The sequence below is a fragment of the Kogia breviceps genome, chromosome 3 (genome assembly GCF_026419965.1).
Source record: "Kogia breviceps isolate mKogBre1 chromosome 3, mKogBre1 haplotype 1, whole genome shotgun sequence".
Taxonomy (NCBI): domain Eukaryota; kingdom Metazoa; phylum Chordata; class Mammalia; order Artiodactyla; family Physeteridae; genus Kogia; species Kogia breviceps.
In genome coordinates, this window is record NC_081312.1 from 185,965,437 (window position 1) to 186,195,641 (window position 230,205).

A 230,205-nucleotide genomic window follows, 5' to 3' on the forward strand; every position below is an offset into this window, starting at 1 on the left:
TATCTATGTATGTATCTATGTATCTATCAATCATCTATTATCTATCTCTCTATTTCTATCTATCTATCTATCATCTACCTACCTATCTATCATCTCTCCATCTATCATCTATCTATGTGTCTATCAATCATCTATCTATCAGTCTATGTACCTATCTATCAATCATCTATCTTTTGTATCTATGTATCTATCGTCTATCGATCATCTATGTATCTATTATCTATCAACTGTCTATCTCTCTCTATCTATCTGACTATCTATGTATCTATGTATCTATCTATCTACTTTCCTTGCTCCTATTCCCTCCCTTGGGTTGTATACAAACTGCAAAACAATGGAGGAGGAGCCTCTCAGTGCCCGTGGGTCTCTGTAGTACATTCACAGGTAAAAAGCCTCATGCCTCTGGATCAAGTTTGACCCCAGGACTGTCTGTCCAGAATCCTAACATCTAGCTTCCCTGAGCACACTTACTCCTTGGGGCCCCGTGTGCAGGTGAGCCACTGACGGAACCTACAGCTGGTGTGGATCCCCTCCCCCGCCCCTGCCCTCCCACCCCACCAACCGTCAGTCCCTCTTTCACCTTTGCAAGTGTTCTCCGAGTATCCTTGGACCAGCAGCAGCGCATGCATATTGCTTTATATTTTAAAGTTTACACAGCTCTCACTGTGTAGTCAGGATGGAGAACCACTATTCTAGATCAATGATGATAATAGAAAGGTTGAGAACGTACATAACACGAATGCATTTTATCTTATTTATTTTTTTAACATCTTTATTGGAGTGTAATTGCTTTACACGTTGTGTTAGTTTCTGCTGTATAACAAAGTGAATCAGCTATACGTATATATATATCACCATATCTCCTCTCTCTTGCGTCTCCCTCCCACCCTCCCTATCCCACCCCTCTAGGTGGTCACAGAGCACCGAGCTGATCTCCCTGTGCTATGCGGCTGCTTCCCACTAGCTCTCTATTTTACATTCAGTAGTGTATATATGTCCATGCCACTCTCTCACTTCGTCCCAGCTTCCCCTTCCCCGTCCCTGTGTCCTCAAGTCCATTCTCTTTATTCCTGTCCTGCCCCTAGGTTCATCAGAACCATTTTTTTTTTAGATTCCATATATATGTGTTAGCATACGGTATTTGTCTTTCTCTTTCTGACTTACTTCACTATGCGTGACAGACTCTAGGTCCATCCACCTCACTACAAATAATTCAATTTCATTTCTTTATATGGCTGAGTAATATTCCATTGTATATATGTGCCACATCTTCTTTATCCCTTCATCTGTCGATGGACACTTAGGTTGCTTCCATGTCCTGGCTATTGTAAGTAGTGCTGCAATGAATATTGTGGTACATGACTCTTTTTGAATTATGGTTTTCTCAGGGTGTATGCCCAGTAGTGGGATTGCTGGGTCATATGGTGGTAGTTCTATTTTTAGTTTTTTAAGGAACCTCCATACTGTTCTCCATAGTGGCTGTATCACTTTACATTCCCACCAACAGTGGAAGAGGGCTTCCTTTTCTCCACACCCTCTCCAGCATTTATTGTTTGTAGATTTTTTGATGATGGCCATCATGAATGCATTTTAAAGTATTTGAATGAAGTTTTTTACAAGGAAGTTTTTTTTTTTTTTTTTTTTTTTTTTTTTTTTGTGGTATGCGGGCCTCTCACTGTTGTGGCCTCTCCCGTTGCGGAGCACAGGCTCCGGACGCGCAGGCCTAGCGGCCATGGCTCACGGGCTTAGTTGCTCCGCGGCATGTGGGATCTTCCCGGACCAGGGCATGAACCCGTGACCCCTGCATCGGCAGGCGGATTCTCAACCACTGCGCCACCAGGGAAGCCCTACAAGGAAGTTTTAAGTGAACTGAGAAGTTACTAATCTAGTCTCTTAATTAGCTGAGAAAAGCTTCTTGAGAAAAGTGGGGTTTAAGGAGTACAAGCTACAGAATATTCTGGATCTTCTCCTTCCTGCAAACTGGGGGGTTCTTGGAGTTCAGCTGCTATCTTGGATGGAGAGGTGACTTTGAGAATGTAGATCAAGCATTGACTAAGCAACAAGATGGAAAGAGACTGAATCCCTGGCACCACTGTGGGCGAACTTGTCCTGGACCACGTATATCCAGACATTTTTACACATTGAGAAATAAACTTCAAATTTGTTTAAGCCTGTTATCTCGGGGGTTTTCTGTCACTTGCATCCAAACCTTATCTTGACTAACGTCAACAGCAGTACCTAAAGTATGACTAGACAAGAGAATCTCCTCCAGATAACAGACTTATTAAATACCCACATTCTATACAGCCTCAGAGCTCACTTTAAAGTATAATTTAAAGGTGACTGAGTCTACCATTTGTGGTATAGAACAAAACGGGAACGTGATCATTAACAAGATAATTAACTTTCCTTCTCTCACGTTGTTACCTGAGAACAGAGGCCAAGGGAAGGAGAGAAACTTCGGTGACTCTCTGCTGGGTAAGCCTGCGTGCTCTGTGAATGCAATCCGTACAACACGCACATAGGCCTGGCCATACTGTGTGCATCCAACCTTCTATTTTGCACTTCAATTTTTCTTAAGTATTTTTCTTTTTTGTTTAAATACCAAAAAGCAATATCTTATTGGAAAAATCTCTAATGCACAAAAAGTTTATTCTCTAGAAGACAGACATAAAAACAGTGAAAAATCTATCTATAGGGCAAGATGTAACTATTGAAAATCATTAATTCACTTAGAGTATTAGTGGATTTCTGAGCAAAGCTGTTTATTTTGCAGGTTTTATGATCTTTCTTAAGCTAGACTCTTAAATGATCCAGCCCTTCACTTTCAAGATCCATCATAAACTCAAGTGCCGCGTGGGTAGGTTAAATAGCCCCCAGTTGGGGTTATGGGAAAACAGGGAACATCTGTGTCTCTGAACTGGGCAGCTTCACCCCAACGATGAATGCCCTGGGTGAAGAGGGGGGCTAACATCATCAGAGCCTCTGATTTTTTGGAAGAAGCCAAAATACTTGCTTTTTAAATGTTATCTTCTGATATTCAATTCAAGAATTTAAAAACACAACATGGACCAAATCAAACACCTCAGTGAGCTGAGCGCCATCTCTAGCTTCAAGTCCAGGTGCAACTGGATCTGACCTTGCAAAATCAGATTTTAAAATTTAACTTTAATTTGGCCTCATTATATTGCTTTAATTGATTACAAACTTCCTGAACCCAACATAAAGGGTAAACAATAAATGACACTTTGTCAAGTAGAGAAGAGACATGCCGAATTAATTACCGAGGGGAACCATCACATACCTTTAGAGCCAAATAGAACTTAACTGGGATAAAATTCAGAGAAGTTGTGACTTTGTTTTCCCAGAACAACAGGGCTTTGAGGATAATCAAGAGTTTGGGTGATGACAGTGATGACGTTTGTCTCCTAGGTTGCACGCACCTGTCACCTGTCAGGGAGATGACGTACCCCCCTCAACTGAATTCAAGAAATTTGCCCCAAACGCCTTTTACATTCCGGGAACTGTGTTAAGTGCTAAGGACACAAAGTTGAGTGAATCAGTCTCTGTCTTCAAAGAGTTCATAGCTTGGTGGGGAGAAAGACGTATAAACATTTATAAAGCAGTATACTGTGTGCTATTAAATCAAAGATGCTATCAATGATAAGATACATCATTTTTTTGTAAAACTAAGAAAAAAAATAATTAAATTATGTTATCCTTTCCATTTTAAGATGCATTCTGATTTGAGAGACATTTAAATGTCATGTGCTATGGAAGTTTCATTAAGGAGCAAAGGGAAGAGATGGTTTGACCACCTGGGCAAAGCAATGAGCTCCAGGGAAGTATTTCAGGCTGAAATTGGGAGTCAGATAACTTTAAGTTACGTGACCTAGGGCAAGTCACTTAACATCACTTTTTCTCTCATCTGTAAAAGACGTAGAAATAGTAGCTACTCTGAAGAGTTGTTGTGAAGATTAAATAAAGATTTCACATAGAATGCTGATCTATGATTTAGATCTAAGTGCTCAAAAAAGTTGGCTATTTTTAGCAGAGACAGTTAATGATAGGACTTGAAGAAAGACTAGGTCTTTTCCAAGAGAAAAGGGAGAAAATAGATCCCACAGAGGAAGAACAGAATACACAAAGACTTCAAGACTGTTTCTGGAACATTCTGCTTGACTGCAGTGCTGTGGTAGGTGAGGTTTCTTCCTTGAGGAATTCTGGATCTTTCTGACACCTTCTTCTTTCTCCTGCGCCTTCTTCCCCTGCCCTCGAATCCCAACACACCCGCGAGGCAGCTTGGTTCTTTCCGCTTTTCACTCAAAAGCAAAGCACCTGGCCCTTTACTGAGTCGTGGACCTGGCCTCTCGGAGCCACACGCCACTAGTGACTTGCTCTCCTTTTCCCTCCTCACCCCCCACCCCACTCTTGCCGTCAGGAGAAGCCTTTGTCCAATATCCTTTGTCTGAAAGGATTCACTGCTGTTCCCTAGGGCCTGTCAATTTCTTTCCAGGGACTTCATGCAAATGAGGGTGCAGGCGGCCTGCCCTGATTTCCCAGAGTTCCCTGAGGGCTAACACCCTATTAGGACATTCACTCTGAACAACATTCAGTGATCCTAATCCCCTCTGAAGCTTGGAGGAGTTACTGGATTCTTCCAAATAACTGGGCACAGAAGTACCCAGACAAGCTGACCCTGTTCAGGGTTTTGCGATATTATGCTGCACCATCCTTCAAACAGTTTTTCCTCCTAAAGGATTTTTCTTCTTGGTATTATTTCTATTAACACAGTGCCCCCTGTTTAGAAAGCAACTAGTATCCTGAGTAAGAAACCAGCCAGTGTGTGGATTTGAGGTCATGTATCCATTCATTCATTCCACCACACATCTTCAGTGAGTACCTGCTCAGGGTAGGGTCCTCAGGTGCCAGTAAATCTTTGAGGTTGAACAAGACCAATATTACCCCTACTCTCACAGAGCATACAGTCCAGCAGGGGAGGAGGTGAAAATCATTTCCAAGGCCCAGAGCCAAGGCAGTTTAGGGAAAGCTTCTTGGAGGAAGCTTCTGCAAAGGAGAGACCACAAGGATGGGGAGAATTAGCTAAGTAAAGGGATGGGAGAAGAGAGGTGATAAAATGAGATACGAAATAGAACGTTGCAAGCTGTGCCACAGCAGCTGTAAGATTGTGGGCTTATGACCGTACATCCTTCTGCAGCCCCCCAATCTCTGTCCCCAGTCTTCCTTCCACCAAGCTACCCATGTCTGCTCCTTTCTCACGACAACCTCTCTGTTTTTGGGTGTAACTCTTGTTTTGTGGATGTTTATCAAGTTGTCATTATTACAGTCTTGGGTTTTGTCCTGGAGACAAGAGCCCTTCTGGATGGTTATTGTGTTGATTTTACCTCGACGACATCCTGGAGCTGGGAGGGATGCAAGGGGGTTGGAATGGGATTTGGTTTGTCTTGATCTTGATTCTGAATGATGAAATATGCATAGAAGTCAGGCAAGTGGTGGTTATAATAGCGTTTTTGAAACTTTTTGAATTGAGATCCACGGTAAGAAATACACTAACATAGCAACTCAGAGAACACACACATTACTGAAACAGTAGTTTACTGAAGCTTGTGTTTTGGGAAAAATTACCCTTATTGCATGGGATACAAGTTGATATTTGATATTTTGGATTCTGATTAGTGTTTTTCAGGGTTGTAATCCATTAATGGGTCACAAAATCAATTTAGTAGGGCATGATGAGCGCTCACAAATTGAAATAGAAGGTATATCCATGCGGGGACAGGCGAGGAAATAGTGAAGAAGATACCCCTACACTGGTCAATCTTCAGGAGCTAGAATTTACACATCTTGCACTTTCCAAGTCCCTGTTTCTTGCCTTGTTACTTGAAACTCAGTACAGATCAGTGGTTATGGCTGCAGATTCTAGAGTATCTTGACTCTGTTACTCAGAGGCTGTGAGACGTGTGACACTTGGTCTCCTGCACTCTGCTTGCCCCGTGTGTAAATGGGAGATAATAACAGCACTTTCCTCATCCAGTTGCAAGGATTAAATGAATTAATGCAGTGTCTGGTGCATATAAACACTCGACAAATACTAGCCATTATAGTTCAACCTTTTATTTTCCCCTAGTGTTAAGGTTCAGCTTTTCGCAGTTTGCCAATAGGACAAAAGGAAGAGTTATGAAGTAGAGGGTCCTGGAACCCAGCTTGCTAGGGGCAGCAGATACCAAAGTGAAACAACCACCAGGGGAAACTGAAACCCCAAGGGCCAGAGTGAAGGAAGGTCCTTAGTCCTTCCAGTGCTAACCCTTGAATGCCCAGGGTTTTGTTTTGTTTTTCCTTAAAGAAAGCAGTTCTAACAGTTCCTCTAATATCAACATGCGTTTGACCCTAGCTCCTGGCTACTTATCTAGATCAGATTCCAGTCTGTTACAGAAACCTGACTGTATCTGATCATGTATTTCCCCCAAATTTCTACTTGATATTCCCTGAGGTCCCTCTCCTTGTTTGGGTACGCTTTCTGCCTGTCAATCTTTCGCTGGCTGCATGACTTCTTTCCTGCATCTAGCAAGACAGTAGGTTTTTGTTTTTGTTTTGTTTTGTTTGAAAATCTTGGGGTAGGTATCAAGAGAAAAAAATTGCTAAATAATAAGATGAGAAGAAAGGAATGTCTTCTGTCATACCACCTTACAGAGGCAAAAGTATTTTGTACTGAAGAACTTTTAATGCATTTGGTGTATACTTCTTAACCATTTCCATTCCATAAAAGGACAGATGACATATACGATATGTGGGACGCTCCCATAAGAGTATCTAGAATCTCCTTAAAAAAGAATTCCAATTTTGGGGATTTTATAAGCATGTAAATAATGAAATTAACAATGTAAAGGTTTCTTAAAATTGTTGTTTTGCAAGGAAAATATACTGTCATTTGTTCAATATGCAGAACTTTTAAAAAGTGCTAATTTTTCTTAACTCTGCTCCACAGAACAAAAACCTTATTTTTGTTAAAATTATTATCTACAAACTTTAAAAATTTCTTACATCATTGGATAATGATCGTTAAAACGTTGTATGATATATTAAGATAAAATGTACGAATAATATCCAAATCAGAAACTTCTCTAAGCTTTAATTACTTACGTGGATTTTTCCTGAATAATACGTTTATTTTTAACCAGCCCAGATATCAGGCGTTAAAGGCTAACATTCCCCCGCATCACTCTTTCCTATAAAAATACTACAGTATTTTCAATGAGAGTGTAAACAAACACTTGTTTCAGGTTTTATTTACACTGGAGCTGCCCGGCAAAATTCCCTGCTTCATCTAGCTATTTGTCGTGATTCCAAGTTAAGTTTTTAAAAGTGATCCTTTCTCTCTTCAGTAATTCCTCCTTAGCGTCTATTTCCAAGGCCTGTTTTTCCCATTCTTTATTTTTCCCCAAGACGTATTTGTCTGAGCCACTTTTAATCATAACTTTTTTTTTCTGCCTGTAAGAGTAATAATATAAGAATCCTACAAGTCAGAAATAAATGTTTAGTATATTGCTGTCGGCTCTTCGAGCCTTCCTTTTTCCTTCCACTGATCCATCTTTGAACCAGCACTCGTCATTTGTAAGAACACAGGAAAGAGCGCCTAAAAAGGGGAAGAGACCCGTGGCATGGGCGCAGGAAGGTGTCGTCACGCGAGGAGGAGGAGGTGGTGGAAAGTTTACAAGAGCGAAGAGGCGAACATCCTTGTTTGTACAGATGATCGCCTGCTAAGCTTAATAGAGGAGAACGGTGGTCTGCAAGTCGTCTCACTGAGCCAAAGCGGGAAACCCAGTTGGATGGGTAGAGGCTAAAAACTCAAGTAAAAGGCTAGAGGAGCCGCCGGGACTGGGTGGGGTCACCGGGCGCCCGCCTAGCCTCGGGCGGGAGCCGGAAGGGCGGGCCCCAGGGGGCGGGGGCCGAGCCGATGTGGGCGGGGCCGAGCCGGAGCGGGCCCGGTTGGGGCGGAGCCTGGGGCGGAGCATAATCGGAGTGGGCGGGGCCGAGTCAGGGCCTATTCCCGTTGGGGTGGAGTCTTGAGGGGGCTGCGGCAGGAGCAAGGGCCGGTGGGAGAGCTGACCCCTCCAGGGCGGGGGCCCAGAGCAATGGCTGTTTCCTCACGTGGAGGACTTTTAAGGAACACGTGAGGGAGGGAAGGCAATGTCTGTGGAAAATCTACCTCACAACCCTGGCGTCCTGCTCCAGCCCCCGGGCGACAGCCCGCTTGCTGTGTTCCCGGGGTCTTTGCAGCCACGCGGGCCGTCTGCGCCTGCGCCCGCGCCCGCGCCCAGGGCTCCCCGGCGGGGCGGGGCCGCTGAGGCAGGGCGTGTCTCCCGCCGGCGCGCGGGGGGCGGGGCCGTGGGGGGGCGGGCGGCGGCGACCCTCGGCCTGACCTGCCCGGGCGCCGGGTCTCGTGACGTCACCTCGCCGTGACGCGCACGCGGTAGGAAAACTGTAAGTGTCTGAGGATTCCTGCCATTCCCCGGGCCTGCGGGGCTCGCCCGGCTGCTCGCATCCCCGGAGTCGGTGGTGGCCGTGGGTTCTGCTCCTGGGGCGGTCCGGGGAGACGCTGAACGCGGTGACGGGACAGGTCCCCGCCCGGGCCGGGAGCGCGCCCTCCGCGGCGGGAGGGACGGGCGTGTGAGCAGTCGAGGCCGCGCCCCGGCAGCACCGCAGCGTCTCCCCTGGGGCCGTGACCGAGGCCGGGGAAGGGGGAGTCCGGGGGGAGAGGCCCCTTTCTTTCTTCCCCGATGGGGCACTGGGTTCCCCTCTGCACATACTGAGTCAGGGGTGCGGGGTTCTTGCGGAGACCCCCACCCCACCCCGCCGGGGCTTCCTCTGGGGTCCCGCGAGCGACCAGGTGGCTGAGGCAGAGCCACTTGCAGAGATGACCACTTGCTGCCTCAGTGTCCTTTTCGCGTACACTGGAGGCTAAGCGGCCTCCGGCCTCCCTCCGAGGCAGCCCCAGGGCCGGGCGCGTCGTGAGAGCACGCGAGGTGACACTAGCATGTGACCGCGCCAGGAGAAAGCGAACAAAGGCAGTGGGCTACTCTGCGGACGTGGCGACCCGCAGCCCTCTGACAGAGGTCTCGTGGGCCGGGGTCCTTGCCGCGGGTCTGCCTCCCGCCTTTCTCCGCCCTCTCTGATCCTGGACCGCCCTCGAGCCGGACGGCTGATCCGAACGTGGTGGACGGGGGCCAAGAAGGCGCTGGAAGCGTCACCGCAGCGCTCTCGGCGATGATGAGGCCCCGCCGTGCGGGTTTGCAGGCAGAACTCGGAGCGCCCCGGAAGAGGCGCGGGGTGCTGCCATGTCCCTTTGGAACGCCCCGCCGTCGTAGCTGCCTGCCCGCCGACGCGTTAGTGCTGTGCCAAAATCGTTCTCAGATGCAGGGCAAGTGCTTGTCAGGAACTTCGAAGGGCAGAGGACCGGGCACCCCCGGTGTATTTATTCAGGAGACTGAGAGATCATGTTTCTGTAGAGTCAGCTCCAGGGCCTAATACTCTTCCGTCCTAGTTTGAAGGGCCTTAGACTGGCGACGCAGGGGTTCGAACCTGTGTTCTGCTCGTTACTAGCCTTTGCGTCCAAAGATGCGTCACCCAAACTTGGAACTTGAGCTTTCTCCCTGAAATGGGAGATGACGGTATGCGTGGTGTCGCTCTCCTGAGGGTCGGCTGTGGTCGTGAAGGTGAACACGAGAGGCTGGCTCGGTTCGGTGTCGTTATTAAGAAACTCACGCCGGTTCCCTAACCTGGGGAAGAGGTGTGTTGTGCTTTCAGAGTCAGGTCCTGAGTCAGAAGCGGAACTAGAGCAGCAGATGAGAAGGCGTCTCCAGCCTGCCGGAGCTCACGTTTCCGCGGGGCATCGGGGCATCGGGCGGCAAGGAGCGAGTACGTGCTGTTATTTCAGACGGCGGTAAGTGTGGCGAAGCAGAGGAAGACAAGGCCAAGAGGGGGAGAGCAGGGCAGGTCGTTTCAGAGGGGCTGTGTCTGGGGACACCTCTCAGAGGGGGTGGTAGTTGAATGGATTGACGTGAGAGGAAGAGCCTGAGGTAAGAGCGTGTCAGGCAGGAAGAGTCATAGCAGTAAACCTTGCCTGGAGCTTACTGTGTGCGAGGCCCTCGTCCAAACGCTTAATGCAGTTTTTACAGCCTCCTGAGGTCTGTATTACTATCTCCATTGTTGTCAGTGGGGACCCTGACACACAGAGGGGTTAAGAATTTGCTCCGGGTGGCACAGCTGAAACATGACGGGGGCCGCATCGGAGTTTGGGCAGCGCGACTTCAGAGTCTGGACTTGGAAGGACGGGACGGCTACTGCCTTGCGTTGGGAGCGACCCCGGCGCAGGGCGCTGAGGGGCGGCGAGGCTGGGGTGGCCAAGGCATGGCAGGGAGAGAGTGTCCAGAACGGAGCGAGGAGGGGGGAAGGTGGTGGCCGGTGGCGTTGGAGGGCCAGGCAGCTCGGGCTCTTGTAGGCGTGGGGCAGTGAAGATGTTGCTCCAAGTGTGACGGAAAACCACAGGGAGGTTTTTGCATCGCGGGAATAGCGTCCGACTTCCGTGCTCTCGGCTGGAGAGTTAGCCGGAGGGTCGTGGAGGGAGTGGGGAGGTGGGAGGGTCTTGCTGCCCCCTGGGCAGAGACGGTGCGCTGCACCTGCACTAGGGAGGTATTGGCGAGGTGATGGTAGGTGGTCAAAGTCGTGGGAAGCTTCTGAAGCCAGGAGTGCTGGTGTGGACTTGCTAGTTGGAGGGTGGGGAAAAGGAAGAAGTGATGACTTCTCAGGTTTTAGGCTGGAACAGCTGGATGGATAGTGGTGCTGTTTCCCGAGACAAGAGAAAGGGGTTTGGGAAGAAAACCGTGCATTCAGTTTCGGCCGAGTTTTAGATGCCCGACAGACAGTGACAGCTGTACCGGCGCTAGGAATAACCGTAAGCAGCGTGTGAGCGTGAACTGCGTGCTCGATGGGGCTTTAAGCGTGTTTACACATGGTAGCTCGTGCACCCTTATATCATAGCTGTGTGTGCCAGGGGCCGTGAGGGTCCCCGCGCGCTTTACGCGGGAGAAGACAGGCACAGAGAGGTTCGAAGTGACCCGCCTGCTGGCACCCAGCTGGGCAGTGGTGGAGCTGGGATTCAAGCCCCGAGCCCTCTGACTTCCAAGCCGTGCAGTTTATCCCTGTAACGCCCTGCAAGTCGACACGGTGCGTAGGCCCTTGGATGTCTGGGTGTGGAACTCAGGGGATGGTCAGGGCTGAAGACACGCGTTTGTATTTCTTAAGAGAAAGCCCTCCTTGGTTCCTCATTAAGCCTTGATTGGCAAGAGGAGAAAGGAACCCAGGCAGTTGGCGCCGTGCTCACTGGCCTTTCATTACTTGATTCCGTGCAGGCGGCCAGCATCCAGTATTCCCCTCCGTGAGGTGCAGAGGGTGAGGTCCCCGTCTCTCCCACTTCTCTGTCTAGCCCCGAATCTGGTGCTTGCCGTGGAGTAGATGTCAGGAATGACTTTATATGCAGGATATTGGCTGAGGTTTGGGGCGTTCAGAGATGAATAAAACATAGCTCTCTTTCTGGAGGAGCAGAGTGTGAGGAAGGGCCCGTGGGGATAAAACCAGAGCAGACGGAACCCGCGCTGATGAGCTCATCCTGGCCTCTCGCCGCCCCGCCCCGCCTCCGCCCCGTATGCTTGAGGGCTGGGGCGGTGAGGGGTCAGAGGGGCAAAAGAAGGCCTGAGCGGTCGCGGATGGATTTGAGCTTCCCCAAGAGTCCTTTTCAAGAAAAGAATGACTCAGAGCCTTGCCTCGTTTACTATATTTGCATTAGTTTTATTTGGCAACCGTATAATTTTTCCCAAGTGAAATACAGTTTGATATTTGAATATCATGGTGGAGTGATGAGTTTTTCCAGTTCTGTTACATCCGTGTTGACAGGGCCCGCTGGTGAAATAAGGGAGTTGCCTTAAAATGCTGCAGCTTGCATAACAGAGGGCGATGGAGGGGTTCTGTGAAGTGTTCAGGGAGGTTTCCGCCCGGTTACGTGAATGAGGCCAAAGTTCCACACAGCGGAATGAGTCTGAGTTTCTCTGCTGCTCATCCTTTAACACTGAGCTGTATTTCTTGTCAGAGTAAGAGGATCTGGTGATATTTGTCATGAGTGGAATTATGTGGAAACACAGGAACTTGAACCATACATACAAAAATAGGTATGTTATTTCTGTGGATTTCTTTCGGGGCATACGATAACCTCCATACACTTATCACAATTTTATTACTTCCTAATGTGAGTATTTCACATCTGAACCATTACAGATTATATATTGATAAATTTATACCATTGTAGATTTCATGATTAATTTCAGAGCTTTTCCCCTACAACAGATACAATTATATTTTGTTTAGCTTTTTTAGCTTTCAGTGGGAGAGTTGATCTGAATAACCAAGTCCACCAGAACTCTACAACAGGAACCCTCCACAAGTATAAAAGTAGAGATGTGCTGTCTCATTTTGCAGTTCACAAAATCTTAAATCTGCTATTGTAGAGTCCCTAAATTTAATGGAGTTGAAGTCATTATCACTATTTTTTTAACCACAATTGCAGTTAGCTTCCTTAAGAACATTAGATATGGTATAAAGTAGAATTGCATCTTAAGTGGCCTGTTGATGGCTCAGGCTTTGTCACTTTTTAAGTTCAGGCTCTGGGAGAGCAGGTTGACAATTATTTAATTGTGTCAGGTAGCTCCCGGCAGAGGGGCAGCGATGGTCAGCTGTCCTGTTTGAAGACAACGGAAGCCACTCTTTCTAACACTGACCAGCTGAAATATAGCATCCTAGATAACTTATCCAAATTGCGTTTAAAATTTATATTTACCTAGGCAGATTTAAAAACGACCATGTTAAGAGTACCAATGTAAGTACTGATATTATGGAAATCGTTTCTTGTAGAAAACCATGTGTCTAGCCCAGTGATGGAATGTAGTAGGCATTAAATGTAATTCTTAAAATTCTACTTCGTATGGTTTCTTTTATTTATTTATTTTTTTTTTAAATTTTTATTTTTTTTTTAACATCTTTATTTGAGTATAACTGTTTTACAATAGTGTGTTAGTTTCTCCTTTACAACAAAGTGAATCAGTTATACATATACATATGTTCCCATATCTCTTCCCTCTTGCATCACCCTCCCTCTTTTTGAATTATGGTTTTCTCAAGGTATATGCCCAGTAGTGGGATTGCTGGGTCATAAGGTAGTTCTTTTCTTAGTTTTTTTTTTTTTTTTTTTTAAATTTTTTTAACATCTTTATTGGAGTATAATTGTTTTACAACATGGTTTCTTTTATTTTTGCACATTACCTTCAACATATATATTTACAGTAATAGCTGAATACTAATTTGTGTACTTTTACTTAATATTTTAAAATGTTTGAATATGTTTAATTTTAATAATTTAAATAGATATGTAACACTTAATTCTGATTAGTTTCATATTTGGTTGCTTAGAAATTAAAACGTCGAGGCTTGTTTTTTTTTTTTTTTTTTTCTTTTTCACGTAGACACTAACGAATAAGAATTAGTAAGTCTGGGTGGAGACTAAGCTTTAGTGACAGGTTAACCAAATTGTCACCCCAAAAGAACTCCCAAGAAGAGAATTCTTAGAGAGGATGAAGCAAAAACAGCATGTTGATGGTGGAGATAATTGAACCGTAACTCCCTACCGTACCTGTAATTCTTCTTATGACGTTACTGTCCTACAGACAGCATTCTTTTCTTGAGTTCTTATATTGCAAAACTGTTAGTTTTTCAGACTGCATTGTAAGCCACCAGTGTGTAGGGAGAGAGAGAGAGATATGAGATAAATACGACTGGAAGGTAGTACTGTGGCTGTAGCTCAGTGGCTCTCAACTGGGGATGGCCTTGTCCCCTCCCCAGCTCACCCTGGGGACATCTGGCAATGCCTGGAGACATCTTTGGGTGTCACAGCTGTGTGACACTTTCCCGGGTACAGGGAAGGTGTGTGGGGGGTGCTGCTCCATGCATCCAGTTGGTGGCGGCCAAGGATGCGCCTAAATGCCCACGGTGCACAGAACCACCCGACATTGAAACATGATCTGGTTCAAGTGTCAACACTGCTGCTGTTGAGAAACCCTGCGATGTATAGCTTTCTTCCTTTCCTTTTTATCCCCGACGCTTTAGAAATTGAAGGGGTGGTTTTAAGTGGCAGACACCCGACTCGAACAAAAGATTGTGTTGAACTGCTCTTAGTCCATTTGGAGAGCTGAGCCAATTTGGTACGTTTATTGCATGGAAAAGAATTCTTGGAGCTAATGGCCTAGTGGTTGCCAGCGTGTCTAGTGTGTTGGGTATGTTCTTAGGCGTGAACTTTTTTTCTTAGTAAAGTTAATTTAATTGGGGCGTTATATAATCCTGGGTTGTAACAAGTTTGTTAGTATGAATCCTCTTCATTTTTGTAGGTGTGGAATTAATTATCTCCCAGTTACATGGGTTTCTCTATATTTGAAAAATCCTTTTCACATTAATTTTCATATGTGATTGTCGTGAATTCCCCGTGAAATGTGTAGGGTTTTCATTACCCCACTGTTTGACAGATGAGGAAACAGACTTAGGTCAAATGACTGGTCACGTGTATTATAGCAAGTTGGTGACAAAAGTAAATCTAAGACTCAGAGGTCCGGACGCTTAGGACACTTTTAAAGTTACTAGTTATCGTTATCTCTTTTAATCTTTCTGACAGTCCTGTGAAATAATTCCTATTTTATAGACGAGGAAACAGGTTCAGAGATATTAAGTAACTTATTCAAGGTCACCAAACTCATAATGTAGTTTTGACTGTTTCCTCTGAGCTATACTGCCTCTCCGTGGATTCTTCTCTAGAAACAAATTGGACAGTTCCTGAATGAATTCACCAAATCTATGCCTAACCTAACTAAGTAGGCCTCTTGGCACTGTAGGTGAGGGAAAATTCTCATCTGCCCTCTTTGGGTCTCTAGCTGGGCCTGAGAATTAAAGTGACATAAAACAGATTAACAGGAGAAAAACATACACATTTTATTAAACTTTTACATATGCATGGGAGCCTTCACAAGAGAGTGAAGACCTGAAGAAGTGACCAGAGCAGGAAGCTTTTGCACATTTTAGACAAACGATAACTGTGAAGAGTTGACAAGACAGAGGGCTGTGGGCCAGGGATAGTGAGTGGTGAGGAGGTAACAGCAAGATAAGGGTTACTGTAATAAGGTTTGTTTGTACAGATTTCTCAGCCCTCAGTTCCCCGCCTCTGCTGATAAGAATGTCTTCCTCCTGGTACAGGGAAAGCACCTTTCACATGGGAGTTTTATCTCTTGCTTTCAGGAGGGACAAAGGAGACTCAGAGTGTCTTTCTTGCACCCTCTATTTCTTAAGTGCCTTTAGTTCAAAATAACTAATATGCCAGAATGGCAGCTCTTGCGGTGACATTCTGGTTTCCTTTAACACCTAGTCAAATGTTCGTGTTAACTTGAATCAATTGGTACTTCAGTGTTTGTAATCCTACTCTGACTGGACTTGAGTGGAAACCTCACGGAGCTTTGATAAACCGTAAGGTAGCACTACTTGCCATTTAGAATTTATTTTTTGAGGACACTAAGTCCAAAAGCCGTCCAAAGCATGGCCCTCCGCCGTATCTGAGTGTACTTGGGTCAGGCAACCCTCTCGCTCGATTCACTTTGCCAGTCTGATAGAGGGATTTATATTTGGGATAGGACTCCCATTCATTCTAATTTTCTAATTAGAACCTATATTACTCTCTTCAGCCATCTTTTATGTCAAATTGAGACAGTTTTTCTTACTTTTTCTCCATGCTGACCTAAACCTCAAACTGACTTGACTTTAGCAACAAACAAAATAACATAATGGTTGGGTTTTATTTGCCGTTCTGCAACATTTAGAGTTCATCTTACTCTAAATGAGTACATACATCATTTTTGTGTGGTGGTAGGAGCTGGTGATGGTCACTTTATTTTCTAGACTGAAAAATTTAAGAAGAGATGATCAGTTTACCCAAGTGAACCAATCTGAAAGATAGGGTTTAGAATTTAGGTTTTCAGATCTTAAAAAACCAAGCCACACTGTCATTTCTATTAGATCAGAAAGAGTATCTACTTAAATATTTGCTCAGTTACCATTTTCTTTGAAGACTATTTGATGATAATTCTTGATACAAGTTTCAGTAATTGGAAATTTTAGTGTTTCATATGATACATCCATCGGCTGGGTTTGGACCATTGATGGTGTGAGGTGTGGGTCTGGGATGGAGAGGAGAAGGAAAGGGACCCCTTTGTTAGTACAGTTGTGTATTGGGCTAGAAGGACTAGACTTAGACTTAAAAGGCAACGACTCTCAACTTTCCATAAAATTGAATTATTATAACAGAAATATTTTCCTTACCTTCATGAAGAAAAATGCTAATAACCAAGTAACCATAATATTTATCATATTATTGAAGGAAGAGACCACCACTCAAGTGTAGCTAAATCAAAGCTGAATTTCATACTTGCTGAGCAAGGGAGAATTATGCTTGCAGAATATAGTCCTCAAAACAGGCAGAGATGTGCTTAGGTAGGATTTTGAGGAAGCATGGAGTTTTAGGATTTTAGGATTTTTTTTTTTTCAAAAGTGAGACAATTTAAGGATTGGTTGACTTTAAACTTGGAGTTTAGGGACTGGCCAGCTTTGAGGAGCGAGGGTACTGAAGGGGGGGCAGTTCCTGACTCGCTTACTTTCTCAGCTGTGTACTTAAGTGGAAATATTGGGTAGAGTTTAAGGATTGATTGATTGGGGCTTATTTAAAACCGGTTCTGTGTTTACTTGTTCCCAGCTTGGGACAAGAGCCAAGGAATAATCTTTTCCTTTCTTGAAGTTGAAGAATAGGTACTTTAAATTTTCCACGTTTATGTCAAACCTTTGTTAGCAGTGGTGCTAATATAACACTTCTGATTTTGCTTTTCTCCTGAAACTTAAAAGAAAAAAAAAGTGCAGTGAATATCATTTGTTTCCTACCTAGTAGCCTCAGGATTCTATGATATTTGGGACCCAGGCTGTTTCAAGGATTATTTTTACATGTAGTGAAAAAGGTAATATGTGATTTATGGAAATACTTGAATGCCTTAGACATTACGGTGAAAGCTGTGTGACTTTTCTGTTTACCTTCCTCTCTTGTGGGGATGTGTTGTGTCAGATGCCTGCCACAGTTCGTCCTGATGGAGGCTGAATTATAGATCTAAAAGCTTGCTGTGTTTGCTGTTATCGAGGTACCTCCAGAAGTGATCACCTTTTGAAAGCAAACTGGCAATTATCCCTACCAACATTTTAGAAGGGTTCACGATTATATTGCATGTCTTTTATGTAAGGGAGGCTGAGTCACGTTAGTATCTGTAAATCATTTTACCACAACTATTATATCAGAGTACCATTCGTATAAAGTATTTTGGTTTAATATTTATTTTGAAATATTTTTATGCTTCAGAATGAAATAAAGAGCTATTTATGACTATTTCTCGGAACTGTGCCAAAATGTTGGTCTTTTTCTAAATTGATCTCTCACAGTAAGAGTTTAGTTTTAAAAATGTTTTCCTCTGGAGATGTTAAAATCAACTCAGAGGGCATTATTTATCCTAGAAGTTCAAGAAGGCAAAATGAGTTGTTGGTGTACTTTGTGTTTTGTACCGAAATTTTATTTAAAATAGCATACGTGCTGTATTTACACGAAATAAGCTCATAATATTTAAAAAAGAATGGGTGCTGTATACGTTGTGTTTACAGGCTTCTCCTATTCCCTTCCTTTTTTTAAAAAAATTAATTAATTTATTTATTGTTTGGCTGCGTTGGGTCTTCCTTGCTGTGCGCGGGCTTTCTGTGGTTGCGGCGAGCGGGGTGGGGGCTGCTCTTTGTGGAGGTGTGCGGCTCTGGGCACGCAGCCTTGGTAGTTGTGGCTCGTGGGCTCTAGGCATGCGGGCTCTGTGGTTGTGGCGCGCGGGCTTCGTTGCTCCACGGCATGTGGGATCTTCCTGGGCCAGCGCTTAAACCCGTGTCCCCTGCATTGGCAGGCGGATTCTTAACCACTGCGCCACCAGGGAAGTCGCCCTATTCCCTTCCTTAACCTACAGCTTTTGTGTCTTACCTCTGCCTTCCAGATGGATATCATCCAGTGCTAAAGCTATAGTTGTGATTTAGATAAAGCATTTTTACGTGAAAGCTCTTTGAAACCCTGAAGCCTGATTCTTGTTTTTATTTATAGTCCAAATTTCTGACCTGCTATGAGAGTTAACCTTAAGACGTTAATCTTCATCTAGTAGCAAAATTAATGTTATGATGTTCCTTATGAAAGAGCTGTTGATTACGAAATGATACTCAAGCATATTCAATCCTCAACATTTCACTTTTACAAATTTATTCTAAATAGGTACTTAAGTTTTCTAGGAAAACGTCTATGATGCCTGACCATGGTTACTGGGATTATTCCTAGACTACCTACTGTATAAAATCATGATTCGAAGTGTGGTTTTTCTCTGTGCACATGCAGTGAATAGTCGGGCTTTTCTTGCCTAGTGGTATGATGAAAAAAGAGTCTTAGGCTAGGTGATCTTTTGTAATAAAATGGAAAAATACAGGGTTATATGCACTTCAATAAAAGCCTTGTTTTCGGGACTTTGCTAATATAATGGATATAAAATGGTATCACATAGGTTTAATTTGCATTTATTTGATTACTAGAAAAGTAATTAAAAGTAATTACTCAGCTTCTCTTCATTCACTTGTTAGCCACATGCATTTCACCTACACTTGCCAGATTTAGAAAGTAAAAATACAAGACACTATAAAATTTGAATTTCAAATAAACAACAAATAATTTTGTAGTATAAGTGTATACTATGTAGTAGTCGGGCCATGCTTACACTGAATTTTTTTCATTATTTATCTTTAATTCAGACTTAATGGGGCATCCTGTATTTTATCTGACCACTTTGATTTTATTTTCGGTGAATTGTCTCCTTGTCTCTTATCCAGTTTTCAATTGCACTTCCTGTCTTTTTATTGTTATTTTTCAAGAGTTCTTGGGATACACTGGATGTTAAATCCCTTGGTTTTTTTTAGATGTTGCGAATACATACTCCCAGTCTTTTGCCTGTCTGTTAACTTTGTCTAGAACGTCCTTTGTTGAATAACAAGTCCTTAATTTTGAGGGACTTGTTGTTATTCCTTGTTAAATTCCATCAAAATTTCCCCATGGCCAGGTAAAGCTGCACTTAAAAATACAAAGTCTCAGCTCCCTACAACAACAAAGGTTTATTTCTTACTCATGACATGTCGGTGGCTCTGTTCCACGTCGTCTGTTCCACTAAGCCAAAGGAATAGGCTTTTTGGAGACGTTGCTGTTCTATGGCAGAAGGACAAGGATGTGGCTGAATCAGGTGCTTGGACGTGGCATGTGTTACTTTTGTTCATATTTTATTGGCCAAAGCAAATTAAATGGTTGAGCCTGAAATCAGTCAGGCGGGAAGAACCGTCTCAGGTCACGTCTCAAGTCACGTGGCCTGCCCTGACATCACTGGGGTGTGGTGGTTTAATCCTTCTGTCATGCGTCAGGTGACCTCAAGGTAGCTCACCTTGAATTGAGGGAAAGACGGATATGCCACGGAAGCCAGCAAGTGAGGGAGGAGAAAAGACAAGCTTAGGATCTATGACGGGACTGTCTTTAGTTGTGGTTGCTTTCATGCGGTACTGACTGAAGGCAAACAGACCTGTTGAAGTTTTGAGAGGATTACATTGGCAAAGATGCCACAAGTTTGGCCTGTAAAAGCCTGTGGTGGGCTTGACATTGACACCTAAAGCAACCCTTGACCCCCAAATTGGCACCGGCTCTTTGCCACGTCTCTGGAGCGCATAGTTTTCCGTATCCACTTCACATATGGCTAGAAAGGATGGTGGGAATTAAAAAAAAAAAAAAGAATTTTCCAGAGGCAAAGCCAGGCTCCAGCAGACAAACTGACGAAGGAGATCCCTCCTCTTCCTCCCAGAGGACAGGCCTGAGTTTAACCGAGGGTCTGGCTTCCCCAGTGGAGGGGGCATTCTTCGCCTTTCTTGTCCGGCCGTATCTCATCGTCGGTAAGAATGTGTATTTGCCATTCTTTTCTTTTCAGAATGGGTGACTTAACTGAATTCATCTTATGTTCGTTCCGTTGTATTTTGGGTGCTATGGTGGTGGTGGAGAGCAAAAGGTTCCTGGTCTGTTAGTTTGTAGGTCACTGGGCTGGGATGGAGCCATGTCGATATATGTTGCAGAGATGGTGCATTGCCCAGAGATCGTAGACTCTGGGTGGAATCCGGTAATTGGATGGGTATCCCTTTAGGAAGGAGAAGACTCTTCCAGATTCGGGAGAAGGATACCCTCTCACCTCTGATATTTAGCTCGGCCTACAGAGAAATTGTATTTCGTAGGCTCCTTGTGGGCAGATGAGGCCACATGTCTTAAGTTTTGGCTAGTGGGTGGGAGTGGAAACGATGTGTGCAACTTCTAAACCACATTTGTATTCAAATCTGCTGTTCGTCCTGTTCTTTTCCCCCACCCACAAGAGCGAGGCGTTGCGAGCCAGCTTCTGTCCTCCAGACCAGGGCAGTCAGTGTCCACCGGGGCTGGTGGGACAAGACAGAAGGAACCTCAGTCCCTGGACCTTCCTGAGACCACCTGTCTGCCCCTGAACTGTTACACGGGAGAGAAGCAAACTCCTCTTTCATTTGAGCCACTGTATTCTTGGTTTTGTCACGGCAGATTGGCCTATATCCTAGTTAGTACAGATGGCAATGAGGTTAGCAGGAAACAAACAGGGAAAGTTAGATTTGGAATTGTTCTTAGTGATTTTTTTTTGTTCAGTTGAAGTTTTTCATTTATATAGTCTTTCTATGAAAATTTATTTTTCAAACTGCTTAGCCAAGAGTTTAGAAATAAGCTCTTTTACTGGAACCTCACTCTGACGATGATTATGATATATTCCTTTTTATTTCATATGTGTATGTTTTACATGTTGATATACAATTTTGTAGCCTGATATTTTCACGTGATACCCATTTTCTCTGCTGCTTCAGAGTTCCTGTACTTGCACAGTTATTGTTACATAGCATTCACCTTTACCATGCTTTAATTCAAGTGCAATTATTGTTGGCTGCTGTGGACTGAACTGTGTCCCCCCCAGATTCACGTCGAAGCCTTAACCCACCATGTCACTGTGTTGGAGATCGGGCTTTTAAGGAAGCGATTAAGGTTAAATGTGATTGTGAGGGTGGACCCTGATGCTACAGAACTGGTGTCCTCACAAGAAGGGGAAGAGACACCAGCGAGCTTTCTCTGCCACATGAGAATGCGGTGAGAAGCAGGCTTTCTGGATCCCAGGAAGAGCGCTCTCAGCAGGACCCAGCCATGCTGGGTGCCAGCCTCCAGAACTGTGAGGAAATGAAGTTATGCTCTTAAAGCCACCTAGTCATGGTACTTCGTTACAGCAGCCCAAGCTGACTAAGCCCAAGCCCGGGCTTGTAACTGCTACACCACATAGAGAGGCTTTTCTCAGATCACACAGTAGATAGCAAAGCAGACTGCCAAGAAGGGTCCAAAAAAGTCAAGCACCAAGAAAGAATAATGTCACTGAAGCCAGGAGACAAGCACTAATGTCACTGAAGCCAGGAGATAAGACAAGATGTCGATGTTAAATGGACAGGTTTAATAAATTCTTAGTGGATTTTCAGCTAAGAAGTCACATGTATTTTGGAGAGAGCAGTTTTGTGTTTGCAGGCAAAATCCAGATCTCAGGGGGTCGAGCAGTGAATTGGGAGTGGGGAAGAGGAGCCGTAAAAATAGTGAGTTCAAGCTGTCTTACAAGACACTTGGCTGCGAAGAGAAAAGGGAAAAGAGGACAAAGGCAAGAGAGAGCCGTAATGTCTGGGGCAGTGTATCAGTTTTGTTTGTTCATTTGTTTTGTGATGGGAGAATCTGAGCCTTTGCGTGCAGTGGGGCAGAAGCCCGCTGAGAAGGGGAGGGTGAAGATGGGGAGGGGGCGCGTGGACCAGGGACGGGGTAGATCCCCGAGGAGGCGGGGGCCGCCTCACGTGCCTTCCAGAGCTCCGGCTGGGGTTAGCTTCGGGCAGGAAGAGGGACATCCGCCCTCCGCGCTGCCAGGAAGGAGGTGAGAGCGGGCCTGTGGTGGGTGATGGGAGGCACGGAGGAAACTGAGGGAGTCTGACCTAATGACCTCCCTTGTTCCTGTGGAGGTGATGTCGCTCACTGAGAGGAGGGGAGGGCAGGAAGCGTGAAGAAAGTGATGGAAGCCTGGAATTGTTTCTGTGGCTGTGAGAGAGGGACTGGATTGCGAGCCCTAAAAAAGGATGGATGGGCTTCTGGTGGGGGACCGTGTGTTTGCAGAGTCCCCCGTCGGCACGGCTGGGGCTTCTTATAGAGTGACCTCTGGGTGGCTGCGGCGTGCGCGTGAAGACGTACGTAGATCCTTAGGCTGGTTGAGGGGAAGGACAGGCCGGCAAGCAAGTTGAGAGTTTAGGCAAAGGAGTGACTGCAAACCTGGGTGATGAGATCCTAGGTCGCAGTGGACAAGAAGTAAAGCTGGGCTCATGGTTGATGGATCAGGTACGAAAAGAGGGGGGGGTTGGGGAAAAGCTGGAGGCCTACATGCATTTCAGATCACGCAGGACTCACTCACTCACTCATTCCATAAATGGTGAACATCTGTCTTCCAGGCACTGTTCTCAGTGGTCTGGCTCCCAAGACCAGAACAGTGATCAAAACAAAGTCCCCGCCCTGGTAGAGCTTCCTCCTGGGGGGAGGCAGACGGCAAACGGGGATAATTTCGGACAGTAAGAAAATGTTCAAGAGAAAAATGAAGAAAGGTCAAGGGTCTGAGAGTGATAGCATGAACAGGAAGAGGCGCCCCCGGAGCAGACTCGAGCGTCGTCAGGACACAGCAGTGCACGTGGGCCCGGACCCAGCCCCGGGCAGAGCCCCGGCCACGGCTCGGAGCCAGCCGGGTGAGAGGAGAGAGGCGTGGGGTGTCCGGGCTGCCCCGAGGAATTAGGGTTTGGTTCAGGTGTCGAGGGACCCACACCCACCAATCAGAGGAGTGACGGTCTGCTTTCTGATGGTTCACGCTGGCCGCTGTGCGGGGAGCTGGTTGGCAACGGAGGCCAGGGTTCTGGGGAGCAAGAAGAAGGAGAAACTGGGGCCGGCAGTCGGCCGTTTGGAGTTGAAGGTTTGAGCAGTCGAGTGCTGCTGGGTGAAGGAGCCCAGGCTGTCCCTTTAAGCAGACGCACCCACTCCACAATAGGCATTCTTTTCAGTGGATACAGGCCTGACCCTGACCCCTGGCTTATTCCACACCCTTTCCTGTTTTTGACTCTGCTCCCCACCGGCTTCATTCTCCATTCTCCCCTTTCTTCCTCCCCTCGTCTTTCAGATCTGATGCACATTGCTGTCTGCCGGCCAGCACTTCCTCCAGACCTGAGGTCTTCAGAGCTTTTCGTGGCAGTCTGATTTCCGTCTTCAGAAAATGTCCGTGGAGGCCCAGTATGTAAGACAGGTGAAGTGCAGTGCTCTGCCCACTTACAGCTCTTCTCTGATCCCCCCGGAGCAACCCCGAGGTGCCTCCAGAAAATGCCTAGCCTCCCAGGTCACAGTGTGGAAAAGGCCTGCCCTGAACCGGGATGCTGCTGCCTGCAGCCGGCCGTCCCTGGGGTCACCTCGGGTCATGCTCTCCCAGCTGAGCTGTGCCTCGTTAATCCTTAGGCCCCTCTCGCCGAAGGGAGTGTGGGCACCTGCAGTTACAAAGTGGCGTGCTGAGGGCGCTCAGAACTAGGAGGCAGACATGTCTTCCCTGGCCTTAGCTTTACTTGCTGGCTGTGAGTTTAATTTACTAAATTTGCACGGTAAACATGGATGAGCAATGAGTTGCTGATAAGCCATGAGTTCTGTCTTTTCTTCTCAATAGATTCGTATATTGACCCTCAGTAAGAATGGTAAATTTCTTTTTATCACAAAAGAACATAGATGTATTACAGTTCAGAGTATAACATTGGTGGGGACTCTTTAAGAGAAAACACACCAGTCTAAGAAATTTCAAGTTTGCTTTTGGGCCCGTTAGGGCTGGGCCTTCCGTCCTCTGAGGATTAGTTGGCCCCTCTGCTCTGCACTGGGGGTGCTTTGACAGACAAGGTTAGAGCCGCCTCTGTAAGTTAGTGGATTTTTGTTCTGTGTTTTTGTTTTTATGTTTAATGGAGCTAGTATAACTTTTTTTTTGCTCAGCATGGAGTAGGAACTGGCCAGGATAGAGACTCGGGACCTTCAGGTTTTTCTGATTAAAAGTAAAACCGAGTATTTTCTTCTTCTAGTCAAGTTTCATTTTGACAAATGTCATTAAACTAAGCACTGCTGCATTATAAAAAGGATTTATAAGAAGCAAGGGATGGCCTATTAGGGCCAATACTCAAAAACAAGGTCATCCTAGGCCACAAAATAAGTTTGGCACTTTGGATTTTTTTGAAAAACAGGATATTGCTTACATTAAAATCTGTAGTGTTTCTTCTGAGTTGAGGGTGGCTCTTTAAGCATTAAGATGAAAAATTTCTTTCTTTGGATTGTTTGCTATTAAGAAATTTTTTTAGGGCTAGGGACTTTGCATAATACTGCCAAGTTATCAGACTAATGAGGGTAAGGATTTGGTTATGTTCAGGAATGCATCCTGAGCCAGGAGTCAAACAGTGCCTGCTATGGAACACTTCATAACTCTTTTTTCTTTTTTCTTCCTTTTTTTCTCTTTTATGCTTTAATTTTTATTTATTTGAGTAGCAGTGAGACAAACTACTGGGTTGGCCTAAAGTGCCTTTGGTTTTTAAGTAAAAATAAAAGACACATTCTTCATTTTCACCAGGAACTTCATTGAACAGCATATTCACCCATTTGTTCCACTACCTTCGGCCATTTTTCAGGCAACTTCATGATTCCATCTTCCCAAAACTTTTTATCTTTTTGAGCAAAGAACTGTTCCAGGTGCCTTTTACAGTCTTCCAGGGAATTGAAATTTTTTCCATTAAGAGGATTTTGTAAAGACCTAAATAAATGGAAATCCAAACATGCGATATCTGGTGAATATGGCCGATGAATCAGAACTTCCCAGCCAAGCTGTAACAGCTTTTGCCTGGTCATCAAAGAAACATGAGGTCTTGAGTTATCCTGATGGAAGATTATATGTTTTCTGTCGACTAATTCTGGACGCTTTTCATCAAGTGCTGCTTTCAGTTGGTCTAACTGGGAGCAGTACTAGTTGGAATTAATCGTTTGGTTTTCCAGGAGCTCATAATAGAGGATTCTGTTCCAGTCCCACCATATACACATCACCTTCTTTGGATGAAGACCAGCCTTTGGTGTGGTTGGTGGTGGCTCATGTCGCTTGCCCCATGATCTCTTTCATTCCACATTTTTGTACAGTATCCACTTTTCGTCGCCCATCACAATTTGTTTTTAAAAAGGGAACGTTTTAAAGGAAAAACTAACACACTATTGTAAAACAGTTATACTCCAATAAAGGTGTTAATAAAAAAAAGGGGGGGGGAACGTTTTCATTATGTTTAAGTAGAGGATCGCATGCGGAAATACGGTCAAGAAGGTTTTTTTTGCTTAACTTATGTGGAACCCAAACATCAAAGTGGTGAACACACCGAGCTGGTGCAAATGATTTTCAGCGCTTGATTGGGATATTCTGAGTATGTCGGCTCTCTCCCGCGTCGTATAATGTTGACTGTTCTCAATTAATGTCTCTATTTGATCCTGATCAACTTCAACTGGTCTACCTGACCGTGGAGCATCGTCCAGTGAGAAATCTCCAGCACGAAACTTTGCAAACCACTTTTTACATGTTTGATCAGTCACAGCACCTTCTTCATATGCTGCACAAATCTTTTTTTGCATTTTTGTTGGGTTTTTACCTTTCTTGAGATAATAAAGCGTAACGTGCCGAGAACGTTGCTTTTTTCCTTCCATTTTCAATATTAAAATGGCTACACAAAAATTCACCAATTTTGATATCTTTTTAAAAAATGCACACTGATATGACAGCTGTCACATACAATCTAACAAAATTGTTTTGAATGAAGTTAAAGACAACTAAGTGCTACTAGAGCCACCTTATGGAAAAAAACGAATGAACCTTTTGGCCAACCCAATAATTTCTCACTTTTTGAAAAAAATATCTTTATTGGAGTATAACTGTTTTACAATGGTGTGTTAGTTTCTGCTTTACAACAAAGTGAATCAGTTATACATATATATACGTCCCCATATCTCTTCCCTCTTGCGTCTCCCTCCCTCCCACCCTCCCTATCCCACCCCTTTAGGTGGTCACAAACCACCAAGCTGATCTCCCTGTGCTATGCGGCTGCTTCCCACTAGCTATCCACCCTACGTTTGTCAGTGTGTATATGTCTATGCCACTCTCTCATTTCGTCACATCTTACCTTTCCCCGTCCCCATACCCTCAAGTCCATGCTCTAGTGGGTCTGTGTTTTATTCCCGTCCTATCCCTAGTCTCTTCATGACATTTTTTTTTCTTAGATTCCATATGTATGTGTTAGCATACGGTATTTGTTTTTCTCCTTCTGACTTACTTCACTCTGTATGACAGACCTCCAGGTCTCTCCACCTCATTACAAATAACTCAGTTTCATTTCTTTTAATGGCTGAGTAATGTTCCATTGTATATATGTGCCACATCTTCTTTATCCATTCATCTGTTGATGGACACTTAGGTTGCTTCCATGTCCTGGCTATTGTAAATAGAGCTGCAATGAACATTTTGGTACATGACTCTTTTTGAATTATGGTTTTCTCAGGGTATATGCCCAGTAGTGGGATTGCTGGGTCGTATGGTAGTTCTATTTGTAGTTTTTTAAGGAACCTCCATACTGTTCTCCATAGTGGCTGTATCAATTTACATTCCCACCAACAGTGCAAGAGTGTTCCCTTTTCTCCACACCCTCTCCAGCATTTATTGTTTGTAGATTTTTCGATGATGGCCATTCTCACCGGTGTGAGATGATATCTCATTGTAGTTTTGATTTGCATTTCTCTAATGATTAATGATGTTGAGCATTCTTTCATGTGTTTCTTGGCAATCTGTATATCTTCTTTGGAGAAATGTCTATTTAGGTCTTCTGCCCATTTTTGGATTGGGTTGTTTGTTTTTTTGTTATTGAGCTGCAGGAGCTGCTGGTGTATTTTGGAGATTAATCCTTTGTCAGTTGCTTCATTTGCAACTATTTTCTCCCATTCTGAGGGTTGTCTTTTGGTCTTGTTTATGGTAGGCTTTGCTGTGGAAAAGCTTTTAAGTTTCATTAGGTCCCATTCGTTTATTTTTGTTTTTATTTCCATTTCTCTAGGAGGTGGGTCAAAAAGGATCTTGCTGTGATTTATGTCATAGAGTGTTCTGCCTATGTTTTCCTCTAAGAGTTTGATAGTGTCTGGCCTTACATTTAGGTCTTTAACCCATTTTGAGTTTATTTTTGTGTATGGTGTTAGGGAGTGTTCTAATTTCATACTTTTACATGTACGTGTCCAGTTTTCCCAGCACCACTTATTGAAGAGGCTGTCTTTTCTCCACTGTATATTCTTGCCTCCTTTATCAAAGATAAGGTGACCATATGTGTGTGGGTTTACCTCTGGGCTCTCTATCCTGTTCCATTGATCTATATTTCTGTTTTTGTGCCAGTACCATATTGTCTTGATTACTGTAGCTTTGTAGTATAGTCTGAAGTCAGGGAGCCTGATTCCTCCAGCTCCATTTTTCATTCTCAAGATTGCTTTGGCTCTTCGGGGTCTTTTGTGTTTCCATACAAATTGTGAAATTTTTTTGTTCTAGTTCTGTAAAAAATGCCCATGGTAGTTTGATAGGGATTGCATTGAATCTGTAGATTGCTTTGGGTAGTAGAGTCATTTTCACAATGTTGATTCTTCCAGTCCAAGAACATGGTATATCTCTCCATCTATTTGTATCATCTTTAATTTCTTTCATCAGTGTCATAATTTTCTGCATACAGGCTTTTTGTCTCCTTAGGTAGATTTATTCCTAGATATTTTATTCTTTTTGTTGCAGTGGTAAATGGGAGTGTTTTCTTAATTTCACTCTCAGATTTTTAATCATTAGTGTATAAGAATTCCAGAGATTTCTGTGCATTAATTTTGTATCCTGATGCTTTACCAAATTCATTGATTAGCTCTAGTAGTTTTCTGGTAACATCCTTAGGATTCTCTATGTATAGTATCATGTCATCTGCAAACAGTGACAGCTTTACTTCTTCTTTTCCTATTTGGATTCCTTTTATTTCTTTTTCTTCTCTAATTGCTGTGGCTAGAACTTCCAAAACTGTTGAATAAGAGTGGTGAGAGTGGGCAACCTTGTCTTGTTCCTGATCTTAGTGGAAATGGTTTCAGTTTTTCACCATTGAGAACGATGCTGGCTGTGGGTTTGTCATATATGGCCTTTATTATGTTGAGGAGAATTCCCTCTATGCCTACTTTCTGCAGGGTTTTTGTCATAAATGGGTGTTGAATTTTGTCAAAAGCTTTCTCTGCATATATTGAGATGATCATATGGTTTTTCTCCTTCAGTTTGTTGATATGGTGTATCACGTAGATTGATTTGCTTATATTGAAGAATCCTTGCATTCCTGGAATTAACCCCACTTGATCATGGTGTATGATCCTTTTAATGTGCTGTTGGATTCTGTTTGCTAGTATTTTGTTGAGGATTTTTGCACCTGTGTTCATTCATCAGTGATATTGGCCTGTAGTTTTCTTTCTTTGTGACGTCTTTGTCTGGTTTTGGTATCATGGTGATGGTGGCCTCGTAGAAAGAGTTTGGAAGTGTTCCTCCCTCTGCTATCTTTTGGAAGAGTTTGAGAAGGATAGGTGTTAGCTCTTCTCTAAATGTTTGATAGAATTCACCTGTGAAGGCATCTGGTCCTGGGCTTTTGTTTGTTGGAAGATTTTTAATCACAGTTTCAATGTCAGTGCTTGTGATTGGTCTGCTCATATTTTCTATTTCTTCCTGGTTCTCATAACTAGTTTTTCCAGTGAATGAAGGAACCATCTTTTATATAACTTGGAAATAACATTGTCTGGTTACGTACAAGATAGCATCAGGATTGAACTGGGGGAGACTTCGTGGAAGTTCTTCATAACAGTGAAGTTTGTTATGTATATTCATAACAATGAATGAATATCAGTATTCATTCATCTTTAAATGAATAGAGCCAGGAGCACAGCTGTAAGCTTACTTTTGAGTCAGCCAGCTGTCAAGTCTGTTTAGTGACATGCCAGTTTAAAGTGGGGATAGCAACATGGCATCTGTTTATTTAGTTCAAGTAGCTGCACTAAGATGAGATGAGATACACAGAGTGGAAGAAAACACATAAAGATTATATATCTGATAATGTACTTGTATCCAGAATTTATACAGAACTCTTACAACTCAGTGGTAAAAAGGACAAATGACTCAATTAAAAAATGGGCAAATGATCTGAATAGACACCCCCCCAGAGAAGACTTACGGATGCCTCGAAAGCACTGAAACGGTGCTCAGCAGCACCCGTCACAGGGCTGTGCAAATCAAAACCACAGGAGATGGCACCCGCAGCCACTCCTTGGCTGTCATCAAAGATTGGTAACGACAAGTGTTAGCCAGCATTTGGAGGAGTTGGAACCTTTATACATTGCCACTGGGAATGTATAAGGGGGCAGCCACTTTGGAAAACAGCTTGTCAGTTCTTTAAAAGGTTAAAAACATCAAGTTACCATGGGTTACTCAGCCATTCCATTCTTAGGTATATACCCCAAAGAAATTAAAACATACATTCACACAAACACTTGTACGTGAATGTTTATCACAGCATTATTCCTAATAGTTAAAAAGTAGAGGCAGCCCAGATGTCCATCACGTGATGACTAGATAAACAAAATGTAGTATATCCACACAACGGAATATTATTCAGCAAGAAAAAAGGAGTGAAGTGCTGACATATGCTGCAACATGGATGAATCTCAAAATGTTGTAATACATTGTATGATTCCATTTGTGTGAAATGTCCAGAATGGGCCATTGCTTAGGGACAGAAGCAGGTGAGTAGGCTGGGGGCATTGGAGGCAGGGGGATGGGGAGTGACTCCTGATGGGCAGGGAGCTGCTTTTCAGGGTGACGCAAACAGTCTAAAATGGCTTGTGCCGATGGTTGCACAGCTCTGTGAAGATACGAAAATCAATGAATAGTGTACTTTAAAAGGGTGAGTTGTATAGTAGGTGAGTTATAGCTCAGTAAAGCTGTTAAAAAAAGAATATATGAGGATATGTAGGGATAGACCTTAAGCTATTTGAGAAGATCCTAGTAATATTATAGTTTGACTGTAAGGCTTTTATTTTATTTTATTTTATTTTTTTAATCTTTATTGGAGTATAATTGTTTTACAATAGTGTGTTAGTTTTTCCTTTACAACAAACTGAATCAGTTATACATATACATATGTTCCCATATCTCTTCCCTCTTGCATCACCCTCTCTCCCACCCTCCCTATCCCACCCCTCTAGGTGGTCACAAAGCACAGAGGTGATCTCCCTGTGCTATGCAGCAGCTTCCCACTAGCTATCTAATTTACATTTGATAGTGTGTTATGTCCCTGCCACTCTCTCACTTCGTCTCAGCCCACCCTTCCCCCTCCCCATATCCTCAAGTCCATGCTCGAGTAAGTCTGTGTTTTATTCCCATCCTACCACTAATCTCTTCATGATATTTTTTCCCCTTAGAGTCCATATATATGTGTTAGCATACGGTATTTGTTTTTCTCCTTCTGACTTACTTCACTCTGTATGACAGACTCCAGGTCCATCCACCTCATTATAAATAACTCAGTTTCATTTCTTTTTATGGCTGAGTAATATTCCATTGTATATATGTGCCACATCTTCTTTATCCCTTCATCTGTTGATGGACACTTAGGTTGCTTCCATGTCCTGGCTATTGTAAATACAGCTGCAATGAACATTTTGGTACATGAGTCTTTCTGAATTATGGTTTTCTCAGGGTATATGCCCAGTAGTGGGATTGCTGGGTCGTATGGTAGTTCTATTTGTAGTTTTTTAAGGAACCTCCATACTGTTCTCCATAGCGGCTGTATCAATTTACATTCCCACCAGCAGTGCAAGAGGGTTCCCTTTTCTCCACACCCTCTCCAGCATTTATTGTTTCTAGAGTTTTTGATGATGGCCAATCTGACCGGTGTGAGATGATATCTCATTGTAGTTTTGATTTGCATTTCTCTAATGATTAATGAGGTTGAGCATTCTTTCATGTGTTTGTTAGCAATCTGTATATCTTCTTTGGAGAAATGTCTATTTAGTTCTTCTGCCCATTTTTGGATTGGGTTGTTTATTTTTTTGTTATTGAGCTGCATGAGTTGCTTATAAATTTTGGAAATTAATCCTTTGTCAGTTGCTTCATTTGCAACTATTTTCTCCCATTCTGAGGGTTGTCTTTTGGTCTTGTTTATGGTATCCTTTGCTGTGCAAAAGCTTTTAAGTTTTATTAGGTCCCATTTGTTTATTTGTGTTTTTATTTCCATTTCTCTAGGAGATGGGTCAAAAAGGATCTTGCTGTGATTTATGTCGTATAGTGTTCTGCCTATGTTTTCCTCTAAGAGTTTGATAGTGTCTGGCCTTACATTTAGGTCTTTAACCCATTTTGAGTTTATTTTTGTGTGTGGTGTTAGGGAGTGATCTAATTTCATACTTTTACATGTAGCTGTCCAGTTTTCCCAGCACTACTTATTGAAGAGGCTGTCTTTTCTCCACTGTATATCCTTCCCTCCTTTATCAAAGATAAGGTGACCATATGTGTGTGGGTTTACCTCTGGGCTCTCTATCCTGTTCCATTGATCTATATTTCTGTTTTTGTGCCAGTACCATATTGTCTTGATTACTGTAGCCTTGTAGTAGAGTCTGAAGTCAGGGAGCCTAATTCCTCCAGCTCCATTTCTCGTTCTCAAGATTGCTTTGGCTATTCGGGGTCTTTTGTGTTTCCATACAAATTGTGAAATTTTTTGTTCTAGTTCTGTAAAAAATGCCAGTGGTAATTTGATAGGGATTGCATTGAATCGGTAGATGGCTTTGGGTAGTAGAGTCATTTTCACAATGTTGATTCTTCCAATCCAAGAACATGGTATATTTCTCCACCTATTTGTATCATCTTTAATTTCTTTCATCAGTGTCTTATAGTTTTCTGCATACAAGTCTTTTGTCTCCTTAGGTAGGTTTATTCCTAGATATTTTATTCTTTTTGTTGCAGTGGTAAATGGGAGTGTTTTCTTAATTTCACTCTCAGATTTTTCATCATTAGTGCATAAGAATGCCAGAGATTTCTGTGCATTAATTTTGTATCCTGCAACTTTACCAAATTCATTGATTAGCTCTAGTAGTTTTCTGGTAGCATCCTTAGGATTCTCTATGTATAGTATCATGTCATCTGCAAACAGTGACAGCTTTACTTCTTCTTTTCCTATTTGGATTCCTTTTATTTCTTTTTCTTCTCTGATTGCTGTGGCTAGAACTTCCAAAACTATGTTGAATAAGAGTGGTGAGAGTGGGCAACCTTGTCTTGTTCCTGATCTTAGTGGAAATGGTTTCAGTTTTTCACCATTGAGAACGATGCTAGCTGTGGGTTTGTCGTATATGGCCTTTATTATGTTGAGGAAAGTTCCCTGTATGCCTACTTTCTGCAAGGTTTTTATCATAAATGAGTGTTGAATTTTGTCAAAAGCTTTCTCTGCATCTATTGAGATGATCATATGGTTTTTCTCCTTCAGTTTGTTGATATGGTGTATCACGTTGATTGATTTGCGTATATTGAAGAATCCTTGCATTGCTGGAATAAACCCCACTTGATCATGGTGTATGATCCTTTTAATGTGCTGTTGGATTCTGTTTGCTAATATTTTGTTGAGGATTTTTGCATCTATGTTCATCAGTGATATTGGCCTGTAGTTTTCTTTCTTTGTGACGTCTTTGTCTGGTTTTGGTATCAGGGTGATGTTGGCCTCATAGAATGAGTTTGGGAGTGTTCCTCCCTCTGCTATCTGTTGGAAGAGTTTGAGAAGGATAGGTGTTAGCTCTTCTCTAAATGTTTGATAGAATTCGCCTGTGAAGCCATCTGGTCCTGGGCTTTTGTTTGGTGGAAGATTTTTAATCACAGTTTCAATTTCAGTGCTTGTGATTGGTCTGTTCAAATTTTCTATTTCTTCCTGGTTCAGTCTCGGCAGGTTGTGCATTTCTAAGAATTTGTCCATTTCTTCCAGGTTGTCCATTTTATTGGCATACAGTTGCTTGTAGTAATCTCTAATAATCTTTTGTATTTCTGCAGTGTCAGTTGTTACATCTCCTTTTTCATTTCTAATTCTATTGATTTGAGTCTTCTCCCTTTTATTCTTGATGAGTCTGGCTAATGGTTTATCAATTTTATTTATCTTCTCAAAGAACCAGCTTTTAGTTTTATTGATCTTTGCTATTGTTTCCTTCACTTCTTTTTCATTTATTTCTGATCTGATCTTTATGATTTCTTTCCTTCTGCTAAATTTGGGGTTTTTTGTTCTTCTTTCTCTAATTGCTTTAAGTGCAAAGTTAGGTTGTTTATTCGAGATGTTTCCTGTTTCTTAAGGTATGATTGTATTGCTATAAACTTGCCTCTTAGAACTGCTTTTGCTGTATCCCATAGGTTTTGGGTCGTTGTGTCTCCATTGTCATTTGTTTCTAAGTATTTTTTGATTTCCTCTTTGATTTCTTCAGTGATCACTTCGTTATTAAGTAGTGTATTGTTTAGCCTCCATGTGTTTGTATTTTTTACAGATCTTTTCCTATAATTGATATCTAGTCTCATAGCATTGTGGTCGGAAAAGATACTTGATACGATTTCAATTTTCTTAAATTTGCCAAGGCTAGATTTGTGACCCAATATATGATCGATCCTGGAGAATGTTCCATGAGCACTTGAGAAAACTGTGTATTCTGTTGTTTTTGGATGGAATGTCCTATAAATATCAATTAAGTCCATCTTGTGTAATGTATCATTTAAAGCTTGTGTTTCCTTATTTATTTTCATTTTGGATGATCTGTCCATTGGTGAAAGTGGGGTGTTAAAGTCCCCCATTATAATTGTGTTACTGTCGATTTCCCCTTTTAAGGCTGTTAGTATTTGCCTTATGTATTGAGGTGCTCCTATGTTGGGTGCATAAATATTTACAATTGTTATATCTTTTTCATGGATCGATCCCTTGATCATTATGTAGTGTCCTTCTTTGTCTCTTGTAATAGTCTTTATTTTAAAGTCTATTTTGTCTGATATGAGAATTGCTACTCCAGCTTTCTTCTGATTTCCATTTGCATGGAATATCTTTTTCCATCCCCTTACTTTCAGTCTGTATGTGTCCCTAGGTCTGAAGTGGGTCTCTTGTAGACAGCATATATATGGGTCTTGTTTTTGTATCCATTCAGCCAGTCTGTGTCTTTTGGTGGGAGCATTTAATCCATTTACATTTAAGGTAATTATCGATATGTATGTTCCTATTACCATTTACTTAATTGTTTCGGGTTGTTCTTGTAGGTCTTTTCCTTCTCTTGTGTTTCTTGCCTAGAGAAGTTCCTTTAGGATTTGTTGTAGAGCTGGTTTGGTGGTGCTGAACTCTCTCAGCTTTTGCTTGTCTGTAAAGGTTTTAATTTCTCCATCAAATCTGAATGAGATCCTTGCTGGGTAGAGTAATCTTGGTTGTAGGTTTTTTTCCTTCATCACTTTAAATATGTCCTGCCACTCCCTTCTGGCTTGTAGAGTTTCTGCTGAAAGATCAGATGTTAATCTTATGGGGATTCCCTTGTGTGTTATTTGTTGTTTTTCCCTTGCTGCTTTTAATATGTTTTCTTTGTATTTATTTTTTGACAGTTTGATTATTATGTGTCTTGGCGTGTTTCTCTTTGGGTTTATCCTGTATGGAACTCTCTGTGCTTCCTGGACTTGATTGACTATTTCCTTTCCTATATTAGGGAAGTTTTCAACTATAATCTCTTCAAATATTTTCTCAGTCCCTTTCTTTTTCTCTTCTTCTTCTGGGACCCCTATAATTCGAATGTTGGTGCGTTTAATGTTGTCCCAGAGGTCTCTGAGACTGTCTTCAGTTCTTTTCATTCTTTTTTCTTTCTTCTGCTCTGCAGTAGTTATTTCCACTATTTTATCTTCCAGGTCACTTATCCGTCCTTCTGCCTCAGTTATTCTGCTATTGATCCCATCTAGAGTATTTTTAATTTCATTTATTGTGTTGCTCATCGTTTCTTGCTTCCTCTTTATTTCTTCTAGGTCCCTGTTAACTGTTTCTTGCAAATTGTCTATTCTATTTACAAGATTTCGCATCATCTTCACCATCATTATTCTAAATTCTCTTTCAGGTAGATTGGCTATTACCTCTTCATCTGTTAGGTCTGGTGTGTTTTTATCTTGCTCCTTCATCTGTTGTGTGTTTTTCTGTCTTCTCATTTTGCTTATCTTACTGTGTTTGGGGTCTCCTTTTTGCACGCTGCAGGTTCCTAGTTCCTGTTGTTTTTGGTGGCTGTCCCCAGTGGCTAAGGTTGGTTCAGTGGGTTGAGTAGATTCCCTGGTTGGGGGGGCTAGTGCCTCTGTTCTGGTGGATGAGGCTGGATCTTGTCTTTCTGATGGGCAGGTCCTCGTCTGGTGGTGTGTTTGGGGATGTTGGTTACCTTATTATGATTTTAGGCAGCCTCTCTGCTAATGGATGGGGCTGTAGACCTGTCTTGCTCTTTGTTGGGGATAGGGTGTCCAGCACTGTTCTTTGCTGGTCCTTGATTGAAGCTGGGTCTTGGTGTTGAGATGGAGATCTCTGGGAGATTTTCGCCGTCTGATATTACGTGGAGCTCGGAGGTCTCTTGTGGACTAGTGTCTTGAGGTTGGTTCTCCCACCTCAGGGACACCGCCCTGGTGCCTGGCTGGGGCGCCAAGAACCTTTAATCCACACGGCTCAAAATAAAAGGCAGAATAAATAGAAAGGAAAGAAAAGGAAGGAAGGAGGGAGGGAGGGAAGGAAGGAAGAAAGGAAGGAAGAAATGAAGGAAGGAAGCAAGAAAGGAAGGAAGGAAGGTGCAGAGGAAGAAAGGGAGGAAGGAAGAGAGGAAGGGAGGAAAGAAGGGGGGAAGGAAGGGAGAAAGGAGGGAAGGAGGGAAGAAAGGAAGGAAGAAAGGAAGAAAGAAAGGGAGAAGACAGAGTAGTGTAAAGTATAGTTATTAAAATAAAAAATAATTATTAAGAAGAAAAATTTCCTTTTAAAAAAAAAAAAAACAAAACAGAAAAATGGGTCGGTCTAACCCTAGGACAAATGGTGAAAGCAAAGCTATACAGACAAAATCTCACACAGCAGCACACACATACACACTCACAAAAAGAAAAAAAAAGGGAAAATAATAGTATATCTTGCTCCCAAAGTCCACCTCCTCAACTTGGGATGATTCGTTGTTTATTCAGGTTTTCAACAGCTGCAGGGCACTTAAAGTTGATTGTGGAGCTTTAATCCGCCGCTTCTGAGGCTGCTGGGAGAGACCTCCCCCTCTCCTCTCTGTTCGCACAGCTCCTGGGGTTCAGCTTTGGACTTGGTCCCGCCTCTGCGTGTAGGTTGTCCGAGTGCGACTGCCCTTCGCTCAGACAGGACGATGTTAAAGGAGCAGTTGATTCGGGGGCTCCAGCTCACTCAGGCTGGGGGGAGGGAGTGGCACGGGGGCGGGGCGAGTCCGCGACGTCAGAGGCCGACGTGACGCTGCACAGGCCCAAGGCGCGCCGTGCGTTCTCCCGGGGAAGCTGTCCCTGGGTCCCGGGACCCCGGCAGAGGCGGGCCGCACGGGCTCCCGGGAGGGCGGGTGTGGAGAGTGGCCTGTGCTCACACACAGGCCTCTTGGTGGCGGCAGCAGCAACCTTAGCGTCCGACACCCGTCTCTACTGTCCGTGCCGACAGACGCGGCTCGCGCCCGTTTCTGGAGCTCCTCTACGCGGTGCTCTTAATCCCCTCACCTCACACCCGAGGAAGCAAAGAGGCAAGAAAAAGTCTCTTGTCTCTTCGGCAGCTCCGCGCCCGGTTCTAGGGCTCCTTCAAGCGGCGCACTTAATCCCCTCTCCTCGCGCCCAGGCAGCAAAGAGGGAGGAAAAGGTCTCTTGCCTCTTCGGCAGCTCCAGACTTCTCCCGGACTCCCTCCCGGCCAGCCGTGGCGCACTAGCCCCCTTCAAGCTGTCTTCACACTGCCAACTCCAGCCCTTTCCCCGGGATCCGACTGAAGCCCGAGCCTCAGCTCCCGGCCCCGCCCGCCCCGGCGGGCGAGCAGACGAGCCTCTCGGGCTGGTGAGTGCCGATCGGCACCGATCCTCTGCGGGAATCTCTCCGCTTTGCCCTCCGCACCCCTGTGGCCGAGCTGTCCTCCGCGGCTCCGGAGCTTCCCCCTCCGGCGCCCGCAGTCTCCGCCCGCGAAGGGGCCTCTAGTGTGTGGGAGTCTTTCCTCCTTCACGGCTCCCTCCCACTGGCGTAGGTCCCGTCCCTATTCTTTTGTCCCTGTTTATTCTTTTTTCTTTTGCCCTACCCAGATATGTGGGGAGTTTCTTGCCTTTTTGGAGGTCTGAGGTCTTCTGCCAGCGTGCGGTGGGTGTTCTGTAGGAGAAGTTCCACGTGTAGATGTATTTCTGATGTCTCTGTGAGGAGGAAGGAGATCTCCGCGTCTTACTCTTCCGCCATCTTTAAGCCGTCTCCAAGGCTTTTAAATAGTAGCAGATTGACTTAGATATTTTTCCTTGCTTGCAGGCCTGTGATTTTATGCCATGACTCACCTTTATAAGGCTATAACTCAGCAGTATAAAATATTGAAAATGTTGAAACATAAAATGAAAACTGCTTGGCTTACTATTTTTATTTAATAGGATTTTCTGAATCAGTTAATTAGCGATAAGTAGAATGTGTCATTAAGACGTTAGATTTTAGAATCATAAAATTTTAGAGCTGGAAGAAACTTTAGAAGTCATCTATTTGAGGCTCCTTCGTATTGTTTTGTAAGTGAGAAAACGGAGTCCTGCAGAGGTTAAATATGACATCTTAGGTCACAGAGTTGACTAAACTCTAGAACGGAGTCAGTGTTCTTCAGGTTGATTACTATTGGTTTTAGTGCTATTAATAGTATTAGCGCTGACAGTATCAATAGCAGCTGTTTAAATGCTTCCTATATACCTGGCATCCTGTCAGGTACTTTATGTGTGCTATCCTGGCTAATCTGCACAGCAGTGTATGGATGATTTGTTTTACCTGTGTATGAGTTTCCTGTTGCTGCTGTTACAAATGAACAAAACCGTCATGCCTTGAAATAGCACAAATTTATTATCTTACAGTTCTGGAGGTCAGAAGCCCAAAATGGGTCTTACTGAGAGCTGGTAGGGCTGCATTCCTTTCTGGAAGCTTCAGTAGAGATGGTTTTCTTGTCTGTTCCATCTTCTATAGGCCGCCCACACTTCCTTTGCTCCTGGCCTCCTTCCAGTGTCAGCAGTGGCAGATTGAGTCTTTTGGACGCTCTTTCTCCGGTTCTGCCTCTTCTTCGTCCCTCTTCTCCCGTTCAGGACCCACCTCAGTCATCCAGGACGCTCTCGTCTTAAGGTCGGCTGACTGGCACTTGCGGTCTTGATTCCCCCTTGTCACGTAACCTCTACCATATTCACAGATTTCAGGGACTAGGACGTGGACATCCTTGGGGGAGGGGTAATTATTTTGCCTCCTACAGTCTATTAATTAGAGAGATCGAGGTCCAGAGAGGTTAGCTAAGTTGTCCAGGGTCGCAACGTTAGTAAATGAAAGAGCTCATAGTTTAATAACGCAGGTCTGTTATTTAGCATATCTTTCGCAACGATGAGATCTTTTCCACAAAAGCCATTTGATTCTTGTCTGGAAGAGTAAGTAGGATGGTTGGCGGTATTCAGATGGTAAGTAGCTGTTTCTTCTTCAAGTAAAATCACATTTACTTTAATGATATCAAGAAATAGGCTATATTACTATGAAGCAATTAAAAGCATGGCAGAGAATTATATTTATTGATGTGGGAAAGTGTTTGACTCCTTGACACTTTCAGTTCAGTAAACCCCCCGCCGCCCCATTTCTCTCTATTCATGAGTTCCCTGAGGTCATCAGTTCCTTCCTTATCCAGGCTTCTGCCCCAGTTCCAGTTACTGTCCTGCAGATTCCCCCCCCGTCCCTTTGCACCCCTTTGATCTCCTGCCTGGCAAACGCTCAGGACTGGCTGAGCCCAACTACCTGCGTGTTGGTTTCACGTTGTTAATGGGACGCACACTCTGCAGCCTCAGAATTGCCAGTAGCCTCCCCGGGTGCCTTTAATCTCACTCCCCACAGCACCCCACCTCCCGGCTTTCAGCCCTCTCACCCCTCCCGTGTTACCTGGCATCTCAGCAGTTCTCCGCGCGACTGACCACAGTTGCCCATTGCTTGCTTTCGGGAACCCTCTGCACTTGGCCTTTGTCACACCCCCCTTTCCTGGCTCTCCTTTTTGCCGTCTGGCTGGTCCTTTTCAGTCTTCTGTGTTGGCTCCTCCGCTTCTGCCTGGCTGCTCAGTGAGGAGCTCCTCAAGGTGTGGTCCTCTTTTTCTCCCCTCACCCTTCTGATTTTAAATATGATCTGTTTGAGTAAGTCTCCCGTGCTTACGTCTCTCGGCCACGCTCTCTCAGCCTCGGCACTGGTGACACTTGGGGCTGGATGACAGTTTGTTGCAGGGCTGTCTTGTGCATTTTTGCAGGATGTTCAGCAGCGTCTCTGGCCTCTACCCACTAGATGCTAGTAAGTGTGACAACCGGAAGTGTCACCACTCATTGCTGAGTATCTCCTGGGGGGCAAAATCACCCCCAGTGGAGACCCACTTATCAAGCCTGAAGCTCCCTTCTGAGGGTCTAAGGATCTAAGGTCTGAGGGTCTAAGGATCTAAGGTCTGAGGGTCTAAGGATCTAAGGTCTGAGGTCTAAGGATCTAAGGTCTAAGGTCTAAGGATCTAAGGTCTGAGGTCTAAGGATCTAAGGTCTAAGGTCTAAGGATCTAAGGTCTGAGGTCTAAGGATCTAAGGTCTGAGGGTCTAAGGATAACACCTTTTGGCAGCTCCGTCTGTCTCCTAACAAATTTAACAGACCCAAAGTGGACTCTTCTTCTTTCTCCCGATTTACTGCCCTCCAGCTTTCCTCATTTCAGATCATGCGTGACCTTGCAGGGCACTGGAGGTACTTCGGCTTTTATTCTGAGTGAACTAGGGAGCTGTCAGAGAGTTTGGGGCTAAGAAATGATAGGCTCTCATTTAGGTCAGGTCTTTGTTGAGAACAGACTGTAAGTCGGACGGTTGAAGCAGGAAGACTAGTTAAAAATACACGGCGGTGATCCAGGTGAGAAGGTGGGAGGAGCTTGTACCAGGGCAGTGGTAGAGGAGGCGGTAAGGAACGGTATCTTTGGTTTACGCCTTAAATATAGGCATCCCTGAGAAGAGGAATGCGTGGTGTCATCATGGGGTTAACATCTTTGTGTGATTCGTTTATCGAGTATTTTCCAAGATCTTGAAGGCAGCAGGATTTGGTGGACCAGAGTGAGAAGAGAGGAGCCAAAGCCAGGACCTTGTGGGGACGTTCCTTGAACGAATGCAGGCCAGGTTGGGTGGTGAAATGAGAGACCGCATGGGGAGAGGGTAAGCAGGGCGTCCAGTACCGCCAGGCCCACCTCACAGCCTTCTCCTGGGCTGGCCCTCCCACTCTGAAACAAGTGCCTGTGCCAGGGCACGTAGAACCAGCGGAGGGCAGGGGGCGTGTCCTCACCAGACCTTGGGAGCAGGTCGTTCGGGCTGTAAGGCTCTCAGCCGAAGTGGGGTGGCGGTCGGCATTTGGGGTGGGGAGGCTGTTGTCACCCAGGGCGGCCGTGCACGTTGTGGAGCATTGAGGATCTCTGGCCCCTCACTGAGAGCGGCGTGTGTGCTCCCTCACCGTGACGCCTAAACCGCGCCCCTGCCCTCTAAGCTCCACATTCCCGCGGGGGTCAGGCACGCTCGGCTGCAAACCACCACAGACTAAGCCCCTTGTATTTGTTTAATTTGGTAACTTATTTTCATGAATGCTTCCCTTTTTTAAAGAATGGGAGTATAGTTGATTTACAGTGTTGTGTTAGTTTCACATGTATAGCACAGTGATTCAGTTATATATATATTATATATACATATGTATAACGTATATATATCCTTTTTTAAGATTTTTTTTTTGATATGGACCCTTTTTAAAGTCTTTATTGAGTTTGTTACAGTATTGCTTCTGTTTTGGTTTTTCGGCCGTGGGGCGTGTGAGATCTTAGCTCTCTGACCAGGGATCGAACCTGCACCCCCTGCATTGGAAGGCGAGGTCTTAACCACTGGACCGCCAGGGAAGTCCCTATATATCTATTCTTTTTCAGATTCTTTTCCCTTATAGGTTATTACAAAATATTGAGTAGAGTTCCCTGTGCTATACAGTAGGACCTTATTGGTTGGTTATCTGTTTTATACAGAGTAGTGTATGTATGTTAACCCCAGACTCCTGATTTACCCCTTCTCCCCGCCCCCCCCGTAACCGTACATTTGTTTTCTATGTCTGAGGGTCCATTTCTGTTTTGTAAATAAGTTCGTTTGCATCTTTTTTTTTTAGATTCCACATATAAGCAATATATGATATTTGTCTTTGTCTGACTTACTTCACTCAGTATGACAATCTCTAGGTCCATCCATGTTGCTGCAAATGGCATGATTTCTTCTATTTTATGGCGGAGTATTGTTCCATTGTATATACGTACTACATCTTCTTTATCCATTCATCTGTCGATGGACATTTAGGTTGCTTCCGTGTCCTGGCTATCGTCAATAGTTCTACAGTGAACAGTGGGGTGCATGCATCTTTTCAAATTATAGTTTTCTCCAGATATGTGCCCAGGAGTGGGCTTGCAGGATCGTTTGGTCGCTCTAGTTTTAGTTTTTTAAGGAACCTCCATACTGTTCTCCGTCATGGCTGCACCAGTTTACATTCCCACCAGCAGTGTAGCAGGCTCCTTAAGCCCATTTTTCAATTTGAAAATTGTCTTCCATAACATGAAGTCAGACGGCTATGGCATGGCAGACCCTTAAAGAAAACCTAGATGTTTGATTTCTAGTTTTAGGGGCTTAGAAAGTATAGCAGTGAATATTGCCACCAGTACTTTAAAATTAGCATCCCTTAAATGTTTTCTGTCCCCAATATGTACCTTAAAATATTCATTCTTAACTCTTCTGTAGAGGGTGTGGGTGTCTCAGGGCCGTCTCTAAAGATAGTGCACAGGACACCTGTCCCAGCTGCTGCCTTCCCAGCCTTGTAGTGCGAGGGAATTTGATTAGCAAAGGGGTGGGAGTAGGATCGGAAGAGGAAGGCTGGTGGCTATGTGTGAATGTTTATGCACATCATGTCTTCATCAGGTCTAGCTGGTATCCAGAGCGAGGTATTTTTACAATCGCATTTTAGACAAAGTAGTAGAAAATAGAATGTACTGCTCATCAGATTTGTGAAAGTTTGATAACTCAGAATTTGGAGCAATGAAAAACTCACCAAAGAAAAGATCATCAGTTTGAATATATAAAATTGAAGACTTGTTCACAATGGAAAAATAACATAACAGACTGGGGGAAATGCTCATATCAAGTGTGACTGAGGGTGAATGTCTGTAATACCGGAGGAGTTCTCTCAAACTTAATGAGGAAACAACTGCCAGGATATAGGACACAGGTGGATAGAGAATTTTAGCAGGTAAGGAATACAATTAGCGATAAAGGTGGGTAATCAAAGAAGTGCATTTTAAATCAGCCTTGGGTTCCCCCTTCTGTTCTCTCAGAAGTACCGGAAATTAAGATAGTTCCCAGTTCCAGCGAGGTTCTAAGGGATTGGGGCCATTTTCTGTTTTCTGTTTCTTGTGCTGTAGCTACCCCCAGCCACTGCCTTTGTCTCAGCATGACATATGACTCTTCTGCCTCGTCCATATTGCGTCTTTCACCTCTTCCTCGTGGGCTCTGGCTTCTCTCGAGAGCAGCAACCGTATAGGAGCAGGGCATCCCACCCGGCCCGGCGCGGCTGCCGAGCCACTCTCTGAGTTGACTCGGCACCATACTGTGGTCTTGGGTGTATGAGTCAACCCCTGCCACCTGTCCGGGGGGTTCCTGGAGTTAGGGGTGGGCGCCTGTGCCTCAGAGCCTGGCGCACAGAAGCTGTTCAACAACATGGTCTCTCTGAGACTTCATAGCTGTACGGCTGAACGTCTCTTCGGAAATTCTGCCTGGAGCCAGCGGTTAGAGGAATGAGATGGAGTAAGAGGCCACTGCAGTGTTCCAAACACGAGGCGGGGCTTACATCAAGGCGGTGATGGGAAGGGGCATATCGGGGACAGTTCCCTGTGTAGACTCAGTGACAGAGTTGATGTGTAGGGGTGGGGAGACGAGGAGTTGGAGATCGATGCGTCTTAAATTTTAGTGTGCATATGGATCGCCTGGTCCTGATTCAGCAGGCCTGGGGTAGGGCACTGTTGGTCCATGGACCAGTCTTTAAGTAGCATGGCTGAGATAACTTGAGTGTCAGGCTCCAGTGCCTAGATGATGATGTCTGTATCAGAAATGGGAGACACAGGAGAGAAGTAAGGCTGGGGAGGACCTGGGAGACGGGGTGAAGTCCTTGTGGGACATTCACGTTGAAAATTAGAGACAGCTGGACACTTGGATCTTCAACTCAAGAGAAAATCAGGCCTAGAGATACAAATTTGGGAATCAGCCCTTCACCAGTTAAAGTAAGTAAAAGCCACAGAATGAATGACATTACCTGCAAGAAAGAGATAAAGGTATTATTAGAAAATATGCTTATTCCTGCTTGTGAGAATTTTAATGTTCCATTCAAGTGACTTTATAAACCAGCAGTGTGGAGGGAATTGGAAAGGTGAGCCTCCTGCTTATGAACAAGCTGCAGGTATAAATTCAGAAGTGAAGTCTTCTTTGGAAAACCCCTTGAGTCCTTGGTAATGACCATAGATCAGGTTAAGTATGCCATAGATCAAGTTTAAAAAGCATTGGAGTACCTTCTCTCATGAAAGTTCACGCGTACAAAGAAATACGTATTAAACATCTTCAAAAGCCAGCTACTCTTCTGATCTCTGGGCTTAAGATAACGAACAGAATGTATCCCCAAGACGGCAGAGATTATGGGGGAGGCTGGCAAAGTGGGTTCCGGGCCGTGTGATGCGTACTGTGGTGCGGACGTGTGGCAGGGCCCACGGCTCAGTGTGGGGACAGGGACAGCTTTCCTGTGGAAGCAGCACTTAAACCGAGGCCGGAAGTCCGAGCGGAGGTGACCGCGAGGAGGACGGCAAGGGCGTGGCGGCGACGACTGGAGGGGAGAAGGCCCTGCAGGTTGGAGGAGGGCGGGATGGCTGGACCACAGAGTGTGGGGAGGCAGGGTTGTGAGGGATGAGGCCGCAGAAGGGACCAGAGTCCACGATGAGGCCCTTTCCCCTGGGACCCGGTGGAGGTGGAGGGAGAAAGCGATGTACTTTCCAAAGGAAAAAAGTATTATTCTGCCTGGGGGTTGTTCAAACAATAATCCTATGCACATGGTTTCATAAGGCCTTTATGGACCGGGCTCGTAATGGAATAACTCACAGTCACATTGTTTCTGTAGGAAAATGTTTGGGGGCTTCGAAAACGTACAGTTTAACTTCCAAAAGAATTTTTTTGCACCATTTGGGGACTGCTTGGACAGGCATACAGCTCTAGTGCGTTTCGTTATTTGTGCTCCAATCATGCTTTCTCTGGTGTTTGTCTGTGTGGCTACAGTGTTGATTTTCCACCCTCTGATAGGAATCAAAGGAATCACCCCCCAGAGGGAGGGACGGATTTAGAAAATATGTGGAAATAAAAACAGAAATCTTTTTACAAGTTGTTTTGTTTTCAGAGTGTTTGTTCTTTAAAGTTAAGGATGATGCCATAAACTGTATTGTGATGTAGTGCTGTGTACTATGAAAGTATGGAAAATGAAGCTGACATGAAAATTGTAAACAAAGTAAGCGAGATTGGTATGGTTTCACTACTGAAGTCAGATGGAATGCTGAAGGTGAACAGTACTCGGATAAAATACCTACCTTTCAAAAGCACTTGAATAACCATGAGCTTAGCTTGCTTAGCACCACCATCACCATCATCACCATCATCACCATCATCTTCATTACTGGCTGTTGTTATCATTAGAAATACTAGATTTTTTTTTTTAAGCAGAAAAGAACTGTTAAGGCCAGTGCCTTTATAAAATAGAACTGCATGAGCTTCATGTTGTTTAATAAGTGGAACTTCAGGCTGAAACTCCTTCAAATTCCCAGGTCTCCAGTAGGCCAAGTTAATTTCATCCACACCCATGTCCTGAAAATCTTTCTTTCTGTGTGTGTTAGAATGATTTCAGCTGACAAACAACTGAAGACTCAACTGTGAACAACTTAAATAGTAAATTTAATGATCTCATATAACTAGAAATCTGGAAGAAAGATGGTTTTATAGTTGGTTCGTGTAGCAGCTAACTGCTGTCATTAGGCTCTTGGGATCTTTCTGTCTTTCTGTTCTGCTATCATGATGAGTTAGCTTTTGTCCTCAAGCTTGTCCCTTCCTGGTCTCAAGATGGCAGGCAGCTTTAGCTCCAAGATTGACATCCTCATATCAAAGCACCTGAGACTGTAAGAAGAGGTGTCTCTTGTCTTGGTTCGGGCTGCTATAACAAAATGCCATATATACTGAGTGGCTTCAGCAACAGACATTTTATTTCTCACACTTCTGGAGTCTGGGGAGTCCAAGATCAAGGTGCCTGAAGATTTGATTCTTCATGAGCTTGCAGACAGCTATCTTTTTCCTGTTTTCCTCGCATGGCGGAGAGAGAGAGCTCTAGTCTCCTATATTATAAGGACACCAATCCCATTTGGGGGCTCCATGCTCCTAACCTGATCTAACCCTAATGGCCTCCTTCAAAGACCTCGCCTCCAGATGCCATCACATCGGGGAGTAGGGCTTTAACATAGAGTTTTTGGGGGGCACAAATATTCAAGCCGTAGCATCATTTTTCAGAGAGAAAAAGAAGAAGCCTCCCAGAAGACTCGACTTCACTAGCCAAATTTACATGATGTATCCCATTTCTAAACCAGTCAGTGGCAAGGGATAGAGAAGTCCGGTGACTGGCTTTGGCTACTCAAGATTCATGGCCCTCCAGCCCTCCTCCCAGAGAAGAACAAAGTTAGGATTCTGGTATCGAGCCTCTGCCTGGGCTCTGAATCCTTTTTTGTGCTTGGAGGACTTTATTCTGTTCATTGTTTTTTCTCATCTTTATTTTTAGTCTGTCTCCTCTTTCTCTTCAAGCTTATTGAAAGGAGGGTCTACGCGTGCTGTCTCCATTTCTCTTCCTCCAGTTTATTCCGTGAATCTCCTGGAACCTGGATCCTGCCGCTCCTAATAGTAAACCTCCCCTCTGTCGTCACCCGGGCCCACCCAATTGCCTGGGCCTTCGCCCGTATTACCGCTCGTGTCCTGCAAGACCAGTGCTTCTCCAGGTTGAGCGCGTGCACCAGAATCATTTGGAGGGTGATTAAAATACAGACCCCTGGGTTCCATCCCCAGAGCTTCTAAGTCAGTAAGTCTGAGCCAGGGCTTGTAGAGCTGAGCTTACTTAACCTCTCTGGGGACATTTGATAGTATTGACTTGACTACCACTTTTCTGAGTTTCAGAACTCAAAATTACTCTCAAACCTGCACTTGTTCCTCTTGTAGTTTTTTGTTTTTTTTAATTGATAAGTGGCAGTGTCCTTTTTCTCACGCAAGAAACCTGGAACTCCGCGTGATTCTTTATTCTTCCTTACCCCCATATACAGTCGATTTATGTTCCATACTCCAGTTATCCCTCCAGTGCCTCAGTTCATCTCCATCCTTATTGTCTCTGCTTTAGTTTCAGCCATATCTTTTCACCCATATTGCTTTAATGCTCTTTAAAAGTGCTTGTCCTGTCTCCAAGCTCAGACTTTCTCCTATTTATACTTCATACTGTTGCAGAGTGATTATTTTTTTTAAAATGCAGGTCTAATCACATTATTCCTGAGCTCAAAATTCTTTGGCCTCCTACACCTTCCAGATAAAATCCAGACTCCCTCCCATGCAAGCAGAGGGCTTCAGACTTGGCTCTCTGCCTGCCTGGCTAGTGTTTGCTTCTCTCACTTCTCTACTTTTCCTGGGCGTTAGTACCTGAACTTGCCATGATTCTGAGTTATCTTGAGCTTTTGAGCTTTTCCATGTTTTCTCTCTGCCTGAAACACTTCTCTTTCTCCCTTCACTGCTTATCTTCCAGGACTTAGCTCAGGGATGCCTCTACTATCATCCTGCTTCCCTGGTCCCTTTTCTGTCCCGGGGAGTTAGATGCTGCTTTTCTGTACAGCCATGGAGGTATGTAAATTGTACTCATTTAGCTCTTAAACACACTGTTCAATTCTGGAGGTTTATTTGGTGCTTATCCTCCTCTAGACTATAATTTCTTTCAGGACAAAGACTGTACTTTTCATCTGTTTCTTAATATAGTTCCTAACATAATTCGTCGTTGTTTGTTGAGTGATTGAATGTTAAGGACCATTTTTAGTGATAGAAACTAGTCATAAAACCCAGTCTGGAGAACTGAGGACCCAATCTGGGGAACAAATTGGAGGGTGACAAAAACACTGTAGGCTTTACGTCTAGTTGGATTTGTTCAAGATTCTGGAGGAACTGGTATTTCTTGGAGTCTGTGACAGGGCAGGGATGGGAGTTGGTGATGTATTGTAGAAATCACTTCAGTGATATTCAGACTAGGAGGCCATTTTCATTTCCTTGATAATTTGGATGAAATTTGGAGATATGAACATCCGATTCCAACGTTATACCATATATAACGTATACCATATATCCCTATGTCTATATCTATATTTATATCTATATATAGATATAGACATACTTGTTTATTTGGTTGTTCTTTGGGAAGTTTATACAAACTTAAAAACAAATTACGGTTGTCGCAAAGCTGCCATCTTTGCGATATGTAAATTTTATTTAAAAATTTTAAAGGTTAGCTTACTCATCCATTGTTCTTGAAAAATACATATCTGCCAAAAATTTTACAGTATTTTTATGTTCCAAGCCTGCATTGTCCATGTGACAACCACCAGCCACGTGTGGTTATTTAAATTTGAATTTAAATTCGTTAGAATTAAAATCAATTAAAAATTCAGTTCCTCAGTCGTGCTGGCCACATTTCAAGTGCTCAGTAACTGTATGGGACAGTGCAAATATAGGATATTTCATTATTATATTGACAGTTTAGTCAGATGATTAGCATATAATCTCAAATACCTGTTTTTAAAAAAATCCAAAAATGTCCCTTAAAAAGTGTTTTTATTATAAAATAAAACAGAGGTATGAAAATCACCCAAATCAGATATATGATTTAATGAATTATTACAATGCCAGTAACACCCAGGTCAAGAATTAGAACTTCATGAGTCACTCTTGAAATTCTTCCTTGTGTCCCGTGTCAATCACAACCCTCTCTTCTCTCATAAGTAAGCATCATCCCAAATCTTCATAGTAATCACTTGCATTTTTTTTTTTATAATTTATGGATCCAGTTTGTTTCCTTCAACACTATAGTTTGGTTTTAACCAGAATAAAAACATTTTTATTCAGATACAATTTCCGTGCTGTAAAATTAATCCATTTAAAGTATACAATCCAGTGGTTTTAGTGTCTTCTCAGAGTCGTACAACCATCACCACAGTCTAGGTTTCGGAACATGTTTGTCACACCAGAAAAAAACATGTACCCCTTAGCAATCATTCCTCATCCCCGTCCTCCCAGTCACCCCAGCCCTGGCAACCATTAGTCTATTTTCTGTCTCTATAGCATGCTTATTCTGATTTTCCCTGTAAATCAAGTCACACAACATGTGGTCTGTGGTGTCTGACTTCTTTCACTTAGTGTAACACTTTTGAGGTTCACCCACGGCATAGTATATATTAGTATTTTATTCCTTTTTGTTGCTGAAGGCTATCCAGTTGTACGGATATGCCACATTTTGTTTATCCATCGATCAGCTGACGGACACTTGGGTTGTTCGCACTTATTGGCTGTTACGAATAATGCTGCTGTGAGCATTTACGTACAAGTTTTTGTGTGGATGTATGCTTTCATTTCCCTTGAACATATACTTAGTAGTGGGAATTGCCGGGTCAAGTGGTACTCTATGGTTTAACCTTTTGAGGAACTGCCGAACTGTAAAAAACAGAGGCTACATCATTTTGCATAACCAACAGCAATGCAGAGGGTTCCAGTTTCTCTATATCTTCATCAATATTTTTTATTATCTCTTTTTCATTGTATCCATCTTAAAGGGTACAGAGTAGTATCTCATTGAGTATCTAATTGACTGTAAATGTATTATGGTTTTCCTTTTTTTAATTTTTAATTTTTTTAAAAAATTATTTATTTATTTATTTATTTATGGCAGCGTTGGGTCTTCGTTGCTGCACGCGGGCTTTCTCTAGTAGCCGCGAGCGGGGGCTACTCCTCATTGTGGTGCGCGGGCTTCTCATTGTGGTGGCTTCTCTTGTTGTGGAGCACGGGCTCTAGGCACTAGGGCTCAGTGGTTGTAGCACGCAGGCTCTTGAGTGCAGGCTCAGTTGTTGTGGCGCATGGCCTTAGTTGCTGCACTGCATGTGGGATCTTCCCAGACCAGGGCTTGAACCTGTGTCCTCTGCATTGGCAGGTGGATTCTTAACCACTGCGCCACCAGGGAAGTCCCTGTATTATGGTTTTCATCTGCATTTCACCAGTGGCAAGTGACGTTGAGCATCTTCTTAATTTGTTTATTAGCCATTTGTAAATGTTCTTTGGAGAAATGTCTATTCAAATCCTTTGCTCATTAAAAAATTTTAAATTATAGTTATAAAATAATTATAGTTTTGATTATATAATTGTTTACCTTTTTATTAAAGACTTATACAAAAGTTCTTTATAACTGATACCAGTCCCTTTTCAGATACATGATTTACAATTATTTACTCCCATTCTGTGTTTTTTTCTCCACTTTCTTTATAGTATCATTTGCAGTACAAAATATTTTAATTTAGATGGATCCCAATTTATCTGTTTTATCTTTTTTGTCACTTGTACTTTTGGTATCATATTTAACAAACCATTGCCTAATCCAAGACCATAAAGATTTACTGCTGTTTTCTTCTAAGAGTTTTATAGTTTTAGCACTTACATTGAAGTCTCTGATCCATTTTTAGTTAATTTTTATGTAAGAAAACGTCCAACTTTATTTTTTTCTGCATTTGGACTTTCAGTTGTCCCTGTACCATTTGTTGAAAAGACTGTACTTTGTCAGTTAAATTGTTTTGGGTGGCACTCTGTCAAAATTGATTATACATGTAAGAGTTTGTTTCTGAACTCTTAATTCACTTCCATTGTTTTACATGTTTGTCTTTATGTCAGTACCATAATGTGTTGATCACTGCAAATCTATAGTAAGTTTTGAAATTGGGATATGTGAATCTTCCAGTTCTGTTCTCCTTTTTAAAGATTGTTTGGCTATTCGGGGTTCCTTGCATATCCAAATGAGTTTTAGGATGTTTTTAAATTTCTGCAGAAAAGGCAGCTTGGATCATAATAGTAATTGTGCTAAATATGTAGACCAATAAGGGGAGTATTGATATCCTAACGATATTAAGTCTTAACAACCCATGAATGTAGCATGTTTTGTCTTTAATTTTTTCCAGCATTTTGTAGTTTCCAGTGAGTGAGTCCTGTACTGTTTTTGTTTAATATTGAATATATTGCTGAGTATTTTATTCTTTTTGATGTGATTGTAAATACAGCTCTTTTCTTAATTTCATTCTTTTATGTTTGGGTTGGTCATTGCTGTTGTATAGAAATAGATTGAATTTGTATGTTAATCTTATACCCTGCAACCTTGTTGAACCTGGTTATTTGTGTTTAATAGTTTTTTTTTTTTAGTTGGTTCCTTAGGATTTGCTACAAATTCATATCATCTATGAATAGAGATAGTTATACTTATTCCTTTCTGGATGCTGATTTTGTTTGCTTGGTTTTTTTTCTTACCTAATTACAATGGTTAGTTACACCTGCAGTGAAATGTTGAGTAGAAATGGTAAGAAATAGAACATTGTTTTCTTGTACCTAATTTTAAGAGTGATCCATTCAGTCTTTCACTATTAAGTATAATATTAGCTGTGATTTTTTTTGTGTGTGGATACCCTTTGTCTGGTTTAGGAAGTTCCTTTCTATTCTTGGTTTGTTGAATGAGTTTTATGACGAGACTGTTGGATTTAGGAAAATGCCTTTTCTCAATTGCTATGATCATGTGGCTTTTATTTTTTATTTTATTAATTTGGTTTGCTAATATTTTGTGGAAGATTTTTGCATCAATAGCTATAAAGAATATTGGTCTGTAGATATCTCATGATGTCTTTGTCTAGCTTTGGTATCAGAGTATTACTGGCCCCTGGCACCATAGAAGTATTATCTCCTTTTTTTTTTTTCTTTCTTTTTTGGGGAAGAGTTTGTCAAAGATTGGTATTAATTCTCATTTAAATGTTTGCTCGAATTTACCAGTGAAGTCCTTTGAGTCTGCACTTATATCTGTTGGAAGTGTTTTTAGTCACCAATTCAATCTCTTGCTATAAGCCTTTTTAGAGATTCTGTTTTTTCTTCAGTTTTAGTAGTTTGTGTTTTTCTAGGAATTTGTTCTTTTCCTCCAAGTTATCCACTTTGTTGTTGTACAGTTGTTCATAGTATTCCTTTATAATACTTTTTATTTCTGTATAATCAATAGTAATGTCCTTTTATTCATTTGTAATTTTTGTGTTCCCTCATTTTTTCCTTGGTCACTATAACTAAAGGGTTGTCAATTTCGGGGATCTTTTCAAAGAAACAATTTTTGTTTTCATTGATAGTCTTTCGTGTTTCTCTATTCTTTATTTCATTTGTTTGCATTTTAATCTTTATTTCTTTCTTGCTGCTTGCTTAGGTTTAGATTGCTCTTTTTCCTTGGTTCTTAAGATAGAAGTTTAGGTTATTGATTTGAGATCTTTCTTCTTTTATAATATAGGCACTTACAACTATAAATTTTCCTCTAAGCACTGCTTCCTTTAGCTACATCCCATAGGTTTTGGTATGTTATATTTTAGTTTTCATTCATCTCAAGGTATTTTCTAATTTCCTTTATGAGTTCTTCTTTGTTTCATTGGCTACTTACCATTGTATTGTTTTATTTCCATGTATTTGTGAATTTCCAAAATTTCCTTCTGTTACTAATTTCTGATTGCGTTCCATTGTGGAATGGATTTTAGTCACATGATTTTAATCACTTTAAATTCTTGAGGGTTGTTTGTGGCTTAGAATATGGTCTCTTTCAGAGAATGTTTCATGTGCACTTGAGAAGACGGCCTTGTGTTGTTGGGTGGAGTGTTGTATAGATGTCTGGCAGGTCTAGTTGGCTTACACTTTTATTCCAATCTTCTATTTCTCTGTTGTTTTTTTTCCTGGTTGTTCCATCTAGTATTGAAAGGGGATAAGAAGTCTATTATCATTTTTGAATTCTTTATTTATTCTTTCAATTCTTCTTCCTTTGTTGTTCTTGTAGCTTTACCGCCTATTTTGGCTGATTTTCTTATAGTTGCTGTTTCATAGTGTGTCACTTTCTCTCCTTTTACTTTCAACCTATTTGTATCATTGAACCTACTGTCTCCTGTAGACAGTATATAGTTGGGTTTTTTAAAATACAATCTGATAATCTCCACCTTTTGATTGGATTGTTTAGTCTATTCACATTTAATATTATTGACATGGTTGGATTTACACCTGCCATTTTGCTTTTTGTTTCCCATAGGTCTTATGCCTTCTTTTGTTCTTTTTTTTTTTACTGTCCTCTTTTGAAGTAAGTGAATCTCTTCCAGTGTAGTATCTTAACTCCTTTAATAATTTTTAAATTATACATTTTGAATTAGTTTCTTAGTGTTTGCTCTAGGGCTTACAGTATAGCTCTTAGCTTAAGAGAATCTACTTCTGATTTTTACCTACTTTCAGCAAAATTAAGAAACTGCTCTCCTGTATAGCTCTATTTCTCTCTCCTTTTTTTTTTTTTGCTACTACTGTTATCCATATTACATCTATATATTGTAGAAACCCAACAATATATTATTATAGTTTTTCCTTTATGTAAGTCTTTTAAAGAAGCTGAGAGAAGAAAGGAGAGCAGGTGCATATTTATGGAGTTAGTTACAGTAACTTTTCTACTTTTCATCCACCTCACGTATTCTGTGGGTCTGAGTTACCATCTGGTGTTATTTCCCTACTCCAGCATAAGGCAGGTTTGCTCTCATCTGCTTCCTCTGTGTTACTGTCATCAAATATATAAAATTTTACATGTTATTAGCCCAGTGATACACTTGTATGCATACTGTTTCATTGAGTTGCTCTTTAAATCAGTTAAGAGAAGGGGGAGAAATATGCAATTGTAGTCTCTTTTGTAATTATGCACATAATTATTGGCAGTCTGTTTTTTTGAGTGCATTCAAACTACTGTTTGGTGTCATTTGCTTTCAACCTGAAGAACTCTTTTCCATATTTCTTATAAAGCAGATCTTCTAGCAACAAATTCTCTCAGTTTTTGTTTTTCTGGGAATGTCTTGGTTCCACCTTCGTGGTTGAAAGATAGTTTTGCTGGATGTAAGATTCTTAATTCACAGTTTTTTATCTTCAGCATTTTGAATATTCAGTCCTACTACCTCCTAGTTTCCTCTGCTTCTGATGAGAAGTCAGCTGTCAGTCTCATTGGGGTTCCTTGTATGTGATGAGTCATTTTTCTCTTGCTGATTTCAAGATTTTTTTCTTTGTTTCTCAACATTTTGATTATATTTTGTCTGGGTGTGGATCTCTTTATATTTATCTGGTTTGGAGTTTGTTGAACTTCTTAGATGTGTAGATTACTAATGTTTTTCATCAATTTGGGAAGATTTCAGCCATTATTTAAATCTTTGTTCTGTGCCTTTCTCTTTTTCTGTGGTGCTCTGTTCATGTTTCTTCATTTTTTTTTCTCCCCATTCTTCAAATTGTATATAATCTCTATCAATTTATCTTCAAGCACTCTGATTCTTTCTTCTTCCAGTTCATGTCTACTGTTGGGCTCCTATAGTGAATTTTCCATTTCAGTTATTGTACTTTTTCAGTTATTGTACAATTCCAAAATTTCTGTTTGATGCTTTTTTTCTGTAATTTCCTTATCTTTATTGATATTCTCTATTTGCTGAAACATTGTCATCATACTTTTCTCTAACTCTTTATACATGGTTTCCTTTAGTTCTGTGAACTTATTTGTAATAGCTGATTTGAAGTCTGTATCTGTTAAGTCTAACATCTGGGCTCCTTTAGAATCAGTTTGTATTGCCTGCCTTTTTTTCCTGAGAATGGGTTTGCTGCTTCTTTGCACATTTTGCAATATTTGTTGAAAACCAGGCATTTTATTTTATTTATTTATTTGTGTGTGTGTGTGTGTGTGTGTGTGTGTGTGTGTGTGTGTGTGTGTGGTACGCAGGCCTCTCACTGTTGTGGCCTCTCCCGTTGCGGAGCACAGGCTCCGGATGCGCAGGCTCAGCGGCCATGGCTCACAGGCCCAGACGCTCCGTGGCATGTGGGATCTTCCTGGACCGGGGCACGAACCCGTGTCCCCTGCATCGGCAGGCGGACTCTCAACCACTGTGCCACCAGGGAAGCCCTAAAACCGGGCATTTTAAATAACATGTAGCAACTCTGTGTAGAGTTGCTTGGGAATGTAGAGTCCCTTGGGAATAGGGGTTAATACTGTTTGCTTGGTTATTTATATATATTTTTAATGACTTGGATGAACTGACTGTGTGAAAGCTATTTCCCTGAGTGGACAACATTGGATGTCTCTACTCAAAATTTATTTTCTTGTTTTTTTCTTTTATCTTTACTACCCAAGGGTTACCCCTTGGTCAGATAAGCCACTCATTGGTTAAAGGCTGTGCTTATACCCTCCTAGCCAGTTAGAATTTTACTCTTTACCATTAGACATGCATGTGGCTTGAAGAGTGCTATCATAGTTGAAATAGTTTAGGTATTACCCAGTCATACAGTTCATAAAGGAAAGGCAGGATAAATTCTTGAACTTTTTCTTTTATTTAATGGTTTTTAAGATGATTAATTGGTTCTCTGTCATCTCTTGAAGGTGACCAATTATTTAAAAAATTATGAACTCTCAGAATTAAACATTTGATGGGTTTTAATCCATTTCAGTTATTATCATTAATGAAGCTCAAATTATTCCATCTTTGGCCAGTGGGAGCCTTTTGAGATTGGCTCCTGAGTCCCAGAATTAGCCATTTCTCTAAGAAGCTCTGGTCTCTAAGGGATGCTCAATGATGCTGGATTGGCCTTTGTTTGTAGGCCTTTTCTGTCATCAGAGTTAAGAAATATATGCACATATTTAAGATAAAATAAAATACCTCACAAGGTCATATTGATGCTTCCAATTAAAACTCTAGACTACAGTGTATTTGAATCTTCCTTCTACATCTCCTTTTCTCTGTGCCAAGAATCCTGGTTTTTCAAAGATACAAGTGATTATAGAATTAGAAAATCCCATAATTATTCATTTATTTTTATCCCATATTACACAGGCAGTAGTCTCAGAATGGCAACAGTAATACTACTGAAAACATTAAAAAGCATACTTTTGCTTACACTCTCACCGTCTTTACAGCGTTTAGGACTGGCAGTGTCTTCTGAGACATTGTTTGTTTAGCAAAATGAAATGTTGGCTTAGCAACATTTTAGAGCACCTTCTCTTTCTCAGACTTCCTGCTAGAAAGGAGGAAGAGACACAGCCTTGTTCTCTAAAAGCTGGGTTGTTGGGTTACGTGGTGTCATTCTGGTATAGGAAGGCATGGCCCCAAAATCTGGGTTTTTATTCTTCTTTAAAGGCACTGTTAATGATGTAATTGCATGCTTCCTAAAATAAAACTGTTTCATTTTCTGCTCTTATCAGGGAGCAGCTTCCATTGGGTGGAGATGCTTGATACTTCCTAATCTCTCTTACCTAGTGTATTAGGTTGTGCAGAGAAATACAACTAGCAGGAGATATATCTACGTATGCTATCACAGCTTTTGTGGATGCACTATAGATAGATGGATGGATAGATAGACAGATAGAAGAACAGGATATACTAGCTAGATAGATGGATAGGGAGAGAGAGTTAGTTTTTATGTTAAGGAACTGGTTCACATGATTGTGGGAGCTGGCAAGTGTGAAATTTGTAGAGTAGGCCAGCAGGCAGAAATTTTAGGTAAACGTTGATGATGTAGTCTTGAGTCCAAAATTTGCAGGGCAGCCCAGCAGACTGGAAACTCAGGCAGGTTTCTGTGTTGCAGTCTTGAGGCAGAATTGCTTCTTTCTTGGGAAAGTTCAGTCTTTGCTCTTAAGGCCTTCAACTGATTGGTTGAGGCCCACCACATTATGGAGAGTCATCTGCTTTAAAGTCAACTGATTGTAAATGTTAATCAGATCCACAGGACCGTCACAGAGACACATAGACTAGTGTTAGACCAAACAGCTGGGCACCATAGTCTAGCCAAGTTGACACATAAAATTAACCACCAAGGTTAGGTTAACCATTTAATTTATTGCCCAAACTGAGATTCTTTTGAGAATAAGAATTGCTGAAAAATAATAAAATTGTATAATTTTATTTGTTGACTAACAGATTTATTTTTATTGCATTTTAAAATAAGTTTATTTCTGAAAAATGTTAACATATTTCTGTGTTAATATTAAAAAAAAAAAAACCCAAAACATCACGACAAACATCACAACAAAATTATTTCATACTGATTTTTTTCAACTTTAAAAAGACCATAAATAGAATTCTCAGTAGAAGCCCATATACATTATTTAGTTTCTTAGTCATAATTTGTCTGTAGTACTGGGTCTCTGTATGTTTCTGAAAGGAATGTAGTTTTGAAACACAGTTGTATTGTTTTTAATTGTTTTGTAAAATTATAGTCTTCAAAGTTTCATTTTATGATTACTAAACTTGAAACCTGATTCTTTTCAATAGTTACTAATCGCTGTAAATCATAATCTTTAAATTTGAGAATATAATATCTGTGTAGATACTAATGTACCTGGTAAGTTCAAAGCAAATTCTACTAAATTGAGGTCATTTTAACTTTTGATTTTTTTTTTTAGTAGTTTAACAGGAAAATATTCCAGCCCATATATTTTCATAGGTACTGTCTTTTTACTCTAATTAGAATACCTTTATTCAATGACATTTTTACAAGAGAAAGCTTGTCAGATAAGTTGTATTTATTTAGAAGTCTTCTGAACATTCTACCAAATTTTTTAAAAAATTTTTTAAAACTTTTATTCATTTATTTTTGGCTGCACTGCACGGCATGCGGGATCTTAGTTGCCTGACCAGGGATCGAACCTGCGCCCCCTGCAGTGGAAGCACAGAGTCTTAACCACTGGACCGCCAGGGAAGTCCCCCATTTTACCAAATTTAGATCCTGCTAGATTATAAGCATTTGGAAGTCCATTTCATCCTGGTACAAAGTATAAACTTATCTAAGTAAAGAAAACCGTTTCTCTGTATAAATTAAATCTGAATTAAAGATTTCCAACTGACTGAACAAAATGAAGCCAAGATTTAGAGTGTTCAGCTGAAAAAATTTCAATGCTATTGATGATTTTACTAAGTGAGTCTTAAAAGCCTCAAAGATTTCTAAGATATGTAGCAACAGGAGAAAACAGATACTGCCATGTTGGAGTATTTGTTTTATTCAACATTATCTTTGTCACACAAGTGACAGTGTGTGTGTGTGTGTGTGTGTGTTTAAATATTTGTCAGTTGTGATTGCTAGACTGTCACATCTTTGGTGGATGTAATTGTGGGATGTGTTTGCTTCTACTTTGGTCATATTTTGCCATTCACATGGTACAGTTGTGAATTATATGTGAATCACAACCATGTCCAAGTTTATTTCTGTTCCGTACTTTTAAAAATTAGTAAGACCATTGTTTTTTACTGTGATTCTGTGCTTGACCAAAGTTTGTATTTGTGTTATCTCTGTACAATCAAATATAGTCTATCCTCATTATTTATAGATTCCATTTTGCGAATTCTTCCTACTCACAAAATTTATTTGTAACCCCCAAATCAGTATTGTTGGTCCTTTTGTAGTCATTTAGGGCCATTTGCAGGGGAACAGAAAATTTGGACTGCTCAACACACTTGTTCCCAGCTGCGGTAAAGCAAGGCTTTCTTCTTCCAGCTTTCAAACTCTAAGCAAGTATCCTTGTTGTGGTGCCACTTTTCTTTGTATTTTTGTGCTTCTTGTTGGTGATTTCACTGTTTACAGTGACTCCCAGGCATAGTATATTGTATATTGTTCCTGAGTGCAGGAAGGTCGTGACGCGTTGTATTTTACAGAGGAAGTACATGTCTTAAGTAAGCTTTATTCAGGCATGAGTTGGTGCGATGGACTGTGGGTTCAATCTTAATGAATCCGTCGTATATATTAAATATAGTGTCTTTATACAGAAAGACACATAATGCAAGGTTATGTTTGACCAGTTGAAGGAGAAGTTGTAGCCAGAGGCTCCCAGGAACCTAACTCTGTTTCTCCTTTAAGAGCAGTGCTTTGGTATTTGCTAATTCAGTGTTCATGGTGACATTACAGGACTTCATTGCTGCGGTTAATGAAAACTGACCATAATTGCATCTTTGTTGTTGAACTTCCTAACTGAGTTTAAATGGCAGCTACAGCAATGTCAGGCATATCACATAGTACAGAATGAACTTCCAAAAGCTTTACTTTGATTGCATGAATTGGATGAAAACTATCAACTCATTATTGGAATTAACTGATTTCTATTTAATGTATCTCTTGACACTGACAGAAAGCTGGCATCACTTAAGTGTAAATTTCTTCTGCTAATAGAGCCAACAAAATAACAGCTGTCACTTAATTTTGACTATGTAAACAAGATACTTTGTAATCAGAACTGAGCAAGAGTAAAGACTAGTCATTTGATCTAAATGAAAAGTCATGCTTTATAGAATAATATATAAAACATCTTCTTCGTCTGCTTTTCTTAAATTGGTATCTTCGAGTTAATCATAGTTGGGGCAGCAGCACTGACTATTTTTTCCACCTCCACCCAAGACTACTGGATTTAGCTGTCCCTCGGCCTCTCCTGTCCAAGTGCACTTCCTTTTTCTGCCCATGGTTTGGGTGCTGACTTTGAGAAAGAGGTGTCAGTTACAGACCATCCAGAGAGGAGTCTTTCTCATTTAACCACAGGTTAAATTGACAGTTGGATTCACTGCGCATGTATCTCACAGCACTCAACAAGATCCGGGCAGAGCCTGGAAGTAAATGTTCCGGCTTATTATAACACTCTCGTTAAAAAAAATCGCTATAAAGTGGAGAATCCAGCACAAATAATAAATTGGGGGGGGGGGGACACTGTGACAATGGACCGAAGTTGAGACTGTCTCAGTCTCAACTGAGACAGTTGAGAGTCTGGTCGCTTTACCAGACACGTGTCTTTTCAAAAATCTCCTAACCCCAAATTCCTGATTACTGCTTTCCCCTCATGAAGGCTGTGCCCTCAATGTGATTCACTTGTTTGTGACTACTTAGTAATTTCCACAGCATTATGCACATGGAAAAGAATGTGAAACATTCTTATTAGTCAGTTTTATTCATTGTGGCACTTCCTTCTTTCTAGAACATTTTCTGTTTATCTTAAAGCTTGTATTAAATTTTGCATGCCTTCATTTTTAAACATTTTTTAAGACAATAAATTTATGGTATTGTTCTTCCTTAAATTAGTTCTTTTGTTATCTTAATAAAAATATCATACAATAATTTTAAAAATTTGGGAATGAAAGGAATACAGTTGTTAACATATATTTGATAAAAATGGTTATCTGAATATGATTATGATAATACTTTATATTCTGTTACAGGATTAAATTAAAAGGATTTACCATACATCTTATGACTCTTTACTGGAGCCTTGGGAGATAGGTAAGTGACAAGCATTTTTTGAAGAGATATTTCTGAAACATTAAATGATTTGATCTCATAGGTTCCTGACAAAGTAGGCAATGGAATATATCTTACTTCAGTGATTTACTTCTTTTTCTCCTCAGTAAAAATGGTAGAAGTACCGTGTTTACACGAATGTAATGTAACACTCTCTGGTATCCAATAAATCATATTTTCCAGGGAGTCTTAGGTTTATTTTGTATGATAATTATACAGAGAACATTGTCAATAAGAGAAACAAGTTAGGCATATTTCAAAACTTAAAGCCCTAAAAAAAATCGTTAAATGCAAAGTGGTGTCCTGGATTGTATCTTAGAACTGAAAAAAGACATCAGTGAAAAAACAGGTGAAATCCAAATAAAGTCTATAGCTTAGTTAATAGTAAATGTACCAATGTCAGTTTCTCAGTATTGACAAATGTACCATGGCAGTGTAAAATGTTAACTTTAGGTGGAATTTGGTGAAAGGAATACAGGAACTCTGTAATATCTTTGCAACTCTTCTGTAAATCTAAAATGATTCTAAAATAAAAATTTTTCTTGAAAGCCAAAAAAAATCGAGATTTATTTGAAAATTGTAGTTTAGAAGTAGCTTTTCTGTATAATAGTTTGAAAAATCAAAATAATTAATTACCTTTAGAAAAACCCAGATTCCGTGCATTAGAGATGCAGGGAAATATGTGACGATAGGTTTCATTTTTCAGTTCATGGGAGGCGTGGGATTTCATTTTCTTGACATTGGCCTTGTGTCCACGAACATCTCCTTGAGCTCGGTTACAGACTTGCTCTTTGATTCCTTTAAGGTACTTGTGTGTTCTTTGGTGGTTTAGTACAGCTCTTTCTGTTAACATAAGCAGGCCCTTTCCATGGTTCCCAGCGTACTGCTTTTTTCTTTTTCTTTTCTTTTCTTTGACGTACTGTTAGAGGCAAAAAGGCCAGTGATGTGACTCAGTGGTTTGGAGTTGAGACCCTTTTAGGGTGGTTTTGTTCAGTTACACCTACTTGAGCTTCTAGGTCAGGTGCTGGACTCAGCTGACCTATCGTTAAAGAGCCATTTCTGTAGTTGAGCTGAAATAATTGATTGCTGTCAGATAATTGAAATTCTCAGTTTCCAAAATGAACTCTGGCAGTATAACTCTTAAATTTCTATAAATATTAATTAAAAGACTATAAGAAGGGAGCTCTGTAGTTTGCTGAACTATTACATAACTTGTCATTAATAAAAGTAAAATAGCCCTACTGGCCTTATAAATGGTCTCCTGCTGCTGCTGCCAACTTTAGTGATTTTAGTTAAACTTAAATTTCATAAAGGGAAATAGAAGTCTATTCTACTTAAAGGATTTAGACATTTAAAACAGCAGACCCAGGCCTGAATGACTTTTGCAGGATAGCTGTCAGGCTTGGAGAGTTTTGTTTCGCTCGATGACATTTGTTCAGAATTGGTGTTGTAAATTCTGTTGGCATGAGATTGGTATCTTTACTTCTTAGTGATGTAGCATAGTTGTGTCAACCTTGGTAGGAAAGTTTAGAAAAAGGGAGGAGCATTTTTTTCAGGACAAGTTGAAATTCCATTGATCAAATTATAGTCCACACAAAATCAAGCAAAAAAGCTTTTTATTCTTCTTCTGTGCTCGAAGAGCCTTGCAAGTGTTGTTTCTGGAGACATGCTTTACCACTCAGCTGGGTGGCTGTCACTTTACGGTCACCTAAAGTATAAATGGGGGTAGCTAATAGGCACGGAGCGCTTTCTATGTACCAGGCACTTTATTTACAGCGATCTCATTTAATCTTCACAAACACCTATGAGCTAGTGTGGAACTCCCGTCGTAGATGAGGCCGGAGGGGGACAGATGTCTCCAGGGCCACCCTGAAGGCACGGGGCAGAAAGAGCCGACCGCCACGCTGTGCAACACCTACCCTCTAGTTCCTGACGTTACCAGCTTCCAGGGACTCCTGAGTCTGCAGACACACGGTAAACTTCAGATTACAGCAGCTCTTCTGGGTAAAAGGATGTCTGCTCACACGGGGTGACCTAGAGCAGATCCCCCCGGGGTGCTGGGCCTGGAGGGGAGGCTCCTGCTGCCCGTTCCAGCCTCGCACGGGCTCATCCTCTGGTTCCCAAGCGTGTCAGTTGTTCTCTGTCACCTGATGAATCGCCGAACAGTCACTCTTTGTGTACTTCGTTGCTCAGACGCCAAGAGCTCTTGGCAGCTCCGGGGAGCATGATCTCAGTGTGCCTCCTGGTCAGCGCTGGGCACTGAAAGTTGTTAGTGGGGGTGAGAACTTGGATGCAGAGGCCAGGACCCACGCCAGAGGCCAGGGCTGGGGTCATTAAGCAGCTGGCATGTGAAATGGAGCTCTCCAGACTCAGTCAGCTGGCCAGGAGGCAGTTGCACGGGACTTTGAAAGGTGGTCTTTGAGGAAGATTTTGATGGCTGGCTGTGGATCTTGTAGTTTTTGTAGATATAAAATACTCCCAGTTGCTTTTTGAGGAAGAATGAGAATGTTGCCAACTTACACGTCATAGTGCTTGTCACAGCGGGCAGAAACCGCTCTCTCTGAAGCTTTTCCCCGTCAGTTCTAGCCATGTCTTTCTGTGGCTCTAAGTCTCCAGTCCTTCTTATACGTGAAAGCATAAAACGCACACAAGATTACAAGCTCTCCTTCTCGGTCTCCTCTTCTTCGTGGTCTCGGACGGTTGGTGTTCGTCAGGGCTCAGTCCTTGGCTGCCTTGGCTGCTTATTCTCTATGCGATCTCATGCATCCCACACTTTAAATACCATGTGTCCCCCCACTTTATTTCTTTGCCTTGATCTCTCCCATGAGCTCCAGGCTCCTGTCCGTCTGCCTATCCAGCGTCTCTATTCAGAAGCGCAGTGTGCAGCGGGACGCCCGGACCCTCTTCCCCAGACAAGCCCCCTGTACCCTCCTCCAGCGTACCCAGTGGTCCACTCAGCTGCTCGGGCTAAAACCTAGAAGTCGTCTTTGACTTGTCTCTCTGCTTCTTAACCCACATCCAGTCTATCGGGGGTCTTTGATGTCTTCCTTTCAAAATACATCCGTTTGCTGCTATTGCCCTCACTGCTACTCTAGTATAATTACAGAATGTAACGTGTAATCACCATTGTAAGTTACCTAGGTGACGGTAATAGTCTCCTCACCGGCCTTCCTTATCTCTAGTCCGTGCTCCGTACCGCAGCGAAAGTGGGTTTTGTTTTGTTTCCTTTGTTTGAGTTTTAATGTTAAGCAGTTCCCGTCCTTCCCCTCTTCAGAACCCTGCAGTGTCTACCCATTACGCTCAGGATCAGCTTCTCACCCCGTTCTACCGGGCCCTGCACGTTCTCCCTGCGGCCTTTTCTCCTGCCGTTTTCTGTGTATAGAGCTCATGTGGCTCTATAGCCGCAGTTGCTTTCTTGCTGTCCCTTAAATTCTCCAAGTCCATTCGGAACTGGCTAAATCCCTCCTACCCCCTACCCTGTACCCTCATCCTGACCATTTCGGCTCTTAGCCTGGTGCCAGTGGAGGTAGATTTAGAGAGAAAAGTACATTTCGAAGGCTCGGTAGCACATGTAGTGGGAGAGGTCAGAGGTCACACTAGAAGTTCTGCAGTTTCGTTGTTCCAAGTTTCTGTAACTTGAATTTTGCTCTCAAGCGGAAGAGGGACTGGAGAAGACCTCGCTGGAATTGACGGGGAGAAGTTACAGAGAGAGAGGTTTCTGAGGAGAGAGAACATTCAATAAGCATTAGAAGGAATAAGTTGGTAACAATGACATCTGCATATAAATAGACCGGGCTGCTGCAGAGGACAGTGGGTCTTTGTCACTGGCTGTGTCAGCTTGAGGCTGACCAACCCCCCGGGCTGTTGCAGAGGAAGATGTGCTAGAGTGGGGGAGGGGAGGGTGGTTTTCTCCTCAGGGTTGGTCTCCCCAACTCTGAGATTATACCAGTTTTCAGAGTCTTCTTTCTTCAGACGACCCCTCCTGTCTTTGTATTGGGAAGCTTTCCTCCATAAATTGTAAAGGTGAACTTCTAGGTGAAGTTCCCAGTATTTGAGGTGAAAGAACTCCTATCAAGGTACTGAGGTGGGCCAAGGCTTCATCTAAGGCATTGCCTTGGAGGCATTTTTCTTTCTTTCATTTTTTAATTTAAAATTTATTTAGATTGATATTAGGTCTGAAATAAATAATACACACATACACAAATTCTGTAATAGATTTTAGTTCTTCAACAAAAGTGTACTGAGTCTCAGAAGTAAAGAGGCGTGATAGTTGGAAATGGCCTTTGCTTAGAGTTTGCTAGAAAAGGAAAGTTCATCCTACTCTTATGCCAGACACTCTTTGAGAAGGAGTGACCATGCTTTACTGTGTCATTGAGGCTGATCCAGCCAGTCCCTTCTCTTCTCTTGGAGAGACAAAAATAGGACTTAAATAATAGAGAACTTTAAGTTATAAGCGCTTTTAGTTAGACCCCAGAAAGTCTATTAATGCAAATTCCAGTTTCTTATAACCACTGAACTGTGGAACTTGGAATTAGTGATATAGGAAGGAATGCTTTTCAGGCACTCTGTGGTACGGAAGCACTTTATATTTGACTGCTCTGGTAACTAGCGTCTAAAGAATACGACGACACATTTAAGGATCACTCGCAGCCTGACACAGCTGCCTGTAGCGCCAGGCTCTGGTCTGGCCGCCCCGGTGCATGCTGGCGCACCGTGTGAAATCCGCGCTCTAATGAAGACACCGTTCCGCCTCTAAGGAAGGCCTGAACTCTGTAACGTGTTTCCACCTAGAATCTCTCTGGTTTCTCTGTCTTCTCCAGGCTTCTGACTTTGCTCCCCTCTTTCCCATTAGAGCTACCTCTGTCTTTTAGATCTGACTCCTCTTCTTCTCTCTCATTTTTTTTTTATGGATATATATATATTTTAACATTTTTATTGGAGTATAATTGCACTACAATGGTGTGTTAGTTTCTGCTGTATCAAAAAGTGAATCAGCTATACGTATACATATATCCCCATATCCCCTCCCTCTTGTGTCTCCCTCTCACCCTCCCTATCCCACCCCTCTAGGTGGTCACAAAGCCCCTCCCCGTGTCCTCAAGTCCATTCTCTACGTCTGCATCTTTATTCCTGTCCTGCCCCTAGGTTCTTCAGAACCATTTTTTTTTTTAGATTCCATATATATGTGTTAGCATACGGTATTTGTTTTTCTCTTTCTGACTTACTCCACTCTCTATGACAGACTCTAGATCCATCCACCTCACTACAAATAACTCAATTTCATTTCTTTTTATGGCTGAGTAATATTCCATTGTATATATGTGCCACATGTTCTTTATCCATTCATCCAATGATGGACACTTAGGTTGCTTCCATGTCCTGGCTATTGTAAATAGAGCTGCAATGAATATTGTGGTATATGACTCTTTCTGAATTATGGTTTTCTCAGGGTATATGCCCAGTATTGGGATTGCTGGATCATATGGTAATTCTATTTTTAGTTTTTTAAGGAACCTCCATAGTGTTCTCCATAGTGGCTGTATCAATTTACATTCCCACCAACAGTGCAAGAGGGTTCCCTTTTCTCAACACTCTCTCCAGCATTTATTGTTTGTAGATCCTTTGTATTTCTGCAGTGTCAGTTGTAACTTCTCCTTTTTCATTTCTAATTCTATTGATTTGAGTCTTCTCCCTTTTTTTCTTGATGAGTCTGGCTAATGGTTTATCAATTTTGTTTATCTTCTCAAAGAACCAGCTTTTAGTTTTATTGATCTTTGCTATTGTTTCCTTCATTTCTTTTTCATTCATTTCTGATCTGATCTTTATGATTTCTTCTGCTAACTTTGACTTTTTTTGTTCTTCTTTTTCTAATTGCTTTAGGTGTAAGTTTAGGTTGTTTATTTGAGATGTTTCTTGTTTCTTGAGGTAGGATTGTATTGCTATAAACTTCCCTCTTAGAACTGCTTTTGCTGCATCCCATAGGTTTTGGGTTATCATGTTTTCATTGTCATTTCTTTCTAGGTATTTTTTGACTTCCTCTTTGATTTCTTCAGTGATCTCTTTGTTATTAAGTAGTGTATTGTTCTGCCTCCATGTGTTTGTATTTTTTACATTTTTTTACAGATATTTTCCTGTAATTAATATCTAGTCTCATAGTGTTGTGGTCAGAAAAGGTACTTGATATGATTTCAATTTTCTTAAATTTACCAGTGCTTGATTTGTGACCCAGGATATGATCTATCCTGGAGAATGTTTCATGGACACTTGAGAAGAAAGTGTATTCTGTTGTTTGGGGATGGAATGTCCTATAAATATCAATTAAGTCCATCTTGTTTAATGTATCATTTAAAGCTTGTGTTTCCTTATTTATTTTCATTTTGGATGATCTGTCCATTGGTGAAAGTGGGGTGTTAAAGTCCCCTACTATGATTGTTACTGTCCATTTCCCCTTTTATGGCTGTTAGCATTTGCCTTATGTATTGAGGTGCTCCTATGTTGGGTGCATAAATATTTACAATTGTTATATCTTCTTCATGGATCGATCCCTTGATCAGTATGTAGTGTCCTTCTTTGTCTCTTGTAATAGTCTTTATTTTAAAGTCTATTTGGTCTGATATGAGAATTGCTACTCCACCTTGCTTTTGATTTCCATTTGCATGGAATATCTTTTTCCATCCCCTCACTTTCAGTCTGTATGTGTTCCTAGGTCTGAAGTGGGTCTCTTGTAGACAGTATATATATGGGTCTTGTTTTGTATCCACTCAGCCAGTCTGTGTCTTTTGGTTGGAGCATTTAATCCATTTACATTTAAGGTAGTTATCGATATGTGTGTTCCTGTTACCGTTTTCTTAATTGTTTGGGGTTTGTTATTGTAGGTCTTTTCCTTCTCTGTGTTTCCTGCCTAGAGAAGTTCCTTTAGGATTTGTTGTAAAGCTGATTTGGTGGTGCTGACTTCTCTTAGCTTTTGCTTGTCTGTAAAGGTTTTAATTTCTCCATCAAATCTGAATGAGATCCTTGCTGGGTAGAGTAATCTTGGTTGTAGGTTTTTCTCTTTCATCACTTTAAATATGTCCTGCCACTGCCTTCTGGCTTGCAGAGTTTCTGCTGAGAAATCAGCTGTTACCCTTATGGGGATTCCCTTGTGTGTTATTTGTTGCTTTTCCTTTGCTGCTTTCAATATTTTTTCTTTGTATTTAATTTTTGGTAGTTTGATTAATATGTGTCTTGGTGTGTTTCTCCTTGGATTTATCCTGTATGGGACTCTCTGCACTTCCTGGACTTGATTGACTATTTCCTTTCCCATTTTAGGGATGTTTTCAACTATAATCTCTTCAAATATTTGACTCCTTCTTCTTGATTACCACTTTGACCTCACACAAAACTGCTGCGCTGACCTAAAACATACCATTTGGATTATGTCCTGTGTTGTTATTCCTGTTTTGAATTGAGCCAGGGATCCTCCTAGGAGGAGAGATGGCTAGTGGTACCTTCTCGATGGTGAAGGTGACATGATCATGGCACACGTGTCATGGTTCTCAGTCTCTGGCACTGAGGCAGTTAGACTAATTTTTGCACCTGGCCTTGGCAGAAGACTAATACATCTACACTCCTTTAAAGCCAGTAATTAAATAATCAATAAAAGGAAAAGCAGTTCTCAAATGTAGTACACTTCTCTCTGTCAAATGAAAGAGGTATTTGAGCTACATACAGATGATGTTGGAAAGTTCAGATCTTAAAATGGTCTCAGGTCCACTCAGAGCCTCTTTATTTACTTGTTTTTCTTCTTAATAACGATAGTAAACACGTACATAACTTACAGTGTTCTAAGTGCTTTATATATTTTAGCTAATTTAGTCCTCACAGCAATCCTGTGAGGTATATATTGGGGTGGGCCAAAAAGTGCCTTCAGTTTTTTAAGTAAAAATAAAAGATACATTTTTCATTTTCACCAAGAACTTTATTGAACAACATATTCACCCTTTTGTTCCGCTACCTTCTGCCATTTTTCAGGCAACTTCATAATTCCATCTTCCCAAAACTTTCTATCTTTTTGAGCAAAGAACTGTTCCAGGTACCTTTTACAGTCTTCCAGAGAATTGAAATTTTTTCCATTAAGAGAATTTTGTAAAGACCAAAATAAATGGAAATCTGAAGGTTCAATGTCTGGTGATACGGCAGATGAATCAGAACTTCCCAGCCAAGCTGTAACAGTTTTTGCCTGGTCATCAAAAAAACATGTGGTCTTGTGTTATCCTGATGGAAGATTATGTGTTTTCTGTTGACTAATTCTGGACGCTTTTCGTTGAGTGCCACTTTCAGTTGGTCTAATTGGGAGCGGTACGTGTTGGAATTAATCGTTTGGTTTTCTAGAAGGAGCTCATAATAGAGGACTCCCTTCCAATCCCACCATACAGAAAACGTCACCTTCTTTGGATGAAGACCGGCCTTTGGTGTGGTTGGTGGTGGTTCATTTTGCTTGTCCCACGATCTCTTCTGTTCCACATTATTGTACAGTATCCACTTGTCATTGCCCATCACAATTTGTTTTAAAAATGGAACGTTTTCACTATGTTTCAAAACGTAGAGAATTGCATGCAGAAATACAGTCAAGAAGGTTTTTTTGCTTATGTGAGACCCAAACATCAAAGTGATTCACATAACCAAGTTGGTGAAAATGATTTTCAAAGCTTGATTTGGATATTTAGAGGATGTCAGCTGTCTCCCGTGGGGTATAACGTTGATTGTTCTCAGTTAATGTCTCTATTTGATCGCTATCAACTTCAACTGGTCTACTTGGCCATGGAGCATCATCTAATGAGAAATCTCCAGCACGAAACTTTGCAAACCACTTTTGACATGTTTGATTAGTCACAGGACCTTTTCCATACACTGCAGAAATCTTTTTGTGCGTTTCAGTTGCATTTTTACCTTTCTTGAAATAATAAAGCATAATATGCCAAAAGTGTTGCTTTTTTTCCTTCCATCTTCGATATCAAAATGGCTACACAAAAATTCACCAATTTTGGGCTTCCCTGGTGGTGCAGTGGTTGAGAGTCCGCCTGCCGATGCAGGGGACAGGGGTTCATGCCCTGGTCCAGGAGGATCCCACATGCCGCGGAGTGGCTAGTCCTGTGAGCCATGGCCACTGGGCCTACGCGTCTGGAGCCTGTGGTCTGCAGCGGGAGAGGCTGCAACAGTGAGAGGCCTGCGTACCACACACACACACACACACACAAATTCACCAATTTTGGTGAGTCTTTTTAAAAACGCACTCTGGTATGACAGCTGTCACATACAGTCTAACGAAATTGTTTCCAATGAAGTTAAAGACAACTGAGTACTACCAGAGCCATCTTACAGGAAAAAATGAATGAACCTTTTGGCCTACCCAATGTGTATATATGTATGTATGTATATGCTTAGCAAAACTCTGTGAGGACACATGCCAAATATTAACAGTTGTTATCTTCTAATTGATTTATAGATGGCATATATTTCCATCTTTATATATTTGGCCTTTTCCAGTCTTCAGTAGTGAGCCTGCATAATTTTCTAGATATAGTTTGTGATTATTAATGTTATTACAACTGTCAGATAACTATATACTCCAACTTAGTTCATGACAGCCTAGCCTTGGAGGAAACATTTGCTTCCTACCACCAACTTACTTCTCTTCAACCTCCCCTAAAACATCTCTTTTTTTTTTTCTCCATAAATGTATAAGCTATTTAATGGTTTAGAGAGGCTTCATTTAAAGCCTTTACTTAGGTATCTGCTAACACAAATAATAATGCACAAGTATTTTTAAGAATAAGCGTAATGAAATAAATATTCAATTTTTGTAAATTTTTTTGTATTCAATTCCTAAAAAAAAAAAAAAAAAAAAAAAAAAATCTAAATAAATACCCTTTATCTTGCCTCCCTCTCTCCTAGGGAGGTATGCTCAGTAGATTTCTTAGAGGGAGATCAGTTCTCCTTTCAGCGTTTAAAGTTCAGTAACCGAATTTAAAAGTGAAGTAACAGACTCTTACTATGGAGCAGGGAGGGAAGTAGCAAGGAGACAGGATAGAAAAGCCTGATTCATTTGAAATCTCACCTTCCTAGAGAGGTGGGTGTTGGACAGAGAAAGAATTTCGGAAATCTACGTAGGGGGGCTCCTGAGGATCTGCTGAACACCAAACCATGCATGCACAGGATGAAACCCCCCAAAGCTGGAAGTACATCTCATGAGAAATGAAAAATTACCAGGTCACTGTAAGATTGAGCCCTAGCGTAAAGGTTCCTCTATACAAGCCGTAAAAGAGCTTAAAACTAAGCCTCAAAAGAATCATATTAATCCACAATAACAACTGTCTGCTAGAAATTCAACACTCTTTAAACAAATACAAGAAATCCAGCATTCAGCCACTTAAAATTCACAGTGAATTGCATCCAGTCAAACATCACTAGATAAAGAAAGGAGCAGGAGAAAAACCCCATAACCAGGAGCCAATAGAAATAGACCCTGAAATGACAGAGATGTTAGAACTAGCAGGTAGGTACTTTAAAACAGCTGTTGTAAATATGGCTCATGTACATACACATAATGAGGAATGAAATAGAAGATAGAAAAAAGAAAATATTGGAACAGCCAGAGATAAAAAAATATAGTAACTGAAATGAAAATTTTACTAGATGGGATTAAGTGCAGATTAGATCTTTCAGGAGAAAAGGTCAGTGAACTTGAAAACATAGAATTTAACCAAAAGCATAGAGAGAAAAAAGGTTGAAAAAGATGAAAAGCAACTTCGTTTCCTATAGTATGATAACCATGGGCATAAGTGTAATTGTAGTCTCAGATTTTAGAGGGAGGGTGAAAGAGAAAAAGTTAACGGCTGAAATTTCCCCAAATTTGACGAAAATATAAACCCATTGATACAAGAATTCAACAGAACCCAGGCAAGATAAACAACACACACACACACACACACACACACACACACGGTACATCAAGAAAATTGCTGAAAATTAGTGATAAAGAGAAAAATGTTAAAAGCAGGCAGAGGGAATAAAAAGATATTACATACAAAGGAATAAAGTCAAGAATGGCAGCAGACTTGTCATCAGAAACTGCGCAAACCAGAATGCAATTTAATAGCAATTTTCAAGGGCTAGAAAAATTGTCAACCTAGGATTTTACAGCCAGTAAAAATACAAAATAAAGGAGGAAAAAAAATAAGGGCCAAATAAGAACTTTTTTAGACAAAAACTGAGACAACTCATGACCAGCAGACATACACTACAAGAAATATTGAAGGAAGTTTATTAGGCAAAAGGAAAATGATACCAGGTGGAAATTGGACTATACAAAGGGATAAAGAATGCTAGAAGTGGTTCATATATTAATAAACAAAAAATTTTTTTCTCCCTGTTTCAGTTTCTTTAAAACATAAATGTCTCTTTAAATAAAAAATAATGACAGTGTTTATCTAGTGAGATTTATAACATATGTAAAAGCAAAATGTATGACATCAGTGTCTCAAAGAATGGGATGGGGAAAGGAAGCATATCATAAGGGTCTTATACATGAAGTGATATATTTTTTGAAGGTAGGTTGTCTTAAGCTAAAGCGAGTATTCACTAAAATAGCTAAAAAAGAGTTTTAATTAATAAGAAACCAATGGTGGATATGAAGTGAAATCCTAAAAAGTAATCCAAAGTAAGATAGGAAAAAAGGGGAGAAGGACCAAAACTAGATGGGACAAATAGAAAACTTGTAACAATATGGTAGAACCAACATTCAGCCATATCAGTAATCACATTAAACATAAATGACCTACTCTAATCAGAAGGCAAAGATTGTCAAATTGGATAAAAACCCAAGATAACCTTCAAAATAGGTTAGAAACAAAAGGGTGTAAAATGTATACAATGTAAGCATGAAGTATGAGAAAACTGGAGTGGCTATAGTAATATCAAAGTGGGCTTCATAACAAGTGATATTAAGGTTAAAGAAGCACACTTCATAATAATGATAAATGGGTCAATTTGTCAAGAAGAAATAATAACCTTAAATTTAAATGAAAGCAATACTACATTGTAAAAATACACAAGGCAGAAACTGATAGCACTGAAAAAAAAGAAAGTGGCAAATCTTCAATTGTAGTTTGAGATTTTAATACCCATATCAGTAATTGATGGAAAAAGTTGAAACATGATCAGGGAGGATATAGATGTGCTTAACAACACTGTAAACCAGCTTGACTTCACTGACATTTATAGAACATTCCACTCACCAGTAGCAGAATATGCATTCTTTTCAAGTGCACATGGAATATCCACCAAGATAGCCCCCCCATCTTCTAATATATAAAACAAGTCTCATTAAGTTTAAAATGATGGAAATTATGCAAAGTGTATCCTATGACCACAATATAATTAAGCTAGAAATCAATATCAGAAAGATATCTGGAAAGTCCTCAACATTTGTAATTACACCACATACTTCTAACTAGCACATTGGTCAAAAAAAAAGGAGGGGTAATTAAAAGATGTTTTGAAGTGAATCACAATAAAAACACATCAAAATTTCTGGGATATATGTGAAGCAGTGCTTAGGCAAATCTTTAAATGATCTAAGTGTCCACCTTAAGAAGGTAGAAAAAGAAGATCAAATTAAAATGGAAGTAAGTAGAAGGAAGGAAATAGGAAACAAAAGAACAGAAATTGATGAAATAGAAAACAGATAAACAACAGAGATAAACAAGGAAACCAAAAGCAGGCTCGTTGAAAAAATGATTAAACCTCTAGCTATCCTAATCAAGAAAAATAAAGAGGAAACACATGTTACTAAGTATAATGTCAAAATTGAAAGAGAGGACATCACTACAGATTCTACAGAAATTAAAAGCATATAGAAAGAATATTACAAACATCTTTTGGACATAAGTTTGACGACTTTGATGAAATGGATACATTCCTTGGAAGGCACAAATTATGTAATGAAATTGACTTCGGAAGAAGGATAAAATTAGAGTAGCACCATATCTATTAAAGAAGTTATATTCCTGGTTAAAAACCTTCCCACACAAACAAACCAAACCAAAACCAAAAGAACTCCAGGCCCATACATGTTTTAACTGATGAATTCTATCAAACATTTGAAGGAGAAATAATTCAGAAAATAGAGGAAAAGGAAACTCTTCCCAACTCATTTTAGGACACAAGCATTATGCTAACATCAAAACTAGGTGAAGACATTACAAGAAAAGAAAACTATAAACAAATATCCTTCATGAACATAGGTGAAACATTTTGTTAATGAACCATTCGTAAGTCAAATCCAGCAGGATATTAAAAATGAGTTTAGGGCTTCCCTGGTGGCGCAGTGGTTGAGAATCCGCCTACCGATGCAGGGGACACGGGTTCGTGTCCCGGTCCAGGAAGATCCCACATGCCGTGGAGCGGCTGGGCCCGTGAGCCATGGCCACTGAGCCTGTGCGGCTCCGCGACGGGAGAGGCCACAACAGTGAGAGTCCTGTGTACCACAAAAAAAAAAAAAAAAAAAAAAAAAAAAGAGTTTATTCTAGGGATGCAAGGTTGGTTTAACATTGGAAAATTCACTAGCATAAGTTCATCACTTTAACAGAAAAAAAGCTGTATGATCCTGTCAGTAGTTACAGGAGAAAGCATTGGAGTACATTCAACAGTCATTTGTGATAAAATCTGTCAGGAAACTAGAAACAGAAGAGGATTTTCTTAACCTGACAGAAGACATCTACATGTAACTTCTAGCTGAAGTCTTATTTAATGTCAAAAGATGGAGTGCTTTCCTCCTAAGATAGGACACAAGGCAAGTATGCCCATCTCCTCCATATGTGTATCTAATACTGTAATGGAGGCCCCAGCCAGTGTAACAGGCAATAAAAAGAAACAAATGACGTACACATTGGCAAGGTGGAAATAAAAGGTCTTTATTTGCAGACAACGTGATCATGTATAGAGAAAATGCTAAGAAATCTCTAAAAAGCCACTAGAATTTGTCATTGAATTTAGCAAGCTTGCAGGATGCAAAGTAGATACACACAATCAGTATGTATATATACCAGCAATGAAAAATTAGAAATTGAAATTGAAAATTCATATCAAATACAAAGGACCTGTAAAAACTAAAAAATGTATTTACAAGAACAATATTGGAAGGTTTTTAGTACCCAATTTCAAGACTTCCTCTACTTTTTAAAGCTTCTTCTTTAAAGCTGTGGTGATCAAGGTAGTGTTGGCCTAAGGTAAACATATATATCAATGGAATAGGATAGACAATCCAGAAATAGACCCACACGTATACGGTCAGTTGATTTCTGACAGTCGTGCCAAGTTAATTCAATGGGGAAAGGATAGTCTTTTTAACAAATGGTACTGGAACACGTGGATATTAAATGTAAAAACATTAACCTCAACTCTTACTTCTTCTAGATATAAAAATAACTTGAAAAGAATCATGGATCTAAATATAAAAGACAAACTATAAAACTTCAAGAAAAAAATTGCAGGAGAAAATATTCATGAACTTGGGATAGGCAAAGATTTCTTGGGGCCCAAAAAGCATGAACCATAAAAGAAAAATTGACAGATGGGACTCCATCAAAATTTAAAACTTCTGTTCTTCAAAAGACATCGTTAAGAAAATGAAAAGGTGATCTTTAAACAGAGAGAACATATTCACAATGCATATACCTGACAAATGACTTGTAGCCAGAATATATAAAGAACTCTTAGAGCTCATTAAAAAGACAACCCAGTTAAAAATCTAGGCACAAGGAAATAATGAATGCAGCACAGGAAAAGGTGTTCAACATCATTAGACATCAGAAAAATGCAAACCAAAACAATGAGATACCATTGTTGTGGTATATTCATCAGAATTGCTAAAATTAAAAATTAAAAGAACAAGTGTTAGAATAGAACGTTCATATATTGCTGGTAGGAAAGTAAAATGATAAAACCATTTAAACTGTTCGGCAGTGTGTTATAAAGTTAAACATTTACCATAACATACAACAATTTTACTACTAAATATTTACCTAAGAGAAATGATAACATATATTTACACACATGCTTGTACATGAATGTCCACAGCAGCTTTATTCATAATAGCCTCAAGCTGGAAGCAACTGAAATGTCCATCAGCTAGTGAATGGATGAGCACATTGTGGCATATCCATAATAATATACTACTCAGCACTTAAAGGGCACAAAGTACTGATACATATAACAACATGAATGAATCTCAGAAACATTATGCTGGGTTCAATAAGCCAGACACAGAAGAATACAAACTCTGTGATTCCATGTACTGCCCACAATTATACCAGAAATGCTGCTAAAAAAACCCCAAACGAACATTTAATCTATAGCAACAATAAACAGACATGTTGTCTGCAGCTGAGAATGGAGTGTGATTGACCTGGATGGGGGCTCAAGGGAACCTTTTGATTTGATCAATGTGTTCTATATCTCTACAGTTTGATTTACCAGGATGGGGCTCAGGGGAAACTTTTGGTTTGATCAATGTGTTCTATATCTCGACTATGGTGGTGATTATATGGATATATGTATATGTTTGTAAAATTCATTGAAAGGTACACATTTTACCTCAGTAATGTTGTTTTGAAAAAAATTCCCAAAATTTGAAAGTTATCTTACTAACAAAACATTAACTTCTGTCTAATGTTAGAAGACCTCTCTGTGTAAGGCTGAAACTGAGTTGACCTGAAAATTCCATCTGGATAAATCAGTATACACAATATAAATAAAAATACATGAATTAAATATCCTTAAACAAGGAAAGAAAGTAGATGAATTCTCAGTGTAGTTAGCCTATGATTTGATGTATTGGAATGGGACCCTAGCATCCTTAAAACTCATTGATGTGCATTTCTAATTTCTTTAATTGATATTTGGTAGTGTCCTTGGCACTAAGAAGAATCCAGCTAAAATGAAGTAATTATGTATAATCCCCTCTTGATTTTGTTTTATTGTTCTTTTCATTTTTTTTAACCAGAAAGAATATGTAGAAGATACTCCAGTGTCTCTTACAATCTATTTTTCCTGTTAGGAATAGAACTCCTAGATTTTACCTGAGCACATACATGGCTGCCCATCTAGAAACTACATTTCTCTGCTTCTCTTGCAGCAGGGTGTGGCTTTGGACTAATGAGAGGTGACTGGTGATGTGTATAAGGTTACCTCATTAAGGACAAGCTACTTGCCCTAGACTTTCTCTTTTCTCTTTCTGCTGGCGGGGATGTTACATCAGATATAGCAGCCACCTTAGGTCCAGAGATGGAAGCCATGTGGAAGCTGATAGAGTCAGCTTGGGTCCCTGAATGATCTTGTGACACATACCTCCCCCTGCACCCTGCATTGTGACATGAAAAAGAAAATTCTCTAACTGTGGCTACTATATTTTTGAGTCCTTTTGTTATGGTAGAAAGTTTATACCCTAATACAAAATGGAAAGCATTGAAGACTTTTAAGTTTTTCTCTGTGTACTGTTTGGCCATAGCCAGTATATTTTGGTGTGTATTCTCATCTATTTATTTATTTAGGCTGCGTTGGGTCTTCGTTGCCACACACGGGCTTTCTCTGGTTGCGGCGAGCGGGGGCTACTCTTCGTTGCAGTGCGCGGGCTTCTCACTGTGGTGGCTTCTCTTGTTGCAGAGCACAGGCTCTAGGTGCACAGGCTTCAGTAGTTGCAGCATGTGGGCTCAATAGTTGTGGCATGTGGGCCCTAGATCTCACAGGCTTCAGTATTTGTGGCGCATAGGCTCAGTAGTTGTGGCTCATGGGCTCTAGAGCGCAGGCTCAGTAGTTGTGGCACACAGGCTTAGTTGCTCTGCGGCATGGGGAACCTTCGCAGTCCAGGGATTGAACCCATGTCCCCTGCATCGGCAGGTGGATTCTTAACCACTGTGCCACCAGGGAAGTCCCTGATATGTATTCTCAATTAAAATAATTTCTAAAATAGCATATGATTTCATGCCAAGAGTTCTCTTTGACCCAGTAGTTATTTAGGAGAATGTTTCTCCAATTTACAAGTTACTTTTAAAACTTAGGTACTAATTAGTAATAAATTGATACACAGCATTCTGCTTTTCTAATTTTTAAATGTCTTCATGGACTAATTTATGATCAGTTTTGGTAAAGTTCCACAGACCTTTTTAAAGAATTTGCCTTCTTTGTAAGATACTAAAATATTTATTTATTATGTTGTTTAAGTTTTCTATAATTATTTTTTATCTGATCTCAAAGGCTTAAAGATGTAAATCAGTGATTTCTTCCATTAAGTTTTCTTTATATTTCTCTCTTCTTTTGTTTTGCTTTGTGTGTTCATGTATTATTAACTGTCAGTATCTCAATTGAGGATTATACCTTTTATCAGAATAATATCACTTTTTTCCTAATTATGCCTTGTGCTTTGTGTTTTAGCTGACATTAATATTGCTACTTTAGTTTATATTTCCCTGTGTATCTCCCTGTGTATCTGGGTACTTCTTATTATATTTATCCTTTCTTTATCATTTCTTTTAGATATGTTTTCTATAAATGGAGCATAGTTGGATTTCATAGTTGGATTTTTTAACCTAATGGGAGGAACCTTTGTCTTTTAACAGGTATTTTAACTTGTTTATATTTATTGTCAAAATTGATCATTAATTGGTTTTATTTCATTGATCTTGTTTCTTTTATACAAGTCTTTTATTTTCCATTGTGTTTTGGGCTTTTTGCTATTTGATTTAAAGTTTATCTTTGTTTAATTTGGTTTTGAATTTTGCCTGCTTTGAAATCTGCTGCTGATTATTTTTAAGTTTTTTTGAAACCTTACATCTATGTAATATCTATAATTAAGTCAAGAATGAGATGGTATCTTTTGTTTTCCCGCAGTAGGAAATGAGAAATTTAATAAAGGTTTACTTATCTGCTTCTCAGTTTTCATTGATATCTTAGATTGTTATCTCAGACTATTATTAAATTGTAATTTAAAATAATTTGTAAAATATTTTCATTAATTTTTATAGCTATAGAAATTATGGAAACCCTAAGATTGTCACAACTTTAAATAAATTGCCATGTTTTCCAAGTATATATCAAAGTGAACCTTAAGAAAGTCATTAAAAATATGCTATTGTGCCATATGACATCACTTCTCATTATTTTCTTGACCTATTTCTATATTATATCTTAAAAAGACACTTTTTATTGTTGCTCACATTTCAGGCCCTTTCCCTTCTCATTAGACTGGGAAAAAAGAAGAAATAGTCAAAGTGAAGTTAATGTATCAAATTTTGTATTTGGTGTTTGCAATGGCAAAGTATAAGATTCAGAGTATGTTTGGGATTATTGAATTAATGGACTTTATGGTGATGGGTAGGGAAGCATTGCCAGTTATTTACGCGTGAGCTTGTTTTCTGAGACGTCCCTGTCAATTATGGTAGCAGGTGGCACAGGGCATGGCATTTACGTTCTCCTTAATGTCTGCTCAGCGTCAGAGGCTGCCCTTCTGCTTTGAGTCCCTGCTAGAGTGTTACCCCGACCTTGGATGCTCCTAGTCGTGTGCCCTTCTCAAGCGGGCGTCATCTCCACTCCCTCACTATAATAAGGGTGCTTGTGTGCAGGGCTCTCCCATTTTTTTCGGAATATACTTGAGGACTGTTTATGGGAGCGGCCCTTAGAGGACACGTAGCCTTGTCTTGGAAACAGTGTGGAGGAGAGAAGCCTGTAGCAGTTGCAAGGGGTAATATCTTTAAGAAAATACTAATGTGGCTACGTAACTTTGAACTGGAAGGCTTGTCTTTATTCCTCATATTTTTTTAGCAGATAATTATGTAGCGGGCCTACCACAATGCAGGCAGCGAGGGGAAGCTGAGAACAGCCTCTTCAGGCTCGCCGGTCCGGGTGAAGTCCTTGGCCAGGGACTCCTTTCCGTGTGGCGTGTGGAAAGCAGACGGGCTGAGGAGAATGCGGGAGGACCGCTAGGCTTGCTTTGGTCCTCTGTTCTCCTCTGTGACCATGGCAAACATCTCAGCTCTTCTGGGCCTCAGGCAGGGTCTGTGCAGCGAGGAGGATGACAGTCCGAGATGCTTTCCCGCTTTAAAACTCCACTCCTGACCCGGGCACCAGGGGTAGCAAGGGAGTTTCCATCTGACAGCGCTTTTAGTTCGTTTAAGCAAAGAAGTTAGCTTCATTTCATCTTGGAAAGTCAAGAGAAATAAATCACTTCTCTTACCGCCTTGAGTAAGGAGAATTGGAAGGGTCATGTGTGACTCATGTATTTATGCTCCGACCTGACATTAGCAAGTGACACATGTTGTGGTGGACTGTCCCACCGTAACACCTGGAAGTAATCTAGTAATAGAATGACTCAGAGGAATGTGAAATCACCATTTTTGTTCCCTGAGAAAACTAAGATATTTATCTAGACTCCCAGAAGGTTCTTGCCTTTTTCCCTGGGATGTGTGCATGTTTTGAGATTGAGGGTCCTGGGGGGTAGGCCCGCTGTGCGACCTTCAGCCAGGCATCAGACCGGAGGTCATGACGAAGATCTTTCATTGACAAGGTCCCGAGCCATCCAAAGGCTGCTTGCAGCCCGGTTGTGTTTCATGAGGTCAGCAGTAGGAGGCCCCGCTCCAACGGGCTTTTTGTCCTAAGCTGAGCTGGGCGTGGTCACGAGCAGGGCGGGCAGAGAGAGTTTTCGGCTGAAGAGCATGTCACGGTTGTGGAAGAGTGAGGACACAGCGCTGACCGAACGGAGTCTGTGCAGCAGTCAGAGGACGACTCTCTTTGAAGAAGGGCTTTGTTCTGGCTGGGTTCTGGAGGGTGATTGCCGACAAAGGCTCCGTCCAGCGCAGCACGGAAAAAGGATCACTGCTTGCTTTTCTCCGCAGTCATCACTTTGAGGACTAAAAAGTCGTTGACAGGTTTTATTTCCTGCTCTATCAAGAGCTTCTAGGGGAAAAGAAAAAAGAGAACTGTTTCATTTTAGAAATGCATTTTGTTTCAGTCAATAAAAAGTTGCTGTGAATAAGTCAAAATAACATGCAAAATAAATTCAAAACATGGATTTTAAAAAGTAGGTGGTAGGCTTTTATTAACTGCCAGTGTGAGGTAGGCCCTTCTAGGGATGGAGAAACCAACATTCAGTAACCTCTGTTCTCAGGAACTGAGCTTGAGTGAGGCAGACAGATAGATGGCTACGACTTAACCATGTTTCAGTTGCGTTTTTGTAGAGCAGCTGCTCTATGCAAGACACTGCACTAGGTGTTGAGTCTACAAGGCGAGGTAGATAGAGTCCCTGTTCTCAAGAGATTGAGAGTCCAGAGCGAGATGCGTCACCAGGCATGCGGAGCCCCGGGTACGCGGAGGCACACGGGAAGACGTCAGTAATTAGAATGAACGCACAGGAGAGAATGCACAGGCGACTTGGGGCGCCAACAGCTAAGCAGTGTCAAGGCACCTGTTCCTGCAGCGGCTGCCGTAAGCTGTGCTTATTAACATTCTGGCCCCAGGGCTACACGTTTCCGATGTTAAGGATAATAAATAAAAATAGCCAAGAATCGTGCGGTGCTTGACTCTGCGTCGGGCACAGTCTAGTACGTGATCTAGTACAGTCTAGTACAGTCTAGCCGTGATCCTCTCAACGGCCCTACCAGGTAGTGTTAATAGGAGGCCAGGAGCTGAGGCCCAGAGCAGGTGGGTAACAGCCAGCCACCTGCGGTGGGTCACCACGGCGCTAGGTTGAGGCTTCTAGAATCAAGGAAGCCAGCTGCAGGAGGAGCCATCGTTCTAAGGTTTGCAGATATAGCAGCTTAACATTAAGGAGCCCATAGCTGAGCATCTGGGAGAAAAAAATTGTTGATACATGTGCTTTTCGTTTGCTAGAAATAAAGCTGTATATTGTTGTTGTTGTTGAAATTGCCCTATACTAGCTACACATTATATCTAGAATTTTTATTTGAAATTATAGGAAAATGACTTTTGATCAAATAGTATTACCCATTTATTTACAGAGAAGGGCTTTCTTGAATTATAAATATATCTAAAAGAGATCATACTGCTTCCCGCAAACACTGACTCCACAGCTCCTTGAGGTGGAGATTTCTATTCAGCCTAATGTCCTCCTGGTCAAGTAAGAGGCTGCTTTCTCTACCTCTCATCTGTTGAAATGTCTGTCCCTTTTTACAGTACTGGAGGTCTTTAATTTATAAGCTGAATTTGTAAATTGCAGGGGCCCAGGCCCGTTGGGCCTGTGGCTTCCCTTGGTACGTGAACCACAGGAGGCCTGCTATTTGCTGCTTTGAGGGAGTTCATAAGAACTTTTGTGACCTGGTTTGCCCATAGTTTATAGGCTCACATCTAGGTGATCTGAAGGGAGAAGAATGGGGTGAAAAAGTCAAAGTTATGGTTGTGAACGGGAAGGAAAGTTAGAATTTTAAAACCAGCATCAAAATGGTACAGACAAGAATTAGAAGTTAGGAAGAGCCTAGGAGGAGAGGTTTTTAATTAGAGCAACCCTCAAGACATTGGAAATTGTTGTGATGATTTTAAATAGGCAACCCCTTTGGCTTTAAAAAGAATCAGCAACTTGACTTTCTGTATGTGGTTTATGAAATGTAAACACACACAGAATTCAAGGGGAAAAGGTGATCTTTCAATGTAAAACTGTTTCGATTTATGGCTTCCTGGACATTGAAAGCCTCCTTGCACCTTGATTAAATACATTGAGTGGTTTTAAAACTTAATAACATTGTAAGGAAGGTTTTCTTTCTTTTCTTTTTGCACAAGCAGGTATTTTCAGCGTAACGATCAGGAAGATTAGGAAGATTATTGAAGGCAGTCTGTGACATAAAGCTTGAATGGTATTACTAAATAAAGAAAAGGAGCTTTAGACCTCTTTTTGACTCTATCTACAAATAAAATAAACTTTTTCATGTAATACTGAAATCAACTATGCAATCAAAGAAACTTATTAAGATAATACTTTGTGTAAATCTATTTTCTACTTTGCTTTACTAAAAGTTTTATGTATAGAAGGCATACATAAATACCTTTCTTTTGTTTTTTTAAAAAAAGCCTTACAAGTCAAAGGGATTTAAAGGGATTAAAGTCCCCTTTGACCATCACGGCCCCTGGGTCCTCATTTTACCCTTTACTCTTCCAAATCTTGTTCTGAATACTTACATGCATAGATTTGTATGCCTAGAACAGATATTTATGTTTTGTGTAGGTGTTAAAAAATAACCCACAGAGGGACTTCCCCGGCGGTCCAGCGGTTCAGACTCCACATTTCCAGTGCAGGGGGCGTGGGTTCGATCCCTGGTTGCGGACTAAGATCCCACGTGCCACAGCGTGGCCAAGAAACAAAAACAAAAAGACCCCATAGAATGTATTGTTTTGCTGTTTCACTTAAATATGACCTTGCATTATATCCTTTGTTTTTAGTAGTTCATTAATGTTACTGACTGGAGCTGATATTTACTGAGTAGTTATTATGTGCTAGGCAAGATGTTTAGCATCTTTCATATAATTTTGTTTCATAATCTACATAATAAGCTTCAGAGGTGAATAAAGATCATTGATTTCACATGAGTAAAATTCCACCTTCAGGGCTTCCCTGGTGGCGCAGTGGTTGAGAGCCCGCCTGCCGATGCAGGAGACACGGGTTCGTGCCCCGGTCCGGGAGGATCCCACGTGCCGCGGAGCGGCTGGGCCCGTGAGCCGTGGCCACTGCGCCTGCGCGTCCGGAGCCTGTGCTCCGCAACGGGAGAGGCCGCAACGGTGAGAGGCCCGCGTACCGCCAAAAAAAAAAAAAATTCCACCTTCATTATTTCTCACATTTACATTGAATTACTAGTGCCTGTAGTTCCATCATTCTTTAATAAGGCTTCAAAAATAAAACATTTGGATTGATTTTTTTAATTGCTAAGAATGTAACTCTCAGTTCTGTTAGATTCGTTGCTCCCGTGCCATTGGCCTCTCCACCCAGCCCTGGGATTGAGTGTCTCTGCTAAGCCAGAAGGCGGGAAACGTGCTCACCTTTTAGGCGTGAACAGGTGGTATGTGTCATGTATGACTCATTCTAAATGAAGAACAGGCAACCGCAGACATTTCCTCAGTAGTTAATGGTTTTCACAGCCCTGCCTGTGATGATGTCCTTATTTCGGGGACAGTGACACGATACAAGTGCTAAGTGCAAGCGGGTTTGTTTGGAAAGACGCTTTTCACTGCGCTCTTGGCCGTTCCGGTCTGAGGAAGTAAAGGCTGCTGTCGTAGGAACTCTGCTCGTTTTCATGGGAATTGGTAGAAAAGGAGTGATGTCGGGTGGGTTGAGAGAAAAAAAGATTCTGCTTATTACGTGTACTCTGATTTTAGAGTTTGGATGAAGATATTTTCAAAATTTCCTGACAAAGTAGAACGCTTTAATGTCTGGGACAGGTGTCAGAAGAGTTTAGATCTCAGCTCTGATGCTCAACTATAGCTGGGGAACCTTGTAAAAGCCACTTTATGCTGTTTCAATCAAATGATAATGATACCCACTTAATAAAGTTGTGGGGTGGAATTAACATAAGGCGCCTTGTACAGTGTGGAGCACGGTATGAATGTGCAAATATTGGGGGATAGATACTCTTACTGTTTCCATCGTCGGAACTGTTGTCAAGGTTGTCTGCAGTTTGCCTCTTTTACCATTGCCTCTGTCCTGAGAAATCAACCTGCTTTCTTCTGTCCTTTATTATATGTAAGGGAGTACTGTAACAGAGCTCTGTGATCTTCAGAATAGCAAAAGGGGCCCTACTGCTGAATCACTGAATAAATATTGAAGTACAGCCAGCATTTCTTCAGGCCTAATGTAAGAACTGAAAAGATCATCTAGAGTAACTCAAGAAGTGGAGATATGCCAGAGGTGCCAATAAATATCATTTCATTGTCACCAGTACATAGTGTTTGTAGATGTATTTGGCCTTTCTGTCTTCAAGAGAAAAGTAAACAAGTATTAATTAATACCTGTCTATTTAGAAAAGTGTTTGTTACTGTATTCTGCTGCAGTGGGACCTGGTTTGAAAAAAAAACATCAGAAATTATCTTGTGTTCTGGCTTCTTTTTGGTTGTAATACTTAAATTATTCTGAAATCTCAAGTAACATTCAAAGAAGGTATGAAGTTTTTATGCTGATCAGAAGGAGACATGGATTAAAGTGATTTAAGAGGCCTTCCGAGTAAGCTCTCATTTCCAGATGAGCGGGTAGTGCCATTGCGTTTCCGTGGGGCCCGCGCGGCCATGGGGGACCGATCATTGCCTGGAGGCCCAGTCAGACGTCTCCGTCGCTGGTTGGGTCACATGTGCCACTCACTGTACAAAATCACCCCTGGCACAGGTTGCTTCCTGGGGAAGCTGTGTGTGCTTGGGAGGAGAGGTACATGCTGAAAACAGAGCAAAACAAAACAAAACAAATCTTTGGTTTTGTTGTTCCTTCCTCTGGATAGTTGTAAAAAACTAACCCCTCTTCTGGATAGTTCTAAAAAGCTAACACCTCTTCTGGATACTAATAAAAAGCGAGCTCTTTTCACTTTCCTGGGTTGTTTGCTTTGTCATCTCTGTATGCACTTTCATTTATTTCTTGACCTACTGTCTATGGCAAAACATCTCTATCCTGGTTATACCAAGGGAAAAAGCGAAATCTTGATTCAGAGTGACCTATAAAATTCTATTCCATATTTTAGACTTAGCCCACTGGAGATATCACTTTCTTCTTCATTTTATTTCACTACCCCACCATGCCCTTACTGTCCGAGCACCATGGGGTTGTTTGTTTGTTTGTTGTTTTTTTAATGACTGTCACACTCACCTATTTATAGAAACGGAGCGTTTCCCACTTTCCCAGAGGCAGCTGTGACAAGAGTAGCTTGTTTTTTTGAGATGGGAACCAGCGGGCCTCTAAAGGAGTCCAGGATCTGCACAGTCACACTTGATTCTCCTTAACTAGCAACTAGAAATAGTTTAACTTGCCTTGACTATCCCTAAGCAACTCTTAAAAAAAAAAAAAAAAGTGTACAGTCAGTTGAATTCTCTAAGCTTCTGGCTTACAGTACTGAAAAAACTTTTACATAGAGTAGACAAGGGATGGAGTAAGAATCTCTGATTCGTTTGCATATTATTTATTGTGGAAAGAATGTTTTCCCTACAGACTGACAAGGAACAAGATGTTTAAACATAAGCCAGGGTGGAGACCTGTTTGTTTGGTCAGCTTTAGAGAAACCACGTTTCCCTACTTCTGAAGGGTCTGCCAACTCGTCTATCCTCGCCACCCCCGCCTGATTCTTCAAGTTTCCTTGGGGTTTTTACTTAGGCCTCTTGCCGGATAAGGCAACGTGGCAATCAGAAAGGCTGAAGGCTTTTTTCTGGAGCAGCGTGACTCTGTCATGTCATTGTGAGTCGACGCTGTGTGTGTGTGTGTGTGTGTGTGTGTGTGTGTGAACAATGGCTTTTTCCCTTTCTGCTGTTGGCTTGTGTATTCACATTGCTGGGTGGCAGCAGGACCCCATCTATCACAGGCGGTAGGAGCGGCTACGCAGATATGAAAGGGTTACTGTTCACATTTCCTGTGTAATTCCCTCTGATCTTCCTGAGCTGTAATTCCTTTCTTGATGTTAAACATTCCCAGGCTCCTATAACCTTCTCGCCGGGTTGCACTAGCCAAGTTTGTCCCAGGTGATCATGTAGGCGGACCTCCTGTTTTTAAAGATTAGAAATCACTCCTTCGTCCGTGAGATAGGCTACATGCTCATTACTTTTCAATCCCAGAAGAAATCCCTTTGATTTGAAACAAGAACAGAGCACTAACGTATTAGTTTTAAAATTCACATTTAGCAGCCAACAGTCAAATTTGGTGTCAAATTAATTGTGTAGATTTAACAATCTGCCGATTGCTGGTTTCGTGAATTTCGAGGTAAATGAAAGCCCGTTGATCTAGTGAAGACTTACGTTCTTCCTTCTAAAAACACACTTGAAAAGTGGGTTCTGATTAGAAAAGGGCACATTTTGATCTTACTTTCAGCTTATGTGATTGGTAGTGTGTTTTAAGTTGCCTCAGATGTAAAGCTGCTTAGCTGAAACGGCAACATTTCTGCTTCATTTCAGTTTGGGAGGTTGTAGCTGAGCGTAGGGAGATACTTATTTTCTACTTTTTCTCTGGTTTTTAAAGTATATAGCAGCTCATTTTTATTCCACAACTTTTCAAATATACATTTTTGTGGTTGGCCAAAGGTTTTCTATTTTTGCCTTTTCCCCTTAAGTTTTGGGAGGAAATGTTACGCTCCTGTGAAGCATCCGTATGTGTCAAGGGCTGCTGATGAATTGGTAGGGACACGGAGTACCTATTCCAGCACTGGCCTCATCCAGGTAATGAGCTGCCCTTTAGACACAGCCCTGGGTAAGTTTGCTCGCGTGGGTTAGAGCCCATTGCCATGTACCCACCCATCAACTTGGGAACCTAAGGGTTTGGGGATGGATAGAATCGCAACAATGTCTCTTTGAAGGAGTTTCTAGAATAATTTGTTTGCTGGCCAAAGCTATTTACATGGCTTAAAGCAGTGAGATAGAATATTTTTTATGTACCTTCCCATGTGTAATATGGTTTTCCATGAAGGTGGGTGGAGGAATTTTTAGATTGATTCTGTTTGAATCTGCCTTGGGGGGGTCAGCGTGCCTGTTGATATATTTCTCATTCCCTTTTAGTTCCCCAGTGCCTGAGACAGCCTGTCACACAGGTGGCTTTCGGTAGAGGGCTGTTTGAATGAATGAAGTAGATGACGTTTGTAGATTCTGAAGTGTTCCGTCTGTGCGTGATTAAGCGCGTGTCTAACAATGTAACCCTCTCTCCTCTTACTACTTGGTCGTAGAGAAAAAGGGCATTTAGTCATAAATTACTTAAATTATAGATAGCCTGTTAACATTTCCTAAGACCGGTAAGCCCATTTCTTATTCTCATGATCGGAAAATGCTTATATTTTCTCTCATATCATTATTCCTAGGGCCGTCATAAAGCACTCAATGGTAGTGTTAATTAGTGGGCAAATACTTACAGATACTTAGAGAATGCCGGCGTACACAGCATCGTGCCCGGCACTGTGCATTCTCCAAAGATGTGTGCGACTTTGGTCCTACCACCCGGAGTCCAGACTTCTCAACAAACAGGATCTGTACACTGGTCAGTCAAACAGCAACTTAAGGTCCCTAGAAATGAGTATGGGCTATGTGAGAGGCCCGAGCGAGAATCTGGTGGCTTAGTGGGGAAGTCGTTTCACTTGAGTTAGAGAGCAGTGAGAGATTTCATCAAGGAAGCCTGAGTCGGGCGTTAAACTCCCAGTTGGGGTCCAGGTGGGAAGGAGTGAGGCTCTTTGACGCTTACAAACATGCGATAATTATAATGCGATCATATAATTATAATCATATAATATAATCATATAATTATATAATCATATAATTATATAATATATATTATATTATTATAATATATATTATATTATTATATATAATATATATTATATATATAATTATATATATATAATATATAATTATATAATCATATAATTATAATGCGATCATTATCACACCTTGTGCTCCCAACAGTGGTGAAGAAACAGCAACAAGAAACCTAAGTACATGGTGGAGACCCTTCTCCATTGGTGACTTGTTTATTCCTTATTTTCTACTAAAGTGGGATTTCAAAACGGCTTCCACCAAGGACATACAGCAGCTCTTTAAGTTACCATAAGGATCGACTTCAGTAGGGAGTCCTCCCGAATTTCTCACCCATTTAAAATTGCAGCAGGAAGGCAGGAATAAGATACATTGAAAAATTATCATTCATGACTACACGTTGGTAATAGAGGCCCCATCCAATCTCAGTGGCAAGTGTAACAGCTCTCACTGTCGAGTTACATCTTGATTTGAAGTCTAACATATGAGGAGATGGATCCAAATTGACAATTCTTTTTTGCACAGATATTGGTGGTGGTAGTCACTATAGATAAATGTAACTTTACAGCAGTTTTTTATTAACCCCTTAAAAGTTCTTCTGCAGTAAAGCAATTGTTACATTAATATCCCAAACTCCTTTAATCCAATTTGTTTTGGTTTTGTAAAGCAAATTTAAAAATGGATAGAATTTTTATTGGGATCCTTGGACTGTATTTCCTTATTATTACTTATTATTAAAAACAAACACTTTAGTGCATTTAATTTTAGAGCCAAACTTCTGTCTCTAGTTTCATTCTTTTATTGTATAAAACAGCCAAGGAAGAACTATACAGCAAAGAAATGAAACCAGTTTTTCTAACGCAGTAAGGATAGAATCTTAAGACGGTCTGCTGACTTTTTTCTTAGTCTTTCGGCCAGTAGCAAATTTATGTGGCCCTCTGCATATTTCTGAATATCCCCATTTGTTCAGCTATATGAATTGAAGTGTGACAATGAAGGGGAAACTATAGCCAGTGCTTGTTTCCCATATTTTTGTGACGATCTCGGCTTTCAAGATACCACTGAGTGATCCAGGATTAAAGAGTTCGGTGGTCAGCTAATTTTATGTAAGGTGAGAGCATTTCAGTGAATACTGATATTTTATTTAACCTAGTATTTTCCAAATATATTTGACGGAAATGCCCACTGCCTGCCTGCCTGCCTGCCTTCCTCCGGCTTCCTTCTTTTCTTCCTTTCTTTTTAAAGAACACCTATTAAAATCTCTTGTAGAACAAGTTTCAGGAGTTGTCACTATAAGCTTTACACACACACACACACACACACACACACACACACACATATATTATTCAGGTCTACTGCTTAGGTCCATTTTCTTCTTAATCTTCACCTTTTCTAGGGCATAGGATGGGATATAGAAGGAAAAATAATAATTGTTAAGTCTTGCTAGCTATTCTGATGTCATGGTTAGTGGGAAAGAGGCTGAGCCTTCTGTCTAAAGCAAGGTATGAGATTTCTCTGATGATTTATTTCAAGAGTTCCTACTCTCTGCATCTTCTATAGCTTTGAACGATCAGTTGACCAAGCATAACAGAAGTTACCTTTGGTGGGAAGAGTAGGGTGGATTGGAGGTAAAACGAGACTTTCACTTTCTACTATAAATAGTTCTGTTTTGTTTGAATTTTTCCATTAGTGTAAATTCCTTTTGTAACCTTAAAAACAAAGGACAGATTAGAAACTCTCACTAGTTGAGAGAACCTCTATTTTATGCAAGGATTGCTTACTCCAAGCTTTTGTGTACACTAGCCTCTGTAGTGTTTTTAAACTCACTTTGAAAAAAGTCAAAAAATTTAAACCATGTTTTCAGAAACAAACTTATTATATGATGGCAAATCTGATTAAAGTCAATATCCCTTGCCCTTGCCTCCACTGTATCCTGTACATATTTCTATTGTTGCTATTAATATACTGCACCATCATTCTCTATTTACGTGCGAAATGGGAAACTGTGTCTTACTTATCTCTGTATCTTCAGCACCTAACTTTGAACCATCTCATAAGCATTCAATAAATGTTTGTTGTTGTGGGTGTAGGGAATGAAGAGGCTTAATTTCATTTTTATTCCTAGGGGAATACATTAGTGATTGTCACTTTCAAATCTTAAGAGGAATATGTTCTTTTAAAAATACCTTTAAAATATCATTTATTTTATTTTTGTGTAATGTAAATAAATACATCTGTCTTTTCTCAGAATTTAAGATGGTATTCATTAGTGCATATATTATAAAATAAAATTTAAAATAAATGAATAAAATAACAAAGTTGGAGGACTTTGTTACTTCCCAATTTTAAAACTCACTATGAAGTGACAGCAACCCAGACACTACGACCTTGGTTGGCATGCGGATGGGCATACGAGTCAGTAGAGTGGAATCAAGAGTCCAGAAATAAATCTTACACTTTTGGTCCATTGACTTTTGACAAAGCTGCTAAGACTATTGAATAGGGAAAAGGTTCTCTTTTAAACAAATGGTTCTGTGGAAACTGGGTATCCTTATGCAAAAAAATGAACTTCCTCATAAAAATCAAGCATACACAAAAATTAACTCAAAGTTAATTATGGACCTAAATGTAAGAGCTGAAACTGTAAAACGTGTAAAAGAAAGCACAGAAGAAATTTCATGGCCCTGGATTAGGCAAAGAGTTGTTGGACGTAACACCAAAAGCATGGGACATAAAAGAAGAAATTGATAAATTTGACATTATTAAATTACAAGCTTTTGTGCTTCAGAAGACACTGTTAAGGAACTGAAAAGACAAGCCACTGAGAAAATATTTTCAAATCATGTCTGTTAAAGGACTGTGTCTAGAACATATAAAGAACTTTAACAGTTCAATAATAAGACAAACAACTCAATTTTAAAATGAGAAAAAGAACTGAATAGAGATTTCATCAAACAAGACATAAATGACTAATAAGCACATGGGAATGTGCTTAGCATCATTAGTTAGTGGGAAAATGCACATTTAAAACACAGTGAGATATAACTACTTTGTTCCCAGCAGGAATGCCCACAAGTCAAGGAGACCGACAATATCTAATGTCTAGGGTATGGAGACGCAGGAGCTCTCATGAGTCGCTGGTGGGAATGTAAAATGGTACACCCACCCTGGTACACAGTTTGGCCATTTCTTTAAAAAGTAAACCAACTTACCATATGCAGTAGTCAGGTTCTCCAGAGAAACAGAACACATAGGATGTGTTTGTATGTGGGACGAGAGTTATCTTAAGGAATTGGCTCACAGGATTGTGGAGGCTTGGTGAGTCCAAAAGCTGATAGGGGAGGTTTACAGGCCGGGAACTCAGGAAAGGGTTGCAGTTTGAGTCCAAAGCCAATCTGCTGGAAAACCAGGGAGAGTCGACGTTGCTGATGAAGTCTGAAGGCCATCTTCTGGGGAGTTCCCTCTTGTGCAGAGAAGTTGGCCTTTTGTCCTTTTCAGGTCTTCGGCTAATTGGATGAGGCCCACCCACATTATGGAGCACAGTCTGCTTTACTCAGAGGCCATCAATTTCAATGTACATCTCATCCAAAAACACTCTCCCAGAGTAAAGTTTAACCAACTATCTGGGCACTGTTCCCAGCCAAGTTGACACAGAGAATTAACCATTACAGCATAATAACCCAGCAGTTCCACTTCTCAGAATCTACCCAAGAGCAATGAGAACATTTATCCACACAGACTTGTATGCCATCGTTCATAGTAGCTTTATTCATAATAGACACAAATGCGAAACAATCCAAATGTCCCTCAGCTTTTTTTTTTTTTTTTTTTTTTTTTTTTGCGGTACGCGGGCCTCTCACTGCCGTGGCCTCTCCCGCTGCGGAGCACAGGCTCCGGACGCGCAGGCTCAGCAGCCATGGCTCACGGGCCCAGCCGCTCCGCGGCACGTGGGATCTTCCCGGACCGGGGCACGAACCCGTGTCTCCTGCATCTGCAGGCGGATTCTCAACCACTGCGCCACCAGGGAAGCCCTCCCTCAGCTTTTAAATGGATAAACGAATGTGGTATGTCCAAACATTGGACTACCATTTGGCAGTTGTAAAAAGGGAAAATACTGATATGTGCTGACACATGGATGGACCTCAAAAATGCTATACTAAGGGAAAGAAGCCAAATTCAAAAGACTAAAAATTGCGTGATTCCATTTGTAGGAAATGTCTACATAGAGCAAATCAGAGGGGGTTTGGCAGTGGGCATGGGAATTGACTGTGTGTGGACTCAGGGAGTTTGGGAGGGGATTGGAAGTGTGTGCTAAACGTGGGTTTTAGTGATTACTGCACACGTCTGTAAACTGACTAAAGCGTCAGTGAACTGTACGCTTACAGCAGATGAATTTCATGGCATGTAAATTTTATCTCAGTACTGTTAAAAAAAAAAGAAGGGTGACAACAACGGGACAGATAGGCTAAGGGTAGGACACACAATGCATCTCATAAAAGCTCCTTTATTTGCTTGAGGTGAGTCACAGATTTTGCTCCGAGCTCTTTAAACAGCCCTTTCCTAAGGTGAGCTATGTTTTCCAGTGTTTACAAAGTCAAATTTTATCAGCATTTTAGGAGAAACCTAGTAACGGTACTTCAAAGAGAAGCATACCCTTTGAGTCATAGTGCAGCGCACTCAACTCTGTCCTCAGCAGCGTCCTTGGGGTCAGTAACTGGCAGTGCCCTCCTGCACACCTGCCTCCGAAACCTCCCTTCAGCGCAGTCTAGTGGCAGTGCACGTCAAGGGCAGCGCACAAAACACGCCAGTTCTGCTGCGTGAATGGGGAGGTGAGCGTAAGCGGACAAAGCCAAGAATGCTGCTGCTCTTGGGTGGTCCCTCTGAATCCAGACACGCCGTTCGCGAGTAAAGACTGGCTGGGCTGAATAGACAGATGGCAGTCCTGCAGGAGCTTTCGGTGAAAACTGAGTAACAGGAAGTGTAGCGTCTCACTCCCTGGCAAGTACCTAGAATGCAGTTATTCTCAGTTACAGGTTAGATACGGGGCCATTTGCTTTACTAGCCAGCGAGGTGGGGAGTAGGATTGGCATATCCTCTTAGGAAAACTGGGGAACCTGAGGAGGAAAAGTATTTAAATAGACTGTCTACCACCTATAGGAGCAGGTGTGGCCTGAAGAAATACGTGCTGATGGGTTATGGTTCTCCCTGAGAAATAATTTTGGCTGTTCTCCAGCGCTTACACTGCTTAGACCAAGGGCTCATTCTGTCTCTAAAGACAGTGGAATGTGGCCATAGACATTAGCTTGGAATGGTGTGCTTTTCAGTGTGAATTTTCACAAGTGATGCATGCTTGTTGTAAAACATTTTTAACTATTTAATTCATATGTCAAGTATAGAACATGTAGAATAAAAAAGCGGGCTCCCCTGGTGGCGCAGTGGTTGAGGGTCCGCCTGCCGATGCAGGGGATGTGGGTTCGTGCCCCGGTCCGGGAGGATCCCACGTGCCGCGGAGCGGCTGGGCCCGTGAGCCGTGGCCGCTGCGCCTGCGCGTCCGGAGCCTGTGCTCCGCAACGGGAGAGGCCACGGCGGTGAGAGGCCCGCGTACCGCAAAAAAAAAAAAAAAAAAAGTAAGGTCTCCTTTCATTTCTCTATTCCCTTCTTAGCTATTTTCCTATATTTAAATATATATTTAAATTGTTTTCAGTTTTTAGCTGTTATGATGCTGCAGTAAACATACTGGCACTGGGCTCTCCTCCATTCATAAAAAGATATGAGTGTACACATGCACACACACATACACGTGTGTGTATATATATACGTATATGTTATCACCTTAGTAACAGCTATTACCTGGTCTGTACTTAATAATTTATCTTAATACACCAGTATTTTATGTTCTTTTTTAAAATCACTGCTTGAGACTACTATAAATGGTCTTAATTTTGTGTTTGTAATTCTAGTCTTGTTGGAATCCCGAGAAAGTGTCTAAATAAGCATTTGTGAAATGAACCACAGGACAACCTGTGCATCTTTTGGCTTGATTATATGTGAACAGTAGCTTACTTAGTAAGAAGAAAAGTGTTGGTTTTAATTGTAGTAACTTAGTTGAAGTTTATTATGTTTGGAGGATTGTTTTATAGTATCTCTGAGAATGCTGGCCTTTTTATCTCTAAGAAATCATTTTACCATATAACGAACTCTGCAAATTACTTCTGAGTAAGACCTAGGCTTAGGCTTCTGCTTCCAGTTCAGCTGTAGAGGTTAGAGGCAGGACATTGTGGCCCCTGAAACGACCTAAGTGAATTACAAAAATCACTGTTTCAGTGATCCATTATTACATAATAACGTGCGCCAACACTGCGTGGTTTAAAACAGCAGGTGTGCTGCGTAGCTCACGGTTCTGTGGGCTGGGAGCTCAGGCAGCCTCAGCTGGTTGGTTTCTCTGCTCCGTGTCGCACTGACTGATATCGCTGGATGGTGTTCATTTGTAGGTGGGTGGATCCAGGACATCTTACTCACATCTGTGGTACCTGGAAAACGGTAGAAGACTGTGCTCACATGATCTTTCTAGCATAGCCTCGGGTAGTCAGACTTCTACTGTTGTGGCTTGGGACTCCTAGAGAGAATTTTCCAAGCGATAGGAAGGGGAAGGTGCTTTAGGGGAAGGCCTAAAACTGGAAACTGGCCCCACATCACTTCTGCCATATTGTGTTGGTCAAAGCAGTGCCAGAGCCCTCCCAGTTTCAGTGAGATGGGACATAGGCATGGCCTCTCAATGGAAGAGGTAACAGAGAATTTGTGATCATCTTTAATCTACCACAGTTCACCCTCTGGCCACAAATGATTTTGCATTCCTCCTATATTCAGAACATACTCAACCCCTTCTAAGAGTTCCAGAATTCTCACCCCACTGCGGCTTTACCCTCAAGCTTCAGATCCAGGACCTTGTCATTTAAGTCAGGTCCAGATGTGCAGGAAGCTCCTCTGGTGTAGTTCCTCTCAAGAGACAAGTTATTTATTCAACATATAATGGAGAAGCAGGCATAGAATAACTGAAGTAAACATTTCCACTCAAAATCCAGGAAACAAGAGGTACATAGCTTTCACTGGTTCATAGTAATTTTGAAATTCTGATGTTGTCATTTCTTTATGAGGTCACTTCTACTCCCTGGAAATGATTGTCCATGGCTCCTGGCTTCACTCAAGCAATTCTGAGTCACCCAGCTTTTTCTATAAGAAATGGTTCACATTTACAACTAGGTAGTCTTTCCAGCCTTGCTTCCTGCTTGTAGAAATTTGAGAGTCCAGAAGCATCTTTTCAGTTTATTCTCTCTCTGCTCCTTTCAGTCCAGTCTGACATAATTCTTTTGAAAACTTTGTGAGATTCCTGGGTATCAAATTATAATCCACTCCATTAGACAGAAGTCACACCCACATTTGTTTTGAGATATGCTTTTTTCTACTTCAGATTGTATGTCAAGGCACGAGAAGATGATACCCATAAGATTCTTAGAAGCTTTTCTGTTTGAAAGAGTCCAAAAGGCACACCCTCAAGATTCCTAGAGGCCTTTTATCTAGAAAAGAGAGTCTAAGAGGCACACTCTTAAGATTCTTAGAACTGAACTAGATACAAATTTAAATCATTTTTCAGTCTCAATACAGTATTTTACATTCACACTCTAGAAATTTTTATCCTGAAACCATGCTTTACTGGCAGAGCCCTAGACTTGATTTTTACTTTGAAGCTATTTCTTACTTTTCTGTCTGGGGAGAATGGGGATGAGAAAATGTTTTATGTTTGAAAAGAGCAAGTCCTGGCTCCTCTAAATTCTGCTTGAAAATGAAACAGTTCTTTTGTTAGCTCTAAATTCTGCTTGAAAATGGAAGAGTTCTTTTGTAACTCATCTTTCTCTTTGCATGCCGTATCATACTTGGCTAAAAGAGACATCACTTTCAACCTTCTGCCTGGCAATCTCCTTAGCCAAGTCTACCACTTTATTGGGCACATTTTTTTTCTCTTTTCTATTTTATGCAAGGAGTAGTGTTGTAATTTTCCCACCACTGTGTAAGAGGGCTTGTCATTTCTCCATCTGTTAACATTTTCACTAATGTCCTTTAAGCTTTCATTAACAGTATTCTTGAGGCCTGTTCTGTTTCTGCTCACCACCTGGTCCCAAATGCAGTGTCACTATTTTAAGATTTTTATTACAGAGTTCCACTTCCATGTACCAGTATCTGTTATGGTTATCTAATTCTGTAACAAATTACCTAAAAACTTGTAATCTTAGAACAACCGCCATTTTGTTGTACTTCACAAATTGTAGGTCAGTGAAACGGGCAGGCTCAGATGGTGGTTATTCATCTCCATGTAGCATGAGCTGAGGTTAGTTGGTGGCATTCAGTTGAAGGATGGGCTGGTTTGAAGAGTCCAAGACAGTTTTACTCACATTTCTTATACTTTGACAAGGATCATTCATAAGCTATTCTTGGCTGGGGCTGTCAACCAGAGTGCCTACACCTAGCTTTTTCAGCATGACAGTCTCACTGTAATTAGACTGTGGTGACAATAGCACAAAAGACAGGAAGGAGGAAATAGGTATCTTCTCTTGTAAAATTCTTACTTATATGTGAAGTGGTGTAATATTATTAGAAGTTAGATTGTGGTCAGTTAAAGCACTATAATTTAAGCACCAGAGCAACCACTAAAACTACAAAAGAAACAGGTATGTCTAATAAGCCAACAGTGGAGATAAAATGAAATACTAAAAAATATTCAGTTCCAGATAAGGCAAGAAAAAAATGGGAAAAGGAAACAAAGGATAAATTTGGGCAAATAGAAAGTAGCAAGATGGTTACTTTGAATTCAATCATATAAATAGTTATATTGAGTATAAATGGTCTAAATGCTCTGAAGGTGGAGATCATCAGGCTAGATAAAAAAGCAAGACCTACTAACTGCATACTGTCCACAAGAAATCCTCTTCATATATGAACACACAGGTTATAAGTAAAAGGATTGAAAAAGATATGGCATACAAACACTAATCATTAAGAAAACTGGACTGGCTGTATTAATATACAACAAAATAAGCTTCTGAACAGGGAATATTACTAGCGCTATTGAGATATTTCATAATGACAAGAGAGTCAATTTATCAAAAAGACATGACAATCCTAAATGTCTATGAGCCCAATAACAGAGCTTCAAAATACTTAAAGCAAAAATTGACAGAACAGAAAGGATAAATAGGCAAAACTACAGTTGTAGTTAGTCTCAAACACTTCTCTGTCAGCATTTGATTTATAAGTAGGTAGACTATTAATAAAAACTAGAATCTGGAACAACACTGTTAACCAGTGGACTTAATTGACATTTATAGAATATTGCACTCAATAATAGAGAAACACACATTCTTTTCAAGTACACATGGAATTTTCATCAAGGTAGATCATATAACAAGTCTCAATAGATTTTAAAAGATTAAAACTATATAGGATATGTTCTTTTACTATTTCTAAATTGAACTAAAAATAAATAACAATAGAATATCTAGAATTCCTCCCCAAAATATTTAGAAATTAAATAATACACTTTAAAATAAACCATGGTTCCAAGAAATCACAAGAAAAATTAGAAAATATTTTTAACTGAATGAAAAATGAAACACATTATATCAATATTTATGCAGCTAAAGCAGTGCTCAGAGTAAAATGTATAGCTTTAAAATACAAACATTAGAAAAGAAGAAAAGTCTAAAACCAATTATCTAAGCTTTCACCTTAAGGAACTGGAAAAATCAAAGCAAAATGAACCCAAAGTAAGCGGAAGGTAGAAAACAAGAAGTAGAAATCAATAAAATAAAATATTATAAAACAGACAAATAATAGAGAAAATTGATGAAAGCAAAAGCTGTTTTATTATTGTTTTTTAACCAGATTAGGTTAGTTGGCCCTCATTAGTGTCAGTACAGTGCCTTCCATATATATATTCCTAGATATAAGAGGTTAAAGTTTTCAGTGTCTTAGGCTCTAGGCCCAGAAAATGGTGTCTTGTCATATCCATCATATTTTATTGGTCAAATAAGTCAAAGAGGTTACCCAAATTCAAGGTTGGGAAGAGACATATATACCCACTTCTCAGTGGGAGAAGTTTCAAAATATTTGTGTCACTCTTAAGCACAGTCATATTTTTGAAGACCTCAGAGAGCTATGAAAACAAAGAGTGCTGAATGAACTGAAATACCAGAAATAGAGGAGCATGTAGGAGATGAGATTGCTAGCAGTCATCCTTCCCGAGTGTGTTTGCTGAGAATGGACACTGGCTAAGGATCAGGCTTGCTATGGAAGTGAAACTCTATGAGGGGAAAGAGGAATTGTGGGAATTTTGGTGGTCACATAGTCTGGCGTGGTGAACTGGAACCTAGGGAGACCTCAGACACACAGCTAGTTTTCCCCATAGGTTGTTTGCTGAGCCTTGGGGTGGGATGGGAGGTTGGGAAGTTGAGCTGGAAATATGCAGTGAAGTCTTCTGCAGTCCTGCAGTGCTTAGGAGACAGTCTCCATGTGATGGAGTAGGGTGTAGCTGCAATAAACACACAACTGATTTCACCTTTGAGACGTTTTACACCAGAAGTAAGCTGATTAGATTGAAGTGAGCAGCTTCTCATCCTACCTATCTAATAGAGGAAAGGATGGGCCCTCCTGGGAGAAGATAACATCAACCACAGTTTTATGGCTGTTACATTGACAGTATCGATAATAAACTAAAAAGTTATGTGACATGTGAAAAGTAAAAAAAAAAAAAAATGTTCAAAGAAGAAGGTACAAGAGAAGCAGATCCACCAATGATATAGACTTAGGAGTTACTGAACAAAGATTTTATAGTTGTTGTAAATGTGTTAAAGGAAATAAAGGAAGAGGCTAGCAAAGTGGATGAAGAGATGAACAGTATCAACAAAGTTGGGCTCTATCAAAAAATAATCAAATGGATATTCTAGAGCTGAGAAATATGGTATCTGAAATTAAGATTTGAGTTTAAGAGCAAACTTGGTACAACAAAAATAACTAGAACTAGTGAACTAAAGGACAGTTCAGTGGAAAAAAGTACAAGCTCAGAAAGAAAAAGGAATGGAAAAAACAAAACAGCTTAAGAGACATAGGGGATTGAGTCACTTCATCTAACGTACCTGTGATTGGAGTCCCAGGAGGAGACAATGAGCAAAAGCAATATTTGAAAAGATAATGACCAAAGGTTTTCCAAACTGATGAAAGATAGCAATCCACAAGTTCAAGAAGCACAAGAAACTTAGTGAACCCCAAGCAAGATTAATATGAAGAAAACCACACCTAAGTACAACTTAGTGAGACTTGTGAAAACCAGCTATAAAGAGAAAAATCTTACAACAACTGAAGGAAATAAACCACACTACCTTCAATGGAGCAACAGTAAGATTGGTGGCTGACTGTCCTACAGACATTATTAAAATCAGATCATAAAGGAATGACATCCTTAAATTTTAAGTGCCGAAAGGAAAAATATGGCCAACCTGAAACTCTGTACCCAGCAAAAATATATTTTTTTTAATTGAAGGCAAAATAAACATGTTTTTAGACAAAAGGTGTGACACTTTCTCACAAGTAGACCCACAGTACAATAATACTAAAGAAGGTTATTCAATCTGAAAACAAGTAATCCCAAGTGAACCATAAAAGCTCAGGGTAAAATGAAGAGCATAGGGGAAGCATAAATATATGAGTAAATATAAAAAATTTCAGACCATTGAAAGCAACAATAATAATGTTTTGTGGGGCTTTAAACATACATAAAAATAAAATATTTGAAAACAGTGGAAGGGCTAGTAGGTGTAAATGGAGTTAAACTGATATTTTTGTCTTGCTCAGGAAGTGGTAAAAGTCAACTGTAAATCAAGGAAGTATTTATGATCTGTAAGATAATTGCTAAAAATATTACAAAAGTGTTTAAACAAAAACTTCACCAAAGGTAAAATGGAATAATAAAAAATTGATTAATTAAAAAAAGAGGAATAAGTGAAGAAAAAAGAGCAAATGGAATGAATAGAAAATTTATAACAGAAAGGTATCCTTAAATATAATTAAATTATGTTTAAATAGGCTTATTCCTCCAATTAAAAAACAAATTTTTGGACTAGATTTTTTAAAAAGAAAAAATATATAGTTTGCATAAGTTATATATCACATTAAAGGGTATGGAAAAAAAAGAAAAGGTACACTATACAAATACTGACCAAAAAATCTTATATATTAATATCAGACAAAGCAGACTTTATGCCAACAAGAATTATGAGAGATAAAGGGGGGCATTTTATAATGATAAAGGATCAATTCAGTAGGAAGACAGAACAGTTCTAAATGTATATGTTCCTAACAACCTTGCTTCAAAATATATAAAGTTAAAATTGACAGGACACAAAGGAGAAGTAGATAAATCATAGTCAGAGAATTTAACAACTTTCTTTCAACCACTAATATAACAAGCAGATTTCAAAAAAATTTTTTTCTTATTGTGGTAAAAGTCACATAATGTCAAGCGTATTATTTAAACCATATTTAACCGTCCAGTGCAGTGGCACTAAGTGCATATTCACATTGTTGTGCAGCTCTCACCACCATCCATCTCCCGAATTTTTCACCTTCCTAAACTGAAACTCTGTCCCCATTAAACACTAACTCCCTATTCCCTTCCCCCCACCCCCGGGCTCCTGGCATCTACCAACGTACTTTCTGGCTCTATGAATTTGGCTATTCTAGGTGCCTCGTATAAGCGGAATCAAACAGTATTTGTCTGCACCTAATGTATATTGGAATGCAGGTATTATTTTGTTATTTAAGGTTAACTTAATATATGTCCAACAAGCAGATTTTTAACAGTCAGTAAGGTGATAGAATATTTAAACAATGTGATTAATTTGACCTATTTATAGAACATTATTTGCTATTTATAGAACATTATTTCCAACAACTGCAGAATGCACATTTTTTTCAAGCATGCATGGAACTTTTACCAAAATAGAACATGTGCTAAGCCAAAAAAGCCAATCTCAACAGATTTCAAAGGATTGATATCATACAGTATATGTTCCATGGTGGAATTAAACTAGAAATATATAACAGAAAGATAAAAAATTTCTCAATTTGCATGGAAAATAAGCAGCACAATTTTATTTTTATTTTTTTTGTGGTACGCAGGCCTCTCACTGCCGTGGCCTCTCCCACTGCGGAGCACAGGCTCCGGACGCGCAGGCTCAGCGGCCATGGCTCATGGGCCCAGCTGCTCCATGGCATGTGGGATCTTCTCAGACCAGGGCACGAACCGGTGTTCCCTGCATCGGCAGGCGGACTCTCAACCACTGCACCACCAGGGAAGCCCAGCAGCACATTTTTAAATAATCTTAGGTCAAAGAAGTACTCACAACCACAATCAGAAAATATATTGAACAGAATCAGTATCAAAACATGTGAGACACAAAGTAGTGCCTGGGGAGAATTGTACAGCTTTAAATGCATTTGTTTAAAAGGTAACATTAAGGGGCTTCCCTGGTGGCGCAGTGGTTGAGAGTCCGCCTGCCAATGCAGGAGACGCGGGTTCGTGCCCCGGTCCGGGAAGATCCCACATGCCGTGGAGCGGCTGGGCCCGTGAGCCGTGGCCGCTGAGCCTGCGCGTCCGGAGCCTGTGCTCCGCAACGGGAGAGGCCGCAACAGTGAGAGGCCCGCCTAGCACACACACACACACACACACACACACAAAAGGCAACATTAAAAGCCAGCCATCTAATCTTCTATCTCAAAAAGCTAGAAAAAGAAGTGCAAACTAAATTCACATAAACTGGAAATAACCAACAGAAGAAAAAGACAAAGAAAATGAGCAAAGTCAAAGGTGTTTCTTTTAAAATATTAATAAAATTGATAAATTCCTACTTTAAAAAAAAAGCTCAAATTAACAATATAGTATAAAAAGGAAACATTACTAGAAATCCCAGAAATATTAAAGGATAAGAAAATACTATGAACAACTTTATGTCAGTACATTTGACAGCTTGTATGAAATGGACAAATTCCTTACCAAACTGACGCACGAAAAAGTAAAAATTGTGAAGAGTATTATACCTTTTAAAGGCATTGAATCTGGGACTTCCCTGGTGGCACAGTGGTTAAGAATCTGCCTGCCATTGCAGGGGACACAGGTTCAATCCCTGGTCTGGGAAGATCCCACATGCCGCGGAGCAACTAAGCCCGTGTGCCACAGATACGGAGCCTGCTCTCTAGAGCCCGCGAGCCACAACTACTGAGCCCGCGCGCCCTAGAGCCCATGTGCCACAACTACTGAGGCTGCATGCCACAACTACTGAAGCCCGCATGCCTAGAGCCCATGCTCCACAACAAGAGAAGCCACCGCAATGAGAAGCCCGCGCACCGCAATGAAGAGTAGCCCCAGCTCGCCACAACTAGAGAAAGCCCGCGCGCAGCAACAAAGACCCAGCGCAGCCCAAAACAAAAAAGTCATTGAACCCATACTTTGAAAGCTTCCCATCTCTAGTAATATTCTTCACCTGAACTAGGTCTCAGTTGTAGGTCTCTGATGTAAAACTTCACTGTGGCTGACAAGATTTAGACTCAACTCCCCTTCCATATAGTTTCCTTCAGATTGATTTCCGTTTACTTAGTTTTCATCCGTTTTCTTGGAGTTTGAGGGATCCAATTAATTATATCACATTTTCCTTCTGCCAGCTTCCAAACCTTTGAGAAGCAGACATAACTCAGGTTGGCATAAAAATGTCCACCTTATTTGTGGGGGAACTGGGTAAAAGAGCATCCTTAGATCTGACTCCAGTCATCCTACCCCTTCGAATTGGACTGACCTAACTTGCCCTCTTGAGTTTGCCATGTGGGTGAGAGGGGAATGTGTGCAGCTTTGGGCAGGCAAGTTCTAAGAGAGGGTGAGAGACTGGTGACACGTGTGCTCAGTCTTTCACCCTCTCTTACCAAACCGGTGAGGCAGAGAGAGAGAGAGAATGGTGTTTTTTCACCTATCAGCCTGGTTGGAGCCCTGCTCTCATTATTCTCTTTCTCTAAGAAGTCAGACGTACCCTGTTCAGATGGAACCCCCAGTTCCACTGCCGACCTACTTCTGGCTCCTCGTGTCATCTAGACCCCCTGCTCTATTCTGAATAAGTTTTTATAATTTTGATCTTCCCCCCAGAATTCTCCCCTCTCCTGTGCAGAAACTTAAACCTGGCTTTCGTAGGCAGTGCTATTTTTTAACTATATACTAAAACAAGTTATATGCTTTAACTTGATCAGTTCAGTCAACCAGAATCATTTCAAGATCTCAAATACTGAAAGTCCCTCTGTTTTCCTTTCTCCTCTTCTCTGGCTAGTTTTTTCCCTTCAAAGCCTCAAATTCAGATATTTCTTCAATTATATACTGTCTCTCCACCTCTCTTTCCCTCCCCCCTCTCTATCACAGTAGATGGCCTTGCCATTGATCTTAACTCCCTCAACTGGACGCCCTTGTACACAATAATTTTTATCTATATCCATCACCCATCCTTTCTTCCATCTCTAACCATAAAGAAAGAACAGTTTCTCCTCTTAACGTGGCGAACTCTAACCAGACTTCTTTTCCCACCTTCTCTTGACTTTGCTCCATTATTAACTTCTCTTCTTTTCACTGGCATTAAAAATGAAAACAACAACAAGCCTTGTTCAAGATTCAGCTTTCCTTTCAAACTATGCCAGGCCTCTTAGAGTAGTTAATTCCATTTCTCCATTTTCTTTAATTCCCCCAATTACTGGAAGTTTTCATTCTCTTTTATTGCCGTCCTGAAATTTCTTTCTGAGCTCACCAGTGACTGTTAAGTTATTCTTAGTCCTCCTGCTGCCCTGAAAAGACAGGACAGGCTGCTCCCTCCTCCGGCTCTTCTTCCTTGACTTCACTGATGGGCCTCAAACTTTGTGGAAAGCTCCCCTCCCAAATAAATAAGCCTTTTAGAAGATAAGCAAACTGTCTTATTGACTTGCTGTAACAAGAGAGACCACACAGATGATTCTGAAGGACTGCCTGCTTTCGGAAATGAACTTAGGATTTTTATAGGTTGATTATAGGTTGGGCTTTCAAGTTCTCGGGTAAGAGGTCAGAAGTGAGCTGAGTCTTTGGATCGCTTGATTTCTTAAAGTAATGATCAGTGCACACACGCAAGGTTGTGATTGAAAGGGACGGTCCGTGGAGGCTGCATTTGTGGCTGTCCGCCTGGATGCTGGTAACTGTCGCAGCCCTCACTCCGTCTTGCATAACTGACGGCGTCGGTACGCTCGTTCTCATTTTCAAGCACGTCTTTGGTGTATTTTTGACTTTTTAATTCCATTGCTGTTGCCCTGGTTTCCCCTTCTCTTGACTATTCCAGTAACAAAATAGGTCTCACTGACTTTCGAATTTTCTCCTAGTAACTCTAAAACGAGAGCCATCTTTCTAGAATACAAAGTCTAATGAGTTTTCTACTGAAAACCCTTGGTGGCTCTTTTTCTGTATAAAATAAAACTGCATATACTGAATGTAGTATTCAACCCCTTTTCCAGTCCTTGTCTGTCTGTCGGTCTGTGGCTCTCCTGGTCCCTCCCTCCCTCCTGCTTTTCCTCCCTCACTCCCTACCCCCCCCCTTTTCTCTTCCTCACCCCCATACTATGCTTTTATTATAGAAGTATAATGACTTTTCTTTTCACAATACAGAGCTCATACTCTGTATTGTGGCCTCTGTGCCTAAAACAAAACAATTTTTGTTTCTTCTTGGAACGTTATTTGTTTCTAAACCTTACCTTTATCCGATTGTTAAAAGTCCTGTCTCTTTTCAAACTGTATTTAAATGTCACCTTCACAGAGCGTGTTACTTTGCTGGGATTATGTAGCAAAATACTACAGACCGGGTGACTTCAACGACAGAAATTTGTTTGCTCAGTCTTGGAAGCTAGTCACCTGAGATCAAGGTGTCGCAGGCTTGAATTCCTCTGAGGATTCTCTCCTTAGCTTGCAGATGTCCACCTTCTTGCCTGTCCTCACATGGTCTTTCCCCTGGTGTGTCTCTCTGTGTCCTAACTTCCTCTTCCTATAGGGGCACCAGTCAGATTGGATTAGGGCCCACCCTAAAGGCCTTATTTTAATTTACTCATATCTTAAAGGGCCTTATCTCCAAATACAGTCACATCCTGATGTACTGGGGGATTAGGGCTTCAGCACATGATTTTGGGGGGGTGAGAAGACAAAGTTTAGTCCGTAACACAGAGCCTCTGCACGTTTTCCCTGTAGTAAGTAACCCTCCCCCAAATCCAAAGCATTTTGTACCACTTGTAGCATTTATTGTATTTGCCTTGATGTGGAGTTTTTCAAGTTTGTCTGTCTGTCTCTGGTGGTTTGTGGGTTTCCTGAGGACAGGAACTATCTCTTATTCAACCTCATCTCTCCCTGCTCTCTAGTACTGAGTAGGGCTTGATTGTTAGCTAAATTTTAAACGATTCAGTGTAAATCAGGCTTAAATATCTAATAATATATTTTCCGGAAGTTTTAGGAGATTGACATAAAAAATATAGGAAGGGAATAAAAATGTTTTACTTCCTATTTTAGAAGTCTGAGCATAGCTTGAGATTTTTATCTTAGGTTCTTAAATTATACATAATATAAGTAATGTCAGTTTTATAGAACTAAATATACCTCTTTTATGATGTTTAATCATCTAATTGGCTTCTGTAAGCTACCTATCAATTCTTTCCATTTTATTACTTCCATTACATTTGTTTTCAGATAAAGATGAATGTCATGTCTCAGCCAACACTGAAAATGTGAAGTTTAGAAGACATTTGCTAAGTCGAGTCACCTCATGTAAGTCTGCTTACATCTCTCAGCATCAGCTTAATTTTGATTTAAAATGTAAGGAATTAAGTTCACCACCTTTGAGGCTTTCTCAACCCTCGAATTGCTCAGAATATCTTAGAGTCCCCTTGTATATTGAATCACTGGTCTTGGAAAATAGTGGAAAGGTGATTACTTACTAAATTTCATGTGCTTATTAAAAATATAATGTTTAAAATCAAGGTGTTATTTTAAAACTGAGAGTAGCACTTCAAAATCGTCCTTTATTTTGTATCAAGTCTAGGCAACAAGTCCCAGCTGTGTGCCAAACTGAATGGTTCTAAAACGGTTTTCCATTGTAACAAATGTTTTGTTTTTCAGTTTCTTTAGTCTTTGTATGGCTTTTTAAGATATGTTCTTGATCATTAAAGGGGATATTTAGTAACTGAAACCTTAAATGGTTAACTATTTATTCAAAAAATGTAGCTTTGAAAAGTCATCTTAACCCATCCCAACTGTTATAATTATCTCCTAACAGTCTTCTGTCTTCATTCTGTCTTCTGTCCTGTTTTTGTTGCCAGACAGATCTGCACGTAGAACCACTCCAGTAATTTTAAAATCCTTTAATGGCTCCCCACTGACTGCTGGATAGAATCCATGCCTTCCCCTGGCATTCAAAGCCCTCTCCCAAGCTCCTAAAAATACCCCCGCCTTAGCCAGCGGAGCTCTCTCCTGTTCTCTGACTTCTCATTCTTGTGCCTGCCTCTGCGTCTCGACTTGCACTGTTTTCTTGGTGTTTCTCTGTGACGTCCTTTGCTCCTCCCTCTCTGGTTTCCCTGCCGGTTGAAATCTTGGCACAAGCTGGCCCCTCGAGGCTCAGCTCAGGTGTGGGGACCCGTCCACGAAGCTTTCCCTGATCACTTCAGCTAGAAGCACGGGCTCTTCCCCTCTCTGCTGGCTTCACCCAGGATTTTGTTTTTACCACTGTTGCAGCACATTTTACCCTGCAGCTTTAGTGTGTGTGTTGATGTCTGTCCTATCTCCCAGCCGAGGTTGTGAGGGCCAGAAAATCAAACCTCTTGTCTAACTGATTTTTGTCGTACACAGCATTAGGCAGTAACCTTTAATGGCGCTTGGTAAATATTTGTATAACAAATTGAGAATGTGCCTGGACTTTTCTCCCATCGTCCCCTCCATCTTTCATCCGTACAGACACATATGGTCTGTATTCATGGCAACTGTTCTCTCTCGTTGTGCCCTCCTGGCAGACCTCCACGCTGCCGTCTCACCCTCGGAGAACACTGACCGTGGTGTAATTAACAAGATACAGTCAGTTCCGAGCCTCAGAAATAAACCGGAGTCCCAAAGTTCATGTCTCATTCTGTTGTCTGGCATGCAGAAAGCATTTTTCCACAAAAACAATGTTATAAATAGTGGTTAGGTTCCGCAGCCAGCCCTCCCAAGGCTAGTTAACCCAGAGGTACCAGCGCAGCCTCCGTGGATCACACTGTTTTGTAGAGCACCTCTAACTCTGGGTGAGGAAACACACCTCTCATGGCCTAGAAGCAGAACCGTGACCTTCTGGGCAGCCTGGGCTGTAGGAGGGTCTAGGCTGGGGCTCTGGCCGGGCCCCGCCCCCCATGCTGGATACCCTCATACCAGTAGCTTTTCGGGTTTCCGTATTTGCATAAGGAGCATTTACCTGTAGGTCACTGATACTCTCCTGTCTTCTGAATGGAGGGCAAGGGGTCACCTGCTCTTGTCATCCTCCCCGCAGTGGATTAGGGAGGTAAACAGGGCTTCAGCTGTCCTGTCCCATGGGAGGGTCAAGTCAGGTATTGACAGATGAGGGGCTGTTTACTACTCCTCCCTTTCAGTTGTCCTGTGCACTTACGGGAATTAAATATATAAACGTGGAAAAGACTTCTCTCTATAGGAAAAACACGTTTCTAGGCATCAGCTCCGTATTTGACGTGACATCAGTTTTGTGGACAAGTGATTCTCATTCCTGCGTGGGCATAGTGAGGCCCTGCCACGAAAAGCACCCGTGTATGTAAACAGCCCTGCAGGCTGACCGTTTCTGTTGTCAGGCGGTCAGAAAAGCGCTCCATAAAATTCAGAGAATGTAACGTGTTCAGTCACCTTATGAGCTTGGAGCACAGGCGTGAGCGTCTGTTGTAGGTTTAGTGCCGTCCTAGATGCTGGGGACTGGGGAACGGGAACCAAAGGCGATGTGAAAAGTGTGCTTTCCCCTCCGGGAGCCTGAACCGCGGAGTAGAGTAAGAAAGAAACACTCACAGCGCAGACAGTATGGTGTTAATTGCCGTAAAGCACTTGAGGAGGGTCACAAATGCTCTTAGGATGATCAGAAGTCCTGACTCACCGTGGTTATGAAGATAGTGGGGGATGTCATTTAGCCTTGGGGCAACGGTGACGGTCTAAATGCAGAGCTAGGAGAGGAAGTGATAGTCCAGGTCGGATTAACAGCATGAACAGAGGACTAGAGTTGCAAACAAACAAACAAACAAACGAAACAGCATTACTGGCTGGAACAGGAGGTTCAGTTTATGTCAGTGAAATAATCGGTGGGAAAGTGGCACCAGTGGTTCCACCCTGGCAGTGAATAAGAGTTCATCCATAGACCTTTTTAAAAATACAAGTCCCTGGATCTTACCCCAGAACGAATAACTAGAATTGCTGGGGCAGGAGACATAAGCCTGTTTATCTTTTAAAGCTCCCCCAGTGGTTGAGAACCACTGAATTAGAAGGAGGGGCCGAACGCAGGAGTCAGGCCTCAGTCCCTCAAGCAGAGTGGGAAGCCCTCAGGGGCTTCTGAGACGGGTGGCCTAGGAGCAGTGGGCGTTTGCCAAGATAAAGGATTCGTCAACTGCATGTGAATATGGCAGAGAAATGAGAACCGGCTTGAGTTGGAGCAGCGGTGGCGGGAAAGCAGCGAAGGTGACATGTGTACGTGTGCACGGGTGTATGGCAGTCAGCGATGTCAGCCTTGACCTCGGCGTGGTTTGTTTTATCAACTGATTACACGACTTCACCCTCATTAGTTTGATCTGTTTTCTCTTACAAGCCGGCAACGTAAACAGTAATTTCTGCCAGTTTGCATTTAATGGAAGGAGACCATTGTCTACTCACGTCCACGTCTAACTCATAATCGCAAGTGAAGTTGTGTGTATGGGGAATGCGACCTGCAGCGACTCGTAAAGCGCGTCCTAACCACCCATGTGTGCGGTTAGACGACCTCGGTCCTCACCGGGCAGGAGCCGACAGCTGGAGTCACATGTACGATACTCACTGGCACATGGTTCTCTAGCATCCAGTTGAAATTTGAAGAAATAGTCTAAATTACGCCATGCGCTTTAATATTTTTAGCAACAGATTTGATAAGCGCTTCATTTTTCTGGTAGCAGACCCACGCCTGCTTCCTGACGACAGCAGCTCTCCTTCCGCTGAGTTTATGCTTCTCTCCTGCCCACCCACACCTGCAGCTCCTCCCCTGCCCTCCGGCCCCATCCCCTGCTGGTGTCAGTGCACCCCAGCCCAGCCTCACAGTGGCGGGGGTCGGGGGGGCAGCAGAGAGGAGACTGAAGCAGTCAGAATTTCACTTCTCCTTTGCCGCTGACACGCCGGCTGACCCTGGGGGCTCACACTCCGGGCCGATGCGGGACGTGAGGGCTGCCAGCGTATCCACACTCAGAAGTCTCAGACCACGCCTTCATCGGACACGTTTCCCATCTCCTTGACCTATTTTAAATAATTTATGTTTGGCAACAATGGGCCATGTTTATTAGATGGCAGAGAATAAAGTCAAGGTGTGATGTTTTGATGTGACCTGTCCCCTTTAAAAGAGGGTTCAACGTCATGGATTTTTAAAAAAGAACCACTCTCTTGGCTATTCTGTAACAGTACATATGTGACAGCAGTTTCTGCTCTGGTCTTCTTTGCCTGTGGCAAGTAATTTACTCTTGTGTTATCAATATCTCCAGATCTCTTGACTTAACTTTTTTATAACAATTTAGGCTTTCACTAACCATCCAAATGTTTAACCCGACAATGGATGGTCTGCTCAGATTTGAGGGAGCCTGTAGGAGAAAGGGAAGGGGGGAGAACTAAAATTTGTTGACTACCCACTCGGTGCCATGTCCTTTACATGTCTTTTATGATCTTAACTCCATGTTACGACGGAGGAACTTGGGATTTAGAGAGGTTTAAAAAATGTGTCTGATGTCAAAAGTCTAGTCAGCGGTAGAACTGGGTTTTGATGCCAGGTCTGGCGATCTAACTGTTTAAGCAGCCTGATCCTATAGGTCTGCGTGACTTTTATTTGTTGGGAAACATCAGTGAACTTGGAGTTGGTGGTGGCGGGGGTTGGGTGTAAGCTTTACCTCCCTCACTAATAACCCTGACCATTTTAATGAAATTTTTTATAACGTCTTTATTGGAGTATAATTGCTTTACAATGGTATATTAGTTTCTGCTTTGTAACAAAGTGGATCAGTTATACATATACATATGTTCCCATATCTCTTCCCTCTTGCGTCTCCCTCCCTATCCCACCCCTCTAGGTGGTCACAAAGCACAGAGCTGACCTCCCTGTGCTATGCGGCAGCTTCCCACTAGCTGTCTATTTTACGTTTGGTAGTGTATAGATGTCCATGCCACCCTCTCACTTTGTCCCAGCTTACCCTTCCCCCTCCCCATATCCTCAAGTCTATTCTCTAGTAGGTCTGCATCTTTATTCCCATCTTGCCCCTAGGCTCTTCATGACCTTTTTTTTTTTTTTCTTAGATTCCATATATATGTGTTAGCACATGCTATTTGTTTTTCTCTTTCTGACTTACTTCACTCTGTATGACAGACTCTAGGTCCATCCACCTCACTACAAATAACTCAATTTCGTTTCTTTTTATGACTGAGTAATATTCCATTGTATATATGTACCACATCTTCTTTATTAAGTCATCTGTCGATGGACACTTAGGTTGCTTCCATGTCCTGGCTATTGTAAGTAGAGCTGCAGTGAACGTTGTGGTACATGACTCTTTTTGAATTATGGTTTTCTTAGGGTATATGCCCAGTAGTGGGATTGCTGGGTCGTATGGTAGTTCTATTTTTAGTTTTTTAAGGAACCCCCATACTGTTCTCCATAGTGGCTGTATCAGTTTACATTCCCACCAACAGTGCAAGAGGGTTCCCTTTTCTCCACACCCTCTCCAGCATTTATTGTTTCTAGATTTTTTTTTTTTTTTTTGGCGGTACGCGGGCCTCTCACTGCTGTGGCCTCTCCCGTTGCAGAGCACAGGCTCCGGACGTGCAGGCTCAGCGGCCATGGCTCACGGGCCCAGCCGCTCCACGGCATGTGGGATCCTCCCGGACCGGGGCACGAACCCGCGTCCCCTGCATCGGCAGGCAGACTCTCAACCACTGCGCCACCAGGGAAGCCCTGTTTCTAGATTTTTTGATGATGGCCATTCTGACCGGTGTGAGGTGATAACCTCACTGTAGTTTTTTTTTTTTTTTTTTTTTTTTTTTTTTTTTTTTTTTTTTTTTTTTTTTTGTGGTATGCGGGCCTCTCACTGCTGTGGCCTCTCCCGTTGCGGAGCACAGGCTCCGGACGCGCAGGCCTAGCGGCCATGGCTCACGGGCTTAGTTGCTCCGCGGCATGTGGGATCTTCCCGGACCGGGGCACGAACCCGTGACCCCTGCATCGGCAGGCGGATTCTCAACCACTGCGCCACCAGGGAAGCCCTCACTGTAGTTTTGATTTGCATTTCTCTAATGATTAGTGATGTTGAACATCCTTTCATGTGTTTGCTGGCAATCTGTGTATCTTCTTTGGAGAATAATGACATTTTAATTTAAAATATTTAATGCTCTCAGCTTCAATTTCCTCATCTATCCTATGGGGATAAAACCTGCTTTACTGACCATTTGGGATGGTTGTGAGAATAATAAGCTAGTGAATTTCAGTATGATTTTACAGGTATAAAAACCCTTGAAAGATGGAGAGATTTTTAATTTAAGCAAAAACCCACAAAGCATTAAATGAGCTGATTTGGATAGATTTTGTGGTATTTCACCTCTTCACATTGCTCTCAAACTTTCCAAATAGTATTTGTCAGTTTTGTAAGTCCCTGCCACCATGATTTGCCAAACTGTGTCACTGAATTAAACATCTCAGTGCAGCAGAGAGAGTCCTGGCTACATACCAGGTACCTCATTTCACTTACCAGAAGCAATCATTAGTTTCTATACCATATCCAACAGGTCTGAACTCTGGTAGATACTGAAATGTTCGTAGCCACTGAGGACTCAGAAAATTCTAAGGCTGCTCAGTAGTCATAGACTTATCGGACTAAAGTTAATGTTAACATTCTCAGGATAATTCTTTATATTTTTGAAGTTTTTAATAAGCCTGAGTAATAAAGTCACATTTTGTAAAAGTACTTTCACAAAACTGCTATTCAAAAGTGTCTCCAGGTTTCTGGGCGACGTTCATAGGTTGCAGGGTGGTGAATACCCTGAAAGAGAGCTCTGAACTATGGTCATCCACTTAGACTTCTTTCACGTATACAGAGAAGAGATGAGAAATGTAGGGAACTCGGTAAATTACAAGGACAAGGTTATGAATGAAGTGGCCGCGAGCCTGAGAAGTACCAAGGTCATGTCCTCAGTTTACCCCAAACCTTTGCCCCATTAAAGCCCTAAGTCTCTCCGAAAAGGCAGATGCCTTAGGAAGACCAGCCGAGACCACGGAGGAGCAGTATTAGAATCGCGTTCAGATAGGGGTCCAGAAGACGGCACCTGGTCAGTCTTGGACCCAGAGTGCGTAGGGCTCTTCTGCGTCTGCCGTACATCCCAGGAGGGCTCCCTGGTCCTGAGGTGCTGACTCCCACCCGACTTCCAGTGCCAGCCCTGCGCCTGCCTCCTGCATCTGGCGGATGGATGCCTCCAGGAAGGGAAAGGAGACACGGCAAGCAAAGTACACATACGAAGCCGAGACTGTCCATAATCGTGGACCTTGTTTGGCTTGCGCAGTGCTCCTTTTAAACATGAATGCGTCCTTAACTAGCATTATTCTAGCTAGTTCCTAATTGAATTTGCTGTTAATTAATTTAATGTACGAATGCAGACTTCTGGGTCCTCTTGTAAAGTGTCAGGCGTGGCAGCTTTCGTCCGGCCTTTGCGGGTGGCCGTCGTCCGCTCGAGCTGACGAGAAGTCGCCCCGACGGGGTGGGAACCTGTGTTTTCCAGTCCCCGCAGCCCCACCCCCGGCTGTTGGTTTCCTTTCAATAGGATGAAGAGGAAAGTTCAATGTTGCCTACACTGCCATTTGCGTTGAAGTTGCAAATAGCAGGTTGATAGGATAGCATATTTCAGTATAAGTGAAAGACTGTGTTATTCTCCTAGCGCTGTTGTAACAATGTACCATAAGCTGGGGGGCGTCAAACAACCGAAGTTTGTTCTCTCATTGTTTGGAGGCTAGAAACCTGACATCAAGGTGTCGCAGGGTCCTGCTCCCTCAGAGGCCTCGGCGGGGGTGGGGGGGGGTGGGGGTGGGGGTGTGTGTGTGTCCGTGGTCCGTGTTTCCTCTTCTGGCTTCGGGCAGCCCCATGTGCTCCTTGGTTTGTGGCAGCACCGCTCCAGCCTCTGCTCCCATCTTCTCTTGGCTGTCTTCCCTGTGTCCACAGTTTCTTCCTACGAGGACAGCAGTCATATTGTATTAGGGCCTACCGTAATCCAGGACAACCTCGTTTTAACTGAGTTATGTCTACAGAGACCCTATTTCCAAATAAGGTTGCATTCACAGGTACCCGGACTTAGGACTTCAGTGTAACATTTTGCAGGGGCACAATTCGACCCATACCCGATGGCGTATTTCTTGGTGGAGTGCAGAGTCGTAGTTTAAGGGCAGAGGTCCCTGGAACAGGGTGCCTGGATTCGTACTTACAACCTGTTTGCTCTGTAATATTGGACCAGCCGCGTACCCCTCTCAGTGACTCCATGCCCTCATCTGTCAAATGCGGATGATGGTACCCGCCTCACAGGGCTGAAGTGAAGACAAAGTGAGTTAATAACTTGGAAAGTACTTGGAACAGTGTATGGCACGTGCTAAGTTTCAGTAAACTGAGCCAGTATTATCGTCACTGTTATTCACTCTTACTCATCTACACGAGTTCTGTGCAGGCAAGGAGTCCCCATGCCCAAAGCTGTTATATTTAACACATAGCATCTTACGAAACAAGCCATGGATGACGTAGAAATAATAGATAGAAAGGCTGCATGAAAAAAAAAACCCAAACAACTTAAACCAATAAAAAAGAGAGTGAGAGAGGCTGGAATGTTAATAAGATTTACTTTTTCCTGCAAATAAAATAATCGTAATACATTAAAAATGTTTACTCTCCTCACTGTATTGCATTACCTGCCCAGCCTCTAGATGCACCTGAAAGTGATAAAGACCCGGGCGGGAACTTCAGACCTAGAGGCTTAGGTGTTGGCTGCTGGGCTGGTGAGCACGGTGGCCCAGAGATAACACTGGGGAGGTTAGTCCAGGGAGAGCATCCAAGGAGCACATCACTTCTGAGTATCCCCGCCTGCCTCCTTGGAAGCGTGTTATTACTGTCTGCCTCCTTCCCATAAACCCTTGCATTGAAATTACCCTGGGTTCCCGTCTCTGGGTCAGAGATTGAGGCCGCATAATTCTTTACATTTAAACCCTACTTTTCTTCCAAAGCCACCGAATATTTTGAGGCATATTATTTCATTTTTCCACATAGCGTTTATGTAAGACAGCCGTACAACTTGAATTTTATTAAAAACTGAGAACTCCAGTAGAGAAGGCTTAAAGAAATGACAGGACTTTCTGAAGTCCCTGGAAGAAAATTGTTCTACAGGTTAGGGCTATTGGGTATGCAGTACTACAGAACGTATATGGGCCTCATCCTCCAAGGTAGTGCTGTCCTGAAAACATGAGAATATTCAGATAAAATCAAAGTATCTTACCTAAATGATGAAAGGGGCATATGGGTATGATATTTACTGTTAGTGATTTTATTTTAATAAAAGAAGTTAGACTGTTTAATTTTTGGCAAAGAAGTGGTGTTGCATCGTTCAATTATTAGGAATTTGGAACATTTCAATTAAATGATGAATTCATCAGGACTCCCTCAGCTGCAAATGCAAGAAAGCCAGTTCAAGCCAGCTTATGAAAATCAAAGGAACTTAATTGTTTATATAACTACGGTTTCCAGAGGTACATCTGGCACCAGGCATGGTCGCAGCCAGGAACTCGGATGATCTCATCCGGACTCTTTTTCAGCTCTGCTGGCTTCTTTATCCGTCATTCTGCAGACAGCATGTGACCGGTGACATGACCGGCGGCAGCTTGAGGCTGTCACCTTCCCCGCTGAGCAGTCCCCACAGAAAGAGAGCTCGTGGGGCTGAACACCTTGCCGCCTGCCTCCGAGAAGACGCGAGTCAACCCTCCTTGAGCCCCGTGTGTGATGAGCCATCACTGAGGCCCAGCGGAGGGCACGGTTCCCCAGTGCTGCAGTGAAGAGGTGGGGGCCAGGGACTGGGAGCCCCCCTGGGGTCTCGTGGAGCGAGAGAGGCTTTCTCCAAAGCAGTTCAAGGAAGGGCGGTGGCGGTGTGTGCTCAGCAGACCAAAACTGGAGTGGCCCCAAAGCGCCACACATGGTGGGTGGTAGAGACTGTAAGTTCTGATTTGAAGATGGCAAGTAGGGAACTTTCTGCCTTCTCCTATTGCGAAGTCCATCCAAGACAAAGGAAATAAGAAAAAAACAGTTCCAGCTCTGTCTCTGACAAAAAGTAGGTGACGTTAGAAAGTCTAGCCCACAGCCACGAGCACCGAAGTTACACGACCCGGTGACTTAGCCGAGGCCAGCGAGCATCCACAGCGCCCGCAGAGGAGAGTGACGCCCCCGGAGGCACGTTGGCCCTGTGCAGCCTTCGGAGCTCTCACGTTAGGCTGGAGGGGCAGCTCAGGCGTCCGGTTAGAGACGGGCCACCAGTTGAAAGTCTATGAAAGCACCAGTTGGACACTCGGATCCTTGTCTCACCCCAGCCGAATCACTACCTTCCCCGCAGCCCAGGCAATGGAGGTTTATTGTCTGGAGATGTTGAAACTTCAGAGAAATCGAGGCTCAGGGACACGGGAGCAGAGTAGAGGATGGGGTTAAGTAAACGTCGGCCCTGCTCTTAGAGCATCGGGAGCTCAACGTCCAAGTCCCCAGTCAGCTGCTGGAGGATTCTCCCGAGAACCTGACGGGTTCCAGAGAAACTTCCCATGGGGGTTCCCCGCAGGGAAAGCCAGCTCGCTCCCCGCTCGCTCTTCAGTGAAACTGACCTTCAACAAGCTCAGCCCACAGGCAGAGCTGCCATCTTGCTTTACTAATAATGTCCACTTAGATAGGGAGGGTCAGCCAAGGATCAACAGATACGTGGGAATGCCTCCCATAGGAAAGCAGAGATAAAGCAAACAGAAATAAAGAAGTCTGAGGAGACAAAACAGTAGGGAACTTAAGAAAGAAACTATAATCACTATCTCTGAAAATGTGAGAAGATTTTGCATAGCAGAATCCTTTTTAAGAAGGAGAATTAAAGGAGAGGAAAATTAAAGAACAAGAAGTAACTCACAAAAATTAGAAATGTGGTGGCTGAACCCAATTCCTTAGAGGGATTGAAAAATAAATTTGAGGAAGAAATAATTAGAGACACAGTCCAGAAGATTCTGTCACTAATACAAGAGAAAATTTGGAGAGAATTATGAAAGAAATAATACAAGACACTTTCCTAGAACAGAAAGAAAAGATAAACGGTAAAGTTTCCAGAGAAGAAAAATTGTCATATACAAAGTGTTTTGGATAAGAACCAACAAGGGACTTCTCAACATCAGTACTGATATAGAAACATAAATTGTGAAATATTCTCTTAAGGGATAATTTTTGTCATGAGAAAGCATTTCTTCTTTTACTTGAGAGTTATCTACTGTCGAATATCTCTAGTTCCCTTAGCACATTTAAAATATTCCACTTACAAATTTTCCATTATTTAAATTTATTTAAATTTTTTATATAATCTGAGGTACACCTGCAAATTTGTGTTTCAGAGATTTAGGGTATTTTATGGTGCTTTTTTGCACCATAAATACATAAATATTTTATGTATTTTTTGATTCACTAATTCACTCAACAGATAATTGAGTGCTCTTTTCTCAAGGTACTGTGGAGTTGATATTTCTTGGTTTTGTGTGATAGTCCAACATCTGATCCATAGTTTTATAGTCAGTGATAATACATATGACTGATTTAGAAACTCACTGATGATACTAGGGCAGGTGGTAGCAGGACCTGCAAAATACTTGTCTTTTTTTTTGTCCCAACATACTGTGATATCTTTTTTTTTTGGCTGTGCCACATGGCTTGTGGGATCTTAGTTCCCCGACCAGGGACCGAACCTGGGCTGGCAGTGAAAGCACTGAGTCCTAACCATTGGACCGCCAGGGAATTCCCGACAACATATTGTGATTTGAAGTGACAAAGTTTGGGTCCTGCTTTTCAAATATGTTTGGCTCTTATTTTTATACATGTATAAAACTATATTAATTGTGAGTAACAAAGTATCAGTGTAGAATAGTAGTTTTTGTCTTATCTTTTATCAGTGTAGAAGACAGAGTCCTGAGTGCTAATTTCTTCCAGAAATTAGAGGCATCAAAAGTTGAAATTTAGCAAACACTTTTTTCAGATTTTAATTATTTGAAAAAATAATATTTTTAGGATTTGATGAATATTATTTTTGACTATATAACTAATAAAATGTATTATTATGGTTTTTTTGGATTAAAAGTCTTCTCCAAATAGCATTTTGGTTTTTAAGACATTCAAAATTTTAGGTTGTGAACATTACAAAAGAATTGAAATTTTAAGTGCAGTGCAGCTCCCTCCTCTTTTTGGACTAGTTTCGAAAGCCTAATGAAATGGAAGGCAAGTGTCTTTTTCCACTTCAAAAAGGGTTATATTTTATTCCTTAATGTACTATAACGAGAGCAAAATAATATAGAAAAAATCAAGAAATGAAAAAGTGCCAGGATTCTTCTTTGCCAATATAACTTTTTAGAATTGTGCTGAGTTGCTTTTGCTGTAAAAACCAGACCCAGTCTCTTATGGATGCTCCAGGTAATGACATTTGTGGAGGATTTTTGTAGTTCTTTTGGCTCAGCGAGGTCAAGAATTTTGAATTAGAATTACAGAACTGGAAGGCATCCTCTTATTCATTTTACAAATGAAGGAACTGAAGTCGGGAGAAATCGTGATTTATCCAGGGTCATAAAGTTAACAGGGAAGGTTGGAGGAGAAGCATGGCCTTCTGGCAGGCAGTTCAGTGAGTGATCTTTGTAAAAGACTCTTTGGGTTTATTCTCACCCCCATCACGTTACGTGTAGTGTCCATAATTTATTGCATTAGGCCCAAGTTTCAACTTACAAGTTTGTGTTTAATTTTCTGAGGCTGAGGGAACATTTAGAATTAGGAATACTGACAGTGACCCCACAAAATGGAACGGCAAGAAGCGTTTGGAAGAACCGTTGTCTGGGCCAGAAGACGTCCCTTGCTTAGACTCTGGCCCTGCTCTCTAGAAGGAGCTCCATTGCTCATTATTCCCTAGGACCTGAGTGTCTTCTGGAAGGTTCTTCTTTGCCCATCGTCCTCCAAGGTCACACTTAAACGGACATTGGGGGAATATTCCCGCCTTGGAGGCTGTGTAACCTTTGTTTCCTGCTTTACGATCATGCAGTTTTGGTGGTTAGAGCATTGTTTTAGGAGTCAGCTGGAGACTTAGAGGCAAGACTTGGGGGGTGGGGGGCTGGCAGTGTGACTCCCTCAGAAACTTAGCTGGCTTCTGACCTACCTCCTTGTAGTTGACCCCATATGCCAGACGGAGGGATTACGCGTCCCATCTGTCAGGGACAGTCTCAGTTTATATCCCTCGTGCAGGTTCAAGTGATAATGCCCTCTTGCACCCTCAAAACTGTCCCGGGTTGGACAGTAAATCGCGTATGGTCACTCTAGCCAAAACAGCATGCCAGGAAGTCCCACGCCTAATTTATTCCTTTGCCTCCTTTCTCCTGGTCCTCCCTCTCTCCGTTTACGGGGGCCCTTGGACGGCCGTTTGAAACAGGCTTCCTGGGGACGTTCACCTACTCAGCCTGATCCGCAGCGAGGCTGACTTCCCTGTTCACCTGACAAAACCTAACAGGCCATTTTTGCTCAAAGCCTTTTTCAGTCTCCTCTCTTAGTAACTGTGTAAAATCCGGAAGCGGTCAGCTTTCCTAACCCTGGGAGCCTCCAGATTTTTGGATTCTCTACTCCCTTTCAGTTCTGCTCTCAAACCTGTCACTTCTTGCCTGTGCAGATTTCTTTCTTGTAAATTCTCAATAAATGCAGCAAGTAATAATGTTATTCTGATATTGTTTTCCATCTCTTTTTCCCTATAGGCTTAGTTAGACACTCAGTTAACACTTAGTTAGAGCTAGATAGCTCTGAAGCTATCTCAGGCTTTTTCAAGCATTGAGGTATAATTTACAGAGAGTGAACACACAGCTCTCGGTTCAGTGAGCTTGACAGTCTATACACCGTGTAGGCCGCCACGAAGACTAAGATACAGAGCATCTCTGTTGCCCCGGACGGAGGCCGCTCTCCACTTAGCTCCCTGGAGACAGTCACTTTTCCACTTCTGTCACCATGGATCCCTTTTCACAGGCAGTACTTGTATTAAAAGTTTTGTGACTGTGTGACATGACTGTCCTTCTGTCCTTTACTCGGTCTCTCCCTTTCCTGCTGCCGGGCTGCTAAGCAGTTGTCATATATCTTAGATTTTTTTTGTTTGGTCTGCGCCCCACTTAAAGATACCATTTTTTATGTTAGTTGGGGAAAGCTAAGTGCTATAGTAAGCGGACCACAAAAGATGTAACAGCTTTAACCTAATTAAAGAGTATTTATTGCTAATGAGTAGTACACTGAGGGCGTCCTCCATCAATCGGTAACTGTTGTTAACCTGGGCCTTTGAGTCCTCCGGTAGCTGGGGAAGGAGCAGGAAGCTGCCTCGCCCGCTTCTGGAAAGCCTCAACCTGAGATCTGACATTCAGCCCCATTCTTTTGGGGACGGCTATGCACAAGACCACATCTGGTGCAAGGGAGGAGGGTTTGGAAATGTGGACTCTGGCTTGACACTACTTCTCAGTGACGGCTCCACACCATGAGGGGGGAAGCAAAGTTTGGAACATGTCAGTTGTCTACAAGGTTAATGTCACAGCTTTTATTTTCTTTTAATAACATAACACCATATTGCTTTTCTTTTTTGTCTTCACGTTACTTCTTTTTCTCTGTGTTGTGTATTCTTTCATGCTTTTCAAATAAACATTTTAGCATTGGAAAATTTTTTAAAAGGGTATTGCTATCTCTATGATAGAAATGTTCAAGGCAAAAGCAATTTAGTTTCCTTAGATTATTCTGATGAAATTAAAATTATCTCTGGCTATTAGCAGATATAATTTAACTCTTAAAAGATAAGGATCCATGATATCACCATTTCTAATCAATATTGTACCAGAGATCCTAGCCAGCAGAGTAAAATAGGGGAGAAAAACCTAAAAAAAATAAAAAGAAAAAAGTGTGGGAATAGAAAGGAAGAAAAAAACTGTCACTATTGGCAAATGATATAAATGTCTATGTAGAAATTTTCCAGAACTCTGCAGCTAAATTCTTAGCATTAAGTTGAGCAAGGTTTTTGGATACAGAGTCTGTGTGGAAAAGCCAATTGCATGTCTATGGACCAGCAAAACCAGAAACAAAACAGAGGATGTAATTTTTAAAAAACATTTTATTTTGAAATAATTAACATCCTACGTAGCCGTGGTATATCTTCTCAAACTAAGAAATTAACATTGATACAATAATATTAACTGAACTGTGGCTTTTTTCAGATTTTCCCAGTTTTTCTACTGATGTCCTTTTTCTGTTTCAGGGTCAAACCCAGGTAGCTGTTATCTCTTTAGTCTACTCCAATTTGCAGCAATTTCTTAATCTCTTCTTTCTGGGACCTGACGCTTTGAAGAGTAATGGTCAGATCCTTTGTAGAGTGGACCTCAGTTTGGGTTTGTCTGATGTTTTCTCATGATTATGTCACATCCAATCAACATGACATCACTGGCGATGTTAACCTTCATCACTTGGTGTCGCCAGGCTTCTCCACAGTGGAGTTACTGTAGAAAATGCAATTTAAAAAATATACAATTTACAGTAGAGGCACAATGTAAGTAGCATTTGAATAAATCTAACAAATAATGTCTACAGCCTTTATTGAGAAAGTTATAAGCTTTTATCGAAAGACATTAGCTACAGTCCAATTAAATGGAGAGAAACACAGTATTAATCGATTGGAAAACTTAATGTTGCAAAGGTATTAATTCTCTCCATGCACGTAGAATCAAATTCCTCACAAATTTGGGGGGTTTTAACATTACTCCTACTAGTAGTAGTAGTATCCATCTTTAATGTTGTTATTTTGGTGATGCTTAACATTATAATTCTGAACTTAACATGGTAGAGGAGTGGTCCAAGAATTACAAAGACAAAGCGAACACAAAGTGTCTTTCCTACCTATATTGTGACTTAATGTAAAATTATAATAATTAAGCCAGTGTATGGTATAAAGATATACAAATTGGCCAATGGAAAGAATAGAGAATTCAGAAACAGATCCGTCTGTATATGGAACCTAGATTTATAACAAAACTGGTATTGTAAACCACTGGGGGAAAGGATGGGTAGGTTTTTCAATGCATCAAGTTGGGGCAAGAGACTGCTCATATGAAAGTGCATACTGTTGGATTCCTATGTTATATCACACACAAAATGGGAAATGGTGCCATTATCAGTTATAAATTAATAGTTATAATTAGGTTTAATTATAAAATAGAAGCAGAACCCGGGAAAGAACAGTCGAAGGAAAAAAACAAAAGTACCAAGGGAATGAAAACAAAATTGGAAGGCGTGGAAGGGAAAAGAGATGATACAGAAAAAGAGTGAGGTCATAGGGATTAGAGACGCGAGAAGGGAGCCAAGTCAGACAGACGTTTAAAAGATGATGTAACGCCTTTGGGTTTAAAATATCAGTGTTTACAGTAAAAGCCAGAGCTGCGTCAGTTATTAACTTTTCTCATCCTTCTGAGGTATGTGCCAGAGATCAAAAAGCGATCTATAAATTAGTTTAATGATCTATCTACCAACAACTCAATTACTCAATCATTTGTGGAAAGCAAAGAATTGGAAACCGTCTGACTTTGAAAGGGATATATTATCACTTTCTCGGTTTGGGAAAGTTTATTAAAAAGGCTTAACTAAGATTTATCAAAGAACTGTTATATTTATTACTCTTTTACTTGGAGGCACCTTGTTTAACCCAATATGCTTAGAAAGTGTTATTTAGAAACATTTTTAATTTTAATATATACTTACGCACATACAATGAGTTTATAGAGGAATATTTTGTCTTAACATATGTTTGAAGCGTATTTTTATCAAAACCTTGCAGCTATAATGTACATCACTCAATTTAGGGAAAATGGTTGCTGTTTAATCTAATTGACAGAGCTTAGCCATCAACTTTAAACTTATCTTCCAAGTCAGACTTCCTTCTGTCAGTAAAAATCCGACTTGATTTTTCAGCTCAAATAAATATGTTAATGTACGTTTCCATGACAACCATCACACAGCTGAATTCTAATTCTAACACAGACAAATAGATAAGGCACAGAGCCTTGCCACGTGTTGCCTGGATACAGTGATGCTGCTGCCTTCAAGATTTCTTTGCTTTGCACTCCCTAAAGTCTCCCAGAGTTGAGTTGTATCATTTACAGTAATAAGGGTTTTGGAAGGTAAGGTCCTTAAGTAAAAACACTCTCATTACTGCTTCATTCTACTATGTATCTGATTTAGTCATTTATGAACATGGGCCCACACACTCCATTTCTTAATGAAATATGTATGTTATATGTATGATGGGGAGGGAACAAATCCTTACTGTAGTGCTCTGAGTAAAGGAGGATTTACACGTTTGGCTTCCTGGAGGGTTTTTATATTCCAAGGCAGTGCACTTGTGAGTGGTGTGCATTTCTTTGGTAAAGTGGGCAAAGAGTGATGGTGAAGGAGGGGAAAGGCAGTGAGAAGAGGCCGGCACGGTCCCTTAGCTTCAGGTACGTTCCGGAAGACATCGGTAAGAGGAAGGATGGAGGTGGAGGATCTGGAACTTGACTGCCTTTAAACGATCGGTGCCAACGTATCTCTTAGTCTTCACATAGCTCTAAATGTACCTCAGTTTGTAGCCCGCTGCTAACAGAAGACAGGCAGAACAGGTCCATCGTATATATAATTGTAGATACAACAAGACACCCAGACTAATGGAGTAAATCCAATATTTAGAGACTAAGCTTTTCTGAAATAAAAGACAACTAGAATCTGCATATTAAAGGGGCGTCCTGTGTGTCTGCGCCTAGTAAAAGTGCTGGACCTCAGAGGTAAAGAACAATTCCTTTGGGGAACCAGGCCAATAGGTTGAGTTTTTTTTATAAGGGGGGAAATTATGGTGGCCTCAGATTTCAATCAATGCAAGAGAATGGAATATACTTAAAAGATTTTGAAGAAAAGAATAGGTAACTTAGAGCTTTTTATATCTGTTTAAACAATCCTTCAAGTATAAGTCAACCAGCAAATAGTTTTGAACTTAAAGAATTTTCAAAAATGATTCCTTTGGGCCTTTATGGAGGCAATAATAGAGAACAGATTTTTTTTAATCCTGGCTTTGCAGGGTAAAGATGTACTTGGAGCTGCCAGAACAGGATCTGGCAAGACTTTGATTTTCCTTATCCCAGTACTGGAAGCTTTTTATCATTCTTAATAGACTTGGACAGACAGACTCTGGGTCCTGATAATACTTTCTACGAGAGAACTTATCTATTTCTCAGGCCTTTTCTGAGAATTAGGAAAGAATCCTGGCTTTTCAGCAATCTCATCATTGATGGAAAGACCTGAGACAAGGTGTTTGAGAAGATCAACCACATAAATATATTATACTTGTTTGCATACAGGTCTGACTATTGAACACAAGGATGAAACAGTAAGTGTTCATGACACCAGTCTCCAAAGGTTAGTTCATGATGAAGTAGAATAGAATTTTGGGCATGGACCTTTGCTGACACTATGAATGCTGTTATTAAAAAAAAAAAAGAAGAAGAAAAGAAAAGAAAGAAAAGAAAAAATCTTTCTAAAAAACATTGACTTTGCTTTTTTCTAGGCAAAACAAGTCAGATCTGTAAAAGACCTTGTACCTTGTGTACTTGAGTTTGAAAATCTCTGAATATGTTTGAGTTGGTGAGAAAAGTAAACTATAACATCCCTGTCCCTTTGGAATAAAACTGCATAGGTTGTGAGCTGAAGTAAGAAATAAGTATCCTGCATTCCTTTTTGAGAAGTATTATATTTTTTTCCAGTTGTCGAGAGGTTCAGTCCCTAAACCAAGTTTCCTACTGCTTATACTCTGGTATTTCTATTCTTGACTTCTGTGGTTGACAACAGCAGATGAGAAAAATGCAAGTCTGTCATAAGTTTATCTGCAAGCGAGTGAACTGTGCTCTTTGCTACTGATACTATAGCCAGGGTGTTAGATATTCAGGCCACGAATTGAGTTCTTCAGTTTGATTGCCCAGAGGATATACCAACTCATATTCACAGAGCATATAGACCTGCTTTATTCATTTTGCTTCCCTCAGAAGAAGAAAAGGATAGTACAGCAACTTCTTGAGTAGAAAGTGCTTATGAAAGAAATAAAAATCAATCCAGAAAAATGCGTGGACAGCTAGAAAACAAAAACTGGAGTCATCTTTAGCCCAAGATCAACAATGAAAAGAAAGAGGTCAAAGGTATTTTGTTTCTTACATAGGTAAGTATATCTGATGAAGGATGAAAGAGTATTTGATTTGAACAAGTTACATTTACCCAAATAGGCTATATTTCTTGGTCTTACTGTAAGCAACTCCTTGGCTAAGATTCCTTCAGAAAGTGTAGAAACAGCCGACCAAAGAATTGTTAATGAGCTTAAGGCCCTGTCCCTCACCAGTGACCAAGTAGAAGAATTCGGGGCTTCTTTCAGCGAGGAAATGTGTCCACCGCTATGTGAGGTAGCACGAGGCCGGAAGCAGGGGAGGAAGAGTACGAGCGGTGGCCAGTGGTATTAATGAAGAGGAGGAGGAGGAGGAGGAAGGGCGGCAGAGGAGGGGAGACATGGGGGCGCAGGTGGTCAAACCAAAAGGGCCTCAGACCCAGTCTCTGCTCCTAGTCCCGATGAGGCACCAAAGATCAAGGAAATTGCCGAGGCAAACGAAGTAATGAGACACTTCGAGTGAAGAGGGAGGGGAGTTGGCTCACCCAGCGGCCGCCGATGTCGAGGCCCATCGTGAAGGGCGCTACGGACGAGGAGCGTGGCAGTGTCAACCTTGATAAAGCAAAAGACAGGCTTCAGGACGAGGGCACATTTGATCAAGAAGAGTGTGGGAAGGAAGTTAAGGCAAAGCATACGGAGAAAAGACTTACACAAAGTGAAACCAAAAGAGAAGCCAGCAAGAGACCAGCAGAGGCCACAGACGAAGGGAGGGTTGGTGCCTTGTAGGGCTGGAGGTGGTGTGTGATGGAAGGATTTGACCCCCGCATTCACCCCCAGGTCCTGATCAGTACAGACGCCTGAAAGATCAGACAGTGAAGGTGGAAAGTGAAATCAGTGAGATACCAGGAAGAAGCAGGGCGTGAGGAAGAGGGCAGCGGTGAGGTGAAGGGAGTGAAACAAGTTGCAGGAGAAGGGAGGCCACGTGGGAAACCTACGCGCTTTGGGATACAGGCCTGTCTTTAGCAGAGGACAAAGGGCTTGTGCTGTATCTGCTCGGAAGTCAAAGCTAGATACTTCTTGCTCTACGCTTCTCGAAACGCTTGCTTACGATTCGTGGGCCAGAAGTCCAAAAGGAGTTGGCTTTGGAACACTGAGGTACCAAGAGTCCCATCCTTAGAAGATCAGTGCAGCTCCAGATAGATAACCCCCTTCTTGCCCCATCACAGAATGTACTTAAAGTGAGTGGATTAAAGAAACTTCCCCATCCCGTTTCCAGCATGAACGCTCTTGCGTTATATCCATTCCTTTACTCTACCCTCAAGTTGTGGAGTCCTTGTCCCATTTGTAGAAATTCTTCTCTTGCTTGCTCTTCAGAACATACTATGTTTATTGGTTTGTTTATTAAACAAAATTGCCCAGAATTTTGATGTATTTAGTATTTCCAAAAAGAGTGTGTATGATGGAGCAGCCCTATTTTGAATTGAGATTATCAATAATATGCCTATTTCCCATTTTTAATAAAAGTACAACATCTAAGAATAAAATTAACAAAAGTCATGCAAAAATTTCTACATTGGAAACAATAAAACATTATTGAGAAAAATTAAAGCAGACTTGAATAAATGAAGAAGGAGGGCATGTTCGTGGATTGGAAGACCCAATTAGATGACAGTTCTCCCCAAATTGACCTATAGATTCAACTTAATCCCTATCATAATCCCACAGACTTTTTTTTTTTAATTGGCAAGCCGATTCTAAAAGTTGTATGGAAATGTAAAAGACTGAGACTATCCAGAACAATCTCAAAATCACAGCTGGAGGAGCTGACTTCATAATCTAACCATAAAAGCTACAGCAACCAAGATAGTGTGGTGCTGCCATAAAGACCAACAAGCAGACAGAGGCAACCGAATAGAGAGGCCAGAAGAGACCCACAGTTCTACGGCCGTTGGATTTCCAACAGAGACCCAAAGCAACCGAGTGGGGAAAGGAAAGGTTTTCAGTAAGTGGTGCTGGAATGACTGGATATCCATATGGAAAACAAGAAATCTCAATGCCTCCCTTTCACCATGCACAAAGATTAATTTGAGATGGATCATATTGCTTAAATGTAAAAGCTAGAACCATAAGGCTTTTAGAAAAAAGCATCAGCGAATATCTTCATGATTTGGAGGTAGGCAAAGATTTAAATGTAGAAAGCAACAACCATAAGAAAAAATGTATGACTTAGATTTTATCAGAATTAAAAAAAAACAAACAAACTTGTCATCAAAAGACACCATTGAGGGCTTCCCTGGTGGCGCAGTGGTTGAGAATCCGCCTGCCGATGCAGGAGACACGGGTTCGTGCCCTGGTCCGGGAAGATCCCACGTGCCGCGGAGCAACTAAGCCCGTGAGCCGTGGCCGCTGAGCCTGTGCGTCCGGAGCCTGTGCTCCGCAACGGGAGAGGCCACAACAGTGAGAGGCCCGCGTACCGCAAAAAAAAAAAAAAAAAAAAAAAAAAAAAAAGACACCATTGAGCAAACAAAAAGATGAGCCACAGACTGGGAAAAAATACAAAACCTGTATTTGTCAAAGGGCTACATAGATAATGAATTTATACAACTCCATAACAAAAACACAAAGTGGGGACAGGGGACAAATGATCTGAAAAGACACTTTCTAACAACAACACTCACAACAGAAGGTATTTGAATGGCCAGTAAGCCTGTGTTCATCATCATTAGTCACTAGGGAAACGCAAGTTAAAACGATAGTGAGATACCCACCAGAATGGCTAAAATCAAACAGGTGGGTGACACCAAATGTAAATAAGGATGTAGAGCAACTGGAACTCTTACATGTTGTGTGCGAGGGTTAAATGGTACAACCTCTTAGGAAGATGATTTGGAAGTTTCCTTATAAAGCTAAACATACACTTACCTGGTGACCCAGCAATTCTACTGCTAGGTATCTACCCAAGAAAAATGAAGATGTAAGTCCACAAGATGTAAGTCCATAAGATGTTCACAAGAAGTACGTAGCATATGGATATGTGATGACTTCATTCATAATAGCCAAAAACTGGAAGCAGCCCAGGTGTCTCAGTAAGAGAATGGGTAAACAGGCTGGTGTATTCATGAAACAGAGCACCGCTCGGAGAGACAGAGACAGCACCGGTGCCAGCAGCAACGCGGCGGAACCTCATCATACTGACTGAGGGAGGCGCCTCGTCCAAAAGATACATCCGGTGTTTCTCCATATTTCTGTGCAGTTTTAGAACAAGCAAAATGTGTCTGTGAGAGAAAAGAATCCGAAGCGCGGTTGCCTCTAGGGGATGCAGCAACGAATGGCTGGGAAGGATCATGAAGGCACTTTTTTTGAGGCGTGTTTATGGTGTGGGTTACAAGGTATACGCATTTGTAAAAGCTCATGCGATGGTCCACTTAAGATTTGTGCGTGTCATTGTATATAAATTTTACTCCAAAAGAGAGAAAAGAAGAGCTTAAAAAAATATCTCAGGGGGCTTCCCTGGTGGCGCGGCGGTTGAGAGCCCGCCTGCCGATGCAGGGGACGCGGGTTCGCGCCCCGGTCCGGGAGGATCCCACGTGCCGCGGAGCGGCTGGGCCCGTGAGCCGTGGCCGCTGCGCCTGCGCGTCCGGAGCCTGTGCTCCGCAACGGGAGAGGCCACGACAGTGAGAGGCCCGCGTACCGCAAAAAAAAAAAAAAGAAATAAAAATATATCTCAGGGAGGTACTATTTTATACCCAGCAGACTGGCTGTGCAGTGGGGCACCCCGACCCCTCTGACCCTCACTAGTGGTGGTGTCAGTTGGATCGACCTTGAAAAACTTTGTCATTATCTAACGACTTGTGCATATACCAACCCAGCAGTTCCACTCCCAGAGGTAGAAGCTCTTGCAAACATACATGGAGAAACGCATATGACAACGTTCCAGAAAACCAGAAAGAACTCAGACAGCCGTCAACAAGAGAAGGCGTAATTGCGCCGTGTTCAAACATACCAGTACCGGGGAACCTTAGGAATGTATAAGAATGCTTCCAGTAGGATTCCAACCAATATAATTCCATCCCAAATCTTACAGAATTTAAGATCTGCTTCTTGATTTGATCAGGGATACATATGCTAACACTGTAAAGGAAAGTGAGGGAAAAAATTCAAGGTGTTTGGGGAGAAGGCAAGCCAAGAGGAGTGGAATTGGAATGGAAAAGACCACAGAGACGACTTGGGAGTGACTGGTAACGTTCTGATCCCTAATCTCGGCAGGAGGAAGACAGGTGTTCGTGTTATTATTTGTCATTGTAACTTACACATATGCAAAAATACTGTTTGGTATATATTCAATATTTAATAATAATTTCATGAAAGATGATGTACATTTTAAAATTAATCTTTAAGAATTCTTTATTAGCAACGATATGATATGCAGGATATAAGAAGTTGGCTTTCTGATATCATTAATTCAGTCATTGATTCAAATGTTTATTAAATGCCTGTACACAGTCTGATAGGGATGTGACATTGGTTAAGCCTTTATTTGGAGACTGAGGTTTCTGTATCTGTATCCTAGAATGAATTTGAAAAACGACTGAAATCGAAGACGATTACAGTCTTACATCGGCCCAGCTTTGACCTCAGTCCCCTCATGCTAGCGCAGGGGACGTCTGAAGGCACACTTTTGTAAGAATTGGAATGTCACTGGACTGATCATTGACCAGTCATTAAATTTACCTTACAGTCGGGTCATGGAGAATGTCTCCCATAATTTATCTTCTTGAAACTTAACTATGATAAAAATTCTCAGGATCCTGTGGCTAACACTTAGATCTTCCTGCTCTTCTGTTGAATCTTAAGCAGTTTCAGGGTATTTATGGATTCTTCATTTCAACATTTCCTGCAAAATTTGTGAATAATTTTCATTAAATGAACTCGCCAGAAAATAAAGATTGAACTCTGTAACTATAATGTGGTCCTAAATTCATAGCTTAAAATGAAAAGGGCTTACCCCAATCCTTTACTTTTTATAAGTATTCAAACATTCCTTTGAATGCAAAATAATAAATTCATAGTGTTAGATACCCAGCAAGATGGCAGTCCGGTTGCCTATATGAAGTGCTTAAATATACCCGATTGCAATTCCAAAGCTTTATTGCTTCATTTATCACAGGAAATGCCAGAGTTCTGAAATATTTTGTAAGGAAACCTACCCTACTTGTATGAATTCTCATAGGAACTACCAAGAATATTATGCCAATTCAATCCTAAGTATTGAAGTAAGAGTTCTAAATGACATTTAATAGTATGATTTATTTTCTGTCTTAAACTTTATAGGTCACATAAACAAGATCCTATCCTTTCATATTGCTTTTTATTGTTAAAGTGTCTGAGTGATGATAAAAATCTAAGCTTAAGAACTGTCAGATGATTTATGATATTTCATTTATTTTTCAAAGGATTGGGGTGTCACCAATAAGCCTATTAGAATTGTAGGTTTAAAGTTCCTCCATTTTAAAAAAGACCAGCTGCGTAAACAAGTGTGTTAGCTTTGTAATTTAATTCCGTGTGATTTTTTTATAATACTTCAAAGTACCAAAGGAGGCAGTTTTTCTTAGGTCATAAATGCTTATGTATGTCATTATGATCTCAAACTTTCAAGTGCATTTCAAGATCTACTTTCTAAAATATTAATATGTTTTTATTGTGTTCTTTATAACCTCAAGACATTTCTCCTTTTGTCGACCTAAATCTGCCTTTCTTCATGGGCTGACATCAACAGCACGGAATGTGGATGAACTGGAGGAAAACTACTTTAAAAAATTAGAATTCTGTAGTCAGGGGTGGATAATCTAAACTGTCTTTGCGAGTGTGCTGTAAACACCTTAAAGCTATTTTTTTGTTCTTATTAAATTGTAAATTGGGGATAATTGTAAGTTCATATGCAGTTAGGAGAAATAACCCATGTACCCTTTACATAGCTTCCCCCGAATGTAACTTCCAGGATACTAACATTGACAACAATGGAGATCCTGTTCAGATTTCCCTCGTTTTACCTGAACTCCTTTGTGGATGTATGTATTTAGTTCCCGTGCACTTGTTATCACATGTACAGCTTCTTGTGTCTACTGTAGTCAAGATACAGAGCAGTTCCACCACAAGGATTTCTCAAGTTGCCGTTTGATAACTATACCCACCTACCTCCCCCACTTGCCAGCCCTAACCCCTGGCAGCCACCAACCTGTCCTCTGTTTCTATAATTTTGTCATCTCAATAATGTTATATAAATGGAAGCCCAGGGTATGTCATCTTTAGTGTTGACTTTTTCGTTGAGCCTAATTCCCTTCCAACTCAGCCATATTGTGTGTATCACAGCAATACTACAAAAAGTAGTTTGTTCCTCTTCGTCATTGAGTGGCATTCCATTAAAATCTATTTTGATTTTTAGTCTTCACGGGTACACACACGTAAAATATGAGATAATTAAAGTATCAGTTTAAAAGTGGTTTAAGATATGTTACTATTAACCTATCAATTAACATTCCAGGTGAGTTTTTAGTATCCTTTCAGTCATTTCGATTGGACTTGTCTGCATCGTAACGTACTAAGAGCAGATGATTTGCCAGCTGTACACACATTTCCAGTAGAAAAAAAAAAAAAAAAGAATGCTATTTTCTAACAATAACTCATTCTAATAGAAATTGGCAAGATTGGAGAAAAGACAGTAGCTGATACCATGCAAGACAGGTCCTTGTTTTGATTCCAGCAGATTTACTTTTTAGGTTTTTTTTTTCTTTCATACAGCCTATGATTACCCAGCTAGCTCTTTTCATACAGCCTATTACTATACAAGTAACTCTCCTTACCCTTGTGCCTGTGTTTGTTAGTGTGATAAATAAAGCTGTAGATGTGGACGAGATCTCCTAGGGAGAGACTATTAAGTGAGACCCGATATCTACCTTGAGGAGCTCCAAGACTTAATGGCCAAGGATGGCCGGAAAGGCAGCAGGAAAAAACCAGGGGCTTCTGGTTCATGACAGCTAGGAGAAAAGAGGGTGTGAAGAAGGAATAGCCGCAGCTGAACCTTCTTCCCCACTTTCACATGTGGTAACTGTGCTCTTAAGTCTTTCTGCATCCAGGCATGGGTAGGATGCAGAGACCTCCAGGACCTCGCCTCACCAGAAGTGCTCAGTTGAGCTTGGGAGCCTCAGGAACCAATGTGAAAGAAGATCTAGCCAGGCACACTGTGAATAAGAATAAATGTACCTGCTATTACCTTAATTTTAGTCATGAAGACAGTTTCAGAAGTCTCTCTGCACCCCTATTATTATCACTGCCATCTACGTGTACCATAGTTGTGTGGATTTACTCTGACATGGTTATCAAAATTGGAAGAAGGCATGAGGTACCAGCATGACAAATGTATTTTTAGATTCAGGCCAGTGTTTCATGGTGGTTACCATGACTGCATAAGCCACAGCGCCTTCTAAAATGCCTTTGCGATACGTAACTTTCTCACACGTAGTTAAATCATAGAGTTAATGTCATTACTTGGGGATGGAAAGCACCCTTCTATTACTAACACTACCTTGAAACTTACTAGTCTGAAAATGATTCACCAGGCAGGGTTAAGAAGTAAAATGCTTTTATTACTTTCAGTAAGAGGACGTAGGCTACAAAGGTAGGTGTTCAGGGTGAAAATGAAGAAGAGTGAGTAGGACCAGGACTAGGAAAAGCAAATTAGAGTTAAAAGTAATTTTCTGAGATTTATCATTTCAGGTGTTAGGTTTGGACTTTGAGTCCAGTTGTTTTGTAAGTGTAAAATCTCAGCCCAGAGCCAGGAACTCCGCAGTTTAGTCAGTTAGAAACTTGTGCTGTACTTTTGGAGTTGAATTTTCCTGTTGCCCAAGTAAAGATGTCAGTGATTTAGAAGCAGCTCATGGATACTTGGTGTGAGTTCTGAGTGTTGATTATGTGATAACCAGAACCCAAACTTAACCATACCTTTGGATTTGTAACTTCATATAATTCAGTAGTCATTGTTTAGGTCATATTCACATACATGTACATTGAGAAATCTTAGTACTTTACTAAAGTGGTAAGCTTTTATATTATACAGTAGAATAAGGTAAATATTTTTATGGATTTTTGCTTAAGATCCTAAATACTGTGTCTTTTTTTTCAGTAAATGTAGATGTGAACTTCATGCTATACAAGTGATATTGTTTTGCATTTTTCTCTCAAGTTTGAAAATCCAATTATGTTTCCTAAGTATGTTGAAGAAAATCAGCAAATTTTATCTTGTATGCATTTTGAGAGAACTAACTGCAAACCTTATACAAGAATGATACAAAGATTTTATTAGAAAATTTTTGCACACTGATGTATCATAATTTCCATATTTGCCTCATAAGGTCTACTTTTGAAAAGTCTGCAGTGGATGCTACTTCCAGAGAATATTTCATAAGTGAAGTTTCTGTATTGTGAAATTTATTTTTGCTGTATCAGGCAAAATATGATCTTTCTTTAAGAAAATGCTTGGGCAAACTAAATTTCAGTATTAGTTGTTTAAAATAGCATTTCACTTCACTTGTACTAATTTTTTTTATTTGCAGGGTTTTTGGTTTTTTGTTGTTGTTGTTGTTGTTTTTTGTTTTTTCTATATGCGGGCCTCTCACTGTTGTGGCCTCTCCCTTGGCGGAGCGCAGGCTCCAGATGTGCAGGCTCAGAGGCCATGGCTCACGGGCCCAGCCGCTCCGTGGTATGTGGGATCCTCCCGGACCGGGGCACGAACCCGTATCCCCTGCATCGGCAGGCGGACTCTCAACCACTGCGCCACCAGGGAAGCCCCAGGGTTTTTGAAATCATTTTTTTTTTTACACCATGGCCATGAGATAGATATGATATTAATGAGGAAAGGTAGAACAGCTACGTTTATTTCCTACTTTGCTCTCCTTAGAGTTCTTCAGAATAAATGTGTTTAAGGGCAAATCCGAAGTAAAGACTTCGCTGTGTGTACCTCTTACCGTTAGGGTGATACTACGTGGAATGGTGACCACTTAGAAAGGTAAACCAGCTAGAGCTAAGCGCCCCGTATAGAGCACGCCACTCAACACGAGCAGAGTACACTTCCTTTCCAACGCACGCGGCTCCACCTCCTCGATAGACTACCCGTTAGGCCATGAAACAAGCCTCAAGAAATGTAAAACGGGTCGGAAACATACAAAGTATGTTCTCTGACCACAGCAGAATGCAATTAGAAATAAGTAGCAGAAGGAAATTTGGGAAATTCACAATTATGTGGAAATTAAACAGCATACTCCTAAATAGCCAATGGGTTAAAGAAGAAATCACGAGAGAAATTAGAAAATACCTCGTTATAAAGTAACTTAAAATACAACATGCCAAAATTTACAGGATGCAACTAAAGAAATTAGAGGGAAATGTATAGCAATAAATGCCTGCTTCTTTTTTTTTAAGGCCACATGTTAAATGATTTTATTTATATGAAATTTCCAGACTAAGCAAATACGTAGAGACAGAAAGTAAATCAGCGATTTCCAGGGCCAGGCAGTGGGGTAGAGTGACGGGATATTCTGGTATTAGATGGTGGTGAGAGTTGTACACCTTTGTGAATATACCAAAAACCACTGAAATGTACACCTTAAAAGGGTGAATTTTATGGTATGTGAATTGTATCACAAATATAAATAAATAAATCTTAACGGAGCCCCTCCTGGGTGTTCTGTTATCGTGCCCCAGAGGCTTTGGGTACCACATGAACACAAAGGGAGGTGAACCCCGCCTTCTAGAGCTGCTTGTCTGCTGGGGGTAGCACCCCTGGTCCGGGGTACTAGACATGATCTAAGTATAATTACAGTTGTGGTCAGTGATCTGAGGGAAGAAGAGACCTGTTCGTTATTAACAGGGGTATCTCAGCCAGGCGAGGTCAAAAGACGGTTCTCCTAAGGAGGTGGTACGGCCTGGAGATCGGAAGGATGGATTCAGGTTATCGCGAAGACAAGAGGCGTCTCGGGGAGGGGGAGCAGCACGTAGGCAGTCTGTGGACGACAGAGCCACGGTGTGTGCTGGGGGCTGGACGCAGAGCGTGGCGGGGGGGGAGTGCGGGAGGAGACACGGAAGCGGACCGAGGCCGGACCGTACGCGGCCTCGTGGGCGCATTACGGCGGCGGCGTGGCTTTCCCTCCGGGCGGCGCGCACGCCCCGTGTCACGCGAGCATGTGTCCCTGAGCCGTGTTGGCTGCAGGAGCGGAGTGGAAGCAGGTAGAAGGGTCTTCAGTGGTCTCTCGGGAGACGGTAGAGCACCTGGCACCAGGTAACCGGCAGTGGAGCTGAGAAGGAACGGCCGTATCTGGGGGCTTTTTAAGAGAGACAATTGACACGATCTGGTGCAGGCCTAGAGATGGGAGGCGCGGGAGGGCGTGGAAGGCACGGCTCCCGGATGCTGGGCTTTTGAGAGTGGGTCAGAGGGTCATTTCTGCGCCGGAGATTTTCCTCAGTCACACTTTGTATGGACAGCTTCAAGTAACAGGAATGGTTTTTGTTGTTTGTTTTTTTTTTTTCTTTTGAGAACTAGCTCTTTCTTACCAAGGCAGTCACACATTATGTAGAACTATGCAATTTGCTGAGAGCAAATTAAAAAAATTTTTGAGAAAACTAGATACATTTTTTTAGTATTTGCCAGATGAATTTCGGTCTTGGAGCCTCTTTTGGTCTTGGAGTCTCTCTTGGCCTAGCCTGCATCTTCGGGTTCTTATAATGTACTTGGCCTTGCTGATGGTCCCCAGTGCCGTAGAGATCAACTGTCATTTAAACTTTCTCATTTCGATGGAAGTATTGAAAATAGACTCTGAAATAATTTTCTGGCAAGTAACTACCTTCCAGTGAGGAATAACTGAAATGAATCCAGTTTTAGCAATTCTTATTTCCTTGGCCAGCCAAAGTCTTACAATGTCAAGTTCTTCAGAGATGTTTTTATTCTGCAGTTATATGGAGCAATAACGGTTTGTTATAATTTCTAAAAGCCACTTTGGCAATTTAAGACTACACGGAAATAAACTTTAATCTATACCCTAGAATTTTTTTCAAATGACCTTTGAAGAGTTCGTTATTTGGGTATCCACTTGCATTTGGAACGTCAACTTACAGAACCGACAGATGGGTAAAGACCTGACGAAGAAAATAGATCACGCCAATAGGTTGTGATTTCAGTTAAGTTTTACCGTAACTGTTACAAGGATGGCGTCTCTGCTTGCAGTGTTCATTGCTAATCTACCAGTAATAGACAAACCTTATAAATCTATAAATGCCACTGTGTACAGCAAAGCAGGAGGCAAATTTAAATTAGGGGAATAAAGAGTCATTTAGAGAAAGTCTTAGTGACCTGCCTTTTGCAGCCCTCTTCTGGGGCATTTTCACTAATGTTTGTTCTCACGGGCCAATGCACACAGGAGGGAGTCAGACTATTGTTCATGATTTTTCCACGAGAACACTGAAGCTTGCATCCATTTGAATCAAGTTGCCTTTTTTGTAACTAGCAATATAGGCTCAATCTAAGGATTAGCTCTTTACTGGTAAGCATTAACTGTACATGCTTATTCTATTGTGCATTTTAATTTCTGAGAATTGTCCTTTGAAATGGGGACTTTAAGTGCAGACCTACTAGAGAATAGACTTGAGGATATGGGGAGGGGGAAGGGTAAGCTGGGACAAAGTGAGAGAGTAGCATGGACGTATATACACTACCAAACGTAAAAGAGATAGCTAGTGGGAAGCAGCCGCGTAGCACAGGGAGATCAGCTAGGTGCTTTGTGACCACCTAGAGGGGTGGGATAGGGAGGGTGGGAGGGAGGAAGACGCAAGAGGGAAGAGATATGGGGACATATGTATATGTATAACTGACTCAATTTGTTATAAAGCAGAAACTAACACACCATTGTAAAGCGATTATACTCCAATAAAGATGTTTAAAAAAAAAATGGGGACTTTAAGAAAAGAACAGGGAGGGCTTCCTTGGTGGTGCAGTGGTTGAGAATCCGCCTGCCAATGCAGGGGACACGGGTTCGAGCCCTGGTCTGGGAAGATCCCACATGCCGCAGAGCAACTAAGCCCATGCGCCACAACTACTGTGCCTGCGCTCTGGAGTCTGTGTGCCACAAGTACTGAGCCCATGTGCCATGACTACTGAAGCCCGCGCGCCTAGAGCCCGTGCTCTGCGACAAGAGAAGCCACCACAGGGAGAAGCCCACGCACCGCAATGAAGAGTAGCCCCCGCTTGCCGCAACTAGAGAAAGCCTGTGTGTGCAGCAATGAAGACCCAACACAGCAAAAAATTAAATAAATAAAATTTTAAAAAGAAAAGAGCAGGGAAATTTGGAGGTTAGAGGCAGTTGTGGTTAAAATCAGAACCTAGTACCTTCTTCAGACCTCAGCTCCACCATTTTACTAGCTGTGAGAGCTTAGATAAGTCACTTAACCTCTCTGTGCCTAATTCCTTATATGTGAAAGGATGATCATAAAATACCCATCCCAAGGCTGTGGTGAGAATTAAATAAATTAGCACACATTTAAAATGCCTAGAACGCTGTTTGCAAGATGGTAAGCTCAAAATAAATGTTAGTTGCTGCCGCTGTTGTTATATTGATAAAATATAAAATAAATTAAATATAAATTAAATAAATAAAGGTAAAATATTAACTGTCACCTGAAAATTAAGATGTTATAACTCAGTTATTGTTGTTGTCGTTTTTGTTGATTTTGTTTGTTGTTTGGGCTTTTTTGGTGGAGCCGAGGACACGGTTACACGGCTAGTAAGTGGTGTAAACCAGGTTTCCTAAAGAGTTGGTTGAGGTCGGGAGCTAGCAAATTATGGCTCACGGGCCAGATTGGGCCTGTTTTTATACAGCCTGCAAGCTAAGAATGTTTTTGCATTTCTAAATCATTGGGGGAACATCCAAAGAAGATAGTATTTTGTGACACATGAAAATTACATAAAATTCAAGTCTCTTTGTCCATAAATTTAAAAGTTTATTGGTGCACAGCCATGTTGATTCATGCATATTGTCTCTGGCTGCTTTCACGCTACACCAGCAGAAAGGAGTAGCTGTACAGAGACCACAGGGCCCATAAAACTGAAAATATATACTAAATGGCCCTTTACACAAAATGTGTTCTATTAGTTATACTGACTGAATGAATGAACTGACCTGCTTTGACAAAAGATGTCAAAGACGTCAGCTTGCGTAAGAAAGCCTATGACTTTAGTCCTCCTTGTGGCCAGAACACTTTTGGTTTGTTTTGATTTAGAAAAAGTATAATGTTCCACCTTGCTTACAATTCTGTTGAACCTGACATACAAGTTCATGAGTAGACTTAATTCAACTGTAGTAGATTGTGGAAGTGCAGACATGCCAAAAAACTTACTTCTTCAGTAAAGAGTATTAAGATTTGGATTCCTCTCAAGAATTGTCAGAACAGAAGTTCAGTTGTGTGTGTGTGTTTGTGCGCGTGTGTTTAAGGGTATTTGGCATCCCATAATTCTTTTTTAAAGATTCCTGAAATAGAATTCTGCAACAGTCTGCTAATAAGATGAATTTTACAGTGATAACATACCTTAAGAGTACAGTGTTGGGCTTCCCTGGTGGCGCAGTGGTTGGGAGTCCGCCTGCCGATGCAGGGGACGCGGGTTCGTGCCCCGGTCCGGGAGGATCCCACGTGCCGCGGAGCGGCTGGGCCCGTGAGCCGTGGCCGCTGAGCCTGCGCGTCCGGAGCCTGTGCTCCGCAACGGGAGAGGCCACAACAGTGAGAGGCCCGCGTACCGCAAAAAAAAAAAAAAAAAAAAAAAAAGAGTACAGTGTTATAATCCCATTTCAGGAGTTACTTGTAGTTAGTTTTCTCAAGGCTTTGGCTTTGTGACTCAGAGCCTATCATTTCTAAGACAGCCACAACTGCAGAGGCTTTTGGCAATTGAGCCGAGAACATAGGCTTTGATTTTGTCCCACAGATCATATAGGCAAATGACCTTTTCTTCTCTCCTTGTGCTATTTTTAACTATGATGTGGATCTTTTTTGTTTGGGTTGGTTACCTAATCTTTATTTAGGAAATGTTTTGCTCTTGAATATCTGTAAATCTTGCAACTGCTTTTGTTTAGGTTTACATCCTTCAAAGTATATTCTTCATCAAATGCTTTTGAAAGACTTCTCCCCTGCAAGGCCCCAGGGCTGATGGGAACAAGACAGAGCTGGGCCCTGCCGTTGGAGAGCTTTGAGTTTGTCAGGATGATAGATGTTAAATTAACATAAGTATCCTCAGTGTTGGGAAAGAAGAATTAAATTGTGTACTGGATTCATAAACTAAGAAAACCTAAACTCCTCAGGGGAGTCAGAGAATATTGTTCCTTTGGATGTTTTTATTTTTTAGTTTTCTGTATTTGAAAACCTGTTCTCGGCTAAATGCCTGTCACTAAGCTGAAATTATTTTGAGTTTAGCAAAAGTATTGACATAAGAATTTTAAGAAATTACATCTAATGGCCCTCTTATTGATCTGCCCACAATTTCCTAATTACTATTTATTGGTAGACATTAGATGGTTGAGTGGTGAACCTTGTGCATTGGTTTTTGACAGAAAATTACTAAGTGTTATGATCACAGTAAATTTGGGGTGGGGAGAATACAAAGTGAACAAAGACTACCATTTAGTTTGTTAATTACCACTTGGAAATCAAAATATCCATTTATCCTTCTTGAACAGGAATGTTTTAAAAGTGGATTCTAGCTCGTTTTTTTTTTTCTTTCTCTTTTGGAACAGTTTTTGTTTATAATATAAAAATAGATGGTTATATATTTTATACACACATACGCTGTGTTTATGTGTATGGGTGTATATATAAACACACACACACACACACACACACACACCAAAAAATGTACAAAGAAAAAAGGGAATTTTCACCAACCCAAGTCCCAAAGGTAACCACTGTTGACAATTTGATGTTTCTCTTGGAAATACAACTTTTTTTTTTTTTTTTAAGACAAATAGCATCAGCGTAGACTCACTGTTCCACAGTTTGCTTCACTTAAGATGCTTTCCTGGCTGTCTTTCCCTGCCAGTGTTTACTGAGGACCACCTGCCTCCAGATCGACTTCATCCTGGTTGTTGTTATCTCTGATAATGTTATTTTAAGTAGTCCATCCATAATGTAAAATATTCAGAAGTTTGTTTACAAAAGCGTATATGCAGTGGAAGTCAGCCTCCCCCCCAAATGTGCACCCCAGTTCTCTCCAGGGGCAGCCACCCTTCGCAGTGTCTTATCCTTTGAAATCGTTCCTTTATTTTTATATGCCTTTCCTTGGTGAGACTAAAATTAACCCCCTGCCCAGTCATTTATAGGGAAACTGAATGCATAGTGAATTTCCAGCAGCAGGCCGACTGATCTTGTAACGTCAGCGTTTAAGATTGCATACCGAAATGAGAAAAGGTTTCCCCCTAGGTGTCTTTCAGTTTTGGATTTCATGCCATGTGATTGTCTAGAGGCTGTAATCTGTAGGTGTACAATCTTTGCCAATGTTTTAGATCCTTAAAATGTAACAACGTTCCCAGCAGAAGCCCCACAAGGCCTACGTGCCCCAGAGCACCTCCCCCCACCTGCCCTCACCCACCCACGTCTGCTGTCTCACTGCCAGCGTTGTGAATGCAGACCTAGGTCTTGGGCGGCCTTGCTCCTTTCATCTCAGAGCTAACCGAGGGATGTATGGCTAGTCTCTGAGATGCCTACGGCCATTCTAATCTGGAACCACTTGGGTTAACTTCATACCCGCAACTTAATTTGGGTAGTGCCAGAGCCTGGGGAGGGGAGGGGCGTGGCTGGGGAGCGGGCAGTGGATTGAAGGGGGGGTGCACTCACCTCCGCCTGGGCCAGCCTGGGCCTGAGAAGATGTTAGTGAGGGAAGCACGTGCCCTGTGACGCCGGGTCTTTTGTCAGCCGCTGATACTAAAGTAGCTCGTGAACAGAGACGGTCTAGAAACCCCTGCCTGTCTCATAAACTCACCAGAGAACATGGGGTGATCCATGTTTTGGAGACATGAAAAGAAGTCAACCAGATCCAGTCTTCAGAGTGGCTCTGTTGACATGCATATGGCCTGAGGAGCCCTAGGCTGGGACTTCCTGTTTATAGGCAGTATTTACTTCTGTGTAAAATATGTTCCTCAAAGTGTACACAGATCTGTGAAAAATGCCATTGGTAGTTTGATAGGGATTGCGTTGAATCTGTAGATGGCTTTGGGTGTCATCGTCATTTTCCCACACTGATCCTTCCAATCCAAGAACATGGTGTATCTCTCCATCTGTTTGTGTCATCTTTGATTTCTTTCATCAGTGTCATAGTTTTCTGTATACAGGTCTTTGCCTCCTTAGGTAGGTTTATTCCGAGGTATTGTATTCTTTTTGTTGCAGTGGTAAATGGGATTGTTACCTTAATTTCTTTCTGATTTTTTGTTTTTAGTGTATAGGAATGCAAGAGATTTCTATGTATTAATTTTGTATCCTGCAGCTTTACTAAATTCATTGATTAGCTCTAGTAGTTTTCTGGTGGCATCTTTAGGATTTTCTATATATAGGACTCCAATGTTCATAGCAGCACTATTTACAATAGCCAGGACATGGAAGCAACCTAAATGTCCATCCGTAGATTAATGGATAAAGATGTGGTACATGTATCCAATGGAATACTACTCAGCCATAAAAAGGAACGAAATTGGGTCTTTTGTACAGATGTGGATGGACCTAGAGAGTGTCATACAGAGTGAAGTAAGTAAGCAAGAGAAAAACAAATATCGTATATTAACGCATATATGTGGAATTCAGAAAAATGGTATAGATGATCTTATTTTCCAAGCAGAAATAGAGACACAGAGGTAGAGAGCAAACGTATGGATACCAAGGGGGGAAAGGGTGGGTGGAAGGAATTGGGAGAATGGGATTGACACATATACACTATTGATACTGTGTATAAAATAGACAACTGATGGGAACCTACTGTAGAGCATGGGGAACTCTACCTAATGCCCTGCGGTGACCTAAATGGGAGGGAAATCCAGACGGGAGGGGACATCTGTATATGTACAGCTGATTCATTTTGCTGTACAGTAGATGCTAACGCAACATTGTAAAGCAACTAGACTCCAATAAGAATTCAAAACAGAAAGAAAAGAAAAAAATAACATACACAGAAGTTAAGTGCATAATGCTGTATAAGAAGATTCTATCACCAGAGAACTAGTAAAACATTATACAATTCCTTAATACATCATTTCTTTTCACATAGATATATGTGTAGTATAAATATTGTATCTTTGTAAATTTTCTTTAATTTTATTATTTTTCTTCACAGTTGAAGACATGAATGCCTGGCTAAAGTCCACTGTGCTTCCAATACAGGTTAAAGATTTGCCCACTTAAAATATGCTGAATGATTGCCTTTTTTGCCTAAATTTATGTAGGTCGTAAGACCTATGCTTCTTATCAGTATAATCACATTTACCTTTTTAAAACTGTTAAAAAAAAGCATAACAAAATTTATCATCTCTCCCATCTTTAAGTGTACAGTTCAGTAGTGTTAAGCATATTCACACAGTTGTACAACCAATCTCTAGAACTTTTTCACCTGGCAGACCTGCAGCCCTGACCCATTGAACAACACATCCCCAGTTTTCCTCCCCACAGCCCCTGGCAACCACCATTCTACTTTCTGTTCCTATGAATTTGACTACTCTAGGTGCCTCATATAAGTAGAATCACAGAGTTTGTCTTTTTTTTGTCTGACTTATTTCACTTAGCATGTCCTCAGTTTCATCATGTTGTAGCAGGTGTCAGAATTTCCTTCCTTTTTAAGGCTGAACAGTATTCCATTGTATGCATATACTACATTTTGTTTATCCATTCATCCATTGATAGATACCTTGAGTTACTTCTGGGCGACTGTAAATAGTGCTGCTATGAACACAGGTGTGCATGTATCTCTTTGATCTCTTGCTTTCTTTTCTTTTGGATATATACCCAGAAGTGAAATTGCTGAATTGTACGGTAATTTCTAGTTTTAATTTTTTGAGGAACCGCCATACTGTTTTCTATAGCAACTGTACCATTTTTCGTTCTCACCAACAGTACAGAAAGGTTCCAATTTCTCCATAGCTTTGCTGACACTTGAAATTTTCCTTTTTTTTTTTGGTAGTAGCCATCCTAATGGATGTGGGGTGATATCTGATGATGGTTTTGATTTGCGTTTCTCTAATCATAAGTAATATTGAACATCTTTTCATAGGCTTTGTGACCATTTGTATGTATCTCCTTTGGACAAATGTCTATTCAGCTCCTTCACCCATTTCTTAATTGGGTTATTTGGTTTGCTGTTGTTGTTGAGTTGTAGAGTTCTTTATATATTCTGGGTATTAACCCCTTATTTAGACAAATGATTGCAAATATTTTCTCCCATGCCATAGGCTGCTCTTTCACTCTGTTGAATGTTTTCTTCGATGCACAGAAACTTTTAATTTTGATATGGTACAGTTTGTCTATTTTTACTTTCGTTACCTATGCTTTTGGTGTCATATTAATCACATTTACCTTTAATCTTTTGAGCTCCACTGATTTTTCCAAAAGAGTAAGAGTGAAATGTAAGGAAATATTTAAATAATCATAAAACAGTTGCACAGACATAGTTGGACACGGCTTCAGGGGGAACTCTTGGCTGCTGGGCTGCACCATCATGCACTAGCTTAAAAAATTGCTTCATCAGCGAATGTGACAATGTATATGAAGCCCAAAGGCAGTTTGAGATGTGGATCTGTAAAGTGTAAAGAAATAGATTTGGGGGCCACGGTGAAGCACATGAAGACAAAGGATCAGGAAACGCTGGTAACCTTATCCTTTCATTGGAATCCCTGTGTGTGCACAATGAACCATTGTAGAAAGGCTTGCAAGACAAAATGTTCCTCTGTTTCCTTCCGCATTCTTCTTTTTCTCGTCTTTGCTACGCAGCGATGCCTCCTGGTCCGTTAACTCTTCTAAGCAAATCGAGAGAATTTGAAAGTTTTATTTGAAGCCTGACTTTCAAATTTGGAGCAGTAGAAGATGCTCTTAAAATACGTAACTTCACTTGGCTCACCTTAAATTTTAATAAACTGTTGCAGTCGATCAGCAACAAGACCATTTAACAACCAGCCAATGGTTATTGACGACTTAGACCGCCGGCAATGCAGAGTCTATAGGTGTCTTCCTGGCTGCAGTAGAGAGAGGAAGAGCCAGTTCTTAACTGGTTTTCTGTATCTTCTAAGATATTTAAAGAAACTGGAATTTAAGTGCTTTTTTCTTTTTTTTAATCACAGGCCATTTCTCCTCCTAAAATAATGCTGCCATTGTTCCTGTGCTCCTCCCACTTGCTTTTTCTTTCTTTTGTGACTGCTGCTCATTCAGCTTTCCCCTGCTGAAAATAATCGGCGGTATCCCACGCGGATGCTGCCCGCCCTCCTGCTTGCCGGATTTTCCTTCCCACCCATCCAAACTCATCATTCAGCGTCTTCAGCCCTCCTCTCTCTTCCAGCCTCTGTAGGATTAAAATGAGCCCAGCGGAGTCTCTGGATATCATGTCGGATTTCAGGTCACTAGTGGACACACACAGCAAATACTTCCTAAGTACCAGGTCAGGCGGCTTCCTCGTCTACCTGGTGCCCGGGTGTTGGTCAGGCAGCTACCAGGAAATCCTTAAGCTTCCATGTTGCCTCTGGACCAGCTTGTCCTGCAGACACCTAAAGAAAGCAGTTTGAGTCTTGGAAACTTAAGCAGAAAAAAGAAGCTACTGAGGTATCTACCCCACCCCCCCACCCCCCGCCTTTATTTTCTTTTAGGTATAAATAAATAGGAATCTTTATGAGCAAGCCTTAAGTTGACAAAATAGACAACAGAAAACAAGTGAGAACTGCCCGTGACAGAGAAGACTCTTGGCTCAGTCTTCTACCCGTGTGAGGATTTCACTCCTTAAATACAACTTTGTAACAGATACAGAATTTTCTGCAGTAAAATTCCATGTGTACTTATGAAACTTTTCAGTTAAGCTTTAGGTGAATGAGAATTCAGGTTAGTGCGGGGTGACTCAGTGGTAGTGGCCCTCTGGTGAATCATTTTGCAGCATGAGAGTATGCAGTAATCATATCTGAGAAGGTTTATTCATTAACAAAAGGTACCAAAATAAATTTAGCGGGGTCACAGCGTTTAATTTAATAGTATTACAATAATAACGACCATAATTAGTTTCAGATTTGCCTTCCTTCCCAGAGGACAAGAATTTGTAGTTTTTTGATGCCTATTTAAAGCATGAGAATGACAGGAAAATTAATGTCGTGACCTCAGAGGCTGTTTATGGTTTTTCCATGTCACACCCTGAAGGGTTGGGGCAGTAGGTGCGTCTACAATAAACCACTTAGTAGGACAAGGAAAAGTTGGGTTAATTGGGTTCACCTGATCCTCAGCTGGTAGCACCTCCGTCAAGACCCCGTTTCATATTAGACAGAGGAGCACACGCTTCTTACACTGTAAAATCACCGCTTAAACTATACCTGTTACATTCTGTGATGTCTTGAAAGAAACACAGTTTTAAAAGGACAGTTTTTCAAATCCGTAGGCTTTTTTCCTCCTACGACTTCATCTGGCTTGTCTGCTTCAATTAGGAAATCACTTTGTCTTTCCATTTTCACAGCAAAAACGCGCTGAACCCAACTCCAACTCGCAGGCCGCACTCCCCTGACCCGCGTACCCACTTCCTTTGGGCGACTCGGGGCAGCACTGACTATTTTTCCCTTTTCTAGTCCATCGGGGGCTTCCCGTAAACACCGACTCTTCTAGATCCTTGAGAGATTAAACTCGTTTTCATTTTATTGTCAGGGCTTGGGTGTTTCAACAGAGAGCAAGGTTTGTCTCTTCAACTAGAGTTGAGAAAAATATCTAGGCAAGCTGGACTCTCTGAAGCTTTTGGATTCGTTGGTTGAACTAATTCTGTGGCAAATTCGGCAAATAGTGTTTTGCAAGGAGTCTCCTACGTCGTTGGGTAAGTCAGCACAGCTTCCTTGAATGACAGTACGGCAGCGTCCATAAGAAGGTTCAATCGACCCAGAAATGTCTTACCCTGACTTCACCCTTCAGATGGACTTGAACGCGCCAGCTGGGCTGTGCACACAAGGGTGCAGGCTGCAGCTTCGGGTGTGAGAGGAAGGCTGACAGCAGTCTCATTGCCCGTCGGTAGGTGGCTGGTTAATAAACTGGGTTCTGCGCAATGAAACCCTATACGGCCTTTGCAAAGAATGAGGAGGATCCGTAAGTGCTGACATGGAGAGCTCCTGAAAATATATCAAGCGAAAACAGAGCAGCAGGTATAGTCTGCTCTCATCTGGGGAGGGGAGAACGGCTGATAGAGCGTATTTCTACACATTAGCTTGTGTACACACAGACTGTTGCTGAAAGGATTTCCACAAAGGTGCTAAGAGTCGCTGCCTCTGAAGAGGGGAGCTGGCGGGGGGTGTAGGTCAAGAGTCAGGCTTGTTCACTTTTCCTTCGCTTTTTCTATGTCGGAGATAAGCACTGTATGTTAACCTAAGCGACAGACCAGCACCATCAGTGGCAGCAAATAAAAGAATAATTTGGGTGATGCTGCAGAGGTAGGCGTGTGACTGGGGCGTTCCAGGGAAAGGGTGAAAGTTTCTTTTAGAAGAGGAAGACATCACCAGAATCATTCGTGAAGCAGTCCACACCCTCACAGGAACATGAAAAACTATGGAGCACAGATGAAGTTAGCAGGAAACAGAGCAGAGCGGGCTGTTTGTTTGGTTTTAATGGAACAGTCACTGTAAAATTAATTGATGGGATTTTAATTCAGGGCAGAAACGGTGAGAAGAAAAGAGCGAGAGATGGGAGCAGAGCTGAGAGGAGCGGGCGCCCGGGCAGTGCTATGGGAGGGTGGGATCCCCAAAGCCAGGCAGGCGGTAGAAATCGTCGTTGAAAGGACACCAAGTGGTCTGAGGTGATGCGACCAAAACTCCCTGGCGCTCAGCAGCCGAATACGAATGTGAGGGCTCCAGAATGATCTTCAAAGGATGTCGACTTCCTGTCAACCTGCTTGGTTTGGAGATGATTTTGTCACTGAAGGTAGACAACAGTGGTGGAAACGATCATTTCAAAATAATGAACTAAATCCAGGCGGTTAGAAACACTGCCACCAGACTGCTGGAAGTAAACAAAATGCTCACCGATTTCACAGCGTGTCTCTATATCGTGGACGTGTAAGTGACAGCCTCTTTATTTGATAGTATTTATTTTACTGTCGAGTGTCATTTCTTACCAAATGGTGCAGTTCTCTTTTGAAATGCTTTCATCTTCATTGTGATGGTAAACTCACAGCCCAGAAGGATCCATCCATCCTTTTAGCATTGAGAAGCCAGGCTGGAAATTCCAAAGATGCTCTGTTTGATGTAGAAAGAACCAAATGTTTTTCTTACATCTTTATCTTTTACATTTGAATAAATAAGGGATGGAAGAATGCCCGTTTGTTAAAACTTGCCTAAATCTTGGGTCTTTTTAGACTTAACTAAAATGCACTCAGGCCTTTTCACAAGAAAGCAGCATTGTCGGATTACTTCATTTATAGATAATTTGGGGAATCATTGTTTCCTATGACTTGTTATTGATAATTAATGACACTTAAAACAATGTTGATATATCTGAAAAGTCCCACACCTGCCACTAGAGAAACTGAAGAAACGAGGACATTTTTTACATTTACGTAAGATAATTTTTAAGTCGTTTTAGGAGTGGTTCAGTCCTTCTAAAACCACAACCAGGCAATCTGCAGAGATCAAAGGAAATTTATTACTGAAAAAATTAACTTAGTCACTTATGTGTCACTTTATAGAAAAGTGTAGTAATGGCAGAATTAATAAGATATTGCTTCAGATTTCAAAAATCACTGTTCATTTAAAAAATGACTCAGAATTTTAGAAACTCATCTGTTGAAAATAAAAGATTTAAATGGTATGAAAAGTACTAGATGGAACCGTGCTAGTATTGTTAAACAGTTCCTAGCACTCTTATTTTTACAGGATTATTGACATTTATTCATTCAATAAGCGTTTATTAAACCTTATTATAAACCAGGCACTTCTGGGTTCTGGAAGTACAAAGATAAATATGGCATTGTCCCTGCCACCAGGAAACTCACACATTTAAGGGGAAAAATGGACAGATTTAAGCAGATGCTGCGTCCCAAGAGAGCCAGTCAAAGTGTGTTGAAAGGTAACGGACAGATCAGTAGAAATTTCTTGAATGGGCCCAGAAATTGTAGACGTTGCAGAGGAGTTGAGTAGGAATTGTCTAGCAGGGCAGGGGCGGGAAAGCTGTTCATGAACTGTGGAGGCAGATGGGAGCGGCCTCTTGAAATGCAGCCGCTAACAAATATAGAGGTGATGGCCCCACAGGCCAGCGCGCTAAAGGCCTCGCGTGCTGGGCTGGGGGGGCCGGGCTTCGTCCGTGGGCAGCACGCAGCCGCGGATGGACTTGAAGCGCGAGGACAACATTTGAATGGTTGGAGCTGCATGAAATGGGCCCTGCACGGGCTCCTGGGTAAAGGTGATAGCGGAACTCAGAGATAAAGTTAAGGAATTTTTCCAGAAAGAGCAAAAACAAAAGAGGTGAGACACGGGGCTTCCCTGGCGGTCCAGTGGTTAAGCCTTCGCCTTCCAGTGCAGCGGGTGCAGGTTCAGTCCCTGGTTGGGGAGCGAAGATCCCACAGGCCTCGCAGCCAAAGAACCAAAACATAAAACAAGCAATATTGTAACAAATTCAGTAAAGACTTAAAAAAAAAAAAAAAAAAGGACTTTAAAGAAAAAGAGGTGAAACATGTGAAAAGGGGAAAAAAAGTGGTGTTAACGGTCCGGGGGGGGGGGCGGTAAACATCGGAATAAGAAGAGTTCAAGGGGAAAAGAACAGAGAAAAATAAATTAGGAAATCTTAGAAAATTAATTGAAGAAAATGTCCCAGGATCTAGAGTTTCCAGATTGAAAAGGCCCACCAAACACTTGGCAAATGGCTGAAAATAGGCTGAGAGACTTCATTGTGAAATTTCTAAACCTTGTTTCCATAGAGGAGAAAAGCAAAACAGATTGCATACAAAGGATCGATCTCAAATAGCTTTGGATTTCTTAACAGCAACACTAGAAACCAGAAGACAGTGAAAATTTCAACCCGGACTTCTGTGCTCAGAAAAATTATTAAGCAAGATTTGTGTTGATTGAGAGAGAAGAATAGAGATAAATCTTCCACCTTCACAGTGGGACACCAGGAGGCACTGCCTAACACTGAACAATCAAGAAGTAAGATTATAAGCATGTTATTGACAGAATGGAGGTATAAATACAAGAAGAGTCAGCTCTAAGAATTCAAAGTGCTTGTTTCTGGGGAAGATAGATAAATAAGCTCTGGGGGTCTAATGTACAGCATATGGTGATTATAGTTAGTAAAACTATGTTGTGTTCTTAAAATCTGCCAAGAAAGTAGACCTTAAGTGTTCTTACCACAAATTAAGTGTTCTTACCACAGGGGAAAAAAAAAAAAAGTAACTCTGTGAGGTGACGGATATGTTAATTAACCTGACTGTGGTAATCATTTTACAAAATATGCATATGTCACGTCATCACATTGTACACATTCGGTGTATACAATTTTATTTGTCAATTAATTATACCTCAGTAAATCTGAAAAAAAAAATTTTTTTTAATTTTAAGAGGCAGGAGCTGCATTTAGTTTTCAGGTAGCCAAGTGGAGCCGTGTAATAAGCAGAGAATATTTCACCCTGGAACCTGGGAACTAGAAATACAAATTTAGAGCTGTGGTTAGAGCCTTAGAAGTTGAAGTAATCTTACAGAAAATCTGTGAAGGGAAAAAAAAAAACTAGGGTCTAAGGCTAGAATATATTTTCCTGGTAGATTTTTATTAAGTTAGAAGAATGCCCTCCTAAACACTATACCCTGCCTAGTTCAGTCATATGTGGAACATATGTGAAAGAACACACATATCTATATGTGCTTGCGTTTTACGAGGGTAAACGATCAGATCTTACAGGTGAAAATGATGTTGTTTGTATTTCTAAGTATATTCTAGTATATTCCTTTTTTTTCTTGGAAAAAAACAAATGAACTTTTTTGCCAAGTCAACAGCAACTGTTTTTTTTTTTTCCTTTTGGAAGAATCCCGCAGAACTTTACTACCATATATAAACCCTGTTTTTTGAATAGTTTTTTTTTTTTTTTTTACATATTTTCAACACATAGTATTCTAAGTTTAATCCTTTCTTCAGCCAAATGGGTAAAATAGTATTATCTCTCCCTTTCTAATTCAGGGAAACTAAAAGACACAAAGAATCAATGACTTGTTCAAGCTCACAGAAGTTTCAGTTAAACACATACATCTCCCGACTCGGTTCACTGATCCTTCCACCACTTCTTAACACATTGCACGTCGAGGTGGGGCTGGTACATGGTCCTGAAAGTGAAGGGTCAGTCTAGTCTTTTCGGGTTTTGGCTTGGGGAACGGCAGTGAGTATCTGGTGAGACCACCTTCGCAGTAGGTCTAAAATTAGGGGAAGTGGGACAGCCCAGACTTTCCGCAAGGCTCAGTAGAAAAGAAGTTGCCTTGGAGGGACTTGAACAAACGAGTCCCCCAGGACAACTCTGTAAAGCGTTTTACTGTGTCAGTGACTGACATTAGGGAATATCTGAATTTAAAGAGACCCTTTTTAAAAAAAACTTATTTATTTATTTTTGGCTGTGTTGGGTCTTCATTGCTGCGCGTGGGCTTTCTCTAGTTGTGGCGAGCGGGGGCTTCTCACTGCGGTGGCTTGTTGCGGAGCACGGGCTCTAGGCGCGCGGGCTTCAGTAGTTGTGGCTCGCGGGCTCTAGAGCGCTGGCTCAGTAGTTGTGGCGCACGGGCTTAGTTGCTTTGTGGCATGTGGGATCTTCCCGGACCAGGGCTCGAACCTCTGTCCCCTGCATTGGCAGGTGGATTCTTAACCACTGTGCCACCGGGGAAGCCCAGAGAGGCACTTTTTTATTGAACTGATTAGCAGTGTTCAACCACTCAGGGGAGGAAGAAGATTGTCAAATACATTATATTAATGCCAATATTAATATAGGCAGTTAAGAATTTTCTAAGTGGATCAAAACTCATTCTGTAGATTATCTTTCACCTTTACTAATCCTTTTGTGCCAATTTCAGAATTTTATTATTTGTTTCTTAAATAGGACAGATTGAGATGGGAATAAGCATTTATTATAACTGAGCAAATGACTGCTACTATTAGTCAGAATCTGGGTACCATAAGATTCCATTATTTTTGGAAAATTTAGCTTGATCCTCTCATTTATATAAAGATCTTGAGAAACTTGAATTCCATCTATGCTTAAAAAAGTTATTTTTTTAAATCAGTGAAATATAGTACAACTACTTTAAAAACAGGCAGTTGCCTATAAAGTTAAACCACTCGGCAGTTTCATGCTAGGCAGTTTCACCCGAGATACGAACATGTTTATCTACACAAAGACTTGGTCACAAATATTTATAGCAATTTTATTCATGAGAGCCAAAAACTGGCAGCAACTCAAGACGCCCAACCATGGGTGAACGGATGAGCAAATTGCACTAGAGCCATAGGATGGAATCCCATTGAGCAATAAAAAGAAATGATTTACTGATACGTATAATAGAAGAATGTATACTGTTTGATTCATATGAAATGATATGAAATTCTAGAACAGGCAAAACTAATTTATGGTGACAGAAAGCATCAGTGATTGCCTGGGGCCAGGGAAAGCGGGTGGGGATGGATCATAAAAGAACACAAGGGGACTCTGAGGTAATGAGAGAACGTTTTGATGTTAATGTTCTATGTTTTCTTGTAACGTATCTGGGATTTGTTTTAATCGGGTATGGTAGGGTTACAGACACAGAGACACCTGCCTTTGAAAGAAGAATTTATTCCTTACAGTTCCCAAGAAAGGGGGTGTACCAGGCGTTCAGGGCCACATGGGGAAGTTCCAGGGTTGGAAGTTCCAGGGAAGGAGGGATGGGAAAGCGTGGCCTGGAGCCTTTATTGTGGTTTCCCTGGGAAAGGTGAAGCAGAGAAAAACGCTTTAGGATTGGCTAGTGCGAATGATGTCAGTGGTTCTGGCATCTAAGGTAGTCCTAGCTGCCCAGTGCCTGGCCCGGGGGCGATGGAAGCCGGGGAAACACCGGCTTGCTGTGTAAGAGCTCCGTAAAGGAAGAGGTTGGGGGCTTGGACTTTGCATTGAAAGATGTACTCTCTCCGGAGGTGGTTTGCCGTCTCTAGGGTTACCTAGCCCTGGAAGGGGTGCTCTGTCCAGCCAGCCAGGCCCCCACTATGTCAAAACATCATCAAATGTAGGAAAAAAAAGAATGTAATTACTACATGGGTATATATGCATTTGTGTGTGTGTGTGTGTGTGTTTGCTGCATGTAGATTATACCTCAATAAAGCTGATTTGAAAAGTTTTTTTTTAATAGTGAAATATAATGGGCACATGAAATTAAACAAGGTAGGAGAATTCATCCTCAAGTACATTAAACATTTTCAGACAATACCCAGGTTTATAAAAGAACAAGAGCAGCATTGACTACTTCGTAGGTACAAGTCCATTCAGGCAGTTCCTTTCTTTCCCTCTCTGTGTTATGACTATTTCCTTATTACAGTAAAAGAAAGGTGGCTTTTTCACTTACATGATGTCTGGGGTTACGCAGCCTTTCTGAGGCCTTTCCTGCCATGGTGCTGAAGTATACGATGAGTGGTTCTTAGGGCTGGACAAGAAAGGCTTCAATGAGCTTCTCCTTCAACGCTTTCAGTGACAGAGTTCAGCATTTCAAATAGCATGTTACGGAGTAGGTGCCGGAGTTGAATGTCAGTAGTCATGAGAAGCTGCTTCCTCGCATCCAGCTGAGGTTTGCTTCCTTGTAACTTGTCTCCCTTCCTGGTCTGACTACTGCCCACTGGAGTTACCTAGTGTCCCTCGAATCCTTCCTCCATGTAACTTCCCTTCAAATATTTCAAGGTGACTATTGCTTTCCCCTGAATTCTCTCATTTCCCAGGTTCACTCCTTTCCCATCTTCTCTAAATCACTTTTCCCCTATTACTTCCTTCCCATTCTTTGTTTCACAGATTTTCCTTTAATTCTAGTTTCCAGCAACAAACCTTCTCTCTGTATTTCCATTGACTTGGTGCACCCTTGTACAGGTGTTCATGAGAAGGAAAAATGGAGGGAAGATGGAGGGGAAGGGAGACTGAATGCAGTGGCGCAGGAGCATGTATGTGAATTTAGTGACCAGACACACTTGGAGAATTGGTTCTGGCTCATCCAAGTGACCTCGAGCACGGTACTTAATCTCCTTGGACCTCAGTTTCTTGACCGTAAAGATGAGGACAGTGCTGACTCCCCAGTGAGGATAAGAAAATTGTGTGTGTGTGTGTGTGTGTGTGTGTGTGTGTGTGTGTGTGTGTGAATTACTTTGTAGGTCCAGCCCATAGCAAACACTCAGTGCAGAAGAGCTATAGTGTAGAATACAGTGGAAGGGAAGGTGTCTTCTGTAGATGCACCAACTCTGGCTCTAGCCTCAAACCTAAAATCTGTGGGACAGTCCCTGTGCAATGCTTTAAAGTCCAGAGCCACGAGATCACCGTAGAATCGAAACTGAAGGAAGGCCTGGGAGAAGAACAGCTTCCCAATCAATAGGTTAGTAGCGTTATCTTCATATATAAAGAAGAGCCTGTTACAAATGACCCACAGTTAGACACCCAAAGACTTTATTACCTTTCTAAATGTTTTCAGGTTTCAAGTGTTTCTGACCGATTTCATTATATTGTGGCACTTATCTGAATGACAGTGTTTATTCTTTAGGAAATAGTTCTCTAGAAATAATTCCCTAATACTAATCAGTTAATATTAAGTTCCCTTAATAATCTAGAGTAACATCCACATTGTAGCTCTCTGGATGGTGCCTACGTACACACACAAGAGCATGCACTTAAACACATACTCACGCTCTGGGTTAATGGTAAGAAGCTTCCTGAGCATAGAGCAAACGCTTTTCATTTCTTCTGTAAGATTCTTTACCTGGATGTGTTTTTAGGAAACTTGTCAAGGCAGTAGAGCAAAGACAAGGAAAGATGTGCCTCAGGCTTCCTCAACCAGGAATAAATGCAAGATTTCCATCTCCATCACCATCAAGTTGTCACTTCTCAAGTAACCGATTCACCTAATTTTCACTTTTAATCAACTCTGTTTAAGTGTGACATATAAACTAAAATTAAAAGTAACTGTATGAGTGATTTATAAAGCATATTAAGTCTTGCTATAATCGATAGTATTCACTCATTGTGTTCTTTAATTTTTGTTCCTTTCCGATAGGTTTTTCTACTTAACGTACTTTTCAGCATTTAAGTAGGACAAGCCAGGTTATAATTATCAGAGATTCTCTAGACTGTGAAGGACAACAGTGGCTGCTAGTGCTGTTTCATGGTACCTTGAGTCAAGATGCCCGTTGACTTTGCTTGTGTGATATTTGAAAAATACTGATACATCTTATATGACTTTTTAATGCATCTTTCCTGTAGAACATTTATATAATGGCCTTTTATTTCCAGCCCAATCAGAAGGTGAGATATTATGATTATTCAGGTGTTTTCTTTAATAAGCATTTGCTGTATTTATTGTACTTGTTTTTGTTTTTCATAATTACAGTGGAATTAAATACAATCATGCTTTACATGGCAGAAGAAGATAACAGACTCCATTTGAGTGAATTTTCTACTTTAAATACCAAGATATTGGGGGTGTACAGTTGAGATTATTTTACTGGCAATCCTTATCTAATATAACATTCCAAAGCAATTAAAATAAAAACTTGATTTTTGTTTTGCTTTTTTTCAATCACAGAGATAGTACTTGTTCATTGGGGAAACATAGCAATATGTCCATAAGCATAAGAAGGAAAGTTTAATAACAGTTTAATTCCTCACTCAGAGAAGCCACTTTTACCATTTGGCAGCTTCTCCTAAGTTGGTTACCAACTCCTCTCATATAAAAATGTGTGGCAAACATTTTTCAAATTTTTATCTATTTTAAGAAACAGTGTTTGTAATAGTTTCATTATAAAAATATATCCTAGGGCTTCCCTGGTGGCGCAGTGGTTGAGAGTCCACCTGCCGATGCGGGGGACACGGGTTCGTGGCCCGGTCCGGGAAGATCCCACGTGCCGCGGAGCGTCTGGGCCCGTGAGCCGTGGCCGCTGCGCCTGCGCGTCCGGAGCCTGTGCTCTGCGACGGGAGGGGCCACAACAGGGAGAGGCCCAAGTACCGAAAAAGAAAAAAGATATATATATATATATATATATATATATATATATATCTCCTAATTGACTTGGTGTATATCTTAAATGGTATCCTGAAGAATTTTAAAAAGATAATGAGAATGATGATAGTGAAGATGGTAGTATATAGCTTTGCACATTATCATGATTTTCTGAAGTGGAAGGAAGCTCTAGATTAAAAGGAATGCAGAGGGCTTCCCCTGGTGGCGCAGTGGTTGGGAGTCCGCCTGCCGATGCGGGGGACACGGGTTCGTGCCCCGGTCCGGGAAGATCCCACGTGCCGCGGAGCAGCTAGGCCGGTGAACCATGGCCACTGAGCCTGCGCGTCCGGAGCCTGTGCTCCGCAACGGGAGAGGCCACAACAGTGAGAGGCCCGCGTATCACAAAAAAAATAAATAAATAAATTTAAAAAAAAAATAAAATAAAAAAAATAAAAGGAATGCAGAACTTTAAGGCTCAGGGTGCATACTGCAAAAATACCCCCCAAACACTTTGCATGCACCTCTCTGTAGCCTTTTTCCAAGCATGCATTGCTTTGTCTTTTTTTATTTTTGCCATTTTGTAGGGAAAAATATTTAAAATTTTTTTTAAAATTTATGTTTCTTTGGTTATTAGTAAGGCTGGACATTCTGATTTACTAGTTTGACTTATATAAGCCTGCTAGTTCTATGGAGTGCTTTCTCATTCTTATTAATTTGTTTATAACAGACCTGAGAGTGCAAAGACCATTTCTACCATATCCTTGCATAGTTGCACCTCAAAGACTGTTTGTTAAATAAGTGGGTGACTGACTATATATCTATGGTAAATCTTCCATTTTTTCCCAATATTTGCCTTAATTTTTGACAGCTGTATTAAGGTATAATTGACATACAATAAATTACACGTATTTAAAGTACGATGTGGTATGTTTTGCTGTATGTATGGAACACCCATGAAGCCATCGCCACCATCAAGGTAGTCAACGTATTCTTCACGCTAACAGGTGGATATATGTTCGTTGTGCCCAGCTGTAGGCCCTTCCTCCCAACTCTGCCTTCCTGTGCTCAGGCAACTATTAATCAGCTTTTCGTTCCTACAATTTGCATTTTCTAAACATTTATAAAAATGAGGTCATAAGATATGTACCCTTTCTTTACCTGCCTTCTTTCATACAGCATGATGTTTTCGCAGATTCATTCATATTGTAGAGTGGATCAATAATGCATTCCTTTACATTGCTGAGGAGTGCTATGTTGAATGGATATACCACAGTTTGTTTAACTGCTCACCTGTTGAACATTTGCGTTGTTTCTGGTTTGGGGCTACTATCAATAAAGCTGCTGTGAACATTCTTTGTATATATGTTTTCTTTTCTCTTGGATAAGTGGGAAGGAATTGCCTGGATCCTATGATAGGTGTATCTTTAACTTATGAAGAAGACGCCAAACTATTTTTCAAAGTAATTGTACCATTTCATGGTTACCACCAGCAGTGTAAAAGACTTCCACTTCCTCTACATCCTTGCCAACTCTTGGTATAGTGTTTTCTTTTTTTTTTTTTATTTTAGCCATTCTAATAGGTGTGTGACTTTCACTTACATTTGTGGTTTTAACTTACATTTCTGTAATAACTAATGATGTTGAGCATCTTTTTATGTCCTTGTTTGCAAGCCATATCTTTTTTGGTGAAGTATCTCTTCAGATCTTTGGCCTGTTTTTTTAAATTGCATGTTTGTTTTTTTTATTACTGAGTTTTGAGAGTGCTTTACTCTGGATATAATGTCTTTCTTTACATATTTATTATTTGCGATTATTTGCTTTCACTATGCAGCTTGTCTTTTCCTTCGCTTAATAGTTTTTTAAAGAGCAGAAGTTTTTAATTTTAGAGTCCAACTTAGTAGTTATTTTGTGGATTATGCTTTTTTTTTTTTTTTTTTTTTTGGTTTTTGCGGTACGCGGGCCTCTCACTGTTGTGGCCTCTCCCGTTGCGGAGCACAGGCTCCGGACGCACAGGCTCAGCAGCCATGGCTCACGGGCCCAGCCGCTCCGCGGCATGTGGGATCTTCCCGGACCGGGGCACGAACCCGTGTCCCCTGCATCGGCAGGCGGATTCTCAACCACTGCGCCACCAGGGAAGCCCGTGGATTATGCTTTAGATGTCCTATCTAAGATGTATTTACATGATGAAAAGCCATAGTGTTTTAGAAGTTTTGTAGTTTTAGGTTTTACATTCAGGTGTATGTTGCCTTTTGGATTTGTATGTGGTATGAGGTATATCTCAAAGTTTTGTTGTTGTTTGTGTATGGATATCCAATAGTCCAAGCACCATTTGTTGAAGTGACTATCTTTACTGATTTCCCTCTGTACCTTCATGAAAAATCAGTTGGCCACGTATGTATGGGTTTCTTTCTGGACTCTCTAATAATAAGTCTTGAAATTAAAATAGTATTATCTGTTTGTCTTATTTTTTTAAATGATTTTGGCTACTCTGGGTTCTTTGCATTTCCATGTGAATTTAAGAATAAGTTGTTTAATTTCTACAAAATGTGTATTGGGATTTTGATTAAGATTTCATTGAATCTATAACTCTATTTGCAGTGAATTACCATTTTAACAATATTGAGTCTTCTGACCTGTGAACATGGTATATCTCTCCATTTATTTACATCTTTAAAAATTTCTCTCATCATTGTTTTGTAGTTTTCAGTGTTTCACATCTTTTTTTCAGATTTACTGTTATTTCATATTTTTGATGTTGTTACAAATAGCGTTTTAAATTTTAATTTCTGATTTATGTTTCATTTCTGATTGTTACTAGTGAATGAAATGTAATTGATTTTTATATATTGATCTTGTATTCTTTAACCTTGTTAAACTCACTTAGTTATTTTTATAGATTCCACTGAATTTTCTACATAGATAATCACGCCATCTGCAAATACCGTTTATGTCTTGTTTTCCAGTGAAGATGCATTTTATTCATTTTCTGCTTTACTGCATTGGCTAGGACTTCCAAAACAATATTGAATAGACGTGGTGAGAGCAGACATCCTTCTCTTAATTGTAAACTTAGAGGGAAAGCATTCACTTCTTCTCTATTGGCATGATGTTAGCCATAGGTTTTTTCATAGATGTCCTTTACCAAGTTGGGGAAGTTTTCTTCTATTCTTACTTTTCTAAAAGATTTTTTTTAAAGGAATGAATGTTGGATTTTGTCACATGCATCTTCTACATCTATTGAGATGATCACATAGTTTTTCTTTTTTTACTTTAATATGGTGAATTACATTGATTTTGAATATTAAATAAGTGTACATTCCTGGGATAACCCTACATGGTCAGGATGTGTTAATACTGTTGGATTTGATTTACTAACATCTTGTTTATAATTTTTGCATTTGTGTTAATGAGGGATATTGTCCGGAGATTTCTTTCCTTCTAGTGGCTTTTTGAGTGATTTTGGATTCTGGATAATGCTGGCCTCATAGAATTAGATACTTAGAATTCCCTCCTTTTCAGTTTTCTGGAAGAATTTGTGTATAATTGGTATTATTTCTTCCTTAAATATTCAGTAGAATTCTCCAAAGAAACCATTTGGGCCTAGAGTTCCTTGAGGGAAGATTTTTAACTAAAAATTCAATTTCTTTGAAAACATAGGGCTCACTTTTTGAGTGAGCTTTGGTAGTTTGTGTCTTTCAGGGTTAACTGTTCACTTTATTTAAATTATCAAATTTATTGTCAAAATGTTGTTTGTAATGGACCCTTATGTCTTTTTTTTTTTTTTTTTTTTTTTTTGTGGTACGTGGGCCTCTCACTGTTGTGGCCTCTCCCGTTGCGGAGCACAGGCTCCAGACGCACAGGCTCAGCGGCCATGGCTCACGGGCCCAGCCGCTCCGCGGCATGTGGGATCCTCCCAGACCGGGGCACGAACCCGCGTCCCCTGCATCGGCAGGCGGACTCTCAACCACTGCGCCACCAGGGAAGCCCACCTTATGTCTTTTTAATAGTGGTAGTCTGTAGTGATGACACCTCTCTCATTCCTGATATTGGTCATTTGTGTCTTCTTTCTCCTGATCAGTTGAGCTAAAAGTTTATCAATTTTGTATATTCTCAAAGAATCTGCTTTTGATCTAATTGATTTTGTCCATTTTTCTGTTGTCCATTTCACTTATTTTTTCTCTGATCTCTTATTTCCTTTCTTCTACTTACTTTGGGTTAATTGTACTTTCTGTTTAGTTTTTAAGGCGGAAACTGAGGCTTGAGACCTACCTTCTTTTCTAATATAGATGCTTAGTGCTCTAAATTACCCCGTGTACTGCTTTAATGGAATTATACAAATTTTGGTATGTTATGTTTGCATTTCATTCAGTTCAAAACACACTCTAATTTTCTTTTTGATTTCTTCTTTGATCCACAGGTTATTTATAGGTGTGTGATTTAGTTACCAAATATTTGGAGATTTTCCAGATACATTTCTGTTATTTTGGCTTCTACTTTTATTCCATTGTGCTCAGAGAATATACATTATGACTTGAATCCTCTTAAGTGCATTGAGCCTTGTTTTTATGACCCAGAATATGGTGCCTTAATAAATATTTCGTGTGCATTTGAAAACAATGTGTATTCTGTTGTATTGGGTGGAATGTTCTATAAATGTCAATTAGGTAAAATTGGTTTTTAGTGTCATTCAAATCTCCAGGGTCCTTAATGATTTTCTGTCTGCTTCTCTTATAGATTATTGGTTAATTTTCTCCTTGCAGTTCTATCAGTTCTTGCTTTATGTATTTTGAAGCTCAGTTATTAGGGACATAAACATTTAGGATTTTTATAGCCTTTTGATGAGTTGGCCTTTTATAATTATGAAATGACCTTCTTTATGCCTGGTAATATTCTTTGCTCTATAATCTACTTTTTCTGATACTAATATAGCCACACCACCTTTCTTTTGACTACTGCTAACATGATATATCTTTTTCCATTCTTTTACTTGTAATCTGTTTGTGTCCTTATGTTTAAAGTGCCTTTCTTATAGGCAGCATGTAGTTGGGTCTTGCTTTTTTATCCAGTGTATCTTTTAATTGGGATATTTAGATCATTTATGTTTAATATGATTATTGATATGTTTAGGTTTTAATCTATCATCTTGCTTTTTGTTTTCCATTTGTTCTACTTATTCTTTGTTCTCTTTTCCTGTTTTCCCTTGAAAACTGAGTATATTTATGATTCCATCTTTTTGTTGTTGGCATATTAGATAAAATTCTTTGTTTCGTGATTTTAGTTGTTACTTCGGGGTGTATGATATACATGTGTAACTTATAATCTAGCTTCCAGTGATACTATACCACTTCACCTGTAGTCTAAAGAACCTTACAATAGTATACTTACATTTCTCCCCTCTCTACATTTGTCCTGAAATTCTCATACATTTTATTTTTACATATGTTATAAACCCCACAATGCAGTGTTATTTTTATTTAAACCATTATATTTTAAAGAGATTTTATTAAGAAAAAAGCCTTGCATGCTTATCATGTAGTTCTGATTTCTAGTATTGAAATCTTCCTTTCTGTATATAGATCCATATTTTAATCTAATATCATGTACCTTCTACTTAAAGGGCATCATTTAACATTCCTGTAGTGGGGGTGGGCTTGTGATGAATTCCTTTGGCTTTTATGTATACAAAAATGCCTTTATTTCTCCTTTATTTTTGAAAGATACTTTCTGTGAACATAGAATTCTAGATTACAGATCTTTTTTTCTTCAACTACTTTAAAGATGCTGCTCTAATGTCTTCTTACTTGTATTGCCTCACTTTAAATCTTTCCTTTTTTCACTAGTTTTGAGCCATTTGGTCATGATATGCTTTGGTGTAGTTTTCATGTTTCTTGTGCTTTAAGTTTTTTGGGCTTTGTGGATCTGTTCATAGCTTTACTCAAATTTGGAAGTGTCTGCCACTATTTCTTAAAATAATTTTTCTGTCTTTCCATGTCTCTCTTCTCCAGTTACTGATACGCTAGGCGGCTTGAAGTTGTCCTAGAGCCCACTGATGATCTGGCCATTTTTCTTTTACTCTCTTCTTCTTGAGTTTAATTTTGGATAGTCTCTATTACTATACCTTCAAGTTCACTAGTAGTTTCTTCCGACACGCCTAATATGCTGATAATCCTATCCAGTGTATTTTTTTACCTTATATATTGTAGTTTACATCTCTGGAAATTTTACTTGGGTCTTTTTTTATATCTTTCCTGTCTCAGCTTTTTGAACATGTGAAGTACAGTTATACATTTAATGATCTTGTCTGCTAATCCTAGCATCTGTGTCAGTTCAGGGTCAGTTTTTATTATTTTCTACACTATGGCTCATATTTTCCTGCCTCTTTGTATTGCTTGATACTTCTTTATTAGATGTCAGACGTTCTGACTTTTACTTTCTTGGGTGATGGATATTTTTGTCTTTCTATAAATATTCTTGAGCTTTGTTCTGAATACACAGGTAAGACACTTGGAAACAGTTTGATCCTTGTAGGTCTTGCTTTAAGATTTGTTTTGTGAAAACAAAGAAATGTTTGATGTAGGACCAATTCTTCCCCTTTATTAAGCAAGATTACTCTTTGTACTCTACCCACCGTTCTGTGAATTACGAGTTTTTTCAGTCTGACTTGTAAAAACAGACAGTATTCCTGTGAATACTTGATGGGAACCCTATTCATTGCTCTCTCTCTCTCTCTCTCTCTCCAGCTGTTTTCTTCATTACTCTGGGAATTTCCACCAGCTCTCTACCTTCCTGCACTGTGGATGATAGCGTTCACCTCATTTGTTTCCTGTCTCTCAAAGACCAGTCTTTGTGACCGAAGGTCACAACAGTATTTCGAAATATTGTTTCGTGTATTTTGTCTGTGTCTTGGTTGTTTCAGGAAGGAGGGCAAACCTGGTCTCTGTTGTTCAGTCTTGGCTGGAAGCAGAAGTCATGCCCTTTTATTTTACCTAGTTTTCTATTTTAAAAACATTTAAAATTTTCAGTGGAAAAATTAATCAGTCTTTACCTTAATGGCTCTGTCTTTGGCATTGTGCTTAGAAACACTTCCTTGTTTGAAGGCTTACAAAAATATTTATATTTTTTCAAGGACTTATATTGTCTTATACATTCAAATATTTTTTTAATATGGAACCCCGTATTCTAGACAATTTGGAAAGTTGCTAAAATGGAAGGGAAAACACCTGTAATTATAGCACCAAGAACAAGGCTAATATACATATTAACATATTTCCTAGCTTGCATTTTTCTGTGCCTTCGTTTTTTGTATAGCTGTTACCTCGTGTGTATGTCATTTGGTGTATGCATCCAGTACATAATATCATCACCATTTTCCATGTTGCTACGTAATCTTCAAAATTGCATTTTAATGACTGAATTATGTTTCATCAAATGATTATATTGCAGTTATACTGCCTTTACTTATATTGTTAAACATTTTACTTATTTCTTAAGCAGAATCTATAAAACATAATTATCAGGCAGGGCATTTTTAGGGACCCTTAACTGCCTACCTGCACACTTCCCTGACCCTACGAGGGCAGAGAGGCAGGTGCAGGGCCTTCTCAGTGTGTCATCGCTCCCTCGCCACGCCCACACCAGTGCACTCAGTAAAAGCCTGTCTGTGTAAAAGCTAGAAGGAAAATAAAAACTTCAGTTTCCCAAAAGTTCAGTCCATTCCTTATTACTCATATAGTTATAAATCAAAAGCTTGTAATTTATATTTTTCGTTTGTGTTAACATGGCATCACGGTTATTTTCTAATTATTATTTGTGCTTGGTTATTTTTAGGCAAATTGTTATTCAAGTCAAAGACATCATAATGCAGAGTGCTGTAGCGGTACCACCAAAAGATCAAGGTAAGATAAGCCATGCCAGGGAAACCGGTAATGTGTGTGTGTCGTAAAGAGTTTTAACTAGTGCATTTAACGTCACCGTCCTCTGACCATAAGGTGACTTATTTCCTGGAACTAAGAACAAAAAATCCAATTACATACGAAAGTTGATTTCTTTTGGTAAATTACTTGAGTATCTGTGGATTCCTGGTTTATCAGACAACATCCCCTTTACTGAGAGCAGGCCATCTCATTCCACGTAAAACTCACAGACCCCAGCACCTCAGCTGGCAATTTAGCTGGCGCTAACAGATGTCAAATGACGTTACAGAGTATTGGCTTTAATGAAGCAGAATGACATGTGTTCTAGTGACAAGGATGTGTACAGTATATATATCCATGCACACGTATGCACACACAACACACATGTAGAGAGAGAGAGGATGTTCGCGTATACATTTTTGACCTATTTCTTCCCATATACCCATTTAACAAAAAGAAACATAAAAGAAACCGTTTCCCCTCCATATGAATTTTTAAAAAAGAAAATCATGGAGTTTTTTTAGCAAGAGCCCCTGGACCTTTCAGGAAGGCCGTTTACAGGTGGAGATAGAGTCATTTCTGAATAAAGAATAAGTTTTCCTCAGTATAAACGGCAAAGTCTAACCTTTAAGAGGAATTCAAGTCTTTCCCCACCTCTACTGATTCTCTTCCCTACAGAAGGTTTGATATGTGTGTGAGAAAAATAACGCCTTTAAATGATTCAAAACTGGGCTTCCTTAGTGGAAGGTGTAACTGTTACTGAAAGGAGGGCATTTGCTTTAAAGACCCCTGAACTGGAGAAAACACTCCTTTTTCGCTCTGCCAAAATGAAAGGTGCTGGCGTAACTGTGAAGAGCCTGACGTCTGCCTGAAAGTCATTTCTGCCCCTGAAGTGCAAAACCTTTTGGGTGTACATCACTTGACCTTAACTTTCTCATCTATAAATCTGTAAAATGAAGAAAGTAAGCCCTGCGCTCTAGGTGGCGTGGGGATTAGAGGAGGTGGTACATGCAAATCCCCCTGCACGGTGCCCCCCGCGGCGCGGGCCCTCCTGAGGTGACAGCGGCTCTTGCTCTCAGGGGTGGTTATTAACACGTGGGCCCTGTCCGCAGGGAGGTGGGCACGGCTGCCTCCTGCCGGGGATGCCTCGCCGCCTTCAAAGGCCGCGCGTGATCCAGGGGCGCTCATGGGAAGTGAACGCAGAGCAGACCCCCGGCTGGTTTCTCATCCAGGCCCGTGGCCAGGGGGAGAGTAAGAGCCCTTGAGAATCGCCCACGTCCTAGCCCCAGACACTGGGGCGAGAGAGCGGACAGGAGGAGAGGGGGACGGAGAGCAGGCCCTCGCTACAAGTTAGAAGCGTGCCCGCCCGTGAGCGTTTCGGTACGTGGCCCCCGGAAGATCTCTGTACTTGGAGCTGATCAGTGTCCAGGCTGGCCCGACCTCCTTCCTCCGAGCAAGCGAGGAGAGGTGTGGCTGCTTAGAAGAAAGAGTGTTGGACTGAGCGTCGGGAAAGCTGGGCCCGGTCCCGGATATAGCTGCAACCAGCTGTGGGCCGCCAGACGAGTTCTTTTGCCCCTAAGCCTGGGTTTCTTACTAGCGAAGCCAGGATTCCTTGTCGTTCTTTCCCAGCTCTAGCAGGCTGTGAGTCAGGGTGAGTAACTAAGCAACGAGCTGCTGGGTTTCTGGCTGACACAGGGAAGTAAAGCTTGTCTCCACTCACTCCTCTGGCCTACTTTGCTCTCCTCAAGGTTTACTTTGTTTTGGTTTTGTGTCTTCCTCTCTGAGCTGCTGTGTAAGCTTAGTTATTACCTCCACTGACTTGACCAGAGTATAAGATGCCCTCAAGCCTAGCGAGGATTCAGCAGCTCTCACAAATTCTGCATCAGTCTTTCCTGGGACCAAAGGTGTGTAAGCCCCAAACCCAGAATTTGACAGAGAAAGAGATATAATAACTAAAAGATCTCAATTAATCGAGGACCTCAGTGTAATAGTCACTCTACCTACAACTTGACATCCATTGTTTTATTTAATGCTCACGATGTTCAGTATAATCTTTATTTCTGTGGTTCAGGGAGATTCGATTTTTTTTTTTACCGAGGTCACAACCAGTTCAGTGACGGAGCTAAGATTTGAACCTAGATCCATCAAAATCCAAGACTGTGTGTCCCCTGTGTCATACTGTAAATTTATAAGAAGATTCTCTAATCTATTTTTAGATCATCCCCCTTTTTTCTTCTCTGATGAAGCATTGTGCTTAATTAAATATATGCATATGCTTAAAGCTAGTTCAATCCAAAGTAAGCAGAAATTAGAATTCGTATCGTGGGAAATTATATCGGGAAGGAAAACTATGAGACCTAAGAATTGCTCAGTTATTCATTAATTTACCCATTTATCAAACGCTTTCTGTGTGTCCTGGATTACCATTAATATTTTTTAACAAAGAAAAATGCCAGATTTTTAAATTATGATTTTGTTTTCATTTCTTTCATCAAATATAATCACTTAAGGGACATGAGAAGTTTGCTGATCACATGTCATTCACTAATTAAATGCTGAGTGATTTATGTAATGAACTATCGATGGCTGTCTATAAATTACAGTACTTTCAAATTTCGGACTTGTAAGCAAACGCGCGCTCACACAGGCGCACGCGTGCACATTATACACGTTAATGTATGAAATTCAGGTAGGGCATCACAGCAGAGTTGTGGAGCTTAAGAAAAGCCATGGCATCATATATGGCACTATCTTCTAACAAAATTACATACAGTGCCAGCAGATTTAATGATCACCAGGACAGTGCTTACCAGGAACTATGCCGGATGCTATGAGGGGTCCAAAGCTCAGTCAGACAGAAGCCTGTGCTCCTACACAACACGGAATCCTAGCAGAACAGCAGACATGTGTGTGATTACCCAGAATAAAGCGTGACAAACGCTGCGTTAGACCTGAGTGGGTCGCACTTGGAGAACAGTGGGTTGAGCCGGCGGTTTGAGGCTGGTCAGGAAACACGACAGGAGGTAGCGTGTGCTCAGGGTGTGGGCACACGTGTAGAAGTCCGTCAGGTGGGGTTTAGGGGTCACGGGATGTGGATTAAAGCTGGGAAAGAACTAGAGGAAACGAATTAGAAATTCCAGTGCCTTCTATTTAAATGTTTCCTAATTTTGGATAAAGAAATTAACATTGTAACATCACTCAGATAATTTGTACTATATTAAAAGCTTTCCATTATAATTGTGTCATTATTATGCCTTTCTGTGTAAAAGTATTACTTATAGAATCTCCAGAAGTTCATCAGACTTATTTTGTTACAATTTTCTATCTTCTCATGCATTCAGGATTTGGAGATAGGATTTATGGTTTTCCCATAACTTTCTTTTTTTGTTTGGTATTTTCAAATGATAAGCTAATAAAAATGTAAGGACATGTATTTTGTGTTGGAAAACAGCAAATTGTAGCAAGTGATAAACCACGTTTGGGGGGGGAAAAAGTCATGAAAACAACATGATAAGGCCAACTACAGTCGTAATTCCACTTTAAATTTGTTGAAGGAAAGAAAACCACCACAGTGATTGAAAATGCAAAGGCATTGATTTACTTGCCAGATGAGGAGACACACAAGTGAGCAGCCTTGCCAAATGGTTCTGTTAGAGGGACAGTTTACGTTCGTTACGCGCCAGGAGGAAGCTGACTGCAGTTGTGCCAGTTAAGGATTGAAGTGAGCGCCTCGGAGAAGGAAGGACGAGTGTCAAGTCCCCACGCAGTTAATTAATACAAGTCCCACTGTTCATTGGTCAGAAACGAGTCTTAGGTCCGGGGAGGGTCTGTTTTGCTGGAGCCATTCAAACCTCTTAGATACTCGCCAGCTTCGCTATTCAGTTTTGCCATTTCCTAGGCAAGTCTGCTGTGAGTAGAAAGGTCTTAGAGGTCTTCCAACACTTTTCTCGGCTCTGTCATAACATTTGTATAGTTTAAACGTAGTTATCAAATTGTGAGTGCTATTTTTATTCAGTGAGAGTAAGAATAAATGGCGCTGAGAAAATGGCAGATGCTTTGAGACATCTTACTTCTTTGGAGTAAGAAGTAGTGGGTCTTAATGACCCCCTTCAGAAACACAGCAGTTAGCTAAACACGCTCTGTACCATGCCTACTAATTTTCAAAACCTGTGCATTATTTAACTGTGAAGCCAATAGCCATTACTGTCTTTCATGTGAATTCAGATTTGGAGCTGTGGAAGAAAAAAAAAACAAACCTAGATTTTCTGATTCAGTGAAATACTTTAAAAATAATCATGGCACAGCCTAAAAATATATTCTTATGTCTTACAGACATAAAAAGCTGTACTTGCATCTTACAGAAATAAACATTTTCAGTATTAGTGAATATAGAATTTTTGAACTCAAGGAACACTTGGGGTAGGTAGTTAATAATGTTCTTTTTTTTTAAGTTTAGGAAAATGATCTTACTTATTTTAGACTCGGTATCAGTTGGGTTCTTTATGTAAACTTCTTAATGAATTTTCTGTCTTTGGTGGGCTTTAAAGCATCCTGGCATGTAGTGGTTTCTCAATTACATATTACATTTTGTTAAAAGTGCTTTAAACTCTCAAAACACTTTTAAAAAAAAATCGTATTACTCAGATGCTATGAAAAGATTTTAATCTTTGTTTTTTATGAAACACCAAGCTGAAGTTGTCAAGTCTATGTGTTCACTTAACAAATATTTATTGCCTTTGGAGGGGCAATGAGCAAGGAGCAAAGGGGGAAAAAGGAAAACCAAACTAAGCTCTCCTCTCTTATAGCTCAGTTTCAATGAATAAAACTGGGCTGTCTATCCAAGCAGGAGTTGACCTTTCATGAGGATTCAACCTAAGAATGGCTTATTGTCTTGTCGTCTAACTAAAGTTTCACCCTTTGAACATGGTATTGGAGATGCTTCCTAAGCTCCTTTCCTGTCTTTTGTCCTCCCCTTCCGTCTCAGTCTGGGGAAAGAACCCCAGGCTAAGAGCTGGACAGCTGAGCTCTGGTTATTCTGCTGCCCTCCTTTCTAGGCTCTGTGAGCTTGGGTAAATCTGTGAGCCTCAGTCCTTTCATCTTTCAAACGGGTATGTTAATTTTGCCCTGACACAGTCCAATGAGATAAGGTACTGTGATTCTTGTCACTTGCAGCCATCACATTCTGTAAAGTCACCACAAACACTGAATTAGCTAATACTGCACCATGGCTCCTACGGGAAATGCAGGGTTAGGTTTCCTGTGAGCCTTTGGTCATTTTCATCAGCTATCAACACAGACCCTGGCTTTATGTGTGTTTCTGTTTAAAGACACCTCACTGAACGTATCTTGTTGATTCCTTGACATTAATTGGCCTCACAGACGCAGCATTATAACTCATGCCTGAACAAAACTTATCGAACACATGTATTTTTTTCCATGAGGCACATCAGACTCTTCTAATGCTTAGGAACACTGCACAGCATATCAGCACTATGCTCCAGGGCTGTTTTAAACAGTGAAATCACTAACAAAAAGTTAAAAAAATTTTTAAATGTGGTGCTAAATAACTGCAAAAAGGACACTTGTTTACAGTATGAGAGCTGAAACAAGGCAGAGCATCAACTACTTCTAGGAACTTGACACACACTTTTTGCCTGTGCGTGTCTACACATGACCACGACAGTGCCACCAGTATGGATTTGGGGGTTGCAAATAAACTTTAGCAAGCAGGTGAATGCACAAATATAGAATCTGCAAGTGAGGCTCAACCATGTGTGAATGCACTTTGTAAACTCTTAGAGCACAATATAAATCTCAGAGTCGGTTACAGAATAACAGCTCTTTGGGAACGCAGATATAATAACTTTGTGTAAAGTTGATATGATCGGTGTCAAGTTAATCAGGTAATAAGTATACTATTTGAAAGTGACCACAAGTTCTTAGCTCAATAAAGCTACAAAGGCAACTCTTGCTGTGAACTCTGCCTCTTCAGTGCTCACATTTAATACACAGTAGCAAGGAGAAGCAATGTAATTTGATGCTCTGCCCTTAGTGGTTAAGGTGGCTTTGTGACCTCATTAAAGGCGGGGAGGGGCATTCCCTATGTTTAACCAAAATATTATGTTTCTAAATATGTGACATTCATATGGAAACATTTTGATCTTAACTAGCGGTGTAAGTGCTCTTCTTGGGCTTTTGGTACCATTTTATGTTGCAGACCAAGTACAAATTGACATTTTCAAGCTGGTTTTGGTTAACTCCTTAATGTTGGAAATTGGAAATTTCCAATGTAATAACATCTGCAAAATACTGCTGTATTAGTATGTTATGCTGTTGACAGAAGTACAAATGGAAAACACACACATACCTATAGAAATTTCCTTGTAGAACAAAATGGAAATGACTTGGGTGGCCTAAACCTTACCAGGTAGACCTCATATTGGGAGTTATTCTCCTATTTGAGATAAAATACTAGAGTCTGGAATATTCTTTTTAGTAAATTCGGTTTATGAATATCTCTGTTGTTTGAAATAGCCCGATTTCCACTGCTTAAAAAGCAGGCTAGGGCTTCCCTGGTGGCGCAGTGGTTGAGAGTCCGCCTGCCGATGCAGGGGACGCGGGTTCGTGCCCCGGTCCGGGAAGATCCCACGTGCCGTGGGGCGGCTGGGCTCGTGAGCCATGGCCGCTGAGCCTGCGCGTCCGGAGCCTGTGCTCCGCAACGGGAGAGGCCACAACGGTGAGAGGCCCGCGTACCGCAAAAAAAAAAAAAAAAAGCTGGCTACTCACCAGATCATCTCCTCTGGCCTGTATCAGTGTCACTGTAGCCACTCGGCAGCAGAGTCTCTCAGAAACTCCAATTAACCACGTAAATGTATTTCATAGCATCACATCTCACTTTGTCAGAACCCCTGCTGCCTTTCTATCATTAACATAAATGCAGGTGCAAACAGCATTTATGTACTTTGGTAGGAAGTAGTTGGAGACATCTCACCGTGGGACCCAACATTTTCAGATTGTATACATCTGTTCAGATAATGTATGCGGCCCCCGCGACATGAACACAAGTATGGGAACATCTGCCCCCGAGACCATTGACCATATAGCAGGTGCTTCCATCTTTATTTATGCAGGTAGTTGGTGTGAGAAGCTGAGTGGGGTTAAAGGAAAGGATTTCGATAGCGGTATTGAGACGTTATGCAAGCCAGAAGTATAGGCTAGGCACTTTATGTTTGTGCAAGTCTACTACTAACAGGAATACGAATCTGTAAGTCTAGGCATGCTTTGAGTGAGCATATTGTTCTTGTCTTTAAATTAATTGGCACCAAAGCCCCAAAAACTTTTACAGAAATTCCAACATCCAACTTATTATTTTGGTTTTGATAAAGTAACTCTAAATGATTTTGAATGCATTTTGCTAACAGTTCTGAAAGAAAAACAGTGCTCTGTTTTTTTTAAAGATTCTATTACTACTAAGAGAATCTTGTGATGATATTTCTTAAAATTGGAGAAAAAACACAAACGTCATTAGTTTAAATATGTTATAAGATGTTCCGTGAATATAAATTGAGTAAAATAAATTTCAAAGCATTAATATTTATAGTATTTTTCTCAAAAAATTTTTTATTTAAGCTGTATTCTAACATTTCCAACTAGTGATATTTAATTATAATTTATATTTTTTTCAGGATAAATTACCTTTAAACACTTCATTTTCACAACTCTGTCTCATGGATCTGCCATATTATATTCTCACAAGGGAAAAGCGTGAAGGAAACAAAAACTTATCAACCAAAAGCAGACATTTCCAGATTTTATTTTCTATTCTCACTCACATACACACACAAAAAATCAGAATCTTGAAAGAGCTTGAACTAGATTTCATATAGTCGGCAGTTCTCAAACATTTTAGTTTCAGGCCCCTTTACACTCTTAAAAACTATTGAGGACTCAGAGAATATTTGTTTATGTCGATATTGTCGAATGGGATTTACCATATTTGAGATTATAAACTGAAAAAATATGTATTTGTGAATTCATTTTAAAATAACAGTAATGTCACTACAGCTTAACATAAATAACATATTTTGTGTAATTGCCTATATTTTCCAAAGCAAAAAAAATAGTGAGAAGACTAGCATTGATTTATGTTTTTTGCAAATCTTTATAAAGTCTGGCTTCACTGAAAATGGTAGGCGTCTCCTATCTGGTCCTGCATTCAGTATGTTGTGATACATTGTTTATGTTGAAGTATTTGACGAAAATGCAGCTTTACAGTAACTGGAAAGGAAGGGAGTATTTTAATAGGCTTTTCAGAGAATTGTGGTTAATTTTCTTTACTACTGCACCAAAATGTGTCAGATAAATACCTGAGTTTAAACGAGTCAGGTAACAGCTTAAAGTTTCGTTGTAATGTGAAATTTGAAACCATGTCAGCGTACTTACTGTATTCTGTTACATTTTGGTCCATCGTGCGATGTGTTTTAGAAAACAGTTCACTGGGTTATGCAGATCTTCTATATATGTCATTTTCTACAATATTTTAAAAATCATATTTGTTAAAGTAACCAGCAGTCTCACCTGAAAAATCACTAAGTATAGGGAAGCTTCAATCTCCTGGTGATGGATTCAAGTTTTCCAAAATTCTACTGCTGCTCAAAAGAATGATTTTTATCATTGGCCATGGATACTGCCAGATGTTTTTCCTTGTAATGACGAGCTTTGTTCATTCGCGTCTGAGAAAATGTCTGCGAGGTACGTACCCAGGTCTGAATATGTTCTCTCAACGTATGTCTGTCAGATGTCCTTTCAAGTCAAGGTGGTCACAAGAGCAGCTAGTTCAGCTTCAGGCCATCACGTGAGCTCTGCTCCTCGTGGCCGCCGTCCCGCCTCAGCGAGCGGCGGAAGTGCTCTGCGGGGATGAGCCCTGTCACCGCACAGAATTTGTCAAAGGCCTGCAAGGATCAAGGTTTAAGAAAACTTACATTTCATCCTGCTTTTTTCTTCTACTGAGAGAGTATGGTGGCAAAGGATATGGCTGCTTGGACAGCTTGCTGTCACTGCCTGAGTTCACTTTTACCCAGTTACCTCCTTTGCTCCATCCATGCGACACGTGCAGAGGCCAACAGGGTAGAAAAGGCAAGTGACATGTTATTACGAGTATGAAAAGAGAGTGTGAGGACCCTCCCCACGTTGGCAGACCATACTTTGAGAAACCATGCTCTAGTCTAATCCTCCCTTGGTAAAAAGAGAAACTTAAGGCCAGGAAAGATTATGATCTCGCGCAGGCTTGCTCCAGTAGTAAGTGAAAGAAGCAAAGCCAGGCCTCTGTTCTCTTTCTTGCATGTAATGCAACTCGTTTTGTTTCCCCCGAGGAGCTTCCCCCTCACCATCCAAAACAGGAAAATTCTCAGATGCTCAAGTTGACTAAAGGGGCGGGACTTACCACATGAGGATTTAGAAATTCTTTCAGCATCTTCAGACTTTTTCATTCAGTCCTGATGTTCTTCATCGACCTCAGTTTTGGAAGCAAGTGCAATAGGATTTGAAAAAAATCTGGGAAATTTATATTATAACTGAAATTATAAAAGACCTTAGTAATGATTTTTTTCCTTTCGTTTTTGCTCATCATAAAAAAACCTCTTTAAGTCGGTACCTAAAAGTGTTATTAAATTGATTGTGTAATTGATGCTTTAAAAAAGTTACATTTTGATATAAGCCTAGAGGGTTTGTTCATCAGAAGCTCTGTAAAAGGCCACCATGGAGTTTGGGATTAAAATATACCCACTACTATATATAAAACCAACAAGGACCTACTGTATAGCACAGGGAACTCTGCTCAATAACCTATAATACCTATAATGGAAAAGAATCTCAAAGAGAATAGATATGCATGTATACATATAACTGAATCACTTTGCTATACACCTGAAACTAACACAGCATTGTAAATCAACTGTATTTCAATAAAAATTAAAAAAAAAAAAAAGAAGAAGAGAGGAGGAAGGCCACCATGGCAGAAGACTGGCTTTTAAGCACTAGGGCATTGTGAAGGGACTCCCTCTGTGTGAATTTCCTTAAAGTCTTAGATTTCCTGTAAGTCTCCAGTAACCATGCTGTAGACTGCTGTTAGCAAAAGGAAGCGCGCTCTCTCTCTCTCCTGATGGTTACACTCTGATTGGAAAAGGTTAGTCAAAAGGATCTTTATTTTCCCAGCGTAGAGATGGATGGTGTGGCACTCACAGCCGCTAGAGGAGACTGACGATACAAACAGAGCCATCCGCAAACCCCTTCCTTAGGTTCAGCGTGTTGGAACGGAAGGAGAGCAGCTTTGGGACCAGAGTGGGTTCAAGCCCAGCTCTCACCTTCCAGCCTGTGACCTCGCCAGGACGATTCAGTTCCTGCATCTGTGGTCCAGAGATGTTACTATCAAGAGCGGGTGGAGGGTGAAGTGAGATCGTAGTTTAAGCACCGAATCTGACTCTTGACGGAGGGACATTTTAGCCCTTCACAAGCGTGTTTAAGGGTTTAGGGTGAGGAAAGATAGAGTTAATAAGTAGAAACGGGGAGCATATACTCTACCTATGGTAAACTTTCTCACAAAGAAAAGAAAGGAGATAGGGCAGTAGCTTGACGAGCAGAGAAAGCCCAAGGATTATTTATGGTTGTTGGTTTTGTTTGTATAGTTTCTTGTCCAGCAAAAGCACAGGCGAAAGCGAGACAGCACAGCTGAGAGCGATCAGGTCACTCATTCCGTGAATAACGTATTGTGTGATGGCCACGTACCAGACAGGGACTAGGGACCAAGGTCCTGGCAGTGAACAAAGCCAGCCCCTGCTTTCTTGGAGCTTACATTCTAGAGGGAGGAGACAGGTGACATGATCTCGTGATGAACATGAGTGCTGTGAAGGACAATTGAAGAAAACAGTTGAGCACCTGGTGCGGAGCACGGCCTTCAGGTGGGGCGGTCGGGAAGCCTCCTGAACGCCGGGGCTCGCTTATGGTGCAGGAGTCCGGAGGCAGCGGGGGTCCCTGGAGACAAGTGTGGGTGCAGCACAGCGTTGGGAACGCCCCATTTCCTGATTCTGAGATACACATCTTCTCACCTTCCGTGATTCAGGACTCGGGGCATATGGTGTATATTTAGAGCAATAGGGCCTCGTCCTCCTGACCCCCACCCCAGGAAAAAGTAACCATATTTGTGTTGTATAATTAAAGAGGAGAGTTCAGAAGTAGGAAGCAGGGGCAATGACCTCTCTCTTCCACACGAGGTGTCAGTCACTTGAAGCTGCTGTAACAAAGTACCATGGACCGAGTGGCTTCCAAACAACAGAAATTTATTTCTCAAGTTTAGAGGCTGAAAGTCCAAGATCAGGCGCCAGCATGGTCAGGTTGTGGTGAGAGCCCTCTTCCGGGCGGCGGGCTGCCACCGTCTCAGTGTACCCTCCTGTAGCAGAGAGAGAGGAAGAGAAGTCGCTGGGGTCCCTCTTATAAGGGCACCAATCCCTCTCATGAGGGCTCCACCCTCGTGACCTAATCACCTCCTAATACCACTACACTGGAGGTTAGCATGTCAATATGTGAATCCGGGGGTGGGGAGGGAAGGCACAAATACTCAGTTCATTGCAAGGTCAATGCCAAAAACCACTGACAAGAGAGAGCCATGGGGGAAGGGTAGGGTGGGGCAGAGGGGTGGGGCCTCAGACAAGCAGTGGGGAGAAGCCTGGGCTGGTCCCCGTGAGGGACTGAAGGGAGTCTGCTAGGGCAAGAGACTGACTGTGGAATCGGTCTGCAGTGTCAGACTGGAGACCTGATGTGTATGACATTGTCCAGTGTTCACGGTGGTTGGACCTCTCCAGCACCAGGCAGCAGGCAGCGGGAATGGGAGGCGCGGGGGAAGTCGGGGGGCCAGGCGGGGTAAGCACTGTGGAGAGACGCCGGGAGTATCCAGGGATGGTCAGGCAGGACGCCAACTCCAGGACCAGGAGTGTTTACCTGAGAACACACACCCGTGAAGGCGCGGAGCCTCGGGGCAAAGGGAACACAGGTGGACCGCGTCACCACTCCGTCCCCTCGGGGAAGACGGGGGGTTAACGCGTGCACGTTCCTAACCTGTGGGCGAGAGTGAATGTGTCCTCCAGCCAGGTCTGCAGTTGTCAGCCAAAGAACAATAAAGATACCGGTGGAGGAGAAGCCGGGCAGAATTCAAAAGGAAAGGAGTCCCGGTGGGTCCCACGGCTTTCACACTCGGAGGCCTTCGCGGGTTTGTACCTCAGAATCTACAGTGTATGGGGGTTACGGCTCACGGAGGGCCGGTCAGCCGCATGGGAATAACTACCCCAAGCCCAGCACCTCGGTGCCAGCAGTGCCTGGTGCTTCCTTCGCTTTCTCTTTAGTTTCTTCCAAGTGTCAGTGTCATCGGTGGTCTCTCTGTGTTAAGGCAAGATGTACCTTGATTGAAGAAGTGAGGAACGGTAAAGATTTAGCAAGCAGGAGTTTTAGGGCATAATTATCCACATAACAAAGAAATACGTGGTGCTGTACATTTGTACTTACAAATCATGGACTATTTGACATAAAAGCTGAGGTCTAGAAAGACTTCCAGCAAAAAAAAAAAAAAAATCCTAAATCGGTGTGAGTTGAAGATAAGTCAGAAGTGAACATAAAACATCTGTAAAACTCAACCATACAGCAGTGGAACCGTTATTTCATTTCTTTAAATGCAGTTTGCACATTCTCTAAAAATGTCTCTTCTCTACATATACAGCAAATGCACTTTTGAAGCTATGGTATAAAACTAAGCATATCTTCGTGACTCCAGCCCCTTGCTTGTAACCATCCTGCTGTTGACACGTGGCGATCTTTTTACCACTTTCGTTTCATAATCGTGGTGTTTTGACCAAAAGCAAGAACTTTCTGCACTGTCGTAGCTTAGTTGTTCCAACCGACCGCGCGTTCTGATGTTGAAACCTTGTCTTTCTGTCCATCCCACTAAGGAAAAGGTTTTCTTCACCAACTCTCATCCCAGATACGTAACTGTTCCAGCTGATATTGAAATATAAGGTGTACGTAGAAGGGGTGGTGGAAGCTTTCTTGCCCTGAGACATTTATGTAGCTCACTAAAGCCCTTTTGCAGGAGGTGTTTCCCTGCTCACCAGTCCTGTTGAGAAACAGCTGACTCAGAAGAAGTCCGAATCTCCTGGCAAGACAGCCTGTGCAGGTATTTGCTATATGGGAGTTAAGAGTGTCAGACGAAGTGATTTGTCGCTTTCACCTTGATGCGGTTCAGTTAGCAAGGCCTTCTCCGTTTCAGCCGTGTGACTCAGCTGAACATTCACCGTGCTAGCGATAGTAACAGCAAAAAGAATAACGGGAGGACGGGCTTCATAAAGCTTCCCTCCGTCTTGCTGTGCGTCCCTCATATAGATCATTAGTTCTTAGTTAAATTCTGGTGCTACTCAGTCATTCTTAGATTTGGGTAAAGATACCAAGTTGACGGCTTTGTAATAGTGAATAAAACCTTGCTCACATTAGAGTTTTTTGGGTTTTTTTTTTTTTGCCAAAAAGATAAATAACTTCATCTTTCTTAATGCATTAAAAATAAGAATATTTCATAGTTTTCAACTGTTTTGCATCAGAAGCACTTGAAATTAAAAATAGTTCCTCCCAGAAATGAGGACTGATACAGGGGGCTTAATTAAAATGAAGGAGAAATTCACTGAAATTGAGCATTAGTGAAATGTACTTTATTTTATTTTTTAAATAAATTTTATTTATTTATTTTTGGCCACGTTGGGTCTTCGTTGCCGCGCGTGGGCTTTTCTCTAGCTGCGGCGAGCGGGGGCTACTCTTCGTTGCTATGCGCGGGCTTCTCATTGTGGTGGCCTCTCGTCGTGGAGCACGGGCTGTAGGCGTGTGGGCTTCGGTAGTTGTGGCTCGGGGGCTCTAGAGCGCAGGCTCAGCAGTTGTGGCTCACGGGCCTAGTTGTTCCGCGGCACGTGGGATCTTCCCGGACCAGGGCTCGAACCCGTCGTCCCCTGCATTGGCAGGTGGATTCTTATTAACCCCTGCGTCACCAGGGAAGTCCCTAAAATATATTTTAAATGTAGTGCTTTTTAAATTTTTATTTGGGACATTAATTATATGACCCAAAAAGAATAATTAGCTACTTGAATTTAACAAAAACCACATTGTGTAATTTTTTTTTCTTTTATTGCCGTTAATGTTTTAGGTAACCGGCTTTTGAATTTGTTCGTAAAGAATGCTTGTTTCCCCGTGCTTCATGACATAGTCACATATCTAATTTGTTCAATTTTATGGGCTACAGACCCTCGTTGGATGCCAGACTTTTCTTTCTATAAACAAGCTATCTTAAACTTACTTCTTAAAGATTCCCCCACGCCCACCCCCACCCCCGCGGCACGTACTGAAATCTACAAGTGCTGATGTCAAAGTTCTGCTTGCCCTGCTCACCTTCGGAGAGTGCCCGTACTTTCTCTTCCGAATTGAGAAAGCCCGTGGCCATTGCTCTCACCGTCCTCCTGAGAGGTGGCCAGAGTCGCTAAGTCCCACTCTAGACCCCGTCCCTCCCAGGACCCCGGAAACCTGGGCTTACCTCCATCCCCAGAAGGGCCACTAGGGGAGTTTTGTCCCCTGCTAAGCTGGAGAACAACAGCAGTTAGCATCAATACTCAATATAAACAAAAGCAGAAAAGGGTGTCCCCAGAAAACAGCTCTTTACAATGCGCATTTGTTCACTCCTGTTCACTAGAACTGTTCATCTGATCAGCACTTTGTCAACTGGATGCAAAAGTTGGGGGGTGGGGCAGGGAAAAGAGAGCCTGGTAGGCTGGACCAGATGTACCAAGTGGGCTGTCAGAGAGCGGCCAGAGAGAAGTGCGTTACAGCTTTATGCAGAGCAGCATTCACAAGCAATAGTTATTTCTTCCCGCTTTCCTTGACTTACCTCTCAAAAAAGAAATACCCGTTTAAGGGTTCAGTGCTGCTGCCGCCGTATGATTCACAGTCCAGATTTGTGCGTTTCTTCCTCCCACCAAAAATAAACGTCAGGAGCTTCAGACTTCTTGGCAAGAGAAGGTAGGAAACTTGCTGAGAATCTAACACGTGGTAAGCACTACCCTGGCACGTTTAATGGGTACTTTCTTCATTTCATCCTGACAGCGGCCGGATACTATTATGCCCATTTCATAAGGTGGGAACATTCAGGCTGTGAGAGTGACTCTCTTCAACAGGAGTTGAACCCACATCTGTCTGAACCCCCGAACCCATGATCTCACCACCAGAGACTGTGACGGTGACTCTGTCACCGTGCATAATAGCGTCCAGGCAGCAGGTAGAGCTGGGGAGAGCCTTTGGAGTCACGTGGGCCAAGGCTCGAGGTCCAGCCTGTTACCGGCTGGCTGCAAAATCCTTCTCTGTAAAATGCACGTAACAGGAATTCCTAACTCAGCGCACCGTGGGGATTAGAGGAGATAACGCACGCCAAGTGTTTTGCGCGCTACCTGGCACATAAATTGGGAACGTGCTTGCTTCCTTCGTACAGTGTCAGATCTCCTGGGCTTGGGCTCCTGGCAGCGGGACTCTAGGCGGCCCGAGTGCTGTAGATGTGAGGGCTAGAGTGACGCTTGGCATCCCGAGTCCTTGGAAACAAAGCACCCGTGCTGGCCTGTGTTGCCCGCACGCCCTGCGGGGCCATCTGTCCCGCCAGCACGCGGTACAGCCCCGGAGCTGGCGCCGCAGAGCCGGGACGTGCGGGGGAACCGGTGGGCGATGGCCCCCCGTGTTTGTAGGTATTGCAGCAAAATTAAGTTGAACTCCCTTGTGTTCTGAGGCGTTCCTTTCATCTCGGTTTCTCCGGGGTTTTACCATATGCTTGTTTTGACCAGAGACCATCCTGGGACACGGTCTGAACCCCAACTGGAACGTATTATTGGAAAGCCGAGTGGGAGGGGGAACAGGGTTGCCAGCCAGTAAAAGTGAAGGTGGGTTTTTGAGTTTAATACAATGAAAACCTAAACAAGTCCTAAAAGTTTTGGCTCTTTTGTGAACAAGACTTGGCAACACTTTCGCTCTGAGCCCGGAGCCAGGGGCTGCGTCAAGAGCCGGGGGCCCTCTCTCTCCACCTGCTCTGCGCGCCGGCTGAGCCGCGGGCCCTCGGGTCCCCACGGATGGAGTGAGGGGGAACCGTGCCCCGAGCCGGCCAAGGGTCGGGTGGGAGGAACTTTGTTCAGAAGCAACACCGCGGGCCTTGGTTCGTGCCGGTGGAAGTCAGGGAGGGAGCTGCTTGCAGCTGCTGGACAGCCGCCTGCCCCGTGTTCCTGTCTGCCGACGCCGTGTGCGGGGCCTCGCTGTGGAACCGTCTGACGGGCCGGGCTCAGGTGAGGGCACGTGGTGCCACTGGGCCCCCGGCCGCCCCCCCCCGCCGCCCCGAGGGCAGCCGACACGCACCAGCGCCGCGCTCTGGAGGAGATGGAGGGGGACGCACTGGGTGCTTTTCTCCAGGCGGATACCTGGCCGCCTTTCTGGATTTGTCAGAACCCTGTGGATAGGAAGTGGGACACTCAGCCTGGGGTATCTGCGTCTACCCTCCGGCGACGATTACCTTTCCGTCAGTTCTCTAGTAAGTGGGCTGTTGGAAAGAATCGTTTCCTGGTAATTGAAGTTCGGAGACATGACAAGCCATTGCTATTTCAAATTTTCTTTTCTCTCCTTAAGATTCAGAGACAAAAATTATATTTTGGAGCTAATTCGGGCAGTTTTGTAAAGAATTTTCCCCCTTTTGAGGGGAGGATGAAGGAGAGGAAGGTCATTGCTTCACATTGGAATGGGACGGACCTGGGTTGTGTGGATTTGGGCGTGTAATTAACTTCCTCAAGCCTCTTCTTGCCTCATCTGTAAAAGGGGACAATAATGTTTATTTGCAGAGTTTGCATAAGGATTCAATTAAGAGACCAGCACAGATTCTAGACCATAATAGGGACTCATTACCTCCTCGTTTTCCTTTAATCCACAGTTAGATCAAATTCTCACCAACTGTAAATGTCACTCTTCAAAATAATTGTTTAATATGCTTACCATATTAAAAACAGTCCACCTTTAAAATCCTAAGTATTTGCACTGTAGAAGTGTGCAAAAATTTATTTTACTGACCGAGCCGTTTATGTTTTCAGTTTTAAAAAGTCCATGTTTGGGCTTCCCTGGTGGCGCAGTGGTTGAGAATCCGCCTGCCAATGCAGGGGACGCGGGTTCGTGCCCCGGTCCGGGAAGATCCCACATACCGCGGAGCGGCTGGGCCCGTGAGCCATGGCCGCTGCGCCTGCGCGTCTGGAGCCTGTGCTCCGCGCAACAGGAGAGGCCACAACAGTGAGAGGCCTGCGTACCACAAAAAAAATAAAAATAAAAATAAATAAAAAGTCCATGTTTAGTGCCTGAGCGTCCTGTGGGTCTCTAACTGTGTTATGGGTAATTCCACAGGATTTCCAGAAATGATGAATGTCAGTGGAAATTTCGACTTACCATTTAGTGCACAGTTCTATGAAATCTGTAATTTAGTAGGTGACAGGTGACAGGGTTTAGATCACACCATCTGGGAGAGGCCTTGTAAATGTGTCGTGGAATAAACCACTGTTGCAGCTACATGGCCAAGAAAGACTTCCCACAATCAGACGTCTCAGTGTTTTAAAAAACTTAATGGCATTTGCAGTTTCTCTAAACACTCCTATTGTTCAAACCTCTTAAAAAAGAAAAGCCCAGGGCTTCCCTGGTGGCGCAGTGGTTGAGAGTCCGCCTGCCGATGCAGGAGACACGGGTTCGTGCCCCGGTCCGGGAAGATCCCACATGCCGCGGAGCAACTAAGCCCGTGAGCCATGGCCGCTGAGCCTGCGCGTCCGGAGCCTGTGCTCCGCAACGGGAGAGGCCACAACAGTGAGAGGCCCGCATACCGCAAAAAAAAAAAAAAAAAAAAGAAAAGCCCTGTAGTTATTATAGCATGACTGACCTTTATTGCAAAGTGCCCTGTTCTATTTTAAAGAGCCAAATGTCGGGAGGAACAGTTCTCGGGACTTGGGTTGTCCTTCGCAGGTAATGAGCTCTGATGCTTCCCGGGGTGAACCTTGGGGGTAGTGATAAACTGCCTGTCAGACGCTTCGATTACTTCCCTTATCATTAGCAGTTCCTATCATTAAGTAGGCAAGGAAAGTAAAACCCCGAGAGGCTCTCAAGGTGTCATCTGGACACAGTCATTTACATACGGACGCACACTTACCCATCACAGATATCCCCACGGATACCCCTTTGCACAAAGGATCCAAAAGGGAAACTTTCGTTTTCCTTTTATTCATTCCAAAAATATTTGTAAGCACCTCCTGTGTGTCAGGCCCAGAGAGTATTCAGTGGGAAATACACATTCATCTCACCCTGACCTGTACTTCCCCCAGTGGCTCCACCCCGCAGGCCACACTAAGACCGGTTTCTCTGGTTTCCTTTGAGAGACGGTCTGTGTGTATACAGGAATAGATTTGTGTGCGTTTCTCAGTGCTTTTTTTTTAAATGCAAGTGATAGCTTACGATAAACCTCACATCTTGGAGAGTATTCCGTATCGGTCTGACTCATTCTTCTTTTCCGCTGTGGCACAGCATTCCGTTGTACGGTTGGGTGAGTATTGGATTAGTACCCTGTCGCTGGACGTCTTAGTAATTCCTAGGGGGTGTTTCTCCTTCTGTTTTTTGTGGCCTCGCCGTCTTTCTCCTGCCTCGCTTCTCTTCTGATATATCGTTTCGTTCGCTGTCACTGCGTCGTTAACGAGCCTGGCAGGTGGGACTCAGCACCACCTTCGTGAAGACCCACCTTGTATGTCCTCCCCAACAGATGCGGGCAGGCGTGTAGTTTCCTCTGCAAGGCCTTGTCTTTTCACCCCACAGATTTCTCGTGATTAGCTTCTGATGAGTGACCATGAAGCCAGCTGATACACTTTCCTACGCCAGCACCCACTTCTTTGAATTGCAGGGAACTTGCGGAGGGTGACTCTGTGTGGCAGGCCCCATACCTCTCTCCCAGGGCTCTGTGGTCTCGGGCCGCCGGGCTGCTCACCGATCAGTGCTCTCTGTTGCGGGACAGCTGGTTACCCCGAAGAGTTTCCTGTGCTCCTGGACCACGGTCGGCCTCCTTTTCTTTTGACTCTGCCATTGCTCTTCGTGTGTGATTTTGTTTCCACTGTAATGGAGGAACTCTTTTTTTTTTTAATATATTTTTATTTATTTCTGGCCGCGTTGGGTCTTCGTTGCTGCGCGCGGGCTTTCTCTAGTTGCGGTGGCTCCTCTTGCTGCGGAGCGCGGGTTCTAGGCGCGCGGGCTTCACTAGTTGTGGCGCGCGGGCTCAGTCGTTGTGGCGCGCGGGCTCTAGAGCGCAGGCTCAGTAGTTGTGGTGCACGGGCTTAGTTGCTCCGCGGCACGTGGGATCCTCCCGGACCGGGGCTCGAACCCATGTCCCCCGCATCGGCAGGCGGACCCTCAACCACCGCGCCACCGGGGAAGCCCTGGAGGAGCTCTCGAAGATCAGTTGAAGCACATCCACTTTCTATGTATCACCACTGGCTCCCTCGCTCCCCTTTGGAATGGCTCAATAAAGATAGTTGGTTTCATTGCTGGAAACCTTAACTGTCAGAAGATTGCTTTCTTTTTTTTTTTTTTTTTTTTTTGCAGTACGCGGGCCTCTCACTGTTGTGGCCTCTCCCGTTGTGGAGCACAGGCTCCGGACGCGCAGGCTCAGCGGCCATGGCTCACGGGCTTAGTTGCTCCGCGGCACGTGGGATCTTCCCGGACCGGGGCACGAACCCGCGTCCCTTGCATTGGCAGGCGGATTCTCAACCACTGCGCCACCAGGGAAGCCCAGAAGATTGCTTTCTTACACTTGGTCATAAAACCTAGGAAGCCGCTTCCCGGCTGGAGTCTTCGGGGACTTCCACGTGACCTTGATCACCGGTCGTTGCTTCAGCTGCATCTTCTCTTCTTTGTTATTTCTTCTCCTCGTCGTGCTGACGTCGCCGTTCTCTGCCTCTGAGGGTCAGGCTTCTGTTTCTAGCTGTTCCTCCTCTCTTCACTCCAACGGCCGTCCTTTTCCCTCCTCGCGCGTCTGTTTTCTTTCAAGCGCTGTGTCTACTCCAGAGCTTGCTTGTTTCTGCCGCTGTTTGTGGGGTTCGCGGCCCGACAGCATCACTTACTGTCTCTCGTTAGTTCCTCAGGTGGTTCGCCGGTTGGCCTCACCTCTCCCCTTTCTCTTCAAAGGTTTTGTTGTTGTTTGGTTTGGTTTTACATTTGTTTGTTTGTTTGTTTTTAAATCATGGTGCAAACCCATTTCCTTATGCTGGCAGTGGGCAGATTTTCAAAGTAATTTGGCATTGTTCAAGTTTGCGTTTCAGTTATGTTCTTTTTTTTTTTTCTTTCAGCCACGGGTCACTTTATCACAAATACCACTTACAGATTCAACAAACAATTCTCAGATTTCTGAGCCCACGCCTAACCCTGTTCCAGGCCCTGAAGAGGCAGATAGACTCCCCTCACTCAAGGAATTCACTCCAGGGGCAGAGGGCTGCGGACCATAATGAAGTCCGTGGGCACGTGTGCGGGAGAAAATTAAAACAGGAAGTGGGGGCAGGGAGCTCAGAATGGGGTACAGGTTACTGAGGCGCTCAGGGAAGAGTTCATCACGAAGAGGCCGTTTGAGCAAAACTTGAAGGGAATGCCGCAGCAAGAACCGGGGGTCACCTAGGGAAGCAGTCAGGGCGGTGAGAGTGCAGGCAGGGACCAGCCACGGGCGAGGGGAGGGCGGTGCGGGTCAGAGGGCTCCCAGGAGCCGAGGGCACCAGGCCCTGGAGTCCCCTGCGAGGACTTGGGCCCTGGCTCGGGGACGAAGAGCCGACTGCACAGACTTGAGCAAGACAGTGACGTGTCTTGTGCTGCGATGCATTATTGTCACATACTATTTCAAGAGGACTTGAGACTAATTGAGGCCAGCGTAGCCTTTCTTCCAGCTCTTCTCGCTATAAATATAGTGTGCTCGGTCACTTAGGAGTATGGCCTAGACAGAAATCACCCAAGGTTTCTTCTTTTTTCCCTCCCTCACCCCTGATAGGTTGTATACATGCAAAGACCATTGTGATTGTTAGTGGAATTATTTAATAAGCCTTGTCCCTAGGCAACCAGAAGCTTTCAATAATTCTAAGCTCTCTGCAAACTCTTAGCAGTTCTGATTTAGTATATTTATCAATATTTACAACTTACGTCAGTACTTCTTCCAGAAAGATGAGATGAGGCTTAACGTGAAAGACGTTTACATTTAAAGGCTGTGAAAATAGAAGTAAAAAATGAATTAAATTGTGCAGGAAGATGAAGCAAATGTAGCATATCAATTTGGGTGACCGTTGTGAGGTGATCGACCAGTCAGTTTACCCATGAACTTCATAGTAGCAAAGCCAAAAAGGAAAACAACAGATTACATAATTATCCTTGTCTGATTTCCCTAGACCGTAACACGAGTCTTTTTCCTTCTTCCTCTAATGTAAGCTACCAAAATAAGTTGGTCAGTCAGTATATATATTTCAACCTTATTCCTACTGTGCTACTTATTTGTTTACTTGCAGAGTGTCATTTTGCTGAAAAAATCAATTTTCTGCTAAAATTGCCAGTTCAGTAACTGTAGACATGAAAATCAAGGTTGATTCTTTTTTTTTTAACGTTTGTCTGCCTTACCGGATTGCCAGCTACCTAAGGCAGAAATTGTATCCATTCATCTTTATACCCTTGGCGGCCCCTCAAGAAAGAGTTCCTCATTTTCCTCTTCCTATGACTCCAGAATCCAACAGGCTCTGAAAACGGAAAATGTTATCAAACGTTGGGTACCAAAACTCATTCGGAGGCAAAGCCTGAACTGAAATAAGACACTTTAAAACTCTTCATTTTTTTTCCCCTTGTCAATACTCGTGTTTTACTACCGAAGTGGTACTGGTTTTAACTAGGGGTACTCCGCAGACACTGCTGGGTGTTATGTAACATTTGTGTGAGCATCTTATGACTTTTCTAAAATTTGAAAGTGTAAATTCCAAAATACATCTGGCCGCAGTGGTTTCAGAAGAGGAATCACAGGCCTGCCGTATCCAACGTCCAGATAGTGTAGGTACCTGGTAAACACGAGTTGAAGTGAAGCGTGAGTAATACGAGGTACTTAGAAATGGGAAGCTCTTCTGCAGCCAGGCCTTAGGAGCTTGAGGCCTCAGGGGATAAAATCAATGCACCAGCCCCTAGAAGCGTGGAAATGTTTCCTCAGTTGTTCCTCAGAGCAGTAATCGCTGCTCTTCCGTTAGCCTAATAAGTCTCAGGAATATGAAGTGTTAGTCTGTCAGTTAAAATTGTTCCTCTTTCTGTCCTGGAAGGGGCTTTTTGTGTGATTCATGTATTTTTTATGTTGTCTCTGTATCTTATCACTGTATCTTTTTGTTTTTCTTCCAACATGTTTGTAAGGTGTCACAGTCAGCTTTTTTAACACTGGTGGTTTAATTGCAAAAGCACACGTAAACAGTTTGGAAGGTATGAGAAGAAATCCACAAGTCACACGGGAAAAGAGCCACCAAGCCAGCATTCAGGCTGGAATTCATCCACTGTGCAGAACAAATTGTGCTGCCAGTGGGTCAAACTGTGTATCCTGAAATTGAGTGAAAAAGAAGTTTGATACAAGAAACATTTGTTTCCTACCAGAGATACAGTGGGAAATAGCAAGGCAGATCCAATACGGGCTTCACGCTCACAGAGCTTAATAGGGAGAGCAAGACATTTCTATGAAAGAAATAGAGTACACGGCAGAACATGCCAGAGGGCGTGCAGCCCGGGAGCTCGGGGGAGCGGCGGGGTCGCCCTGGCGGAGTCAGGCCAGTGGAGAGGACAGACGCGTGGAGTACAAGGAGGGGGGAAGCCCCAGCTCTCGGGAAGCCCTGTGTTTAGGCGCAGAGATGCATAAACACATAAATTACCTGGGAAGTGGTGGATGTTGTCACTGGGAGGAGAGTCAGCAGTCCCTGGCAAGGTGGGCAGGAGCTGACCTTCGGCCTGGGTCTTAAGGAACACGGGGTTTGCCCCCAAGGGCAGGGCTGGGTCTAGGGATACGCGTCCAGGCAAGGGGAATGGTAAGATGCTTATGTGACACCAGCGTGACTTTTTATACTGCGTTGTCCTTGCAGGTGAATCAAACAGCCCTCCTGGAACGATTCGGGGTGGGAAGGGTCTGCAGGGTAAGAGTCAGTTTCGAACCATCGCTCCAAAACTTGCGCCCCAAGTCCTGGCGCCCCGAGTGCCCCCGGGCCCGGCGCCCTCCCTCTCTGACCACGCGCATCCAGGCCCCTCCCTCGGCTCGAAGGCGCTGGGGATGCCCCCCCCGAATTACGCGCTGATGCAGGTGGCCGGCCAGGAGGGGACCTTCTCTCTTGTCGCTCTGTCACATGTCGCCTCGGCCCAGCCGCTCCAGAAACCCAGACTGCCTCTGCCCAGGGACCTGAAGCTTCCCATCCCCCGGTACCAACGCCCAGGACACGGCAGCGGCGCGAGGAAGAAACCGGGGTTCAGCTCCTCCGACAGGGGCTGTAGCCAAGCTCCGGCCCAAACCCAAGCGGCCCCGCCCCTGCCTGAGCATCCCGAGGCCCCGCACAAGCCCAGCCCACCCAAGCCGGCGCTGGCACCCGGCTGGGCCCCGGCCTCACTGACCGGTGGGGGTGGCCATGGAGACCCTGGGCCCCCAGGGACCAGCGACCACGGAGGTCGGGGCCCTCCCGCCGGCCCAGCGCTGCCCACTCCGGAGGAGCCCTCTGCCGAGCGGGGCCCCCCGAAGAGTTCAGGGAGGGCAGGCGTTGCAGGCAAGAAGCCCTCCAGGAGGCCTGCCGTTGCCAGGGGAGAACTTAGAGAACAGGTCGACCTTGGTCGAGCCGCGACCCAGTTGTCGCCAGGCGTTACTGGGAGCGCGGTTCAGGAGGTCTCTTCCAGCCCCAGAGGTAAACTGCCCGTCCTGCCCGACTCGAGAACGAGGGCGTCGCAAGTTTACGAAGGCGGAGCAGCTGTGAACGCTGCGCATGTTTCTCTCCCTGGGCTCAGGGCAGCCGCTGATGAGACCTCGCCCACCGCGGAAGGCTTCTGTCCGGCCCCCCAGGCGGCCGGCGGGGGACCTGTCCCACAGGCGTCGCGGCAGAGCCCCTGCGACAGGGCCTGCTGTCCGGCCACCGAAGCCGACCTCAACCACAAAACAAAACCGAACGGCGGGGCAGCCGAGAGAAGAGGAAGAAAACGGAAGGCCCCGGATGAACGTCTGACCTTTCAGGGCAGAAGGAGGCAATGTGCCATTAGTAAGTGTAAAGATGGCAAGGAAAGAGCCAAAGCCGACCGCCAGGAATCCAGGGACCTAAAACCTGGGGCTGTGAAAAAGTACCGCAGCATCATGCCCAAGCCTGTTCTGGCCCTGCCGGCTCCCCCGGCCTCGCCCGCGGCCACGTCACAGCCGCCCGCGCCCGGCAGCCGGGGGCGCGCGTCGTTCACTCACCCCCTCGCCGCCCCCAAGCATCCGGGCTGCAGGCAGGACGACGGCCCCTCCCCGAAGCCCGGCTCGGCCTTCAGAAGTGGGCCCTGCGGCCTCCAGAAGCCTCGGCACGGGTGCCACGTGTGCGAGCGCGCCTTCCAGCCCACGCAGCACCCCCGCGAGCGCGCCCGCACGCACAGCGACCGCCGGCCCTACAGCTGCCGGCTCTGCCGCAAAGCCTACGTGCGGCCGGCCGGCCTGAGCGCACACGTGCGGCTGCACCACGGCGACTCCTGGCCCCGGAGGCTCGCGTGCTGTGAATTCTGCGCGAAGGCGTTCGGCCACGTCAGGGTCTACTTCGGCCACCTGAAGGAGGTGCACGGGGTGGCCGTCAGCACCGAGCCCTCCGCCCGCGGGCCGCAGCCGCAGCCGGGGGACCTGCGGAGGACCGGGGAGCAGACTGCCCGAGGGATGCAAGGGCCGGTGGACAGGTGAGTGCGGGGTTGGTTCGGATTTGAGGTCAGGGCCAGAGTCCACACGCAGCAAGGTGGGCTTGGAAGACCCTCCCTCGGGTTACGATTTCATAAGGGAGCTGCCGCCGCTTCCCCCTCTTCTGTGAAGAATGGCCACATTCCTCTCTGCTCTCTGATCATTAGTGATTTTTGATGACTCTGCCTTCTGCGAGCCAGGACACAAGGTCCCTCCGAGGGGCGCTGGGGACAATTGGCAAGAGGTTAATGTTGCATCTGAAACATGAAAGAGCAACTTAGTGTCTATAGTTCTGGTGCTTCCGAGAAGTAATCTCCTCCAAACTCTTGGCCACAGGATGTGCACCCAAAGAGCACCATTTGGCCCAGAATACGGCGTGACAGGCGGCGGGGACTCAGCGCAGCTCTGCTGCAGGGACCAGCCCTCAGGTGCAGGCCTGACGCTCAGCGCTTGCCCTGTTTCCCCGTCAGGCCGCCTTAACTGTCTCCTGTGTCCTTGTCTGTGCGGCGCTGCTTCCCAGCTGAGTAATTTGAAAGCTGTAAAGTAATCTGAAAAGCCTTTCACATTCAAAAGTAATTTGAAAGCCTTCCGGGATGGATGAGGTCTTGTCACCGGCCAGGCAGGTCTGAGAGTTGTGAGTCAGCCAGGGAAACGCCCTGGGTCTGTCCTGCTCCTCGGCACGTTTTCCAGCACTTCAGATCCTCGGCCCCTGACCATTCCCAGTTGTCCTAATGGGTCTAAATCCTTTCTGTTCAATTTCAGCTTGGTCTGTCGTATTCATTAAAAATAAGTTACGCTGGTCCCGTTTTCCTCCCGGCTTTTCTGGGGTTTCTCTGTGTCTCTTTAGGCATTTCTGTCCCTTTTCCTAAGGTGCACAGCGGCCTCTCCGCAAAGAAACCGCACTTCTTAATTGCTGAACGGAGTCCATACGCTGAGTTTTAGCCAAGGTGTCCAGACCGCGCTGGGGGCTCCGGGAGGGGGGGGGCCCTGGGGGGCGGGGCCAACAGTCGCCTCAGCTGGACCCAGCGAGTTCCTGCCGCGCCCTCCTGGGGCCCACACCTGTTGCCGTGGTAACCAAAGAACAGGTGGCTCCCGGGGGGGGCCTCTTTCCGAAGTGGACCCTGCCGGCGTGGGAAGTGCGAGGCCCCAGGCAGGGCTAACCTTGGCCTTCACCGCAGCCTCCGCCTCCCTCACGCTCTCTGCTCGCCCCTCCTTCGGCCCCTCCTGGGTGCGTGTGTCTGAGATCCCGAAGGCCAGGAGCTGTCAGGAGAAGTTCCGGTTGTGTTCTTGCATGAGATCTGATACAGACTCTCTCCCCCCTTTCCAGGGAGACCAAGTCCAGCCTGGAGGAAGCCCTCCTTCTAAACCAGGCTGATGAGGTCAAATTCCACATCAGATGCGGCCGCTGTCAGATCACTGCCCAGTCTTTTGCTGAAATCAAGTTCCACCTGCTTTACGCTCATGGCGAGGAAATCCAGGGCCAGTTGCAAGAGGAGACCTCACCCTCCGCGGGAAGCAGGGGAGCTCAGGGAGAAGTGGTTCAGCAGGCTACTCCTTTCTGGAAACACCCTGAGAGAAGAAAGCAGCTTAAGCACCGTCCCTTGGACGGGGAACTCTGTGCGATCCCCAGATTGAAAAAGCAACTCTACCTCCGTCATCAGAATGATGTGGAGATGCTGGCGAAACATGAAGGAGCCCAGCCAGGACCCAGTGAGCCCGGAGGACACCCCCAGGGCCCCGACGCGGCCCTCTGCCTGCCCCAGCCTGGCTTTAACTGCGTCCTTTGTGCCCAGACGCTGGGAAGGAAGGAAGAGCTGCTCCTGCACTGGGGAGAGCAGCACAGGTGCGAGGACCCTCCGAAGCTCTGGCCGATTCTCTGCGCGCTCTCCAGCCAGGGGGCGCTCGAACCTCCAGCGAACCGGAAATGAGGCGGGGAGCCGAGGCGAGGGGGCGTTTTCTCTCCGCTGCCTCTGTTCCACGGTGGCGCTTAGCACCAAAAATCCAACAGGTGAGGGTCAGCGTTAACGAGCAGAAGTGAGTTTGTACAGTTTTATTTTATTATGAAATATGTATGTACATATGCCCTTGATGCATATTTTTCTGACATAATGCAGTTTTGTTTTAAAATTCTATGTCCTGTTAGTATCTGAGACTTTATTTCAGATTCAATAAAAAGATAAATTTGCAGATTGAAATGTAGAGTATTATAGGCTATTCTTCAAGTACAGTTTTGAGTAAAAACACGTGTGTTTGAGTTATTTCCTGTCTGTGTTGTGCGCGTGTGTGTGTCCTTTTGTTCACGTTTTCTGTTTAAGTAGGTCGACAAATGTGGTAAAACGTCCAGGTGACAAAATCATTCGTCTCAACCCTGGCATATTGTTGATCTTTATTGGAGTCTCTAGTTTATTTGAATATATGCCGTAGAGCAGCATGTTAAATAAGGTTCTCTGAAACTTTGATTCATTTGCTTTATTTTTATTTATTTATTTATTATTTGCGGTACGCAGGCCTCTCACTGTCGCGGCCCCTCCCGTTGCGGAGCACAGGCTCCGGACGCGCAGGCTCAGCGGCCACGGCTCACGGGCCCAGCCGCTCCGCGGCACGTGGGATCCTCCCGGACCGGGGCACGAACCCGCGTCCCCTGCATCCGCAGGCGGACTCCCAACCGCTGCGCCACCAGGGCAGCCCTGATTCATTTTCTTAAATGCACACATTCCACTGGAGCTTAGATGCTTTCTTACACCTGTAGTGCTTCCCTGTCAAAGTAATCAACCATTTCTTAGTACTTCAGCTAATAGAAAAAGCACTTTTTTGTTAAACAGTTATTTTCAGAAAGTCTTCTGAGCCAGAAAATTTACAACCTGGAGAGCGAACTGGGTAGTTCAGCCCAGATGTCAGGTGTCTCGGCGGCCTTTCCTCTTCCCCAGTAACTTCAGGGGGCTGTCACTGGCTGATCAATTTTAGATGCAACTGTGCCTTTCAAGCCCGGGTCCGCTTTGAAAGTCGGGGGTAAATGATTGCCTGTTAAATTCTTGGGAAATTACCGCGAATCAGAAATGTTGCCATTTGAAGTTTCTGGCCATCCTGGCCGCAAAATCATTTTCTCGGAATGGGGGAGCCTGAGCACTTCAAGCCGCTCGAATCCCGGGCTTTGGTTGAAAGCGCCGAGCACGTGGCCAGCCCTGTTCCTGAAGCTGGGCCCGGGCATTGCCGTCACGTTTTTCTGTGTTAAAGGAAGTTACCTAAACGGAGGAAGATCTAAATTCTAACTGATGAGCTAGCGGGTCTTAAATAACCTTTTTGAATGTCTCGTTTTAAAACCAAGTGTTCATAAGTACAATTTGGTTCAAATAGCACAAAAAAGGGAAAACTCAATCCTTGGCTTTTTTGCAAATAGCTTTATAAATTTGAGAATAAGATGGTAGGGATAGAAATCTCGGAAAGATTCTGCTGTGGTTCATCAATCGATCACGCTGCGCCCAACCTCAGGGAGATACTGTCAGACCCCCGCCGTGTGAATCCTTTCAGAACTCGGCTAGTCACGGGACAGCTTCACCGTTCAGCACAGCCTCTAGTTTGTGTTTGGAAGAGTGGTCTCGAAGACACTAACGGATGAGATCTACCACAAGTACTACTTGAGTTCAAACCATGAAACGTGACTTAAACTCCAAAGTGGTTCTTAGACCCCTGTGTCTTCAGATGCTAAAGCAGTATTTCCGAAATACTGGCCGAGAAGGCCTCGGGCGGAGGAGCGGGTCCGGTTGGAGACAGAGGTGCGGGGGGGCGGGGGGCGCAGAGTGCATCCAGCCCGCACGTACAGGAGGGTCCCAAGTCTCCAGGGTTGTGGAGGCTCTCCCCTGTGGCCCGTGTTTGATCCCATATTCTTGCAGTGAGAACAAGACACCGGAGGCTCAGTTAGCCTCTGGAAAGAAGTCGAGGGTTAGGATGGGCCAAGAGCAAAGCTGGGGAGATGCAGTGGGCTCTTCACGAAGCCCTCTGCCTGGTCCCCTTCTCCTCAGCACGCCCCCTGCGCTTCGCGAGGAGCAGCCCGGGGCCACCTAGAGGTCAGGGAGTTTCTGGCCCTTAACGACGGCGCTCCGTCAGTGGGAATTCTGCGAAGAGGGACTCTGACTGGGGAGGTAGGATAAAAGGGAATCATTCAGCTAAAGAACTTCGGGAACAGCTCAAGTTGATTCCCCGGGGGGTCTTGATTGACAGTTCTGTGGACGCCTGTGGGTGCAGACGTCCCAGCCTGCGTAGGTGACCCACAGGCAGTGACGTGTACAAGGAGGCGCTGTGAGGCTCACTGCCCGTGAGTTAGCTTTCGAGGCTCCATAGTGTCGCCAGTAAGATGGGAGCCGTGGCCGCCCCCCAAGGCATCTGTTGTGAACGGTCGATGCCACGCCAACAGAGCGTTGGGCCCACTCGGGCCACGGAGTGACCGGTGGCAGTTATTTATTATACCTTCGGGCAGACTTGCAAGAAGAGGTATGTGATGCTGTAGAAGGGTAATTGAAAACAGCTCAGGTCGGCCTCATGGCCAGAATTCAAGGATAAAACCTCTAGGGAGAACCACAGACATTTGCATCTTTGCATAAAAAATGTATTTTAATTTTTAAATAAACGGGGATTGGGATCACACGGAGGTTTGGTGTCTGTTTAATCAGTACAGGAGGTAAAATTCACTAGATGATCTCCGTTCTGAGTTCCACTTTGGGCCACGAATTCCTCCCCGTGGCTGCCCTCCGTGGCCTCCGCTGGCCCTGGCCACGGCGCCCGTCCAGTGACCTGATCCTCACCGCGGGCCTACCTGCTTCCCACACTGGACCGTGAGCCTCCTGAGGGCAGAGGGACTGTGTCTTTGCTCCGCACGGAGCCCCCGAGGATCCAGCCCCCGACAAGGAACAGTATTTGTTGAAAAAACAGATACGTGAGCAAAAAACAAAAACAATTGTCCCTTTCCCTTTCTGTGAATAAATCCAGCTTCGGGAGCTCCCCGAGAGCTAGGAAGGCACAGAGGCAAATTTGGTCTTAAATGCAGCACGTCCATCTCACTTCATGTCTTTTGCTTCTTGGCAAGTTGTCCCAGAGCCAGAAAAATGAGGGGGTTTTTCCTTTTCCTTTTGGCCCTAAATTATTTCTGAAAGTTACAGCATTTTAGATTTGTATTGTTCCATTAGCTGTCGCTTTTATTCATGACCCCTTTTGTTTCTCTCTCTTTCTCTGGACCTCTTCCCGCTCGAGCTTGACTGTTCCTCTCATATGGAAAGTTGTCTGTTCATCAGCACGCCGTAAATAATCCAGCCTGCGTGCATTCCACCGTCTTCCCTGGCTCCGCGCCCCTTCCCACCCCCCGGCTGCCCCGCTCCACTTTTCTGTGGCCCCAGTGACACGATCGTGGGCAACAGACGCTCAGCTTCATTTATGTGCTGGAATTCTCAGATCTGGACCGGTTTGCTCCACTCAAGCTGCTGACGTGTTTTGTTAGGTACACATTTTGTAGAATCTCCCCTTTGTGCTGAGCTCTGAGAAAAGGGGCCCTGGTAAGGATGAACTGGGATTTAACAGATTTTTAGCTTCAACTTTATAGGGACTTGCCAAACATCAGGCAGTCGGCAGCTTCTCTGGACTCGGGGTGCAATCCGATACGTATTTGAACCATATCCACCTCTCCAGGAATGCTTCTTTTGGAGGTGAGGTGTTTACTGCATCTCCTGTTTGGTCGTGGTCGTGTTGTACCTCCATAATAAAACTACAACTGTGGTTTTGCAAGCATATTTTAAACTTGTGTTTAGGATGTTAGCTAAGTAGTGCGTCACATCTTCCATGCTCTGAAGTGTGAGAATGTTTCAGTGTGTTGCCTTAGCCCTAGGAGAAAATCCGGGGTCTACCAAAGGAGACCAAATGTGACACTTGTTCTGATTTTGATGTGAAGCTAAACGGGTTTGGGATTTTTTTTTTTTTTTTTCAGTAAAACTCTCTCACATGTTCAAAATTGCTCACCACGCCTTGGTTAGCTTAGCCATAAAGAATTCACCTGTAATAGGATGGCAGTTACTTGCCTCTTTCAGTACATTCCAAAAACAAAATTGCAAGCAATTAGCATCACAATAGATCGTGTTTTGATAAATCAGCCACTAAGTGCTGCTCAAAAAAAGGAAAGCTTTTACCTTCTGTCATTAAGTAGGAATTTAATCTCCAGTCAGGTGTTGCAAAGAGACCGCCCACCAGGTGTTCTAAGGGCATTTGCAGAAAACAGCAATGAACTTGATCTGCTTATTGCCTGAGTTGTCACGCAGATCTTACCACACAAATTTGGCCACGGAGGAGATCCAGGTGCTGCAGGACCCTCCCTAAGCTCTGGCTATTTCCGGAAGTCAGTGCTAAGTGTGTGCTCTTAGGAAACGAATACACTGCCTTTTCCCAGTCTCATCCAAATTAAAGCACAGTGAAATTTTTCCTAAGGCATTCATTGAACCAAGGCTTTTTGACAATGGTTACAACTAAGGAAAGTTGAAATATCCAAGAAGACTTAAGTCCTTTGAATGGTGTTTATTCTTTCTTGAAGTAAAGGGTGGGTACGGGGGGCAGGAGGGCAGCAGTGCCATGTGAAGACACGGCATGAGGGGCTCTTTGATGAGGAAAGGAAAGGCCCAGTGGGGTGCCGGAGGGTAGAGGGGAGCCTGGATCTAGGGTCCAGGCAGCAAAATGACATTAATAGTTTGGTACCACCTCCATGGAACAAACCAAATTTGACAATTTCTATCAAAATCTTTTTAAAATGCACAGACTTTTTGACCCAGGAAGTCCACTTCCAGGAATCTGGCCTCTAGATATTACTGCACGAGTTCACAGCCAGATGTGGACAAAGAAAGGCGCCTGCCGTATCAGGAAACAAAGGACGCTGCGGCCATCAAGCCCTCAGCCACTGCAGCCGCCGCAGACTCTGCACCCTGAGCGGATTCAGGATGGAGAAACCCAGGATGCCAGCCCCAGATAGCTAAGGTGCACATCAAAGGAGTCATTTCAGTGAGCCCAGACCCTTGCGTCTTCCCATACACAGAAAATTGCTAAATTCATTCATTTGAGATGTCTGGTTTTCTTTAATTAACAGTCATCATTCGATGTTCTGACGACCTGGGGTGGTTTTTTTTTTTTTTTGGCAAAACCTCCTATATATCCTGGCTTCTCCCTTACAGTCCCTCCAAGTGATCTGAGAGCCTCTCTTCCGGGCCTAAGTGCTTAGTATGTCCGCCAAATAGAACGTAATTCTCAACTTCAAGGTTGTGGGGTTTTTTCAGTCGACACATATGAGAGGATGTTCAGTGCAGTATTGTTTATAAGACTGAACACAGATTTAATATCCGTCAGAGCCGGTTTAAAGAACCTTTAGTGCTGCAGGAGAAAAGACGGAAGTTGCACCTCATGTGCTGAAATCTGTATTGTGTACAGGAAGCAAGATGCAGAACACGTATGGTGTGCTGTCATGTGAAAAAGGAGGAGGTAAGGGTGGGCGAGAAGGGGTCGGTGTGTGCTTGTAACATGCATAGGAATTTTCCCGGAAGGGGGCTTCAGGAAAGGGGTACCAGGAGATGGCAAAGCGGGACACTTAACTTTTGCATTATTGGAATGTTTGGCTGCATTTTATTTATTGTTTTTGGGTTGCAAAATGTCTTCACCGGATTAAGCAGTAGCTGGGCTGCCATCATTCGGGAAGGCCTCGGCAACGCCGTGAAGGAAGGCAAAGTCGTCTGACGCCTTGAGCCTGAGCCCCTGCTGCCTGACGGTACCGCACCACGGCCCACAGGTACAAAAGTTTGATTGCGTAAAAATAATACAGTCTACGTAATCATGCACTTTGCATCTTGAATGTTCTAATTTCTTCTTTGAACTCTGGCTCCCTCGCTCTAAATTGGTCTCATGACCCACCAATGAGGCCCCAGTCTGAACTAGACTGCTACAGGCGTCAGATTGCCACCCTCCCTGTCCCTTTGTGGCCTCCCTGGGCTGTCTGCCAACCCAGCCCTCCAGTCCCTGCTGTCAGGGGCCTGGTGGGGCACCCGCATCTCTCCCCAGATTTGCATTTTATAGGCCTTCTGAAGGGTGGCCTCAAGCCAAAGGGGGACTAATGCTGGGAGGTTCTGAAGCCCTGTGGCCTCTAAGAAGGCCTTTTGGTGCCTCAGTAATGCCCGGGGTGGGGCTCCTGAGTGCCCTTTGGAAAAGAGTGAAGCCGTCACTTAGGAACCCAGAGGCATTGCCACCTGGCCCGGGCTCACCCTGCCAAAGCTCTTCCAGAGTTTCACTTGACCAGAGTTACTGACTCTGGGTTTGGGCTGGGTTTGAAATCGTCTCTCATTTCTCATCCTAATTCAAATAAAATGGTGCAGCAGAAATCTAGTCCTCTGAAGAAGATGCAGATTCTGACGGCATTGGAACCTACTGGAACCAACAGCCTTCCTCTCCCCTCCACCCTCTCCCCCTCTCCTCGCCTGTGCTAAGAAGCCCACGTCGGGCCAGGTTTTCTGAGGATATGGGTATGACCCCCTCCTTCTCATCCTCCTGGCCTCACTGTCCTGTCAAATGTTCTGCCGTTTTGCCAGGCCTGCAGTATAACTGGGTCACAAGGGTAGAACATGGCCGAGGAAAGGGCCGCTTCGACTTCAAAATGATCTGTATCCTTCCATCATCTCCAGGGAGTGATGCTGAAATTAGACCAAGTCTCTCACTGATGCAAACAAACTCCCACCCCCTCCCACGTCCAATACCCGGTGCCGCCGTGAAAACAAAGTCTGCTTGTCACGCAGCTGTCACTTGGCCCAAGCCACTCAAAGTTAACACCTAGTTAATCACATTCTCCTGTGTGTATTCCTCGGAGGGCCCTCTTTCTCAATTTTAATGTGTTGGCTTAAATAAAATCGGTCTGGTTCCCCTTTTCATAGCAGCTTAAATCTGTCCCAAGTTGCCCAAAAAAGTGTTTATGGAACTACTCACGGGTCCTCCAGGGAGATTTCCAAATCAACACACACGCGTGAGTGCCCAGCTCATGTGGAGACCCACACCCTAGCCCACTTGGGGCCCCCTGGCTGGAAAGCCAGCCCAGCACAGAGCAGCACTGGTTTGAGAAGATCCTCCGCACTTCCGGTCACGTGGGGTTACCCAGGAGATGCTGTTGCCCAGCTGTACTTTTCCATTTGCACATAGATGGGAGCATAGCCTCTGACTCTTTCATTGATAGTAAAAGGCACTAGGAGAGAAGGAAATTGGCAATGATGGGATGTTTTCGTTTTGCTTTGATTTTCATCAGTGCCCTGAAAACACTATTTCAAACATCTTTGTCATCTCATACGGAAAATAATAACCTCAGTAATATCGGTTAACTCTGAGGGCCCTTATTTTTGAAGAGGGCAATCTTATGCCAGTTTCACAAAGGACTCATGCATGCTTTTCTGGGTCTGGTGGGATTCACCGGGGATTTCAGTCCACTGACAACTGGGAAAATTTCCCCATCACAAAATCCATTGCCAAAATGGACACCAGTTGGCCTCCTGGTTGACAATCCCAGAAGGGAAAGTTCTGGGCTCCAAAACTAAGCGGTTTGCTCAAGAGTTGAGACAGTAGCAGGAAATCATGCTGTCTTGACCCAAGGTTTGCTCTCTGCTGAGGGTAACGGAGAGTTTGGGGCTGCAAGGCCACCAGTGTCACAAGTAATCCATTCAGAAATAGCAAAAGGCCTTCGACTATAACAAGGAATTTAAAATAGTTTCAGCCGGACTTAAGCATACTTGGGCCTTAATGGTCTTTTAACTTAGCAGGAAGAAACCACTGCGTCTTAGTTGGTGGCGAAGCTGACGGAGGGGGAAGATGAAAGAGCTGCTTCTCCTGAAGTGAGCGTGTTTGACCAAATTTCAGGAAAACAGGCGAGTGGCTCTCTTTCCACGCCTCGTGGCTGGAGGTGTGATTCGCACGGACCACATCAGCCTCAGGTAGAGCGAATCGGCTCGCTGCGCTGCGAGGCTGGCGTTAAACCTTTCACACCCGGGCCTCCCCCGGCGGTCCCGTGGTTAAGACGCCGCGCTTCCACTGCAGGGGGCACGGGTTCGATCCCTCATCGGGGAGCTTGGATCCCGCATGCCGTGTGGCACGGCCAAAAAAATGAAAAATAAACCTTTCACAGCGGGCAGCCCTGCAGTCCAAATTGCAGCCAGCCTAGCTGAGAGCTGCCCGTTTCCTGCTAAGCGCAGCCTGACACGGGTGCCCGCGCAGCCAGCAGCAAGCTTATCCCAATGTTGTGTCCCATTCAACAGCATCTTCGAGAAAATGTCTTAAATGGACAATTCTTTTAGAAGACCATAAAAATAAGATCAACAACCACTGAAAAGTCTGTGGAATCTGAAGCACGTATAAAATCGCCCCCCCGTACCCCATGGGCTGTATTATTTCCCCCTTTTAAACCAATATTTATCATATAACCGTGGTTTTACAGATAAGCCATCCTGAACATGTCCCGTCCAGGGTACACGCGTGGATATGACCCCCCCCGGCTCTGAGACCCCCGCCTTGGAGCTGAGCCTCTCCCGCCCCCAGCCCTGATCTCTCCCCTGCAGGGAGCGGCTGCCTCCCCCCCACCCCGCCCCCGACTCTGCTCTGCGGGCCCCGCCCCTCCATCCGCGCGCCCGCGGTCCACGTGGCCGCGCACACGGGTTCCCTCGCAGTGGCACCGTTCCCGCAGAGGCCGCCGAGCTTCCACGCCAGCCGCCCGAGGCCGCCGCCTCCTCCTCCTTCTCCTTCTCCTCCTCCTCCTCCTCCCCGCCTCCCCCTCCCCCTCCTCCCCCCTCCCCCTCCCCCTCCTCCCCCTCCTCCTCCTCCCCTCCTCCCCCTCCCCCTCCCCCTCCTCCCCCTCCTCCCCCTCCTCCTCCTCCTCCCCCTCCTCCTCCCTCTCCTCCTCCTCCTCCTCCTCCTCCAACGGGGACACGCTTTTTTACGGGGCCCCCAACTGGGAGGCAGCCCTCGATTTCTCCCAGCGAGCGCTTATTCTCTGTTTACTCTCCCCTTCTGCCCACTCTTGAGTCAGGCCCGGGGGCTCTGCTCCCACCTTCACCGCTTCTCGGTGGGCCCTCTGCACCCGCAGCTGCGGCCTGGGGGGTCGCCAACAGCGGTGTCAGACCCCTCGCAGGCTCGCCCTCACCCCGCCTCCCCACTTCCCCCCCAGTCCCCTCCCAGTCCAGGGGGGGGACCGGACACCCCGAGAGACTGGCAGCTGTGCCCCGGTCCCGTTCCAAAGCCCCCGCTTCTACTGCCTCGGCTTGTGATTCACGCAGATGGGCGTGGAGTGGAGCCCCGGCTTCGTGGGTGAGTTTGTTGACTGAAAAAAAAAAAAGCACAGCCTGAAAGTTGCCAGTTCAGGAGTCTCACTGAGGACTCTAGCCTGGGGGTGAGCTTCTGAGCTCACCCTGAGGGACCGTTCCAAAGATGTAAGGGAGGATATATAGGAGGTTTTGCTGGAAAAAAAAAAAAAAATGTAGTCCAACGTCAAAAGGTGACTGGGAATCACAAGAACAGACATCTGAGGTTGGTGATCTTGGTGCTTCTCTGTGTACGGGAAGGGGCAAGAGTCTGGGCTCACTGAAATCATTCCTTTCGCAGCACCTTCCCAGGGCCAGCACCTGGCCGCCTCCCTCCTGAGTCCCCCCACCAAGGTGCAGCTGCAGTAGCCGACAGCTTGACGTGGGCAGCGTTCGCTGTTTACCGGAAGGGCAGGCAACGCTCTCTGTCCGCCAGTTCTCCCCTCCCCAGGGAAGGCTAGAATCCTCAACTGTCAAACCTGCCTCTGTAGCCCAGGAAGCACAGTTTGCTGGGTTTTGTGAACACAGTGCTATCAAGTGATATATACAACGTGCAAGAGACAAGGGACCACAGGCACAGGACATATGCAGAATGCACGTTTTCAGGACTTTCATTAAGAGAGAGGGGGCTGAAGAATGAGACTTCAAAGGAAGCGTTCGACCTGCACCTTCCCCAAGTGAAGTGGGGACTGGTGGCTTCCAGAATAGATGCCCAGATGGGCATTTGAGTGGTGTCCTCTCACTGGATCACCTGCTCTGGCTCTAGGGGCATCGGAGGGCCGCTTCTGGTAGATGCAAAGCAGGCATGTGGAGACTCTGATGAATGTCTTCATTGGAATCGTCCTGCTGTGGAGGTCGAGGAAACCCATGGAAGATTCTGGTTTCCTAAGTAAGCTGTGCTTCTCAAGTTCAAGGTGCTGTTTGTTTCATGGAACTTGATTAGCAGCTAATTAAACGGAGGAAGGACAGTCCACAGCGCAGATGACCAACTGGTTTCCGGCTGCAGACAGGTTGAAGCAATTAAACGTGTGAACCACGCTGTTTGTGTGTTTCCGGGGCTGTGAAAGTCATGGCCTGGCTAAGCAACAAAAAAACGCAACCCTTGAACACCACGGCCAAGGCCCACTCTTCTATGAAACATGTGCTCCCTTCTCTGAAGCGGGGAGTGTCACCAGCTCAAAAGGTAAGCCCAGGACCCGTTTCTTCTGAGGTGGGGAGCAGGACACAGCCCACCGACAACGGCCGATTGTGATTTATTAGTGGAGGGAAATTCAGAATTGAACTTCACCATTGGGATTTACTTGCAATTTGAAAGCAATGCAGTTAGCAGTCCATCTTTCAACACTGAAAGTATTTTGTCCGCTTTTCTATCCTTCTGATGAATTAAGGGCTTATGAAAGGTGAGGGGTTGAAAACATTAGCAGCTGAAGCTCTTAGTGGATGTACTTGCCAGTTCGGGCCGGATGGAAAAACACAGAGGCCAATTTTACATTGTTTCCCCACCAGTTCCCATCAGCCGTGAACTGTGATGCTTTCCTACGTCTGCAGTGAGCGGATAATAAGAGTTCCCTGTCCTCCGGTTCTCCAAGCTGTTTTGAACGAGGTCTGCTAATTGAATTCAGTTGTTTGCAGTTTTAAATGTTCCATATTTTCCACAGAGCAAGAATGTATTAAACTCATTTCATCTGTCATCCAAGAAGGATTGGAGCCTGCATTTTTATTACCAACTGACTCGTGTTCACCTTCATCCTCGAATTTTTTTTTCTGAAATGTTTACAATGTAATTAAAAACAATCAAGTCAAATGATCTATTTGAATTGGTCCCTTTGGGGGAAGATGAAGGAGCAGGAAAGGTGCCTGCGATGACGTCATTTTGCATCGTTGCCTTTTCACACAGAAATACATCATGTAATCCGGTCACCAAGAGCATTCTGTAATGTCACTGCTGATTTAACAATTCCAGAATATTGTAATTAAACGTTCACATGCTCTCCTACGTTTTCCCATTACAAATGATCCTGGAACTTGATTAATGTCAGCGTTTAGAAAGGTCCCGGATTTGGTAATGTTGCTTTTCCTGCCACGCACACCTCCAGGGAGAACTGTGATCTGAATCCTCAAGTCGGACCCAATTAAACTCTTGCATCTTTCCCCACTGGCGCCCTAAGACGAACCACTTTTTCAATCATGGCTCAAACAGGCTTGTCGGGCTTCTAGGGCTCTGCAAGCCGACTGCCAGCCGTGAGAAAGCATTCCCTGGGAACAGCCTCATAATCGGGAAGAAAAATGATAAATCCACCAAGGCAGGAGCCACACTGCACGATGCTGGCACGGCGCTGGCTAAACATCGGGGCAGCTGGGCCTGGTTAGGAGCCCGGCTGCTGGCACAAGAGTTCGCTGCTTTGCTGGGCATAAAGCGGTAGGTAGCTGAGACATCGTAGAGCAGAAAATGAAACTTCTGTATTGAGACGTCAGAAGTGGAGAAAGCCTTACAACCCAGTTTGCCTTGGGGCTGACTAATTACGGAGCAAATCCTTAGATAAGATGTCAAATAAGAAATTAGCAAGCAGGAGCCATTGATCATGTCTCCTTATTTATTTATTTATTTTTTTTGCGGTACGCGGGCCTCTCACTGTCGTGGCCTCTCCCGTTGCGGAGCACAGGCTCCGGACGCGCAGGCTCAGCGGCCACGGCTCACGGGCCCAGCCGCTCCGCGGCACGTGGGATCCTCCCGGACCGGGGCACGAACCCGCGTCCCCTGCATCGGCAGGCGGACTCTCAACCACGGCGCCACCAGGGAAGCCCAGGTCTCCTTATATTTTTAAAGTTAGTTTTAATGATTCCCCAGACAATGTACAGAAACCACATTCATGCCTTGAGTTTCTCCTCCAGAGAGTTGAATGTTGGGTAATGTTGCTCCATCTGACTTTTCCCCTGACTTTGGTATTAAATAAACAAACACCACCAACCACGGGGCTAATTAAGCCCCAGCAAACGAGCTGTCAGAAGAAAACTGCCTTCTCTTCCTGGGAGGGTGGTGGCCAGTCTGTTTGCTTGGGAGGATTTAGACGGCTCTGCCCTGCCGGGCGTTCGATACAAACCTCAGATTTGCTGCAAAGGACGTTGTTTTTAAGAAGGAGGTTTGGGGAACTCGCTGGCGGCCCAGTGGTTGGGGCTCCGCGCTTTCACTGCGGAGGGTGTGGGTTCGATCCCTGGTCAGGGAACTATCCTGCCAGCTGCAGGCGGCCGGAAAAAAAAAAAAAAAAAAAAAAAAAAAAGATGTTTTTTGCGTTTTCCTCTCTGACCTCAAGCAGGAGGTCTCTGACACGCAATATAGATGCCAACCTCTTTTATTGCTCTCAGTGTATAAAGCCGTGGGACATCAGGTTCACAGCGACAGAGGCGAGGACTGGGGAGCCAGGCGGTCGTGGCGAGGCCTGCGGGGCCCTGAGCCCCTCACCAGTTCTGACACCCCGTGAGCCGCTTCATCGGTATCAACTCTGCTTAACCTGCTGCCCGTGCATCAGTGCGTCTTCAGGATGAGCCCAGCCCCTTCTATACGGTTCCCCAAAGTTCAGCGAAGAGCGGTGGTTTTTTAAATGGGGTGTGAGCGATAATTAGCTGTTTCTTTCTCCTTCGCGCCGGATCATCGTTAGCCAAGCAGAGCACGGCAGCCCGTCCCTCGTGTTTAGAGGGGACGTTACGTTTGATGCTACGGCCCTTCTCAAGGTGCCCGCCTTCCAGCACCACCACCCTGGCGTCAGAAGGGAGGTGGCCGCAGGTGTCCCGCGCTCAGCAGAGACAGCCTGGACCGGTCTGGAGCTGGCCAGGCCGTGCTGTCCTCCCCCATGTCTGAGCTGTGGTGTAGGAACATTCCAGAGTGTCCACCAGCCGCGCGCTGGGGTCTGAACAGAGACGGCAGTAGCACCCAGCGGCCCGGGGCAGGACACAGACCGCGACCCATGCACCAGGGGGGCACGCTGGGGCATGCGGGAAAGGAAGTCGGGAGGGGCCCCAAGGGCCAGCCGGGCTGCCCAAGGCACGCCGTGCGGGGGCTTTGCTTTTGCAGATTTTGTTCCCGGACTGGATGCTTGCAGCACCTCCAAACGGGGAGTGGCTCAGGCCACCCCACAGCCTGGAGAGCCAGGTGGACCCAACACCTGAGGCTCTTGTCAAGCCCGCCCCAGTCAGCTCCTGACCTGCCAGCCACGGGTGCCATGGGGCAGAGGCTCTGCGGGGCGCCGTGGGCGGGGGAGGGTCGGATGGAAGGGGTCAGAGGTGTGGAAGAGGAAGAAGAGGGGAGGGGGTGGAGAAGCTGAGGGTCTCCAGCGGAAAGGGTTGGGAAGGCCTGAAGGAAAAGGCCGGTTGGGAAGGAGGCCAGCACAGAAGGACCCTTCGAAGCCCGAGGGGCTGGTCCAGGCCAGGTCCCAGGACCCTGTCTCCTGCAGCTCCTCGGCCGCGGGGAATAAGCAAGGCGAGCTCTGCCGGACTCAACACTGTTTTCTGAAATGAGGGATGCTCGAGCTAAACCCCATCTCCATGTTAGTGCTTCGGGGAAAAATCCCATTAGAACTTCTGAAGCCCCGTCGGATTGATGGCTGGAGAGGGCTGGATCCATGGGGGTTGATCCGTTTGGTACACCTGCACCTCCCCCGTCCCCAGCCAGCCGCCAGCCAGCCCCTGCTGACAAACCCTGAGCTGGGCTGAAATGCGCCTTGCTGGAGACGGGGGAGGCGAAGCGGGATTTAAAGGCAGTGCCTTTTACCGGGCAGCCTCATCTGGCTCAAGTGCTCTGCGTTTTCAGCTGTGTGTGGACGCCGAGGACAATCACCGTCGCGCGTTACCTGAGATTATAGGGTCGCGTTCCGACCAATGACGCCTCGAGAACCAAGCGGTGGTTAATATTTAATCAGCCTGTGGGCTTAGCAGTTGGATCAATGATGCGCATGTAATTACAGAATATTATAAAAGACGTTTCAGACAGGAATGGCTGGTACCGGTATTACTACCAAAGGTGAGAGCTGGTAGAAATACCCCACCGGGTCATTTCAGCAATATCACCAAAGAAGGACCTTCGAGGGGAGGGGATCCCTTAGAAAACGATGAGCACAGACTGAAATCCTTTTCCAGCGCACGGACCTCTTCTCTTCCTTCAGGCTCCCCCTACGGAACAGCAGGCCAGATGTTTTACTGACGTCACAGATAACACTCACTGCGGTGTTTAAATGGACCCCAAGAGAAAAGCTCCAGGATTTTCTTAATTGCATTCTAAAGGTGGGTGATGTTTAGTGGCTGTACGTGCTGGTGGGTTTTTGCTTCTTTGTTTATTTTCTATTTTTGGTTGGCATTCAGGAGAGACTGACCAAAAATCGGGCAGTGAAGCCGCGTGCCACCTTCCTGGGGCCGCAGCTCCCCACCCTGGGTGGCACCTGTCTGCCGAAGGGGCAGCCCACATTGTCCCTGCTGGGGGATGCTGCTGGCATCCCTGTGCTGTACCTGGGGTTCCAGTTTCTCTCCGGTGCTCGTGGCTCCTCAGTGGAAAATGCCATTTCTAACCGAGGGGCTGGGGGCTGGGGGGCTGGGGGCAGGCAGCCAATCAGCTGAGTGTCCCTGCTCCGCGGCCTGTGCGTGCAGACACGGCTGAGAGCCCATTAAAGGCACCCGGCACGTGGAGCGCCCAGGCTGGAGCTGCCGTCGGCCAGGACAACGGCCGTCGGAGATATGAATCCCAGTGTGTGTGTGTGTGTGTGTGTGTGTGTGCGGAATTTATTGTGGGGAGATCCATATCCCTCAAGAGCCATTTGTCAAAGCTGCAAACAAGCCCTCTCCGCTCGCTCCACTGCTGCACCGGTTTAGGGATCAGCTGAATGTACCTGTGCCGGGGCGCAGAGGTGCGTTGCAGCTCGGCACACGCGTCCCATCCCCCCACCTGGCAGCCCAGCCTCCGCCCCCTCCTCCAGGGCTTGGGGCCCCCAGCCCGTGCCTGCCCTTCTCCCTGGGCCGCGGCAAGGATGGTTCCAGAAGCCGCGTCTTTGCACCTCGCCTGTTCCGGCGCTGGCCGGCAGCAGGGCCCTCCTGGCGCCCCGGTCTCCACGGAGGGTGACGCTGCAGTTCCGGGACGTGCGTGATGATGCGGAGGCCGGAGGCCGCCCTCTGTGGAGGCCTCCCCAGCCTCCCCAGAGAGAGGGTCCGCCGCCCCAGCCCCGGGCCCCGCCGCCTGTGCGAAGCTGAGCGGCCCGTCGGGAAGGGCCCAGGCGCCAGACAGACGTGGGTTTGGACGCTGGCCCTGCCCCTCGCTGTCGGCGGCGGGAACCGGCGGGTGCCTCTCCGCCCCGCGCCTTTGCTCCCCGCTCCGAAGAATGGGCCGATTCCGCTTCGATCAGAGGCTTGTGGGCAGCGAGGGGAAGCCCAGCCGTGGGGCACACACTCTGGACACTTGGGTTTTCGTCCCCTCAGGCTGCCGTGGGCTCCTTGGTGCCACCGGCGGTGAGCTCCTCACAGCAAGGAGGGGTGGCTCCTCATCACACCTCTTCCAGACTCTGCCTGTTCGGGCATCGCTTAAGGGACTGGCGTCCTTTGCCCGTGACCGGAAGCCACGGTGCCCCCCCCTGCAGCGAGCTTCCTGACGCTCAGCATTGTCACCAGACAGGATGCCAGCGACAGAAATTCAACTCGAAGCGGGGAAGCTGGGGGGCAGGGTGGGCTAACCCAGCCGGAAAGTTCACGCAGCTGCCGCCAGATGCCCAAGTGATGAGGTCACCAAGGCGCCATCGCTGGTCCCCTCTGGTTTGCTGGGTGTATTCTCCAAACAGACCTGCCCGTGGGGCTGGCACGGGCCGGGCCTTAGAGCTCACGGCTGCACCGAGCGGCCTCCCCACTCGGCCAGCGGGATGTCCAGGGGAGGACCTGGGGCCTGGCCATGGGTCTGGGCTGTGGGCTGTCCCTACTCAAGCCCCGGTCACCTGCCCGCTCTGGGGCTGGGGCGGCGCAGTGAGTAGAGAGCCCCCCCGAAGCACACAGGCACGCCCGCTCTGTGGAGGGAGGGCTCCCCCAAGGAAGGCGTGCTGGACGCACAGAGTCAGATGTCCATTCCGGTAACCACGTTGCCCAACCAGAGAGAAAGCGGGAGACTCCAGTTGGAAGGCCCTGGGTGGAGTTCGGAGGCGGGGGGGGGGGGGGGGGGCGGGGGAGGAGGCCATGATTCCATGAATCTCTTTTTATGAGCGTGGCCACAGCTGTGGCGTCTCTGATTCTCCGGGGGGGGGGGGGGGGACTGACAGCCTCTGCCTGGAGACAAGGCCAGGCTGCGGGGTGCGGGGAGCAGGGGTGAGCCTGAGAGGCCTCTACTCCCTGGGCCCGGCTCCAGCCTGAACCAGGCTCAGCAGTCAGATCCTTTATCTCTCTGATTGAAATATTTATCGGGTTTTTTCAAAGGCCACCGCGGCTCTGGAAATCTTTCCCAGCACCCTTCCATGGGGCAGGAACCTGTCCTCATGGAGCCTCGTGCTGGGGCGGGGCTGCGGTGGGGCTGAGGGCTGCCTCTGAAGGGCATCCAAGGCCGCTGACCCGCCCCGAGGAATGAGGTCTCAAGTTCAAGGGCAACGTGCACTCTCCCTCTGCACCCCCATCCTCACCCTCCCTCGTGTTCTGCCCTGCAGCTGGCAGCTGAATCATCCCCAGGAGGGCTTCCTGGAGGAGGTGACATCGCAGACAGGGAGCCTGGAGGAGGGAAGGCGCGCAGGGAGGATTTGACGCCGACCCGTGGGTGCAGGCAGGTGTGGGGGGCACTGGGGCCGGCGGGCCGGACGGCGCGCCCTCGTCTCCGTGGCAGTGGGCACCCCCGGGGGTTTCCAGACGCAGAGTCTCTGGGCTTTTCATCTTCTGGAGCCTGGGCTGTGTGGAGGATGGACAGTCAAGGGCGGGGAGAGCCCCTGGGAGGCCGCGAACTCGGGGGCCTGGACCGAGAGAGGGAAGTAGGGCCACTCCCTTCTTCCATCAAGGCCAACGGGCCCGGGCGCGCACCTGTGCTGGGGGCTGAGCCCGGACGAGGCAGGTGGGCACCCCGCCCCGCCCCGGAGCCGCCCGACCCAACTCGCCGCAGAGACGAGTGAACTAACCGCGTGCGTGTCCGCGCGCAGCCTTTTGCGGCTGCAGCCTGGCGGGCCCAGGCTGCAGGGCGGGGTGCGGGAGGGGCGGGGGCGGCCCCGGGGCTGCGGACAGGCCGACGGGGTGCGCTCCCACAGGGCGAGGCCGAGGTGCCCGAGCACCGCCCGCGTGGCGACGTCCCCACCCCCGCGCCTTCTCTTTCCTCCCTGTGGCCCCTCCGCGCTCTGTCACCGCCCCCGGAGGGGCTCGGGGAGCCTGGCGGGCGTCTGCGCTCCAGCTTGGGGCTGCGCGCGCCCAGAGGCTGGGGCTGACGCGGCTGGAGCAGCCCCGGCCCAGGGAAGCCGCGCTTGGACCCTGAGAGGTGAACAGGGCAGGCGGCTGGCGAGGGCTGTGCTGCAGAGCACGGAGAGCCCAGCTCGGCTCCGAGCCTGCGAGCCTCCAGGGCGGCACAGGAGGCGCCCGACGCCGACTCACCCAAAGAGGTGAATCGCTGCAAGGACGCTCGCGGCCTCGCACTTTCCAGAAGGCAGGGCACTGGAGCAATCGACGTTGCTGCCTCGTTTTGCCCGGGCTCTGTACGTCATTTACTTTACTCGGTTGGCTGATATTCCATTGAAACATGCGCCGTGGCAACCCCTGCACTGTTTTTGCTCCTTTGGACTCTTTTCAGGTGGCAACTTGCCCCATAACAGGGCAGGGACAAAAGCTTAGAAGAAGAGCTTCTAAGAGCTCTTAGGAGAGGGGGAAGAGTTTAGACAGGGAGCAAACTGAAATAACCCACATCGCCTGGGAACTCACCGCAGGGGAGCCTGAAGGACGGAGCCAGCTCCATGCTTCCGGGAGGACTTGATTCCACAGCCCGAGGCCCCCCCCCCCAGTTGGTCCCCACCTGCCCCCCCATTCCTCGCCTCTCTGCGTTCCCCTTCCCCCTTTCCCGTGTCACTGCACCCATCTTCTTCTCTCCTTCCATCTTCTTCAGAGACGTTTGGACCAAAGCTGGTGGTGGCAGCACCTCCTACTCCACCTCAGCTCCATGTGACGACGTCCTTGGACTAGATTCCCTCCAGATTTCTCCGCAGCGCCGTCCAGCCCGTAGCTGCAGCTCCCGCCTCTTCACCAGACCCAATACCACCCCTAGCTCTCAAAAGAAGTTCTACAGGTAAGCTTTCCCCAGAATATTCTGGAAACATAGTAAATCCCCAGTCCCCCAAAGAATCGAGGACATTTTCTTCAGGTCTTTGGTGGAAAAATTTCACTGCCGTAGTCAAATCATCTACTTGCTTCCCGTCTCTCTCTCCTCATGCTAGAAAGTTAGCGCCAAGAAAGCAGCACGTTTGTTCTACTTCACTTCTGTATCCCTGGGGCCCGGAAGCTGCCTGGCATAAGGCAGAGCCTAATACTATCTGCCGAGGGACACAGGGACCTTATCTCGACTTGGGTCAAGTTCAACAGCCTCATGCATTTGAGACCACGCCACCCGCTTGAGAGGTGGCCCCCCCCCCACAAAATGCTGCCTCTGAACTTGGGTGAACTTGAGAGAATCAGAGGGAAGCTGTCCCCTTAATTTCGCAGCAAACACAGAGGCTCTGCTTGCTAACCCGGGCCATCCATTATCGGTGTTGCTGTCCGCTCTCCTAGGCAGATCAAATGCACTTGGCAGACAGGGACGGGCGTCTGTAGAACATCTGCAGACCTTCCAGCAGGAGTTAATAAGCCACACTAATCAGGTTAGTTCTGGGCCTTTTGCTTTAAAAGCATCATCCTACTTTCAGGATAGAGGACCCCAAACAGGAGGCAAACGCCCATCTGGGAATTCCTCTAGAAATTCTCCGGGAGTTGGTTAATGATAAACACAGCTACAGCGAGTAATGGTTCAAGGGAGGATTCCCCCGTCGCATATGTTATTGGGTTGAACGTTTCTGCTCTGGCTTCTTGGAGTTTGTTCCTAAAAAAGTATCCCCAAATATGTGGATGGAGGTAAGACTCTGAATAAAAAAGGTCAATCCCAAACGGCATTTAATCAAAATGAGTCGCTTTCTAGGCTGGGGATTGAGGGCAGAGCCAGGGAAGGGGGAGAGGGGAGCACTGGCCTAGATTGGCAGGAATAAACCGTTCCTAACCCCAGCTCGTTTCAGTAAAAACAGGCTTGAGGGTGAAAGCCAGTTTTGAAACTGAATTCTCCCAACATGACTCAAGGGTTGTCTTTCTGATGCCAGTTTGCAATTTGGTGTTTAATAGGTGGATGAAAGCTTAATCTCCACATGAAGAATAGGACATCTGACATATCATGTGAGCGTGAAGTTGAAAGGGACTCTTCACCAAGACCTAGAGAAATATTTGAATGCATATTTTAGAGAGGGAGATAATGTCCAGTGGGTCTGTTGTATATAATGCAGCTGTGTACGGGGCGGGGTGAGGGGGAGGAAATAGGATTTAAAAATACAACCGTCTACTTCAGAGACGGGTTATAAAAGCATAGGTTTCTCTTTCAGGAGTCTCTGAAGTTGGAAAAGTATGAATTACATACACTCATTAAAACTTTTTACGTTAAAATCAAAGGGTAAAATTAGAAGTCATGCTAATGATCCAGCCATCCAACAACCGGTCGGCAGATGTCGGAGCCTTACGGTTAAGAGATTACATGGTTCGAGACGACGATTTACTGTATGTGTCCCTGGCCAAGAGGAGGTGTAACAAACATATTATCAGACACAGAAAATATGCAGCCCTGGAAAAAGGACGTGCAAATCGGACTGCCCGTGACGCTTTCAAAGCTGCACATTTTCCCACTAAACCGCTATTTCGGAGAATTAGTTGGTTTTTTTTTTTTTTTTTTTCCCTTTCCTAAGAACGAAGAGTTCATCGTATCCAGGTTCAGAGCCAGAAACCTGTCGTATGAAATCCCAGCGAAGACCGACATTCTTTCCAGGTTCGTTACTCGCCGTGGAGCTGAGTTTTCCAGCGATGCCCGAGCTGAGTAGCTGTCAGGAGAAACGGGGCCATTTGTGGCCACTCTGCGAGGCTCGGGGGGACGGCTCTCCTGGTGTGCGGGTTCCTTCTGGGGGGAAATGCCGCTCGGGAAGCGTGAATAAGGAAACCTGAAAGGGTGGGAGGGACTGGGGGGGTCCCGGTTTACAGACACCAGGAGGTCACAGGTTTGGTCCCCTGCAAAGGCGCCCAGCACGCTGATGGAAAGTGCCCCAGGCTTCAAGCGTCAAGCCTGCAAATTTAACTCCTACCCCTTCCAATCAGAAGAGGAAAAGCTGCAAGAAAGCTGTGAACAGAGGTGTGTCCACGGGAGGGGGGAGGATGCACCCAGGCTCCCCGTCCGGGGATGCGTGCAGGGAGATGGGCGCAGGCCTCCCTTTCCATCCTGTTCTCCTACAGGAGCAGAAAGGCCGGCGGGGGAGGTGTGACACGATTCTGCTTGGTCTGTGCGTCCAGTAAGCCCTTCTCTCTTTTCCAGATTGCTTGCAGCACTTTGGTTCTTGCTTTCGGGGACCGGGCAGGGCTCCACTGTTTTTCTGGATTCCAGGGTGTACCCCACAAATTCCCCGGGGTGGGTGGGGATGAAGCCAGTCTGCGATGTTCTCGTACGTAGCAGTCACAGCTGCCTGAGCTCGAAGGGAGCAGTGAATCCAAGAGACCAACCACGAGGCGACATCTGGGGGTCCACACCCTCCAGTCATGCACCCCCTACGGAGGTGCTGCTCAGGCTGCAAACTCGCAAACGAGCAAGCGCACCGGGGGCCCGATGGCGAATGCCTTGCTCGCCTACTAGCATCTAACCAGTGCTCACCGTGTGCCAGCTTCCGAGCCAGCCGCCGGGCAGAGGAATGGACCCTCGCCCCCGGGGGCTCCCAGTCCAGTGGGGACACACGCCTGACACCGGGGTCCCCCCTGCTCTGAGCTCTGCGGGTGTCAGGGTGCTTCCCACCTGCCTTGCCTGAACTTCCTGTCCCAGCCCGTCACCTGCCAGCCCGCGGCGGGCAAACCTCCAGCTGCCGTGTCACCTGACTGCTTCTCGGGATGCCTCCCGGTCTCCAGGCTGCCCTAGGGTCCCGGCCAGAAGAGGAGATGGTCCCCGTGTCACGGCTCAGATGCCCCCGTTGGCGGTCCTCCCCGACCCCTGATGGCTGAGATCCGCAAAGCCGGGGCTAAAGAGCGAGGTGAGCGCCCCTGGGGGCCTGGGAAGCACCGGCGCGGAGACCGGCAGGTCTTCAGCTGGCAGGTGGTGCATCCGAACGGCGAGGGTCCCCTGTGTTTGAAGAGCGCGTTTCTCCGTAAAGCGCAGGACAGGCAGGGGCTTCAGGTGGCGAAGCTGCACCGGCACCTGCGTGGCGGCAGAGGCAGCAGGTGCCCAACGGAGAGCGACCCGACGGGCGAGTTTCCCCGCTCCTCCTCCCGCGGAGGCGGACGGACGATGACGGCAAAGAATTAAACTGTGCGGTTTATTCGAAGGGAAACTGTTGCAGAGAAAGCGGGAGAGGACGACGCGTCACGGCCCTTGTAGGTCGAGTGACCCGTGAGGGTGGCAGTTAGAGCACGAATTTGGAGGCGAGGAAGCAGCTACTCGGCTATCTGGGAAGCGCACCCCCAGTGGAGGGACAAAGGCCCTGGGGTCGGAGCCCCCGCCGTGGGCCGGAGGGGGGAGGGGCGGAGCGTAGGACACGAGGCCGGGGGTGCAGCCGACCGGTCAGGGCTCCGAGCTCTGAGCGCGCGGGGCCTCGGAGGGCCACAGGGGACGCACAGGGTGAGGGCTCGCTCTGCAGAGTGGGAAACAAGGGCAGGCGCCACAGCAACAGTCCAGGAAAGGAGGCTCCTGATCTAGACGCCAGTTCGTGGGGGACTGGATGTGACGTGTGGAAGAAAGAAAGAAAGAAACCAGGGACAACGCCCAGGGCATTGGCCTGGGAGCCTGGGTGCCTGGGCAGATGGGGTTGGCGTCACCCAAGGGGGGCAGGCCTGGTGTGGGGCGATCGGGGCGAAGTGTGAGACACACATAAAATGCACGTGAGGATGTCAGGTGGGCAGGACTTTAGTGCAGACGGAAGGCTGGAATCCCCAGCACAGAGACGTCTTTCAGGCCCCCAGATGGCGGCGCTCATGGGGAAGTGGGTGAGGCTAAAAGAGGCCTGAGACCGAGCCCTGCGGGCAGACGGGCTAGACCCACTTTACCCACCAAGGTCCAGAGACGTCTCTGTGCCAGGCTGCGGAAGGGGGTCCGCTTGGCCGGCCCCCAGCCCCTAGGGCCCTGGGAGACAGGCCCCCAGCCCACTTCCTCTTGTCTACTGGGCTTCTCCCAGGCCAGGAGCAGCAGTGATGGCCGGTCGCCAGGTGCCACACGGGATCAGGGTGGGCAGGACGCTGCACGCGGACCCGCCCGACCCCCGAGGCCGCCAGCCAGAGAGCAGTGCTCAGCGTGGGGTCCAGGAACAAAGGCAGGTGGGCCACTGCACAACGTCTGCAGTTCTGCACAGAAGGGGCCCTGTTACGCCCTGGGGCTCGGAAGCAGCGGGGCAAATGGGCTTCCCAGCAAACCCTCAAACCCGATCTCTTTCCTGGGCCAGACCCCAGGACGAAGTTTCCAGAAGGTTCCAGAAGGTCCCTCAGTCCCTTCCCCCCTCCAACCTCTCCCCACTAGGTGGCTGGGAGTTAGGGCTACATTCCCAGGTAGCGTTTCCTCAGACGTGAAGCCACGTTTCTCAAACCCAGGCGCCTGGAGATCCCTCTAGATTCTTCGATTCTCACATTGTTCTAGAGGAAACTCTGGTCACCTCAATCCACGCTGAGAATTACTGACTGGGGAAATCCACGTGTCCGGTGTTTGGTTTTGGTTTTCTGAGCCTGAGATTAGAAAGGCTTTAGGTCCTGAACGTCTTCCCCGGGGGTTGGTGAGTGGCCGAGCGTTCGAAAGCCCCGCTCTGCATTTCCTTAGCCTCTCGGAAAGGCCTTACTCTCCTCGTCCGTGAAACGGGGATAATAACTGTCCCTGGCTCTCAGGGTTAAATGAGTTAGTTAAGTGTCAAGTTCTTAGAACAGTGCCTGATATAAGGAGCCCTGCCGAAGTCCCGGGGACTCTTATTACCCCTGCAGCCGTGTGACAAGTGGACAGAGCCCCTGCCTAAAAGCCAGGTTGGAGCCGAAGTCAGAAAACAGAAAGTTTCGCATCATTGAAGCCTGGCCTCCGCGCAAGTCACCTCGCAAGGCACACGGTGCAGTCACTTCGAACCGCAGTGCGAAGGGGTCAGACGAGGACTTCTTTAGAGCGACTGGAGTTTCTCTCTGTTACACTTTAAACGCAGTCTCGCCAGGTGTCCTGGGAATGGGACGAATTAAGATAGTCTTGGCCGGTGAATGAAATCCAGGGTTTGGAATCCAAAGAGACAGAAGCCAGATCAGCGTCAGGCAGCTGGACGGGCAGAAAATTGTCCCCTTTCTGGTGTTTTCTTTTCATCCACAGACTTTCTTCCATGTCCTCAGGCATCTGCCACTTCCAGGGACCATCAGGCTTTGCGGGGGGAGAGATGCAGTCCTTGAGGCCGGGTTCTGAAGACTCAGGGAACGTGCGTTCGTTGCTGTTGTTTGGAAAACCAGCTGAGATTCTGTGCGGCCTGGCCCTCCGGGGGGCCGGCTGGAGGGGACTCGGCGGGCCGGAGCGTATGCTCAGCCTGTGATTCCGCAGCCCTGCCTGCCCGGCCCCAGGGGCCAGCTGCCTCGCCGTCGGGGGACATTCTTTCCTGGGGGGATCCCTGAATTTTCCTGGGCATCTACAACTGCAGTCACCCGCCCACAATTGTCATTTCTGCTCCCACCTTGTAAACTTTCGCCGCCAAGCACTTGCCAGAGCCCTGGGGCCACCTGCGTTAGCCTCCAGCGAAGCAAGGACATGCAGGGAGGCATAGACTTGAGGTTCTAGTTTACATTTTTTCAAATAAATGTTAAAACAACAACATAACTACTGAAATTAAAAATGCTTGTCTGTGCAACACCAAGGTCACACAGCTGGCCCTGAATGGACCGTCATCACACTTTGGGATGAAGAAAGTAAACATGACAGAACTGTGACCAGAGCCAAATAAATTTCATCTTTGTTAACAAAATAAATTGACTAGGACCTTAAAGAACTATTTCCTCACGGCATTCCTTTAAAACTTAATTTCTGGGGCTTCCCTGGTGGCGCAGTGGTTAAGAATCCGCCTGCCAATGCAGGGGACACCGGTCCGAGCCCTGGTCCGGGAATATCCCATATGCCGCGGAGCAACTAAGCCCGTGCACCACAACTACTGAGCCTGCGCTCTAGAGCCCGCGAGCCACAACTACTGAGCCCGCGTGCCACAACTACTGAGCCCATGTGCCTCAACTACTGAAGCCTGCGCGCCTAGAGCCCGTGCTCCGCCACAAGAGAAGCCACCGCAGTGAGAAGCCCGCGCACCGCAGCAAAGAGCAGCCCCCGCTCGCCACAACTAGAGAAAAGCCCGCGCGCAGCAACGAAGACCCAACGCCGCCAAAAATCAATCAATCGATCAATCAAACCTTAATTTCTGTGTTCTTAGAGGAGGTAATCATGTCATTGTTCATAGAATAGTGGTTTCCGGTTGTGTGTTGCATTTTTATGCCTAAACACACATTTTCACATAAAAAAAAATACATTGGTTTTCAAAAAAAATGCAAGAGCCTTTCGCTGCCGGGCCTACGAGGGTCCTTAAACGGTCGGAGAACCCTGTCTGAGACATGAGTACACCGAGGCTCTGGGGCAGCTGAAGGGAAGTCCACGCAAAACCAGGCGAGGCGCTGATTCCCCCGGGCCCCCCTCCTTCCCGGAAGACGCCCCTCGCTCCCTTGCCCTCTGCCGGACCCCAGCCCTGTACACCAGAGGCCTCCACCCCGCTCGCCCTGCCCTCCTGGGAGCTCTGTACGTCCTCTGCCTTGGGCACCTCCTCCCGGCTGCTCTCCAGACCATCTTCCCCTGACCCGCCACATCCAGCGTATCCCACATTGACAGGCGGCTGCCTGCAGGCCACCCTAGAGACACAAAGGGGAATGAAAGGCAGTCCCAGGCTCGCCCCAGCGGCACTTGGCCTCCGGGGCGAGCCCCTGGCCTCAGCCTCAGCCATCACACTCTCAGGGCTGCCGAGGGTCTCCGGCAGGACCTTCCTGGGATTGTGGCTCCGGAGGTGGGAGGCCTTGGTGCCTGGCAGAGGAACCAGACCACATGGGAAGGTGTCTCTGCTCAGTCTGGGGGTTTGTTAGATGCTCCACAGCTGGGGCTCTATTCGCCGGTCCCAGAAATTGGAGTCCGTGGGACGCCAGTGTTCCTTGAGAAGATCCGTGAGAAGCAGGCCCTGTGATCAAGGCCGTTTGGGCCACACTGCAGACTCTAATCCCCCCTTTGGAGCACGATACCGCGCTAACTCACGGAGGACTCCGAGGAATCCTAGAGTCGAGAAACTTGTTCAGCCCGGCGCGTCCCCATCTTATTTGATCACAGAATCCTTTCCTGGCAGACGACATCCGGAGAGGATGGAACACTGGATTCTCTTACGGTCCAGCTCAATACCCCGATATCTCGTTTCCTCTGAGCCGGTGGCGGGCTCTCAAAATTTGGGACAGATTGATTTTTCAGGGACGGTAACAATTTCTGATAATTGCTGCTTAGAAGCCTTCCCTCCCCCTCTCCCCCAGAAGAAACCTAACCACAGGCGGAAATAAATGAAGTTCTGGCCTCAAATGGAAGTAAACAGCTGGAGCTGATGAATTCCAGAAGCAAGGATTCCTCTAAGCATCTATGTGAGAGAGAGATGGGTGCCACAGAGGCTATGTAAATATAATTATTTCTAAGTAGAATACCTTCAACATTTTCCATGTTCCATTAGGTAGCAGGGCGGTCACGGTGGGGCCGGCTGTCCAGATATGGCGGCTGATTCCTCTGAGTCAGCAGAGTGTATGAAAAAAAAGATCTCTGGGAGAGAAATTTCTATTTTCATTTTCTAGTGAGTCTCTCCAAATGTATGGGATATTATATTTAGAGACGTGGTTTTCAAACCTGTTTTCAAAGCATGAAAAACCCCCCTTTCAAGGAGAATCTTCCTCAAAACCCCTTCCCACAAGCCCCAGGCCAGCTTCTGCGGCAGCCTCAGGAGACCCCAGGAATCCGGTCTGGACATCTGTACTCTGGGGCCTTGGCGCTCAGAGGGCGGGCCTCAGACCAGAAACTTCTCACCACCTGGGCGCCTGTTAGAAATGCAGCCTCTGGGCTCCACCCAGACCTGCCCAGTCCGAGGCTGCCTTTTCGCTCCACCTCCAGGGAAACTGGGCGCACGTTCACGCCGAGGCGGCAGATGTGGGCATTTCTTCCTCTATTGGATCATTCTGAATACCAGAATGAGGCTTCTGGAAAGTTAGTCTGGAAATGTTCGACTCCCAACCCCGTGGCCACTCTCAGTAGGGTAATCCATGATAGCCCTGTCATGCGCTTAGCTGCTCCTCCTCTGCAAAATACACTGTGTACCCCTCCTCTCACAGAAACGGCCAGAGAAGAAGTGAGGGTGGCCTGGAAAGAGGCAGGAGGAGAGAGAGCAAGATGGTTAAAAGTAGAGAGTGTGAACCAGAGTTCCGGGGCTTGAACCAAACACTCCCACCGGCTCCCCCCCGCCCCCCCCCCGGGGGGGAATCGGGAAGGTTGATTACGGTCCTGTCCTATTTATCCCCATCATCAAAGGGGAGGGGGGATGATGATGATGAAGATGACGGTGCCCGTGACGACGGCCACGGTGAGGAGGGGGGTGGGACCTATCATCAAATGACTGATAAGCAGGAAGCACCTGGAACCCCCCAGGCGGCTGGTCAGGGCTTTCCCTCCTGAGTCAGGAGGCTCTAGACGTGGGCCCTGGGCGTTGTTTGGTAAAAGCACCTGAGTTGTGAGCCCTTCGGGGCCCGGGGGTGCAGCGGGGGCCTGAGTGCACGCGGGGGCCTCCCGGGCGGCCCCTCTGCAGGGCGGTGCTGGCACCCGGAGCCTTTCGGCATCGTGCTCAGAGCCTCTGCAGCCTCGCTGGTTTCCTGGCGCTGTGAACCACTTGGTCTCAGTCCAGGGATTTGCTCTTATAGCAAAGAGAGGAAATAAATAGAAAAGTTGTGGAAAACTGACACAAGGAATTAGGTCACCCTAGAAATGCTAAGACATCAGCAAAGCTCTTGATTAGCAGGATTTCATTTGGGGACCTCTGACGGCCGCCAGGCCCTGGCTGTGTAGGCAGAGAATTCCAGATGGAACAGGCAGGTGGGTGAAGGCCAAGACGATCCACCCTCTGACCTCTGCCTCTCTGCCGCAGAGGGCAAGCTGCGGGGCCTGCCCCCCCGGTGAGGGTCTTGGACCTGGGATCTGGGAGTTTGGGATCCTGATGTGGTAACGGAAGCAGGCTGCCCCTCCTCGTGGAATGCAGCATCTAGCTCCCCTACCAGCAGAACACTAAGCTGCCCTCCCCTCCTTCGGGGACCTCATCATTGGACTTTCACTTCCTCGGTTTTGATGCCAGCGTCGTGTTCATGGAGATGGAGCCATCGTCACCATTTGCCCTGCAAAACACCTGGGATGATGAAAGCTTCTTCCACTCTGCTGTAAGCCTTTAAGCCACTTATCAGACTGCTTTCACTATAAGTGCATCTTTGCATAGGCGGTCACCAGCCTCTGGAACACATTTACACCGGGGAGGAGCGGAATGCAGTTTAATTGCGGTAATAAGAGCTGGGACCCGAGCAAAGCCGCAAGGCCCTCTCTTGCTCAGTGAAAGGCGGCTGGATGAGGTGGTGGACCACCTGTCTCTCGGGAGCCGGGCTGCAGGGAAACGGATGCTGCGACCCATCCTGAGTGAGAAGGGAGGGCCTGGAAGGAAAGGGGGCTTATAGGTGGTGGTTGGATTTAACCAGAAAAAGCAGCAAAGGGAGAAAGCCTTGTGATGCCGTGGAATGAACACCGGGCTTGCGATTATCTGAGGAAAGTTATTTGCCTGTTTCCCCATCTGTAAAACGGGTGCAATGGTATCTATCCACTCCAGTGAAGAAGATAAAGAGGAGGTTTCCGAACCCATTAAGCATCCACATCATACGGTCTCTGCTGTCGATCAGGCACTGGCTAGGAGACCGGCCCTGTGTCTGCAGCAACCCTGAAGGAAGGCAAGGATGGCTGTGCCCATTTTACAGATAAGGAAAGCAAGAAGGTTCCCTAACTTGCCCAGGGCCACGTGGCTGGCAGGCGGTGGAGCTGAGCTTTGGATGCAGGGCTGCCTGGCTGCATCTTTACTTCGGGAAGGATGTGCTGTGTTTCCTGGTGACTGTGTAACGGGACAAACCCACACACCTGGAAACAGCAGCCCGAGTCCATGAAATAGCTCCTCCTCTGCACGACTGCACCCCTGCATATACCCCGGCCCCTCTCCGGCGCCCACCACCCAGGAGTGGTGAGCTCTCTGGTCGCTCCCAGAGTACCGGCCACCCTGAGCCAGGGCAGCAAGGAGCCGGGCTTGCAGAAGTCCTTCTCCTCCAGAATCCTGTGTCCGGCTGCTTAGCCAGCAGGTGGGACCAAGACGCTGAACAGCCCTGCCAGGCCCCGGCTGGCAGCTGGCGCCTCTCTGGGTCTACGCTTAGAGAGGGGAGAGTGCAAACCTCCCTCACGTGGGTTCTAGAGCGGGACAGCCCATTGTCACGGCAGCTCCGGTCATACCCCAAGTGCCCACGGAACCCACTTATTCTAAAGGCGCTCAGTGTGAAGAGAAACCCGTGCCTGTTTTCCCTGCAAGGACGTCGGCCAGCCACCTCCATCCAGCCTCCTCTTCTCTAGGTGAAACCTCCCTGCCCCCTGGTCTCCAGGGCTTGTGGGACTGAGTTCTCAAAGCTACCGGCTTCCTGCAGCCCGAGCTCCTCTCCTTGCTCCGTCCCCCCACGTCTGGCCCCCATCCCTCCCAGCGCGGGACCTAGCAAGATGAGCAACCCCTCTCAACCCCGAAGGCTCTCGGGCGAAGGTGGGAGCCCTGGGGCTATAAGGCAGGCCAAGCCCTCGGCAGCACCCGGCCCTAGGAGAGCTGAATAATTAGGAGATTCTGCGGTTGCCGGGTTCGTGATCTGGGGATGAACACGAGCTTTTCTGTGATTGTCCACGTTACACTGCTGATCCTTCATCTGCATTTACAGACCCCCAATTCCTAGAAAGTCTGGAAACTCTGAAAACCTGGAAATGTATCAGCCATTGCCCTTCCTGAGCCGCTGGGACCATCAGAGAACGAAGCCGCCAGCTGGACCCTGTGCTCCACAGAGCCGGTGATGCTGGTTGGGAAACGGAGAGAGAGCGAGGGAATGAGCTGGAATCCAGTGCAGCTGGACCCCAAAGGCCAGACCCTTTGCTCATACCTCCACCCAGCCCCTCCGTCCTGGGCCATCTGTCTGTCCAGGTCAGATGGGGAGGGGAGGGGTCGGCTCACGCCCCCCCGGGCGCGGGGGCTCCTGCCTCCTCCGGCCCCTCCCCCTCCCCCTTGTTACAGTGCAATCGTGTAACTAACACATGTCAGACGAGCCCAGTTTGGTAATTCTGGGCACCTGCGGGGCCGGGGGAGGGCCCGTCCCGCACGGGGAGGGGCGGGCTTGGTGCGGGCCGGCCCGGCCCCCCGTCGGCCTGCGGTCAGGGCTTTGGGACCGGGCCTGGGGGACGCTCCAGAAGCTACCGGATGCTCCCCATGTCCACGTTCCTACGAAACCACTCTCAGCTTGAGGGCTGCGAGGACGGGTCGGAAGAGAAGAAAGCAGACGCCAGGGGAAGAAGACTCACAAGAAAGGAAGGCGGGCTGACGGGACGTGGACGCCAGGAAACTCGAGCTGTAGCTCGGGCCCAACCGTGAGTTAATGCCCGCCTCCGAGATGGTTTAACCAGAGGCAAGTCCCACGGGCCACCTGTTGGTTCAAGTTTTTTTCTCGTCCGGTGGGGATGCTGGGACTCCCCGGGGAACATGGAGCGACCAGTGACTAGATCCTCCTGGGGGAAAAGAGCGAGCAAATGTTCACCCCCAGACCCCAAACCGTTAGGTTGTCGTCCGTCATGGGAGCGCAGGCCCCTTGGTAACGGCGCACGCGCGTTTGCACGTGCTGCGTGCGTGCTGTGTTTTCTTTATGGGGTTGGGAGGGGCGGAGGGGGGCGGGCGCGGGCCCGGGCGTCCGTCCGCACGGCGTCCCTCGCCCCGCCCCGCCCCGCCCCGAGCTGGTCCATCTGCTTGAACCCCAGCCGCCCGCCCTGCAGGGGGGGCTCGCGCCGCATACGGGACTTAACAGCGCTGCACGTTTCTTCTCTGCGGTTCGTTCCCAGACAGCTGGAGGCCCGAGAGGGACTTCCAGCCACGTGGTCGGTGGACGGGCCCACGGACTGATGCGTCCCGGCGGGCGTCCCCGGGGCCGCGGTATCGGTGTTCGTGTGACTTCACCGCACCTCACGATGAGCCGTGAGGCCGGAGGCGCGAGGCCTGAGCCGTGGCCTCTGAGACGGGGCCGCGCCCGCGCCCCGGCCCCTCCTCCGGAGGCGCTTGGCGAAACCCCCTCCTCGAGGTCGCCCTTCCTGCCCTGGCGTCCTCGCACCATCAGGTACCGTCTGCAGCATCTGCGCCGTGTCCACGCACCACGTACTGCGGTCTGCTGCTTACTCCTTCTTTTCTCCTTAAGCGGCCTCACATTTTCACTTCGATGAATTAGTCTATAAGGAAATGAACTACCGCTGCACTAAAGGGGAAAGTGGTATCATTTGTCAGCCGTGGACGTTACCATTTTTAAAAATGCCGTGAAAAGCCTGGTGTTCTCAGAGTGCAGCTGCCGCCTGCGGCCTGCTCGCTGCGCCCCAGAGGGAAGGGCACCGCGGGGGACACGCCACGTGTCAGGGCTCCGTCTGGCACCGCCAGGCGGGACGGGAAGCGTCTCTCACCAGGGGCGCAGGGCCTCAGCCGGTCTCGGTCTCCTGACGCCGGGACGGTACCGTGCCGTCGTCGTCCTGCAGCGCGGCCCCGTCCTGCCGGCCATCAGGACCTCCTGGTCGTGCAGCAGCTCCGTGTCTTCCCGAGTCCTCCTCCCTCCCTGCAGCATGCGGCTCCCTCCCCTCTAGCAAAGCCTCTCCTTGGCCCCGGCACCATTGCCCTGCCTTCCAGATTCTTCCTCCTGTTCACCCTGTTTGGAATTCTGCCCGTCCTCCCCGTCCTTTGTGGGCTGGGAGCTGCGTAGACATCTCCAGTCAGGAGGACCGCGGGGCTATCTCGTTGACCCCAGCGTCCTGGGACGTCACTCCAGGACGGGGCTCCAGGTGCACAAGCTAGGCTGGGCTGGTGGGTGTCTGTGGGTGCCCAGAGCCCACAGCTGGGTCGGTGTGGTACCAGCTGGCCAAGGGCCTGTCGACAATCAGGGCTTGGCCTCCCGGCTTCCAGGTCCCCGGGCAGTGGGTGCCCAAAGGCCAGGCCGAGCCTGGCTTGGTCAATGCTCGCAGGACTGTCCCTGTGGGTCACAGATGCGCCCTCCATAGATTGCAACCCTGCAGCCCTGTGATGACCACTTCCCTGTGCTGGACCCGGCGGTCGGCGCGGGAACGGGCGCCGCCTGTCCCCGAGGGCCTGCGCCCTGCTGGTAGCTGTGCGGGTGTCCCCGATGCTGCCCCCTCCCCTGCCTCAGCCCCTCCCAGGGCCCCTCGTAGCCGGCAAGCACGTCTGCTCTGAGGTTCTCATGGGTATTGTGGTGTCCCTCCCTCCTGCCTCCCAGATGTGCGCTTAACCTGGGACCCCGCTGGTGACAGATCATTGATTCCAAGGTGAGGGTGTGGACCCGGTCCGGATGGAGGGGGTGGCTAGGTGGAGGGGAGCATGACCCCCCCCCGCCACGGCCGCCCACAGCTCTGGGGCCGCCCGCTTCCTCCTGCAGGCTGTGGGGCTCTGCTCCGCCTCTGAGACCCTCCCTGGGGTGGCGAGGGTCCCTCGGCAGACACCTGTGTCCGATTTCTCCCAGGCCTAACCTCAGGTCGGGGGTGCTAGCGGTGATGCCGCTTCGTTGGGGTCCACTCCTGGGTGTGGCTGTGCAGTGTGTTTGCCCAGATGGGTGGGGAAAGCGAGAGCCCACGTCCTGTGTCACTCAGGGTGGGAGACGCCGGGAAATAGAACTCACAGGGGTCCGGGAGGGGGAGACCGGAGTGATGAGGAAAGCGCCGACAGATGCTTCCTCGACGCCGAGTGATCCCCCCGTCTCCCTGGTCCCCGTGGCGGCCCGGGGACGGGCTCCCACACGCCTGGCGTGAGGGCAGCAAGCTGACCGGTCAGGCTTTAACCCGGGCCGTCCGACTCCAAGGCCAGGCGCTCTCACTGCGGCGAGGACACACTCCCCGTGTAGCGCTCTCCGTGTTTTCACACCTGTTGGAGTGTGAACACCCTCCGATTAGATGAGGAAGCTAAGCGGTTAGATTCACTGTGCTTTTCCTCGTCCGACAGCTTCTTTTGCTAGACCGTCCTGGGCCCTGGCTCCCAGGCTTCCTCAGGAAAGAGAGGGAATCAAGGCCAAGCCTAGAGACACAATTCTTTTCTTTTTTTAAAATTTTACCGAAGCCGAGGTGATTTACAGTGTTGTGTTAGTTTCTGCCGCACGGCAAAGTGACTCAGTTAGACACACTGCATGTGCTTTGCCATTATGGTTTGTCACAGGATATTGAATGCGGTTCCCTGCTTTTTCTGTTTTTAAATTTTATCAAAGAATAGCTCATTTCCTATGTTGTGCTCACAATTCTCCGTTTGAAATGGAGACTTTGAAAAAACAAACAGAACGGTGCTCTCCACCAGCAGGGGCAGTGGAGCCACAGGCCTGGCCTGCGGGGCTGGACGGGTCCAGCAAATGCTGGGGTCCTGGGGTCTGTCCAGCAGGGAGATGCAGGGCGCTGAGCATGGGGGCTCCCCTGAGTCTGCCCTCACAGCCACCCTCCTCAGTGCTGCCTGCGCAGCCGGCCCAGAGCACCCGTGGGCTTAGCTCGGCGGTGGCGGCGCGCCTGGGGACCCTGGGCAGACACACGGCAGCCCCCCGCCCCCCAGGACGATGGGGCTGACCATACGCTCCACTGGGCCGGCCCGGGCTCCGCGGCACGAAAGCAAACAAGCCTTCGGCCGGCCTCACACGCGGCCCTGAGGCTTTCATAAAGCAGCTCTTTGACGCAAAACACACGGATGGTTCCCTGGACCTGTTTCAGCGTATCGTGTCACTCTTTGCTCTTGGAGATGTTACAGGCCGGCGAGGGACACAGTCCAGAGTCTAGTTTTACAAGGTTTTTGCTTAGAAGTGCAACCGCGTGTTGGCTCAGCTGATGCACAGATCTTTGGAAGAGTTTAGGGGGGAGAAAGATTAAAGTGACTCTAAAACCACAAACTATGTACAAAATGTATTACGGACTTTAATTTGCGGGTTGTTCTCTTTTTTTTTCTTGCCTCCTGCAGCTTGAGGCAATGGTTTCCAGAAGAGTCTGTTGTTTGGATTTAAAACTGCTTTGTGGAAATACTCTGTTCTCCAAGGTTCTGCGGGCCATGGAACAGTTGGCCGGAGTCCTGGTGGGCCCCGGGGAGGCTGGTTCTCTGGGTGATTCGGGCAGGGCTGGGCCTGGACTAGGGGCTCCGGGAGTCCAGCCTGGGTGGGAATGGGGCCGGCCAGGTTAGGCCAGGGGCTGAACACCAGAAGTCCAGACCTCACTGGTCTCTCGTTTTCCTGCCTAACTTCTAGTTAAAGAAAGTGGGTCCTAGGGGCTTCCCTGCTGGTTTTTTCTTGCTTTGTCCTAAAGAGTTCACAGCCTAGGGTGGGCCTTAGACACAAACCTCGTCACCACTCTGACCTTCTGAGCTTCCAGCTCCTTCCGAGTCCAGGGCGGTTTTGATCATGGGACACGGTGTTGCAATACCAGACGGGGCGGGAGGCCTCCGTGGCCGGCACTTCCCCTCCCTGTGTCTCATGGGTGGTGAGATTCCCCCCACACACACAGTGGGTCGCTGTTGCCTGTCGTCCTGGGGCTGTGTCTTGTTTCCTAATCAGAGGGCGAGCTCTATCAAGACAGACCCCATCCCTCACAGCTCCTTTCTTTGCCCTGGTGGTAAGAGGATTCAATGCAGAATATGTGGAATCTAAAATAAGACACCAATCAACATACCTACAAAACAAAAGCAGACTCACAGACATAGAGAATAGATTTGTGGTTGCCAAGGGGGAGGGAAGGAGTGGGAGTTGGGGGTGAGCAGACGCCAACTATCGTGTACAGGATGCATCCACCACAAGGTCCTCCTGTAGAGCGCAGGGGACTATATTCAATATCCTGTGATGAACCATCATGGAAAAGAATACGAAAAAGAATATATGTGTGTGTATATATATATATATATATAATGTAAAACTGAGTCACTTTGCTGTACAGAAGAAATGAACACAACATTGGAAATCAACTATACTTCAATAAAATTCAAAAAAACCACATACTCTGGATTTCACTGGAAGTTCCAGACCCAGCATTCCGGCCTCAGACATCTGGGCCTGGAAGAGGAATGTAAGAAGGACAGCCAAATGCCTGCGAGAAAGGTGCTGGTCCTATTTTTCTGGTGATTTGCTGGCAATCTTTAGCCAACCCTTGGCTATAATCCTTGGCTTATAGGAGCACCAGCCCCATCTCTGCCCTCATGTTTGCATGGGGTTCTCCCTATGTGCATGTCTGGGTCCAGTTTTCCCTCTTTTAAGGACACCAGCCATATTGGCTTAGGGCCCACCCTCATGACCTCATCTACATTTAACCAATTACATCTACAGTGACCCTATTTCCAAAGAAGGCCATGTTCTGTGGAGCTGGGGGTTAGGACTTCAACATATGGATTTTGAGGCGGGTGGGAGGGATATAATTCAACCCATCACACCACCCTACCTCTTGGACCTTGGGACAGTGGGTGAATACTTCTGAACCACATTTTCTCCATCTGTGGCATTGCTGATCTTTAAGATTCTTTCCAGCTACTAAGCTCAGTGATTCCAAAAGTCTGTAGCATATGATGGTCTATTTCATCCCCTTTCTTAACGGTTTTAGAGCAAGTAATTCTTTTCATTGGGCGTCATTTTTAAAAGCACTTTAAGAAACTTATCATGGTTATCTGCATGGGTGACACTAAATATATTTAATGACCAGTATGGGGGGCCCCAACCAAACAAATGGCCACTGGCCGTTACAGCAGCACTGAACATATTGGTATGTACTGATGTGTACTGGCTGGGTCCGCCCTGGGCCTTTCTGTATTTGCCTTATGTCTCCTTTGTCTCCTTTTCGACTTAACGTTCTTCTTGCAAAAAAAATTTTTTTCTGTTTTTTTTTTTTTTTTTTTTTTTTTTTTTGCGGTACGCGGGCCTCTCACCGCTGTGGCCTCTCCCGTTGCGGAGCACAGGCTCCGGATGCGCAGGCGCAGCGGCCACGGCTCACGGGCCCAGCCGCTCCGCGGCACGTGGGATCCTCCCGGACCGGGGCACGAACCCGCGTCCCCTGCATCGGCAGGCGGACTCTCAACCACTGCGCCACCAGGAGAGCCCTTTTTTTCTGGTTTTAAAATAGACATATAATCATTGTTGAAAATTTAGAGGACCCAAATTTTAAAAACCTAAAATACCGCTTCTTAGAGATACATTATGGTATTGAAGCAGGTTTTTGTGTGTATTCTCCTTTTTTCATATTTTATCCTTGATATTTTTCTGTTCATTAAATACTTTTTGAAAACATAATTTTTATTTTTGCAAAAATTCTATCCTATGGATGTGCTATTTCCATTTTTGTAGTATTACACATCACATCTGTCTTTTTTTTTTTGTGGTATGCGGGCCTCTCACTGCTGTGGCCTCTCCCGTTGCGGAGCACAGGCTCCGGACGCGCAGGCCTAGCGGCCATGGCTCACGGGCTTAGTTGCTCCGCGGCACGTGGGATCTTCCCGGACCGGGGCACGAACCCGTGACCCCTGCATCGGCAGGTGGATTCTCAACCACTGCGCCACCAGGGAAGCCCTACATCTGTCTTGAACATAACGATGTGAAGCACCGTGGTGTGTAATCTTTGTGCCTCTGTCCTAACTGCTTGCTTAGGTGAAGCTCCGTCGTGTGGGATTACTGGACAAAAGTTTATACATATTTTAAATGCGTATTGTCAAAACGCCCTCCAGAAGAGTGGAGACGATGAACTCTCTCACCAGCAGTGTCTGAAATTACCTTCGCTTCCTATAGGGCTACTCACTGTTTTCTTCCTGATTGGTAAGAGCTCTTGTTATACTTAAGATATTGGATCTATTCCCAGCACACATGTTGAAAGTATGGGCTTCACACTTCTCAGAGTAAAGGTCCATGCCTTATCACATGAGATTCTCACAGTGTCAAGTTCCATGACTTGTCCACAGAAACACCCAATCAATATCCACAGGATATAAAGGGATGGCATCTGCCATGAAGAAGCATATGTTGTAGCCCAAGGAATTTAAACAGATACAGAAACCAAAGTGAAACAAATGCAATAATGGAGGCATCAAATACTGTGGGATCAAAGAGGAAAGTGTGATCCGTTCCAACTAGGAGAGCTGGGAGGTCCAATTTCATTTGGGTCTCGAGTATGATTTTTTTAACCAGAGAAGGAGACATTCTAGGCTGAATGTAGATAAATACATAAATACAGCACGTGGCATGACAGTGCCTGGTGTGTGTGAGAGAGAGGGGGGAGTTCACTCCTCCCAGTGCTAAGAGGACCTTGAAGGCTACAGGGCTTTATGCGGACAGTAGGACCGAGTGGAGAACACTCTGCCCTGACCTGTGTTTGGGGAGGGCGGTGCTGGCAGCTGTGTGGATGAGAGAAGGGAGAAGAGAGAGACCGCTAACTTGCTTTAAGGGAAGCTTTGTGGGACTTCAGACCAAGATGGCAGCCTGGGAGGGAAATTCAGAAATTTTGTTTCTGAGCCACTTCGTTTGGTGGCTAGAGGACAGTGTGTGTGGCGGGGCTCCTTTCCAAGGGGCTGTAAGAGGGCAGGGCTGTCTCTCTACAGCGTCACAAACCTTTTTCTTGAGACGGACAAGTTGAAATGTCTGTAAGGGAGGCACCAGGGCAGGCCTTGTTACAAGTTACCCTGTTAAGTTTTTCAGGTTCTTTCCACGTATGGGAAAAAGAGAATCATTCAAATGGAAATCACTGCCATCTGCTGTAAAATAACAACAAAATTAAAAGAATAGGCAAATATGGTTTTACCTGGCTGCCTGACGAAATGGGTTGAAATGCCAAGGAGCTAAAAGCAGTTGTTCTATTATTAATGGTGCTGTCCATAATACTCAGAAAAATACCGTTTTCAGGTTTAAATTTTAGTGAAGACTTTTTAATGTTTAGGCTCTAAAGAAGATCCTCTCTCTCTTTTTTTTTTTTGGAGATGATGTGATTGAAATGACAAAGTGGTAAATTATGAATTTCAAACAAGGGCACTTCTGTCCTGGCCTCTGAGGAACAGTCCAGAATATCCCTAGATCTAGAAAAATGTGTTGTTTTTATGGACTTCAGGTATTTCTTTAGTCACCCTTCTTCCAAACCCCCAGGGACACTGGCTCAACATGTCTCCTCTGGCCTCTGTCTCCCCCCTCACCCCAGAGGGGCTGAGAAATACAGTCACGACAAGCTGTAACTGACACTCAAGGCCGCTGTGTGCCAACCTGGGGAGTTGGCTTTTTCTGGGGTTGGGACCCCCGTCACTAGGAAGGTGACGTCCCCCGTGTCCTCTCTTTGCCAGAGGCCCCCTTATCTCCCTCCTCCCTTGATGCTGTGTCTCCATCCTGGAATCTCTTCTTCTCCCCTCCCCCCGCAGCGTGTAGTGGGCAGGGACAGGGAAGTGGGTCCGGGGGGTCAGAGGGCTGGGATGGGGACCTACCATTGTCACGCCACTTGCGGAACCTCCCCCGCTTCCGGAACCTTGAACTGCAAAATGGGATCACGACAACGTGCCGTATGCGTTCACAGTTAAACCCACCGATGGGTGCAGTGCTGGGCACAGACGAGCCGGGCGGGCGCTGTGGCCCCCGTTCCCAGTCCCTGCGGGGCACGTAATCGCCCTGTCGTCGGAACTTCTAGGGGACGTTCACTTTTCACCCCCGCATTGCCGAGGACCGTCCCTGCGGGCGGGAACACCCCGTGCTGCCCCCGGCCCCCACCCGGTCGTCTGCCCAGCTCCCAGCTGACGCCTGAGCTCCCCGAGGCTCTACGGAGACCTTGTGCTTCTGGGTGACAGATGACTCTCTCCTCCTCTGGCCCGGGGAGGGGGACCTCCGCTTCACGTTACCGAATGCGGTGAGTATTCAGACGCGGCGACCAAAGCCGCTGCCTGGGTCAATTATTTTCCAGGATTCTCGTGTCTTCCCTTCCCTCCTATCCTTTCTCCATAGCCAGCAGGGGCGGAGATTCCCCGATTCACCTGCGCACTTCGAGGAGAATGCAAATGGTGGACACGCTGCGCTTCGTGGCATAAGTAGCTCTCGTGAAGCCGGACGAAGCGCGGTGATTGGCAATGCGGATTTCCCGTCCGAGTTCTTGGACGCTGTTCCGTCCACACGTTCGGGCTCTGTGTCCAGAGATACGTCAAATGAACAGCATCACCTCCAGCCCCGCTCAGGGCGTGCGCCGGGCCCCGGTTTGTCTCGGAGGTCGGGCTGAGGGGGGCAGCAGCCGGCTCCCGAGGGACGGGCGTGGTCGGAGAGGTGCCCGCCGGCCCCCTGCCGTCTCGAGGACAGAGCCTAGCGCCCGGTGGTCCCCAGGCCTCCCTCCCGCCTGCATCTAAGGCCCTGACCTCCACAGGGCTTTGCACACAGCAGCCTCCCTCTCTGCCCGGCAGGCCTGCCTCTGAGGGACCACAGGTACCTCTGAGAACTCCCAGGTGACTGGCCAGCCTGGTTGGGCAGCTGATGGTGGTGGACGGAGGGGAGAGGTAGACAGGGAGTCAAACACAGCTTGCAAATTTTTAAAAAATAAATTTATTTATTTATTTATTTTTGGCCGCGTTGGGTCTTCGTTGCCGCGCGCGGGCTCTTCTCTAGTTGCGGCGAGCGGGGGCTGCTCTTCATGGCGGAGCGTGGGCTTCTCATTGCGGTGGCTTCTCTTGTTGCGGAGCACGGGCTCTAGGTGCTCGGGCTTCAGTACTGGTGGCACGTGGGCTCAGTAGTTGTGGCACGCGGGCTCTAGAGCGCAGGCTTAGTAGCTGTGACGCACGGACTCTAGAGCACAGGCTCAGTAGTTGTGTCGTGTAGGCTCAGTAGTTGTGGCGTGCGGGCTCAGTAGTTGTGGCACACAGGCTTAGTTGCTCCATGGCATGTGGGATCTTCCTGGACCAGGGCTTGAACCCGTGTCCCCTGCATTGGTGGATTCTTAACCACTGCGCCACCAGGGAAGCTTCAGTTTGCAAATTCTTAAACAAG

At 44.4% G+C, this 230,205-nt stretch overlaps 1 protein-coding gene and 1 long non-coding RNA gene across 52 annotated transcripts; one reads left to right on the forward strand and one right to left on the reverse strand.

The window, feature by feature from the left end:
- Positions 1 to 8,396: 8,396 nt before the first annotated feature.
- ZNF438 (zinc finger protein 438) lies at positions 8,397 to 229,779 on the forward strand. Of its 50 annotated transcripts, none has more exons than XR_010839945.1 (24): positions 8,527 to 9,961; positions 23,544 to 23,666; positions 60,397 to 60,457; positions 78,047 to 78,129; positions 105,819 to 105,896; positions 163,130 to 163,197; positions 176,348 to 176,431; positions 186,459 to 188,271; positions 189,597 to 190,277; positions 195,059 to 195,274; positions 195,961 to 196,076; positions 204,768 to 204,885; positions 207,270 to 207,382; positions 208,697 to 208,876; positions 210,567 to 210,646; positions 210,891 to 211,003; positions 211,105 to 211,160; positions 211,765 to 211,886; positions 213,024 to 213,162; positions 219,904 to 220,600; positions 221,066 to 221,337; positions 226,858 to 227,022; positions 228,869 to 229,084; positions 229,180 to 229,779. XR_010839945.1 is itself a non-coding variant. In XM_059058324.2 (8 exons), coding segments are annotated over exons 4-8 (2,568 nt in total). In that variant the 5' UTR covers positions 8,414 to 8,502; positions 60,397 to 60,457; positions 78,047 to 78,129; positions 105,819 to 105,894; the 3' UTR covers positions 190,198 to 190,464. The 50 variants fall into 50 exon arrangements, 6 of the variants coding, with proteins under 6 accessions (XP_058914296.1, XP_066886689.1, XP_058914307.1 ...); XR_010839955.1 differs by lacking the exons at positions 8,527 to 9,961; positions 105,819 to 105,896 and adding exons at positions 22,700 to 22,720; positions 22,831 to 23,118; XR_010839936.1 differs by lacking the exons at positions 78,047 to 78,129; positions 105,819 to 105,896 and adding an exon at positions 124,045 to 124,073 and having other exon boundaries at positions 8,526 to 9,961.
- LOC136793880 (uncharacterized) lies at positions 78,782 to 91,609 on the reverse strand. 2 transcript variants are annotated; one of them, XR_010839965.1, is made up of 3 exons: positions 91,201 to 91,609; positions 87,592 to 87,742; positions 78,782 to 80,461 (listed from the first exon to the last, which is right to left on the reverse strand). It is a non-coding gene; the product is annotated as an uncharacterized lncRNA (long non-coding RNA). The 2 variants fall into 2 exon arrangements; XR_010839966.1 differs by lacking the exon at positions 78,782 to 80,461 and adding an exon at positions 84,684 to 84,930 and having other exon boundaries at positions 91,201 to 91,398.
- Positions 229,780 to 230,205: the final 426 nt, after the last annotated feature.

Bases quoted from the DNA above. Each gene is read 5' to 3' on its own strand.
- ZNF438 (XM_059058324.2), top strand. The intron at 176,432-186,458 runs GTATTTGCTATA...TTGTCCTTGCAG, and splicing joins TGGCAAGACAGCCTGTGCAG to GTGAATCAAACAGCCCTCCT. The intron at 188,272-189,596 runs GTGAGTGCGGGG...CCCCCTTTCCAG, and splicing joins ATGCAAGGGCCGGTGGACAG to GGAGACCAAGTCCAGCCTGG.